This window comes from Lagenorhynchus albirostris, chromosome 20, assembly GCF_949774975.1.
Source record: "Lagenorhynchus albirostris chromosome 20, mLagAlb1.1, whole genome shotgun sequence".
Lineage (NCBI taxonomy): Eukaryota > Metazoa > Chordata > Mammalia > Artiodactyla > Delphinidae > Lagenorhynchus > Lagenorhynchus albirostris.
Window position 1 is genome coordinate 22,300,378 of NC_083114.1, and position 257,887 is coordinate 22,558,264.

At 45.6% G+C, this 257,887-nt stretch overlaps 2 protein-coding genes and 4 pseudogenes across 2 annotated transcripts; 4 read left to right on the forward strand and 2 right to left on the reverse strand.

The window, feature by feature from the left end:
• Positions 1 to 32,137: 32,137 nt before the first annotated feature.
• Positions 32,138 to 32,256, forward strand: LOC132512370 (5S ribosomal RNA; annotated as a pseudogene).
• A 4,990-nt stretch (positions 32,257 to 37,246) lies between these two features.
• Positions 37,247 to 37,366, forward strand: LOC132512371 (5S ribosomal RNA; annotated as a pseudogene).
• A 10,646-nt stretch (positions 37,367 to 48,012) lies between these two features.
• Positions 48,013 to 48,133, forward strand: LOC132512367 (5S ribosomal RNA; annotated as a pseudogene).
• Positions 48,134 to 48,173: 40 nt separating this feature from the next.
• LOC132511537 (AP-2 complex subunit beta-like) lies at positions 48,174 to 240,549 on the forward strand. Its single transcript, XM_060134757.1, is given in 14 exon segments — positions 48,174 to 48,276; positions 53,104 to 53,163; positions 57,316 to 57,421; positions 60,555 to 60,690; positions 66,023 to 66,213; positions 68,454 to 68,675; positions 69,202 to 69,322; positions 69,455 to 69,550; positions 76,673 to 76,751; positions 76,754 to 76,775; positions 78,801 to 78,966; positions 80,513 to 80,611; positions 88,387 to 88,646; positions 240,375 to 240,549. Coding segments are annotated over 13 exon segments (1,710 nt in total). The 5' UTR covers positions 48,174 to 48,276; positions 53,104 to 53,126.
• A 4,530-nt stretch (positions 240,550 to 245,079) lies between these two features.
• Positions 245,080 to 250,057, reverse strand: LOC132511590 (fibroblast growth factor 11-like; annotated as a pseudogene).
• A 3,538-nt stretch (positions 250,058 to 253,595) lies between these two features.
• On the reverse strand, positions 253,596 to 255,699 carry LOC132511591 (transmembrane protein 102-like). Its single transcript, XM_060134864.1, has 2 exons — positions 255,437 to 255,699; positions 253,596 to 255,335 (listed from the first exon to the last, which is right to left on the reverse strand). Exons 1-2 carry the CDS (start codon positions 255,644 to 255,646, stop codon positions 254,016 to 254,018), a joined length of 1,530 nt encoding a protein of 509 aa, XP_059990847.1. The 5' UTR covers positions 255,647 to 255,699; the 3' UTR covers positions 253,596 to 254,015.
• Between the last annotated feature and the right edge of the window lie 2,188 nt (positions 255,700 to 257,887).

Genomic DNA, 257,887 nt, shown 5'->3' on the forward strand with positions numbered 1-257,887 from the left:
AAACAGCTGCATGCCTCCCTTTCTGCATGGCTATTCAGGGCCTAACTTGGAGGCAAGTTCTCACGTTGAGTTTCCCTATAGCTCTAGAGCATGGCAGGCTGAGCCCCACCGCGGCCATTGAAGCACCCGGTTTAAACAGAGGAAGTTCATTTTTTTCCTAGAAGCATGCCTAGAAGGGCTACATGCCTGCCAAAATCAGTGAATGTCAGGTAGCTTCAAAGCAGCATGACTGCAGCCTTCAAACCAGGAAGCAAGGCTAGTTCCAGAAAGCCCCAGTTTCCAAGGGCACACCCAGCATACATCCCTGTGGTTTCTAATAAGTCAAAAGACACACAGTTTACCCTGTGTTTTCTTCACTGAATCAACTTCTCAAAGTAGGGTGTTCTGCATCCAACAAACTGCCTCAACCAAGGAACGCCGTAGCTATGCATCTGGGCCTGTGGCTATTCAAAAGCCTGCAGTGCCACAGGAAGAACAGGACTTATATTGCAGTAAGAACACAAACCGACTTTCTCTATGAGGCAGGGTGACTTCAGGCAGGAGGTTCTAGAAGGAATGTGAAGCCGAGGGTTTCTCTGAGTGCAGCTCAGACTAGGGCAATGCGTAAGAATTCAACGGTATGTTTCACATGACAGAACCGTGTTCGTGAACGTGTGGGAGTGCTGGGGAAATAAAGCTCTTCCTAAAGAGAGTGCAGTGTGTTGCTCAACACTCTGCACACACAGAGTGGCTCCAAAGTGCTACTGGCCTGGATGTTGCTTAGCAGACCTAGCAGGGCCTGGGAGTACTCAGTTTACCTGCTGGCAACAGGGTGCCCAAGCGATCCTCCTAGGTGTGCAGAAAACTGTTGTGCAGTTAAAAATATGCAGAGCAGAGGTGATGGCCTAATGGAAATTTCTGCACGACTCCATCTCTGTAGGGCAAATCAGGGCCTTACCTCCAGGCATGTGTTCATGTTGGGTGTCCAGTTAGTGACACAACATGGTAAGATGCTGAGTTTCTCCTCAAGCAGAGTGACTTCTGGTGCGAGGTCCTTCACTTATTCCAAGTAGAGTGTTTTCTCATGGCAACTCACACAGGGGCCATGACAAAGACTTCCTGGGCCTTTCGGACTCACAAGAAATGTGGTCCTGAGGCTGTTCGAGTGCTCTGGAAATGTAGCTCTCCTCAAGGAACGTTCATTTTGTTGTCCATCACTCAGCACAAACAGAGGGCTTCTGATGAAAAGACCAATGTATCTCGAGTTTGTGCAGCCAGGCTACAGGGGTCTGGAGGTGCTCAGTGACCTTGGAGGAAGAATGATGCACACCCGAGGGGCCTAGGAGTCCTCAAAAGGGTACTTCCTTTAAAATAAAGCAGAACAGCGATTAAGAAATCATGGAAAGTGCCACATGCCTCCCTTTCTTCACAGCTACTCAGGGCCTAACCTGGAGGCAAATTCTCTTGTTGAGTTTCCCTTTAGCGCTAGAGCTTGTCAGGCTGACCACCACCGTGGCCATGGATGCACCTGGTTTAGACAGAACAAACTCATTTTTTCTCCAGAAGCATTCTTACAGGGTTTACAGGCCTTACAAGAGCAGGGTATGTCAGGTCGATTCAAGGCATCATGAAAACAACCTTCAAAATGGGAAAGCATGGCTAGTTCTAGCAGGACCCCATTTCCATGGCCACACTCAGCATACATCCCTGTGGTTTCTAACAAGTCAAAAGAGACACAGGTTACCCAGTGTTTCCTTCCCTGAATCAACTTCTCGAAGTAGGGTGTTCTTCATCAAGCGAACTGCCTCAACCAAGGAACGCCGTAGCTACTCCTCGCTGCCTGTGGCTATTCAAAAGCCTGCAGTGCCACAGGAAAAACAGGACTTAAATTGCAGTCAGAACGCAAGCCAACTTTCTCTTGGAGGCACGGCGACTTCAGGTAGGCTGGCCTAGATGGAATGCGAAGCCGAAAGTTTCTCTCATCTCAGCTCACACTAGGGCAATGCGTAAGACTTCGACGGCATGTGGGATATTCCAGAACAGTGTTCGTGAATGTGTGGGAATCCTGGAGAAATTAAGCTGCTCCAAAAGAGGGTGCAGTTCATTTCCCTACACTCAGAATACACAGAGTGGCTACAAAGGTCTACGTGCCTGGGTGTTGCCTAACACACCCAGGGTGCCCTGTGGGTACTCAGTTTTCCTGCTGGGAACAGGGTGCCCATGCGAGCCTCCTAGGTGTCCAAAATCCTGTGTTGCTCTTAAAGATATGCAGAGCAGAGGCCATGGCCCCATGCAAACTGCTGCATGCCTCCGCTTCTGCATGGCAAATCAGGGCCATACCTCCAGGCTTGTGCACATGCTGAGTGCCCCATGAGTGACACAGCATGGTAGGAAGCTGACTTTCTCCTCGAGCAGAGTGACTTCAGGTACGAAGTCCTTGAAGTATTCAAAGAACATTGTTTTCTCATGGCAGCACACACATGGGCAATGATAAAGATTTCCAGGGCACTCTGGACTCACCAGAAATGTGGTCCTGATGATGTTTGAGGGCTCTGGAAATGTAGTTCTCCTTAAGGAACGTGCAGTGTGTTGCCCATCACTCCGCACACACAGTGGGCCTCCGAGGGACCGAACAATGGGCCTTGATGTTGCTCAGCCAGCTCACAGGTGTCTGGAGGTACTCCCTGACATTGGAAGGAAAATGATGCACATCAGAACGGCTAGGAGTCCTGTAAAAGGTACTTCCTTCAAAATAAAGCTGAATAGTGACTAAAACCACATGGAAACAGCTGCACGCCTCCCTTTCTGCACGGTATTCAGGGTCTAACTTGGAGGCAAGTTCTCATGTAGAATTTCCCTTTAGATTTAGAGCATGGCAGGCTGAGCCCCACCGTGGCCATGCAAGCACCCGGTTTAGCCAGAGGGAATTCATTTTTGTCCCAGAAGCATGCGTACAGGGGCTAAAAGCCTGTCAACAGATGTGAATGTCATCTAGCTTCAAGGTAGTACGAATGCATCCTTCAAAACTGGAAGCAAGGGTAGTTCCAGCAGGCCCCCATTTCCATGGGTACACGCAACACACATCCCTGTGGTTTCTATGCAGTCAAAAGAGACACAGTTTACCCAGTGTTTCCTTCCATGAATAAACTTCTCGAAGTAGGGTGTTCTGCATCAGGGGAAGTGCTTCAACCAAGGAACGCCGTAGCTATGCTTCTGGGCCTGTGGCTATTCAAAAGCCTGAAGTGCCACTGGAAGAATAGGACTTAAATTGCAGTAAGAATGCCAGCCAACTTTCTCTTGGAGGCATGCTGCTACTACTACTGCTGCTGCTGCTACTTCTACTGCTGCTGCTGCTACTACTACTACTACTACTAGCCCAGTGCATGACAAATACTACTACTATTACTATTACTGCTGCTGCTTGTACTAATTCTACTACTACTGCTACTAGTAGTAGTCCAGTGCATTGCAAATACTACTAATTCTACTAGTACTCCTGATGCTTCTACTATTGCTACTTCTACTATCAATACTACTAACCCTGTGTATGGCAAATCTACTACTACTACTGCTATGGCTGCTACTGCTACTACTACTATTGCCCCACTGCAGGGCAAATCTGCTGCTACTACTACTGCTGCTGATGCCACTTCTATTGATGGTGCTTCCACTACTATTAATGCTACTACTAGTAGTCCAGTGCATGGCAAGTACTACTCCTATTACTAATACTGCTGCTCCTGCTACTGGTACTGCTGCTACTACTGCTACTACTAGTAGTCCAGTGCTTGCCAAATACTATTACTTTTACTACCTCTGCTGCTGCTGCTAATAGTGCTACTACTACTGCTACTAATGGTAGTCCAGTGCACGGCAAATACTACTGCTATTACTCCTACTGCTGCTCCTCCTAGTAATGTTACTTCTACTGCTAAAACTAGTAGTCCAGTGCATGGCAAATACTACCACAATTACTACTACTGCTGCTGCTGCTATACTGCTTCTACTACTATCAAATCTACTAACCCAGTTCATGGCAAATATACTTCTTCTACCGATATTGCTGCTATTGCTACTACTATGACTGGCCCACTGTATTGCAAATCTGCTGCTACTACTAGTGATGCTGCTGTCACTTCTACTTCTTCTGATACCACTACTAATAGTACTACTAGCCCAGTGCATGGCAAATCCTACTATTTCTACTACTGATGTTAGTACCACTACTACTGCTACTACTGCTGCTGCTGCTACTTCTACTGCTGCTGCTGCTACTATTACTACTATTAGTGCAGTGTATGACAAATAGTACTACTATTACTACTACTGCTGCTGCTGCTGCTACTACTTCTGTTACTACTACAACTACTGCTGCTGCTGCTACTACTGCTACTAATGCTATCAATATTACTAGTCCAGTGCATGGCAAATTTACTAATACTACTGCTATTGCTTGTACTGCTACTACTAATGCTACAACTAGTAGTCCAGTGCATGGCAAATACTGCTGCTATAACTACTACTGCTTCTGCTGCTACTTCTACTGCTGTTACTACTGCTACTACTAGCAGTCCAGTGCACAGCAAATACTACTACTATTACTACTAGTGCTGCTGCTAATACTGCTAATACTACTGCTACTACTAGTAGTCCAGTGCGTGGGAAATACTTCTACTATTACTACTACTGCTACTGCTCTTGCTGCAACTGCTACTACTACTTACGGCCACTGCAGGGCAATTCTGCTGATAGTACTACTGCTGCTGCTGCCACTTCTACTGCTTCTGAAACTACTACTACTACTACTAGCCCAGTGCATTTCAACTAGTACTACTATTATCACTACTGCTGCTACTACTACTACTGCTGCTGCTACTTTAACTGCTGCTACTACTACTACTATTATTAGTCCATTGCATGGCAAATACTACACTATTACTATTACTGCTGCTGCTGCTACTACTGATACTACTATTGCTACTACTAGTAGTCCAGTGCATAGCAAATAATATTAGTACTATTGCTGCTGCTGCTGCTACTACTGTTACTACTACTGCTACTACTAGTAGTCCAGTGCATGACAAATACTAATATTACTACTACTGCTGCTGCTGCTCCTACTGCTATTATTACTATCAATACTACTAGCCCAGTGCATGGAAAATATACTACTACTACTGCTATTGCTGCTACTGCTACTACTACTACTGGCCCAATGCAGAGCATATCTGCTGCTACTACTACTGCTGCTGCTGCCACTTCTACTGCTGCTGCTACCACTACTACTACTACTACTAGCCCAGTGCATGGCAAATACTACTATTACTACTACTGCTGATGTTGCTGCTACTACTGATGCAACTACTTCTACTACTAGTAGTCCAGTGCATGGCAAATATTACTTCTATTACTACTACTGCTGCTGCTGCTGCTGCTGCTACTACTACTACAATCAATACTTCTAGCCCACTTCTTGGCAAATCTACTAATACTACTGCTATTGCTGCTTATGTTACTACTATTACTGGCCCACTGCAGGGCCAATCTTTTGCCACTACTACTGCTGCTGCTGCTGCTTCTACTGCTTCTACTTCTACTACTGCTACTACTAGCCCTGTGCATGGCAAATACTACTACTATTACTATTACTGCTGTTGCTTCTGCTACTACTACTGCTACTACTAGTAGTCCAGTGCATGGCAAATACTACTACTATTGCTACTACGACTAATGCTATTGCTGCTACTGCTACTACTACTACTGGCACACTGCAGGGCAAATCTGTTGCTGCTACTAATGCTGCTGCTACCAATTCTACTGCTGCTGCTACCACTACTACTACTAGACAAGTGAATTACAAATACTAATACAGTTATCACTACTGCTGCTACTACTACTACTGCTGCTACTACTAGTACTACTGCTGCTACTAGTACTACTACTAGCCCATTGCATCCCAAATACTACTACTATTAACACTACTGCTCCTACTACTACCAGCCCTGTGCATGGCAAATACTACTACTATTACCACTACTGCTGCTACTACTACTACTGCTGCTACTAATAGTACAGCCACTACTAGTACTACTACTAGCCCAGTGCATGGCAAGTACTACTACAATAACTAGTACTGGTGCTGCCACTGCTACTACTGCTACTACTACTGCTACTACATGTAGTCTAGTGAAAGGCAAATACTACTACTGATGCTACTACTGCTGCTGCTGTTCCCACTTGTACTGTCGCTGCTACCACTACTACAACTACTACTACTAGCCCAGTGCATGGCAAATACTACTACTATTACCACTACTGCTGCAACTTCTACTGCTGCTGCTACTACTACTACTAGTACTAGCCAAGTGCATGGCAAACACTACTACTGTTATTACTACTGCTCTTGCTGCTACTACAGCTACTACTAATACTACTACTAGTAGTCCAGTGCATGGCAAATACTACTAATATTACCACTACTGCTGCTACTACTACTACTAGTACTACTAGCACAGTGCATGGCAAATCCTACTACTATTACTACTATTGCTGCTGCTGCTGCTACTGCTACTACTACTACTACTGCTGCTGCTGCTGCTACTACTGCTATTATTACTACTAATACTACTAGCCCTGTGCATGGCAAATCTACTATTACTACTGCTATTGCTGATACTTCTACTACTAATAATTGCCCACTGCCAGGCAAATCTGCTGCTACTATAAGTGCTGCTGCTGCCACTTCTACAACTGCTGCTACCATTACTACTACTGCTACTACCAGCACATTGCATGGCAAATACTACTAGTATTACCTCTACTGGTGATACTACTACTATTGCTGCTGCTACTACTGCTGCTGCTACTACTACTATGAGCCCAGTGTATGGCAAATACTGCTTCTCTTACTACTACTGCTGCTGCTACTGCTACTACTGCTACTACTACTGCTATAATCAGTTGTCCAGTGTATTGCAAATACATCTACTATTACTACTACTGCTGCTGCTGCTACTACTGCAACTACTACTAACAATACTACTAGCCCAGTGCATGGAAACCTACTTCTATTTCTGCTACTGCTAATACTACTACTGGCCCACTGCAGGGCAAATCTTCTGCCACTACTACTGCTGCTGCTCCCACTTCTCCTGCTGCTGATACCACTACTACTACTACTACTAGTCCAGTCCATGGCAAATATTACTACTATTACCACTACTGCTGCTGCAACTACAACTGCTCCTACTACTGCTACTCCTAGTAGTCCAGTTCATGGCGAATACTACTACTATTACTACTACTGCTGCTGTTGCTACTAGTGCTGCTAACTGCTACTAGTAGTAATCCAGTGCATGGCAAATTCTACTATATTACTACTACTGCTGCTGCTGCTACTACTTCTACTACTACTATCAATTCTAACAACCCTGTGCATGGCAAATCTACTACTACTACTGCTATTGCTGCTACTTCTACTCCTACTACTCTCCCATTGCAGGGCAAATCTGCTGCTACTACTACTGCTGCTGCTCCACTTCTACTGCTACTGCTACCAGTAATACTACTACTACTACTACTCCCTCAATGCTTGGCAAATACTACTACTATTACTACTAGTGATGCTACTACTATTACTGCTGCTGCTACTTCTACTGCTGCTGCTGCTACTACTAATACTACTAGCCCACTGTATGGCAAATAATGCTACTGTTACTACTGCTGCTGCTGCTTGTACTAATGCTACTAATACTGCTACTAGTAGTAGTCCAGTGCATTGCTAATACTACTACTACTCTGATGCTACTACTACTGCTACTACTAGTATCCATACTACTAGCCCAGTGCATGGCACATCTACTACTATTAGTGCTATGGCTGCTACTGCTACTACTACTATTGGCCCACTGTTTGGCCAACCTGCTGCTACTACTGCTGCTGCCACCACTTCTATTGCTGCTGCTACCACTACTACTACTGCTACTATTAGTAGTCCGTTGTATGGAAAATACTACTTCTTTACTACTACTGCTGCTGTTGCTGCTACTGCTATTACTACTGCTACTACTAGTAGTCCAGTGCATTGCAAATATTACAAATATTACTACTACTGCTGATGCTGCTACTACTGCAACTAGTATTATCAATACTACTAGCCCAGTGCATGGCAAATCTACTACTACTACTTCTATTGCTGCTACTGCTGCTACTACTACTAACCCAGTGCATGGCTGATACTACTACTTGTTACCACTACTGCTGCTGTTGCTGCTACTAATGCTACTACTACTGCTACAAATAGTAGTCCAGTGCCTGGCAAATACTACTAATGTTACTACTACTGCTGCTGCTGCTACTACTGCTAATTCTAGTATCAATACTACTAGCCCAGTGCAAGGTAAATCTGTACTACTACTCCTATTGCTTCTACTGCTACTCCTACTACTGGCTCACTGCAGGAAATATCTGCTGCTACTATTACTGCTGCTCTTGTCATTTGTACTGCTGCTTCTACCACTACTATTAGCCCAGCGCATTGCAAATACTATTACTATTACCTCTAGTGCTGCTACTACTACTGCAGCTGCTGTTACTTCTAGTGATGCTGGTGCTAAAAAAGTACTTCTAGCCCAGTGCCTGATAAATACTACTACGATTACTACTACTCCTGCTGATGCTACTACTGCTACTACTACTGCTACTACTAGTAGTCCAGTGCATTGCAAATACTACTAATAGTACTAATACTCCTGATGCTGCTACTACTGCTACTACTACTATCAATACTACTAGCTCAGTGCATGGCAAATCTACTACTACTGCTGCTAATTTTGCTATTGCTACTACTAATAATACTGGCCAGCTTCAGGGCAAATCTGCTGCTACTAATTCTGTTGCTGTTGCCACTTCTATTGCTGTTGCTACCACTACTACTACTGCTACTACTAGTAGTCCAGTGCATGGAATACTACTACTATTAGCACTACTGCTGCTGCTGCTGCTACTATTGCTACTACTACTACTAGTAGTCCAGTGCATTGCAAATATTAATACTATTACTACTACTGCTGATGCTGCTACTACTACTATCAATACTACTAGCCCAGTGCACAGCAAGTCTACTACTACTATTGCTATTGCTGCTACTGCTACTACTACTACTAACCCAATGCATAGCATATACTACTACTATTACCTCTACTGCTGCTGCTGCTGCTACTACTGCTACTACTACTGCTAGTAATAGTAGTCCAGTGCATGGCACATTGTAGTAATGCTACTACTACTGCTGCTTCTGCTACTACTGCTACTACTAGTATCAATACTACTAACCCAGTGCATAGCATATCTACTAGTACTACACCTATTAGTGTCAATGGTAATACTACTACTTGTATAATGCAGGGAAAATCTGCTAATACTACTACTGATGTTGCTGTCAATTCTACTGCTGCTGCTACCAATACAGCGACGAATACTACTACTACCCCAGTGCATTTCAAACACTACAGACATTACCAATACTGCTGCTACTACTACTGCTACTGCTTCTAATTCTACTGCTGCTGCTGCTACTACTACTACTACTAGCCTAGGGCATGGCATATAATACGACTATTACTACTACTGCTGCTGCTGCTTCTACTTCTACTAGTATTGCTAAAACTTGTAGTCCAGTGCATTGCAAATACTACTATAATTACTACTACAACTGCTGCTGCTGCTATTACTGCTACTACTAGTATTACAGTGCATGGCAAATACTACAACTATTACTACTACTGCAGCTGCTGCTACAACTGCTACTACTACTATCAATACTACTAGCTCAGTGCATGGCAAATCTACTACTGCTATTTCAGCTACTGCTACTACTACTACTACTGGCCAATTATAGGGCAAATCTGCTGCTTCCAATTCTGTTGCTGCTGCCACTTCTATTGCTGTGGCTACCACTACTACTACTGCTACTACTAGTAGTCCAGTGTATGGCAAATACTACTACTATTACTACTACTGCTGCTGCTTCTACTACTATGAATACTACTAGCCAGTGCATGGCAAATCTACTACCACTACTGCTATTGCTGCTAATTCCACTACTACTACTGGCCCACGGCCAGGCAAAACTTTTACCATTTCTACTGCTGCTGTGACAATACTACTACTACAACGACTAGTCCATTTCATGGCAAATACTACTACTATTATCACTACTGCTGCTACTCCTACTACTGCTGCTAGTACTATTAGTGTTGTTACTTGTTCTAGTACTAACTCAGTGCATGGAAAATTCTACTATTATAACTACTCCTACATCTGCTGTTTCTACTACTGCTACTATTACGACTACTAGTAGTAGACCAGTGCATCGCAAATACTACGACTATTACTACTACGGCTGATACTGCTTCTACTATCAATACTACCAACTCAGTGCATGGCAAATCTACTACTAAAACTTCTATTGCTGCTACTGCTACTACTACTACTATCCCACTGCAGGACAAATCTGGTGCTACTACAGCTGCTGCTGTGGCCACCTCTAATGTTGTTGCTACCATTATTACTACTGCTACTACTAGTGGACAAATACATGGCAAATACTTCTACTATTGCCACAACTGCTGCTACTATGACTACTGCTGCTGTTACTTCTACTGCTGCTGCTATTACTGCTACTACTACTACTAGCTCAGTGCTTGGCAGATACTACTAGTGTTACCACTACTGCTGCTACTACTAGTACTGCTTTTACTACTACTGCTGCTGCTACTTCTATGGCTGCTGTTGCTACTACTACTCATACTAGCCCTGTTCGTGGCAAATACTACTACTATTACTATTACTATTGATGCTGCTACTACTGCTACTGCTAATTCTACTGCTGCTGCTACTAGTGCTACTACTACTACTATTAGCCCAGGGTATGGCAAATACTATACTATTATTACTACTGCTGCTGATGCTACTAATTCTACAAGTACTGTGACTACTTGTAGTCCAGTGCATGGCAAATACTACTTCTATTACTACTACTGCTGCTCCTGCTAATACTGCTACTACTAGTATTAATACTACTAGCCCAGTGCATGGAAAATCTTCTACGATTACTGCTAATTCTGATACTGCTACTACTATTACTGGCCCACTGCAGGTCAAATCTGCCACTAGTACTGCTGCTGCCTATTCTACTGCTGCTCCTACCACTACTACTACTACTACTGCTATCCCAGTTCATGGCAAATGCTACTGTTATTACCACTACTGCTGCGACTTCTACTAATGCTGCTACTACTGCTGCTACTAGTACCACTACTAGCCCAGTGCATGGCAAATATTTGTAGTGTAACTAGTAGTGCTGCTGCTGCTACTGCTGCTACTACTTGTAGTACAGGGCATGGCAAATCTGCTACTACTACTTCTATTGCTGTTACTGCTTCTACTACTACTGGCCCACTGCAGGGAAAATCTGGTGCTACTATTCCTGCTGCTGCGGCCACTTCTAGTGCTGCTACTACCACTACTATTACTACTAGCCCAGTGCATGGCAAATACTACTTCTATTACCACTACTGCTGCTACTTCTACTGCTGCTGCTGCTACTACTACTATTACCACTACTCTGCTGCTGCTGCTACTACTGCTACTAATAGTAGTCCCGTGCATGGAAAATACTACTAATATTAGTACTACTGCTGCTGCTGCTACTACTGCTACTACTAATATCAATAATTCTAACCCAGTGCATGGAAAATCTACTAGTTCTACACCTATTAGTGCTAATGCTAATACTACTACTTACACACTGCAGGGCAAATCTGCTGCTACTACTACCACTGTTGCTGCCAATTCTACTGCTGCTGCTACCAGTACAACTACTAGAACTACTACCCAGGTGCATTTCAAACACTACAAATATTACCAGTACATCTGCTACTACTACTACTGCTGCTAATACTACTAATGCTGTTACTACTACTGCTGCTGCTACTAGTACCACTACTAGCCCAGTCCATGCCAAATACTACTACTATTACCACTACTGCTGCTACTACTATTACTGCTGCTATTACTACTACTGCTGCTACTACTAATGCTACTGCTTCTAATTCTACTGCTGCTGCTAGTACTATTACTACTACTACTTGCCCGTGGCATGCCAAATAACACTACTGTTATTACTACTGCTGCTGCTAGTTCTACTACTGCTGCTACTACTAGTAGTCCAGTGCATTGCAAATATTAATATTATTACTACTACTTCTGATGCTGCTCCTACTGCTACTACTAATATCAATACTACTAGCTGAGTGCATGGCAAATCTACTACCACTATTTCTATTTCTGCTACTGCTACTACTACTACTAACCCAGTGCATGGCCGATACTACTACTTATTACTACTGCTGCTGCTGCTGCTACTACTCCTACTACTACTGCTACTAATAATAGTCCAGTGCATGGCAAATATTACTAATATTACTACTGCTGCTGCTGATACTACTGCTACTACTAGTATCAATACTACTAACCCAGTGCATGCATACCTACTAGTACTAATCTTATTAGTGCTAAGGCTAATAGTACTACTTTCATACTGCAGAGCAAATCTGCTGCTACTAGTACTGATGTTTCTGTCAATTCTACTGCAACTGCTACCAATGCAACTACTACTATTATTACCCCAGTGCATTTCAAACACTACAAATATTACCACTACTGCTGCTATTACTACTACTGCTTCTACTAATACTGCTGCTGTTACTAGTACTACTACTAGCCCAGTCCATTCCAAGTGCTACTACTATTATCACTACTGCTGCTACTACTGCTACTGCTGCTATTACTACTACTGGTGCTACTACTACTACTGCTGCTATTAGGACTACTACTAGCCCAGTGCATGGCAAGTACTACTGTTATTACCACTACTGCTTCTACCACTACTACTGCTGCTATTACTACTGCTGCTACTACTTTTGCTGCTCTTGCTGCTACTAGTATTACTATCACAGTGCATTGCAAATACTACAACTCTTCCTATTACTGCTGCTGCTGTTGCTACTACTACTGCTAAATCTAGTAGTCGAGTGCATGGCAATTACTACTACTATTACTACTGCTGCTTCTGCTGCTACTACTGCTACTACTATCAATACTACTAACCCAATGAATAGTAAATCTACCACTACTATTCCTATTGCTCCTACTGCTACTATTACTACTGGCCCCCTGCCTGGCAAATCTGCTGCTACTACTCCTGCTTCTGCTGCCAGTTCAACTTCTGCTGCTACCTCTACTACTTCTTCAACAACCAGCCCAGTGCATGGCAAATACTACTACAATTACTACTGCTGTTGATTCTGCTACTACTGATACTACTACTGCTTGTACTAGTAGCCCAGTGCCTGGTAAATACTTCTACTATTACTACTACTCCTGCTGCTGCTACTACTGCTACTACAACTGCTGCTACTAATAGTGCAGTGCTTAGCAATACTACTACTATTATTACAACTCCTGCTGCTGCTACTACTGCCACTAATACTATCAATACTACTGGTTCAGTGCGTGGCAAATCTACTACTACTACTACTGCTATTGCTGCTACTGCTACTACTACTACTACTGGCCCACTGCTGGGCAAATCTTCTGCCACTTCTACTGTGGCTGTTACCTCTACTACTACTACTACTAGTAGCCCATTGCATGGGAAATACTGTTTCTGTTATCACTACTGCTGCTACTCCTTCTGCTGCTACTACTACTGTTGCTGCTACTTGTACTATTACTAGCACAGTGCATGGAATATAGTACTACTATAACTACTCCTATGTCTGCTCTTTCTACTACTGCTACTACTACTGCTACTAATAGTCCAGTGCATGACAAATACTACTACTATTACTACTACAGCTGCTACTTCTGATACTACTACTGATACTACAAGCAGTCCAGGGCATGGAAAATACTATTACTACTACTGTTGCTGCTGCTACCACTCCAACTATTACTGTTTCTACTCATAGTCCAGTTCATGGCAAATACAAATACTATTACTACTACTGCTGCTGCTTCTACTACTGCTAATACTACTATCAATACTAGTAGACTAGTGCATGGACAATCTACTACTACTACTGCTATTGCTGCTACTTCCACTACTACTACTGGCCCACTGCCAGAGTAATCTTCTGCCACTTCTACTGTTGCTGTTACCACTACTACTACTAGCCCGTTGCATGGCAAATACTACTACTATTACCATTACTGCTGCTACTCCTACTACTGTAGCGAATACTACTACTGCTGCTACTTGTACTATTACTAGCCCAGTGCATGGAATATACAACTACTATAACTACTCCTACGTCTGCTGTTTCTACTACTGTTCTACTACTGCTACTACTAGTAGTCCCGTGCATGGCAAATACTACTACTATTACTACTACTGCTGCTGCTGCTACAATTATAAATACTACAAGCCCAGTGCATGGCAAATCTACTTATAGTACTTCTATTGATGCTATTTCTACTACTACTACTGGCCCACTACAGGGCAAATCTGGTGCTACTACTACAGCTGCTGTGGCCACTTCTACTGCTGTTACTACCAGTACTATTACTACTAGCACAGTGCATGGCAAATACTACTTCTATTACCACTATTGCTGCTACTTCTACTACTGCTTCTGCTACTACTTCTACTACTACTATCAATACTACTAGCCCAGTGAAAGGCTAATTTACTACTTCTACTGCTATTGCTGCTACTTCTACTACTACTATTGGCCCACTGAAAGGCAAATCTGCTGCTACTACTACTGCTGTTCCTGCCACTTCTACTGCTGCTGCTACCACTACTACTACTACAACTACTAGACCAGTGCATCGACAATACTACTCCTATTACTACTACTGTTAATGCTGCTGCTACTACTGCTACAACTAGTACTCCTCTATATTGCAAATACAACTACTATTACTACTACTGCTGCTGATTCTACTACTGCTAATTCTACTACATATGCTACTAGCCATTGCATGGTAAATCTACTACTACGACTGCTATTGCTGCTACTTCCACTCCTACTACTGGCCCACTGCCAGGCAAATCTTCTACCACTTCTACTGCTGCTGTGACCACTAGTACTACTACAAATACTAGCCCATTGCATGGCAAATACTACTACTATTAACACTACTGCTGCTACTCCTACTACTGCTGCCACTACTACTACTGCTGCTACTTGTTCTCTTAGTAGCCCAGTGCATGGAAAATACTACATATATATAACTACTCCTATCTCTGCTGTTTTTATTACTGCTACTACTACTGATACTACTAGTAGACCAGTGCATGGCAAATACTACTACTATTACTACTGCTGCTGCTGCTGCTACTACTTCTACTACTTCTGCTAATAATAGTATTCCAGTGCATGGCAAATACTAGTGCTGCTACTGCCAGTACTATCAATCCTACTACCCCAGTGCATGGCAAATCTACTACTAGTACTTCTATTGCTGCTACTGCTACCACTACTACTGTCCCACTGCAGGGCAACCCTGGTGCTACTACTACTGCTGCTGTGGCCACTTCTACTCCTGATGCTCCCACTATTACTACTGCTACTAGTAGTCCAGTGCATGGCAAATACTACTACTATTACCACAACTGCTGCTACTACTACTACTGCTGCTTCTACTTCAACTACTACTGCTACTACTAGCAGTCCAGTGCATTGCAAATAGTACTACTATTACTACTACTGCTGCTAGTACTACTACTACTATTATCTATAGTACTAGCCCAGTGCATGGCAAATCTACTACCACTACTTCTATTGCTGCTACTGCTACTACTACTACTAGACCAGTGCATGGCCGATACTACTACTATTACCACTATTGCTTCTACTACTAGTACAGCTGCTTCTACTGCTGCTCCTGCTACTTCTACTGCTGCTGCTGCTACTACTACTCATACTAGCCCTTTTTGTGGAAAATACTACTGCTATTACTACTACTGCTGATGCTGCTACTACTGTGACTACTAATATCAATACTACTAGATCAGTGCAAGGCAAATCTAGTACTACTATTGCTAATGCTGCTACTGCTACTACTACTAGTAGCCCAGTGAATGGCAAATACTACTACTATTACCACCATTGCTGCTGCTATTACTACTGTAGCAACTAGTAGTGCTGCTGCTACTTCTGCTGTTGCTGCTGCTACTACTACTATCTCCGTGCATGGCAAATACTTCTACTATAACTACTACTGCTGCTGCTGCTACTACTGCTACTGATAGTAGTGTAGCGCATGGCATGTACCACTACTGTTACTACTACTGCTGTTGCTGCCACTTTTATTGCTGCCACTATCACTACAACTACTGCTACTACTAGTACTCCAGTGTATGGCAAATACTTCTTCTGTTACTACTATTGCTGCCATTGCTGCTACTGTTACTACTACTGCTACTACTTGTAGTCCAGTGAATTGCAAATATTACAACTATTACTACTACTGCTGCTGCTGCTACTACTGATACTACTGCTACTGCTGCTACTTCTCCTGCTGCTGCTACTACTACTACCACTACTAGTCCAGTGCAAGGCAAATAATATGACTATTACTACTACTGCTGCTGCTGCTACTACTGATACTACTAGTAGTCCAGTGCATGACAAATACTATTACTACTAGTGCTGCAGCTGCTGCTACTACTGCTACTAATACTGCTACTACTAGTAGTCCAGTGCATGGCAAATACAACAAATATTACTTCTACTGCTGCTACTTCTACTACTGCTAATAGTACTATCAATACTACTAGCCAGTGCATGTTAAATATACTACTACTAATGGTATTGCTGCTACTTCCTCTACTACTACTGGCCCACTGCCCGGCAAATCTTCTGCTACTACTTCTGTTGCTGCTGCCACTTCTATTGCTGTTGCTACCACTACTACTACTGCTACTACTACTAGTCCAGTGTATTGCAAATATTAATACTATTACTACTACTGCTGATGCTGCTACTAGTGCTACTACTAATATCAATACTACTAGCACTGTGCATGGCAAATCTACTAATTCTATTGCTATTGCTGCTACTGCTACTACTACTACTAACCCAGTACATGGCAGATACTACTAGTATTACTAGTACTGCTGCTGCTGCGGCTACTACTGCTACTACTACTGCTACTAATAGTAATCCAATGCATGGCAAATACTACTAATATTACTCCTACTGCTGCTGCTACTACTAGTATCAATACTACTAACCAAGTGCATTGCAAATCTAATAGTACTATGCCTATTAATGCTAATGTTATACTACTATTGGCACATTGCAGGGCAAATCTCCTGCTACTACTACTGATGTTTCTTCTACTTCTACTGCTTCAGCCAGCAATACAACTAGTACTACTACTACCCAAGTGCATGGCAAACACTACTAATATTACTACTACTGCTGCTAGTACTACTATTGCTGCTACTACTACTGCTGTTGGTACTAGTACTACTACTAGCCCAGTGCATGCCAAATACAAATGCTATTACCACTACTGCTGCTACTACTACTACTGCTGCTACGTCTACTACTGCTGCTACGTCTACTACTGCTGCTACTATTACTACTAGTAGCCCAGTGCATGGCAAGTACTACTGCTATTACCGCTACTGCTGCTTCCACTACTAATGCTGCTACTACTACTGTTCCTGCTACAATTACTGCTTCTGCTGCTACTAGTACTACTACTAGCACAGTGCATTGCAAATATGACTACTATTACTAGTACTGCTGCTGCTGCTACTGCTACTACTACTGCTACGAATAGTAGTCCAGTGCATGGCAAATATTACTACTATTACTACTACTGCTACTGCTAGTATCAATACTACTAGCACAGTGTATGGCAAATCTACTAGTACTACATCTATTACTGCTAATGGTAATACTACAACTGGCCCACTGCAGGGCTAATTTACTGCTACTTCTATTCACGCTGCTGCCACTTCTCCTGCTGCTGCTACCACTACTACGAATAGTACTACTAGCCCAGTGCATGGCAAATAGTATTAATATGAATACTGTTGCTGCTTCTACTAATACTATAAATACTACTGGCCCAGTGCATGTCAAATCTACTACTACTACTGCTATTGCTGCTACTGTTACTACTACTACTCGCCCACTGCAGGGCAAATCTGGTGCTACTACTACTGCTGCTGGTGCCACTTCTACTGCTGCTGCTACCACTACAACTACAAGTTCTACTAGTAGCCCAGTGCTTGGCAAATACTACTACTATCACCAGTACTGATGCTACTACTACTACTGCTGATGCTACTTTTATTGCTGCTGATACAACTACTACTACTATTAGTTCAGTGTATGTCAAATACTAGTACTGTCACTACTACCACAGCTGCTCTTACTTTTGCTACTACTTCTGCTACTACAAGTACTGTGGTGCATGGCAAATACTATTAATACTACTGCTGCTGCTGCTGCTACTACTGCTACTACTACTAGTACTGTTGCTGCTATTTCTACTGCTGCTGCTGCTACATCTACTGCTGCTGCTACTACTACTAATAGTCAGTGCATGGCAAATAATACTACTATTAATACTACTGCTTCCGCTGCTACTACTGCTGCTACTACTGCTACTATTAGTAGTCCAGTGTATATCAAATACTACTAGTATCACTACTACTGCTGCTACTACTTCTACTGCGGCTGCTACTTCTCCTGCTGCTGGTATTACTACTGCTACTACTAGCCCAGTGCTTGGTAAATACTACTACTATTACTACCACTGCTGCTGCTGCAGCTACTAGTGCTACTACTACTGCTACTACTAGTAGCCCAGTGCATTGCAAACACTACTATAATTACTACTACTGCTACTACTACTGCTACTATAGTAGTGCATTGCATTGCAAATACTACTATAATTATTACTTCTGCTGCTACTACTGCTACTACTAGTAGTACAGTGCATGGGAAATACAACCACAATTCTGCTGCTGCTGCTGCTACTACTGCTACTACTACTGCTACTTCTAGTAGTAAAATGCATGGCAAATACAACAACTATTACTAAAACTGCTGCTGCTGCTACTACTGGTATCAATACTACTAGCCTAGTGCATGGTAAATCTACTACTACTCCTCTTATTGCTTCTACTGGTACTACTCTTACTGGCCCACTGCAGGACAAATATGCTGCTACTACTATTGCTGCTGCTGCCACTTCTACTCCTGCTGCTACCACTACTAATATCCCAGTGCAGGCAAATACTACTACTATTACCTCTACTATATGCTACTACTACTGCTGCTGCTGTTACTTCTACTGCTGCTGGTGCTACAACAGCTACTACTAGCCCAGTGCTGGATAAATACTACTACTACACTGGCTGCTGCTACTCCTGCATCCACTACTGCTACTACTAGTAGTGCAGTGCATGGCAAAAACTACTACTATTACTACAACTGCTGCTGCTGCTACTACTGCTACTACTACTATCGATACTGCTAGCTCACTGCATGGCAAATATACTATTACTACTGCTATTTCTGCTACCGCTACTACTGCTACTACTGGCCAACTGTAGGGCAAATCTCCTGCTTCTACTTCTGTTGCTGCTGCAACTTCTATTTCTGTTGCTACCACTACTACTATTGCTACTACTAGTAGTCCAGTGCATGGCACATACTACTACTATTAGTACTACTGCTGCGGCTTCTGCTACTATTGCTGCTACTCCTGCTACTGATAGTAGTGCAGTGCATTGCAAATATGAATACTATTACTACTACTGCTGATGCTGCTACTACTGCTACTACTAATATCAATACAACTAGCCCAGTGCATGGCAAATCTACTATTACTATTGCTGCTACTACTACTACTTACCCAGTGCATGGCAGATACTACTAGTATTACCACTACTGCTGCTACTACTCCTACTACTACTGCTACTAATAGTAGTCCTGTGCCTGGAAAATACTACTAATATTAGTACTACTGCTGCTGCTGCTACTACTGCTACTATTATTATCAATACTAATAGCCCTATGCATGGCAAATCTACTACTAGTTCTGTTATGGCTGCTACTTCTACTACTACTACTCACCCATGGCAGGGCAAATCTGCTGCTATTACTACTGCTGCTGCTGCCACTTCTACTACTCCTGCTACCACTACTACTACTACTATGACTACTAGTAGCTCAGTGCATGGCATATACTACTACTATTACTAATACTGCTGCTACTACTACTGTTGCTGCTGCTACTTCTACTGCTGCTGCTACTACTGCTACTACTACTAATGCAGTCCATGGCAAATGCTACTATATTACTACTACTGCTGCTGCTGCTGCTACTACTGCTACAACTACGACTAGTGGTCCTGTGCATGGCAAATACTACTACTGCTGCTGCTGCTACTACTGCTACTAATAGTATTAATAATATTAGCACAGTGTATGGCAAGTCTATTAGTACTACACCAATTATTGCTAATGCTAATACTACTACTGGCCCACTGCAGGTCAAACCTTCTGCTACTTCTACTGCTGCTGCTGCCTTTTCTACTGCTGCTGCTACCACTACTACTACTACTACGAGTACTACTAGCTCAGTGCATGGAAAATACTACTACTATTACTACTGCTGCTGTTACTACTACTGCTGCTGCTGCTACTTCTACGGCTGCTGCTACTAATACTACTACTACTCGCCCAGTGCATGGCAAATACTTCTACTCTTACTACTACTGCTGCTGCTTGTACTAATGCTACTACTACTGCTACTAATAGTAGTCCAGTGCATTGCAAATACTAGTAATACTACTACCACACCTGATGCTGCTACTACTGCTACTACCACTATCAATACTACTAGCCCTGTGTATGGCAAATCTACTACTATTACTGCTATGGCTGCTACTGCTCCTCCTACTACTACTACTGCTGCTGCTGCCACTTCTACTGCTGCTGCTATCACTACTACTATAACTTCTACCACTAGCCCAGTGAATGGCAAATACTACTACTCTTAACACTACTGCTGCAATACTGCTTCTGCTAAGTCTACTGCTATTACTACTACTACTATTATTTCAGTGCATGGAAAATGCTACTAATATTACTACTACTACTGCTGCTTCTACTTCTGCTACTACTACTGTTACTACAAGTAGTGCAGTGCATGGCAAATACTATTACTATTACTGCTGTTGCTACTACTACTGCTACTACTACTAGTACTGTTACTACTAATTCTACTCATGCTACACCTAGTGCTTGGCTAATACAAGTAGTCCAGTGCTTGGTTAATACTACTACTATTACTACTACTGCTCCAGCTGCTACTATTGCTAGTACTACTACTAGTAGTCCAGTGTATATCAAATACTACTAGTATCACTACTACTGCTGCTACTACTTCTACTGCTGCTGCTACTTCTACAGCTCTTGCTACTTCTGCTACTACTACTAGCCCAATGCATGGTAAATACTATTACTACCATTGCTGCTGCTGCTACTAGTGCTACTACTACTGCTACTACTAGTAGTCCACTGCATTGCAAATAGTACTATAATTACTACTACTGCTGCTGCTAGTGGTCCTGTGCATTGCAAATACTACTATAATTACTACTGCTGCTGCTACTACTGCTACTACTCTTGCTATTACTAGTAGTACAGTGCATGGCAAATACCTCCACTCTTACTACCACTACTGCTGCTGCTAATACTAGTATCAATACTACCAGCCCAGTGCATGGTAAATCTACTCCTCCTCCTGCTATTGCTTCTAATTTTACTACTACTACTGACACACTGCAGGAAAAATCTTCTGCTACCACTAATGCTGCTGCTGCCACTTCTACTCCTGCTGCTACAACTACTAGCCCAGTGCATGGCAAATACTACTACTATTACCTCTACTGATGCTACTACTACTGCTGCTGCTGCTACTTTTACTGCTGCTGGTGCTACTACAACTACAACTAGCCCAGTGCCTGGTAAATACTACTACAATTACTACTATACCTTATGGTGCTACTACTGTTACTACTACTGCTACTACTAGTAGTGCAGTTCATGGCAAATACTACTATTATTTCTACAACTGCTGATGCTTCTACTTCTGCTACTACTACTATCAATACTACTAGCTCAGTGCATGGCAAATCTACTACTACTACTGCTGTTTCTGCTACCGCTATTCCTACTGGCCAACTGTGGAGCAAATCTCCTGCTACTATTTCTGTTGCTGCTGTCACTACTTTTGCTGTTGCTACCACTACTACTGCTACTACTAGTAGTCCAGTGCATGGCACATACTACTACTATTAGTACTACTGCTGCGGCTTCTGCTACTATTGCTACTACTCCTGCTACTGATAGTAGTGCAGTGCAATGCAAATATGAATACTATTACTACTAGTACTGATGCTGCTACTACTGCTACTACTAATATCAATACAACTAGCCCAGTGCATGGCAAATCTACTATTACTATTGCTGTACTGCTACTACTACTACTTACCCAGTGCATGGCAGATACTACTAGTATTACTACTGCTGCTGTTACTAATACTGCTGCTGCTTCTACTTCTACGGCTGCTGCTGCTACTTCTACGGCTGCTGCTACTACTACTACTCGCCCACTGCAGGGCATATCTGCTGCTACTACTACTGCTGCTGCTGCCATTCTACTGCTGCTGCTACCACTACTACTACTACTACAAGTTTATTTCATGCAAATACTACTACTATTACCACTACTGCTGCTACTACTACTAATGCTGCTACTATTACTACTGCTGCTACTAGTACCACTACTAGCTCAGTGCATGGCAAATACTACTACAGTAAGTAGTACTGCTGCTGCTGGTACTACTGCTACTACTTGTAGTACAGTTCATGGCAAATACAACTAGTATTACTACTACTGATACTACTAGTACTACAGCTGCTGCTACTGCTGCTTCTGCTACTTCTACTGCTTCTGCTAATTGTACTACTACCAGTAGTCCAGTGCATGGCAAATACTACTACTATTACCACTACTGCTGCTGCTGCTACATCTGCTACTACTACTGATACTACTAGTATTCCAGTGCATGGCAAATACTACTACTATTACTAATACTGCTGCTGCTGCTACTACTACTGCTCCTACTACTGCTACTACTAGTAGTCCAGGTCATATCGAATACTAGTACTATTACTACTGCTGCTGCTACTACTGCAACTACTACTGGTAATACTAGTAATCCAGTGCATGGAAAATGCTACTTTATTACTACTACTTCTTCTGCTGCTGCTACTACTGCTACTACTACTATCAATGCTAATAGCCCTGTGCATGGCAAATCTACTACTCCTACTGCTGTTGTTGCTAGTTTTACTATTACTACTCGTCCATTACAGGGCAAATCTTCTGCTAGTACTAATGCTGTTGCTGCCACGTCTACTGCTGTTGATACAACTACTACTACTACTAGCTCAGTGCATGGTAAATACTACTACTATTACTACTGGTGCTGCTACTACTAGTAGTGCTGCTTCTACTTCTACTGCTCCTGCTAGTACTACTACTACTAGTAGCCCAGTGCATGGCAAATACTACTGGTATTACTACTACTGCTGATGATTTTACTAATGCTACACTACTGCTACTAGTCCAGTGCATTGTGTATGCTACTAATACTACTATTATTTCTGATGCTGCTACTACTGCTACTATTACTATCAATACTACTAGCCCTGTGCATGACAAATCTACTAGTACTAGTGCTATGTCTGCTACTACTACTACTATTACTACTGATCCACTGCTGGGCAAATCTGCTGCTACTTCTACTGCTGCTGCTGTCACTTCTATTGCTGCTGCTACCACTACTACTACTGCTAGTCCAGTGCATGGCAAATACTACTACTATTGCTACTACTGCTGCTGCTGCTACTACTGCTATTACTTCAGTGCATGGCAAATAGTATAACTAATACTGCTGCTGCTGCTATTACTGCTCCTACTACTGGTACTACTAGTAGTCCAGTGCCTGGCAAATACTATTACTACTACTGCTGCTGCTGCTGCTGCTACTGCTACTACTACTGCTACTACTCTTAGTCCTCTGCATGGCAAATACTACTATTATTACTACTACTGTTGCTGCTACTACTATCAATACTACTAGCCCAGTGCATGGCAAATCTTCTACTAAATCTTGTATTGCTGCTACTGCTACTACTACTACTGGCCCACTGCAGTGCAAATCAGGTGCTACTACTATTGCTGCTGTGGCCACTTCTACTGCTGCTACTACTACTACTACTGCTACTAGCCCAGTATATGGCAAACACTTCTTCTATTACCACTACTGCTGTTAGTTCTACTGCTGCTTCTGCTAGTTCTACTGCTGCTGCTAGTACTACAAATACTATTATTACTAGCCCAGTGCATGGAAAATACTACTACTATTACCACAACTGCTGATTCTCTACTACTGCTGCAGCAACTTCTACTACTGCTGTTATTACTACTATTACTGCTAGCCCAGGGCATGGCAAATAGTAGTGCTATTACTACTATTGCTGCTGCTGCTGCTACTACTTCTACTACTACTGTTACTACTAGTAGTCCAATGCATGGCAAATACAACTAATATTACTACTACTGCTGAGGCTGCTTCTATTCCTACTACTACTATCAATACTACTAGCCCAGTGCAGGCAAATCTATTACTTCTACTGCTATTGATGCTACTTCTACTACTACTACTGGTCCACTGCTGGGCAAATCTGCTGCTACTACTACTGCTGCTCCTGCCACTTCTACTGCTTCTGCTACCACTACTACTACTACTACAACTACTAGACCAGTGCATTGACAATACTACTACTATTACCAATACTGCTGCTGCTGCTGCTAGTACTGTTACTCCTACTGCTACTACTAGTAGTCCAGTGCATGGGAAATACAACTACTATTCCTCCTACTGCTGTTGCTGCTACGACTGCTAACACTACTGCTACTACTAGTAGTCCAGCTCATGGCAAATACTACCACAATTACTACTACTGCTGCAGCTGCTACCACTGCTTCTACTACTGCTACTACTACTAGTACCACTGCTGCTACTTCTACTACTGCTGCTGCTAATTCTACTGCTGCTGCTAGTACTACTACTACTACTAGTCCTGTGCATGGCAAATACTACTACTACTGCTGCTGCTGCATCTTCTACTGCTAATACTACTGTTACTTCTACTACTACGACTAGTAGTCCAGTGCATAGCAAATAGTACTACTATTACCACTGCTGATGATGTTGCTAATGCTGCTACTACTACTGCTACTACTAGTAGTCCAGTGCACGGCAAATATTACTACTATTACTACTACTGCTGCTGCTGCTGCTACTACTGTTACTTCTACTGCTACAACTAACAGTCCAGTGCATGGCAAATATTACTAATATTCCTACTACTGCTACTGCTGCTACTACTGCTACTACTACTGCTACTACTAGTAGTCCAGTGCATGGCAAACACTACCACACTTACTACTACTGCTGCTGCTACTACTACTGCTTCTACTACTATCAAAACTACTAGCCCATTGCATGGCAAATATACTTCTACTCCTGCTATTGCTGCTATTGGTACTACTACGACTGGCCCACTGCAGGGCAAATCTGCTGCTACTACTACTGATTCTGCTGCCACTTCTGGTGCTTCTGCTACCACTACTAATACTACTACTAACCCAGTGCATGGCAAATACTACTACTATTATCACTACTGCAGCTACTATTACTACTGCTGCTGCTACTTCTACTGCTGCTGCTACTGCTACTACTACTAGCCCAGTGTATGGCAAAAACTACTACTATTACTACTACACCTGCTGCTGTTACTACTGCTACTACTAGTAGTCCAGTGCAATGCAATACTACTACTATTAATACTACTTCAGATGGTGCTACTACTGCTTCTACTATTATCAATTCTACTAGCCCAGTTCCTGGCAAATCTACTATTACTACTACTCTTGCTGCTATTGCTACAACTACTACTAGCCTAGTGCATGGCCAATACTATTACCATTACTTCTTCTACTACTACTACTGCTGCTGCTGCTACTACTGCTACTACTATTGCTACTAGTAGTAGTCCTGTGCATGGCAAATAATATTACTATTGCTGCTGCTGCTGCTACTACTGCTACTACTACTGCTACTAATGGTAGTCCAGTTCATGGCAAATACTAATATTACTACTACTGATGCTGCTGCTACTAATGCTAATACTACTATCAGTACTACTAGCCCAGTGCATGGGAAATATACTACTACTACTGCTATTGCTGCTACTGCTACTACTACTACTGGCCCACTGCTGGGCATATCTGCTGCTACTACTACTGCTGCTGCTACCACTACTACTACTACTACTACTAGCCCAGTGCATGGCAAATACTAGTACTATTACCACTATTACTGCTACTACTACTGCTGCTGTTGTTACTTCTACTGTTGCTGCTACTACTACTACTACTACTAGCCCAGTGCATGGAAAATACTACTACTATCACTAATACTGCTGCTGTTGCTGCTACTACTGATACAACTACTTCTACTAGTAGTAGTCCAGTGCATGGTAAATACTACTTCTATTACTACTACTGCTGCTGCTGCTACTACTGCTAGTACTACAATCAATACTTCTAGCCCACTTCTTGACAAATTTACTAATACTACTGCTATTGCTGCTATTGGTACTACTACTACTGGCCCACTGCTGGGATAATATTTTGCCACTACTACTGCTGCTGTTGCTACTTCTACTGCCTCTGCTGCTACTACTAATACTACTACCAGCCCAGTGCATGGCAAATACTACTAGTAGTACCACTCTGCAGCTACTATTGCTACTGCTGCTGCTACTTCTACTGCTGCTGCTACTAGCCCAGCGAATGGCAAATATTACTACCATTACTACTACACCTGCTGCTGCTACTACTGCTACTACTAGTAGTCCAGTGTATTTCAAATTCTACTACTATTACTACTACTGCTGCTGCTGTTGCTACTACTGCTACTACTAATATCAATTCTACTAGCCCAGTGCCTGGTAAATCTACTACTACTACTGCTCTTGCTGCTACTGCTACTACTACTACAAGCCTAGTGCATGGCAAGTACTACTACTATTACCAATATTGCTTCTACCACTACTACTGCTGTTATTACTACTGCTGCTGCTTCTTCTACTGCTGCTGGTGCTACTACTACTACTACTATCCCAGTGTATGGAAAATACGACTACTATTACCACTACTGCTGCTGCTGCTACTTCTGCTACTACTGCTGCTACGACTAGTAGTCCAGTGCATGGCAAATATTACTATTATTACTACTACTGCTGCTGCTGCTACTACTGCCACTACTAGTATCAATACAACTAGCCCAGTGTATGGCAAATCTACTAGTAGTACACCTATTACTGTTAATGCTTATGCTACTACTGGGCCGCTGCAGGTCAAATCTTCTGCTACTTCTACTGACACTGCTGCCACTTCTACTGCTGCTGCTACCACTACTACTACAACTACTACTAGCCCAGTGCATGGCAAGTACTACTACTTTTACTAGTACTGCTGCTACTACTACTACTGATGCTAATATTAGTACTGCTGCTAGTAGTACTACTACTACCCCAGTGCATGTCAAATACTACTACTATAACAAGTCCTGCTGCTGAAGCTTCTACTACTGCTACTTCTTGTAGTCCAGTTCATGGCAATTACTACTACTATTACTACTAATGCTGCTACTGCTTCTGCTGCTACTGCCATTATTACTGCTGCTGATACCACTACTACAACTATAACTACTATCCCAGTGCATGGCAAACTGGTACAACTATTACCAATACTGTTGTTACTACTACTGCTTTTGCTGCTAATTCTATTGCTGCTGTTACTACTACTACTACTTCTAGCCCAGGGCATGACTAATACTACTACTGTTACTACTACTGCTTCTGCTGCTGCTACTACTACTACTGCTAGAACTAGTAGTCCTGTGCATGGCAAATATTACTACAATTACTACTACTGCTGCTGCTGCTGCTAGTAGTGCTACTACTACTGCTATTACTACTAGTAGTGCTGCTGCTACTTCTACTTCTGCTGCTGCTACTTCTAATGCTGATGCTACTAATATTAATACTACGAGTCCTGTGCATGGCAAATACTACTAGTATTACTACTACTCCTGCTACTGCTGCTATTACTGTTACTTCTACTACTACAACTAGTAGTCCTGTGCATAGCAAATACTACTACATTTACCATTGCTGCTGCTGCTGCTAATACTGCTACTGCTACTGCTACTACTAGTAGTCTAGTGCATGGCAAATACTACTACTATTACTACTGCTGCTGCTGCTGCTGCTACTACTGCTACTACTACTGCTACCACTAGTAGTTCAGTGCATGGCAAATACTACCACAATTACTACTACTGCTGCTGTTGCTACTACTGCTTCTACTACTATCAAAACTACTAGCCCAGTGCATGGCAAATATTCTTCTGCTACTGCTATTACTTCTATTTCTACTACTACGAGTGGCCCACTGCAGGGCAAATCTGCTGCTACTACTAGTGATGCTGCTGTCACTTCTACTGCTTCTGTTACCACTACTAATACTACTACTAGCCCAGTGCATGGTAAATTTTATTACTATTACCACTACTGCAGCTACTATTACTACTGCTGATGCTACTTCTGCTGCTGCTGCTACTACTACTACTAGCCCAGTGCATGGCAAATTCTACTACTATTACTACTACACCTGCTGCTGCTAGTACTGCTACTACTAGTAGTCAAGTGAATTGTAAACACTACAACTATTACTACTATTTCGGAAGCTGCTACTACTACTACAACTACTATCTATTGTACTAGCCCAGTGCCTGGCAAATCTACTAGTACTACTGCTCTTGCTGCTACTGCTACTACTAGCCTAGGGCATGGCAAATACTACTACTATTACCACTACTTCTGCTCCTACTACTGCTGCTGCTCCTCCTACTGCTGCTACTTCTTCTACTGCTGCTGCGGCTACTACTACTACTAGACCAGTGTATGGCAAATACTACTACTATTACTACTACTGCTGCTCCTGCTGCTACTATTGGTACTACAACTGCTACTAGTACAAATATTGCTGCTGCTACTTCTACTGCTGTTGCTGCTACTACTGCTACTACTACTATCAATACTAATAGCCTAGTGCATGGCAAATTTACTGATACTACTGATTTTGCTTTTACTGCTACTACTAGTAGTCCAGTGCATGGCAAATACTGCTACTATAACTACTACTGCTGCTGCTACTACTACTACTGATGCTACTACTGCTACTACTAGTAGTCCTGTGCATGGCAAATACTACTACTATTACTTCCATTGCTCCTGCTGCTGCTAATACTGCTACTACTACTGCTACTACTCATAGTCCAGTGCACTGCAAGTACTACTACTATTACTACTAGTGCTGCTGCTGCTAATACTGCTATTACTACTGCTACTTCTAGCAGTCCAGTGCATGGCAAATACTACTACTATTACTACTACTACTACTGTTATTGCTGCCACTGCTACTACTACTTATGGCCCACTGCAGGGCAAATCTGCTGCTACTACTTCTGCTGATGCTGCCACTTCTACTGCTGCTTCTACCACTACTACAGCTTCTACTACTATCCCAGTGCATGGCAAAAACGTCTAATATTACCACTACTGTTGCTACTACTACTACTGCTGCTACTACTACTGCTGCTGCTACTAGTACTACTACTGGCCCACTGCATGCCAAATAAAACTACTATTACCACTACTGCTACTACTAATACTGCTGCTAATACTACTACTGCTGCCACTACTACTACCCCTGCTACTAGTACTACTATTATCCCAGTGCATGGCAAGTACTACTGCTATTACCGCTACTGCTGCTACCACTACTACTGCTGCTGCTACTACTGCTACTACTACTATAGTTAAGGTGAGTGTCAGTGCCTTCTTTGGTAGAAATATCACGAACTTAGATAGGGACAGTATCATTGCTGAGTTAGGAATAGTGTCTGGGCCTTAGTTAGGCAGAGTGTCAGTGTGTGAGTTAGGATTAATGTCACGACTTTAGTTAGCTACAGTGTCCGTTCACAAGTCGGCAGTAGCATCCTGGTCTTATGTAGGGAGAGTGTCAGTGCCTGAGTTAGGAGTAGTGTCATGGCCGGAGTTGGGACTAGTGTAAGGGCCTTAGATAGGGACAGTGTCAGTACCTGAGGTAGGAATAATATTATGGCCTGAGTTGGAGTAGTGTCACCGCCTGAGTTAGTAGTAGCGTCAGGGCCTTATTTAGGTATAGTGTCAGTCCCTGAATTTGGAGTAGTGCCATGGCCTTAAATAGGGACAGTGTCAGTGCCTGAGTTAGGAGTAGTGTTAAAACCTGAGTTAGGAGTAGTGTGAGGGCCTTTCTTAGGGACAGTGTCTGTGCCTTATTAAGTAGTAGGGTCAGGGCCTTAGTTAGGGCAAGTGTCATTTCCTGAGTTAGGAGTAGTGTTATGGCCTGAGTGAGGAGTAGTGTGAGGGCATTAGGGACAGTGTCAGTTCCTCAGTTAAAAGTATGTCAAGTCCTCAGTTAGGTAGAATGTCAGTGCCTGAGTTATTAGTATCAGGGCCTTTATTAGGGAGAAACCAGTTCCTGAGTTAGGAGTAGTGTTCAGGCTTGAGTTAGAAGTAGGGTCATCACCTTATTTAAGGACATTGTCATAGCCTGAGTTAGGTGTGGTGTGAGGGCCTTAGGGACAAGTGTCAGTGCCTCAGTTAAGAGTACTGTCAAGGCCTTAGTGAGGCAGAGGGTGAGTGCCTGAGATAGTATTAGTGTCACGGATTTAGTTAGGGACAGTGTACATTCCCAGATTGTAAGTAGCGTCCAGGTCTTAGCTAAGGATAGCATCTGTGCCTTAGTGTCAGGGCATTAGTTAGGGACAGATTCAGTGCCTGGGTTAGGAGTAGTTATATAGCCTGATTAGGAGTAGTGTGAGGGTCTTAAGTACAGTCTCAGTGCCTGAGTTAAAAGTACTGTCAAGACCTTAGTTAGGAAGCGTGTGAATGCCTGAGATTGCAGTAATATCAGGTCCTTAGTTAAGGACAGTGTCAATGTCAGAGTTGCGAGAAGTTTCAGGCCCTTAGTTATAGACAGTGTCAATGCCTGAGTTAAGTGTAGTGTCACGGCTTTAGTTAAGGAGAGTGTCCGTGCCTGAGTTGGTAGTAGTATCACGGAGTTAGTTAGGGACAGTCTCAGTGCTGAGTTTGGAATAGTGTCCGGGTCACTGACAGTGTCAGTGCCTCAGTTAAGAGTATTTTCAAGGCCGTAGTGAGGCAGAGTGTGAGTGCTTGTGTTAGGATTAGTGTAACGGGTTTGGTTAGGGACAGTGTCCTTCCCAAATTGTGAGTAGCGTACTGGTCTTAGGGACAGTGTCTTTGCCTCAGTTGTTAGTAGTCTCAGGGTCTTAGTTAGGGACAGTGTCAGTGCTTGAGTTAGGAGTAGTGTTAAGGCCTGAGTTAGGAGTAGTGTAAAGGTCTTAGTTACGAACAGTGTCAGTCCCTCAAGAGTATTGTCAAGGTCTTAGGCAGAGTGTGAGTGCCTGGTTTAGGATTAGTTTCACGGGGTTCATTAGGGACAGTGTTCATTCCCGTGTTGTGAATAGCGTCCTGGTTTTAGTTAGGGACAGTCTCTTTCCCTTAGGTAATAGTAGTGTCAGGGCCTTAGTTAGGGACAGTGTCAGTGCCTCAGTTCTTAGTAGTGTTATGGCCTGAGTTAGGAGTAGTGTGAGTGCCTTAGGAACAGTGTCAGTGCCTCAGTTAAGAGGATGTCAATGCCTTAATTAGGTAGAGTGTCTGTGCCTGAGTTACGAGTATTATCAGGGCCCTTTTGCCCTGCCGGAGAGGGTGGGTCACTGGGCTGGTGGTAAGGCGCAAGTGCCAGCGAAACTGGGCCTCAAGAGGCAGCCCACGGCCCCCACCCTGTCTGTGGCCATACCACCCTGAACGCGCCCGATGTCATCTGATCTCGCAAGCAAAGCAGGGTCGAGCCTGGTGAGTACTTGGATGGGAGACCACCTGGGAGTACCAGGTGCTGTAGGCTTTTTGCCTCCCACTCCGCCTTCTCATTTACTCGCTCACGGCAGTGGCCACCGGCTCTGACCACACCAGGCCCCGCTGCAGGCCCCAACTCCTCAGGCCCCTCCCACCATGGCACGTGACGGAGGGGGCGCTCCCTGCCGGCCCAGCTGGCCAGGCGACCAGAAGGTGACCCTGCAAGGCAGCGGCACACCAGAAGCTCCGGGGGTGGCTGGCCGGGACTCAGACATGGCCGCGGGCCGGTGGCAGTCTGTGTGGCCCGTGAGCTTCTGGACCTGCACTTGGCCACCACCACTGGTGCCCAGCCACACCGCAGCCACCTGTCTGCCCGTGGGTCTCTCCACAGCACCCTCCAGAGAAAACCGCCCCTCTGCCTTTCTGCCATGGCTGGGGGGTGGGCACAGGGGCGGCGGCCGGGGCCGCTTACCCGGGCCTGCTGGACAACAGGGGCAGGGTCCTGTGCTTAGTGGGTGGCGTGGGGGCAAGGGTGGCCTTGCCGGGCCTGAGGGGCTGTGCCGACTCAGTGGTGGCTCCCAGTGGCTTCGGGCCAGCTGCTGTTGGGCAGGAGGGCCGGCCCAGGTGGCAGCTGGGCTGTGCCTAGTGCCGCATGGGCAGGCAGGGGTGATGTCCAAGGGACCACGGGCCCCGGGACCTGAAGCCTCCAGGGCCATGTCCCTGTGAGCAACGTGCAGGATCTTGGGTGGTGCGCCAAGTGCCGAAGGGTTTGCTGGGTCACGCCAACCCTGGGCTGGGAGGTGGTCGCCAAACCCTCCACCACCGCCAGATACCTGAGACCTCCATTCCCCCTGCCTGGGCAGGCGACAGGGCCTTGCTGTGGCAGGGTGGCCGCCAGGCTGGCAGTAAGGTGTAAGCGTGAGCGAAACTGGGGCAATGGTAGGGAGGTGAAGGAGGTGTGTTGAGGAAGGTGAGTGTGGGGAGGTGAGGGAGGTGAGGTGAGGGAGGAGAGATGAGGTGAGGGAGGTGAGGGACTTGAGGTGAGGGAGCTGATGAGAGGTAGACGAGGGATGTGAGGTGAGGGAAGTGAGGTGAGTGGAGGGAGGTGGGGAGGTGAGGTGAGAGAGGTGAGGAAGGTGATGTCAGGGAGGTGAGGGAGTTGAGTTGAGGGAGGTGAGGGAAGTGAGGTGATGGAGGTGAGGGAACTGAATGGAGGGAGGTGAGGGACATGATGTGAGGGAGGTGAGGGACGTGAGGTGAGGGATGTGAGTTGAGTTATGTGAAAGAGGTGAGGTGAGGGAGGTGAGGGTGGTGAGGTGACGGAATTGAGTGAGGTGAGGTGAGGGACGTGAGGTGAGGTGAAGGAGTAGTAGTGAGGTGAGGCAGGTGAGGTGTGGGAGGAGAGGGAAGTGAGGTGAGGGAGATGAGGCAAAGGAAATGAGTTGAGATGAGTGAGGAGAGGTGAGGTGAGGCAGGTGAGGTGAGAGAAGTGATGGAGTTGAGGTGAGGGAGGTGAGGGAGGTGAGGTGAGGGAGATGAGGTGAGGTAGCTGAGGTGAAGAGAGGGAGGTCAGATGAGGGAGTTGAGGGAGGTGAGGTGAGGTGGCAGACATGAGGTGAGTTGAGGGAAATGAGGTGAGGGAGGTGAGGGAGGTGAGGTGAGGTGAGGGAGGTGATGTGAAGGAAGTGAGGTGAGGGAGGTGAGGTGATGTGAGGGTGCTGAGGTGATGTGAGGGAGTTGACGGAAGTGAGGTGAGCATCGTGATGTGAGGGAGCTGAGGTGTGGGAGGTGAGGGAGGTTAGGTGAGGGAGATGAGGTGAGGGAGGTGAGGTAATGGAGGTAAGGGAGGTGAGATGACGTAGGTGAGGTGAGGGAGGTGAGGTACGTGTGGTGAGTGTGCGAGGTGATGTTGTTGTGAAGGAAGTGAGGGAGGTGAGTTTACAGAGGTGTGGTGACGGAGGTGAGTTGAGGTGTGGGAACTGAGGTAGGTGACCTGAGGTATGTGATGTGAGGTGAGGGAGGTGAGGTGAGGTGAGGTGAGAGAGGTTAGGAGATGGAGGTGAGGGAGGGGATGTGAGAGAGATGAGGTGAGGGAGGTGAGGTAAGGGAGGTGAGGGAGGTGAGGTGACGTAGGTGAGGTGAGGTGAAGGAGGTGAGGTGTGGTGCGGGAGGTGAGGGAGGTGAGGTGAGGGAGGTGAGGGAGCTGAGGTGAGCATGGTGAGGGAGGTGAGGTGACGGAGGTGAGGTCAGGTCAGGTAAGAGGTGTCTCTTACCTGGAGTAAAAGTTGTCTTGGGACTTTAAGGCTGTGACTGGAGGGGCTTCCCCAGCTCCCACTACCCACTCGTTCCACAGTCCCCGTGGAGCCTCCGTGGAAGCCCCAGACCATCCACACTGAGGCGGCATCCAGCAGCACTTAGAGGCCTTATCATCTTTTGTGTCTGGTATCCGGGAGTCAAGGTGCTTTAGGTGCCCAAGCAGGAAGCTTGGGCGATGGCGGAAGCAGGAAGAAACTCTTAAGCACAGGTTCTTGGGATCCATGGAGCAGCGCATGCACATGCGATGGCTGCCTACTTAGCTGGCTTGCTTGTCTGTGGGGAAAAGCGAGGTGGAACAGGGCCTGTGTTCCTGAGGGGCTGAGAATCAAGGCAGGGATAGAAGAAAGAGGACAGACCTGCCTCCCCTGAGCCCACGCAGGCGTCCACTCACATTTGGGGAAAATACGATTGAAAAGTGCCCGCAAGAATCTCTTCAGATGCCTCCAGAGATGAGGGAAGAAGGGGAGGGGGGAGGCAGGGAGCAGGGTGAGCCTTGAAATCCAACCCTTGTCCGGCCACACCCCCGCAGTCCTCCCACCTCAGCCCCTTCAAGACCCCAGGGCTCCCCCAACCCAGCTGCACAGATCCTACCCTGACCATAGTCACCACGTTGATCCCCACGTTGAGCAAGATGAAGCTGACCGGGATCAGAAGAATTGGGTCTCCTTGCTCCTGGCATTTCCTGGGGATGGGACCAGGATACGGCTTGGCTGAGTAGTAGGTTAGCTCACCCATGGCCGGGGGTCCCAGGACTGCCTGTGTCCCCTGCCCTCCACTTTTAACTGGGAGCCAGCCTGGGTCATAATGGGGCAGGTGGTGAGGTCACAGTGAGGGAGGGGGAAGAAAAAGAGGGCCCAGGGTGGCATTCCCTGGTAACCAGGGTCAGGTAAGCTGAGCCTGGACAGTCAAACAGGGCCTGGAGGCTGGCACACCTACCCTCGCGCGGTCAGGCATTCGCTCACCGCCCGCTGACTCGCTTGTTCAAATGACACATTCCATCTCTTGGCCCCTCCTGAGACTAGGAAGACCTTGGCCTCAGAGTCCTGCGGAAGGCCTGGCTGGAGTACAGAGCCTCAGCCTTCTTCATGCCCTTCACTGGGCCTGGAGCTGGACCTGCCCAGATGTGGAACCTCCCAGTTTGGAAGCAGCTTCTTGTATGAGGCTCTTTGGGGATAGGGACAGCTGAGACACAGAGAAGGTGTTCAGAGACCAGTGGTTTGGAGTCTGCAGCTGCAGATGTACTTAGTGCATGGTATAGGACCAGGAGGGGCCTGCTGGCAGGACTGTGACCACTAAACCAAGGGGACCCTCAGGCCAAGAAGGGGACACTGGTTTCTTATTGCAGGAAGCCAAGGGCAGGAACCCAGGCTGGCAGAAGAAGTGGTGCTTCCAAGTCACAGACCACCAATGTTTCCTGGACTCTGGCTCTTTATTCCTCTCTCCATGCCCTGCTGCCCCCCCGCCCCTGCCCCCATTTGCTGCTGGTAAGTTCATTTACCCAGGCTGGTTCACGTGCAGAGAGGGCCTCGAGGCCGAGGTGGAAGGTAGCAGCGAGTTGGCCCGCGCTTGGCTCTCCTGCACTTGCCGCTTCAGCTCCAGGCTGTCATACACCTGTTAGTTGGCATTGCACCCTGGGTTCCGGCTGAGTGGCATGAACGTGGGTGGGGGTGGAGGGCGCTCAGTAGCCTGGACATTGGTCAAGGGCTGGGAGGGGTGGAGGAGCAGCACTGAGCTGGGAGCCACGGCCCACTGATACGAGGCCTCGGCCAGCACTGTGAGGGAGGCGGAGGTGGCCAGAGGGCGCCGCATGGACAGCATCTCAGCCCATTCGGCTGCCCGGTGCCGTACCTTGTGGGGATCCTGGGAGTAGTTCAAGTGTCCCGTGGAGAGGTGTGGCCTGTGGTTGGGCTGGCTGTGAGCACAGCTGGGGAGGCTCTGTCTGTGGGCCATTGGGGTGTTGTACTGCCAGGTTTCGGGCCAGCAGCACCGAGGCACCAGAGCGGATGGAATCTCAGAGCCCTCCAGAACCAGACTCTGCCACGGGCCCGGTTGCCATCCGTGCGGCCTGCGAGCCCCTCAACCTGCACGTGGCCGCCGCCACTGGCGCCCAGCCCCGGGGCCACCACCTGTGTGCCAGTGTGTCCCTCCACAGCTCCCTCCCAAAAAAGCCCCCCCTCCACCGTGTTGCCGCGGCCAGTGGCGGGAGCAGGATCGAGGGCAGGGGCCACTTCCCCTGGCCTGCCGGTCACCAGGGGCAGGGTCCTGAGCTCAGCAAGTGGCGTTGGGACAAGGGTGGACTTGCTGGCGCTAAGGGGCCATGGTGACTCAATGGTGGCTCCCAGAGGCTTTGGGCCAGCTGCTGTTGGGCAGGAGGACTGGCCTGGGCTGTGGCTGCGCTGTTCCTAGTGCTGCGTGGGCAGGCAGGTTTGATGCCAAAGGGTCGGCGGCCTAGGGCCCTGAAGACTCCAGGGCCATGTCCCTGTGTGCGACGTGAGGGATCTCTGGCGGGGCGCCAAGCGTCGAATTGTTTGCTGTGTCATGCCCGCCTTGGGCTGGGAGGTGGTCGCCAAACCCTCCGCCACCGCCCAATACCGGAGACGTCCATTCCCCCTGCCTGGGCAGGCGATGGGGTCCTGCCGAGGCGGGCTGGCCTCCAGGCTGGCGATAATGTGCAAGCGCCAGCAAAAATGGGCCTCAAGAGGCAGCCCGCATCCCGCACCCCCATCTGTGGCCATACCACCCTGAATACACCCGATGTCGTCTGATCTCGCAAGATAAGCAAGGTCGGGCCTCGTTAGTACTTGGGATGGGAGACCGCCTGGGAATACAGGGTGCTGTAGGCTTTTTGCCTCCCGCTCAGCCTTCTTTACTCGCCTGTGCTGGTAGCCACCTGCTCCGCCCCTGCTGGGCACTGCTGCAGGCCCCACCTACTCAGGCCCCTCCCACCACAGCACGAACTGGAGGGGTGCTCCCAGCTGGCCCGGCTGGCCAGGCGGCCAGAATTCGGCCCTGGAATGCAGGGGCACACCTGACGCCCCAGGGGTGGCTGTCAGTGTCCCAGAGGTGGCCGCGGGCCTGGTGGCCATCCATGCGGCCCAAGAGCCTCTGGACCTGCACTTAGCCATCCCCACCAGTGCTCTGCCACGCCACAGCCATCTGTCTTCCCGTGTGTCACTCCACAGCTCCCTCTGGAATAAGCCGCCCCTCTGCAATTTCACCACAGCTGGGTGCCGTGCGCAGGGGTGGGGGCCCGGGCCACTTCCCCGGGCCTGCTGGCCATCAGGTGCGGGGCCCTGTAATCGGGGTGGCGTGGGTGCATGGGTGTCCTTGCTGGGGCTGAGGGGCTTAGCTGACACAGTGGTGGCTCCCAGTGGCTTCGGGCCAGCAGCTGCCTGGCTGGACGGCAGGCCCGGCCACAGCTGGGCTGCACCCAGCTCAGCGTGAGCGAGTATGGGGGATGCCCAAGGAACTGCAAGCCCCCGGGCCTAGAAAATTCCTGGGCCACGTCCCTGTGAGCATCGAGAGGATTCTGGGGCGTGCTGTCAAGTGCCAACACATATGGAGGGTGCCACCCACCCAGGACTACGAGTTTGCCGAAAACTCATCCACCCGCAGGTCCACTCGGAGGGAGGTGAAGTGATGTAACAGAGGTGATATGAGGGATTTGAGGGAACTGAGGTGACGGTGGTGAAGTGAGGGAGGTGAGGTAAGGGAGGTAAGGTAACTGAGGTGAGAGAGGAGAGGTGAGGGAGGTGAGGTGAGGGAGGTGAGTGTCGTGAGGTGATGGAGGTGAGATGACGGAGGTGAGGGAAGTGAGTGGATGGAGGTGAGGGAGGTGAGGAGAGGGAGGTGATGTGAGGTGAGGGTGGTTACGTTAGGGAGATGAGGGACGTGAGGTGACGGAGGTGAGGTGAGAGAGGTGAGGGAGTTGAATGGAGGTAGGTGAGGTAAGTGAGGTGAGGGAGGTTAGGTGAGGTGAGGGAGGTGATGTAAGGGAGGTGAGGGATGTGAGGTGAGGTACATGAGTTGAAGGAGATCAGGGAGGTGAGGTAAGTGAGGTGAGGGAGGTGAGGTGAGGGAGGTGATGTGTGGCAGGTGAGTAAAGTGCAGTGAGACAGGTGAGGTGCCAGAGGTGAGGTGAGGTGAGGGAAGTTTGGTGAGGGAGTTGAGGGAGGAGAGGTGAGGGAGGTGAGGTGAGTTTAGAGAGGTGAGGAGATGTGTGGGAAGTGACGGAGGTGAGGTGAGGGAGGTTAGGTGAAGGATATGATGGAGGGGAGGTGAGGGAGGGGAGGTGAGGGAGGTGATATGAGGAGAGGGAGGTGAGGTAAGGGATGTGAGGATAGGGAGATGAGGAGATGTGTGGGAGGTGACAGAGTTTAGGTGAGTGAGGTGAGGTGAGGTGAGCGAGGTGAGGTGAGGTGAGGGAGGTGAGAGAGGTGATGTTAAGGATGTGAGGTGACCTGAGGAATGTGAAGGAGTTGAGGTGAGGGAGGTGAGGTGAAGTTTGGCAGGTGAGGTGTGGGAGGTGAGAGAGTGAGGTGAGGTGAGGTGAGGTAGGTGAGGAGAAGTGTGGGAGGTGAGGGAGTTGAGGTGTGTGAGGAAAGGTGAGATGAGGGAGGTGAGGTGCTGTGAGGGACGTGAGGTGAGGTGACAGAGGTGAGGTGAGGTGAGGGAGCTGAGGTGAGATAAGGGAGGTGAAGGAGTTTGGTGAGGGTGGAGAAGTGAGGGAGGTTAGGATGGTGTGGAGACGGAAATGAGGTGAGGTGAGGGAGGTGAGGTGAGGTGTGGGAGGTGAGGTTAGTGATGTGAGGGAGGTGAGGTGAGGGAGGTAATGTGAGGGATGTGAGGGAGGTGTGGTGAGCAATGTGATGTGAGGGAGGTGAGGTAACGTGAGGGAGGTGAGGTGAGGTGAGGGAGGGAGGTGAGGTTAGGGAGGGAGGGAGGTGAGAACAAGGAGGTGAGGTAAAGGAGGTGAGGTGATGTGAGGGAGGTGAGGTGAGGGTGGTGAAGGTGGTGAAGAGTGGGAGATGAAGTGAGGAAGTTGAGTTGAGGTAATGTAGGTGAGTTGAGGTAGGTTGGGGGATGAGGTGAGAGAAGTGAGGTGAGGGAGGTGAGGTGAGTTGAGGTATGGGAGGAGAGGTGAGGTGAGATGAGGTAGGTGAGTTGTGAGGGAGGTGACGTCAGGTACGTGGTGTAGGTGAGTGGAGGGAGGTGAGGGAGGTGAGGGGATGGAGGTGAGTGAGTTGATGGAGGTGAGGAGAGGTGTGGAAGGTGAGCCGAAGGATGTGAGGGAGGTGAGGTGAGGGAAGTGAGGGAGGTAAGTTGAGGGATGTGAAGTGAGTTTAGGGAGGTGGTGAGAGGTGAGGGAGGTGGTGAGAGGTGTGGGAGGTGAGGAAGGTGAGGAGAAGTAGGTGAGGTGAGGTGAGGGAGGTGAGGTGATGTGAGGGAGTTGTGGTGAGGTGAGGGATGTGAGGGAAATGAGGTGAGGGAAGTGAAAGAGGTGAGGTAGGTGAGGTGAGGGAGGTGAGGTGATGTGATGTGAGGGAGGTGAGGTGAGGTGAGAGTGGAGAGGTGAGGTGAATGTGATGAGGTGAGGGAAGGAGGGAGGTGAGGGAGGTGAGGTGAGGGAAGTGATGTGAGGGAGGTGAAGTATGGGAGCAGAGGTAGGGGAGATGATGGAGGAGAGGTGAGGACAGGGAGGTGAGGTGAGCGAGGAGAGGGAGGTGATGTGAAGAAGGTGAGGTGAGTTGAGGGAAGAGAGATGACGTGAGGGAGGTGAGGTGAAAGAGGTTATGGAGGTGAGGTGAGGTGTGGTGGGGGAGGTGAGGAGGTGATGGAGTTGAGGACACGTTTTGGAGTAGAGGAAACGTGAGGGAGGTGAGGGAGGTGAGGTGATGGAAGATAGGTGAGGTTAGGTGAGGGAGGAGAGTTGAGGAAGGTGAGGGATGTAATTTGAGGTAAGTGAGGTGAGGTGATGTAAGTGAGGGCAGGAGTGGTTTGGGAGGTGAGAGAGTTGAGGTGAGGGAGGTGAGGTGATATGAGGGAGGTGAGTTGATGTGCGAGAGTTGAGGTGAGGTGAGGGAGGTAAGTGAGGCAAAGTCATGGAGGTGAGTAATGTGAGGTGAGAGAGGTAAGGGAGGTGCAGTGAGGGAGGTGAGGGAGGTGAGTGGAGGGAGCTGAGGGAGGTGATGTGAGGGACGTGAGTAGATATGTGGGAGGTGAGGAGACAATTGTAAGGGGAGAGAAGTGAAATGAGGGAATTGAGGTGAGGTGAGGGTGGTGAGGTGATATGAGGGAGTTGTTAGTTGAGGGAGATGAGGGAGGTGAGTTGAGTGAGATGAGGGCGGTGAAGTGAGGGAGGTGAGGTGAGGGAGGTGAGGGCCGTGAGATGTGGAACATGAAGTGAGGGAGGTGAGGGATTTGAAGTGAGGGAGGTGAGTTGAGTGAGGTGAGGAAGGTGAGGTGCGGGATGTGAGGGAGATTAGGTTACAGAGTTGAGGTGAGGTGTGGGAGGTGAGGTGTGGGACGTGAGAGAGGTGATGTGTGGGAGGTGAGGGAGTTGAGGTGAGGGAGATGAGGTGAGTGAGGTGAGGTAAGGGAGGTGAGGGAGGTGAGTTAAGGGATGTGAGCGAGGTGAGTTGAGTTAGGTTATGTGAGGTAGGTGAGGTGAAGTTAGGGAGGTAAGGAGAGTTGTGGGAGGTGACGGAGTTGATGTGAGTGATGTGAGGTGTGGTGTGAAAGGTGAGGTGAGGTGAGGGAGGTAAGGTGAGGTGAGGGAGGTTAGGTGAGTGTTGTGAGGTGAGGGAAGTGAGGTGACGGAAGTGAGGTTAGGTGAGGGAGGTGAGGTGAGCTGTGGGATGTGAGGTGAGGGAGGTGAGGGTGGTGAGGTGAGGGCGGTGAGTGAGTTGAGGTAAGGTAGGTGAGGTGAGTTGAAGGAGGAGAGATGCCGTGAGGGATGTGAGGTGAGAGATGTGAGGGAGGTGAGGTGAGGGAGGTGATGGTAGGGAGGTGAGGGAGGTGAGCATAGGTGAGGGAGGTGAGGTGAAGGAGGTGTGGGAGCTAAGGTGTGGGAGGTGAGGTGATATGAGGTAGTTGATGCGAGTTGACGGAGGTGAGGTAGGTGAGTTGAGGGAGGTGAGGGAGGTGAATTGAGAGATGTGAGGGAGGTGAGTTGAGGGAAGTGTGGGAGGTGACGGTAGGGAGGTGAGGGATGTAAGGTCAGGGAGGTGATGTGAGGGAGGTGAGGTGAGGGAGGTGAGGTGAAGTGTGTGAAGTCATGGAGGTGAGGGACGTAAAGTGAGGGACATGATGTGAGGGAGGTGAGGGAGCTGAGGTTAGTGAGGTGAGGGAGGTGAGGTGAGGGAGATGAGTGAGGGACCTGAGGGAGGTGTCAGAGGTGAGGTAAGTGATGTGATGGAGGTGAGGTGAGGGAGGTGAGGTAAGGGATGTGAAGTCATGGAGGTGAGGAACGTAAGGTAAGGGACATGATGCGAGGGAGGTCAGGGATGTGACATGAGGGAGGTGATGTGAGATGAGGTGAGGGAGGAGATGTAAGGTGAGCGACGTGAGGTCAGGGAAGTGAGGGATGTGAGGTGAGGGAGGTGAGTTGATGGAGCTGAGGTGAGGGAGGTGATGTGAGGAGAGGTAGGTGAGGTAAGGGATGTGAGGGACATGAGGTGTGGTAGGTGAGGTGAGGTTAGGGAGGTGAGGAGATGTGTGGGAGTTGACGGAGTTTAGGTGAGTGAGGTGAGGTGAGGTGAGGGAAGAGAGGTGAGGTGAGGGAGGTGTGAGAGGTGATGTTAGGGAGGTGAGGTGATGTGAGGAAGGTGAGGGAGTTGAGGTGAGTGAGTTGAGGTGATGTTTGGGAGGTGAGGTGTGGGAGGTGAGGGAGGTGAGGTGAGGGAGGTGACGGAGGTTAGGTGAGGGATGTTTTATGAGGGAGGTGAGGGATGAGAGGGAGGTGAAGTGAGGGAGGTGAGGTGAGGTGAGGGAGGTGAGGAGAGGTGTGGGAGGTGAGGGAGTTGAGGTGAGTGAGGTAAGGTGATATGAGGGATGTGAGGTGAGGTGATGGAGGTGAGGTGAGGTGAGGGAGTTGAGGTGAGTGAGGAGAGGGAGTTGAGATGAGGGTGGTGAGGGAGTTGAATGGAAGTGGTGAGGGAAGGGAGGTGAGGGAGGTAAGGTGAGGTGAGGGAGGTGATATAAGGGAGGTGAGAGATGTGAGGTGAGGGACATGAGGTGAGGGAGATGAGGGAGGTGAGGTGAGCGAGGTGATGTAGGTGAGGTGAGGGAGGTGAGGGAAGTTAGGTGAGGGAAGTCAGGTGAGGTGAGGTTGCAGAGGTGAGTTGAGCGAGCTGAGGTGACGTAGGTGAGGGATGTGAGGTGAGGAAGGTGATATATGGCACGTCAGGAAACTGAGGTGAGGGAGGTGAGGTGATGAAGGTGAGGTGAGGTGAGGGAGGTGACGTGAGGGAGGTGAGGTGAGGTTAGGGAGGTGAGGAGAGGTGTGGCAGGTGACGGAGGTGAAGTGAGTGAGGTGAGGTGAGTTGAGGGAGATGCGGTGATGTTAGGGAACTGAGGTGATATGAGGGTGGTGAAGGAGGTTAGGTGAGGGTGGAGAAGTGAGGGAGGTGAGGATGGTGAGGTGATGGAAGTGAGGTGAGGTGAGGGAGGTGAGGTGAGGTGTTGGAGGAGAGGTGGGTGATGTGAGGGAGGTGAGGTGAGGGAGGTAATGTGAGGGTCGTGAGGGAGGTGAGGTGAGGGTGGTGAGGTAACTTGAGGGAGGTGAGGTGAGGTGAGGGAGGTCATGTGAGTGAGTTGAGGGTGGGAGGGAAGAGAGGTGAGAGAGGGAGGGAGGTGAGAAGAGGGAGGTTAGGTAAGGGAGGTGAGGTGAATTGACGGAGGTGAGTTGAGGGAGGTGAAGGAGGTGAAGAGAGGGAGATGAGGTAAGGAAGGTGAGGTGAGGTGATGCAGGTGAGTTGAAGTAGGTTAGGGTGATGAGGTGAGGGAGGTGAGGTGAGTTGAGGTATGGGATGTGAGGTGAGGGAGGTGAGGTGAGCGAGGTGAGGTAGGTGATGTGAGAGAATTGAGGTGAGTTGAGGGGGGACAGGTGAGATGAGGGAGGTGACAGAGGTGAGGTGAGGGATGTGAGGTGAGGTTAGGTAGGTGAGGAGAGGTGTGGGAGATAACAGAGGAGAGGTGAGTGAGGTGAGGTGAGGTGAGGGAGGTGAAGGTGGTGAGGTGAGGGAGATGAGGTGAGGAAGGTGAGGTGAGGTGATGCAGGTGAGTTGAAGTAGGTTAGGGTGATGAGGTGAGGGAGGTGAGGTGAGTTGAGGTATGGGATGAGAGGTGATGTGAGGTGATGTAGGTGGGTTGTGAGGGAGGTGAGGTAAGGTACGTGAGGTAGGTGAGGTGAGGGAGGTGAGGGAGGTAAGGGGATGGAGGTGAGGTGAGTTGATGGATATGAGATGAGGTGTGGGAAGTGAGGTGAAGGTGGTGAGGGAGGTGAAGTGAGGGAGGCAAATTGAGGGAGGTGAAGTGAGTTTAGGGAGGAGATGAGAGGTTTGGGAGGTGAGGAAGGTGACGTGAGGGAGGTATGGTGAGGTGAGGGCGGTGGGGTGATGTGAGGGATTTGAGGTGAGGTTAGGGAAATGAGGGAAATGAGATGAGGGAGGTGAGGGCGGTGAGTGGAGGCAGGTGAAGGAGGTGATGTGAGGGAGGTGAGGTGAGGTGATGTGAGGGAGGTGAGGGAAATGAGGTGATGGAGATGAGAGAGGTGAGGGGTGTGAGGTGAAGGAGGCGAGGGAGGTGAGGTGAGGGACATGTGGTGAGGTGTGGGCAGTGAGGTGAGGGAGGTGAGGTGAGGTATGTGAGGGAGGTGAGGTGAGGTATGTGAGGGAGGTGAGGTGAGTTAGGTGACGGAGGTGATGCGAGAGAAGTGAGGTGAGCTGAGGGGGGACAGAGGAGGTGAGGGAGGTGATGGAGGTGAGGTGAGGGATGTGAGATGAGGTTAGGTAGGAGAGGAGAGGTGTGGGAGATAACGGAGGAGAGGTGAGTGATGTGATGTGAGGTGAGGGAGGTGAGATGAGGTGAGGGAGGTGAGGTGAGTTAGATTATGGTGGTGAGTTGAGTGAGGTGACGGAGTTGATGCTAGAGAAGTGAGGTGAGTTGTCGGGGACTGGTGAGGTTAGGGAGGTGACGGAGGTGATGTGAGGGATGTGAGATGAGGTTAGGTAGGTGAGGAGAGGTGTTGGAGAAAACAGAGTAGAGCTGAGTGAGGTGATGTGAAGTGAGGGAGGTGAGGTGAGGTGAGGGACGTGAGGGGGGTGAGGTGAGGGAGGTGAAGGAGGTGAGATGAGGGAGTTGAGGTGAGGTGAGGGTGGAGAGGTGAGGTAAGTGTGATGAGGTGAGGGAAGGAGGGAGGTGAGTTAGGTGAGGTGACGGAGGTGAGGTGAGGGAGGTGAGGTGAGGTGAGAGAGGTTAGGTGATGGAGGTGAGGGAGGTGAGGTGAGGGAGATGAGGTGAGGGAGATGAGGTAAGGGAGGTGAGGTGAGAGAGGTGAAGTGTGGGAGGTGAGGGAGGTGAGGTGACGTAGGTGAGGTGAGTTGAGTGAGGTGAGGTGTGGTGTGGGAGGTGAGGGAGGTGAGCGAGGTGAGGTGAGGGAGGTGTGGGATCTGAGGTGAGCATGGTGAGGGAGGTGAGGTGACGGAGGTGAGGTCAGGTCAGGTAAGAGGTGTCTCTTACCTGGAGTAAAAGTTGTCTTGGGACTTTAAGGCTGTGACTGGAGGGGCCTCCCCAGCTCCCACTACCCACTCGTTCCACAGTCCCCGTGGAGCCTCCCTGGAAGCCCCAGCCCGTCCACACTGAGGCGGCATCCAGCAGCACTTAGAAGCCTTACCATCTTTTGTGTCTGGTATCCGGGAGTCAAGGTGCTTTGGGTGCCCAAGCAGGAAGCTTGGGCGATGGCGGAAGCAGGAAGAAACTCTTGAGCACAGGTTCTTGGGATCCACGGAGCAGCGCATGCACATGCGATGGCTGCCTACTTAGCTGGCTTGCTTGTCTGTGGGGAAAAGCGAGGTGGAACAGGGCCTGTGTTCCTGAGGGGCTGAGAATCAAGGCAGGGATAGAAGAAAGGGGACAGGCCCACATCCCCTGAGCCCACGCTGGCGCCCACTCACCTTTGGGGAAAATACGATTGAAAAGTGCCCGCAAGAATCTCTTCAGATGCCTCCAGAGATGAGGGAAGAAGGGGAGGGGGGAGGCAGGGAGCAGGGTGAGCCCTGAAATCCAACCCTTGTCTGGCCACACCCCCGCAGTCCTCCCACCTCAGACCCTTCAAGACCCCAGGGCTCCCCCAACCCAGCTGCACAGATCCTGCCCTGACCATAGTCACCACGTTGATCCCCACGTTGAGCAAGATGAAGCTGACCAGGATCAGAAGAATTGAGTCTCCTTGCTCCTGGCATTTCCTGGGGATGGGGCCAGGATATGGCTCGGCTCAGTAGTAGGTTTGCTCACCCATGGCCGGGGGTCCCAGGACTGCCTGTGTCCCCTGCCCTCCACTTTTAACTGGGAGCCAGCCTGGGTCATAATGGGGCAGGTGGTGAGGTCACAGTGAGGGAGGGGGAAGAAAAAGAGGGCCCAGGGTGGCATTCCCTGGTAACCAGGGTCAGGTAAGCTGAGCCTGGACAGTCAAACAGGGCCCGGAGGCCGGCACACCTACCCTCGCGCAGTCAGGCATTCGCTCACCGCCCGCTGACTCACTTGTTCAAATGACACATTCCATCTCTTGGCCCCTCCTGAGACTAGGAAGACCTTGGCCTCAGAGTCCTGCGGAAGGCCTGGCTGGAGTACAGAGCCTCAGCCTTCTTCATGCCCTTCACTGGGCCTGGAGCTGGACCTGCCCAGATGTGGAATCTCCCAGTTTGGAAGCAGCTTCTTGTATGAGGCTCTTTAGGGACAGGAGAGCTGAGACACAGAGGAGGTGCCCAGAGACCAGTGGCTTGGAGTCTGCAGCTGCAGATGTACTTAGTGCATGGTATAGGACCAGGAGGGGCCTGCTGGCAGGATTGTGACCACTAAACCAAAGGGACCCTCAGGCCAAGAAGGGGACACTGGCTTCTTATTGCAGGAAGCCAAGCGCAGGGACCCAGGCTGGCAGAAGGAGTGGCGCTTCCAAGCCACAGACCACCAATGTTTCCTGGACTCTGGCGCTCTTTATTAATCTCTCCATGCCCTGCTGCCCCCTGCCCCCATTTGCTGCTGGTAAGTTCATTTACCCAGGCTGGCTCACGTGCAGAGAGGGCCTCGAGGCCGAGGTGGAAGGTAGCAGCGAGTTGGCCCGCGCTTGGCTCTCCTGCACTTGCCGCTTCAGCTCCAGGCTGTCATATACCTGGTATTTGGCATTGCCGCCGGGGTTCCAGCTGAGTGGCATGAAGGTGGGCGGGGGTGGAGGGCGCTCGGTAGCCTGGAGATCAGGCAAGGGCTGGGAGGGGTGGAGGAGCAGCGCTGAGCTGGGAGCCGGGGCCCGCTTGTACGAGGCCTCGGCCAGCACCGTGAGGGAGGCGGAGGTGGCCAGAGGGCACTGCACGGGCAGCATCTCAGCCCATTCGGCCGCCCGGTGCCGCACCTCGTGGGGATCCTGGGAGTAGTTCAAGTGTCCCGTGGAGAGGTGTGGCCTGCGGTTGGGCCCGCTGTGAGCACAGCTGGGGAGGCTCCGTCTGTGGGCCGTTCGGGTGTTGCGCTGCAAGGCTTCGGGCCAGCAGCACCGAGGCACGAGAGCGGATGAGGCTCAGAGCCCTCCAGAACCAGACTCCACCGTGGGCGCGGTTGCTGTCCGGGCGGCCCGTGAGCCCCTCGACCTGCACCTGGCCGCCACCACTGGCGCCCAGCCCCGGCGCCGCCACCTGTGTGCCGGTGTGTCCCTCCACAGCTCCCTCCCACAAAAGCCCCCCCCACACCACCCCGCCCCTCTGGCGTGTCACCGCGGCCGGGTGCGGGAGCGGGATCGAGGGCAGGGGCCGCTTCCCCGGGCCTGCCGGCCACCAGGGGCGGGGTCCTGAGCTCGGCAGGTGGCGGGGGGGCAAGGGTGGCCTAGCTGGCGCTAAGGGGCCGTGGCGACTCAATGGTGGATCCCAGTGGCTTCGGGCCAGCTGCTGTCGGGCAGGAGGGCCGGCCGGGCTGCGGCTGCACTGAGCCTAGCGCCGCGTGGGCGGGCAGGCGGGATGCCCAAGGGACCGCGGGCCCCGGGCCCTGAAGCCTCCGGGGCCACGTCCCCGTGAGCGACGTGCGGGATCTGGGGCGGGGCGCCAAGCGCCGAAGGGTTTGCTGGGTCACGCCCGCCCTGGGCTGGGACTTCGCCAACCCCTCCGCCACCGCCCGATACCTGAGACTTCCGTTCCCCCTGCCTGGGCGGGCTGGCCGCCAGGCTGGCGGTAAGGCGCAAGCGCCAGCGAAACTGGGCCTCAAGAGGCAGCCCGCGGCCCCCGCCCCCGTCTACGGCCATACCACCCTGAACGCGCCCGATCTCGTATGATTCTCGTGAAGCTAAGCAGGATCGGGCCTGGTTAGTACTTGGATGGGAGACCGCCTGGGAATACCGGGTGCTGTAGGCTTTTTGCCTCCCGCTCCGCCTTCTCCTTTACTCGTCCGCGGCGGTGGCCGCCGGCTCCGCCCCCGCCGGGCCCCGCTGCAGGCCCCACCTCCTCAGGCCCCTCCCACCACGGCGCGCGCCGGAGGGGAACACGGAACGAATCAGGTAGGACGCATTTTCCTTTCTTCCTTCTTTTCTCTCCTTCCAGGCGTAAGTTTTCCAGAGTTTATTTCAGTTAAGAATTGGATGTAAAACTTTTGAGCTTTTTTCTTACCGTATAATATTAACAAATTATGTTGTGGTCATTTTTAAATGGAAATTGCAGGTGTGTCTGTTGTAATGAGTTGTCTGCTGTCATTTCTTATGCAATAAATGATACCTGAAGATGCCATTGTCTTTGCATTATTGAAATATCTGATTAGCACCTCTCACCCTTGTAATGGAAGATTGCTTGAAATGACCTTTCTGCTTTATATTTTGGTCAACTGTTCACTTTTTCCCTACTAGCACCAACTGTGTAAAGTCCTACTTTATGCGAAGAGGGGATTTAGTGGCCTCATCAACTGTAATTTAGCAGCCATTTCCCAGAGAGCCATTTGAAATTAAGACCCTGTTAATTTTTTTCTGGCCTTAGTCTCTTTACGGGCACCGGAAGGAGGGAGGAATAGTTGAGAAGGGACTTTTACAACCTATATTTAGTAGAAACTAAGTTATGTTAAATCTAGATGTATAATCCTGTACAGGGAGACCTTTTCTTTTTTTTGCGGTACGCGGGCCTCTCACTGTGTGGCCTCTCCCGTCGCGGAGCATAGGCTCCTGACGCGCAGGCTCAGCAGCCATGGCTCACGGGCCCAGCCGCTCCGCGGCATGTGGGATCTTCCCAGACCGGGGCACGAACCCGGGTCCCCTGCATCGGCAGGCGGACTCTCAACCACTGCGCCACCAGGGAAGCCCTGGGGAGACCTTTTCTGAAATGCAGTGACATCATACTCTGGGCTAGGAAAGTTAGAGTGATTGTGCTTTTGACTGTGGCAGCATTATTATTATTATTTTTTAACAATGTCCTGGGGTCATACCTCAGGTCCTCAGAACAGCCGGTGACTTCTCTAGTTTGATCTGGTAAAAAGGTAGTGTGAATTCCAGCTCCATGATGGCTTGGCTTTACCCTGGGACTCTCCTGAGGAATAAATTCCCCCCCAGCTCCCAGAAGGAACTTGATTTTTGAGGCTCTTCAGCAAATACTTGACTTATTCTTTGAACTCTATCTTGGCTGCTTTTTCTTTGGCTTCTAAAGCAGACAACAGGTTTTGTTTGTTTGTTTGTTTTTGTTTTGCGGTACACGGACCTCTCACTGGTGTGGCCTCTCCCGTTGCGGAGCACAGGCTCCGGATGCGCAGGCTCCGGATGCGCAGGCTCAGCGGCCATGGCTCACGGGCCCAGCCGTTCCGCGGCATGTGGGATCCTTGCGGACCAGGGTACGAACCCGTGTCCCCTGCATCGGCAGGCAGACTCTCAACCAGTGCGCCACCAGGGAAGCCCCAGAAAACAGTTTTCACCATCCTATGTTTTAGAGAATCTGACCATATTCATCTCTAGTGTGTGATTAAGAGTGTCTCATTAAAAAAAACAAAAACAAAACCATAAAACTGTGTCTCATTTAAAAATATATACAGGGACTTCCGTGGTGGTGCAGTGGTTAAGAATCCGCCTGCCAATGCAGGGGACATGGGGTTTGATCCCTGGTCTGGGAAGATTCCACATGCCACGGAGCAACTAAGCCCGTGCGCCACAACTGCTGACCCCATGCTTTGCAGCTGTTGAAGCCCACGTGCTCTGGGGCCCATGTGCTGCAACTGCTGAGCCTGCATCCTGCAACTAATGAAGCCCACGCACAGCAATGCAGAGTAGCCCCCGCTCACCACAACTGGAGAAAGCCCACGTGCAGCAATGAAGACTCAATGCAGCCAAAAAATGCATATATATGCAATTTTTTGAGGTGAAATTCACATAACATAAAATTAACCATTTTACAGTGAGCAGTTTGGTGGCATTTGGCCCGACTCTTCTCATTTGTTTTTGTTTAGGCTAGTTTATTTTTATTTTGGGGGAGTTTCTTTTGGCTTAAGTCAGGAACTGACATGATAAAATGTTGCTCTGCCAATATGTGTAAAGGATATTTCATTACTGTTGTGTAGGACAGTGCAAGATAAGAGAGTGGTGTGTTTCTCCTTTCTCTTGAAAAGCAGGGGTTCTTAATTTACGGTCTAAGATCATGTACTTGATTCTCTCCTCTTCCTTGAAATTTTGTGGGCTGGTACATTATTCTCTAGTTAAGAACTTAGTGCTCACAATGTAATAGGACAGAAATCTATTCCTCGATGATGAAATTTGTTAGGGGAAGTAATGAAATGTGTGGGTCACTAATAAAGGTACGATTTAAGACTAGGTTAATTTAATGTTTAACAGATTGTGCTGAAATTTTCTGTTAAAAATTTAATATATGTGAATGTGTATGAGAGCTTTAGAAAACAGAACGATTTGGGGGCCCTTTTTCAAAGAAACAGTGAGAAATTCCAAGCAGCTTTTGTCTTTAAATGTTAAGCAAGTTTTAACTTTTGATGATCCCAAAGGATTAGAGTGGTGTAACAACATCCTGGATAGACCATAATGGCCTTGAGCTGTGGCCCTCCTGTCAGGCTCTAGTACTGTAATCATTTCTGTATACTGGTTTTCCTCTTTGTATATATAAGTTCTTAGATGATAACTTCACATTTATTCCAGGTCTTTTTAAAATTAATTAATTAATTAACTTATGGCTGTGTTGGGTCTTCGTTGTTGTGTGTGGGCTTTCTCTAGTTGCGGTGTGTGTGAGCTTCTCATTGCAGTGGCTTCTCTTGTTGCGGAGCACGGGCTCTAGGCTTGTGGGCTTCAGTGGTTGTAGCATGTGGGCTCAGTAGTTGTGGCTCACAGGCTCAGTAGTTGTGGCACACGGGCTTAATTGCTCCGTGACATGTGGAATCTTCCTGGACCAAACCCACATCCCCTGCATTGGCAGGCGGATCCTTAACCACTGCACCACCAGGGAAGTCCCTATTCCAGGTCTTTTATGTGAAGGACTCCTTTCTTCAGTTTGCCTACTTCACATTTAGTTTACACTGTGAATGGATTAAGTGATTAAATGGATTAAAAGATTATAATTCTTTGAATTTTAGCTAGAAAAGACATTATGAAAATACTACATAAGACAAGCCTCTGTTACAGGCTCACTTTAAGTTATAACAAATAGTGTCAAATCAGAAATTTCTGTATTCTGTAATGATTTGTGTGAGTTCTAGCTCACTTCTTTTAACAAGGTAAATTCAGTGAAATTCTTGTACAACCTAAAAGCACTATTGTATAAGGATCAGTACTATAAACATTAAGTAGCTCCTTGGAAAGATAACAAATGAGTCTAATTTCCCTTAAATAGTCCAAGTAGTACATTTTAGAGAACAAATTTGAGGCAACCTTTTTTCATTATTTTATGATTTTCTGGCTTTTTTCCTTAATTGCATTGATTTGTTGAGTGCTTAGGTCTTTTTTCTCAGATCCATAATTACCATTGTTTGTGGAGGTATTATTGCTCAAGTTTGCCAAATATATTATCACTCATGTTGTTTTGACCAGAAAATAATGAGTAGGTGCCAGGGCATCTGTCCAAAATTTGGTGATAAGTATTATTAATGATGGTGGTCAGTAATAAGATAATCATTTTTTTAAAAATTTATTTATTTGGTTGTGTCGGGTCTTAGTTGTGGCAGGCAGGCTCCTTAGTTGAGGCTCGTTGGCTCCTTAGTTGTGTCATGCGAACTCTTAGTTGTGGCACGCATATGGGGTCTAGTTCCCGGACCAGGGATCGAACATGGGCCACCTGCTTTGGGAGCACAGAGTCTTAACCACTGTGCCACCAGGGAAATCCCAGAAGCTACTCATTTTTGAGTGCAGCAGGAATATTATTAAAAGAAAGTTTTAATGTATTTAAAGAAGTCAAGTACATTGGACAAAATCTTAGGGTTTCTCAAATCAGAAAACATTGTCTCATTATTTGGGGAGAAATGTGATCAGTCCATGCTGTTTTCATTTTACCAATGGAGCCTTATGTCAACTGAATTAATTCTGGAAATTGGAACAGAAAAGTTAAAGTTGAAGCTGGGATCCATGTTCTTTTAAGTTTTAACACCAGTTCTGATTCTCTTTAGTACTCAGTGTGACTGAAAAAATATCTCAGTTTTTTGCATTGTTTTTAACTGTAAACTGATATTTTTTATTTTGGGCAATACTCGGGGGAATTGTAGGTTGTTGGAAATATGAAAAGCATAATTTAAAAAAAATCCATGCGTAACACCTCTCTAGATGTTTGCCTCTCTAGGTGTTTGTTATGAAAGAGTATTGTCCTACTAATCTAGGCTTTTCTTTTTTTTCTGAAAGAAATTCCTTTTATTGATAGTTGCATGTAATGGTGAATAGGTTGATAAATTTTTTTTCTCTTTCAGTTTTACTCTGTTTCAGAATATATGTCTTAGAGTGACTCCATCTTGAGGCAGGGAAGTAAATCAGATTTGCTTTAATGGAAAGTAATGGGGAGATCTTTTGAAACAAACTTTTCCTTATTTTAAATATTGGAGTGACTAACTGAAGATGTATTTGTAAAAAGATGTAGCTTTAGGTCTTGGAGAATCTGAAGAGATAATTGTGGATAAAATCATAAAACTATGATAGGTTCAGATTATCACTCTATTCCATTAGGCCTTTGGATTTTGTTCCAATTAGCTTTTGAGGCAAGGATTACATTCTTAATTATCCTTGCATCCCTTTGGATCACCAGTGATGGTGGTAAGGATGAAGATACTTTCTGAATGCAGAAATTCTTGTATATAAATGATCTTAAAATTAGTTGAATGCCTTGCTGGACATAAATAACTTGGTTAAAGGAATTCTCTTCTCTTGCTGTAGGTGCACATTAAAGATCCACAACCATGACTGACTCCAAGTACTTCACAACCAATAAAAAAGGTAAGTATGAGAACCTGATCACAGCCTTTTTTGAAGATTCTTCAAAAGTTGTGGTGTAAGATTGTTCCAAGTAGAATGCTCCTGACCTCTTCAGACATATTATGTCTTGGACCATCTCATTGGGGATATCCTACAGAAAAGTGTATTGAGTAAATTATTAAATTATGAGTTTTTAAAGATACAGCTGTGGTGCACATCATTTTGACTTGAAGGTTTTAGTGAAACGAAGAGATCCAAGATTGATCCATTGAAGACTGATAGATCTGAGGAGGGTAAAAGGAAGAAGCACATTTATTTTCTCTTTTTTAAAAAAATTGAGTGTAATTGGTTTACAATGTTGTATTTGTTTCTGGTGCACAGCAAAGTGATTCAGTTGTGTGTGTGTATGTATATATGTATGTGTGTATGTGTGTGTGTGTGTGTGTGTGTGTGTGTGTGTATGTATACATATATATATTCTTTTTCAGATTCTTTCCCATTATAGGTTATTACAAGATATTGAATATAGTTCCCTGTGCTATACAGTAGGACCTTGTCTTTTATTTAATATATATTAGTTTGTATCTGCTAATCCCAAGGTCCTGATTTATCCCTTCCTCCCTTCCTGTTTGGTAACCATAAGTTTATTTTCTGTGTCTGTGAGTGTTTCTGTTTTGTAAATAAGTCCATTTGTATCATTTTTTAGATTCCACATATAAGTGATACCATATATTTGTCTTTCTTTGTCTGACTTACTTTACTTAGTATGGTAATCTCTGGGTCCATCCATGTTCCTGAAAATGGCAGTATTTCATTCTTTTTATGGCTGAATAATACTCCATAATATATATAAACCATATCTTCTTTATCCATTCATCTGTAGATGGACACTTAAGTTGCTTCCATGTCCTGACTATTGTAAATAGTGCTGCTGTGAACGTTGGGGTGCATGTATCTTTTTGAATTAGGATTTTCTCTGGATATATACCCAAGAGTGGGTTTGTTGGATCATATGGTAACTCTAGTTTTTTAAGGAACCTCCATACTGTTTTCCACAGTGGTTGCACCAAATTCTTTTATTTTTTACTTGGAAATAAACATTTTATTACAAGGAGTACTACTAAAGCAATACAGCAATAAAAAGTAAAAATGAAAGTTCCCTCCCTCCCTATTCCTGTTCCTGATGGGAACTCGGTATGTATCCTCAGTCTTTTCCATGCATGTATTAATACATATGATTTTTAAAATTTTTAACAAAAAATGATTATGCAAAACAATGCATGGAGATTTGATATTTTCTTATCCTTCCACACATGACGATTTCATACCATCATTTCTGAATTATGGCTGTCAAAAGGCATAATCTCAGTGTAATCATGAGGGAACACCCGTGACAGCTGAGGGTGTTCTATAAAGTGACTGGCCTGTACTTTTTAAAAATGTCATTATCATGAAAGACAAAGGCTGACCAGCTGTTTCAGATTAAAGGAGACTAAAGAGACATGACAGTAAATGTAATGCATGATCCTGCATTGGATCATGGCCCAAGGAGGATGGGGGTAAAATTACTATAAAAGACTTTATCAAGATCTTTGAATAAGGTTTATAGATTAGATAATGACAGTATATCACTGTTAAACTTCCTGATTTTCATCATTATATTATAGTTATGTAACATAATTCCTTGTTCTTAGAAGTTATACAATGACATATTTAGAGCTAAAGAGACATGATGTCTACAGTTTACTTATTCAATGAATCAGAAAAAAAATGTATAAATATATAAAAAGTATGATAAAGCAAATCTGGCATAATGTTAGCAGATGGGGAATTTTGCAACTTTTCTTTAAGATTAAAATGATTTCAAAAGAAAAAGAAAATGGGAGGGCACACATAGTGGCCTGGAGCACCAGAAAATTTTCTAGAAAGCACAAGCATATTTCTGTTGTTTGGGTAAACTTCTATTATAATACAGAAAACACCATAGAGAGTTGCTTAATTACATTAGCTACTAGTCCATGGCTTTCAGCCTTGCCTGCACATTGGAATTGCCCAGTGAAGTAAAAGACAATAGTTGATGTCCAGCCCTATCCCTGCAGATATACTGATTTCTTTGGTGTGGGATATGGCCTAGACGTGGGGTTTTTTTAAAAGCTCCCCAGAATTTTCTGATGTGTAGCCGAGATTGAGAACTGTTGCTAGCTGCTAGCAATGCTTGGTAGATTTGATTCAGGGGAAAAGGAGGGGGGAAAGATAAGAATTTAATAAAGCTGTAGTATGTATGAGATACCTTGCCTCCATGCTCCTCCTTGGCTCCACCCAACTTCTTGCTGTTTTTACTGCTTATAGCGTACAAAAGCATTTAGCCCCTTGTCATTCATTTTCAGCTTTTTTTCTTATTCTCTTATCATTCTGAAATGTATTTATTTATTCTGTTAACATTTTGTGTACTTTGATGACCAAGATGTTTCTATAATAACACAAAAAGATGTAATTTAAAAACTCACCTAATTTTCAAACCTTCACTTATAATGGGTCCTGGTAACCTTTTTTTAATTCAGGGATTTATATAAAGGTTTGAGACTTACAGATGAATCATGGCTGGGTAAATACCACATTTTAAAAAATGGATAGACTGTGTTCCTTTTACTTCCTGTAACACCCACCAGAACTGCCACTGGTGCATATTCTTTAAATTTATGCTGTTGGAATTGGAATAATTTCAGTTATATCCTGTTTTGATTCTTCAGCTCCTGCTGCTATTCACAATTCAGATTTTCTGAAACCGTGCTGCTTGTCCTTTACTGTTTTCAGAAGTAAATGATGGGAACCCTAAGAGCTGGGTTTAGCAGCAGATGACTTGGAGAAGAGGAGAGTGACTCTTTAAAGGGCCCAGCTTTTCTGTCTGTGCTATTTTTGCAGCTGTCAAATAAAAGGGTGATTTTTGTAACAGTTTGTTTGCTTTGTTAACGATGGATTTTGATGTAACAGGCTTTTTTAGTGCTCAACTTCTATGCTTCTTGCCAGTTCATCCTTCCCATTTAGAGGCTTCAGCAGATCACCTAGTTTGATGCCCCCACTATTTCTATACTGGTGAACGAGGTTAAAATGAACATCAAGAACAGTCATAAAGGTGGAAGAAAATGAGGCAATATTGTGGATTGAAAGTTGAAGTGACAATAGTCAACTTATTTTTCGTGGTCTTATAGTATATTTTCTTCTTTATTTTAAAACCAGTTGAGGGCTGTTAACCTTTTTTCTTATTTCAGCTCCAGCTTTCTGAAGATAGGTGAGCCTGGGCCTTAAAATAGTGGTGACAGTCCTGGCATTTCACGGTGCAGGGCCTGAGCAGTCAGTCATTTAAGATTATACCTTTAGAAATGACTCTGGTTTGTACCATTCGTGAAGCTTCAGGATTATTATTTCTGTTCTTAGATTGATTGAACAGGATAGGGCCTTAAAGCCCATTATCATCTTAAAGTACTAATTAGAGCAGTGATTCTCAACCCTGATTATACATTAGAATCACTTGAGGAAACTTTAAAAAATGTGAACGTAGGAGTTCTACTCCTTGACATTCTGATTTATTTGGTCCAGAGTGGAGCCTGAGCATTGGCATTTCTAGATACTTCCCGGGTAATAGTGTGTAGCCAACATTGAGAAACACTGGATTAGAGAGTCGGGAGAAACAGTTCTAAGGCCAGCTCTGTCACTCGCTCACTTAGTGACCTTTGAGCCTCAGTTGTTTGTGGAGTTGAGAGTAGGTGAATGAGGAGTCTCTTCTGGTTTGAAAACATTGATTTGTGAACCTGTTTGCTGCCTGCATTTATTTTTTTCCCAGGACTTTGAAATTCTGATGGGAGATCATCCCTCAGATGCTGTTCTCTCCCCATCGTAGTAAGATATCATGAGATATCTTTCCTTTTTCCCACTTCTGTGCTTCCTGAGATCTGGCTTACACCTTCCTCTCTGGTGATAACCCCAAAATAGCATCCTTATCAATGCGTTGGTTAATATTCTAGGGATTTGAACTGTACCTATCCTATAATTTTTAAATAATCCTATTTCAGTTGCAGCCCTGCCACTGGTCAGCTGTTGTGTTATTTGCTATATGGTACAGTGTTCTGCTCTAGTTCTCTGATCCTGGGACCTCACCCGTTTGTTGTCTTTTAGGAGAAATCTTTGAATTAAAGGCTGAACTCAACAATGAAAAGAAAGAAAAGAGGAAGGAGGCTGTGAAGAAAGTGATTGCTGCTATGACTGTGGGGAAAGATGTTAGGTAAGGGTAATCTCTTCTGCTTTGCTCATTTTAGACTCTTACTCTATGGCTTTTAATACTTTTTTTTTTTTAAGCAGAGGTCTTCATAGAAGCCCACATGATTTAAATTTATTTATTTATGGCTGTGTTGGGTCTTCGTTTGTGTGCGAGGGCTTTCTCTAGTTGTGGCAAGCGGGGGTCACTCTTCACCGTGTTTGCTCCCTACCGTGGTGTGCGGGCCTCTCACTATCGCGGCCTCTCTTGTTGCGGAGCATGGGCTCCAGACGCGCAGGCTCAGTAGTTGTGACGCATGGGCCCAGTTGCTCCGCGACATGTGGGATCTTCCCAGACCAGGGCTCGAACCCGTGTCCCCTGCCTTGGCAGGCAGATTCTCAACCACTGCGCCACCAGGGAAGCCCTACTGCTTTTTATTTAAAGCTATTACAGTCAGAACGTATAAGAATGAGTTTGTCCCACTGGAAACATCAGGAAGTGTAGTTGCTTTTATATTAACTCTGTGATTAAGTTTTTTTTTTTTTGAGTGAAACGAGCTTGATTTCACTTGCATACAGATCTAGCATAAAACCTCCTGAGAGCTGGCACAGTTACAAATCTGTTGCTGAGGTAGTTTTAGAAGATGATAAAAATATACTGAGAAACAGAAGCCCATGTGTACTTTAATTGGCTCAAGCCAGTGCCCTCAACTTTACAACTCTGCCTTTAATTGCTGAATTCAAGAGGAAAATCAGTGGTAACAAAATCCAAAGTGTCTTTTTTGTTTTTCCTCCCTTTTTTCCTGTAATTTAGGAAGGCCATTTGGAAATAAATAAGGATTGTCTGCAGGCCCCTGAGGATTCCCGAGATCCTTTCCATGAAATCCATGAAGTCAAAGCTATTCTTGTAATAATACTTAGGTGTTATTTACCCTTTTCACTGTGTTGACATTTGCATGGCTGGTGCCTTAGTGTGAATTAAGGCAGTGGTGCCAAACTGTAAAAGTAGTCATTGTATTCTTCACCATCATGTGCTTGCAGGAAAAAAGGGCAGTTTCACTTAGGACTGTCCTGCATGAAGCACTAAAAATTTATTTCAGTAAACCTTGAACCTTGAGTTCAGGTCTTTTTAATATTCTGTGTGATGAAATAGGAATTAGGCATAAAGTACTTCTACTGCATAGCAAAGTGTGACGGTTGACTTGAAAAAAAGCCCTTGCACAATTGTTTGACTTGGGAACGCCATTTCTTTGTGAAAGAAAGATTGACAGACAGAACTATAGTTAATCAGACTTCAGTATTTGGGAGACACTTTATAAAAAATGAACAAAGTGAACCTGTCACTTCAAGGGAAAAAATTTGACAGTAGATAAATTTCGACTTTAAAGTAAAAATTAGAGTGTTGGAAAACTTGTATCTCCCATCGTGAGCTTGATAGCTTCCCAATACTTAGAGATTTTTCTGATGAGATGGGTGGTGAAATTAATGACTGTGATTATTTGCTGCTGTATAATTAAATATGCCACCATAGAGAAGATCTGCATAACTCATTGAACCAATATTTTCCAAATGACCAGTGCATACATCACAAAATTATGCATGGGTAAAATATCCATTCAAAATAAGTGATAAATGAATGGATTTTAATGCAACCAAGTACAGAAAGTTTATTGATATGGTTTCAGATTCCATATTGTACCTAACTTTTAAGAAACTACCATTTGTGGACTAAAAAGAAAAACAACCATTTGTCTTTCTTTAATGTATCAAAGGAGAACATCCAGTTATATGAAAAAGCTATTAAAATACTCCTCCATTTTCCAATTTATATACGTGTATGCAAATGGATTTTCTTCTTACACTTCAGCTAAACAACATTCTACAACAGGTTGAATGCAGGAGCATGTGTGAGAATCCAGCTGTTTTTGTTTAAAGTAGACATTAAAGAGATTGGCAAAAATTAAAACAATGTCATCTTAATTTAAAAAAAATAAGTAAAATAGGTAGATTTTTACTTTAAAATATTTATGTTAATATGAAATGCATTGATTTTCCTTTTATTAGTTGGGTCAAATGCTGCTGATAAGAAATGGATGAGTACAAGAATGCCAAGTAAATTGCAGCATCTAGTGGTGGATGTAAGGTGTAGTAACTCAAACATCTGAGAAGGTCCTAAGGCTGATGATGACCTTCCTAATGTCATTAAGAAAAGGGAAGTTTAAATTTAAGTGCATTCTGTGTCAGGCACAGGGACAGATGCTTTTACTTACAATGTTTTTTATAGTCCTCATGTCTTCTGAACTAGAGATTATTCTGAATCAGAAGTTATTCCATGTTAGAGATCAAGCAGTGTATACTTGGTGAGGCTAAAGAATAATCCCAAAGTCATACAGCTAGTGGTAATGTAGCCAGGATTCTAACCTAGGGTCTGAGTCCCAATACCTGTTACTGGTCACTTCCTTCATGGGTGTATATATACAATAGAATCTAAATGTGTACATGGCACACACATTTAGAACTGTTTCATTTTCTGAAAATGGTTAAAATTTTGAACAAAGGTCCTAATTATCTGAGAACTGTTTTAATAAGGAAACTAATCAAATAAGTTCCCACTGGTCAGGGATGGAAGAATATGTGCATTAAAAAGCATAACAACTGTAGTGCTTTGAACTGCAAATAATTGATATGAAAAATTATGGTTAATTTTTTTGTGTGACATAGTGATTTTTTAAAAAAGTTTGTAAAGATATACACTAAAATATTATATATGAAATGTTTGTGAAGGATTTGTTTAGAAATTGTTTAGAGCAACTAGATGGGGTAGGGACTGGGAGAAGGCGAGTGGGTTGAGGTTGTGTATGAAACAAGATCGGGTATGTATCAATATTTGTTTGCAGCTGGGTGATGGATACATGGGTTCATTAAACTGCTGTCTCTAATCTGAAAATTTTCATAGTAAAATATTTTTTAAAAATCTATTTTTAGACATCTTCTTGGGACCATTATTATAAATTCTTTAGTAATTCATTTCTGTGGTAAGTATTATCACTAGTGGACATTTGTCCTCACATCAAATCACTTTTTAAATTAAGGCTGTTTCTTTGTGTTCTGTCCAACAGCCTGGCACCAACACTGTTCGCTTTCCCTTCCTCTTTTCTCAGCTCTCTCTTTCCAGATGTAGTGAAGTGTATGCAGACTGACAACCTGGGACTAAAGAAGCTCGTGTATCTCTACTTGATGAACTATGCCAAGAGTCAGCCAGACATGGCCATCATGGCTGTCAACAGCTTTGTGAAGGTAACTTTTTCCCAGGGACTCAAGAACAGTCTCTTCTACCTCAGAAAACCTTTTCAGAAATGTCTCTTGATATGGTTAGTGTCTGCATTGCAAATAAGCAACCTCTGTTCCAAAAGAGGGCCTCTAGAGAAGTATTGGCCATTGAGTAGGAATATTCATGATTTAAGCATTCTGTATGCCAGAGTTTGTCTTCCAGTTCAGACTATATGGTGAGCCTTCTGTCAGCTGGGCTTGGTGCATCCTTGCCAGGTGGGAGAAGAAAGCCAGGTGAAACCTCACTGTTTTATCTTCCAAGGCTGACAAATGTTGGGCATATCATTGTAGTGTCAGTAACCTGGGGTTTTACCTATTTTATCTTTGTAGAAATTATGCTTATGGTTCAGATGTAGTGGAAACTACAGGAGCTGCCTTTTAATTTTGTTTTATTGAATAGGTCTTACAGTAGTTGATTAACTTTTTTGTTATTGTGGAAATTTTCAAACATATTCAGGTTGAGGGAATAGTATAATAAATTCCTAAATATCTACCTTGTAGTTTCAGTAGTTACCAACCTATGGCCAGTTTTGTTTAATTTAACTCTCCATACATGCTTTCCTGACCCCCACCTCCTCTCCTACTGGATGATTTTAAAGCAAATCCCAAACATCTTAAGAATGAAAAACTCATTTAATCAGCTGATCATTAAAGAAAGTCCTTAATATTATTGGATATCCAGTCAGAATTCTCCTATCATTAGATTTGATGAACACAGTAATAAGGTTGTTCTTATTAGGGTTTTTGTTTCGTTTTGTTTTGTTTACTTCTTTTTCCTCTGCCTGGAATTTAGTCTACATTAAAAGCAAAAATCAGACAGCATTTCTAAAATTAGCTTCTATTAAATTGTTTTGGAAAATAAACATGCTTTCTTCCTCCTCATGGAATTTTTGTTCTTTTTCTGTGTTTAGCTACCATGTACAGGATCATTATAACATTTCATTCTTTCTGTCTGGTGATTCATAGATGGATGATATCATTGGAAAGAATTTAGTTTACATTTTTTGGAAGTTAGCATGTGCATAGGTTTATAATGTTTAAAGAAAAATTTTAATATAGGGCAATTTAAGGGGTGTTCCTTCTTGGTAAGTGTTCTATTTGTACTGTATTTGGAGGCACTTGCTAGGAAAGGAGAATGTATGTTAATCAGGATTTCAGAGGGCCCTCTCTGCTGCTTCGTGCAAGGAACTTATGTTGGGCACAAACCAGCTTCTAGATTCTCCTTTGCTTTCTTGGCTGTAGGCCCCAGATATCCAGCCCTCTTTTCTCCCTGCTTAATATTTGTGGAGTGGGACATATCTTTCCAATTCCTGATTTTTTGTTGTTGCTGTTGTTGTTTTTGCAGTACGCGGGCCTCTCATCTCTGTGGCCTCTCCCATTGTGGAGCACAGGCTCCGGATGTGCAGGCTCAGCGGCCATGGCTCACGGGCCCAGCCGCTCCACAGCATGTGGGATCTTCCCGGACCGGGGCATGAACCTGTGTCCCCTGCATTGGCAGGCAGACTCTCAGCCACTGTGCCACCAGGGAAGCCCCAGGTCTTGAGTTTGTATTCAAGCATTTTCCCTTTCCAGCTTTGTTGGCTAAGCAATTCACTGAATTTCTCTAATCCTATTTATAAATTCATTTTTAAAGCCTATTTCCTTATCTGTAATAGGTGGATTTTGATAGCAACTACCTTAGAGTTGCTGGGAAGGTAAATGGCATAGTAAGTGTTCAGTAAGTTTTAGCTATTATTGTCTTTTATCTCTTTGTCCAATTCTATTAGGTATAGTATAAAGTAAGTCAAAACACAAATTGCTTACATTAAAAAAAAAATTCAGCAGGCTCCAAGGGTCCACAATGAACTGTCAAATTGAAGGGAAGTCTGTAGTTAAGGCAGAGAAAAATTTGTCTAGTATTGAGTGTGATTTTACACACACACATGCACGTGCACGCATACTTCTGTATGTATGTATATGTTTGTGTTTAATATCTGTTAAGTATACATATTATATTAGGTCTACAGGGGGTATGGGTGGTATGGGGAGGAGGAATGTTTCATTGCAGTCTTCCAAAGAACAGAATTTACCATAATTGGGAGGCAAGATGAATTAAAAAAAAATTTCTTTTGATGCTATGGGATATGTTCCTTTGTAGCCTAGATGCCAGCTCTTTGTAAATCAACCAATGTGCTGAGAAAACTCACTTAAACCCTATTTATAAATCCATTTTTAAAGCAAAACTTCCTTTAGAAACCCCTTTCTTTCTTGGGAACTCCAGTTTTTCTGAGATTATAATTAAAAGGCCATTGTTCTTTTCATGGCAGTGTTTCCTAAAAGAACTGCCAGTTTTCTAGGGGGAAAATGTTATGCATGTTAGTCTTAGTTCACATTCAAAGTGATGGTACAAGAGAAAGAGACATAACCTTTGTTTTAATGCACTAGTAAACCAGGGCAGTTACTGCAAGAGTCAGATTTTTTCTTTTGATAATGAATTATTGTTTGGGGAAGGCTCTCTGGGAAGAGGAAGTAAATCATGTTTCAATACATTATTTTTAAAGTTTATTTTTACAAACAGATAATATATGTACTACATTCTATACAAAATTCCAAAGAAACACAGAGACAGGTGAGTTGTCCTGTATACCCCAGCTACCCAGCTGCTGTCTTGAAGTCAGTCTTTGCCTGCTTGAGATTCGATGCTCATTTTAAATTTCCATTAGAGTGAGAGAAGCATGGCTTACTGACCAGGAGAACTCTAAGCAGCTCTTTATTGGCCCACCTCAGTATATTTCTGAAAACTTAGCAGTATGAATGTGAAGATTAGGAGATGAAAGTGGAAAGGTAGAATAGAAGGAATTTTAGAGGAATATCAGTAGAGTTTTGTTATTGGGGGTGTATCTCCTCTGGTCAGTCATTGGCTCAGTGACCATTTGGCAGTGATCTTTTTTCCCCATGCAAACTTTTCTAAACATAATCATATAATCTGATCTCTCTGGATCTTTTAATTAGATTTACTTTTCCCTGTTTCTTTTCTTGTTTTAATGTGATAATAAGTGAAAATTGCCTGTTTTACCACCAGAACATATACTTCAGTAGCTGCATTATATACGTGGTTTAATTTCCAGTTACCTGTGATGTTAGCAGAGGAGTTCTAATTGTTCATTCTGTTCAACATTTCCTGTTAACAGACCTCATGTTTAGTTTTTTTTAACATTAAAAAAGCTTGACTGGCAGAAATGGTAAGTTGCGACAGGACATTTGTTTTGGACGAACTGGTAACAAAGACTGGGCATGTGTTGGCAGCAAGAGAGGAAAACAGGCATTTGTTCTTCCAGTGTGACATTTTGATCCTTTATCCTGTAATCCAGTGTATTAAGTGTATTATACAGGGGAAACACAGTACCTTTTCCCTGCATGTAAAGCACTGAGATGATGGAGATTATTGTTTCAATTTTCATGCTTTTTAATTTTTACTAAAGACCATGCTTGGCAAACAAAAATTAAGTCAGGAAAGAACCTCATGCATGCTATCATGTGATAGGTGAACTAGATAATCCTTCTCGATTTGTGTTAATAACAATAAAATATTATATCCATAATCATACTTACCAAGTGAACCTTTGATTTTTTTTCATCTTGGAATTTTTTCTCCTGATCACTAAGTTATAACTGAAGGTGATTCCATTTGTGGCATCATTATCTTAGTTAATGGATACTGTCATCAATGTATTATTTGATTTAAAAAACCATATTCTCTAGAATTTATCTTCTAGGTAAAATCATATACTGGGATAATCTGCAGAGTACCCAAGTGACATGGATATTAAAATCAATAGCTAAACTGTAACCATTATGTTTCTTCTCTTGCTAGCAAAAGGATAATCATACAACTCTTAGTTTCTCAAGCTTTTAACAGGGACTTCAGTCAGAACTAAAAGTGAGTTGACATTTTTGAGAATCTTTTCAATATACATAATTAATGAAGCTGCTACCTATTGCATCTCACTTATGCTTACAGAATATTTATATATGGCCTTACTGTGCTAATATTTAGCAACAGCTGAGAGCCTCACTGCAAAATGTGTTTTTAAATTCAGTTGTACAGAGCTATAGTTTTTTGTCTGTTTTGTTTATTTTTGGGTGTTTTTATAATCTTAAAATTACTTTAAACATTCATTGGTTGTAGGTTTCTTAGTTAAATTAGACATAATCTGTAATTTTGATAAAGTGTCCACTTTTTTTTCTTGCAGCTAGTATGGATTTCTGGGTCTGTTAAGTCAGGATACAAGTGTACTTTCTTATATTTGGTAGCAATTTTTCATTTATCATACTGCCTGAGTTAAGGATACATTTGAGGTACCATATTTCATTGATTCTAAGATGCATTATTATTTCCTGTATTATGTAGAAAGAAAAATACCTCCTATTAAACTGACATGCCGTTGATTATTAAATATATCCCAACTTCAGAGATGTTAATATGAAAAACTGTGCAACTTAGTCTTGATGAACTATGGTAATATTGCCACCTTAACTTTGTATAAGGCTTTGTAGAAAGCACTTATACATAAGTCATCTGATTTTATCCTCAAACTAAAGTTAATCTGTGAGGTGCATTAAATTATCCCACTTTCAGATGAGGAAATTGAATTTCATGGAGATTATGTGCTTTCCTAACATCATGTTACAGTGAACTATGGTTTCAAGGTCACATTTTCTTACTCTGAGACTTAAGGTGTGATTGACACCTGAAGTATCACCTCCCCACCCCCCAGTACATGCACGGCCATACACCTATAAAATTGTTTGGCCTAGATTTTTCTTTCCATTGCCTAATGTACATGTTTCATATTTAAACTTCACTGTTTTGTGTTTTTTGTCTTGTTTTGGCTGCGAGGCATGTGGGATCTTAGTTCTCCAACCAGGGATCGAACCCATGCCCCCCTGCAGTGGAAGCACGAGTCTTAACCACTGGACTGTGAGGGAAGTCCATAACCTTCACTTCTTTTACAGCTGTTCATGTGTCTTAATTCTACTGATAGTGTTGACTACTATTAAAATTATTATTGTTTTAATAGTAAATCATGAGGAACTCTCTGCTAATATGTGAATTGTTTTAATTCTGTGTTGCCTGACCATGAGGAAGCTATATATGCCATCATTAGTGGTTTTTTATACATTTTGAAAGCAGTATATCTCTTTCTAGCTGACTGCATAAAATGTTCAGGAACAGTTATAGGTTGAGATCTATGAAGTGATCCAGAGAAATAGTTGTACTGTTCTTGACAAATCAAGGTCATATCTGCTTCTTTCCCAGGTGGTGGCTAATGCTGTAGCAGCATTATCTGAAATCAGTGAATCTCACCCAAACAGCAACTTACTCGATCTGAATCCACAGAACATTAATAAGCTACTGACAGCCCTGAATGAGTGTACCGAGCGGGGCCAGATTTTCATCCTGGACTGCCTGTCTAATTACAACCCTAAAGATGACCGGGAGGCTCAGAGGTCAGTCTGTTTTTCTGGATAGTATCTAGGAGTCTTGACCGGTTCAGTCTGTATTAGAATAAGGGTCTGTTACGTTGAGAAAATCAGTGGCTTATGGGATATATATTGCTATCCTGTGGTATTTTCTCAATGTATTTAGGAACATTTTAGGTGGTAGAGTAAACCATGCAAAAAATAGCTCTTCCTAAGAGGAGATGTGTATTTTTCATTTCTTCTTTGAACAGTATAGTTACAACCCTCTGAAAAACTCTCCCTCATCATGGTCTCACATCTCTCATACAGCAATTCCTAGCCATTTGGCAAAGGTTTTTTGAGCGTCTCTCACTGTAGTAACAAAATTTTCGTTCTTTTAGATGCATAGTAAGTGGCTTCATACTAATTATTGAGCTGCCTTATACCTATAATTAGTACTAGAGAAACTGTGTTGGAGCCAGCAAAATGTATGATGTCTTCCGTTAGATATAGGAATCACATCAGTCTGAATTTGGAGAAGATTTTGGAAGGCACACCTGGATTGTTCTGCTCAGCTCTCTACCACTTTAGTGTTGCAGATTTTCTTTGACTATCAGATACTGACTACTAAATTTCATATACACATACATACATTTTAGTTTACAGAATTGGAGGTATCATCAGTTTTTATTGAGCATTTTGTGTATATAGGCACTGTACTAGGCAAAATAATTCTGAAGAATTGTTGGCTCTTCATTTTATTTTATTTATTATTATTATTATTTTTTTTGCGGTACGTGGGCCTCTCATCGCTGTGGCCTCTCCCGTTGCGGAGCACAGGCTCCGGACGCGCAGGCTCAGCGGCCATGGCTCACGGACCCAGCCGCTCCGCGGCATGTGGGATCTTCCCAGACTGGAGCACGAACCCGTGTCCCCTGCATCGGTAGGCGGACTCTCAACCACTGCGCCACCAGGGAAGTCCTGGCTCTTCTTTTTAATTATGGTAGATAGGAACCTTCCTTGCCCGGCTAAAGCTTGAGCTACTATAATGTAAGTGCTCTTCACTTGTCTGGGAAATTGTTCCCTCTGGATTTAACCAAAGCTCACCCTGATAGTTTCTTTCCATCACTGAAAGTACAAATATCTTCTGGAAAGAACTTTACATACAATTTTATTTTCTCTAGGTCATTGACATCTCACACTTACTCATTCACTCAGCAAATATTTATTGAGCCCATGCTGTATGCCAGACATTGTTCTAGGCTCTGAGGATATAGCAGTGGACAGACAAAAATCATAGCTCTTATGGAACACTTATTCTGAGGGATAGGGCAGAAGTATATATAATATGTATACGTAATACAGCATATAATAGGTCAGATGATGATAAGTGTTAACAAGAAAGATAAAGTAAGGAGGAGATCTAACAAATGCTGGGTGGTCAGGAAAGGTCTCCCTGAGAAGGTAGCATTTGTATAAACACCTAAAGGAGGTCAGGGAGTCAGCCAAGTAGATACAGGAGGAAGGGAGAAATACACAGCTTACTTACCTTGTGTCCTTAACTGAGTCAGCTAGCCACTCACGTTGCCTAAGAGCTATCAAAATTAGGTTAATTTCTGAAGAACCCTCAATGGATAACTAAATATTCTATATTTTATGAGACATTTAAGTGTAGGTGGCAGGGACTAGGAGAAGGGGATGAGGTTGAGAGAGTATTGCAGTGGTGTTGTGTTGTTAAAAACAAACAAACAAACACCCTTCCCGAGATTCCCTTATTATGCTGAATGCAAGAGGTTGGGTGGTTTTCCCTGTCACCCCATCTCATTCTGCATCTTACAGTGAAACTTCAGCCACAGTTGGTTGATATCTCTCACTATGAAATAACTCTCAGAATGCTTAATTTGACTTCTTATAGGCTGAGGAGAGGGCTGTGAGGCAGGGAGCCCTTACATAATATGGGGAGACAGAGTGGACTATAAAATAGGAAGTTAAATGGTGTGAGCTTCAGGTGTTTGGGGTATTGGCTAGTTCCCTTCCAGTTTGAACATCCCTTATTGCTGGTTTCCTAAAGTCTTCTGAGATCCCTGCTCTGTTTGTAGTTTGCTGGGATTGAGGCGTCCACAGTGTTGGATCCCAAATTTACCTATGTATGGAGTTTTGACTTTTCTAACTGATTTTCTAATTTCTTTATACCTGGGCCATGGGAACCTCTGACAACATTACCTTATAGATTGGATTCAGCAAAGAAATTGTCATTTAAGGTACTAATTTTCATTTTCTGTCCTCAGTATCTGTGAGCGGGTAACTCCTCGGCTATCTCACGCCAACTCAGCAGTGGTGCTTTCAGCAGTAAAAGTCCTAATGAAATTTCTAGAGTTGTTACCCAAGGACTCTGACTACTACAATATGCTGCTGAAGAAGTTGGCCCCTCCACTTGTCACATTGCTGTCTGGGGAGCCAGAGGTGCAGTATGTCGCCCTGAGGAACATCAACCTAATCGTCCAGAAAAGGTTGGGAAAAAATGAATTGGTGATTAAAGTGTTTGTAATTTTGAATTAAACTTAATAACATCATTATTAAAGAGGACTGTGTTAAAACTCTGTTTAATGTATGGAAATGAAAATACTGTATGGTAGAGCAACTTGCCCAGGGTCAGGAGGCTAACAGTTGATTTTAGAGTGTTCTTACAATGAATGTCTGGTGTTGCTCTACAATTTAGTTTCTTTTCTGAAGGAACTCTTAGTTGTATGATAGCTAGTGTCTGCTTAATATGGTTCAGGCTGTAATTTAGATCAGGTTGTTGTTCTTCCAGTGGTTCTTCTTGGCAATATATACTTTACTCCTTAAAAAGGATAAAAATAGTCTGCCAGATGGATCTGGTTAGAGGGGTGTAGAGGAAGTTTGTGAGTTGTTTTCTCCTGGAGTGGAGTGTGTGAATGGAGAGCAGAGAAGCACAGGTTAGGTATTAATGCAGACTCAGAAGGATATATCAGTATACGCCTCACCTTCCTTATCTTGTGTTTCTGTGTACCACAGGCCTGAAATCTTGAAGCAGGAGATCAAAGTTTTCTTTGTGAAGTACAATGATCCCATCTATGTGAAACTAGAGAAATTGGACATCATGATTCGTTTGGCATCCCAAGCCAACGTTGCTCAGGTCAGACTTAAAGTAGATTCAAGATAAGATCTAATAACTTAGATCTTAAGATCTGGCCTTCAGAAAAACCTAGGCCATGAAATTGCTGTTGGAGAATCCTTAATGATTGTTCACTTCATGGATTTTTAACAGGTTCTGGCAGAACTGAAGGAATATGCCATAGAGGTGGATGTCAACTTCGTGCGCAAAGCTGGGCGGGCCATTGGACGGTGTGCCATCAAGGTGGAGGCAAGTGTCCCATGGTAGTTGTGATCACGTTGTGGGACTCTGGGTATTCTCTTCACCTCTTTCCTTACATTTTTAAGTTTATCAAAATAATAAAGCACATTGTTAAAATATTAAAGAATTTTTAATGAAAAACAGCTGTCCCTGGTCCCTCTCTTTCCCGAGGGAATCATGTTTAACTCTGTTCCTAGTTTTAGTTATTTTGATTACTTCCATATCTCTAATATCCTTATGCTACTAATTATTGATTTACCAATTGTAGACATTGTCTATTAACTTTCCGCTATGAGAGAAGCAACTTGGTTCATATACTTCATCACTCCTACTTCTACCCTTCTGTAGAGATCCCCTGTATAGTTATATCATGAGGTTTTTGTTCCTATATTATCTTTGTAAATTGAGATAATATACCTTTATTTCTTGTTCTATCAACTAGAGTCTTGCAAAGCTTGCTGTGCGTATTATGCCTGTAAATATGTAGAGCCTACACAATCAAATGATTGCGTTTTCTTTCTTATGAAGGCTTTTGCTTTTTCTGTAGTTTATAATGGTCTTTGTCTTTTTTTAAAATTTCATTGTGCCTTCATTGCACTCCTATCTTCTTCCAGCTTTTCAAGCATAATATCAAATTAATAAAACTTTTCTTTTGTTCTAGACCCTTCTCTCTTCCAGTCCTCTGTCCTTCCAGTCCTTACTCCAGTCTGGGTGGTTGCTTTCTTGTCTTCTGCACAGCCATCTTTCCATACAGCCTCCCTTCATTGCTGTTTCTTGTTATGGGTACTTTTTCATAGCATTCCTCTTTTTGTGGTTGCAATAGTTTCTTAAATCTCTTGTGATGTGAATTACAGTTTTTGGTTTTGCTTCTGCACTTTGAATTTAATTATCTGGAGTATTTTATGGTGATGGTTGCATGTTTATATATGACTTTTTAATTGAAGTGTATACCATACTTACAGTAAATTGCTGCCTATTTATACTAAAAATGAGATGACAGAAAAGTTGTCAGGACTTCTGTGCACATAGGCAGGGCTGTTGACTAGCAGGTTTCTGCTTTAGGGCAGGGAGTTGATATTTACTTCGAAGTCCTCTTGAAGAGCTTCTCTGTGGTCTTAGAGGGCAGATTGGTCCTAGTTTGGTTGCAGCCTTCCAGTAGGTATTAAGGGCTACAACTTACAATGCACTGCTTCATCAGTCACCAAGCCTCTGTTGTTTTTCCTCATTCAGAAGTTTGTTGCAATTAATGGTGGCTTCTGTGCACAACGATATTGTGGATTCAGAGCTCCATATTTGTTCTTACTACTTGACTATGCAATTCTGCTTTTTTTTCTTTTGACATTTTATTTAATTATTTATTTATTTATTGGCTGCGTTGGGTCTTCATTGCTGCGCGTGGGCTTTCTCTAGTCGCGGTGAGTGGGGGCTACTCTTCGTTGAGGTGCATGGGGGCTTCTCATTTCGGTGGCTTCTCTTGTGGCAGAGCACGGGCTCTAGGTGCACGGGCCTCAGTAGTTGCAACAAGTGGCCTCAGTAGTTGTGGCTTGTGGGCTCTAGAGCACAGGCTCAGTAGTTGTGGTGCACAGGCTTATTTGCTTCGCCGTATGTGGGATCTTCATGGACCAGGGCTCCAACCCGTGTCCCCTGCATTGGCAGGCGGATTCTTAACCACTGCACCACCAGGGAAGTCCCTACAGTTCTACTTTGAGTCAGATTGGGCCATATGATTTCACAACAATAGTTACTAAAATAATTTGTACAGTATGACCAGTGCTTCACAGGAACAGAAGGAAACAGATGCTGTGTGAGAGAAGTGTCTCTGAAAGCCAAATTCCTAATTGGCCTTCCTTGTTTTTATTTACTGAATGCTGTTTCATATAGTTACCACTGATAAATCATTTAGTAGACTAGTTGTTATAGCAAGAAGTTAATTAATCCTGGTTTCTACTTCTGGTTCTGCCAGCTCAGTTGCTTCACATACTTCTGTTGCTCCATATATACTTCTGTTGCTCCATTTGAGAAATGGGAAAATCTGTTTATTGGATCTTGATGTGTTACATCTTTTTTTTACTACCACACTTCTTAACTTACCACCACTACTTAACCTTTTTCTTTTCTCATTGTGGAATAGCCACCTGCTTATGGTATTAATGCAGACAATTTTCAGAGCTATTTTGGTAGCAGAAGAGTCATTTTGTGCTTTTCACTGCCAGAATGTCATTGTCTTACTAACCTCTCTGACAGTGCTCTTGCAGAGTCTCATTCCAAAGTTAAAGAGATTTTTCTATCCCTGGAATTACTAGAAAGTGTTCTCAAAGCATCTAGATTCCTAGCGGCTGTTAGTACCACCTATTGTGACTAAATGGAAAAGTTATCCATCATCTTCTGGAAGAGATGAACTTCTGGTGGCTCTCACTTCTTCCTTTGATTCAGGGTGCCCTGGTGGGAATACGAGTGTGTGAGGAATGAACCTCCTTTGGAAGCTTAAGATCAGCCTTCAAGAATCCTGCCTTTTAGATAGTGTTCTCTTATCTCCAGTTACCTGGATTTGCCTAAGAACTTTTCTTAGAACTGGTTAAATCATGAAAGTTATTAGTTGGAAAGAGTTGCCTAGTCCAGACACAGTTATTGGGGCAGGAGAGGCAGTGATTGCCTGTTTTTAACTAACCTATCCATGGGACAAGGGCAGGAACCAGCGAGGGAATTGTAATAGCCTTTCTCTGTAGCTTCCAGACTGAGCTGCTTCTTTTCTCTCAGGGCATCTGACCCTTTTTTAATGTGTAGTTGGTTTCAAAGATATGACAGATGAGAAAAAAAGAATTTTAGTTTAGTGCTTAGCTAAGATAACAGGGCCTATTGTAAAATTTGGGTGTTAAGAGTTGGAGTTGTTTTTTCATCATGACTGTAAGTACAAGTGTTTCCTTGTTGCTTTAAGTATCCTGAGGTGAAAAAAATGTATAATTTTATCATATTAAGTTGGTTAGGTTAAAGATTAAGCATAAGCCATTGAGTCAATAAATAACATTGAAAAAGCAATTTCATAGTACTGTTTTTTCAGTAACTTTTGCCTATTCTTTTTTGTTTGGTTGTTTTTTTTTAATAGATTTTACTCTTCACCCCACCTCCAGCTTTATTGAGGTATGATTGACAGATTTAAAGCTGTATATATTACAGTGTATACCTGTTTCTTTAAGGAGGAAATAAACCCCTGCCCTCCTTTTCTTACAAATAAAATGATTTGGTTGGGAGATTTATTTATATGTTTGGTTTTGTTTGAGAGAGATTAAGCCACTAAGTTAAGGTATTCCTCACTTCCCACTCTTCTGTTCTTTGGTGTTTACCATTTCTCATTTTTGTAGCTCAAGATAAGGTACTGACTTATGTCTTATGCAAACAAAAAGCATATGTATTTACTACATAAAATCATTAAAAATAGACAAGTTAAAAGTAGAACACTCTGCTTTTTCTACCCTTCCAGAGATGATGTGGACATGATTTTAAGTCTTTGTTTACATAGTCCTCCATAAACAGGTGTGTTTTTTACAAAAACGAGATCATTCTACAAATGCTATTTACTTATGTTTTGTAGTCTGCTTTTTTTGCTTATTATACATGGACATTTTCCCATGTTACTGATAATATTTTACATCATTTTTAGTGGTTTGTAGACATACTGTGTGATTGCTTCATAATTATTTAGCCTTTCCCTTCCTGTATGGACCTTAAAGTTGTTTCTGCTCTTTTTCCAAATAATGGTTATAAGGAGGATCCTTGTAGCTAAATCTTTGATCTCTAGTTGAGGTGACATTTTTTTCATTACGCTTAGCCATTTGGAATTGCTTTTTCATGGCATGTGTATCTTTTTTCAATGTGTTATCTTTTCCACATTGATTTTTTAAAGTTTTTTATAATTAATTAAAGGTATTAATTCATTTAATACCCCTTCATTTCATTAATAGTTATTTTCCCAATTATTTTCCTTTTGATTTCATTTGACTTCTTGATGCATAGGAGTTCACATTTCCTTATGTAGTGAGTTCTATCCATTTTCTCTCAATGGTATCTTTTTTAAAAAATAATAAATTTATTTATTTATTTTGGGCTGCATTGGATCTTCGTTGCTGTGTGTGGGCTTTCTTTAGTTGTGGAGAGTGGGGGCTACTCTTTTTCGCGGTGCGCGGGCTTCTCCTTGCGGTGGCTTCTCTTGTTGCAGAGCGTAGTCTCTAGGTGCTCGGGCTTCAGTAGTTGTGGCATGCAGGCTCAGTAGTTTTGGCTCACGGGCTCTAGAGCACAGGCTCAGTAGTTGTGGTCACGGGCTTAGTTGCTCTGTGGCGTGTGGTATCTTCCTGGACCAGGGCTCGAACCCGTGTCCCCTGCATTGGCAGCCGGATTCTTAACCACTGAGCCACCAGGGAAGTCCCTCTCCCAATGATATCTTTAGTGGACCACCTAGAAAATTGTGCTTCACTTCAAAGTTATATAAAATTCACTTTTATTTTCTACTTTAATGGCAATGGTTTGGTTAAACATAAGAGTGTGGGGATCAAACACCAGAACAATTCATCCTTTCCTTACTGTTATGAAATGTTGCCTTTATCATATACTAAATTTTATATGTCTGTATGCCTTTTTATGTTTCTGGACTTACTTTGTATATACAATGATTGGATATTTACTTTTGTTCCTCTGCCATACTGCTTTAATGGTGTTTTTAAAATTTAATCAAAAGCAATATAGGTGAGATGACAATTTGCTTGAAAATTACTATCCTAGACTTAATTGTTTTTGAATATTGATGCATCATGGGAGATGGCCTTTTGTTTATCTTTATTATAATAATGAAACTAAGGGTTCAGTAAATGTTAGCTTTCTATCAAGCCTTATGCTGAGTACTTTATTTGTACTATCTAATTTGATAATTTAACCCTTACATGCTTTATAATTTATCATAACTTTTATATTTAAAATTTCCCAACTGTTTTGCTGTTGTAATAACAGCACAGGAAATAACTAGCTGAAAATGAATAAAATAGAATTCAAAAATGGGAAAACTACAATAATAAAAGAGAACAGAATCATCATATATATGACCTCATATAAATAACCTCAAGATGCAATTTTGTTTTCGTTATATTGCTTGGAATGGTTTAAATTATAATACCTTTAAAAGATTTTATTACAGAAATTTTTAGGTATACACTAAGGTAAAATTGATTAATGAGCTCTCATATACCCACCATCCATCTTGAACAAATAGCAACACATTGCTGTTCCCATTTGATCTTCTCCCTCTCCCTCCCCCTTCAAGGGAGTGGGTTACCGTTATATTTTAATGCAGATCTCAGATATGATCTTATTAGAGTAGTCCAATGTGTATATCTAATAGATAAGGTCCTCTAAAAAAAATTGTCATGATATCGTTTACCATACTCAACAAACAGTGACTCTTAATCTCATTAAGTACCTAGTCCATGTTCAGTTTTCCCTAATTGTGTCTAAATGTCTTCTTACAGTTGCCTTGTTCAAATCAAAATCTAGACGAGAGCTAGCTATGCATTGCATTTGGTTAATATGTCTCTTACGTCTTTACTTATTTATTTGGGTACCATTTGTTGAAAGGACTAGATCATTAGGTTTGTAGAATTTTCCAGAGTCTAGATTTGGCTGATAGTATTTTAGTGATGTTGTTTATCTCATTCCTTCATCCCCTTTAGAAAATTAAATCTAGAGGCTTGGTAATATTCATATTCAGTGTTTTAGGCAAGAATACCTCTTAGATGCTGCTGTGAATTTCCTATTGCACCTTATCAGGAGGCATATAATGGAATGACCCATCATAATACATTGTAATATATGATAAATCAGTCCTTGGTTTTTAGGATCTCTCTTCTGGAACCCTTCTTTTAAAAACTATGACTTATTGTTTCAATACATTAGTTTTGTCACTTGTATTCTTCCATATTCCCTTCATTAATGAAAGACTAATAGATTAAATTCTATTTTATAGATGAGCATAGGCTGTGGAAAGTTGCAGTTTACCTAAGGCCATAGACTTGCAGTTATATAGCCCAGAAGATGGCAAATTTTTCTTAAGAGTTTTTTGAGTCACAGATAACTTTGAAAATATAATGAAAATTGTAAACCTTCTCCCAGGAAAATATGCTTGTGTGCACAAATGAAATTTGGCAGTTTCATTTCAAGAGGTTTAAAGATGCCTTCTGTCTGTGCTCATTTATGAACTGCAGATAAAGACCTCTTCGCTTGGCTTATTCTTTCATTCTTATTCTTTCCTTCTACCTTGACTTATGCTTTCTTCTCACTTCTGTCATCCTGGCTATCCAAGATGATTTTTTTCACTTGAACTGTTTCTTGTAGAGAGTAAAATTTGGAGTATATCTAGAACTTCTGTATATCTCCATCAGATAACCCAGCCTCTAGTATAGTGTGGTCAAATTAAATACCTCATCTTTTAGTCTAGTTTAGTTGATACACCTGAATGTTCCAAAAGAAATATTTTTTATGTTGAGATTGTGTTATTGTTGTAGTTTCTTAGGACAGGGCCAAAAGTAAGCTCATCACACGAGATGAATTGTGCCAAAGCACAGCAGTAGAGGGCTGCTGCTCGCTCAGGCAAAACAGCGCCGTCTGCCCTGCTGTGGTAGCTTTTATTAAAACATTATCTAGGTTTACACTTTAAGACTTGTTTTCTTAACATTTCAGAAGTGCCAAAGCAGCAACCTATGTTTTTATTAATTATACAAGCAATAATTGGCTTTCGTGAGAACCTACCGTGCTTCGTCCTTGAACGCAAGAACAGCATAAAGTTCCCACCATTATTTTGATTATACTGAAGTAGCACAAGGACATTTCCTTGCGTTCCCACCACTCTGATTATACTGAGGACATCTCATGGATCAGTGCCCAAAGCGCTCAATGCTTCTTTTGCAGGCCCCCGGTTTGCTGGGGTGGGGGCTCAAAGCAATCAGGACTGTTTGCAGTTCTGGCTTATTCGCCAGCCCCCAGTTTGCTGGGGGGGGGGCTCATGGGTCACGTCTCCTTTCCATGTCCTCAGTTATCCCACTACAGTTATTGGATGGATCATCTGACTTCTCATTATGTTCCTCTTTGCAGCAATCTGCAGAGCGCTGTGTAAGCACATTGCTTGATCTCGTCCAAACCAAAGTAAATTATGTGGTCCAAGAGGCGATTGTTATATCTTCCGCAAATATCCCAAGTACGTCCAGAAACTTCTGACCCTCTTCCTCAGATCATTTAGGAAATGTTTAAGTAAGGCACTTTGAGGTTGGCTAGGTAAGAATTAATCTTTGTAAAGTAACTGGTCATAATTGAATATTAAAAATCAGAAATATATAAGTTGGTTAGCACAAGGATTAAAATCTGATTTTTCACTCTGCTTTATCACTCTTAGAAGAATTGAAGTGCTGTCTGAATATGTATTGTCAATTGGCATATATTAAAGTTAGCCAGATTCTTTGGTGATGAAGTTACTATTAAATAAGGATACCCATATATTCCACGTTGTCTGGGAATAATCCATTTTATGCCTCTTACCAGGCATAATTAATAATTGTGCCCCTTTTCACTGTCAGAAATGTCTCAGTTTGAATAATAAATTATATGGTCACCTTATTGTAAAAGCCAGGGAGGTGACAGCTTCACTATTCACTTAGTATGTTACCTAGTACTTGTAGAAAATTATAGAACATGCAACAGTGAACTGTCAGAGTTTCAGGCCTTTTCTGAAGTATTGTAGCTGCTTCCATTAAGATATACAAAATCTACATTTTCACTCCACAAAAATTTTCACATTGAGGCCTCTTAGTTATGAAACAAAAATACTTTTTCAGATTTGCTTTTGAAGGCAAACAATTAAGGAATCTGAAAGAGTTAAATAAGAGCAGATCTTATAAGCATCCTAAATCTCATTTTACCTTATAATCATAGAGATGAACTGTGCTAAGGCTTCTGATTATCGTTAAAGATAATGTGAAACGAAGTGACTTACAGTTAGTTAGCTTAGTGGTGGACTCAGAATTAGAAGAAATATTTTAATAAGGTAGTGGTTTTTTAAGCATTATATATATATATATATATATATATATATATATAAATTCTAGAAATGGTATTTTTGGAAAAAGGATCATATACTTTTACCACTCTCCCAGGAAAGAGGAGGGTTGGGTTTCTAAACTTCTTGATTAATTGGGGAGGTGTATACCTTAATATGCTTGGTAAAGAAATGTGTCCATTTCTGGTTTGTATTACTGAGGGATTATGATAGTTTAATTTTAAGAAAGCATTATCGAGAACCTGGTTTAATCAGTGGAAATAGGGCAATTAAGTGTATTATTCAGTTGTCCATATCTCATTTATTATACAATTTCATTCTGATGTTTAAAACTACATTAGCCGGGCTTCCCTGGTGGGGCAGTGGTTGAGAGTCCGCCTGCCGCTGCAGGGGACACGGGTTTGTGCCCTGGTCTGGGAAGATCCCACATGCCGCGGAGCGGCTGGGCCCGTGAGCCATGGCCGCTGAGCCTGCGCATCCGGAACCTGTGCTCCGCAACGGGAGAGGCCCGCATACCGCAAAAAAAAAACAAAAACAAAAAAAACCACATTAGCCAAGGAGATGGATTTAACATGGTAAAGAATGAGAGCTATAGACCTGTAAAAATAAATACTTGAATTGCTTATTTCTTCAGAAAAACAGATCATTAGTGTGGGTGCCTTGGGAGGAAAGAACATAAAGATCTCTATAGAAAGCAGAGATAGGTGGATAAGAGACAAAATTACTGTTTCTGGATGCTATTACTGTCTGACTCCATTTTCCTAATAGTAAAGTGGAATTTCTGTTCCTCTACGATGAAGGTAAAATGAAGTAATAGGAAATTTCTCTGATCTAGTTATGAGAAAGACTGTGAGAAATGTAAGGTAGTGGTATTATCTTAAACCATAGGTTAGTTTTTCCTTGTGAAAAGAATATCTGATAAGCTTTTTTTTTTTTCTGATAAGCTTTTATAAAGATTTATGGTCTAGTTATTAAAACATAATTGAAGGAAAATTGAAGACATTTATAATTTTCTGGCTTTAAAGCTTGTACATTCTCTTGGCTAAAAGTCTTTGTAGTTTGGTGGTGGTTTAGGGTACCTTGTCCATGGTTTTTTGCTTTTTAGGCTTCATTGTTAAATACACTTCTCAGTTTTGCCTTCAGTAACCATAGTCCATTTTGTTATATCAGATATGAAAGTATCATTGCCACTTTGTGTGAGAACTTAGACTCACTGGATGAGCCAGATGCTCCAGCAGCTATGATTTGGATTGTGGGAGAATATGCTGAAAGAATTGACAATGCAGATGAGTTATTAGAGAGGTTCCTGGAAGGTTTTCATGATGAAAGCACCCAGGTAAGTTCCCATCTATATCTTAATGTATTAGATGTTTTGGGGACGACTTCAGGAAAGGTAAAAGTTAGGCAGTTTCATGTGTGCGAATTTATATACACATATAGTATGTTCATTTTTCTCCCAAAAAGGGGTGACCTTTTTCAGTTGTGCTAACTTCTGTTGGAACAAGCCTGCCTAATTTAGACAGTGGTTCTCAAACTTTAATGAGCCTAGAAGCACCTAAGCACTGGTGTTTAACCTGTGTTAAAGGACAGGTTGCTGGGCCCCACCCCTAGAGTTTCTGAGTCAGTAGGTCTGAGATGGGCCTAAGCATGTTCATTTCTTACAAGGTTGAGGGTGGTGATGCTATTGCTGCTGCTGGTCCAGAACCACACTTTGACAACTACTGACTTAGAGCAGTAGTTATTACTTTTTAATTTTCTGTCACCTAAAGATGATTACCCATTGCTGTTAGTAATGGTTGTGGCTCAGTTGCAGCTGGGGTTTCTGTCTAGGGTGAAGGCTGGCATGTGCAGTTTGAAAAGATTCTTTGTGGATGGTTAGACTCCTTCCCATCTTCTGTCTGTCTTCTACCAAAACTGAGAGACCTTCGAGTCAAAGGCCCAGAGAAGCAGATAAATTATTAAAGCTTTTTCCCCGGCATTTGTACTCACTGCAAATTGAAGTTCATGTGTGTAATCTATCGTAGTAATTTTAATAGGCCCTACAAGGAACATATACCAGCCGTAGTTTCATGGTTCGGCAGGCGACTCTTTTTTTTTTTTAATTATTATTTTTAAAATTTTATTCTTTTTTTTTTTAAATAGATTTGTTTCATTTATTTATTTATTTATTTTTGGCTGCATTGGGTCTTCCATTGCTGTGCGCAGGCTTTCTCTAGTTGCCGCGAGCGGGGGCCACTCTTCATTGCAGTGCGAGGGCTTCTCATTGTGGTGGCTTCTCTTGTTGCGGAGCACAGACTCTAGGTGCGCAGGCTTCTGTTGTTGTGGTGCAGGGCTTAGTTGCTCTGTGGCACGTGGGATCTTCCTGGACCAGGGCTCAAACCCGTGTCCCCTGCATTGGCAGGCGGATTCTTAACCACTGCGCCACCAGGGAAGCCCTAGCATGCCACTCTTAATTAGTTGTGATCTGGCATAATTCTACTGTCTTGGCTCTTGCCTCAGTATGATAAATGATTCCCTAATTCCCTGGAAGTTGTAGCTTTTGGTGGAAGTAAATAATAAAGGATTTGGTCAGGAACCAGTTTTATTGCCATCAGTATGTTAGCATGTACTTTAAGAAATACAGGTGATTATCTGGGCCAGAAACATACCGGCAGTTTTTGATGCCAAAAAATGCAGTTTGGAGATAGGAGGCTAGTGAGTTTTCAGTTGATGAAAACCTTTGACTGCTATTGTGGATATTGGCTGAGTTTTAACCTTTGTTTCTTAATCAAAATCAGAAAGACCTCATAGTAAGTCATATTTTGGAAAATATCACTTTGGAATTCATGGTGTGGAATAATGCAAATGCCTTTCACTTTACCTATTAAATTACATTTGCTTAGGTACAGCTCACTCTGCTTACTGCCATAGTGAAGCTGTTTCTCAAGAAACCATCAGAAATGCAGGAGCTGGTACAGCAGGTCTTGAGTTTGGCAACACAGGTAAGAAGTCTGAAAAAAGCATGGAGTTGATTTGTCTTGTTTTAAATTCTAGGAAATTGTGAAACTTTTTCCAAGAAGGTTCATTTGCAGAGATTTTAAACGGAAGGAGTGCAGTCTTTAGATTCTGTTAAAAAAATAAAAACAGTGCCTCTTTTACATATTCTGCTGAATTAGAACTGGTTGTATGGCTTCTAAATGAATCGACTGACTCCAGTTTTAACAATAATTCATGAAAATTGAACTTAGACTCTTTAGTGTTAATGAAGGACATGACTTTGTGAAAATGACATTGAGTCTCACAGTATCTCCTTCTGGGGACTTAATTTCAGCTTTCAAATGAAAGTACCCTGTAGAGATGGTAAATGCTTTGACAAATATCTCGTGTGCTGTTCTACCTTCTAGATAAGTTGCCTTTCTCTTTAAGTAATTTTAAAGTGCTAATGCTGCTTCCTTATTTATTTAGTATTTTTGGTCCTTTTAGGGAGGGTTCTGATTTCAGGAATGTGGCAACCAGCTGGATACACAGAAATCAAAGTAATTACTTTTTCTGACGTAACTAGTATAATGATCAGTCCATCATGATCCAGTAATGTTCTTAATTGAATTTGAGAACAGGCTGGCTTTAGCAGGTTGTCAAGAGTTATGATGTTTACACATGGAATCTGATTCAGATATTCAATTTACCATTTTCCTCTTTCATCTCTTTATAGTTGTATATTAACAGCATTTGATCTTTAACCTAGTTCTGAGCTGTCATCTTACCTTTTTTTTTTTTTTTTTGCTCTGGGGAGCTTTATTTCATATCAATAATGAACACAATTGGAGGACTAAATATGGTAAATCCTGAAATTAATTAATACGGTTGGGATGTGCACTTAGTACACTTCTTGAAACCCAGTTCCAAACTGAGACCATAAATGTGAACCTTGAATAGTTGTCAATACATCATCTGTTAAGTGGTCAAAGCGCATCATTTGGTACATGATAAATGCAAAGTTCTTCTTTCCTCTGACAGTATTTAATTTTAGAAATGTCAGGAATCCATTTTAAGGAAAAGAAGTTCAACGGGCAGATAAGGCATTTGAATACTTAATGGAATACTATAAAGCAGACAACATTATTAAATAAGTTGTTTATAGAATATGCTATACAACTCTGAAAAAAATACAGCCAAGAAAACTGCTAGAGTCAAAGGCTACTTTCTGACACTTGATTCAAGTACAGATGTTTTATAATCAATGAATTCAAATGTGAAAAAGACCTGAACTAGAAATTAAGATAATTGTCGTTTCTGATTACTGATGCACGTAAACATTACTGAGAATTATCGCTTGATTATCTTTTAAGGAGCAGTTGACCAACAGTAGTTGAGTTAAAGGATGTCAGAAAATTCACTTCACAGAAAATAGAGGTGTCCCACTCCACCCCTTGTACCTCTCAGTTTTCTCCATTTCTCCAACAAATTATGAATGAACCTTTTAGTGTGCTATTTCCCCAAGTCTCTAAACCTTCACTTGACCCCATTATGGTTAGTGTGAAGAAGCATCCATATGAGTATGTGGAGTCAAGGGCAGGCCATGGCTCACCATCTGTCCATGAAAAGTGGACTGGGAGGTTGTCCATCACTGATGAGGCATGTCTTGGCACTAAGAGCAGAAATTGGTCATCTTATGAATCAAAGTAGTTTAGGTTAGACGTTAATTTTCACGTTAATGTTTAATAGGTCATCTACAGGGGGCCATTTTGAATAGAAATTGCCCCTTCTTAATCATGTAGTGCTTATTACAGACTCTGTAGGGTGATTGCCATTAAATTAGCCATGTATTTGACTTCATCTTAGGGCCTTGAAGTTCATTTCTGTCTTTTGCTACAGGCCCTGGAGCCTCTCTCCTTTGTACGAAAGAAAGAGCTCTGTATAAATTAACCAGATTCAAAGAAGTCTTGTGTTTATTCTAGATGGTAATATAGTAAACTTGACTTTAATGAGGCCTATGTACTAACACTTCAGAAAACTCCCTAAACACAGATAAATACATATTTATACAGTCTCTTAGCTTTCTCAGAAGTCTCATTTTCTTCAAGAACCATGGGATTTCTGTTTATTAAAGTATTTCAAGTTTTAACTCTCCCCTGATGGCCACATTTCAAAGCATCAGCAATATCTGGCTCTCCATGAAAGTTACCACAAGAAGTAGAAAATAAGGAAAGAGAAAATGTAGAGATGGGAGTGCTGGGTGGTGACCTAGAATCACTCGGCGGGTAAGAGACTGTCTCGGCTTACATTGTGTGACAGATTCATGCCTCAGCCAAATTGAAGATTCTGTGTTTATGTATGTGTGGAATAGTCAAAATCATCTTAACTGCTGAGAGGCCACTTGACATTCATCCACCTTGGAAAATAGATATACCTTTCCTATTATTAATTTTACATCTTTTAAAATTTATTTGTTAGAGCTCTTTGAAGTGTTTTTTCTAAAACTTCCTTTTGCCTGAAGCAAGGCAATTTCCATAACCATCAAGGCAATGGTTATTTAATATTATCTATATTGAGCATTCTAGATTTCCTAGTCTAGACCCTTTATTACCCATTTGTATCTCTGTTAAGATGGAGTTAGAACAATTTTCTAAAAAGAATTTTGGCTTTGCTCCTTGTCTACTCACTTTTTTAATTTAATTATTTATTTACTTTTGGCTGCACACGGGCTTTTTCTACTTGCAGCGAGTAGGGGCTACTCTTCGTTGTGGTGCGCAGGCTTCTCATTGCAGTGGCTTCTCTTGTTGTGGAGCACAGGCTCCAGTAGTTGTGGCACATGGGCTTCAGTAGTTGTGGCACACGGGCTCTGTGCTCCGTGGCATGTGGGGTTTTCCCAGACCAGGGCTCGAACCTGTGTCCCCTGCATTGGCAGGCAGATTCTTAACCACTGTGCCACCAGGGAAATCCTGTCTACTCACTTCTGAATAGATAAGGCTAGCCTCATAATCAAGTGAGTGTCTTTGGTCGATTCTATTGTATTCACAAGTTCTGAACCCTGCCTTCACCTCCATTGTCTCTTAAGGCTTCTGTACCTGTATTTAACAGGCAGCATAGGAGAGCTGTGTTTTAGGTTCTTGTCAGAGTTCAAACTCACTCTTATTACAGTATTTGCCTGAGATAAAGTGTTTAGGGAGGATTCCCTATGTTCTTATAGATGTTGAAATTTACCACTGAATCAAGCCAGATTAGTAGAGAGCTGGGGATCTAGACTGCATTGTATTTGACCCTTATTAGAATAGTTTTTACTGAATTACACTAATATCATCATCCTGTAGTAAGGGTTGTCATGAGAAACTATCCTCTTTAGATGTGTTATCAAAGTATTTATTCCATTATATATTTTTTTCCTGTATGAAACCCCATAAAAAAATTCCTAACCAGTTTTGGATTCTCTTATGCATTAGTATGTAATTAACTGCCCCTCTGAATGGCTTATCTGACTAGACTTGTTTTTCATATCAGATGTTTGAAAGCTTAGAATCAAATTTAAGGATCTCCCGTAGAAAATGTGTGGGTCATCGTGGCTTGCATTTTTCTGCCTTTGCTTCTAATTTATGTTCTTTAGCCTTAGATGTATTTTTATAAGCTTTGCTAAATCCTTTTCTAGAACATGGCAGGGTATAAATAAACCATCAGACGTTCCTAATTCTAGATTTTCTGTACAAGGACTAGTAGAGAATCTTAGTAACAACAGTCACCTGTATAGTGCTTACTATGTGCCAGGCTTTCAGTGAGGGTTAATACTGTTACTCTTCCCATTTTATAGGTGAGGAAACTGAGACATAGAGAGGCCGGCCCAGTTAGTATGGGGTGGAACTAGGACTCAAACCCAAGTAGCCTGGCTCCAGAGTCTTTGCCCTTTTCTACTCTGTTAATGCTGCTTCTCAAGTCTGAAAGTTAAGAATGACTTTTGAGAATACGCATTTCCTGTCTTCCCTGCCTGAAGCATTGTTGTGCATAAGCCAGTATAAATAAGTGAATTTAGAGGTTTTAAGATTATTGTGGATGATTATTTCATATTTGGCTATAAATAATAAATAAATAAAACAGTTTCTCTAGACTTGCCTTTTCTGTCCAGTTAATGAAATCTGAGGCATTAGCATAATAGAATAAGCACATTTATATAAGTCTTTTCCACTGGAATTTTCCTCTGGAATTTTTTTCTCAAGTTCATGAAATAAGAACCTAATTTAATATTTATGTTACCAGCCATAAATTTTTAAGTTGAGGGTAGCATGATCTGCTGAGTTACGTTAATTTGAATTGGGTGGTGGGGTTCTGTTTCTGCTACATCCACTGGTTCAGGACGTGACTGGGCAAATTTCTCTGTCATACTATTGTTCTGTCTTTATAGTAGACTTAATCCTATTGTTTATCTATGCTGAGAATTCAGTGAAGTATATGTGAAATCTTTGTGCTTCTAATTTTAAATAAAATAGTGGTATGATTAGAAATATTATGGGACTTCCCTGGTGGTGCAGTGGTTGAGAGTCCGCCTGCCAATGCAGGGCACATGGGTTCGAGCCCTGGTCCGGGAGGATCCCACATGCCGCGGAGCAACTAAGCCCGTGCACCACAACTGCTGAGCCTGTGCTATGGAGCCCGCGGGCCACAACTACTGAGCCCACGTGCCACAACTACTGAAGCCCATGCGCCTAGAGCCCAAGCTCTGCAACGGGAGAAGCCACTGCAATGAGAAGCCCATGCACCGCAACGAAGAGTAGCCCCTGCTCGCGGCAACTAGAGAAAGCCCACGCACAGCAGTGAAGACCAAACAACGAAGACTCAATGCACCAAAAAATAAATAAATTTATAAAAACAACAACAATAAAGAAAAAAGAATAAAAGGGGAGCAGAGAACAGATACGACAAATAGAAAAGAAATGACAACAGGTCTTTTCGCTTTGATAGTTTTAGAGGAATTAGGAAAGAATACTCATAGAAGTGTCCAAACTTTAGTAATTACTTTTTTTAGTACATGGAAAAGAAGTCTTCACCTTAGTTTTTCCATCTGTGAACTAGAGACCATCATCATCAAAATCACCTGTGCTGCTTGTTAAAAATAAAAGTTCCTGGGCCCCACTTCTGACCTAATGAATCAGAAAGTCTGGAATCTGCACTTTCAGTGGCTTTCCTGGTGTGTTAAAATGTTGATGCACATTATAGTTTAAGAATTACTGTTTCAGAGCTTGCATGGTAAGAATTGTTTTGGAAGCTCTCAAATTTTGGGAAATACACTATTTTCTTGAGATCCTTACGGGGGCCTATAAGACTAGCAGTACAGTAGATCCGAAACCAAATTTTCTGAGTCACCAAACACATAATGGCACCTTAAAATCATAAAAAGTTTCTATTTTCTTGTCATTAGCTTTGACTGGGCCTGATTTAGCGTGGTCTCCATGTGAAATATTGAGGCAGTGAAGCCCAGCTGATAGTAGTCCTAACAGATCACCCCTCAGGATAACTGAGTTTGGACAGTGGAGATCCTTGCCCACTCTTCACTTCTAGTCCTGGAAAATATGCACTCATTTTCTCATTTCTCATAGGACTAAATTTTTCTGTTAAGATTTACAGTATGTATACCCTTTGATCCAGTGATTCTGTCTCCAGAAGTTTGTCCTGTTGCAGTGTTTTGAATTTGTGGGGGGACTCAAGCTATTTTCACAGAAGTATATATTTTGTGAATCCCCACAGGAATTGTTTTTTTTTTTTGGCCATTTGGTTAAATATGTACCAGGTATATGAGAGAAATAGTTTGAAGTAAAAACAAAATTATTTTGATAAGTATATTATTAAGCTGTATTATGTAGTTTATTTTAATATGTTTAACAACTTTACTACTATATAAAGGCAAATTAAGTTTTCCCAGTTAAGTGATGTGTAGTGTTCATTGTGTAATAAAAAGCATAGTCTACAAATTTTAGATGACATGCTTTGGGGACTGAATATACAGATTAAAATTTAACTTTTAATTTAAATATCAATAAAAGCTGGGCAGGGGATTGCTTTCCTGATGCAATACTTGGAGAAAGTTGTATTCTGCTCTTTTAAAAAATCAACTTGTTTATGTTTCATAATAGTCACGCTTTGTTTCCAAATGAAAATCTAAGTGAGGAGGTTTCAGGCTGCTATTTATAAACACTTCCTCAGGAGCAAATTAGCCCCCCTCCCAACAAGCAACAAAACAAACTCATTTAAATTGGATAGTATCACTGTTTCCTTTTTTTAACCCTGGCATTTCAAATACTACAAACATTTTGATATGAATAATACATGTATATATGTGCATTTCTATTAGAATAATGCAACCTATGTATGTGATAAAGATTACCTTGAGGTAAAATTTACCCTTTTTATACTGTATTAACTTGTATCTCAGTGTTCTTTATGCTTTTTTGTTTTTAACCAGCACTCCATTTTGAGTGCAAATTAAATAATACATGATTAAGAAAATGTATATAAAACCATCAGGGTCACTTCCGGTGTTGAGCTGAATGATACGTGCCTTAAATGGCTAAATTATAAACCAGTTCATCTGCTTATGTAGAAACTCATGGGAAAAACCCTGGCCTAGTTTAAAGAAAATATTTTTGTATGTGTTTTAAATACAGAAATTGAAATGGGACTGATTGTTGCCTTTAATAACATGATACCACTGAAACAATTCATGCGTAAATGAATGCCACTATATAGACATTCTGAGAGGTGGATACCAGGATATTTATTGCAACTTTATAATGATTGCAAAAATAAATAGTAGGAAGGAGGGAGAAAGAGGCAACAGCCTAAATGTTCATCAATAGGACACTAGTAAATAATGATGCAGTGCTGCATATACAGTGGAAAATGACAGCTGTATGTGCCAATATGGAAAGCAGCTTGAGAAGCAGTATACATACTATGAAACTGGTTTTGTATAAAATAAATATATATGTGTGGGAGCTCTCTGGTAAGATATATAGTGCACTGTTAATATGGCTATTTTGGGGATGGGGAGTTAAGGTGGGATAGGGTTGGATGATAGGGGGAGACTTATTTTTATATTATACATTTCTAAATCGTGATGTGTCATTGATAATACATTTTTCTTAGCCCTGACCATGTATAAAATTATTTTTAAACAGCCACAAAAAAAAAGAGACCACTAAATTCAAGTGTCACCCCTTTTAGAAGCACTTAGTTATGTTCTCTCTTGAACAGTTTTTTTTATTATTTAGGTAATAGTACCTCTCATACTATATTGTAATAATTAATACTCTTTGAGCTCACTGAGGTCAGGCACTGTGTTGTTGTCTCTTTATTTCCAGGGCCTAGCCAGTGTCTCCATAGGAGATAGTTAATAAATATTTGAATGAAGAAAGAAGGTATGGGTGAAATATATGTAAGCTGTGTTTCATGAATAATCCTGCTAATATTAAAGCAGTTAAAAACATTATTTTTATGTCCTGAGGCCATCGTAAGCAGTTGATTTTTACTGGCTTAAAATTTATTTTCCTTTTCCCAACTTCATTTTGAATTTGAGTCTTAGAACTAACCTACTTCAATTTATATTTAAATTCTTGGAAACATTAGAGATTACAGAATTATGGCTCTATTAACAATATATTGAGTCTAAATATCTTCTTAACGGCCAACTCTGCGTAAATCACTTCAGCATTGCCTTGATAATAAATCCAGCAGTTTGGCTTTCTGTATGGAGAAAGGTTACATTTAAACCTTCTTGCCATTGCCTTTTCATTAGGATTCTGATAATCCTGACCTTCAAGACCGGGGCTCTATTAATTGGCGCCTTCTCTCAACTGATCCTGTCACAGCCAAAGAAGTAGTCTTGTCTGAGAAGCCACTGATCTCTGAGGAGACAGATCTTATTGAGCCAACTCTGTTGGATGAGCTCATCTGCCACATTGGTTATTTGGCCTCAGTGTATCATCAGCCGCCCAATGCTTTTGTGGAAGGAAGTCATGGAATCCATCGCAAACACTTGCCAGTACATCATGGGAGGTAAGCAGGTAAACTAGGTTTGAGTGAGAAGTGATTCTCTGTTTAGACGAAGTTGGTCTTCCTCAAGCTTTTATAGCCTAGAAAAATTTGCTATGCATTTGGCAAACCTACTCTACTGCCCTGGAGGCTTCATCTGAATACTAGTGACCACACACAAACAATGGGTTAAAAGGCCCCTCTGTGTTCTAACCTCAGGGTAGGTAAGGTTGTGCCTTTAGAAAATTGTGGTGAAGATTTTCTAAATGGATAAAGTTTGAAAGTTGCTTAAGTTTCCAGAAAGATGAGGCTAGAAATTTTCCCAGAGTTGAAAACTTGGTAAAAAGCCTGTACAGGTGTACCACAGAGATAATGCACTTCAGTTCCAGACCACTGTGATGAAGTGTCATGAATTTTTTTGTTGTTGTGTTTTCAGTGCATATAAAAGTTATGTCTATACTATACTGTAGTCTATTAAATGTGCAATAGTATTATGTCTAAAAAAATAGTCTACATACCTTAATTTAAAAATACTGTATTGCTGGGGCTTCCCTGGTGGTGCAGTGGTTGAGAGTCCGCCTGCCGATGCAGGAGACGCGGGTTCGTGCCCCGGTCTGGGACGATCCCATATGCCGCGGAGCTGCTAGGCCCGTGAGCCATGGCCGCTGAGCCTGCGTGTCCGGAGCCTGTACTCTGCAATGGGAGAGGCCACAGCAGTGAGAGGGCCCGCGTACTGCAAAAATAAATAAATAAATAAAAATAAAAATACTGTATTGCTAAAAAATGCTTATCATCATCTGACAATTCAGGGTTGCCATAATCTTTGAATTTGTAAAGACTGCAATATCTGCAAAGTGCAATAAAATGAGGTCCGCCCATGTATACATTTAGCTATTTTTATCCTTTACTGTAACTTTGGTTCAAGCTTATGGATGAAGTTAGCAGATACTGCTTCTCTTATGCTGTAAAGCTAGCTGTTAGTGAAATAATGTTTGCAGGATTGTTTTATAAGAGCAGCCTAGATTCTGTGTAGACATAGTTGTTCAGTTGCCTGTACCTTTTTTTACCAAAATAAATTGCTCCATATCAGTAAGGAAATGCTATTATGAACAGACTGTCAGGTAACATGGAACTCTTGCTTTATAGATAACCTTAAAACTTTAATTTGGGAGCGGCAGTACTCTAATAAACTCTTATAATGGGTATCTTGGAATCTTTTCAGAATCTCCCTTCATTAATTATAATAAACCTCAAATCTAAGTAGAATTTGATCTCTGAGTGGTTAGAGTATCTGCACTTGCACCGTTTCTGAGTGTCTCGTATTGTCTAATATATATTGCTGTTTCAGTGGTTCATGAATAGCCAGAGTATAGGATTTATTGCTTTACAAATTAGTGTAGTCAACGTTTACAATACTGTAGCTCTGTTTTGACAGACTATGGGCACAGATAAACAAAAAGAAAAGGGCAGTACCCAAGAAAATGATTATTAATCTTTCATTAGCCCTTGAGTTGAATCTTTGGTTTTAGGGCAGTGCTGTGATTTTCACCCAAAGGCAACTTGTGGTTTCATGAGGATCAGGCCTCGTTACAGGGTGTTTGACCTCATAGGCAAGCATATTTAACATTCGCTAGATATGACCATTTAACTTCTAAGTACATCTCCCAGCCTGTGCTTCAAGTTTTGATAAATAGATACGGACTTTCTGTTGTTTGCCATTTAAATTACCTTTCTCCTGATAACTTTGACCCTCAAATGGGATGGGGAAAGTGAAACAAATCAACAAACAAAAACAACTCTTCCTATAACACAAAGAGAGAACCAATATGTAAAAAGAAGCACAGTCTCTTACATAAGGTCTTTATCAGATTACTAGCCTTCAATTTGTTACCGTCACAATTCCTTATGTGGTTCCTTTTTGGATGACCTTTTTGTCCATTTGTGCTTGTTTTGGGTTTTTGGGGGTTTTTTTGCGCTACGCGGGCCTCTCACTGCTGTGGCCTCTCCCGTTGCGGAGCACAGGCTCCGGACGCGCAGGCTCAGCGGCCATGGCTCACGGGCCTAGCAGCTCCGTGGCATGTGGGATCCTCCCAGACCGGGACACGAACCTGTGTCCCCTGCATCGGCAGGCAGACTCTCAACCACTGCACCACCAGGGAAGCCCTGGTTAGAGCTTTTTGTAGAAACTTTTGTCTTGTCCAAGGTCATAGAAATCCTCTTGGTTTTCCCCTTCACATTTATGTCTGATTTATCTCTAATTTTTGTTTATGTTGTGAGGTGTAGGAGTCAAGGCTCATTTTTGTCTCACGCAGCTATTCAGTTGACCCGGCACCATCTATTAAGATCATTTCCCCCTGCCTAGTCCATTTAACATCTCTTGGAACTCACCACTTCGTTTTTATTTTTACAGTGTTGTGGCAGTAACGGTTTAGGTCACTCTTAGCTCATCTTCATGTCCATTCTCCCAACTTCAGTCCATTATACACACAGCTGCTTGGGTAATGTTCCTCTAAATGTTCATTTTAGTTCTTTGTTCAACAAATAAAAGTGATTGTGCATTGCCTATCATATAAAAATTAACTCTCCAGACCTTTTTTCAGAGTTGTATTTCCCTCATCTTCACTTCCCCCAAATCTTACCAATTACAGTGTCTGCTCCTGCCATTATAATTTTTTCACCACCCCTCAAGTCAAATTGTTCATTTCTGTGCCTTTGCACAAGCTATCCTTTCTTTTTCTGAAGGTCTCTCCCTGGTAGTTCCTCATAACTATGCTGTTTTTGAAAATGTAGCCATAAAACCATTCTCAGAATCTTTTGGGATCAGCCCCACCTGGTTCTGTTTTGCTTCTCATCTATATCCTGTCAGTGTGCAGACACACAATACTCATTTCTGCTTTTACACAGTGAGTATGCTTTTCACTTGTTCTGTGAATGCTGGTTTTTTATTTGTTTGTTTGAGTATAAGTTATTTGAGGACAGGAAATATATTTCCTTTTTTATTTTTTTAAAAAAAGATGTATTTCCCCAGAGTTCTCATTACAGTGCTCTCTTATAGAGTAGGTGCTCAATTAAAATTGATTGACTGATGAAGTTATATAGTATAAGAGTTTTTTCCCCCTCCTGTTTTTGTATATCTGACCTTCACCCATTGCCTTGTTACTATGTCCCAGGTGAAACTGACTTTTCTCTTTTCCCCTCTTTCTGTGTGTGACTTGCAACACTGTTGCGGGTGACAGCCCTGTTGGCACCACCACTGCCACCAACCTGGAACAGCCTCAGGTTATCCCCTCTCAAGGTGACCTTCTGGGGGATCTTTTAAACCTTGACCTTGGTCCCCCAGTCAATGTGCCACAGGTATCCTCCATGCAGATGGGAGCAGTGGATCTCTTGGGAGGAGGACTAGATAGTCTGGTAAGCATCTTTCTTCTTTCTTTTGGTTATTTAAATTCTTTTTATTTTTAAATTTCTGGGGTTATTTTTAATTCTTGATATGCTGAAGAACTTTAAATTATTCCGCTTTTTAGAACTAGACCTTTCCTTGATGAGCAGAGCAATGTCCTTTGATAAAGGACGGGATTATTTTTTCTAGAGATTTAATTGATACTGTTCATCATTGGTATGGGATATGTCTGCAAGTGTACATGATTATTTTGTTGTCCTGCCTCTGAATGGAACTTTTGATGTTTAACCAACCTAGTCACCTTTCCAGAGCTTATTGTTGCTCCTGCTGCTTAACTCTGGATAGCCCCTGTAATTCCCCTTCTGACCTGAACATCATTCAGATGACCTCATAGTGATCATCCTATTTTGAGGCTTTCAAACTTTTGCCTTTTTTGTATTTTGTTGGCTTATGCCTTGTCTAATTCCAAAAGGTTCATTGGAGCCATTTGTGTTATTTTTAAAAATGTATCTTACTTATAGTTGAGAAGTACTTCATTTTTTTTTTTTTTCATTGCAGTATGCAGGCCTCTCACTGTTGTGGCCTCTCCCGTTGCGGAGCACAGGCTCCGGATGCGCAGGCTCAGTGGCCATGGCTCACGGGCCCAGCCGCTCTGCGGCATGTGGGACCTTCCCGGACCGGGGCACGAACCCGTGTCCCCTGCATCGGCAGGCGGACTCTAAACCACTGCGCCACCAGGGAAGCCCGAGTAGTACTTCTTGATTGGTTCTTTTTTCCCCTTTTCCATCCACACACCCCCACTCCACCCTGTCATACTTCCAATTTAATTAGCTTCCAGGATTCTAATACTAAAAGGCTCCAATGTCCAGAGTATCTGTGAATATGTGCCACCAGTGGAAGCCAATTAGTTACTGTTGCTGTAAAAGATAAATGAGAAATATTAAGGATGACCTTCCATCTGTGTAGAGAAGGCCAGAAAAATAGCAGGTCTCATCACATGGCTCCCTGCAAATTAGATACTTAACTGTGGTGGAATTAGAGGGGCTTTTTTAGCTGAACACTTGAAAATAAGTTGTTCATCAACCTGATGACTATAAATATGCCCAACAAACTGATTTATTTCCCAGCATCAGAAATTGGAAGGCAATGCCATAGATACAAAAATATATGTTCTCAGAGATTACATAAACAAAACGACCTTACTTTCTGCTTCATACACTGGCATTTTCTCTTCTACTTTACGAGCAGTATTATGTCTGGGATTTATGCCAGCTGGTACAGGTACATTTACTTTTGGCTGACAGAGAGCCTAAGGAGATAGGGTTACCGTCATATCTTTGTGGGTGATGCGTTTTACTAATGGAAGTCACTGCTTCCAGAGTCTATACACTGAGCAAGCTCTGGACTCTAGCTAATGGTGACAAAAATGAGCACTGCTTTTGTCTTCCTTGGGAATAAAAGCATTTGCTTTTCATTTTCATATCTCTAATGAATAGAGTTGACTGAATAGCTTCCTCGTGTGATATCCTGTGTTGCTATATAACCTCCTTAATAGACTCAGGAGACTGACAAATGAATATTGAAATATTCATGGAGACTCTCAGAAATCCCTTATAAACACTGAAATAGCTCATCCTATTCTGTTGACACATGAGCTACAAGTTAAATGTTACATCCTCCCCACGGTTATGCCTTACCAACCCTGCTTATTTCCCTAGTGGTTTACGACATAGTGGACTTGCTGAACCTAAGAAGACAAAGAAATTAAGTTTGAAGGATGGAGGGGAGAAAGAGGCTCTATATTTTGATGTTGACTGGCCCAGGATTCTGTCTTCTTGTTTCTTAACCCACTTTAGCATGGAAGGGAAAGAAACATGTTATTTCCATTTGGCTTTGTATCAGCTCTTGCTGGCCCTTAAAACTAGTGAGTTTTCTCCTTATATTTTACACAGCTTAATCCAGTCATGTGTCAGAATTCTGGCAAGTTTACATCAGATAGAAAAACAATTAGAACTTTCTCAGATTGTAGTAGCCCAAGTCACACATGGGCCTTTTTTTGCAAAGGATATTCTCTTTGGGGTGGAGAATAAATTGTTTTTATAATTGGATGTCTAAATATTATACAGCCTTTGCTAGGTAGGCCCAGTAATGTTTCTGTGTAACTCTAAATTTTAGCTTATTCTGACTTTGGGATTTAAAATGGTATAATTGGTGTTATAGCCCCAGAAAGTGTTTACATGCAGGTTTCTTCAGCTTATTCTGTGATATAAGTATGTCCCAGAAATCAAAATGAGGAGTAAAAGCCCTTCTTTTTGCTTTGGATCTGTATGTAGTTAAATATATATCACTCAAAGAACCAAGATTCCTTTTAAGAGAACATCACAAGGAAGAGGCCTAAATCTGGCTGTGTGAAAGACTAGTTTCTGTGGCAGCAGTAGTCTATGCCAGTTTTAAAATACTTTTATTGTTCTTACGTAAATTATCTAATTTAAAGAGGAAAATCGTTCTCAAAGTTTTTACTTAGTCTATACAGATAGTGCTGTTTCTTGAATGAATTGTTGCCTTACAGTAGTGCTTCTCAAGCTAATGTGTACATAAATCAACTGGAGATCTTGAACAAGACAGATTCTTATTGCTCTGGGGTGAGACCTAGGAGTCTGCATTTCTAACAAACACCCAGGTCTGTGGACCACATTTTGCATAGTAAAGACATAGAGTATCTGTGATCACTGTGAACCACTTCACTTTAGTGTTTGAATAGCTGTTGGTAAACCCAGATGCCTTGTTCTCTTGGCTTCAGTAGTAAACACACTCCTGGAAAGGGGGCTCCTACTCTGCCTCAGATTGAGAGAGGGCAAGAAACTCTTGAAATTATTTTGTTAAAGGTCTGTCTTTCACTCTCTAGGAAGAAGAATGTTGCTGGGTGTGGTAGAATTTGACCCAGGTCCCCATTTAAAATATGGCCTGGATTAGAGTTATGTGATTGTCTGGCAAGCAGCACTCAGGTTACGTGGGTATTCACCTCAGAACAGCTCTCAGCAGCGTTTTTGCTGCTTTTATCACTGGTTTCTAACAGAACCTTACCCATAGAGGTCAGTGGTGTGCTGCTAATGAAGCGTGGCAGCTACTAACATTTTATTTCAAACTTTGTGGTTCTCACTCTAGCTGCATAATTGGTATTTAAAAATATATATTGTCAGCGTTTGGACCCAACCCTAGAGCAATTAAACGGAATGTCTGGGAGACAGGACCTTAGACATTGGTATTTTTTTAAAAAAATCGAAGTTATTTTAATTTTGCAGGCAAGACTGAGAATATTGAGCCAAATGAAGCTCCAGATGAAGTTAGGTAGAGATGTTACAAAATTGATCTTTAAACCAAGGCAGTGATTTCCACAGAAGAATTATATTTTGGTGAGCCTCTGGCACCTCCTACAAAACAGACCTCTCTGACTTTACCTTTGTTCTGCCTCCTACCCCTCCACACCCTCACCCCCTGACTCCAGGACATTTTCCTGTTGTGATTTGCTGTTAGGTGATCCAGCCTACCAGAAATTGACCAAGAGTTGAATTTGACCGATTTAGATTTAGTTGCTCATTCCCAGGGTTCTTCTCACCCTTGTTCATGTTCCATAATTGGAGACTGAAAATTGTCTTGTATTTTGGATTATCTACCCATTTTCTGTTCCTCTGTTTTAAAACTTGATATTCACTAGAGGATAATATTACTCTTCCATTTTCACATCCTGGTGACCCTCCCATTAGATCTTGTTTGCCCTCTTTCATCATTGCACTTGTGAAGTTTTGAGATTTAGTGAGTTGTGACTTTTCTAGAACTGTCATTCAGGAAATACTTATCAATTTATTTATTCATTATTATTATTTGTCACAAGCTACCTGAAGGCTCCAGCCTTCTTCCATCAATAATCGTGACTCATATATAACAGCTGTGATTCTTAAACCAAAGAGTGAAGTAGGTATATTGCTATGATGTAAAAAACACACACACACACGTGCACACCATTCCCAGGTGACTCTTAGATGGTGTTTTTCGTTGTTGTTTGGTTTTTTGTTTGTTTTTGGAGACAGGTACCTTTGAAAATCATTGATGTAGGCAGAGCTTCAGATTTGTAAAAATGATGCTTCTTCATCACAACTCTCAAATCAAAATGGATTTCCTACATACTCTTCACTTTCCTCCTTAGTTTTTGCTTGCCCTTTAGTGTATTCTCTTTTGCCTAAATGTAGATAGTTTCCTCCTTCTGTTAGTGTAAACTTAACTGTCACCTTGATGTGGAATGCATTCAGGTAATGAAACTCTGATCTGTGTATAGAGCAAGATAGTATACTATTTAAACGTTATTGGGGTTTTTGTTTCTTTGTTTTAGAAGCAGTATAGGTGTCTTTTTATGCCCCTGCTACCAAATCTAAGAAACTCCTCATCTTGGGTAGTGTGACATTTCTGACGGTGGTGCAGATCCTTCTGGTTTGGTGTAGTGTGAGAGGTGACCCGGCACCCAAGTATGTAAATCTTGTATACATGTTATAAAGATACAGCATCTGCTAATGAGTTTGACATCTCTGAGGATCGCTAGAGTAATAATTGAATCTCAGTTATTTGTTGCCATTACTTTCAGACTGTCAGCAGACTGTCAGGCCTTGGCTAAATTACGGCCTTCTGTTTATCCAAGGTGCTGTGCATTATTCTATTTAGAAAAATGGTGCTATTGTGCATCAAGAATAGAAAGGAAGCATTATCCAGAGTGCCCTTTCTGTGTGCTGACGAAGGGTTTCCTGCCAGAGATATGTGCTTCAGTGTGCCCAGCTAGGATGGAGTAGAAGAGAGGAGAAACTGCCTTTTCCTGACTCCAGTGTATGTTTTTCAGAACCTCCTACCCTGTTTCTTACAGGTTTTTACCTTCCAGATATTTCAGCTCATGAACTATTGTAGTAATGATTTTGAGGGTTTTTTAGCCCATGGGAAATCCGTTGTACATACTAGTTTTGCATCTTCATATCTCTTCCTCTGGAAAAGAGTTGCTGTGATTTAAGAGCTTAAGTTTTAGAGTTGGTAGTCTTGTGAAGACAGTTTTGTAAATTGTAGCCTAATTTTGCCTGATAAATTCTTCAGTGGCTCTTGTAACCACTGTCTTTTTTATCAATGCATAGATTTAGTGAAGGCTGGCCTCAGGCAGTGTTGGGCATAATTACCAAATACTGAGTGCCTATTTCTGTGCCAGTCTCTGTGCTAGAACTTTTATAATTCCTAATCCTAAAAATAAGTCTGCAAGGTAATTGGTACTGGGTCCCATTTTACAAAAAAACTGAAGATTGCATAGCAAGTAAGACTCAGAGTCAGGATTTTGAACCCAGACTTCTTCAAAACTTTAAAGTTTATATGCACTTTTCCACTGTCCTGTGATTCCTCCAGTTTTTTTGTTATTGTCATTTTCCAGAATAGAATTCAGTCTCACTTAACTTTGGTCCTTCTCAGACTAGGGTACACAGTCTCTGGAGTACACAGCAGAGTACAGGGTGCATTTGAAGCTGCAGGATAAACCTGGTTCATCATCTTGCAGTGTCAGTCTTACTTGATGGTAAGGAATGTAAACACACTGTATTACAGCTTAGAATGTAAAATTGCATGAATGTTTAAGATAAAACACAAGGCTTGTTTGCCCTAGGCCTCTCCATGCTATACCTCCCAGATGCCCTGTGTGTGAGTTTGGGCTAGCTTATCATTAGGAGGCACTTGAAAGTTTGAGAAAGACTTTAGAAGTTTATTCATTAATGAGGCGAGGGATTGGATAAGTTTATACATCTCTTTCGCAGCAAAAGGAATAAGATTGCTTTCAGGTAGAGCCACAAAATCCTGTGTTCCCATCTATTTGGTGGTGAATTGTGATATAAAGCAAGTACTTTCAAGGCAAATAAATGATGCACAGGGCATTCTTGTGCTGAAAACTGGCAATCAAAACCACTCAGACAATACATTTCCTTTCTAGAAAGATCTTTGGCCTTGGGGTGGGAACGGAGGGGGTGGGGTCACTTTTTCCTCTAATTGGTTGTATTCATATGTGTTGGCAGTGTTGATGCAGATATGGTGCTCTTAAGTCAGTTGGGGAAACAGTTTTGTCAGCCTTCTGTCCATTTTGTGATAATTTTCACCAATAAAATGATTCATTTCCAAATTGTCTCCCCAAGAAATAATACTGCCATAGTGGTGCTTATATGGAAATGCATTCACTCAGTAAATATTTGAGTGCTTATTCCTTGTCAGGCTCTATTCTATGTACTGGGAATATAGTTGTGGCGAGTCCTTACAAACATACATTCTAGTGAGGGGAGACGAATGACAAACAAGTACATAGGTAGTAATTACTGCAAAGGAAAATGAGACAGAATGCAGAGCTTCTCCTGTGAATTTTTACTGCCTTGAACATTGAGTTATATCTGACCTAAGAGAACAACAGTGGCCATTCTAAGGACTTTCTGTCACATTCTATTCCCTGTCCCATCTCAGGAAGTAATCTATTATATCTCCCTATTTTTCCATTGATGTAAGACGTTTTTTCCTTCAAGTTAAGGGGTCTTCTGATGATTTTGTATGATCTCAACTCATTTATGCTATTCCACATCAAGTCTATTCTCACCATGAGTTTGTCTAATAGCTTTTGCGTGGTTACAGATTCTTTTCACCAATTTGATTAGTTATATTTTATGGTGCTTTTCTAAATAGCTTTTTGAAGATTAAATTAAAATTTGTAGCCCAAGAGCTGGAAAACCATACTTTTACCTAGAAGACAAGATAGTGTGTGCCTTCTAAAATCTAAAAGCTAATAGGAAAAACACAGACTGATGTTTCTGACACCAGTAGGATTTTGGTATAAGTTTTGTTTGTGATCAGAATCATTGTGTACTATTTTTACATCATTCTGTTTTGACTCCTAACCAGCAGAGCTATATGACCTGAAGCATTCCTTAGACTTCTTTCAATTAAATCAGTTCTGGAAAGTGTCAAATAAAGGAGGTGATAATTCTAGACAGGAGCAAAGAAATGTGTGAGCTTAAGATCTACATCTCTAATTAAGAAAATGTCTTCAGATACTCAGCTCCAGTTTCAGAAGCAGACAGGTATATTTTAGACTGGTCAGATGGACCTCGAAGGGGCTAACCCAGAGCAGTGATTGTGAACATTTGTGGGGGGTTTGGGGTTTTGCATTTAATTTTATTTTTACTTGTTTATTTATTTTTGGCTGCATTGGGTCTTTGTTGCTGCGCAGGGACTTTCTCTAGTTGTGGTGAGTGGGAGCTACTCTTCGTTGTGCTACGCGGGCTTCTCACTGCGGTGGCTTCTCTTGTTGTGGAGCACGGGCTCCAGGCATGCGGGCTTCAGTAGTTGTGGCACTTGGGCTCAGTAGTTGTAGCTCACGGGCTGTAGAGCGCAGGCTCAGTAGTTGTGGCACCTGCACTTAGTTGCTCCGTGGCATGTGGGATCTTCCCGGACCAGGGATTGAACCCATGTCCCCTGCATTGGCAGGCGGATTCTTAACCACTGGGCCACCAGGGAAATCCCATGTGGGGTTTTTGTTGTTGTTGTTCTTGTTTTGTTTTCGGTCTGCTTGGTGGCCATGTCAAGACTTTTCCTTTTCTTGGAGTCAGGCAGACTTGGTCCCTTACAGAACCTCAGTCTTGGGTTCTTTCTCTGTACTTCTGCTTTTGTAGCATGTTGCCATTAGATGAAGGTATTTCCTTTTGGTATGCAGACTCAGCTCTCAAACTTTTGACTCAGCCTTGTTCTGCAGCAGAGCTCATGCAACTGTACTGAAATCCCTTTAGCTCATAAAATAAGTCACCATGAAATCACTATTTTCCATCCAATTACTGAATGAACAGTGCAGCGACACATCTCCCTGGTTCAACATGAACTGAACCTATTTCAGCACTACTTCAGGCATGATAAAGCACCTACTCTGTGGCAGTAGCGAAATGTTATTCTTAGTGCCATTTAATGTGATTTAGATTGGGGGCTGGGGAAGCTTTACCACTAGCAGAAATTTTAGACTTGGGTATCAGCTATGGACCTGTAGGAAAATTCTGCTCAGTTTTCAGCATTTGAAGTGTTCTTTTCCTGAAATTGGCACCTCTCCTTCATCTTCCTATATCCTGATTTAGTTGGTCTATAGTTGACATTATTTCCTTCATGGAGAAAATAGCGGCCTCATTAAGGCAGTCCTGGGATTAACGGGAAATGGACAGCTCCAAAAGACACTTAAAACGTACACAGTATTTTGACACCTAAGATTGAGATTAAAGCCATGCCTTATGCCTCTGGCACTTTTCACTCACCTCTCCCAGCTTAGTGGATAATAGATATCACTGAAATTTTACAAGTCCAGTTTGACTGATTTTGTACCCTACCTGATTAGTAAGTATTACCAAACAGATGAATCTTGTCTGACTCCAGATGATATCAGCAACTGAGCTGAAATGGTTAGTGGCTAGTTCAGGCCAACATGACAACGACATTGCTGTGCTTTGTTCAGCTTTCTCTCCTCCCCCACCCTCGATTAATATCTGCATCACCCTGCTTGTTGCTGTAGATAGGAGAGGCCCTCACTGGGGAATTGGCTCCCATCCTTGCTGACATCTCCCTGTTAGTTACTCTTGCCCAACACTGTGCTGTCACCTGTGTCATATTTTCAGAGAGGAAGATGATAACCTCCCTTAGAAACTTTTCAGTCAAAAGGAAAGATGCTGAATAAAGTCTGAGTAAGCTATAGTTTTGCTAGTTAGAAAACATATTGAAATTGTCCTTTCCTTTTGCTCTCTGGACATAGCACAGTTATGTGAACCTTTATATTTCTGGCTACATGTCTCTAACACCCTTTGGATTCTGTCTCTGTAAGATCAAGAGTTCTTGATTGTGGGTTGCAGCTGAGTTGTATTTGATAAGCTGAATGTAAACAAAGGAGTATCAGAATTACTTTTCAGTTTCTCTTACATGTTTTTGAATAAAATTGACAAGCAGCATGGTGGGGAGGAGGGGGGGAGTACATTTAGATCCTGTCCAGCTAAGATAATATTCATATAATACTCAAGTATAATAAGAATGAAATCTAAGAAAATAAGGGCTACAAATGGGCTTTATTTCCTTTGGAAATAACACCACTAGTGAGTACCTTTTCTAAATGCCTTTTATTTAATGTAGCATATTTGATAATACTGCCATTTCTCTTCCAGTGTGTTTTTTCTTTCTTGCCATCGAGTGCCAACAAGGTCCATAAAGAATTCCATCTCTTTCAAGCTTCAGTTGTGAGATAGGCCAGAAGGGAGGAGAGTTGCTGGGGAGAGGATGTGTAAGCCCATCAGAAAGTCATAAAACTAAATCAAAATCAGCATCAGGACAAGTGAGACATTCTGCATCATTCCCTTCCTTAGAAAGAGTTTTTCTTGGACTTCCCTGGTGGCACAGTGGTTAAGAATCCTCCTGCCAATGCAGGGGACACAGGTTCAAGTCCTGGCCTGGGAAGATCCCACATACCGCAGAGCAACTAAACCCGTGCGCCACAACTACTGAGCCTGTGCTCTAGAGCCAGTGAGCCACAACTACTGAAGCCCGTGTGCCTAGAGCCCGTGTGCCTAGAGCCCGTGCTCCACAACAAGAGAAGCCACCACAATGAGAGGCCCGCGCACCACAACGAAGACCCAACGCAGCCAAAAATTAATTAATTAATGTATAAAAAATAAATAAATGGGGTTTTCTTTCTTCTTAAGTTCTAGCTTCCTTTTCAGTTCAGGAGTTAGTGTCAAAGTAATTCCTGAACATATATTCTTGTCTGATTCCAGATCATAGTTAATTCTCTAAGGCAATGGTTTTCAACCTTGTCTGTACATTAGAATCACTAGGGCAGCTTTTTAAAATTCTGATGTCCAGGCTACAACTCAGAACAATTAAATCACTATGGCTGGGATTGAGACTCAGGCATCAGTACTTCTAAAAATCCCCCTCCTCCCCACAGTTATACACACGCAGGTGGTTTATTCTATTGTGTATCTAAGGTTGAAAACCATAGTTAATAGAACACAATTGAAGTAGTTATTAGTAATCTTAGAAAGATTGAATCTTACTCTAAGAAACCTCCAGGTTTTTGTGATGGAGGAATTGAAAACTAAAGACTTAACCATAATCAGTTTGCCTTTGCAAACTTATTTTCTTTGACTTTTTTTTAAACACATATCTACCCTGTGCTCCAGTCTAATTAGACTACTCCTTCTTCTTCCTTTTATTTTTTTTTAAAAAGTATTTATTTATTTATTTATTTGGCTACACAGGATCTTCACTGCCGCATGCGGGATCTTCATTGTGGCATGTGGGATCTTCGTTGCGGCATGAGGGAAGCTTTTAGTTGTGGTGTGCGAGATCTTTAGTTGCGGCATGCAAACTCTTAGTTGCGGCATGCGGGATCTAGTCCCTGACCAGGGATCAAACCTGGATCCCCTGCATTGGCAGCATGGAGTCTTAGCCACTGGACCACCAGGGAAGTCCCTACTCATCCTTCTTGATCATGCTTTTATTCCTACTTCTTAACCTTTGTTCAGGCTATTTGAGAAATAACCTCCCCCATTTTTGCATTCTATAATTTCACACTACCATGTCTTTGAAGCTTCTTTTCATTATCCTTCAGCCTAAAGGAGGCTCTTCTATTCAGAACTTTCTTTTTTTGCTTTAGTATATTCTGTATGGTTTTTGCATTCGTGTTTTGTTTTTTTGCCAGTTTGCAAAGCCTGGATCTTGTTCATCTATTGTTTTCCCCTCATTGCCCGGCATCTTTATAGTCCCCATAGTACCTTATGTCCAGCAAATGTGAGTGTGTGTTTGAATAAAAGGAATCTCATGCTTTTCAGATGTCATGCTATGGATGTGTGTTATTCTAGAAACAGGGAGAAGGTAGGTGTGTAATATCTTTTCTATTTGCTGTCATTCTTTTCCAGTTACTCGAATTCTTGGTTGTGATGACCTTTTTATCTGTATGCCTGTGATTTCTCGCCCCATCCAACCAGTAAATAGTCTTCAGGACCCAGACTTTGCAAATGTTGGTTCTTTGAGGTTTGGAGTGTTCTGTAGCTTAGTGCAGAACATGCTTATTCATGCCAGTTATGAAACGCCTGGAGGTTTTGTTCTGTCGTGGTGGAAATAAACCCCATTATTTTTCAGTATATATATTATTTTTGAGATTTTGGCAACCCGGTTTTATATATCTTTCCATTGAGAAGGTAATAAATCCCCTCTCTCAAATCCTGAAGACAAATACAGTTGTTTTTTTTTTTTTTTTTAACACAACCACAGCCTAGAGCTCTCCAAGTTTCTACCACTAAATGACAGACAATAAAGGAAACAGTGTTTTGTAAAGCAGACAAGGCATTTGGTGATTCAGAGGGGAATGTTAGATGCACAGTGAGAACTAGGGAAGTAGCAGTACAGAATCGTAGCACAAAAACGTATTGTTTGCTTTCTGAACAGCACCATTAGTTGTGGGTATGTGTGTTTTATGTTTTTTCATGCTAGCTATTTTCAGCTTCAGTTCTTCTTTAATGCTTTTGTCCTGGAATTCAGGGTGAATTATATCAGAGCCCTGACGGGAAAAAGAGGCAGAAGTAAGACCATGTGGAATTATTTTCCTGTCACCTAGCTAATTGCATTAGTCTAATTCTCCAATAGTTAGCATCCTTTTAAATGATCTACTCCAGATAAATCACAGCATTTCTCCGTAGCTGTATTGACTGTGGGAGAGATTTGAAGAATTGCATGCCTTCACATTTCCTGCCCAGATAGGATATCTTCCTAACCCAGCCGTTTGCTTTCTTAGGAGAGTTCTAAACTCTAAAAATCGCTCTTGTTCAAGCTATAATTTTTGAAGCTTGAAATTGCAGCTCATTACTGGTTTGGTTCCCACTTTCTCAGTGTGGCGGCAAGTTTTGTAGTTGAAAACATATTTTAGTTTTTCTTTTTCTCCCCCCCCCTTAAATTTCCTTTTAAAGAAAAAATAAAACATATTCAGAACATTACGACTTAGAGATATAGCTTCTTGGAATATGTAAACTCTTTAAATCCTGTTTGGGTTTGTGCCTATGTACCCCAGTAGAAAGATTGGATCTGAAACATCCCTGAGATGTCCCATCTCCATCTTTTTTCCACGTTTTCTCAAAACTCCCACACACCATCACTTCCCCTACTCAGTTCCCCTAGGTTATATTTCTTTGCAATCTAGAATTTCTTTAGGCTTTGGGAGTCAAGTTGAATAGCATGTATTCCCCGCAACTTGGTAGAGCAATTTACAGATTCTGTATGGGCATCTAGTACTTAGCTAAATGAACTCTACCTTTCTCTCCTCTCTCTCCTTTCTCTCTTTCAGCTTGGCAGTGACCTTGGTGGGGGCATTGGAGGAAGTCTGGCAGTCAGTGCCATCGGTTTTTTTCACCATGGTATGCACTGCCCCCTGTTTGATGCCTTTCCTATGCACACGTTCTCAGACCAGCCACTGCTGCTATCTAGCCCTGTACACCAGAACCTCTGTAGCAGTGTATGAAGAGTAGAAAGTAGCGTAGGGTTACTTGGATTCTTTGGGACCATACACCACATGTGGTGTAGGGGTCTCTTTAGGGATTGGAGCTCTGGTGTCTACAGAGTTCTTTGTCTTCCTGACATTAAAGGGCTAAAGGAAATGGAACCTCCCATCTTGACGAGAGAATACTCTTTTCTGTCGTCTAGAAAGAGCTTGAGCGTCAGCTGGACTCAGATCCTACTGATGACTCTCTTGATAGAACTTCTAAAGAGTGTGTGTATCTTTTCAATGATGAAAAAATAACCATGATGATTTGAAGGACAAAGAATATACGAATTAAACGCCTAAGAATATTGTAATTATGTTGTGTTCTTATTGATTTATCAATACTATTAAAATATATAGCAACATTTTAAGGACTATTAATGAGTTCTTCCTGATCTCCCTGCTCCCCTTCCCTTTTATTCCCTGCAGGTGGGACAGTCCTTCATCCCATCATCAGTGCCTGCAACCTTTGCTCCTTCATCTACTCCTGCTGTGGTCAGCAGTGGTCTGAATGACCTATTTGAACTCTCCACGGGGATAGGCATGGCACCTGGTGGATATGTGGCTCCTAAGGCTGTAAGTAAAACAACACTTTCTTAGTGGACAGGACCTGAATTATTTAGCATCTGACATTTGTGTTACTCTCACTGATAATAAATCCAAGGTTGGGGCTCTTTTTCTAGAGAATTTACGAGGAGGATGAAAGGCGGCCTTAAACCTAGCAATAAGAAGCACCATAGCATCCTTATTAACCATTTGTATAATTAGACTTAAAATTGGAAATACTAAGCATTTAGTATTTGTTCTCTAGTTTAGAAATATTGCCTAGCTTGTCAACACTGAAGTCAGTCTAGTGTAGATGTGATATACAGAGCAACAGCAGGAGGAAAGAGATGTAATAGAGAAGTAACATTTTACTTTGCATTCTTTCCACTCTCCTTTTTCCATTGGTACTGCATATGGATTCTAGAGTGCCATTGCTCAGATTTGGTTTTCATGCATTTTACTACACCTTTTTAGAGTTTTGATTTAGGTTAGTGTCATTGGTGTCCCTCTAGTCTCAGCCTCACTTGATGTCATGCTCAGACTGAAATTCAAAAGGGGAAGGGGAAACTCCCTGTAAATGAAGCATATTTCGGCCCTTGGGAATAGTGCCTTCCAGGCTAAGCTAGGTTTCTTTTAATTTTGCCTTTCTGAGGGGCAGCACACCTGGTTGCTTTCTGAATTCTCTGCCTGCTCAACCAGCTCAGTGTGGGGGATCCCTGCTGCAGATAGTAAACCAGTTGTCCTTCACAGGAGTCCTGTCTTTGTGTACACACCCATTACATAGACTAACCAGAAATATGATTCAAAACTGAGCTATAGTGTTTTGGCACAACTTAGTAGCTTTGTTGTAAGGTTACTGCATTGGATATTATCCCCACAGACTTTTAATTGATTAAGAGATTATGTAACATACTTGTTTACTAACATTACAGTAATACCTAGAAATGACAAATTTAAATAATGTAGAAAGATCAGGTGGAAAATTAAGTTTCCCTCTGTCCCCACTTCCCCATAAGTAGCCACTATTAACTTTTTCTGTGTCCTCTCAGAAGAAAAAAAGATCATGCATATACCTGTATGTTTGTATCCTTTAAATACTGTCAGTGGGATATACTGTTTTGCACCTTGTTTTTTCTCTACCACAGTCTTTTGAATGGCTGTATCCGCTTTATTGATGTGTGCCACAACGTATTTAATCTTTCTCTTGGGATGGACATTTAGGTTATTCATCTAGTCCTATCCCCGCCCCCTTTTTTGTTATTATGATGTTACAATGAACATTCTTGTTTACGTGTATCATGGTATATTTTTGTAAGCATATCTATAGGATAAACTTGGAATGTGCTTGATCATTTAAGCATTTAAAAATAGACATTACAGGGGCTTCCCTGGTGGAGCAGTGGTTGAGAGTCCGCCTGCCAATGCAGGGGACACGGGTTCGTGCCCCAGTCCGGGGGGATGCCACATGCCGTGGAGCCGCTAGGCCCGTAAGCCATGGTGTCTGAGCCTGCGCGTCCGGAGCCTGTGCTCTGCAGCGGGAGAGGCCACAGCAGTGAGAGGCCCACATACTGCAAAAAAAAAAAAAAAAAAAAAAAAAAGACATTACAGGGACTTCCCCGGTGGTCCAGTGGTAAAGAATTCACCTTCCAATGCAGGGGTTGTAGGTTCGATCCTTGGTTGGGGAACTAAGATCCCATATGCCACCGGGCAACTAATCCCATGCACCACAGCTACTGAGCCTGCATGCAACAACTACTGAGCCCGCGCATCTCAACTAGAGAGCCCATGTGCCACAAACTACAGGGCCCATGCGCTCTGGAGCCTGTGCTCCACAACGAGAGAGAGATCAACACACCACAACTAGACAGAAGCCCACGTGCCACAGCGAAGAGCCCGCGCAGCAACAAAAAGATCCTGCTTGCCGCAACAAAGATCCTGTGTGCTGCAACTAAGACCCAACGCAGACAAAAATAAAACAATAAATTATTTTTTTAAAAAAAGACATTACCGGGGGACCTTGAAGATGGCGGAAGAGTAAGACGCGGAGATCACCTTCCTCCCCACAGATACACCAGAAATACATCTACACGTGGAACAACTCCTACAGAACACCTACTGAACGCTGGCAGAAGACCTCAGACCTCCCAAAAGGCAAGAAACTCCCCACGTACCTGGGTAGTGCAAAAGAAAAAAAAGAAAAAAGAGACAAAAGAATAGGGACGGCACCTGCACCAGTGGGAGGGAGCTGTGAAGGAGGAAAAGTTTCCACACACTAGGAAGCCCCTTCGCGGGCGGAGACTGCGGGGGGCGGAGGGGGGAGCTTCGGAGCTGCGGAGGAGTGCACAGCAACGGGTGCGGAGGGAAAAGCGGGGAGATTCCCGCACAGAGGAACGGTGCCGACCGGCACTCACCAGCCTGAGAGGCTTGTCTGCTCACCCGCCGGGGCGGGCGGGGCTGCGAGCTGAGGCTCTGAGGCTCGGGTTTCGGTTTCCGACGGAGCGCAGGGAGAGGACTGGGGTTGGCGGCTTGAACATAGCCTGAAGGGGTTAGTGCAACACGGCTAGCCAGGAGGGAGTCCGGGGCAAAGTCTGCACCTGCCAAAGAGGCAAGAGACTTTTTCTTCCCTCTTTGTTTCCTGGTGCGTGAGGAGAGGGATTTAAGAACGCTGCTTGAGGGAACTCCGGAGAGCCGCGGCTAAAAGCGCGAATCCCAGAGACGGGCACGAGCCGCGGCTAAAAGCGCGGACCCCAGAGACGGGCGGGAGACGCTAAGGCTGCTGCTGCCGCCACCGAGGGGCCTGTGTGCGAGCACAGGTCACTCTCCACACCCCTCTTCCGCGGAGCCTGTGCAGCCCGCCACTGCCAGGTTCCCGCGATCCATGGACAACTTCCCCGGGAGAACGCACAGCGCGCCTCAGGCTGGTGCAAAGTCACGTGGGCCTTTGCTGCCGCAGGCCCGCCCCGCACTCCGTGCCCCTCCCTCCCCGCCGGCCTGAGTGCGCCAGAGCCCCCGAATCAGCGGTTCTTTTAACCCTGTCCTGTCTGAGCAAAAAACAGACGCCCTCCAGCGACCTACACGCAGTGGCAGGGCCAAATCCAAAGCTGAGCCCCTGGGAGCTGTGAGAACAAAGAAGAGAAAGGGAAATCTCTCCCAGCAGCCTCAGAAGCAGCGGATTAAAGCTCCACAATCAACTTGATATACCCTGCATCTGTGGAATACCTGAATAGACAACCAATCATCCCAAATTAAGGAAGTGGACTTTAGGAGCAAGATCTATGATTTTTTTTCCCTTTTCCTCTTTTTGTGAATGTGTATGTGTATGCTTCTGTGTGAGATCTTGTCTGTATAGTCTTGCTTCCACCATTTGTCTTAGGGTTCTATCCGTCCATGGTTTTTTTTAAAATTTTTTTCTTAATAATCAATTTTAATTTTAATAACGTTATTATACTTTACCTTCGTTCTTTCCTTCCTTCCTTCCCTCCTTTAGACAACGAATCATCCCAAATTTAGGAGGTGGTCTCTGACAGCAAGATTTATGATTTTTCCCCATTTACCTCTTTTAGTGAGGGTGTATGTGTATGCCTCTGTGTAAGATTTTGTCTGTATAGCTTTGCTTCCAACATTTGTCCTAAGGTGCTATCTGTCTCTTTTTTTTTCTAAATAAGAATTTTTTAATTCAATAACTTTATTATACTTTACTTTATTTTTACTGTATCTTCTTTCTTTCTGTCTTTTTTCCTTCTTTCCCTCCTTCCTTCCTTCCTCCCTCCCTCCCTCCCTCCTTTCTTTCCTTCTTGCCTTCTTTCCTTCTTTGCTTCTTTCTTTCTTCCTTCCTTCCTTCCTTCGCTCCTTTCCTTCTTTCTTTCCTCATACTTCTACTAATTCCCTCTACTTTTTCTCCCTTTTATTCTGAGCCGTGTGGATGAAAAGCTCTTGGTGCTCCAGCCAGGAGTCAGGGCTCTGCCTCTGAGATAGGAGAGCCAACTTCAGGACACTGGTCAACAAGAGACCTCCCAGCTCCACATAATATCAAACGGTGAAAATCTCCCAGAGACCTCCATCTTAACACCAGCACCCAGCTTCACTCAATGACCAGCAAGCCACAGTGCTAGACAACCTATGCCAAACAACTAGCAAAACAGGAACACAACCCCACCCATTAGCAGAGAGGCTGCCTAAAATCATAATAAGGCCACAGACACCCCAAAACACACCACCAGACGTGAACCTGCCCACTAGAAAGACAAGATCCAGCCTCATCCACCAGAACACAGGCACTAGTCCCTTCCACCAGGAAGCCTACACAACCAACTGAACCAACCTTAGCCACTGGAGACAGACATCAAAAACAGCAGGAACTACGAACCTGCAGCCTGCAAAAAGGAGACCCCAAACACAGTAAGATAAGCAAAATGAGAAGACAGAAAAACACACAGCAGATAAAGGAGCAAGATAAAAACGCACCAGACCTAACAAATGAAGAGGAAATAGGCAGTCTACCTGAAAAAGAATTCAGAATAATGATAGTAAGGATGATCCGAAATCTTGGAGATAGAATGGACAAAATGCAAGAATCAGTTAACAAGGACCTAGAAGAACTAAAGAGGAAACAAGCAACGATGAACAACACAATAAATGAAATTAAAAGTACTCTAGATGGGATCAATAGCAGAATAACTGAGGCAGAAGAACGGATAAGTGACCTGGAAGATAAAATAGTGGAAATAACTACTGCAGAGCAGAATAAAGAAAAAAGAATGAAAAGAACTGAGGACAGTCTCAGAGACCTCTGGGACAACATTAAACACACCAACATTCGAATTATAGGGGTTCCAGAAGAAGAAGAGAAAAAGAAAGGGACTGAGAAAATATTTGAAGAGATTATAGTTGAAAACTTCCCTAATATGGGAAAGGAAATAGTTAGTCAAGTCCAGGAAGCACAGAGAGTCCCATACAGGATAAATACAAGGAGAAATACGCCAAGACACATATTAATCAAACTGTCAAAAATTAAATACAAAGAAAGCATATTAAAAGCAGCAAGGGAAAAACAACAAATAACACATAAGGGAATCCCCATAAGGTTAACAGCTGATCTCTCAGCAGAAACCCTACAAGCCAGAAGGCAGTGGCAGGACATACTGAAAGTGATGAAGGAGAAAAACCTGCAGCCAAGACTACTCTACCCAGCAAGGATCTCATTCAGATTTGATGGAGAAATTAAAACCTTTACAGACAAGCAAAAGCTGAGAGATTTCAGCACCACCAAACCAGCTTTACAACAAATGCTAAAGGACCTTCTCTAGGCAAGAAACACAAGAGAAGGAAAAGACCTATAATAAAGAACCCAAAACAATTTAGAAAATGGGAATAGGAACATACATATCGATAATTACCTTAAATGTAAATGGACTAAATGCTCCCACCAAAAGACACAGATTAGCTGAATGGATACAAAAACAAGACCCTTATATATGCTGTCTACAAGAGACCCACTTCAGACCTAGAGACACATACAGACTGAAAGTAAGGGGATGGAAAAAGATATTCCATGCAAATGGAAACCAAAAGAAAGCTGGAGTAGCAAGTCTCATATCAGACAAAATAGACTTTAAAATAAGGACTATTAAAAGAGACAAAGAAGGACACTACATAATGATCAACGGATCGATCCAAGAAGAAGATATAACAATTGTAAATATTTATGCACCCAACATAGGAGCACCTCAATACATAAGGCAAATACTAACAGCCATAAAAGGGGAAATCGACAGTAACACATTCATAGTAGGGGACTTAAACACTCCACTTTCACCCATGGACAGATCATCCAAAATGAAAATAAATAAGGAAACACAAGCTTTAAATGATACGTTAAACAAGATGGACTTAATTGATATTTATAGGACACTCCATCCAAAAACAACAGAATACACATTTTTCTCAAGTGCTCATGGAACATTCTCCAGGACAGATCATATCTTGGGTCACAAATCAAGCCTTGGTAAATTTAAGAAAATTGAAATTGTATCATGTATCTTTTCTGTCCACAACGCCATGAGACTAGATATCAATTACAGGAAAAGATCTGTAAAAAATACAAACACATGGAGGCTAAACAATACACTACTTAATAATGAAGTGGTCACTGAAGAAATCAAAGGGGAAATAAAAAATACCTAGAAACAAATGACAATGGAGACACAACGACCCAAAACTTGTGGGATGCAGCAAAAGCAGTTCTAAGGGGGAAGTTTATAGCAATACAATCCCACCTTAAGAAGCAGGAAACATCTCGAATAAACAACCTAACCTTGCACCTCAAGCAATTAGAGAAAGAAGAACAAAAAACCCCCAAAGCTAGCAGAAGGAAAGAAATCATAAAAATCAGATCAGAAATAAATGAAAAAGAAATGAAGGAAACAATAGCAAAGATCAATAAACTAAAAGCTGGTTCTTTGAGAAGATAAACAAAATAGATAAACCACTAGCCAGACTCATCAAGAAAAAAAGGGAGAAGACTCAATTCAATAGAATTAGAAATGAAAAAGGAGAAGTAACAACTGACACTGCAGAAATAAAAGAGATCATGAGACATTACTACAAGCAACTCTATGCCAATAAAATGGACAATCTGGAAGAAATGGACAAATTCTTGGAAATGCACAACCTGCCAAGACTGAATCAGGAAGAAATAGAAAATATGAACAGACCAATCACAAGCACTGAAATTGAAACTGTGATTAAAAATCTTCCAACAAAGAAAAGCCCAGGACCAGATGGCTTCACAGGCAAATTCTATCAAACATTTAGAGAAGAGCTAACACCTATCGTTCTCAAACTCTTCCAAAATATAGCAGAGGGAGGAACACTCCCAAACTCCTTCTACGAGGCCACCATCACCTTGATACCAAAACCAGACAAGGATGTCACAAAGAAAGAAAACTACAGGCCAATATCACTGATGAACATAGATGCAAAAATCCTCAACAAAATACTAGCAAACAGAATCCAACAGCACATTAAAAGGATCATACACCATGATCAAGTGGGGTTTATTCCAGGAATGCAAGGATTCTTCAATATACGCAAATCTATCAATGTGATAAACCATATTAACAAATTGAAGGAGAAAAACCATAGGATCATCTCAATAGATGCAGAGAAAGCTTTTGACAAAATTCAACACCCATTTATGATAAAAACCCTGCAGAAAGTAGGCATAGAGGGAACTTTCCTCAACATAATAAAGGCCATATATGACAAGCCCACAGCAAACATCATCCTCAATGGTGAAAAACTGAAAGCATTTCCACTAAGATCAGGAACAAGACAAGGTTGCCCACTCTCACCACTCTTATTCAACATAGTTTTGGAAGTTTTAGCCACAGCAATCAGAGAAGAAAAGGAAATAAAAGGAATCCAAATCGGAAAAGAAGAAGTAAAGCTGTCACTGTTTGCAGATGACATGATCCTATACATAGAGAATCCTAAAGATGCTACCAGAAAACTACTAGAGCTAATCAATGAATTTGGTAAAGTGGCAGGATACAAAATTAATGCACAGAAATCTCTGGCATTCCTATATACTAATGATGAAAAATCTGAAAGTGAAATCAAGAAAACACTCCCATTTACCATTGCAACAAAAAGAATAAAATATCTAGGAATAAACCTACCTAAGGAGACAAAAGACCTGTATGCAGAAAATTATAAGACACTGATGAAAGAAATTAAAGATGATACAAATAGATGGAGAGATATAGCATGTTCTTGGATTGGAAGAATCAACATTGTGAAAATGACTCTACTACCCAAAGCAATCTATAGATTCAATGCAATCCCTATCAAACTACCACTGGCATTTTTCACAAAACTAGAACAAAAAATTTTGCAATTTGTATGGAAACACAAAAGACCCCGAATAGCCAAAGCAATCTTGAGAACGAAAAAAGGAACTGGAGGAATCAGGCTCCCTGACTTCAGACTATACTACAAAGCTACAGTTATCAAGACGGTATGGTACTGGCACAAAAACAGAAAGATAGATCAATGGAACAGGATAGAAAGCCCAGAGATAAACCCACGCACATATGGTCACCTTATCTTTGACAAAGGAGGCAGAAATGTACAGTGGAGAAAGGACAGCCTATTCAATAAGTGGTGCTGGGAAAACTGGACAGATACATGTAAAAGTATGAGATTAGATCACTCCCTAACACCATACACAAAAATAAGCTCAAAATGGATTAAAGACCTAAATGTAAGGCCAGAAACTATCAAACTCTTAGAGGAAAACATAGGCAGAACACTCTATGACATAAATCACAGCAAGGTCCTTTTTGACCCACCTCCTAGAGAAATGGAAATAAAAACAAAAGTAAACAAATGGGACCTAATGAAACTTAAAAGCTTTTGCACAGCAAAGGAAACCCTAAACAAGACCAAAAGACAACCCTCAGAATGGGAGAAAATATTTGCAAATGAAGCAACTGACAAATGATTAATCTCCAAAATATACAAGTAGCTCATGCCTCTCAATATCAATAAAACAAACAACCCAATCCAAAAATGGGCAGAAGGCCTAAATAGACATTTCTCCAAGAAGATACACAGATTGCCAACAAACACATGAAAGAATGCTCAACATCATTAATCATTAGAGAAATGCAAATCAAAACTACAATGAGATATCATCTCACACCAGTCAGAATGGCCATCATCAAAAAATCTAGAAACAATAAATGCTGGAGAGGGTGTGGAGAAAAGGGAACACTCTTGCACTGCTGTTGGGAATGTGAATTGGTTCAGCCACTGTGGAGAACAGTATGGAGGTTCCTTAAAAAACTACAAATAGAACTACCATATGACCCAGCAATCCCACTACTGGGCATATACCCTGAGAAAACCGAAATTCAAAAAGAGTCATGTACCAAAATGTTCATTGCAGCTCTATTTACAATAGCCCAGAGATGGAAACAACCTAAGTGCCCATCATCGGATGAATGGATAAAGAAGATGTGGCACATATATAGAATGGAATATTACTCAGCCATAAAAAGAAACGAAATTGAGCTATTTGTAATGAGGTGGATAGACCTAGAGTCTGTCATACAGAGTGAAGTAAGTCAGAAAGAAAAAGACAAATACCGTATGCTAACACATATATATGGAATTTAAGAAAAAAAATGTCATGAAGAACCTAGGGGTAAGGCAGGAATAAAGACGCAGACCTCCTAGAGAACGGACTTGAGGTTATGGGGAGGGGGAAGGGTGAGCTGTGACAGGGCGAGAGAGAGTCATGGACATATACACACTAACAAACGTAGTAAGGTAGATAGCTAGTGGGAAGCAGCCCCATGGCACAGGGATATTGGCTTGGTGCTTTGTGACAGCCTGGAGGGGTGGGATAGGGAGGGTGGGAGGGAGGGAGACGCAAGAGGGAAGACATATGGGAACATATGTTTATGTATGACTGATTCACTTTGTTATAAAGCAGAAACTAACACACCATTGTAAAGCAATTATACCTCAATAAAGATGTTTTAAAAAAAAAAAAAGACATTACCAACTTACCCTCCAAAAAGGCGACATCAAATTATGTTCTCCAAAGCAGAATGTAATAGTGCCAGATTCCTTATATTCTCCTTCACTGAGTATTACTGACTTTTTGAATTTTTGACCCTCTGATAGATGAAAAATAGTATCTTGTACTATTAAATAGTGTCATTTTCTTCTTTTCTTTTTTGCTTTTTTCCTGTAATGTGGTTGAGTATATTCTCATGTTTACTAGCCACCGACTGACTAATGGGTACTCTGTCTTTAGTCAGGACAGTTCATGAATTCCTGTTGGTTTTATATATGTGTGTGTGTGTGTGTGTGTGTGTGTGTGTGTGTGTGTGTGTGTGTGTGTGTGTGTGTGTGTGTGTGTGTGTGTAAACTGGTACACTCCAGGAGTATCACAGATTCTGGGGCCAGAGGTGGGTCACGAATGAATTATATAGAGAAAATAGGCATTCAGATTACTTAAATGACATCTGAATACTTACTATTTCCCAGAGACTATAACGAGAGTTAAAACTATACATAAGACATGGTCCTTGCCCTTAACACATTACTGATAAGGAATTTGGTAATGATTTTTAAAAGTCTTCAAATATTGTAAACATGCGATTTTCATCATGATAACTGACGGCCTTTGGGAAGTTTCGGGGTGGCCTTCAGCAACCAGCATCGTTGTCAGCACTGCCTAAGAGAAATGCATGTGTGTAAACATGTAGGCATCCCGTTTCAAGATGAGGGAAGGGAGGCCCAGAGAAGCAGACCAAGTGGCCCAAGTTTCTGTGGTGAGCTGCATCAGAGCAGCCTGGGCTGCGGCCTCCTGGCTCCTTGCAGAGTGCTCCGCTGATTCCATGCATTTCTTGAAGCAACCACTTGAGAAAGGGCAGAGGTGGGCACGGTGGCCAGGGCTGAGGGAGGGAAGGGCCCAGGTTCACGTCTCTGGCCATCGCAGCTTCCCTCCCCCAGCCCACTCCTCAGTCCCCTGCCCACTGCCAGCCCCATGCAGTCCACCAGTAGCCTCCCTAGAGGGCTTCCTGGAGGAATCTCTGGCTGCCACAAATGACTCTGGGAGAGCTGTGGTCAGCTGCTGCTTCTCCGAACGGGGCCCTCGGTTGAGATGCTGGACTGCTCAGGGTAAAGGCGGTGATGATCCTGTCCTCTCTGTGGGCAACTGGAGTCCCGACCATGGCACCGCACTGTGAGGCTGACTGACACACTGGAGGTGGAAGGGAAGAGTCTGACCCTGAGACATCAGGGTCAAGTTGGAGGAACTGGACTTGGGGAAGGAAAGGCTGGGGAGTTTCCACACCTTCTTCACATGTTAGAAACAACCTGGACTTGCAAAGGGGGTCCTGGGGGTAGAAACAGGACCTCAAGGTGGAGGGTCCCAGGAGTAAAACCCTCATTTGTGCAGAAGCAGGGGGAGCGGCTGTGAGTCTGGTCTCAGTTCTGTGTGACCTTGTTCAAGGCACCTGTTGTCTCAGAACCTCAGTGCCCCAGTTAGAAAATTATGGGGTGCGCTAGATCATATTCAAGCCTCCTTCCAGTGCAGAGTCAAGGTGAGTCTCACCCGTGGTCTGTTGGCCAACTCCACAGCCAGCAAGCTGAGGTCAGAGGTCATGCCTTATTCTGCTTGGTGCTTCCGCTCGCCCTCTATCTTGCTTCATAAAGATGTGGTAGTTGTTGGGGGATAAAGAGGAGGGAGATTCATTCATTCAAAACACAGCTGAAAAGTCCCCTCCTCCGTGAAGCCCTTCAGATTTCTCTCGAGGTGCAGAGTCTTGTTTGGCTACACAAGGAACTCAAGCTTGGATCTGACCTCTGTATCCCTCAGACTCATTACCTGTGGATGGGGGCAATCAAGGCCTTGTTAACCATCGCAACAGGTGAGCCCAGCCTCTCTCCTCTTGTCACTCCAGGGTGTCCACTAGACGGAGCTTCACTCTTCCTCAAACGTCCCTGATCCCCTTGCCTCTAATTCTCTTTCTCTCTTTCGTGTCCTACCTTGTATCTACTCATACAAGACTTGGTTTAAATGTCTGTGCAAAGCGTTCTAACCCCTCCCTGTGCTTGCCCTCCCCCAAGCCCCTCCAGAGGACTTAGTTGCTTCCTTCCTGATGTCCCAAGGGAGGGATTATGTCTGTATTTTACAGAGCACTTGCTGTACTGCAGGGTAGGGAGTCTGTCTACTCGCCTGATATGCACATGGGATGCTCAAGGCTCCTTTCAGCCTCCACGCCTCAGCTTTAACAAACCTTCGCAGTGAGCCTTCCCCGCTGGTCCCTCATGAAGCGTCTCCATTGTTATTCGCTTCGTGGGAAATCAGGATCTGAATTGAAATAAAAATGTATTGTTGACATCTTTGTTTTCTGTCTTCACTTCTAGAACACAATCGCAGTGACTTTGTCTTGGTCAAAGTTGTATCTCCAGCACCTAGAATAGAGTCTGGAACACAACATGCACTCAGTGAAGATTTATCGAGTGAAGGAGTGAGTGGATGAATGACTCTAAGGCCCTGGAGAATATCGATTGCTTTGCTAGGCCAACCTCCACCCTCTCTTCTTCCTCCAGTTGGCCACACTGTGAATATCCTTTGGGGAACTTTCTCCTCTCTCTGGCTGTGTTGCTAAGTAGGTCCGGCCTCTTCCCCAGTCACAGAGCGAGACCCACAGTCTAGGCCTGGCCCATCTGAACATTCCTTCTCCCTGACCAGGAATGGGCGCTGGGCCAATCTGTTCCAGGAAGACCCAATCCCGGGACTTTTGCTGCCAACGTGGTAGGATGTAAACTTGTTGCTGCTGGTGGGAAAGTTTGTCTGGGAATGATGTCCACGCAGAAGGAAGCGGATCCAAGAGATGGAGAGAGACAGGTTCCTGGCAACATCGTTGGAGCACTTGGATGTGCCTGAAGCCACCCCTAGACTTTCTAGTTACATGAGCCAATAAGTTCTCTTTTCTGCTGAAGCTGACTTGAATTGTAAAGTATTATTACAACTGGAATCGTCCTCATTAATACCGATTGGAAAAGTATCTTAAATCATCTTTTTATTCTCATCTAGCATCAAATAGAGGCTGGCATGCAGTAGGCACTCAATAAGTGTTTGGAGTGAATAAATGATGGTGAACACTTTAAGGGGATGAATAGCATCCAATTGAACATTTTTTCCTTTTTCCATCTAGACAAATGTTGAGTATCCATTACGTATGTGGTGAATGTTGGTTGATCCCAGTTGGATGGGGCTCATCTCCTTTCCTCTTCCCCTCCCCTATTAACTTCCTGTTAGTAGAGACCTGCCGGGAGCCATATAGGAAGTGCCTTTGAGTCTCCGCACGGACGAGACCCATAGTGCCAAGCAAAGCTGGTACTGTCAGGTACAAATATGGAGAAGCAAAGCTCTCCTCTGCGTGGTTCCCTTGTTCTCCTCTACTTTTGCTTAAGGTGATTTTTATAGGATTGCTATTAGTATTGGGATATATTATTCATAGTTTTGGCGGAGGGTTTAGGAAAAGACCCTGATTTAGGGTAAAACTAAAAAAGATTGTGATTACCCCGGCTCCCTTAAAGACTACACCTGAAATCCCCATTCCCAGGCTAGGGCATTGGGTTCAGGGAAATATATAGGAGCATTTGTGTGGTAAAAGCTTACTTTAGAAGACAAAATGAGTTATGGCCCTCCTGGGGAACTAAAGATATGTTAAAAAACACTTGGGTATGGTGGTGGGAAAGTTTTATGCTATAATGGGGTATAGCAAATTAGATAGAGTAGGCTATTTGGCAATCTTTAATAAGTTTAATTGTTTTTTGTATAAAAATAGATATAAAGCACAGATTATATTTTGTAAGTACTTTGCAAAGGAATTTGGTGGCAGATCAAAGGTACAATGCCCTCCCCTGAGAGTTGTTAAAAGAATAATGTGCTTGAGTTTGTGCTTTGAATAACTGGCTGATTGAACAGAACATACAGGTACAAGAACATCTAATTTTGAAACCGCAGACTGCGTTCCTGACCTTTTTATGTGACCAAGAGATGTGTGACCAAGATGTACCTAACCACAGGGGACGAAAAAGACTATAAGCGATAAGAAGATTACTTAACCTGTTTAACCTGCTGATGTAATCTGCTAATGTAAATTACTTTTGTTTTATGGCTTATGTAAGGGATTTTTTTGGTATGGGAATAAGGTTATTAAGATTGAAAATGAGATTACTTTATAGTATAAGTACTTCGGAATCATGAAAATAAATTTGTCAGATCCTTGCATCCTTTGAGGTGTCTTGTGCTCTGTCCACGCCGACTCCGTCTCCCCTTTGGGTAAAACCTGTCCAGCTGGGGCTGGTCCCCGGCAAGTGGCGCCCGAACAGGGACCTGAAGGGGTAAGTATTATTTTATTTTATTTTATTTTTTTTTCTTTCTCAGACGGATAGGAGTCTCACCGTAGGGTGCTGCAGACCCCCAGTCAAGAATACTGGTTAGGAAGGTGAGTAAGGCGGTGTCAAGATGGGACACGCTGAGTCCAAAGAGAGGCTCTTATTTATTGATATAGTTAAACATATGATAAATGGAAGAGGAATTAAAGTAACTAATAAGCAACTAACTCAATTTTTTCAGTTTGTACAGGAACAATGCCCATGGTTTCCAGAACAGGGAACTGTTAATATAGATACCTGGCAAAAGGTGGGGCAAACTTTGCAAGTATATTACAGTCATTTTGGACCTGAGAAGGTTCCGGTAGATACTTTTACTTTATGGAACCTTATTAGAGAGAGCATTGCTCCCTTGCCTGAAGGTCAAAAGAACCCATATAAATCTCCTGCAGAAGTAATAGATGAATGTACTTCGTTACCTTCCCCAAAAACATCTAAAGAAATTGAGGTTTTGGCTGCAGCCTTAAAAGACTGTAACCTTAATGACAATGACTCAGAGGAGGAAAATGAGTCACCTAATAATGCTAAGTCTAATTTGTTAAAAAACCCTCCTTTTGACGATGAATTGCCTCCTACAGATCAGGATGATATAGATGCTGCTGCATATGACTATGAAAGAAGGAAATATGAACCCCATGGTGCTTTTTCATTACAAGAAACTAAGAAAAAGAGGCCTAATTTACAGGATATGTGCCCTTTGGGTCATCTGCCGACCGCCCCACCAGCACCTTTAAGTTCTTTACCTTCCCCTTTAAAAAGGTCAGGACATTCAACTTTACATAGGGGCCCACCACCTCCACCACCTTTTAATAAAGGTCAAGGCGAATATAAAAGATATAGGAGAATAAATGGTGATGATGATGATTATGCTTTTGCAGCCTGCTTTCCAGTCATTTTTGAGGATGGTTTTGATGATGATGATGATGTATATTGGGATCCCTTGCCTCTAAAACTTTTAAAAGAACTTAAAAAGGCCTGTGTAGATTACGGACCGTTGGCGCCATATACTATGACTCTTATAGATGCCTTGACAAATAGATGGATGACTCCATATGACTGGATTCAGGTTACAAAGGCCTGTTTATCTGGAGGACAATATTTACTATGGAAAACAAAATATGAAGAACTGGTGGCTAAGCAACATGTTTTAAATAAAAAAAGGGATAAATTTAATATTACTAAAGATATGTTATTAGGCCAGGGAGAATATGATACAGCCCAACAACAAATACATATGGGAAAGGAGGCCTTATGGCAGGTAACTATGTGTGCAGTGAATGCCTGGAAGTCTTTGCCTTTGACTCCAGGAAAAGCCTCCACTTTAACAGATTTAAGACAAAAGCCTGAGGAGCCATATGAAGATTTTGTTTCTCGCTTACTAACAGAGATAAAAAGGGTGATAACTGATGAAGATGCAGCTAACATGTTAGCTAAACAATTAGCCTTCGAAAATGCCAATCCTGTTTGTCAGAACTTGATTCGACCAATTAGAAAAACTGGCAGCATTTCAGATTTTATTAAGCAATGTTCTGACGTGGGTCCCTCTTATATGCAAGGGATTGCTTTGGCAGCCGCCCTAAAGGGAGAAACACTTATGGTTCAAAAAACAAAAAACCCTAAGGGACCAAAAGAAAACAATTGTTTTGCTTGTGGAGGCTCAGGTCATTTTAGTAGAGAATGTCCTAATAAAAATATACATCCAGCAGGTCCTGTTAGAATGATATCTCCTAATAATGTTGGGGTCCCAAAGACTCCTTGCCAAAGATGTGGAAAAGGAAATCATTGGACTAAATTGTGTAGGAGTAAATATCACAAGGACGGACACATTCTTCCCCCTAATAGGGTTTCTGCGGTGCCTCAGGCTGGAGCTCAGATGCCAATGTTTCCTGCACCTGTTTTTCCAGATACACCTGCTGGAACTAATTCGGGAAACTTACTTCGGGCCCAACCCCGGGCCCAACAAACAATAGGGGCAATTCACCAGACGCTCAATCCTTTTCTTCCCTCAGGGGAATCGATGAATTGTTTAGGGCCACCCCAGGCAGCGCAGGATTGGACCTCTGTGCCACCTCCGCAACAATACTAACTCCTGACTCTCCAGTCATAAAAATACCAACTGGGATTAAAGGCCCATTGCCCCCAGGAGTAATGGGTTTAATTATTGGTAGGAGTTCAACTTCTTTATCTGGCTTAACAGTTTTGCCTGGAGTAATTGATTCTGATTATACAGGAGAAATTCAAATAATGGTGGCTCCCTCTAACAGGACACAACAAATATATGTGGGACAAAGAATAGCACAATTGTTATTGCTACCATATTATAAGACAGGAAAGAATATGATTCAAGAAGCTAGGAATGAAAAAGGATTTGGCTCCAGTGATATGGCATTTTGGATTCAAGAGATTACCAGAAATAGACCGTTGAAAACCTTAAAAATTAATGGAAAAAATATTCAAGGTTTATTAGACACAGGTGCAGATGCTTCCTGCATAGCAGGAAAAGATTGGCCTAACAGCTGGCCCACCCAGCATGCTGACAATATGTTAACAGGTCTGGGAACTGCTCCAGCAGTAGCTAAGAGTGCCCAGATTTTAACTTGAAAAAATACTACTAATAAACAAGCAGGCTCCTTTTGTCCTTATGTAATACCTGGCCTGCCAATTTCCCTTTGGGGAAGAGATATACTTATGCAGATGGGTATGCTCCTGTATAGTCCAGATGACTGGGTCTCTTCACAAATGTTAAAAATGGGATATGACCCTGATAAAGGTTTAGGAAAAAAACAGGAAGGAAGATTATATCCTGTGGTTGCTGAGCCCAAAAATAATAAACATGGAGTGGGCTATCCAAATTTATAAAGGGGGCCATTGTTCTAAAAGCAGCTGACCCTATTTTGTGGCTTTCAGAGGAACCTGTGTGGGTGGAACAATGGCCCCTGACTTCTGAGAAATTAGCAGCTGCAGAAGAATTAGTAAAACAGCAATTATTGGCAGGACATATTGAACCCTCTAATAGTCCTTGGAATACTCCTATATTTGTTATAAAGAAAAAATCAGGAAAATGGAGACTATTACAAGATCTTAGAGCAATAAATAAAACCATGGAAACAATGGGAGCTTTACAGCCTGGACTTCCCTCTCCAGTAGCTATACCTAAAAATTATGCTATTATAGTCATCGACTTGCAGGATTGCTTTTTCACGATCCCCTTACATAAGGAGGACAGAAAGAGGTTTGCATTTAGTGTGCCCTCTTCTAATTTTACCAGACCATATCAACGGTATCAATGGAAAGTTTTACCACAAGGCATGAAAAATAGCCCTACCTTATGTCAGAAATATGTAGATCAAGCCATATGTTATATTAGACAGAAACATAAAGAGATATATTTAATACATTATATGGATGATATATTATTGGCCCATAAGGATAAGGCCTATTTACATCAGGCATTGCAGGATATGATGGAAGCTTTACAGGAGTATGGATTAAAAGTTGCTCCAGAGAAAATTCAAACTGAGCCTCCTTATAATTATTTGGGCAGATTAATACAGGAATTTTCCATTCAGCATATACCTTTTCAGCTAAGAACTGATCACTTGGTTACTTTAAATGATTTTCAAAAGTTTTTAGGAGATATAAATTGGATAAGGCCTTTGTTAAAAATTACTACTGTGGAATTAAAACCTTTGTTTTTGATACTACAAGGAGATTCTAACCCCCTATCCCCTAGAGAGTTAACAGCAGAAGGAAAACTAGCCATAGAAAAAATAGAAAAAGCTTTAAAAAACGTTTTTATTAAAAGACTAGATTATACCAAACCTTGGGATTTAATTATTTTAAGGACTCCAGTTATTCCTACAGGATTATTATGGCAAAATGGACCATTAGAATGGATACATTTGGCTGCTAGTCCAAAAAAGATTGTTGCCTCGTACCCTTTTATGGTTAGTTTATTAATTATTAAAGGTAGAAAGAGAAGTAGAGAGTTATTTGGAAGAGATATGGATAACATAATTATACCTTATAATAAAGATCAATTAGAGGCCTTGCTGTTGTTGGAAGATTCATTAGGAATAGCCCTGACCTCATTTGGAGGTCAGATTTTATTTCATTTGCCTAAAAGTGTATTGCTACAGTTTTTTAAGGAACATATGGTGGTTTTTCCTACATATTACAAGATGAAACCTCTGGAAGAGGCCATATTAGTATTTACTGATGGATCCTCCTCAGGGAGGGCAGCCTATATTATTAATAATGATAGGAAAGTATTAGATACAAAAAATTGCTCAGCACAGCAATCAGAAATTATGACAGTTATAGAAGTGATGAATTTAACTAGGGATAAAAAGATTAATTTATATACTGATTCCTTATATATAGTTAAATTATTTCCAGCAATAGAAACAGCAGCCTTTCCTGAGAATAAGAGTACAATAATTAAGTTACTTAAAAGACTACAGAATAGTATATGGGAAAGAACACAGCCTTATTATATAGGCCACATTAGAGCTCATTCTGGATTGCCAGGGCCTTTAGCAGAAGGCAATGCCTCTGCTGATGCCCTGACTAAAATTTTTATAGTAGATGAAAATAAAGTACAAGAAGCAATAAAATCTCATCAGCTGCATCATCAAAATGCTAATGCCTTAAGATATCAATTTAACCTAACCAGAGAAGCGGCAAGGGAAATAGTAAAAAATTGCTTCGTATGCCCTACACAAACTAATGTACCTCAGCAAGGGGTAAATCCTCGAGGTTTGCGAGCTAATGACTTATGGCAAATGGATGTGACTCATGTACCTAGTTTTGGAAAGCTATCCTATGTACATGTTTGTGTGGATACCTTTTCACATGTAATTGTAGCCTCAGCTAGGACCGGAGAGGCCTTTAAGGATGTGTGCCAGCACTTGATGTTTTGTTTTAGTTATTTGGGAATTCCCCGAAAGTTAAAAACTGATAATGGCCCTGCTTATGTCTCTAAATCTTTTCAGCAATTATGCCAACAGTTTGGCATAGCCCATAGTACAGGAATTCCTTATAATCCACAAGGACAAGCTATAATTGAAAGAACCAATCAGGTATTAAAAAACATGATTTATAAATTGCAATATGGAGATTTAAAATATTTTTCTCCTCATCATTTACTTAACCATTCTATGTTTGTATTAAATTATTTAAATATGAATGATAAAGAAAAAACTCCTATGATGAGACATTGGGAGATAAACGAAAAAAATATAAAACCAAAGGTATTATGAAAGGATGTTTTAACAGGAAAATGGAATGGGCCAGATACATTATTAACTAGTGGCAGAGGATACGCTTATATTTTTCCCCAGAATTTTGATTCACCAATTTGGATTCCTGATCGATTAATCAGACACCCTGAAGTGGGGAACTTATTGAAGCGTCTTTCAGAAAAGAAATTTCACTACCGAGATGGCGGAACCACATCCACAGAAAGTGAAACCAGATAGTCTTGTGGCTGCGATGTTAGTTCCCCAGATGAAACAACTGTCACTTATTATCATCCTGCGATAAAGAGGTACAAGCTTCTCCAGAACTTTCGGAAAAAAAGCCTTCATTGCCTTCTCGTTCACAAAAGAGAAGGTACGCTGTCTCTACCACTGAAGCGGCTCCGATAACCTGGGGGGCAATTAAAAGGCTTTGCCTGAATGCTGAAAATGCTGTGAATGCTCAAGGATTGCCTTTGACAACTGCTAATTTTTTTGTGGCTATGCTTAGCTTGCTTTCAGTTCAGGTAAGTGCCAACGGTACGTATTGGGCTTACTTTCCAGATCCTCCTATTCTACATGCATGTACTTGGACAGATTCCATTATTCCAGTAACCTCCTCATTTCCTAAATTGACCGATGGCATTCGAGGAGTACAAGGCTATAAACAATTTGTAATCAATTTTAACTACTCATTTACAGGTCAGACCGACTTTCCTCCAATATGTTTTTTTCTTGGTTCAGGGTTAATAGAAAATAGTCATACAAAGAATGGGTGTTTGTCAGTAGTTGATGCAGGATTCTTGACAGACTCCCCTAAAAAACCAGTAAAAAAAAATAAAACCACAAGATATCTATGGTCATTGTTAGGGAAAGTTGTAGGACAAAATCAAGTTTACGTTAATAAATCTTCAGCTAAAAATGTTCATCCTCCTAGATATGATGATTGTGATGAGGCTGCAGGGGAAGCTACAGATAAATGGGTTTGGATAGATATTAAAACTGGATATCCTTCATGGATATATTGTATGTACAATAAAGAGAATAAAATAACTATTCCTGGAACCAAATATTATATTTCAGATTGGAGTATTAATTTTCCTGAGGGAGATTATAGAACATATTTAGGTAAAGGCTTGATATACCCATGGAATGATTCCTATATTCCCCGTCCATTGAAGGTAAACAGATGGAATAGTCATGGATGGGTGGCTCCTATTTATACCTTTGTTCATGAAAATAAAACTTATTATCAATCTCAGTTATGGAGGTTGCCCTTATCCACTCATAAAATAATGTTAGTTAGAGCTACTACCCATGTGGAACAGTACTATGTTCAAACCTGTGTGTCTTCTCCGTATTCCTTATTGCTTTCTAATGATAGTGAAAAATTGCAAATTGTACAAAATAATATGAGGTTTTATATTACCTGCCAGCAATGTATACTGACCACTTGCATTGTTCCTGAAATGAATGTGTCAACCATAATAGTGTTAAAAAGACCAGCTTATATTATGCTGCCAGTAGCGCTTAATGAATCTTGGTATACAGATATAGGGGCAGAAATTGTAAGACAGGTTGGAGAGCTCATGCGACCAAAAAGATTTGTGGCTACTTTGATTTTGGGAATTTCTGCCTTGATAGGAATACTGAGTTCTTTTTCTGTTGCAACATATGCTTTAGTAAAAGAAGTACAAACAGCACAATATGCTAATGATTTATCAAAAAATATATCCTTGGCTTTAACAACTCAAGAAGCAATAGATAGAAAGTTAGAAGCTAAAGTTGATGCCCTTGAAAAAGCAGTTTTACATATTGGACAAGAACTTACTACTTTAAAAATTCGCCTATCTTTAACATGCCATAAAAAATATTCTTGGATATGTGTTACTCCCTTAAAAGTAAATCATTCTGAATACTCCTGGGAAAAAATTCAAATGCACATTTTAAATGTATGAAATTCTAGTGATTTAAGAATTGATTTGGAACATTTACATAAACAAATTCATGATATTGCAGCCTCTCAATATGATATAAATCCCTCTAAGGCTGCTGCAGAATTTTTACAAAACTTACAAAGCTATTTTAAGGATAATTCCTTTATACATATTTTAATAAATTATGGGGCTGCCGGAGTGGTTATAATTTTGCTCCTTATTTCTTTTCCAGTCATCATCCGATTAATTCAAGCTGCCCTCCAGAGTGTATATAAAACCAAAGTGAAATTGCATACTGCCTTTTTAAAAATTAAAAAAGGGGGAAATGCCGGGAGCCATATAGGAAGTGCCTTTGAGTCTCCGCACGGACGAGACCCATAGTGCCAAGCAAAGCTGGTACTGTCAGGTACAAATATGGAGAAGCAAAGCTCTCCTCTGCGTGGTTCCCTTGTTCTCCTCTACTTTTGCTTAAGGTGATTTTTATAGGATTGCTATTAGTATTGGGATATATTATTCATAGTTTTGGCGGAGGGTTTAGGAAAAGACCCTGATTTAGGGTAAAACTAAAAAAGATTGTGATTACCCCGGCTCCCTTAAAGACTACACCTGAAATCCCCATTCCCAGGCTAGGGCATTGGGTTCAGGGAAATATATAGGAGCATTTGTGTGGTAAAAGCTTACTTTAGAAGACAAAATGAGTTATGGCCCTCCTGGGGAACTAAAGATATGTTAAAAAACACTTGGGTATGGTGGTGGGAAAGTTTTATGCTATAATGGGGTATAGCAAATTAGATAGAGTAGGCTATTTGGCAATCTTTAATAAGTTTAATTGTTTTTTGTATAAAAATAGATATAAAGCACAGATTATATTTTGTAAGTACTTTGCAAAGGAATTTGGTGGCAGATCAAAGGTACAATGCCCTCCCCTGAGAGTTGTTAAAAGAATAATGTGCTTGAGTTTGTGCTTTGAATAACTGGCTGATTGAACAGAACATACAGGTACAAGAACATCTAATTTTGAAACCGCAGACTGCGTTCCTGACCTTTTTATGTGACCAAGAGATGTGTGACCAAGATGTACCTAACCACAGGGGACGAAAAAGACTATAAGCGATAAGAAGATTACTTAACCTGTTTAACCTGCTGATGTAATCTGCTAATGTAAATTACTTTTGTTTTATGGCTTATGTAAGGGATTTTTTTGGTATGGGAATAAGGTTATTAAGATTGAAAATGAGATTACTTTATAGTATAAATACTTCGGAATCATGAAAATAAATTTGTCAGATCCTTGCATCCTTTGAGGTGTCTTGTGCTCTGTCCACGCCGACTCCGTCTCCCCTTTGGGTAAAACCTGTCCAGCTGGGGCTGGTCCCCGGCAGAGACCCCTGCCTCTAACCCCCACTCTCCTTATGGCTCCTGAGTCCTCATTCTCTCATTCTTCTTTTGGTTAATAATTGCAGTGGTTTGCAATTTGTCATCCACAATAGGTCCATGTCCTAAGTACCAAAATAACCTGGGAAAAAAAGTGAATGCTAATAACTAAAATCATAGGTATAGTGTACGCCTGGGCTGACCGAGTTGTTCACTCACCATGTTGCTTTTGCAAGCTGTGCAGTCTCACGTGACTCTCCAGAGAGGGGAAGGAAGCAGAGGGTGTAGAAAAGCTCCCCTGGTGCTGCCTCACTCCTCATTACCTTGGGAAGCAAGACACGATATTTGGAAGAAGCTACAAAAATGAGGGTGCCTTTGTCTCCCTTGGGTCCTCCTAGCATTGGAAGTTGAACAGTCATTTAAAAGAGAATTTGATATCATTAAAAATTTCAGCCATATACAAGAGACAATAATAATACAATAGCCCATCATATACTCATCAATCAGCTTCAATAAACCAATAAACTCATGGCCAAGCTTATTTCATCTCTACACCGACCCACTCCCTCTGCCCCATCCCCGATTACTTTGAAGTGTATCATTTGCTTAATAAATTTATTTATTTATTTATATTTTATTTTTGCCTGCGTTGGGTCTTCATTGCTGTGTGCGGGCTTTCTCTAGTTGCGGTGAGTGGGGGCTACTCTTTGTTGCAGTGTGTGGGCTTCTCGTTGTGGTGGCTTCTCTTGCTGCGGAGCATGGGCTCTAGGCATGCAGGCTTCAGTAGTTGTGGTGCGTGGGCTCAGTAGTTGTGGCTCACAGGCTCCAGCACAGGTTCAGTAGTTGTGGCGCATGGGCTTAGTTGCTCCGCGGCATGTGGGATCTTCCCGGACCAGGGCTCGAACCCGTGTCCCCTGCATTGGCAGGCGGATTCTTAACCACTTTGCCACCAGGGAAGTCCTGAAGCATATCATTTTATATGGAGATATTGTAATATGCCATATTAAAGATATATTTATACACATATAAATATATTTAATATTTATTTCTAGATGATAAATGCTCTTTTAAAACCATACCTATACGACCACTCTCAGACTGGTTACAGCATGAGCGCCAATGAACCACAGCTCTCAGTGTTTATGCCTTTGTGAATTCTCCCCCTACACTGACTCTGGGCTTGACAATGGGACTTTCTTTGGCCAATGGGACAATGACAAACATGGTGCAAGGCAGAAGCCCAGAAAGCACTTGCTCATGGGGGCCTTCCCTTTCTTGCTGTTGCTGCCAATGCTTCTGCCACCATATGAAAAGGCCCACAGCCCAGCCCCCTGAAAATGAGAGGCCACCTGGAGTGAGAGAAAGGGAGAGGCAGAGCTGGTTCCGTTGAGTCCATACATAGGAGTGATCCGACCACATTGGGTGGGACAGATCTGAGCCGTCCCAGCTGATACCTGCCCAAACTGGTGACTCACAAAATCATGAACACACAAAACAGTTGTTGACTTAAGCCACTAAATTTCGGGGTGGTTTGTTACTCAGCAATAGCTAATTGGTGCATACCCCCAAAGCAAATGTTAATTCCTTAATTTCATTAAAAACCTAATCAGTATTGAAATTTCCTTGATTTCTCATAAACTTTTTTTTTTTTTTTGCACTTTGCTTATTTTTGTCAGGTTCCAGTAAAGTCTGTGTATTTTGGTCAATGGATAAGTCTCTTAAATATCCTTTAATCTATAGTTTCTGCATCCAATCTTTTTTTTCCCCCTCCTGAAATTTATGTTTCAAAGAAACTGTGTCCTTTGTCCTGTAGATTTTTCCACAATCTGATTTTGCTGAATACTATGGTGCCATTTGGTGTGTTCCTCTGTCCTTAAATTACCTGTCAACTGGCAGTTAGGTAGGTCTGGAGGCTTGATCAGGTTAAGGCTTGATTTATTTTGGTCTTTGTGTTCTTCTAACAAGAGGTGTCAATATCTAGTTGCCTTTTGGTCACGTGGCTTCCCATGACCCTTGCCTACATCGACTAATCCATCAGTTTTTACAAAATGATACTGCAGTTATTCACTCTTCATTTGCCAGCCACAACAATTCTATTAAGATACATTTCTCCTCATTAAGTATTTTGTTACAAGTGGCACCATTTGTATAGAAAAGGCAGGATAAATGTTTGCTTCTTTCCCTTTATTTGCCAGTTTTCAAAAGAATGAGTTTGTTCCTTAGCATCCTCCGGAGCTGACAGTTTATTTTATTTCTTGAGTATCATTATAAACTCACGAATTTAAACATTTTTATGTGTTTTAATATAGTGAACTGTCCTTATTGATGCTTAAATTACACCAGCTTTGACCAGTAGGAGCCTATTCAAGTTGGCTCCTGAGTCATTTTGACACAAATCCCATAATCTTTGATAATGTTTGATAGCTTCCTTGTTTCTGGTATAAAGATATCTGGCTTATCTTGTACTTTTTCCTGTCCTGCTCTGAGAATTAGCCTTTCCTCCAAGGATACTGGATTTCTTTTGACATAGTTATACATGATTCACAGAGACCAAGGCTTTGATGAGTTTTCTTTTCTTTCTTTCTTTTTTTTTTTTTGGTGAGAACAGAAAGTCCAGCAATGTTCTAGGAGGTCAAATTGCTTGGCACAGATAGATGGCTTTCCCTGAGATACATTTGGAAAATTCTACCAGGTAAGAACAAGTCAGTCATACATTTGCAAAAAGCAACAGTCAAGACAGATGAAACTTCTTGGTGATCTACGGTTTTCTATGACAAAGAAAAAAAATCTTACCTTTGTAAACAATGGAGCAGAAGAAAGAGTGATTTCAGAGCTGGTTGATTCCATGGATTGGAGATCCAAAGATGGAGAAGCTCTCAGCATGACCTGCGGTTTGAGTCCTGAAGGGGGCTTTTGGACCTACATCAGAGAATGTACACACCCAACCTGGGGAGGCTGAGCTGCGCCCCGGGGAGCAGGGGTGTCTGAGAGACCAACAACCCCACCCTGCCGTCAGACACCACTTCTATCACTAATCCTGGATAATTGGCTTTTCTAGGGCTCGCTTTTCTCATCTGAGGACTGGAGATAAACTATCTACTTCTGGACACATTTTGAGGACGAAATGAGATCATCAGATAGAGACAGGACCAACCTGTGCTGCTAGGCCTGAGCTCTTCTCATTTGCTTTCCCATCCTCAAGAGCTCTATGCCTCCAGCCTTTCTCCATTTAGTTCTTTCCCCAAACAAATGTAGTGTCAAAAAGCCCTGTCACTTCTCTCAGGGGACAGATTGAGAGAGAGACACAGGGACAATGGGGAACCTTTGCCCGAAGGCTCTGGGTCCCGCAGGTTCACACAGCTCCACATGGGGTCCAGCAGGGTCTTGTGTTCGTTCTGTCCAGGGACAAGGGCTGTGTTGGGGTCTCCCTGACTCTATACTCTTGACAGTGATGGTGAACTTGATGATACTAGCAATAATAATTATAGGTAACACTGACTGAGCACTTCCCTTGTGCCGGGCTTGGCTCGAGTACCATATATGTGTTTCTATTTGTTCAAACTACCATCATCTCTCCTCTAGGTTACTCAATAACTTCCCAACTGACCTTCATGCCTGCTGCTCTACCGTCTATTTTTTTTTACAAGCTGTCCAGAGAGATCCTTTTAAAACACGAGTCAGATCATGTCACTCCTCAAAGGCTGTCAATGTCTTTTCATCTCACTCTGAATAAAAGATAAAGCACGCACAGTGGTCATCAAGCCCCTCATCACCTGGTCCCTCACTGCTTCTCTGATCTCATTACCCTTTTCCCTTCGCTCTAGCCACCCTGGCTTTTGACAAGCACACTGCTGCCTCAGAGCCTCTGCCCATGCTCTTCCCTCTGCATGGGATGTTCCCCTCCCCATGCCACTCTCTCACTTCCTCCAGGTCTCTGCTCAAATGCCACCTCCTCAGCAGGTCTTCCCTTCCCTGATCATTCTGCATAGGAGAGACCGCTCTTCCTGTCAATTTCTAGCCTCTTTTCTTCATAGCATTTCCACCACCTACCATATTACATAGTCACCCTTTGTGACTATCTGTCTCTGCTCCCTACAATGCCAAGCCCATGAAAATAAGAATTTTTAATCTCTATCCTAAGCACATAAGACAGTGACATGTACATAATAGATGAGGAATAAATATCCGTTGAGTGAATATTAACTCAATAAGCTTCTAGGGTAGGTACGATTATTTTTCCATCTTTACAGATGAAGAAGCTAAGGGAAAACATAACCCACTTTAACTGGCAACCAGCTATTTGCTTAAGGTCCTACAAGTGAGTGGAAAGATGGAACTGGCTGATCAGGTTGGTGCATGGACACCAACACCGTGCATCTCCCTCACCTCTTTCTTTTCCTCTTTCTCCTCCACCACAGGAGCTTATAGGGGATTCCTTTTTCCTCTCCTTCCACCTGGGCTTCTGCCGTGGCCCATTGTCTGCCTGTCTGCCCTGGATTTCAGGCCGGGCAAAGTAGAAGGAAACCCAGAGGTCCCCTTGCCCTCCAGGCCTGCTCAGCCAGCTCCACTTCTGCTGCCTCTGTGGCTGCCCCAAGCATGCTTGGGCTGCCACAACAGAAGGACTCTCCATCCCCAAAGATGCACCTGCTTCTGCCTGACTGCCAAGGACTGCTTACAGGGGACATGAAAGAAGTTGAAGGGGAGAGTAGGAAACTTTGATCATTTCTTTGCTCCCCTGAAAAATTTCCCATCTCTATCCCAGATGCACAGGGATGGAGGGAAGAGGGGGGCTGAAGCTTAATGGTTTGACGGGGCCAATTAAAAAAAAATTTTTTTAATTGAAGTATAGTTGATTTACCATATTGTGTTAATTTCTGCTGTACAGCAAAGTGATTCAGTCATACATAAATACACATTCTTTTTTAAAAATATTCTTTTCCATTATGGTTTATCAAAGGATATTGAATATAGTTCTCTGGGCTTTAGAGTAGGATCTTGTCGTTTATCCATTTTATATATAAAAGCTTACATCTGCTAATCCCCACCTTCCACTCCATCCCTCTCCCACCTCCCTACCCCTTGGCAACCACCAGTCTGTTCTCTATGTGATGATTCTGTTTCTGTTTCACAGATAGGTTCATTTGTGTCATATTTTAGATTCCACATATAAATGATATCATATGGTATTTGTCTTTCTCTTTCTGGCTTACTTCACTTACTATGATAACCTCTAGTTGCATCCATGTTGCTGCAAAGGGCATTATTTTGTTCTTTTTTATGGCTGGGTAGTATTCCATTGTATATATGTACCACATCTTTATCTATTCATCTGTCTGACGGGGCCAATTTGATGTCACCATTTTAACAGAGCTATGTCAAAGTGGTCATGTTAGCAATTTCCTTTAGCTTTTTGTTTTCATTTTAAAAAGTTATTTTTAAGTTTACACACAGAAGAGTTTTCTCTTTGTAGCATACAGTTCTATGGGTTTTGACAAGTTCAGAGTGTCATGTATTCATCACCACGATCTTGACACAGAATAGTTCTGTCACAGCCCAAATTCTCTTGTTTGCTCTCCTCTCCTCCCCACCACCCTTGGCAATCATTGGTGTGTTATCCATCCTTGTAGTTTCCCTTTTCTAGAAAGTCATATAAATGGAAGCATACAGTATATAGCCTTTTGAGTCAGGTTTCTTTCACTTAGCAAAATGCAAGTGCATCTATGATATTGTCACGTGTCAATTGTTTATTCTTTTTTATTGTTGAGTTCCATTATATGGATATACCACATTTTGTTTATCCATTCACCCACTGAAGGATATTCAAATTGTTCCCAGTTTTGGCAATTACTAAGAAAGGTGCTCTAAAACATTAAGTGCAGGTTTTTGTGTGAACGTAAGTTTTCATTTTTTCTTGGGTAAATACCTAGGACTAGGATTACCGGGTCATGTGGTAAGCCTGTTTAACTTTATAAGCAACTGCCGAATTGCTTTCCACAGTGGCTATACGTTTTGTTTTCCTATCAGCAGTATATGAAAGTTCCAATCCTCGCCAGCATTTCATACCGTCAGTTTAAAAAGATTGTGTAGCCACGCTAGCAGGTATATTGTGGTGTAGGACCCAAATGTGTCTCTTTGGCATGGGGATTATTTCAGGCTGATTGTTTTTAAGAAACAGAAAACTCAGGAAGTCTTTCCTTTTACCTCCCCCTTAATTGCGTAAATGGCCTCGTCTAGGAAGTGAGCTACCGCCAGAGATATCTACAAAGAATATGAGCCATAGGTGTGGTAGCCTGGGGGAAACTTAGCAAGGCATGTTTGATCAAAGTCCTCTCCGTGTCCCATCGTCTCTATAGTGCGGCAAACATTTGTTTACCAACGTTTACTTTTTTTCATCTTCCTATGAATTGCCCTCCTTCCTTTTGAAGTCCCAGACCCCTACACCCTTTTCCTTAGTCTAGGGTGACATATATACCTCATCTGACCTGACTGTCTTTGGAATCTCTCATGTGTGGATTCCCTGTATGTACATAATTAAATTTGACTTTCTCCTATTAATCTGTCTTATGGCATTTTAATTCTTAGACCAACCAGAAGAACCAAGAAGGGTGGAGGGGAATTTTTTTTTCCTCCTGGACATTGCCGTCTCTATATTTTCTTTACTGAAGAGCTCAAATCTCTTATCAAAATTGTTGCCTCTCTTCTTTGTATTAAATTGCCATGCATCCCCAGAACTTTGCTCCCTCGTCTCAGGGACTGAAAGGAGAGGGTTGCTTTCAGGTTACTCCATCCAAGAACCTCTGCCAAGTATTGAGAAGCTTGGTGGCGGGGGGTCATTTTCTAGAACTAAGAACCACAATGGCTCTGTTCTATTTTAAGTAGCTGAGAAAATTCTCCAAATCTATCTAGTCTAATCCTATTTCTCTACTTTTTAGAAATAAGAAAACCGAGGCCCAGAGAGGAAAAGCTTTTGCCCAGATCCCACAACTAGAAGGTTCCTGAACTGGATCAAGATCTTAGCTTGACTAATTTCATTTCTAAATGTCCCAAGCTCTTTCCACTGTGGACCTTAGGTGCTGTGCGAGATGCTGAAGATATAGATGTGGTTCCAGTCCCTGGGAACTTTTTGGGAGAAACAGAAGCAATGCAGAACAATGCTAAGAAGAGAAGACATATATGGACATGCATTTCTGAGTTGCTGAAAATTCTGATGGAAAAGGAGAGGAAAGATAGATGTAGTTGGGCAAAGCTTCCTGGAGGAAAAAAACTCTGGGGTCCAGTTTGGGGTGAAAGCATAAAGCCCATGTGTCTGTCACTGTGCCTGTGTGTATGAGTTCAGACTCGTGTGGGATTGTGTGTACTGGGTGTGCTTACAGTATATACGGGACGATGTCCATTTTCCTCTTTTGGTCATATACACGAGTAACTGTCAAGCTCAAAGTGAGCATCTGTTTGGTATATTTGGGGGTGAGTTTTCAGGTCTTGCTTAACTGAATATTCTTCATTGCCCTCATCTCCGAGGCCTCAGGTGCGGAGCCCCTCGTGACCTCTCCCACAGTCCAAACTCCAGCTGCCAGCAGTTAAATCCAGTGAGCAGTGAGTTCTTGGATTTGCTTCTAGTTGAAATCAGTATTTTCTGAGAAGAATGCATCTCAGTTTCAGCGGCCAGTTCTCCGGGCAAGAATTGCTCTAAAACAAACCTCCAAACCCTCAGACTTAATGCGTCCTAGTTCCGTTGTTTAGTAAATCTCTCTGTACAGAGAAAAATCCATTAGCTGATGAGGTAGGGAGGGGGGGTGGAGGTATGGGGAGAGAGGGTGGAGGCCCCCAGATGAAGCCTCAGCAGCTGAGATGGGACCAAGAACCCGGGGCACCCAATGAGACCTCAGCCACGTCCCTGGACATGGCCCAGGACATCCCCAGCCTCCTGCAAGCCTGGAGGCTCAGCCGGGGTGTCACTGATAGAATGAATGGGAGATGGAAAGAGACCCCTTTCCCCAGAGCCTGTCTGGGGAAGTGTTTTCTAATTGCCAGCTATCCCGTCCTAAATCTACAAAGAGGCGATTGATTTTCTTTTCAGCAGGATTGGGGGAAAGCAATCATTTACCCCAGAACATGGTCTTTAATGAGTCCGTGAAACATGTGCGGTCACCCTGATTACATCTTCCCCTGATGGCCTGGGATGGCTTGGCAGCACTCAGAAGACTTCCTGAATGAGGGGGTTTTCCCAACCAAGTTCCCTCCCTGCTCCTTTTGCTCTGCTGGGTCAGGGTGTGTCTTAGAGCTTTTCTCCCTGGAAGGCAGGAGGCCTGGGTTTAGGCTCAGCCTTAGACATGGTGTGGAGAGGCAGGGAGAGTCAGTGGAGCCCACTCTGGAGCTGTGGGCTCCAGAGCAACAGTGACCCGAGTCAGCGTCCAGCTTTGCCACTTTCTACTTGTGTGTCTTTAGGCGGCAGCTTTAACCTCTCTGAGCTACAATTTCCTCAAGAATCCTCTAGGGAAGAATCATTGTCAGGGTACAAATCTATGGATTTCAAGTGTCAGGCAGGTAGTTGGTGGGCAAAGCAAGGAAGCAATAATTACCACTTTAGCACCTCAGTTTTTCCTCTCTGTATAATGGGTTGAATGGTGCCCCACAATGAGTCAAGGACAGAGAAGAGGAAGGATGAACCTACCATGGCTTGGAAAACAACAAGAAATGGTTGTATGGGGGTCCTTCTGTGGTCAAACGCTGGAGATCAGAAATTCACTCAAGAACCAGAATTTCAGGAAACGGTGTGGTAGGCATGTCCCTTTGCCTCAGAAGGGGTCCAGTCTTGGACTACTTGTTCCAAATTAGGACATTACATGTTCAGTTTATCTCCTAATTTTCTAGATAGGGCAACCAAAACTCAGAGAGGGATGGCAACCTGCCTGGGGTCACCAGCCAGCCAGCTGGGAGCAGTGGAGTCTCAAATCCAGGGCTGCAGACTTCAGGGCCCAGGCTTTTTGCCATTGGTAGGTTCCTGCCTTCACCTGCCTCTTGTAGGCGACCCAGGCCACCTAAGAGGTGGGAGGCAGTGGCCTGAGTGAAAGGGAAGATGGAAGCTGAGGTGGTATTGATGAAGGAGGAGGGACCAGGAAGGAAGAGGTGTTTTTACCTTGAATTATTTTTCTTAAATGCCACAATGGCTTTGCAGCACTTGGGATCTAAGTAGACAGATCAATGAAAATAATTATAGCAAACATCCTGCCTTCCCACTTCCCTCCTTATTCCATCTCCGCAGCTCCCTTGGACTAACAGAGGGGCTGGATCACTCAGCTTTGTGCTCCAGCCCCAGAAGAGCAAGGGCAGTAGCCTCCTCTGACCTCTGCCTTCTTTTCACTTTGTTTGCAGGCGGCTTGGCCTGACTCGCGGCTCAGATCTCAGAGAGAGGAGCAGATCCAGCAAGAGCAGCAGCTTCAGTAATGGCAGCAGCAGCAGGAAAAATGAGCCAGAGGCAAGAGAGAGAGACAAGCAACTCCTACAGAGACTTAGAACCTGGTAAGAGGGCTTCGTTCTTAGAACCCATTTATGGCTGAGAAATAAACCTTCTGGCAAGCCTTTTATTTCTAATCAGATGACAAGATTAGTCAAAGCCATATGAATGAAGCTGTAGGAGTCATCTATCTGTTCACCCATCCATCCACCCAATCCAGTCATCCATCCATCCATCCACTCACCCACCCACCCACCTACCCACTCAACCACCCATCAGTCTGTTCGTCCATCCATCCATCCATCCATCCATCCATCCATCCATCCATCCATGTATTCATCCATCTATTCATCCCTTTTCAATCATTTAATGACCATTTATTACTGAGGATCTACAGGAAATGGCATTGTAGTGGAAAGGGTCTGATAGCCCTGATTCAAATTCTTGTTCTGCCATTTCAGAGTTAGCTGTGTGTGCTGGATATCTTCCATTTGCCCTCCAGATTCACTGCATAGACCTACATGGACTGCTTCAGGAGCTCCCTTGCCTCCTGGCTTCTGTGTGTGCTCATCTCATGGAGAGCTCCAGCAGGAGAAGAGAGGGAGGGAGGAGAGCAAGGTTGGAGTATTTAACTTTCCATTTTCCTCCCTATGTGGTCCCTTAACTAAAGGTCATGGGTCTTGCTAGGTGGCCCTCTCCACACAACCCTTTCCATCCTTGGGTTGTGGGAATCTCCCTTTCAGGTAAAGGCACTAGTAGTTACCTGCCCCAAGGTACTTCTATATCCCTTATGGTTTCCCTATGCCCTGCCCATGTCTTTTCAAATAACCCTTTCATTAAACTTTCCTCAAGTTATTTCAGTTTCAGTTTGCCATCAGGTTCCTGCTGAGACCCGGACTAAATATACTGTGTGATCCTGAGTAAGTTACTTTACCTCTTTGAGTCTCAATTCCTCCCTGGGTAAAATGAGAGTATAAATTCTGCTCTGCAGGGTTGTTGTGAGGCTCAGAGAGGATAAGGGACTTACCCAAGTTTGCACAGCTGGTTAAGGGGTGGAGGTGGGAGGTGAAACCAAAAATATTTAATCCAAACCCCAACCTCCTAGGATCTGGGGCCCTAGGGTGGTGGCTGTGAGCATTTTGGGATAAGTGACAATGGAGGCTCACGTTAATGGACTCGATGCCCCTCTCCAGCCTCACAGGACCCTACTGGCCAGTCTGGCATTGGTACCTTGCATTCATTGCTCAGGTGCTGGCTTGAGATCCTGCAGAAGGGAAGCAGTTAACATCCTTCTTCCAGCCACTGCAGGGAAAGTCTCAGAGAGGCTAAACCATCAATTCCATTCAAGAGCAGCATTCAAAAAAAAAAAAAAAAGGATACCCTGGTGTTGGCTGATGAGATAAAAAAAAAGTACTGTCAAATTTCCTTCTTGACTGAACAGATAGTACTAAAGGGAAGGGGAGCTGGTATTTGTCAAGAGATCTCCATGTGCCACGCACTTAAATGAAGTCTTTCATCTAATCTCCCAGAAATGTATGAGGTGGGAATTCTTATCACTGTATTCCAGGTAAGGAAACTGAGGCATAGAAAGGTTAAACAGCTCACACAGCGTCCAGCCAGTAAGGGGTGGGGTAGGTGAGGGACAGCTCAAACCCAATCAGTCTGCCTGTCAGCCTTCTCTCTTCCTATAATACGAGGACCAACAGAGGGAGACAATAATCTGTTTTATTTGCTCAGCAATTTATATTTCTCCCTGCATCTTCTGGGACTTTGGTCCATCAATTATCCTTGCCCTCGCTCCTGCATCTTCAGCCTTACTCTCTTCCTTGGCTTCTTCTCCTGTACATAAGAATGTGCGTAAGTCTCCTGCGTCCTTTTTTTTTTCTATAAATTTATTTATTTTTATTTTTGGCTGTGTTGGGTCTTCATTGCTGCACATGGGCTTCCTCTACCCATCACCACTCTTTCTTGCCCTACTTCACCTCCTCATCTACCACCACCAGCCTTCCATCCCCATCAAGCCCTGTCCAATGAAGACCACCAGTGACCTCCTGGTTGCCGATTTCAATAGGAACTATCTAGTTTCAGCTTCATTCATTCATTCATTCAATAAATATTGTTGAGTCCCTACTATGCTATGTGTCAGGCATGATTCTAGGTACTGGAGATAAAGCAATGAACAAAACAGAAAAAAAATAAAACCCTGCCATCATGGAGCTTACATTCCAGTGGTTTGGGGTGACAGATGATTTTAAAAAGTACAGCAGCTCTTCCATTTCTCTCTCTCTCTCTCTCTCTCTCTCTCTCTCTCTCTCTCTGTCTCAATTGTGTGTCTCCCTGACCAAGTCTTCTTGGTCTTACGTGACAGCATTCCCTCCCCTCTCTTTCTCACTTGAGGAAGCTGATCAGCCCATCAGTTCTGTCCTTGGCCCTGATATCCTTCACCCACTCCAGAAAGAACTCATCTACTCCCTGGCTCAACTGCCTGAACTCACAGGATTCCTGAATCCCTATTCCCAGTCCAAGCACTGCTTTTGTGCTGCAGATGTATTTATCCAGCTGCCTTCTTGACTCTTCCACATGGACGCCTTACCTCAAGCCCCTTTTGATCACAACTTATCCTTAACTGAATACTCTCTTCCTCCACCCCCAGTCTGCTCCTTTCCCTGTATTCCCAGGCTCTGTGTGGTCCTGGGTGTTCCCAGGCATGCATGCTGCACTCCTGGTCTTTATCTTATGCATCGCCCTACTTCCCCTCTTTCTGAGACCTATCATCTCCTGGGCTAGTTCCTCCCACACCACCCTGCCCCCACCCCCACCCTGATGCCATTTACGTGGATCCCCACGGCCACCTTATCTGTAGTCTCCGCCGTCTACACTCAAGCACGGGGCTTGGCATGTAAGGGGCTTCCACTTAGTGTGTGCTGTGGGAATGTGTGCACATCTAAATAAGAGAATGCAAATGCCTTCCCTGTCTACAAGCTCATGGAGTCCTCACAGCAACTCCGAAAATGGTTAACACCTTCCTTTCACAGCTCAGGAATCTGAGGCTTAGAAGCATGAAAGAAAGTCCTGCAGCTAATAAGGGGAAAAGCCAGAGCTGCAGCTTTCCTGTTTCTCTGGATTTGAGAAATCCAACACTTAGGGCTTCAGGCTGGGCTAGGACAGTTCCAGGAGTGACTTGCCAAGAAACAAGAAGTTCTCTGAGTGGATGAAGTAATGTTTCCAGAGCTAATAAAGCCAAGGTTCTTACCGCCTTCTCCAAGGGAGAGAAATTAAGAGTGCAGCTATAGTCCTCAGCGGCTCCTGGTGACCAGAGAGCTCAAGGTCAGCCCTGCTGAGGGTGTAATTTGCCCCCAGAAACATCCACTGAGTGCTGATGGTGTGCACGGCACTGCTCTAGGCCTGGCCAAGTTGCCGAGTTAATACCACTGGCTGATTGTAACACCGTGGGAAATAAACTCTTCAAAAACGGAAGCAAAATATGCTGTTGCAAGTAGGGGGAGAAAAAAAGGATCGTTGTAAATGCGTATTAAGTATATCTGACTGTGTATGATATATTTTCAATGCCAGGCAACTTGTTAGCTTCCTAATATGTGTATTCTGCGATGTTTGCAAATATGTTACAGAGCTTGGCAAACAGCTCCACAGGCGCGGTGGAGAGTCTGCTCTTATTTCAAGCCAATGTCATCTGTAGCTTTTAAACTCTCTCCTGCCCCAGTTAACCCAGACCTGGGTTGGTGGCCCCCAGAGCAACTCACCTCACCATAATCTTTTCCATCCCTTTGGGACAGAAAAAGTTCAGTGGATCTACCAACTCAGCTCAGCTTCCTATAGAGGGTTGCAGCCCCACCCTCCGGCTGTCCTAAAACCCTGGAGTGCCAGGGCTAAAGGGGCCTTTCTAGAGCTTTGAGTCCCAGTGCCCATTTTACAGCAGGGAAAATGGAGGCCCAGATAGGAAAGGTCCTTGCCTGAAGTCACTGGTGCAAGGTGACAGCAGAAGTAGGACTAGATCCAGGCCACCAGCAGCATTCCTGGCCATTTTGCTTGCTGGTTAGAGTTTAGGGAAGAGGCTGCATCTGTCTCCAGAACCATTGCATTTTTTTGGCAGAGGCCAGAGCAGCAATCAGGGAATGAAGGAGGAGACAGCATCCATCTCTCATGCCTCTGGGCAGAATTAAATGCCCTGTCCTTGTTCCCATTCTCCTCCTTGTACCCTGCCTTCCAGAGCAAAGGGTTTAGGTCCCAGCCTCCAGCAACAGGGCCCGCCGGGGAATAAGAATTGGAGACCTGGTAGAGGCAGATACTGCCCTAAGCTCCCCCTCTCTGGCTGACTTGCTGTCCTTCTGGCCTAAGGAACAGAGCCTGGAGAACTCACCCAGAGCAAAGGAAATCCCCATGAGACTTGGTTTTCGTTACCTGCCTGCGGATCTTGCCTGGTTAACCCCGCAGGTCATTTTAATTTTCCAGAAGCTTTTCGACTTCCCTTGGATCCTTAATCAGATAAGGGGATCTGTGTATGTGTTTGAGTGCGTCTGTATACGTGTGCGTGTGTGTGTGTGTGTGTGTGTGTGTGTGTGTGTATGTGCACATGCGCACGTGTGCCTGGGCTCACTCCGCTCTCCTCCTTTCTTTTTCCCTTCCTCTCTCCCTCCCACAAGCGCTCCCTCTCTCCATAATCACTTCCCATCTCTTCCAGAATGCTTAGTGGAGTCTGGAGATGAGACGAAGGCCGATTTCATCTCCAAGCCCTCACACCTCTCCCCTGTCCATCGTCCCTTTCCCTGTTATTCTGAGAGAAGATTTGGCAAATTGCTTTCTTGAAGGAGGGAGAGGGACATCTCTCCCCTGCCCGTTTGCTCCCCCTGCAAGGGTGTTTTTGCCATCCCCTGCTCTGTTGTCATTGGGTCCCCACGTAACTGCCCGAGCCCCAGTGGTGCTGGCAGTCACGAGCCAGTTCAGGCTGGGGGAACAGAATGTATGAAGTCACATAATTGGATGAGGAGGAAAGCCGATGGCTGGCGGGTGCCTTGGTGATGCCCAGGGAAAGAGAGCCCAATAGGGCGCCTCTAATAGCTTATCTCCTAATACTTGTTGTTAGGAAGCTGTTGTCTTCCCCTCCGAGCCTGTCTGCCCAGTGAAGCGCGACATGGCTGGTGTCAGCCGCCTCCTCCTGCAGAGAGAACACACAGCTCCCTTCTGCGTTGGCGGGCTCAGCACCCATCCTGTTACTGGGCATTCTTCTCTGGCCTGAGGGGGCCTTGCCCGCTAGGGTGGGGGGTTAGCTCAGCACAGCAGGAGGAAGGGGAGAGAAGGGCATCCAGCACTCTCTCTGCAGAGCCTTTCATGTGCCTCATTTGTCTTTGTCCCACTCTACTGGGCATGTTGCTTGGCACACAGCAAGCACTTAATAAGTGTTTGTGGTTCTGAACTGAATTATCTACTGATGGCACTGGGCTGGACCAGATCACTTGAGGTCCTTTCCAGCCCTAAGGTCTATGGGTCTGATAAATGCTGCCACGTACCTACAGTGTGTGTCTCAGGCACCGGTGCTGTCTCGGGAGCTTACCTCACAGGGCTGCCATGCGAAGGAAGTGAAATCACAAGCGCGAGTACCAGGGGCCTTACTGTATGCATCAACACCTTCCCTGTGTCTTCCCGATGCTGAGGATGCTTACCCTCTAAGGCCCCTTGGAGAATCATCTTGCCTGATTCCACTGTCTACCAATTAAGTCCCCGAGGCCCCAGGGGTGACTTGCCCAGGCCCTCACATCCATCTGAAACAGAGTTAGGAGGCAAACTCAGCGTGGATGACTCCCAGCATGGCACTCTCTCCAGAATAGCAGGTTGCCAGAGAGTTGAGACCTGGACCCAAGAAAAGTGCATGTGGGACAAAGGTGGGCCAGGCATAGACTGGTACTTGAATCCAACAGGAAGTACTCTAAGGATTCAGATAAAGAAGGCACACTCCCAGCATTGGTAGTCTTCAGTCTTTCATGGTTTGTCTGTTCTTTCATTTGTTCCTTTGTTCATTCATTCATTCGATGAATATTTAATGAGCACCTTCTCTATGCCGAGCACAGGAAGTTGACTAGACTGAGTCCTTGGAGGAAAGGAGCTTATAGTCTAGCTCTATTCCAGGTTGGCCACTCCTGGTTCCCCACCTTGGCTCTGCCTTGCCCTATGAGGATCCCATTAGCCCTCTGGATAATGTTGCTTCCTTTCCCAGCAGCAGGGAGACCCACTCCTGAGCCCTGTGGGCAGTACTTATTCTCTGTCCTGTCCCTGACTCATAGACAGAGCCCAGGCCCTTTCCCCAGCTGCAAAGAAAGTGTGTGCACGACCCATCCTCACCACCCAGTGCTGCCAGGAGTGTGCCCCCGGCTGGGTGGCCTGGCTGTCCCCCGATTGTCTGGAGTTGCTATACTTTCTGTGGCCTCAGCCATATCCAAAGCAGGATGAACCGTGTCCCCAGGGAGGAGGGAATGGGAGGGAACTCAGCTGAGCTGCTGGTCAGGCTTTGAACTTTGACCCTGGTTCTTGCCGACTTTGTGATCAAGGGCCTGCCTGGTATCTCCATTTGAGAAGCCACTTCCTCTGGGATAAAGGTTCTTCTAGGAAGGGAGTCCTGTTCCCATAGCTGTCTCCCTACTTCTTGATGCCATATTGCCCTGTTCTCACCGGCGCAGAACTCCTCGTCTGGCCTGCGCCCGCTGGTCTGCTTGGGCCTCCTCCCATTGAGGCTGTGATGCTGCTTGCTTTCTGATTGCAGCCGTCTACGGGCTGGCCAGCACGTCTCTGACCCAGAGCCAGGGGGGCAAAGCCAAATCCCCAGGACTCTTCATGCACGTCTGCACTTCCAAGTCCCAGGGTGAACCGGCAGCAAGAAGTGGACTGATGCTTAGGAGCTCAAGAAATCCTTTCCTTCCTATGTGCTGACGCCGAGTGGGTGTTCACCCTGGTGAGTGGTCACATGCTGGCTGATAGCTTGATCCCTCCCTGGGAGCGGGAGGGGGAAACTGGCAGAGTGTCTCAGGGTCTGGAGTCGGGCTAGAGTCTCTGAGCTGCTTGTTTTGGGGCCACAGGCAAAGGTGTTTGGCGGGGGAGGGTAGCCAGCATTCCTGGTCCTATTAGCATCACCTCTTCCCTGCCTCCCTCCCCATCTGCCCCTTGCTCACTCTGCTGGTGGGTGAAGTGGAAAATAACCCGGCTCTTAGGGGAGTGTGTGTCTCTGCTCCTTTCCCTGGCTGCTAATGGAACTGGCAGTTGTCCCCAGCCATGTGTGGCTGTCCTGACTCTCTGAGACTGAGGGTGGAGACCAGCCAGGGGAAAGGACTTTTTGCTCGGTTATGTTTCCCACAGAGCACAGAGCTGACATCATGCAGGCAGAGCAGAGAAACAGAGCAATTGATTTGGAGGCGGAGACTTGAGCATAATAATCACAGCTTCCATTTACTGAGCGCCTCCTGTGAGTCAGGCAAAATGCAAGTTGTTCTAGTTGCATTGTCTCATTTAATCCTCGACCCCAGGAGATAGGGTAGGGATTGTTATGCTCTTCTTCTGCAGCAGCGACTGAGGCTCAGAGAGGTGAAGTAACTTGCTTATAGTCACACAGCTAGAGAGTGGCAGAGCTGGGATCTGAACGAGGACTGTCTGACTCTGAAGTTCTTTCCTGGTGCTGTGGGAGGGTTCCCAGAGGGTAGCAACGTGCTGTAACCCCTGTAGCATGGTGCCGCATACCTGATTCCACCTTGGATGGGTAAGGCAAACAGGCAGGAAGCCTTCCCACCTAGAGAGGGGTTTCCCAAGGGAGCCTGAAACTACAGAGCCTGAGAGACCATTGGAATCCAGGTTGAGGGGCTACCTGAGCCATACCCAGGAAATCAGGAGTGTGTGTCATACCTTTCGAACTTTCAAAGTCACTTTTTCCTTTTCCTATGGTCACACTATACAAACTGTGTGACTGTATCTAACCTTGGATGGGTTGACCACCTGTGTTGGGCTCAAGAAATCCAACTCTGGGAAGACCAAGTGATAAGCCCTTTGTTGAATAGGTGAGGTGAGATGAGGCTGGACATGGCCTTGGAGGTGGCCAATGGAAGTTCTGAAGCCAGCTGGAGCTCTTGAGAGGAATGGGGCAGTGCAGTCCTGTGGGAAGCTGGAGACCAGCTCAGTGCAGCTGGGCGCTTGGCATGGGCCAGAAGGGCTGCTTGAAAGCTCTTTGCATATAATAGGTGCTCAATAAATACTTGGATCAAGAATAAATGGGCTCCATCCAGAGGATTTATCATTCCCCTTGCATAAAAGGAAACAAATGAACGTTTATTGACCATCTACTATATGTCAGGCACACTGCTAGCCATTCTCACGTATGTTATCTCAGGTAGTCTGGGCTTTTGTCAAAGCAGGACATTTAAGCCTCCACATGGGGGAAGCAACACACGATGCCCCCAGAAAAGCCCCCTCTGCCTGCAGAAGCACGAGTCCCATCATTTTCCCAGTTCTGCGGGGGAGCCCTCTGGGGTCCATTCTCTATCTCCATCTTTAGCACCCCTCGTTCCAATCTTCCACTTCTGTGCTTGTGCTGCGGTGTTGCTTTTGATGTCACATCCATCCCCTGAGGGGTTAGAGTGACTGGCATTGAGAAGCAGGAGGGGACCTTGGAGACGCAGCGTGGTGAGGATTCCAGGGCTCTGGGTCCACCCACCTCAAGTCCTGGCTGCTGTCTTGTCCTGCTGACTTGCTGTGTGATCTTAGGCAAGCCACACCCCACTCCCCACCCCCCCACCCCCCAGCTGGTTTCAGATTCTGGAATGTGATGGGGATTCGGGGAAGGACTCAGTGCCTTCTTAGGTCTTTCCTTGCATCTTGGTCCTGTTCTGTGTTTTTTTCCCTCTCCTCACTGCCAGGCATAGTTAATCACGTGGGATTTGTGAGTCCTGGCTCCACCACTTTCTGGCTCTTTGACGTCAGGCAAGTTACTAACTTCTGTAAGCCTCAATTTCCTCATCCGTAGAATAATACCCTCCTTATGGGTTGTCGCGAGGATTAAATGCATATAATCACGGAAAGTGCCCGATCCAGGGCCTGGGGCTCAGCTGGTGTTTCTTCATCCTCCTTCCCTCTTCCTCTCCTTCCTTCTCACCCTCATCTTCATGGGGGAGCAGGATGGAGCCAGCCTTGGCAGAGGGTGGAAGCATCAGTCACCAGTCCCTGTTCTGTTCTCCTGGAAGAAACAATCAGGACTCTGGTTCTGCTCTGTCTCACTGTCTTTCCAACCATCAGTGTATTTCAACCACTTTAAATTCCACCGTCATTTGGTTTGATCTCTGCCAACCCCATCTCCTGGGGCAGGGGCAGAAGGACTGTCTGTCTCTGAGTCCCTAGGAAGAGGAAGGAGGATGGCCAAGGAGAAACCAGTATAGATGAGCCTAGAATACCAGTCAAGTCCAGACTGGGAAAAGGTCCTGGGGCAGGGGTTGGTAAAGGAGAAGAGGCAGTGGGCAGGGCTGGCCCGCCTTGCTGCACCTCTGAGGCCCGGGACCTGGGCGGCTGGGAGGATTGCCTCTGCTTCCCTGTTCTGAGAGATGGACAGGCAGGACCGGAAGACCTCTAAGGTCCCAGCAGTAGCACTCTTGGGTCCTACAGCCTGATGACCTGTGGCCTGACTCCTTCAATGTCATTTCTTCCTATTTCACCCCAGGTCTTACCACCCCCAAAGTCCCCAAGCCTTGTAATTCAATATTTCCTGCAAACTCTGTTACTGACTGACATTCATCAAGCATAGCCCAAAAAAGTGGTCAAATGTTTGGGTGGGGACAGTAGGGCACAGGGCCTGGAGATCACGAGTAGCCATACTGCATGGTGGAAAAAGCTCCCAACAGAGACTAGGTTCTGGTCCCAGCTCTGACATGAATTACCTGGATGACTCAGGAGGAGTCACTCTCTGGGCCTCAGTTTCCTCATCTAAGAAATGGGTGAGTAGGGCTTGATGACTCCCGATGGACTCTCAGCTCTATTCATCTGCCTCTGAGCTCCTCAGGGGCCTCAGGCTATGTCCATGGTAGGGATGCCTGGGTTCCCCACTGCCCGCGGACCCCTTCCTCCTCCTGGACCCCAAGACCCTTCTCTGCAGAGTTGAAGCTTTACCCTTTGCCCTCCCTCCCTGCTTCCTCCCTTCCCATCCTCTGGTGTCTGTGAGCACCTGCTGTGGAATGCACTGAGTTAGGCCCTGGGAGTGTGGGTTGTGTATGGAGATGGACACAGTTCTCTCTGCAGAGGCACTTATTCTGGAAAAGGCTTTGTGTGCACGCAGACACAGCATACGTGGGAGGTGGGAGGTAAACTGCAGATGGGAGGCCACGGAGAAAGTGAGAGGTATTGAGGGAGGCCTGGGGAGGCCACTGGGAATCTTCACGGAAGGGGCAACATAACTGGATCTTGAAGGATTGCACAAGAAAACTCCCTACTGACAGGAGAGCATAAGGGCCTCCTGGGCACGATGATTAGCATCAGCAAAGCAGGGAGGCTTAAGGATGGGAGGCATGTTTAGAGAAAGGGGTTCTAGGTGGTGGGAGGGTAGGTTGTGTCCAGCAGGGGGGAGTGTGGAAAGCTGAGCAATCAATGAGCCAGAAAGAAGGATCTGGGCCAGATTAGGGAGGACTTTGGACTGTATCCATTTTTTATAAACGATCTATCTATTAAAAAAGATGATAATAATAGCTAACACACAGCATTCATTCTAACTCAGAGGCTGTTCTAAGCATTCAGTACTTGTTCTGTTTTATCCTCCCTCAATCCCTATGACATATATACTATCAGCATCCCCATTTTCCAGATGAGAAAACTGAGGCAAGGGGAAGTTACTTGCCTGAGGTTCCACAGCCGAAAGTGACAAGGATTCAAATCCAGTTAGTTGAGCTTCACAGCCTGTCCTCCGAGGTACCAAGGGGGCGTGAAATACAGCCCCCAAACGGTGCTGGCTGCCCCAGGCCCGAGGTTTTCCTCACGAGGCTGGGCCTCCTCCCTGGCTGGACCACCCATCACCCCTCACCTACCCTCTCACGCAGATAGGTGAGGGATGGCAGCCAGGAGCCTGGGTTCGGGGAGCATCTGTGCTCAGTTCTGAACATCTGCCTCCGTTTTTATCTGATAACTCCCATCTTCTCCCTGCTGGCAGGAAATAGCACCTGCTTTCCACGGTCTTAATTAAGCCGCATCGTTGTTTTTATTTACTTAGCACCAGTGCACGAAGTATCTCCAGTGCAAAATGAGGAGTGGCAGGTGAAGAGGTGGGGCCCGTGCTTGCAAAGTCTTGCTGTTTGAGCCAGGGAGAGCCTTGACTACTGACAGGTACACCCCACAGCCCTGAAACCTTCAAGGACGCCCCACTACCTACCTGCACCAGCCAAGAAGGTCCACATTCCCCAATGTGTCAATCAAACCTCTCCTTGATTTCGGCCACCTCCACTATTTAGTAGTTCTGAGACCTTGGCTAAGACGCTTAACTTTATAGAGCCTCAGTTTCCTCATCTGTAAAATGTGGTTAATGATACCCGCCTTTGAGAATTAATGTGATATAAATAATATTCCCTAAGCCTCTAACCTGGGGGTGGCACACAGTAGGTGCTTAAGTACTTTCTCCGTGTTTTATATCATCCTCCCCAAGCCCCTGTGAGGTGTGTACTATTATTATTCCCATTTTCCAGAAGAGGAACCTGAGGCATGGAGTGGTGAAGTTACTTGTCTAAGGACAGGTAGCAAAGGTCAAGCGGCCAAGGCTTCACATGCACCAGTCTCTCCTTCTACCTGGGCCATCCTTCCATGCACAACCTGTCCTTCATCCAAATGACATTGTTTGCTGCTGCCATTTCCCAGCAGCCCTGCCTTTGCTCATGCGGTCCCCTGCTCCTGGCTCCACACTTTCAGGTCTGTTTCTACTGCTGCTCCCTTCAGAAAGCCTTTCCTGATTTGCTAACAGAACGGAATTTCTCTCCCTGCTCTGAACTTGTGACTTTCTTGGTTTTAAATGCAAGGATTTGGACTCAAATCCTAGTTCTGCTACTTAACTGCAGGGAGTGACCATAGGTAAGTCACCTGGTCCAAATCCTGCCCTCACCTTTGACTTGGCTGTGTGGCCTTGGGTGGTTTAAGTGAGTCTCTGTTTCTCTCTGTTATTATGAGTGGAAATACCACGTGCTCAGCACCATGACAAACAGCACCCGGATTCCGGAGCCAAAGTGCTTGGGCTCAAATCCCAGCTCAGCCACTCAGTATCCATGTGAATTTGGCAAAGTTAGTTAACTTTTCGGTGCCTCAGTTTTTCCATCTGTGACATGGAGAGGCTGTAATGATACCAACCCCACAGTGCTGTTGTGAGGATTAAATGAGATAATACACAGGGGACACTTAGTGCCTGGCACTTAGTAAGAGCACAGTAAGCATTGGTTGCTACAATATCTGAGGATTGCTTGGGGATTAATGGAGACTGTGCAAGTATTTTAGTAAATTTCCAAGTTCTGGATCAACACGAGGTATTGATTGTTCTCCTTCTGCCTTGGACCTGGGCCATTTGTGCCTGGCCTCATCCCCCTCTAGGGGAGGGATCAAGTCCCTCCAGAGGCTCTGCCTTAAGCCCTGAGCTCCATACACAAGATTCAGGTGACCTGCTTGGGCAGGCAGCCCTGCCTCAGCTTCCCCAAGGACCCCAACTGCGGTCACACTGGGAGCTGAGGCGATCAGCTGGCCTCTTGGTCTGGCCCCAGCCTGCTGCTCGGGGCTCCTGGTCAGCACTTCCCGCAGAGCCCCAGTCAGCATCTCTGGGGATGCCCGCAGTGCGCCATCCTCACCCAGGGTCCACAGCAGGGGGGAGGCCTGCCTGGAGGGAGGCAGGAGGAAGACCTCCCAAGACCCTTGCTGCTCTGACTTTCCAGGAATCCAGCCCTTGGGGGTCCCAGAGATACCCTGTGTCCCTCCCCGTTCAGCCTGGGGGCTCTGCTGGGGACACCTGGGGGTGGGGCACAGGCCCTTTGCTGAAGTAGTGGGAGGAGTGGCAGGTGAGGGACAGAGGGTTTTCCCCTCTTCTGCAGTTTGAATTTACCTTTCCAACAGGTCAGTGAGCTGCGGAGTTAATTCAGAGAATCGCCGAGGTGGCAGCAGCAGCTGTGCCCTGGGCACAGCCGATCAGTCAGCCATGAGGGCGCTAACCAGGACTGGCAGCGCCATCCACTCATCGCCAGGCAAAGCAGAGGGTGGCGCCGCTGAGTGAAGCTGCCACCACTGCCCTCGCCCTGTGCCTGGCTCAGCCGCCAGCTCCCGGGGGCGGTAGCGGCTGTGGCCCAGCCTATCGGGCACTCCAGGGAGCAGCGCAGGAGGCCATCTTGCTCGCACAGCATCTGGTGCTGCTGGGGACACTGGCTCACCTGGCTTCAAATTCCAGCTGCCATTTGCTAGCTGGGAGACCCTGGGCAAGTTCCTTAACCTCTCTGAGCCTCAACTTCTTTGTCAGTATCACAGGCACAGTAAGAGTGCCTGCTTTACAAGGCTCTTGGAAGGATTTTAAAAGATCAGCCTGGAAAGTGTGAGGGTCACAGAGAGTACTCCCCATGCTTATAATTATGATTAAGAGTTTATTTAGTTTTAATTTTTTCATAGATGAGATTTCCCCTGCCCAAAGTTGTCCAGCTTGGGTGTTTCGGATTCTGTGGGACTTAATTTTTCCATCTGGGTGGATAATACAGAGATGCAATACAGGATTATTCTCACTTTGTTTTCATAAATGTTTTTGATCACCTACTGTGGTGCTGTAACCGGGTTGAGACAACGTGAACAGCACACAGCCCCTCCCTCAAGGAGCTCATCCGCCACGTCCGGTTGGTGGGCGGTGTGGAACCATGAGGATTAACCAAGAAGCCAAGGGAGTGGGGCGTGGACGGGCAAAGGGAAGAGTCTGGCTCCAATGGCCCAGGGCAGTTTCTGAGGGGTGATGTGCAGTCACGGGATGGGGTGAGGAGACACCCAAAGCCGGTGGGGAGTGATACTGGAGTTTAGAGGGCGTGAAGTCTGCAGTTTCCTGGTACCAGATCATGGAGGGCCTTGACTGCCGAACCTAGGACCCAGGCTGTTATTCCCCCAGCAGCAGGTAAAGGGCATCTGATGCACCAGCCTCATGGTAGTTAGATGCTGGCTCAATGCCTAGTGCATTAGGAGGAGAAAATGTGCCTGGTTTTGCAAAACTTGATAGCCTAGAGCTGACACAGACCTGATGGAAGAGGTGGCTTTCTCTTACTCAGACAGGATTCTCCCTGCCACAAAAGGTTGTGCTACAATTTCCTTTAAATAACAAGTCTCCTTGGTGTCTTTTTCTCTTCTTTGTTTCTTTCTTTCTTTCTTTGTTTCTTTATTTCCTTTCTTCTTTCTTTCTTCTTTCTTTCTTTCTTTCTTTCTTTCTTTCTTTCTTTCTTTCTTTCTTTCTTCTTTCTTTCTACCTTCCTTCCTTCCTTTCTTTTATCCATTCCTTCCTTCTTTCTTTCTTTCTTCCTTTCATTCTTTCATCTTTCTTTCTTCTTGTAAAGGAAATATACTTGGTATGTGAGATGTGGCAGACCTCTGCATTGAGCTACGGCCATAGTTTCCTTCTTTCTTTAAAAAATACTTTTTAAAAATTGTGGTCAAATACACATAACATAAAATTTACTGTCTTTGCCATTTTTAAGTGTATATTTAGTGTTAAGTACATTCACATTGTTGTGCAATTAATCGCCAGGACTTTTTCATCTTGTAAAACTGAAACTCTGCATCCATTAAAAAATAACTCTCCATTCCCTCCTCCTCCCAGCCCCTGGCAGCCAGCATGCGACTTTCTGTCTCCATGAGTTTGACTCCTCCGGGTCCTCACATAAGTGGAATTATGCAATGTTTGTCTTTTTGTGACTGGCTTATTTCACTTAGCAAAACGTTTTCAAGGTTTGTACATGTTGTAGCATTTGTCAGAATTATGTGATTATACCACATTTTGTTTGTCCATTCATCCATCGATGGATACTTGGATTCCTTCTCTCTTGACTCTTGTGAATAATGCTGCTACGAACATGGGTGTACAAATACCTGTTTGAGTTTCTGCTTTGCCAGTCTTTCAGATATATACCTGGAAGTGTCTGGATCAGATGGTAATTCCATATTTAAGTTTTTAAGGAACTTCCATACTATTTCTGGTCATGGGAGGAACTTCAGAAACCACACAGACCTGCTTATGGACAGGGGAAATGGGGGCCCAGCCATGGACCCTTCCTTCTGCATCTCGTGAGTTGGTGACCCAGTCAAGACTAGAACCCGCGGTTCGGGGTTCTCGGTGTGTGCTTCTTGTACCTTTAAAGATGGCTGTGGGAACACCCTGCTGAGGCATGCCGATCTGTAGGTGGGGACACCAGAGCCCAGAGAGGCAGGGGCCCCTGCAGTCACACAGCCGGCTGGGCAGACGGGCAGACAGCCTCCCTACCGAGTGCCTTCCACTCTACAGGGCTCTGGGGGCTCTTCCCATTCTGAGCTTTAGTTCAGAAGGCAGAGCCTCCCCTTTTGGTCTCCAGAGCCCACGCAGCCTGACAAGGATGCTGTTGGATGCTGAGGAAAGAGCACAACACGGAGACCCCAGACCTAGCTGTGTGGGCCCACGAGTCATTCTCTCCTTGAGGGCCTCAGTTTACCCTCCTGTACAGTTGGGAAGGGGGCAGATAGATGGTTTTTTGGGCCCTGGCAGCTTTGCTCTCCCCCATCCAAGGAAGCCTGGCTCTGCGGCATGCTGACAAGTGCTCCCTGGTGCAGACAACCAGCATTCCTTCGTTTGTACTATGGCTCCCCAAGTGCCACGATTCTCTTTGTTTTAAAGGTGGGAAAAGGAGGGCCCTTAGGAACAGGCGCACTGCAGGGAGGGTGGATGAGAACCTAGGCATCCAGGCTCCTTCTTCACCATGACTGCAAAGGGATAGGGGGCCCAACCCCTGCTGATCCTGTGCTATTTGCTTCCAGCAGCCTCCCCCAGAGTCAACATTGCTGGGGACCAAAGGGAACAGCCACCCCAACGGGCTTCACCCGCCAGCTCTGGGGAAGCCCTGTGCCCTTAGCTCATTGAGGATGCATGATGTTTAATCTCTGAGTGAGACCAAGAGGCGGCTGGGTCTGCAATAAAGGTTCCCTCCTGCCCCGGCTGGCCAGCACCATGGAAACATTAGGTGGTGGCCAATATCACTTATTTATTACTGAGCACTTAGGCAGCTCTTCTGGGTTTCTGCCCAGAGCACCCTCCTCCCTCTTCCCGTCTACCAGTCCTGTCTCCGTACTCAGGCCACCTCCTCTCTGCTTCTGTTCTGTCCTGAACGGCCCAGGCTGCCTGGGGGTCAAACACAGAAGGCGGGTCCATCACAGCCACAGAGCGCCACGTGGGGCTGGGATTGCCATTATTACCCCAACATCCCAGGTAAGGAAACGGCCTCTTAGAGAGTGTAAGAGACTCACTTAACGGCAGACAGTTGGTAAGTGGCAAAGCCAGGACTGGACCCCAGTCAAGTTCATCGGATGACCTGCTGAGTTCTTATGCAGCCTCCCAGCCGGCTTGGAGCTGCCCTGGGAGCGAGCGGGAGGAATCTGGTTTGGCCAAGGTCAGTGACTAAGCAGGCTTTAGAAGCCACCCTCGCTCATGGATGATGGAGGATGCAAGGCCGCTCTGGGATTCCAGATGCAGATGATGGCTCTATGGCCTCGGACCAAGCACCCACTTCTCGGAGCTGCCCCATCCTCACACTGGGAATCGTAACTGAGAATCCTCACACAGGGGGCCATCCTGCCTTGCAAGGCTGTGAGCCTTGTGTCATGCTGGCGTGGGTCTGGGGAGCCCTTTAGCCAGTGGCTACTGTTTTACCCTGATGGTTAGTTAGAGCATGGAACTCTCTGGGGAAGAGAGAAACTCGAGAGCTGGAACTTTCTGAAGGAAGATCTGCCTCCCACTTTACAGATTCTAGAAAACCTCAACCCCTAACACCTCCATCCCCAGGAAGCCCAGCCAGAGAGGACAGCCAGCCAGCCCCTCTCTTCCACTCTGTCTCATTATCATTGAGGTCAGAGCCAGAGGAGCTGGAGGGACCTTCTTGTCTAGCCCCTGAGGTTCAGAGAAGGAAAGGTGCTGGCCCACGGTCACACAGTAGTCAGTGGAGGAGTGTGGTCTCTGCTGTCCAGTTCCATGCCCCTGGCCCCGTGCTGCTGGCAGTTGGGGTGTGGGGCCTGGCTCAGTGGGGGACCTGCAGACACCTCAACTTCTCCCTGAGCGAACACTTGCATCAGGGGTCACAGGCAGAGTTTCCTCTCCCAGGATACCCTGTGAAATGGTGTGGGAAGACAGGGAGGGGTGGAAGAGGCTTCTGCAGGCCCAGAGAGCTGGCCTTGTTGCCCCCAGGGACGGAAGAGGCCCTGCCATTCGATCATGTGCCCAGGATTGGGCTCAGGGCCAGGCCATGACGCGGGGGGTGGTATTCAGATTGTGGGGCATGGTTTCCACTTTCCGGATGAAAAAGCTGAGGCTTGGTGCTGTTAAATGGTTTTCCCTGGCCGCACTGCTTTGATTCTGCTTTGGGCCCAGTGCTCCCGGCCTTCAGAATCCACACCCTTCTCCATGGACCTTGTTACTTTCCATATGCAAGTTCAGGCCGGCCCAGAATGCGGGTTCTGGCTCGCTCTGGCCCCTGCACTCTCCTGGGTGGAGGCTGTGCTGTGCCCCATCCCAGGTGCCCCTTGACCTCACAGCTCTGGCCAGGTCTGGCCACACTCAGGCTGCCCCTGGTGAGTGCTGACGTCAGATCGAGTCCACTGTCATGCTATCGCACCCCCAAGGCTGTATCAGCAGCTGCCTGGCTGAATAATTCAGCAGAACCTGTTTACTCTTCCTGGCTGTTAGTGGCTCTCAAAACCCTCACCACAGCCCGCTCCCAGGTCCAGCTGCCTTGGCCAGGGCAGGGCTGTGTGCATTGGCCATGAATTATTCAGGCCTCGTTTGACTGGAGCCAGGGCAGATATTGGGGCTGGAGGAGACTCTGGGCCATGAGGTTCTGTCCCATTTAGGGGCACATGGATGGAGAATGCAGGGGACCGAGGTGTCTCCATCCCTACCTCCATTTGAGCAGAAACCCAAATCCTGTTGGATCCAGAGTCATCTGCCAGTTGTGGTTCCCAGGGGTCACAGTGAGAGCTCCCCAAGCTTGAAGCTCAGAGACCCATACCCAGCTCACCATCAGTGCTTCGGGCTGCAGGTTGATCACCAGGCTACGGGCATCAGCAAGGGGATGACACATCCTATGAGAGGGGCCAAGAATGTGGCTTGGGAATCAGACAGGCCTGGGTATAAATCCCAGTCCTTCTTCTTTGCAGCTGAGTAACCTTGGGCAAGTTACTTCAATCTCTCTGAGCTCAGTTTCTTTTATCTGTAAAATGGGGATATCAATGGTTCCAACCTCACAGGATTGCTGTGCAGAGTGAAAGAGGTCATACCCCTAACACACCGGAATGTATTCTGTGTTCTACCTACACACCAGTCTGTATTGTCACTGCTTGGTTATTTGTTTGCCTATCATCCTGAGAGCCTTTTGTAAGAAGGTACTGGGTTGTGTTTTTCTCAGCAAGAGAAAATAGTCCTTTTCTCCAAGAACTAGTCCTGAGGTGGCTCCTTGTAGATGTGTGGTAAATGCTTGTTGAATGAATGAATAAATGAATGAGTGAGAAATTGCTCTCCAGAGATGCAATGGGCTGATTTATGAAGCAGTGAGTAAGCTCCTTATTGCTGGGAGTGTCTCACTGGATCACAATTCACCAGGCATTCCATGGCGAGGATTGATGCTCTGGCTAAAAAGATGCTCTTTAAAGTTCCTCCCCTCTCATTAAGTGTCTGTGTTTCCAGGATTCAATGAATACATATGGGCTGTAGGATTTGGTGGTGGTAGTGGATGATGATGATTATGATGGTGATGAAGGGGATAAATCCTCTGATGGGAGGTGAGGTGAGGTAGACAGAAGAAACAGCAGATCCACTGGTCTAGCCTATCACCCTATGTGCTCCAAATAGGCAAGGAATTATGACTTCTCTGTATTCCTGGTACCTGCCATTCAGTAAGCATACAATAGAAGTTCACTGAATGAATGAGCGTCCTTAGTTCATAGACAATCAATCAGGCGGACTCAGGAATCACCCCTTCTCAATCCAGGGTACCAACTCCTCAATCTGCCCTGATCCAGCTTCTGTGGCCCTTCTACCTTGGCCCTTGCCTCAGTTTCCCCAGCCATAAAAATGGGTCACGTGACTCACTTCCCTTCCTCCTGGTAACCTCATCCAAACCGGCTAGTCCTGGCTGCACTAGACCTGCCAGGCTGGACTCCTGCCGTCAGGGTTCTGGCAACCACAGACATGAAGGAGGGACCACATGCACACCGTGAAGCACTAATAAACTATTTTGATATTTTTGTTGCTTTCAGAAAGACAGCTTCCAAGATTCAAGGCCAGGTGGTGCTGGTCTTTTTTTGGAAGTGCTAATTAATAATTTAACTTCATATAATGATAATTTTATCTTGTTGCAGTTTGTGGATTTATGATTATCTCATCCATCCGGTGTCTGGTGCTCAGCACAGAGCATCTCTCCTGCTATCTATGGGAATGTGCTGCTGGGAGAATTTCCCCAAGGAGAGAGGGGCCCGGGAGAGGCACTTAAGTGGAAGGTCTCCCAAACCCGTTTCCGGGGCTAAGACACTGTAGTCTGTGGGGTGCAGTGGCTTTCTGGAATCTCTCAAGGAGTGTTTTGCCTTGGAATAGAGGATAGAGCCCGTGGACCTTCATTTTGGTTTCCGTGGAAATGGGTATCAGAGGAGGCCCAGCCTCAGCCTGTCACGCCAGGAAGGGTCCTGAGAAAATATCAGAACTTCCCCCTCAGGGAAACTGAGGCTAGAGACAGGGAGGGACTAGCTTCATATTATGTATCAGCCACAGCTCATTCTAGAACCTTGGGTCTTCCCGTCCCTGGCTAAGCCCTCCGATATATCCGTCCTCTGGACCAGCTGACCCAGCTGTCATGCCCCATCCCCTGGCACTTGGTGGGGAGTGGTCCAGGTGCATTTTAAATGGAGATGAAGGATGAACACTCAGGCCCCCTATTCCCATGAGGGTTGGGGACCAGAGCACCCTAACCGCATTTCCTGCTGGTGGGGGAGAGTTGGGAAAAAGCTAAAAAAGAAAGGGGATTGGCAGGTGTGGCTGGGAATCCCTCCTGAATGAATGCAAAACCCTCTCTTGGTGTCATGTCCTCCATGTCTGGCAGGTGATACTGGCATCCTGTTGTCCAGAAGTGGTTGTGACTTAGATTCAACTGACCTGGAAGAGAGAGCAGAGCTAGGACAGTGGGCTAGGAATATTCTGGACTTAAAACTCTGGGACACTGGAGAGGGAGCCATGAGGCTGGGGCAGGAGGCAGGGGCCAGGCTCTGGAAGACCACTACTGACATCATCTTCAGTCGAAGCCAGGAGTGATTTAACTGCTTAGGTGAGACCTTTTGCCTCTGGGGCTTCAGCTAATTTTCCTGCCATACTAGGAAAAGCACTCAGGGAGGATCTTAGAGGCATCATCTGTGTGTCTGTGTCCAGCTGAGATGGGGCTCCACTGGGTCTCCTCTGACTGTGAGACAAGGCTATGGGTCAGGGTGGGGTTGCTGGCCTCCCCTCTCTGTCCATCAGGGTTCTCAGGTGGGTCTCCACCCAAAGCTGGGCTGGTGGCCAGGCCCCAGGTTGGTCTCAGCCCATGCTGATGAGATGTTAATACTGAAGACCAGCTTGGCTGCGGCATCAAAGCGTTTAGGGACCCTCCTGACAGCTCGAGAAGCCCCCCCAGTCACTCTGGGCAGCTCGAGCTCTAAGCCAGGATGTTCTCCCAGCAATTGTACCTGTCACTTCTCATTACAGCTGATGCCCATTGTACCTGCCAGGGTGCCGTGTGGCATAACTGGCCATGTTCCCTCCCCAAGCCCCTGGGGAGGCTGCTGCCGGGTCTGAAGGAGTCCCTGGGGACTCCGGAGGCTTTGGTGGTGCCAGGATCAGGTCCTGTCCATTCCGAATCCCCATGGCTACAGCTGGAGTGGAAGATCTCATAAGGACTCCTCACACTGAGAATGATGTGGTGACCTTTCTTTGTTTTGACTTCCCCGTCCAGGGCCTCCAACAGTTTGTGTTCAGAAAAATCTCAACTGTGACATAAACTCTCTCCCTTGGATGCTTAGAATTTAAGAAACTTAGAAGGTCAGAACTGAACAGCAAATGCAGGGTTTCTTTATCTTTTTTAACGTTAGTTTTTTTTTTTTTTTTTTTTTTTTTTTTAACATCTTTATTGGAGTATAATTGCTTTACAATGGTATGTTAGCTTCAGCTTCACAACAAAATGAATCAGTTATATACATACATATATTCCCATATCTCTTCCCGCTTGCGTCTCCCTCCCTCCCACCCTCCCTATCCCACCCCTCCAGGCGGTCACAAAGCACCGAGCTGATCTCCCTGTGCTATGCGGCTGCTTCCCACTAGCTATTTACCTTACGTTTGGTAGTGTATATATGTCCATGCCTCTTTATCGCTTTGTCACCGTAACGTTAGTTTTTGATTTGCCTTAAAAATTGTTCAAATAAGATATATGCAAATTGAAAAAAATAAAAATACCAAAAGGCTTATGATACAGAAGCACACTCTTTCCCCACCCTTCCTACCTCCACTCTTGCTCTTTGGGGACAACACTTTTTTTTTTTAATTTTTAAATTTTATTTAATTTATTTTTTTACACAGCAGGTTCTTATTAGTCATCCATTTTATACCCATCAGAGTATACATGTCAATCCCAATCTCCCAGTTCATCCCACTCCCCCCACCCCACCCGTTTTCCCCCCTTGGTGTCCATACATTTGTTCTCTACACCTGTGTCTCAATTTCTGCCCTACAAACTGGTTCATCTGTACCATTTTTCTAGGTTCCACATATATGTGTTAATATACGATATTTATTTTTCTCTTTCTGACTTACTTTGCTCTGTATGACAGTCTCTATATCCATCCACGTCTCAACAAATGACCCAATTTCGTTCCTTTTTATGGCTGAGTAATATTCCATTGTATACATGTACCACTTCTTCTTTATCCATTCATCTGTCAATGGGCATTTAGATTGCTTCCATGACCTGGCTATTGTAAATAGTGCTGCAATGGACATTGGGGTGCATGTGTCTTTTTCAATTGTGGTTTTCTCTGGGTATACGCCCAGTAGTGGGATTGCTGGATCATATGGTAATTCTATTTTTAGTTTTCTAAGGGACCTCCATACTGTTCTCCATAGTGGCTGTATCAGTTTACATTCCCACCAACAGTGCAAGAGGGTTCCCTTTTCTCCACACCCTCTCCAGCATTTGTTGTTTGTAGATTTTCTGATGAAGCCCATTCTAACTGGTGTGAGGTGATACCTCATTGTAGTTTTGATTTGCATTTCTCTAATAACTAGTGATGTTGAGCAGCTTTTCATGTGCTTCTTGGCCATCTGTATGTCTTCTTTGGAGAAATGTCTATTTAGGTCTTCTGCCTATTTTTGGATTGGGTTGTTTGTTTTTTTAATATTGAGCTGCATGAGCTGTTTATATATTTTGGAGATTAATCTTTTGTCGGTTGATTCGTTGGCAAATATTTTCTCCCATTCTGAGGGTTGACTTTTCGTCTTGTTTATGGTTTCCTTTGCTGTGCAAAAGCTTTTAGGTTTCATTAGGTCCCATTTGTTTATTTTTGTTTTTATTTCCACTACTCTAGGAGGTGGATCAAAAAAGATCTTGCTGTGATTTATGTCAAAGAGTGTTCTGCCTATGTTTTCCTCTAAGACTTTTATAGTGTCCAATCTTACATTTAGGTTTCTAATCCATTTTGAGTTTATTTTTGTGTATGGTGTTAGGGAGTGTTCTAATTTCATTCTTTTACATGTAGCTGTCCAGTTTTCCCAGCACCGCTTATTGAATAGGCTGTCTTTTCTCCATGGTATATCCTTGCTTCCTTTGTCATAGATTAGTTGACCATAGGTGCGTGGGTTTACTTCTGGGCTTTCTATCTTGTTCCATTGATCTATGTTTCTGTTTTTGTGCCAGTACCATATTGTCTTGATTACTGTAGCTTTGTAGTATAGTCTGAAGTCAGGGAGCCTGATTCCTCCAGATCCGTTTTTTTTTTTTGCTCAAGACTGCTTTGGCTATTCGGGGTCTTTTGTGTCTCCATACAAATTTTAAGATTTTTTGTTCTAGTTCTGTAAAAAATGCCATTGGTCACAGACCTACTAGAGAATGGACTTGAGGATATGGGTAGGGGGAAGGGTAAGCTGTGACAAAGCGATAAAGAGGCATGGACATATATACACTACCAAACGTAAGGTAGATAGCTAGTGGGAAGCAGCCGCATAGCACAGGGAGATCAGCTCGGTGCTTTGTGACCGCCTGGAGGGTGGGATAGGGAGGGTGGGAGGGAGGGAGACGCAAGAAGGAAGAGATATGGGAAAATATGTATATATATAACTGATTCATTTTGTTGTAAAGCAGAAACTAACACACCATTGTAAAGCAATTATACTCCAATAAAGATGTAAAAAAAATGCCATTGGTAATTTGATAAGGATTGCATTGAATCTGTAGACTGCTTTGGGTAGTATAGTCATTTTCACAATATTGATTCTTCCAATCCAAGAACATGGTATATCTCTCCACCTGTTGGTATCATCTTTAATTTCTTTCATCAGCGTCTTATAGTTTTCTGCATACAGGTCTTTTGTTTCCCTAGGTACGTTTATTCCTGCCTATTTATTTTATTTATTTATTTTATTCTTTTTGTTGCAATGGTAAATGGGAGTGTTTCCTTAATTTCTCTTTCAGATATTTCATCACTAGTGTATAGGAATACAAGAGATTTCTGTGCATTAATTTTGTATCCTGCAACTTTACCAAATTCATTGATTAGCTCTAGTAGTTTTCTGGCGGCATATTTAGGATTCTCTATGTATAGTATCATGTCACCTGCAAACAGTGACAGTTTTACTTCTTCTTTTCCAATTTGGATTCCTTTTATTTCTTTTTCTTCTCTGATTGTTGTGGCTAGAACTTCCAAAACTATGTTGAGTAATAGTGGTGAGAGTGGACATCCTTGTCTTCTTCCTGATCTTAGAGGAAATGCTTTCAGTTTTTCACCATTGAGAATGATGTTTGCTGTGGGTTTGTCGTATATGGCCTTTATTATGTTGAGGTAGGTTCCCTCTATGCCCACTTTCTGGAGAGTTTATCATAAATGGGTGTTGAATTTTGTCAAAAGCTTTTTCTGCATCTATTGAGATGATCATGTGGTTTTTATTCTTCAATTTGTTAATATAGTGTATCACATTGATTGATTTGCATATATTGAAGAATCCTTGCATCCCTGGGATAAATCCCACTTGATCATGGTGTATGATCCTTTTAATGTGTTGTTGGATTCTGTTTGCTAGTATTTTGTTGAGGATTTTTGCATCTATATTCATCAGTGATATTGGTCTGTAATTTTCTTTTTTTGTAGTATCTTTGTCTGGTTTTGGTATCAGGGTGACGATGGCCTCATAGAATGAGTTTGGGAGTGTTCCTTCCTCTGCAATTTTTTGGAAGAGTTTGAGAAGGATGGGTGTTAGCTCTTCTCTAAATGTTTGATAGAATTCACCTGTGAAGCCATCTGGTCCTGGACTTGTGTTTGTTGGAAGATTTTTAATCACAGTTTCAATTTCATTACTTGTGATTGGTCTGTTCATATTTTCTATTTCTTCCTGGCTCAGTCTTGGAAGGTTATACCTTTCTAAGATTTGGGGACAGCACATTTTTAACTCTTTCAGCTGCTGTGTTTGCTGTTTGGCTTCATATTTCTAAATAATATGTGTATGATGCCATTTCTTGCTTTATGTCCAGTTTTAGACATCGTCTATTGACTTCCTATTATGATAGACAAGGGTTTTGCTCTGCTATTTACCTTAGTTCTGTGCCCTCCACCTTATATAGTTATATTGTACTTTTTAGTCAAATCTAGAACATTATTATGGTGATAGAAATGTGGCTTATTTCAGAGTCAAGATATGGATAATGATTTTATTTTCTTTCTCATATATTTTTTTTTTTCTGGTGTGGTCAAGACAGTGCTCTTCAGCTACCCATCTGTTCCTCTGTATTTCTCAATGTCCCTTCCAGTTAGGGAGGAGTCATGTGACTGGTGTTATCCCTTTGGGCTAAGGCAGATAAGAGCTTGTGTGTCTCTTCCATCTCTCTCTTCCCTAGCGAGGAAACTGCAGGTCATGTGTTCCATGTCCGCAAATACAAAGGGAAGGACTGCCTGGCCAGTGAGGGAATATGATGTGACTGAGAAATAAACTCTTATTGTCTATCATGCCATCTATATGGAAAAATATACTCAGAGGTAATAAAAATCACGTAACATTTTAAATTGCATCATTTTCTGTTCTTTTTTTAAAATTGAAGTATAGTTGATTTACAATGTTGTATTAGTTTCTGGTGTACAGCAAAGTGATTCTCTCTCTCTCTCCCCCCCTTTTTTTTTTCGGCTGTGCCACATGAGTCTTAGTTGCAGGATCTTAGTTCCTCAACCAGGGATTGAAACCGGGCCCACAGCAGTGAAAGCGCCAAGTCCTAACCACTGGACTGCCAGGGAATACCCCAGATTCTTTTCCATTATATTAATAGTTTATTACAAGATATTGAATATAGTTCCCTGTCCTATACAGTAGGATCTTGTTGTTTATCTATTTTATATACAGTAGTTTGTACCTGCTAATCCCAAACTCCTAATTTATACCTCCCACCCCCTTTTCCCCTTTGGTAACCATAAGTTCATTTTCTATGTCTGTGTGCCTGTTTCTGTTTTGTAAATACATTCATTTGTATCATTTTTTAGATTCCACATGTAAGTGATATCATATGACATTTGTTTTTCTCTTTGTGAATTACTTCACTTAGTTTGATAATCTCTAGGTCCATCCATGTTGCTACAAATGGCATTATTTCATTCTTTTTTATGGCTGAGTAATATTCCATTGTATATATATATTATATATATATATACCACATCTTCTTTATCCATTCATCTGTTTATGAGCACTTATGTGGTTTCCATGTCTTGGCTATTGTAACTAGTGCTGCTATGAACACTGGGGAATTGCATCGTTTTCTTAAACTTTTCCAAATGGTGTGTCACATCTACTGTAACATTATTATTAGTATTTTGTTCACAAGTGTTATCTTACATCAGCTCATCTAGCAATCCCTCGTGTTTCCCTGGATTCTTACTCTCTAGGGCTGGTGCAAAGATTTATTCTGGGAATAAACCAGTCTCCTGTGTTGAAACTCCTATTTCCTAGATTCTATTTTCTTGGTTTACTTCCTGCTTTTGCTGGAGCATATCCTCTGATAGCTTACTAAGTAAAAGGGAATTTGAAGTGCATTTCCTGAATCCTTACACATAAAAAAATGTATAGTCCCAGCTTATATCTTAATTGGGTATCCAGGGATAGAATTCTATTTTGAAAACAATTTTTCCCGGGAGTGTAAAAGGCACTGCTTCACTAGTTACCTGGTATCCAGTGCTGCTCCTGAGAAGTCTTATAGCCATCCTTATTCCTGTTCCTTTGTAGGAAACCAGTTTTTTCTTGCTGGAAGCTTTTAGGTTTATCCCTTCACGTGTTCTGAAAATTTACAATAATATATCTTGGCAGTGAATCTATCTATTGTTCTGGGCACTTGGTAGCCCCTTTGATCTGGAGGTTCATGTCTTTTAGTGCTGGGAAATTTACATGGACTATTGCTTTGATAATTCTCTTCCATCTATTTTCTCTTTTAATTGGGTACCAGCTACTGGGTTGATACTTGCATCGACCATGGCTACAATAATGCTATGTAACAAACCAAACCTTGGTGCCTTAAAACATAATTATTCTCATGGATCTGTACCTAAGAGTCACTGATTTAGGCTGAACTAGGTGGAGTGGCTTATGTTGACTGGACTTACCCATAGAGCTGGGAGTAGGCTAAGGGATGGTTGATCTGGGACAGGATTGGGTGGAGGAGTTTAGCTTGGCTCCAGATAACTCTCACCCTCATTGTGGGATCAGTGGGCTAGCACAAGTGTGTTCTTCTCATGCAGATGGCAGAGAAGCAAGAGCCCAATCACATAAGAGGTTTTAAGCCTTTGGTCACATTCTCCCAACTAACATCCAGGGGCCCAAAGCAAACACATGGCAGAACCCAAACTCAAGAGACCTCTTTAGGGGGAGAGGTGCAAAATCACATGGCAGAAGGTTTGATATTGAAATGGGTAAAGAATTAGGGCAACCAATGCAATCTACTTTAAATGTTTTTTTTTTCTTATTTTTCCACATTTGCTATATCAGTCTATATCTTAGAAGGTTTTGTTAACGCTGTTTTACAATATGTGTTGTGGATTTTCTTTCACATTTAAAATTTTCTAGATCTCTTTCTTGTTCTCTAATTGTTTCTTTTCATAATAGTCAGTTCCTACTTTATGAATGCAATATATTTTCTATCTCTATTAGAATATTTATTAGAGTTTTTCTGTAAGGTTTTTAAAAAAATTCTTTACGTTAGTTCTTTTCCCCCAGGGTTGTCCATCCACCTTTGCTGTGCTTGGTCTCCGCCATCTTGGTGATCTAGCACATAGCATGGGTCTGGGTGTAGACTTGGAGGCAGACTGCCTAGGGCTACAGCTCAGTTCTATGATTTACTAATCAGATGACTGCACTTGGGCTTTCTTCTTTAGAGTTGTTCTCTGTAAAATGGGAACAGAGCTAGTTACCTACCACATAGAATTGCTGGGAGTTCTAAAAAAGTCATCAGCATCCCTAGCACAGGTGTGAAGTCTTAGTTATCAGTTTCTCACATTGACATCTCTTCTCAACTAAATTTGTGGCACAGAAGAGCTGAGTAAAAGCTTTGTGTTTAGTGAGGAAGCTTGTGGACTGTGGACTTCATCATAGAGTGGGGAGTGGAGAGTCTGATCGTACAGTTGGAGAGCATACTGGCATTGTAGGCTGTATTTTTTTTCCCTACTCTGCACATTTTTTCCCCAATAAAGGTGGCAGGGAGGAGTTTTATGACTTTGTGGGGCAAGGAGCCTGGGGCTCCCAGTGATTTCTGTTTAGACTTCCACTTCCTCCCTGAGTGGAAGCCCAGCCCAGACATCACTCACCTCCATGTGGCTGGTGCCTGAGCTCCTTGTGGGTTGCTATCATGTTAAGGGGTTCTAGGAGAGAAAGGTGATAATGCCATCTTTCACTAGTAGTCAAAGCTTCACCCGCAAGTTGCTTGAGCTATAAAATCTCTCGTTCAAATGAAACTTTCCATGGCAGCCAATGTGTAAAGCAGAGGAAAGCAGAACTGCCCTGGTTGGAGTGGGGTGGAGCCTAGAGTCCCCCACTTCCCACACCAGCTTCCCTCTGAGGTGCTGGCTCTCCAGCACTCAGTTTGAGAACCTTGAGATGCAACCACCCCGCCATCATTTCACAGATGACCAAGCCCAGGCTAAGAGGGAAAGTGTCTGGAACTTGGCCTCTGATCCCCGGTTCAACCCTCTCCCTTCCACACTTTCTTGCTTCTGAATAGAAGGCATAGTTGTTGACATCCATTTCACTCTTTTTTTAAATAAAAAAATTTATTTATTGGCTGCGTTGGGTCTTCATTGCTGTGCGCGTGGGCTTTCTCTAGTTGCGGTGAGCCGGGGCTACTCTTCGTTGCGGTGCAAGGCTTCTCATTGTGGTGACTTCTTTTGTTGCAGAGCATGGGCTCCAGGTGCACGGGCTCCAGTAGTTGTGGGCTCTAGAGAGCAGGCTCAGTAGTTGTGGTGCACGGGCTTAGTTGCTCCGCTGCATGTGGGATCTTCCTGAACCAGGGCTCGAACCTGTGTCCCCTGCATTTGCAGGCGGATTCTTAACCACTGCTCCACCAGGGAAGTCCCATGTCACTCTTTTTAAAAAGTTAAGGATAAATTCTCAACTTCCTCCACCCAGACTCTTCTGGGTCTAGCTTCTCTGACTCTGTCTTGACATTCTATTTTCATCCCTGCCACCTCTGGGGATAATGACAAGGGGCACATAATTTCTACATGCGGGGGAAAGTAGCTCTACCTTGGATGTGTCCTAAAATATCCTCTTCCCATAATTTGGCCCCCACCAGCCTCTGTGATCTGCATTCCCACTCCTCCTTTTCAGAAGCCCCTGTCCCAGTCAACAGAGGCTCTGCTCCCCTAACCTGCACCCCCCTACATTTTAACAAGCCGCTCAGGTCAGGAATTCTAACAACCAGCCATGATGGAGAACACTGGCAGCCTTCCATTTCCATCTCTCCACGGCAAAATTCTATTTTCTTTCAAGGTTTGGCACAAATGCCACCTTTTCAGAGAAGTCTTGCTTTGAGTAACTTACTTCATCTCTTGAGCTTCATTTACTTAGCTGTAGAATGGGTGGCATGAAGCCTGCCTTCCTGGGTTTTGGGGAAGATTAAATATGCCGACATGAGACTTGGCATAATGCTGGCCTCACACAAAAGATGTGGCTCAGTAAATGTTAGCAATTATTGTGTGTGCATCTGTTGTGAAAATGTCCCATTCTGTCTTTTGACATATGTCTAATTTCTCCACTAGATGGGTGGGTCTCTGCTCCGAAGGCACATTAGAATCAGCTGGGGGACTTTTTAAAAAGAGGGTTGCCAGGCTTCCCTGGTGACACAGTGGTTGGGAGTCCACCTGCCGATGCAGGGGACATGGGTTCGTGCCCCGGTCCGGGAGGATCCTGCGTGCCGCGGAGCGGCTGGGCCCGTGAGCCATGGCCGCTGAGCCTGCATGTCCGGAGCCTGTGCTCCACAATGGGAGAGGCCACAACAGTGAGAGGCCCATGTGCCTGGAAAAAAAAAAAATAAACACGGTTGCCTGGGCCCCATTTCAGATCAATTGACTATGAATCTTTAGGGATGAGGCCCAGAAGGCAGTGTTTTAAAAGGCTCCCAGGCCATGGATTCTATCAGGTAACCAGTGTTGAGAATACTGAGTTGGCCATGAGCTGCCTGAGAGCAAAGACCGAGTACTGCCCACTTTTTTTATCTGTGATATTGTGATTTATAATAAGAAATATATCAATGTATATCTGGTGTTTGTCCCGTTTCTGGCACAGAGCTCCTAAAACCCTTGGAATTTCCTAGGTGTTGAGGGCACAAAGTCGTCTTTTGTTATGCTAGTGAGGTGACTTTTGGAAAGCTCCTAGGTCACCTGAGGATGGGAACTGGTCACTGGAGGAGGCAATCACTTGATTAGAGGGTTGTAACTTTCAGTCCCATCCCAGACCTCTGGGGAGGGAAAAGGGGCTGGAGATTGAGTTCAGTCGCCAGTGGTCGATGATTTAATCAATCGTGTTTATGTAGTGAAGCTTCAGCTGAAAAGGATGGGGTTCAGAGAGCTTCTGGGTTGTGAGAACTTGAATATTCATGAAGAATGGCTTGATCAGGGAGCATGGAAACTCTTCGCCCTTTCCCCATACCCTGCCCTATGCATCTCTTCCATCTGGCTATTCCTGAGTTATATATCCATTTGTAATAAACCAGTAATCTAGTAAGTAAAATGTTTCTCTGAGTTCTGTGAGTCACTCTAGCAAATTAATCGAACCCCAGGAGGGGGGTCTTTGGAAGCTCTAATCTATAGCTGGTCTGTCAGAGGCACAGGTGACAACTAGCAGGGAGCTGGGGTGGGGAGAGGGTCTCGTAGGACTGAGCCCTTAACCTGAGGGATCTGATTCTATCTCCAGGTAGATAGTGTTAGAAGTGAGCTGGACTGTAGGCCTCACCAGCTGGTGTGGGAGAGTTGCTTGGCATTGGATGCAGAATCATGACATCATATACGGCACCTTGCATCCAGGATTCCATAGCTGGATGGATGAATGATAGAGTGTAAGAAGCAAAGTCAAAGTTGGAATGAGAGGGTCTTTGTGGACATGGATCTTGCACTGAGGTTAATCGGGATCAGACCTGGTTGGCTGAAGGGGGCCCAGCCGAGGGCTCTGGAAGCTTGTGTGTGCCTGAGGGTGTGGCTCTGCACCCAGGTCTGGGCTCACATTTAGGGTGGTCTATGACTCACAAAGTGCTTTCTTTAGACCTCGTTCCTTATCCCATGAATAGGCGCTTTCTTCCTCTTCCTTTTCCTCGTGATTCCATTGGACAGATGAGGAAACTGTGGCCCAGAGATGGCATGACTTACCCAGGGTCTCCCAGTCAGACAGCTGCAGAGCCAGGACATGGTCCTCTGTCTCCTGACACTTGGTCTTGTGCATGGTCAGGGTTTTCGGAGTGAGGCTCTGAGGCACCAGCACTGGCTTCTGGGAGTGAGTCGTGTCTGTGGGAGGGAGCAGGTAGACAAGTGGGGACCTCCCTGAGAAGTGGGCCCCAGTCCTCTTGGGGACTTGTGGGAGGGGCCATAGGGAAACATCAGCAGTGGTGGAATTTGGGCGCGTGTGTGTACCATTGTATGCCACTATATGTGTGACTGTGCTGTGTGCTTCCTGCCCCCTGTGTGTCTGCTGTGTGCACTGCACCATGTGTGCTGTGACATCAGAGGCCTCTCGAAATCCCCGAAGACTGCTCCCCCAGCCATCGAGAGACCTACCGCCCCGCAAAGTTCAGGGACTCAAGTGACTGCCCCTTCCCAGGAAAGGGCACAGAGGGGAATGTCTTTTCCCTGGGGAGGGGTGGTGGCCTGGACTCCAGTGCCCACGTGGTGATCCTTCTCTGTCCAGCACTGGAAACTTCCTGCTCCCTGGCCCCACTCTCCCCAACTCCTCACTAGTGGCATCTTTCCAGAAAAGCATCCATGTGCAGACGAGGCTGCCTGTAGCTGTCCCGGCCCCGCCCCCCTCTCCCCTTCCCTGCCCTGTGCCCGCTGAGCCTTCCCTTCTGCCAGGGCTCAGCTTCGGCTGGAAATTTCCCTGAGGACCCTTACTCCCGACTGTGTGTTAATTGCTTAGTCTCCAGCCCCCCCATTCACCTCAGAACAGGGGACAGCATCACCTTGCCACATAATTTCCCCCTGTCCAGTGGGAGTGGGGAGGAGCAGCCAGGAGCAGGGAGCAGAGGCTGCGGGGGCCCCAGGCCAGGAATGTGGCCACCACATTTCTAGGTATTAAGGGTTAAATACCCAAATCTGGACCTCACCGCCCCCTTCCTTCTTCCTTTCCTGTATAAATGCACAGAGGACTCATCTCAGGGGTTGATGGTCCTTGAAAAGAGATGACTCCCAGTTTGTCCAAGACCTGCAGGGAATGTGCCAAGGCTGTTTCAGATCAGGGGTGAGGTCTTTTCCAGAAGACAGCACGCAGTGGAGGGTGATGGCCCAGAGAGGCATAGACTCACCTGCCTGGAGGCAGGGCAATGGCTTTGGTGGGCCAAGATCTTCCTTGCATTGCCTCTCAATAATGATGTCAAAGCTGTCCATCACCTCCCTCGAATGAGAGGATCCTCTTTCCTCAAACTCTCCCCCACCCACTCACTCTCCCCCACCCTTGTATCTTCAGGCCTTTTATCCAAGGATAAAAAGGGCTTTTTCCAGCATCCTTGGCCATTCTCTTATTGTGCCGGGGTGTGAAATGAGGCCCAAGGCAAGAATTATTTCTTTCAAGGGCACAGGGTCTTAACGTTCGTGCTGACCCTGGGACCATGATGCTGTGTGACCCTGGGCACGTAGCTGCTCTTCTCTGAGTTTTGGTTTCTTTACCAATAAAAGAATCCAATACTTCGTAGGCACTCCATGCTCTATCATCATGCATGACAGTGGGGTTCTGGGGTTTTCCCGTGCAGGGACTCAGGCCCCACAGACTATCCAACCACACAGTGAAGGAAGGTTCCAAGGGAGGCTCAGGGGTAATCAGAGGCCTTGGTGGTGACAGGGGCCATGGTGGGAGGAGGAGACAGCTTCTCGAACTTGACCTCCATCTCCAACGACAAACCAGATGGCGCCGGTGAGAACATTGGAGTGACTGAGACAGAACTTCTAAGGAGTGGAGAGACTGCCCAGGCCAGGGCATGGCCAACCAGACTGTGAGCCCCTGAGGGCATGTCTGGTTCATCTTTGTCCGTCCATATCTGTCTCCTCAGAGCGGATGCTTGGTGAATGTTTGTTAAACAAATGAATAACTGAACAAAGAAGAGAAGGTAAAGTTGGTTAGCCAACCAAGGGAAGAGGAGATCTTGGGTTGCTGGGCCAAGTGAAAGGAAAGAGAGGAATTAGGGGAAAATGATAAGTTAGGATAAGACTAAGTTATGCTATGATCACAAACAAGCCCCAGATCTCAGTGGCTTGAAAATCAAAGGTTTATTTCTTATTCACATCACATGTCTATATGGACTGGCAGCTCTCATATAGACTTTTCTTATTATAGTCACTCAAGCACCTAGGATGATGGAGCAACCGCTGTCTTGGATATCACCAGTCACTTAGAAAGAGGAGAACGGTGGAGGTCTCACACCAGCAATTAAATAGCCTGAAAGTGACACTTTCACTCATACCTCATTGGCCTGAACTAGTCACATGGTTACTTTTGCTCATACCCCATTGGCCAGAACTGGTCACATGATACTTCCAATAGTAGAGGACCAGGAAATACAATCCTACCATGTGCCTGGAAGACAGAGAGATGGAAATACTTGGTGGATAGTCCTAATGAGAGCCATTAAAGAAATGGCTATGGAGAGCCAGAAGGGGAGGGGTGCAGCTGACATTCCAGATCTTTACTGACCCACATCCCAGAGCTCCAAGCCTGTGGATAGTTCTCCTTTGAGATCATAAAGTCATAAACTGGCCCCAGAAGAGAAAGGGAGAAGGCAGTTTGCATGTAAATTGAATTGGGTACCAGCTCTGTGCCAGGCTGCGCTGAACTCTGGGAATGTAAGATGAACACAGCTCCTGCCCTGATGGAGCCAACAATTATATAAGAAACAGTGAAGCATGAAATAGCATGAGGATTTGATATCCTAGATCCAAGGTGGAAACTGACCAGAGCAGGAAAGAGACAGCAGTATGGTCTAGAGCTGCACTTAGTGGTTGCTTCATTTACTCCTGTTGCTTCAAGGTTGGGGCTGCCCATATAAAGTCATAGTCCTGTGCAGTTACGTGGTTTCTGGTTCCTGCCTCTACCTTCATCCATGCCCTCCAAGATTAGGAGCCTTTGTAATTGGAGCCATTCCTGGAAGAGAACCAAAGCCTCACCCTAAAGTCTTAAAAGTGCATTAATGTTGTCTCAGTAGGTTATGTGCACTTGTTAATGGAAATGTTTCATTTTGATTACATTTTTATAGACATTTTCCTGGGGACATTGTGCTATCCTTGTTCTGAGCTCCCCAATCCAATCAATAAAGAGACTAAAATGAGAGAGAGAGAGAGAGAGAGAGAGAGGGAGAGAAAGGCTGGGAAGATTGGATACCTTCATTTTTGTCAAGATGGGTTTACTTTTCAATTATCTGGAGGAAAATCCCTCTCTCAACAAATTTTGGCTTTGTACAATTTGGCTTGAATTAGGAAAATCAGAGGGCTTAGAGTAAAACTTGAGTGAGTATCAAAGGTAATTGAGTGTCAGGAAGGAAGAGAAGGGGAGAACTCACAGACATATGTTCACTTGTGAGCAGCAACTTCACTAAAGGATCATAGCTGCCAGCAGTCGAATCCTTTTATGCCCCCTTGTTGCCTTCAGAATCAAGTCCGAAGTCCTTAGCTTGGATCAAAAGACACCTCATGGTATGTTTTCACCCTGTCTTTCCCTCTAGCTTCCCTTTCCCTTTGACACCCCTTGCACCCCAAACTCTAGTTCTAGGCTGCATTTCTTACACTTACCCCAACATGGCTTATGTCTCAGTGCCTTTGCTTCTGCTGTTCCCTTGGCCTGGGACACCCTTCCATCACCTACTGGAAAATCGCTCCTCCTCCTCGTAACCCTGGCTCAAGTGACTCTACTCTGTCAGCATCTCCCTAGGTCCCTTCACCACCTATTCCCTGTGTGGTTTCATTTATGGCAGTGCTGTCTCTTGTACAAATTTCCATTACAGTCTTTATCACACTGACTGACAGTCGTTTCCAGGCATGTCTCTCCAACTAGGCTGTAGAATCCTTGAGGGAAGTGATATTGTCTCATTCCTTTTTCTATCCGTTGTATCAAGCATAAGACTTAGCACGTAGCAGGGGCTTGGTAGACATCTATACAATACATTGAATAAATGAATGAGTAAATGGATGAACGAATTGGAGAGCATCTGAAGGGGCATTTGATGTAAGCTCCCACTCAAAACCAGAATTCCTTCTATAGCAGGGATCAACACACTACAGCCCGTGAACTGAATCTGGCCAGATGCCTGTTTGTGTGAATAAGGTTCTAATGGAACACAGCCATGTCCATTTGTTTACTTATTGCTCATGGTTACTTTTGCAACACAGCAACAGAGTTGAGCAGTTGGGACCATATGGTTCTCAAAGCCTGCAGCATTTCCTGTCAGACTCTTTACAGAAAAGTTTGCCCACCTCTATTCTTTAGCATTGACTCTTAATCATTTTTGGACTAGAGACATGTTTGAGAATTTGATAAAAAGCTTTGAACTTGAAAACATGCTTATACACAGGACATTTTGCATTCAATTTCGTGAGAATCAATGACCCCTTGAATCCCATTCATCAATCTCCTAGAGATACAGCAACACCAGATTAAAAATTCAGTTGCCAAAGTCTAGTGAGACTGCAACTGAAAAAGTGATGGGGAATGTGGTCTTAGAAATCAAAACTTAAAAAAAAAGAGAGACTGCATTGCCCTGAAACATCTCAGACATATAGTTGGCCATCTTGCATACTGTATCTTCAGCCCCAGGAAACTTACTACCGGGCAGCATATGATGCTATCGCAGAAAGGTACGGTTTGTAAGGAAGTCCATCTTTACACTCAACTGGGCTCTTGGAATGGGAGCCCACTGGTCCTCTGGGATGTGGAGGCCGTGGTCCAGGGTGCATAAGCTCATTTCCTCAGCTGATGAGGAGAGACAAGGAGAAACCAGAAGGTGGGGGAGAGGCTGCCCATTCTGATCTTCCGAAGGAGAGGCACAGTGGGGGAAGGGCGAGGGAAGGGGGACCTAGAAGAGGAGTCAGGACAATTACAATCCATCAAATCTACCAACCTTGCTTTCTTAAAAACAAAGGGCGGGTGAGGTGGGGGGATGGGAAATGAGTGCGTCTGGCACCTAATGAAGTCCTGAGCAATAGGAAGCGTTAGGCCTCTGCGAAGCAAATTGTGGGCCAAACGAGCTCATTTTTTAGCAGAATTATTAAATTAGCAGATGAAGGAAACACATAAGACACTATGGATCTTGCTCTTAGCGGAGCCCTCAATAGAGGGTTGTGAAGATGCTTGCTACACTCCTTCCATCCGGGGTTGGGGGGAAGCTGGCGTCCCTTGGATCCCCACTGGGAGGGCCGGGTGGGGGTGATGTGTAATGAACATCTGGGCCGGGTGCTGTCTTGGGGGCTTTAAGTCCACAAACCCATTCAATCTCCACGACAATAGAGGAAAGGTGACTGTTGTCATTTCAGAAGGGAAGATGGGCTCAGAGGGGTGAAGTGCCTCGCCTCAGCTCACAGAGTCAGTGGCAGAGCTCATGGCTGAATCTCCGTCTGCCTGAGTCCAAACCCAGTGCCCTTGCCCCAGGGGTAAGGAAAATCTCCCTGCCAGGAGCTCTCGGGTGTGACTTTGAAATGGAGCAAAGGGACATGAAAAACCAGTCGGGTAAGAGACAAGAGCTGGAGTCAGGCAGGGAGGGCTGAGTCCGGGATAGGAGGGGAAGCCAGGGGAAGCCGGCTTCCAGCAGCAGGGCTGATTCTAACCGCTGCTTTTAGGAAGATGTGATGAATGGACATGTGTTCAAAGAAACGAAAGAGCATAGAATCCGGGCCATGTGGGGAATAGTTAAGTCAACAACCAGGTCTCTGTCGCTTGCTCAAAATATTCACAGTCCTGTCCTGGAGGATGCGGGTGACTCCTGTGGTCTCAGCGGGTTGGTTGGGTCAGTGTTATACCACACAAAGGCAAGGAGAGCTTTCTAAGGATGGAGGTGTCCAGCCCTGTAGGGAGTGAGCTTCCCATCACTGGAGACATTCCAGGAGCCGACATAACTTGGGAGGAGAGTCTGACTCTGGGTAAGACAAAAGATTGGCTAAAGCCCCTCCCAGCACAACAATTCTCTATCTTCAAACTCAAGCTCGAGGAAGAATATCCCAACAGCAAAGCTCTCCAGAGATTCCTGCAGAAATCTGACAGTGGAGAGGGAGAATCTGTATTTGTTTCTGAGATCTGCTAGTGACTCACTGTGGGCGTAAAGACAGAGGAGAGGCACTTAGTGACCCCTGGAGACACCCTCTAGTCTGAGGATTGCTTCTAGGCAGCAGGGTGATGGACAGGCCTTTCCAAATCCTCCCAGCACGGGGAGCGGGCCTTCACTTGCAGAGAACCTTTTCTAGCAGTGAGAACCAACCCATCAAAAATAAGAGAGAAGCGCCAAGCCAAGGGAGGAGGTGACTGAGCAGGGACGATGGCCCAAGCCACCTGCTTACAAACCTTCCCTAAAGTCCTAGTGTGTGCCAGAGTCCCAGACAGACAGAAATGAGCCGTGGGAAGCCGGAGTGCTGTGGGCAAGCTGAGGCATGCTCACCAACCTCTCTCCTAAAAGCTGGGTGGATGGAGCCAGGGGAAAAGGGGACCAGGCAAGGGGGTGGGTTTGCTCAGAACCACAAGAGACCACATCTATCTGGGGCATCTCTGGTTATGAATCAGTGGTCTTTGTAACTCTGGAAAGGATTTGGCTGGAGGGAGATAGAGGAAAGGTGGTGCAGGAACGGGGAGAGATGGGGGATGGGGGATGGGGAGATGGGGGAAAAGCCAGGAAGCCAGAAGTGGTCAGATTTGGTAGGGTTTTGAATGCCAGTCTGAGCTCTTTTTTAAAATAATTAAATAATTAATTAATTTTTGGCTGCGTTGGGTCCTCGCTGCTGCACGTGGGCTTTCTCTAGTTGCGGCGATCGGGGACTACTCTTTGTTGCGGTGCGCAGGCTTCTCATTGCAGTGGCTTCTCTTGTTGTGGAGCACGGGCTCTAGGCTTGCAGGTTTCAGTGTTGTAGCTCGCCGGCTCTAGAGTGCAGGCTCAGTAGTTGTGGCGCACGAGCTTAGTTGCTCCCCGGCATGTGGGATCTTCCCAGACCAGGGCTCGAACCCAGGTTCCCTGCACTAGCAGGTGGATTCTTAACCGCTGTGCCACCAGGGAAGCCCCAGTCTGAGTTCTTGATGCTGGAGGCAGCGAGGTACCGTTGAAACTTTCCACATGGGAGAGGATCAAGACGAGGATTGTGTGGCTGCCATGTGGAGGCTGGATGGAGGGAATGAGACTGGAGGCCCGGAGGCCAGGGAGGGGGTCATTCCAGAATCCAGGGATATCGGCAGTCCAGGTGCGTTGCTAAGAAGAGCTGGTTAAGTGCAAAAAGTTCTGTGCATGTGTGAGCACACCTCCAAGTGAATGTATATTTCTTTGCGCACATTTGGGTGGGAACATGTTTATGTGTGTCTGTTTGCCAGTGTGCCTCAGGGTGTGTATTTGTCTTGCTGTGGAGGGGTATGCATGCCTGCCCCAGGAATCCTGAGGCTTTGATTCTGCACGCACGTGTGTGTGTGTGTGTGTGTGTGTGTGTGTGTGTATTCGCTCATGCGCACATCATGCCCAGGAAGAGAGGCGGCACCAGTAAATCCTGCTTTCAGGCTTTGGGAACAAGTCAAGCAGACAAATATTGCCATGGCCCTGAGACCAGGCTCCATCCACCTGAATTCCCTCTCTGGAACTCCTGCCACTACCCCTTATAACTACATGGACACTCCACAGAAGACACCATGGGATGGGCTGCATCCATCTCATGAGGGCCTCCCCGCCAGCACTCGGCCGGTTACCACCTCCCACTCCTGCCCGTGGGCACCTAGATGACAGTAACTGCCTTGACCTGGATGGGTGATGCCAATCCTTCCTGTTTCTTTGGCAGAGGGGTAGGGGGGTACTACGGGTGAAGTTCCTGGTTGAAGGACAGACGCGGTCCCCTCCCCACCCCGCAAGGCTCACCCTACATTGCACCCAGGATTTCCTGAATGTTCTCACCTGAGTCAAAGCCACATTGATCCTGCCATTCCTGGGACCTGAGCCAAGAGGCACTTACTCTTCAGGCAGCCTTTAAAGGGGGTAAGAGGCCTCACCCAGGCTGCAAGGCCCCAATCCTGGCCCAGCTCTTGACCCACTAGGTGACCTGGGGCTGGAATCTCTTTTAGCCTCGGTTTTTCCCTGTGTAGAATGGGGCCAGGCTGTCTTGCCTGAATTCCATTCGTGGTGTTGGGATTGTTATCCATGGTGCTGACATGCAGAGGCCTGTGGCAAACCCTTTATCCAGACACATGATGCTAAGTCTCGCTACTGGTTCCCTGCAAGGAAAAAAACCCCCGCTTTGCAGTGTGGGCCAGTTTCTCTGGCGTAAATACTGCCACCATGACTGATTTCAATCCACTAATATGGAGCCACTGGACATGGAGACAAGAAGCAATGTGCACAATTGGCTCTTGTGAGCTGGTAGGAATTGGCTTCAACACACCCCTGCCTTTACCCTAAACAACCAATGAAAGCCCAGTCAGAGGGAGAAGCAAAATCAAGTTCAGGCAGGTTAATCAAGTTTGGCAAAATGTCCAGCTATCGCCTGCCAATGCAGGGGAAACCGGTTCGTGCCCTGGTCCAGGAAGATCCCACATGCCGCGGAGCGGCTGGGCCTGTGAGCCGTGGCCGCTGAGTCTGCGCGTCCAGAGCCTGTGCTCTGCAACGGGAGAGGCCACAATGGTGAGAGGCCCGCATACCACCAAAAAAAAAAAAAAAAAAAAAAAAAGGTCCAGCTAGAGTGCCTAGCACTGGGTTTGAGTAACAGGTGAGGTCGTAAAGTGAAAAAAAAAAAAAAGGAGTCAGGAAGTTAGGCACCAGGAGGATGAGAAACAGGCTGAAAAGCGTGATGGGCAAGGAGGTGCCAGGGCAAGTGGTTCGAGATGGAAACGGCATTGTGCTAAGGGATGCATGGCCGGCCCAAAGCGGCCAGAATAGAACATTGCCTCCTGCCGTTCTCAAGCCTGGGAGAGCGAGGAGGGTGCACGTGATGATGCGGGAGCTGAGAAAATAGGCAGGTGTTTCCTGAGCTCCAGGGATGACGTCTGAGCAGGCTGAGCTGGGAAAGGGCAAATCCAATTCTGTAATTGTTGGCGCATCAATTCTGGTGACGGTTCCAGAAGGGTGATGACAAGAGCCCGTGGAGGAGGGATGCCCAGCTGACATCATCCACTATTTCCGGACCAATTCACAGCTTCCTCCAGTGAGAACTTCCTTCGTCACGTAAATCACCCTGGTCTTCTCATGACCGCCTCATTTTCCCAAGAAAACAGAGGGAACCCACGCACGTGGACGTCCTCTGGAGAGGGCGCTGGGTGTGGAGAGAAGAGTGTGATCCTGAAGTCGCGCAGACACGGGTTCAAATCTCGCCTCTGCCCCTTGTTGGCTGACGGGCTTTGGGTGAGTCATTTCTCTTCTCTGACACTCCATTCCCTCGAATGGGCTAATAATATCTGGGAGCACTAGAAGCGTGATTAAGTGAGACGGGACTTGTGAGGCGCTGGCACAGGACCTGCTCGTTGCAACACCAAATCTCGCTCACTCCCTTTTTGTTTGTTTTTTGGTTTTCCTCTCTTAGAGAATACGTTTCCAGTGATCAATTGGTGGAAGCTTCCAGAAGGAGATGTAGCCTCCCTTTCTAGCCCCTTCCTGGGCTGTGCGGTGCGTGGTTCACAGGGCGGAGGTGGAGGGCTGCCTCTGGGAGGGTAGAGAAGGTGGAGCAGTGGGGGCTGAATTTGTTCTCCCGGGTTTGGGGATTTGGGCGTGAGGGAAACAAGTTCTCTCCCCACAGAGTTCAGACTTCTCCTTAGGAACTTTGGGCCAGGCAGGGCCCAGAGGCAGGGAGAGCAGCCTGGGACCTCAGTGGTGCAATGCCTGTTTCCCAAGCAGACGTACTTGCCCTTCTGTTACCTGTTCCTATGTCTGCTCTATGCCTGGCTCTCCGTCTTTCTGTCCATCGGGCTCTGGAGACAGACTGTTAGACTAGTCCCTGCCTGTGGCACGCATTTCTGCAGAAGCCCACCTGACTTCCTGTCCATCTGTCAGTCCGCTTGCGATCCGCCTTCCCATCGCTCTGATTGCAGCTGACTCTCTTGCACCTGGGCTTCATTTTACGTCTGAGTGACAGAGAGGTGATAAATGAGAGTGAGAGTGACAGACGGGGGCGCACATGGGGGGATGGAACACATGCGTACACAGATTGACAGTTGGTGGTCCTCTTTGAGACAGGGTCACTTCAGGTCTCCCCAACCCCAGAGGGGCGTCCGGAGCACCATCCATCTCACCTCCAAGCACTGTCTGTCTGCCTTCCTGACTGCAGACGGAGGAGGAGGGACAGTCCCCATGGCAACCGACGGAGAGGCGCTTTTCAGCTTGAGAAGAACCTTTATAACAATGGAGCAGTCCGGTAAAGAAAATGGGCTGTTAGTAAGGTAGTGACCTCCCTGTCACTGAAGTTGTTCCATTACAGGCTGGCCACTCATCTGTCAGGGCTGCTATGGTGGGTATTCTTGAGTAAGAAGTGGGGTGAGTCAGGCTGGAGTGATCGAGATGGACTGACCTTTAATATAACTACTTCCATCACTAATTCAAGTCAAGCACGTTACATAGCGCCTGGAAGATAGTAGGTGCTCAAAACCAGAACTGTTATTTGGAGGGAGATTGGACTAAGTGACCTCAAGGCCCAATCCCACAGCCTTTGAGATGGAGAAAGATGAAAGGCCAATTAGTGGCAACAGGTTATAAATATACAGGAGCTGTGAACTTGGGATAATAAAGGACTTCCCAGAATAGAAATGTCTCCATCTCCCTCACCCTGATCTGCATGGCTCCTGCAGGCCTCCCTCCCCTTTTCTGACTCAATTTCAATTTCAATTTCAATAACTTCCCTGGCACGACAAGCAGCGCTTGTTTGCCAGAATGAATTGGAACATTGAGATTCTGAGTCTCCAACCAGCTTGTCCAGCCAGTGTCGTCTCCTCCCAGGCCTTCCAGGCCCTTCCTTTGCACATGTCTCATCCTCTGTGCCCTTTCAGGAGACTTATTTTAACCTTCCCCAGTTGTTATTTGAAAAAAGATACAGTCTCTCGTTTGATCAAGATGTCCCAAGAGCAATGGCACACGGGGCATCAGCTCTCCACGCAAAGTGCCAGGATGAGAGGGGAAAGAAGGCTTAGCCCCTCTCCTTTGAGATGCCAGCTGCATGGGGAGGCAGAGGAGAGCCGACAATTCCAGTGAGGTGGAGTGGGGAGGGGGCTCTGGGAGCACAGAGGAGGGGCCTCTGAGACAAGGTGAGGGTAGAGAGAGGTGGAGGGGTGGGGGCAGCTTCCTGGAAGAGGCAGAGGGGGAGGGACTTCTGAAGGGTACTTGGAGGGCAGACCACTGAGTTCCTTCCCTCACGGGTCAGCCGTGGCTGGAATGTCACCATGATAACAACCCCTTTTACATGAGCCATAAAAACTATTGGCCCTGCACAGCGCTGGCAGTGGTGACATCCTCTGGAAAGGGAGGGTGTGACATGGAGGAGTGGGAAGTGGGTAAAAGGGACCCAGGTGGATAATGCCTGAGGGATAAAGTCCTGGAGGGTGGGCATGGGGGTGCGTGGGCGGCCCATCAGTGAGCACTGATTTGGACTTGATGCCCTCTATCATAGGGAGAGAGGGCTGGGAGGGAGTGGAACAAGGGTGCTGGGAGGCCACTGGGTGCAGACACACCACCTGAGATGCTTGGGCTCAGAGACAGAAATAGAGGGATCCTGGCTGAGGAGGGAGCAGCCCTGGAGTGTGGAGATGAATAGGTGATGGGGTGGGCGACGCTGGCTTTGCCAACTTGACATCCCTGCCCAGTGCTAACCCAGGGTCACCTGTTGCTGCCACCATGGGGAGCCATGGGTCAGGGAGTCAGACAGACAGGGCTGGACCAACTATGCCTCCACGAGCAGGACCTTAACCCTCATCCTCCTCTCCTCTCCCCCACCAGAACACCGTGAATACTAATGGAAACAGATGGCTCCCTTCCACGCCACCACCAAGAGGAGGGACGGCTAGGGTAAAATTCCCCTGCAACAGAGAGGAGCCACCGCGCTGACTCTAGCTATCTTTCCATAGCCTTTGGCCAGTCAGAGAAGAGCCCTGGGGATGGACAGCCCTGGGCAAGATTGACAAAGGCTCAGAGGCTCCAGGGGGTCTGCTTGGGACTCGGGTGGGTTTTCCATGGGGTTATGCTGAACCAGTAGAAGCAAATTCTTCTCCAGCAGTGCCCCAAACCTGTAGGTTCCTGGGGACCACTCAGCTGTTGGGGGAGGAGGGGAGCCGTGGTGGGATGAGGCCCCTGAAAGTGTGGTTCCAATTCTGTTACTGGGGAACTTTGGGCAAATTCCTTCTATTTTCATAGCCTCATTCAACTCTTCAGTAAGATGAGAGGAATGGACCAGATTGAGGGTTTACAAAGAGGGTTCCTTAGAAGTCTATTCCCGTAAGATGTTGAGGGGAAAAGAAGTTTGGAAGAATGTGCTTTCCATCCTCCAATATACATTATAAACTCTGTAAAGCTCTGTAAGCACAGAAACCTGTTCAACTTTGACCAGGCGTTTCCCAGGCATTTCCCAAACAGGCCCTGCTTTCTCAAACGGCCCATTTTCATCCCAAGGAAGGAATGAGCCCTGTGACATAGTTTGGAAAACAGTGGACTAAATGCACTTCTGCAAAATTCCCTCCAGTCCTGAAGGTCTTGTTTGTTTCTCTAAGGAAAGTGGGAGGGGTGGGGAGGAGAGAGAAAATGACATTGAAAGCTCTTCCCATGTGTCATCTCATGTGACCACCCTCCACCCCACCAGCTACATCATGGTGTGGGTGTGAGTTCCCGCACTGGCAGATGAGGGCAGCGAGGCCTGCACTGATTTCAGGGAGAAGGGGAAGCTTCCTCCCAGCCTGCTGCGTGCAGGAAGGTGAGAAAATCCTGCTTGGAGGTGTGGCTTGGAGGGCAAGGCTCCCCTTCCAGCAGTCTCAGACTCTCTCTAGCCTCCACCCGCCCCATTCAGGGTTGCCCCCTGCCCTACCCTTTTCTTGGGGGAGGTCTTTGGACAGCATTATGGGCTGAGTACAAGGAAAGCCAAGGGCTGGGGTAAGCCGCCTACATATAACTGACAAAGCTAACTCCCAAGATTTCAGTCCACATAGGGCGGGCCCTGAGCAGAAGCATAAAGCCGCCAGTGTGGGTCTGTGTGATGTAGTGAAAAGAAACTGAACTTTGGAGCTAAACAGTCCAGGGTTCAAATCCTGCCACGAGGACCCTTAACTAACCCTACTTAACTGATGTCTAGATGAACTACCGCTATTCCCTCTGGAAAACCTGCTGACGACAGCCGGTGGCACTTGGGATGCCTGGCTGTCAGACAACTCCTTTCTTGTTTGCCTGTGTTGTGTGTGTTTCCAAACCTGTTTATGTCAGTTGCGCTTGTCACTGTAAACAGATAATTGAATCAAGTGTAAACCAAGCCAATGAAATACAAGTGGAGAAAGGAGTTATGCTTTTATGGTAATTAATTTAATGCTTTGGGAAGGATGCTAAAAAGTTGCTGTTGAGTTATGTGTGGCCGAGACTCTACAAGATTTGAAGAATCAACCCCATACAAGGAGGTCTGTGTACTTTGATTAGTCTTGCAGGGAATCAAAACCAGAAATCTCTTAGGTGATATTTATGTGGTCTCCATTATGTGTGATCCCAGGAAGCCAATTCACCTTTCTGAACTTTGTTTTTCTTGGCTTTAAAAGAAATAAAAGGAATCCAAATCAGAAAAGAAGAAGTAAAACCATCACTGTTTGCAGATGACATGATACTATACACAGAGAATCCTAAAGATGATACCAGAAAACTACTAGAGCTAATCAATGAATTTGGTAAAGTAGCAGGATACAAAATTAATGCACAGAAATCTCTTGCATTCCTATACACTAATGATGAAAAATCTGGAAGAGAAATTAAGGAAACACTCCCATTTACCATTGCAACAAAAAGAAAACTATAAAACACTGATGAAAGAAATTAAAGATGGTACAAACAGATGGAGAGATATACTATGTTCTTGGATTAGAAGAATCAACATTGTGAAATTGACTCTACTACCCAAAGCAATCTACAGATTCAGTGCAATCCCTATCAAACTACCAATGGCATTTTTCACAGAACTAGAACAAAAAAATTTCACAATTTGTATGGAAACACAAAAGACCCTGAAGAGCCAAAGCAATCTTGAGAAAGAAAAATGGAGCTGGAGGAATCAGGCTCCCTGACTTCAGACTATACTACAAAGCTACAGTAATCAAGACAATATGGTACTGGCACAAAAACAGAAAGATAGATCAATGGAACAGGATAGAAAGCCCAGAGATAAACCCACGCACATATGGTCACCTTATCTTTGACAAAGGAGGCAAGAATATACAATGGAGAAAAGACAGCCTCTTCAATAAGTGGCGCCTGGAAAACTGGACAGCTATATGTAAAAGAATGAAATTAGAACATTTCCTAACACCATACACAAAAATAAACTCAAAATAGATTAAAGACCTAAATGTAAGGCCAGACACTATAAAACTCTTAGAGGAAAACATAGGCAGAACACACTTTGACATAAATCTCAGCAAGATCTTTTTTGACCCACCTCCTAGAGAAATGGAAACAAAAATAAAACAAAACCCAAATGGGACCTAATGAAACTTAAAAGCTTTTGCACAGCAAAGGAAACCATAAACAAGATGAAAAGACAACTCTCAGAATGGGAGAAAATATTTGCAAATGAAGCAACTGACAAACGATTAGTCTCCAAAATATACAAGTAGCTCATGCCTCTCAATATCAATAAAACAAACAACCCAATCCAAAAATGGGCAGAAGGCCTAAATAGACATTTCTCCAAGAAGATACACAGATTGCCAACAAACTCATGAAAGAATGCTCAACATCACTAATCATTCGAGAAATGCAAATCAAAACTACAATGAGGTATCACCTCACACTGGTCAGAAGGGCCATCATCAAAAAATCTAGAAACAATAAATGCTGGAGAGGGTGTGGAGAAAAGGAACCCTTTTGCACTGTTGGTGGGAATGTAAATTGATACAGCCATTATGGAGAACAGTATGGAGGTTCCTTAAAAAACTAAAAATAGAAATACCATATGACCCAGCAATCTCACTAATGGGCATATACCCTGAGAAAACCATAATTCAAAAAGAGTCATATACCCCAATGTTCATTGCAGCACTATTTACAGTAGCCAGGACATGGAAATAACCTAAGTGTCCATTGATAGATGAATGGATAAAGAAAATGTGGCACATATATACAGTGGAATATTACTCAGCCATAAAAAGAAACGAAACTGAGTTATTTGTAGTGAGGTGGATGGACCCAGAGTCTGTCATACAGAGTGAAGTAAGTCAGAAACAGAAAAACAAATACCGTATGCTAACACATGTATATGGAATCTAAAAAAAAAAAATGTTTCTGATGAACCTAGGGGCAGGACAGGAATAAAGACACAGGTGTAGAGAATGGACCTGAGAACATGGGGAAGGGGAAGGTTAAGCTGGGACAAAGTGAGAGAGTGGCATGGACATATATACACTACCAAATGTAAAATAGATAGCTAGTGGGAAGCAGCTGTATAGCACAGGGAGATCAGCTTGGTGCTTTGTGACCAAATAGAGGGGTGGGATAGGGAGGGTGGGAGGGAGATGCAAAAGGGAGGGGATATGGAGATATTTGTATACGTATAGCTGATTCACTTTGTTATACAGCAGAAACTAACACACCATTGTAAAGCAATTATACTCCAGTAAAGATGTTAAAAAAAGTAAAATAAGTTAAATAGGGAATTCTCTTGTGGTCCAGTGGTTAGGAATCGGTGCTCCCACTGCAAGGGGCTGGGTTCGATCCCTTGTCAGGGAACTGAGATCCCACAAGCCACACGGTGCAGTCCCCTCCCCAACAAAATATATAAATTCAGTTAAATAATTCCCACCTCGACCAGTTCTTACACGGAACAAATTAAGCCATGCGCAGTCCCTTTCCTGTTTTTTGTTTACTTCTCGATGATTCCCCCCTCCTCTTTCTGCCATGACTGTCTTCCCCCATCAGGTGTTTCCACGGCTTCTTCCACAAGTTTGCAGTTCAGCTAATCTGATAATGATTAGGGTTCAAGGCGTGGACCCTCCCTAAGAGCCACATCGTGAATGGAGAAAAGCCTTCCCAAGGAACGCATGGACTAGCGTGTGATTCTGGGCAGTGTGACAGAGCAGCAGGGTGGCAGTCTGCGTGGGAGCATCTCTGAGGCGTTCCTCTAGTCACAACTCCTGTGGTCCAGGTGAGGATGCTCTTATTCTTTCTGATGTGTGACCTGGCCATCTTTATTCACTCTCCGTGACACACCAGCTTCCCTAACCCATCTACCTGGGGGTCAGCGTGGCCTCAGACTCTAGAGCAGTCTTCTCACAAGCTGAGGGCACCCAAAGGAGATTGAGGCTGGATAGAGGAGTTGGAGTCCTGCTCAGCTCAGACCTCATGCACCTCCTGCCCAGCACCTCGGAGTTAGGGAGAGGTGTGGCTTTCCCATACCTACACCCCAGATGGGCACCTGTGGGTCTTCCCAGGGATGGAAATTCTGCCCATGGCAGGTCCGGCTGCTTGTTGCCTGCTCAGAACTCTCCTAACACCTGTCACTTGACACCTCCTTCTCCCAAATCCTGGTCCACGGAACCTAATAGAGCCTCCAAAGAGCTCAGAGTGTGCTTTCAGCCTTGTTGTGAGGACCTGACCCTGACCTGCCTCCACTGTTGCCCCTGCTGCTTTCCTAGCACTCTGTCTGCTGGCCTCGAGCATCCACCAATTGGTTCATCTCCCAACTCAGCTAGGTTGGCCCCAGCTGGAGCCCCCAGGCCGAAGGGGCTGCTATAGCAGCTCTTCTGCCGCCAGGGAGTCAGCCCCATATGTGCCCCTAGATGCCTGGAGTCCAGCAAAGGGACCCGCTGAAGCTGTCTGTGGGCAGCCACAGGGTTGGCGTTGGTGCGTGGAGGGAGCAAAGGAGGAGACAAGTAGACAGTAAACTGTCTTCTCTTTTGCATTGGCTTCTGCATCATGGGCAGAGTCAGGCAGACCTGGGGTCATCACTGACCAGTGTGAAATCTTGAGGTGCCCTCCTAGCCCTCCTGAGCCTTTGTTTCTCCTCTGTAAAGTGGGGATGCTGATGGTTGCCTCATCTGTTTCTTGAGAATAATGACAGTAAGATAATGTCTGTAAAGACCTTTTGCCCGCCATATGTGACCTGTTCTCATCATAGAAGCAAGGGAAACACTGGGAAAAGCAAGAGCTCTGCTGTGGGCTGCTGGTCTAAGAATGGGGTCGGTAAAGACCCTGGACCACAGGGGTGAACATCACATTGTCCCTCCTGATTGCGCAGGGGACTCCCTGCCTGTCCTGGATAAGCAAGTGTAGGATCAGCCTCCTTGGCTTCTGGCTTGTTGATCTTGACAGATATTTCAGAGTTGGAGCAGGGAATCCATTTTCCATTTGGCAAAACTGTTGCCTGGAGGGCAAACCACTTGAAGGCCACAGAGCAGATGAGGGTCAGGGTGGGACAGGCTCCCAGAGTCCTGACTCCCAGGCAGAGGGCTAGGGGCCATGCATGCTGCTGCCTGTCTGCCGGCCCTTCTGCGTCCTTACGTTGGGCACAGGACGTGTGGTAGTGAGGCTGCCTGGGCTCCATGGGGGCAGCCTGGCTGTGGTGCTGATAGGTTGTCCTGCCCTTTTCTCCTGCCTGACTCCAGGAGCAGCTCCTTGGGGTTTTTCTCAGGGAAATAACCCCAACACATTACAGAAAGGAAGAGAGGGAGTCAAAGCAAACCGAGGCAAGACACAGAGCCACCTAGAGATAGAGTGATGCATTCACTCATTCATTCATCCAGGTCTGACATTCAGCCTGGAGGCACCAGTAACCCTTTAAAATCCTGCAATTCTTCCACCTTGGCTGCTAAGTAGTTACTTCCCAGAGCTTTGTGAGCGTCACAGCTGCCAAGAACCCCCCTTCGGGGTCTCCAGTATCCTCCCAGCATCCAGAAACTAAAAGGTTCATGCCTGGCCCACAGGGACCTTAGGACCCCTGCCCCAGTGCTGATTCTTAAATATTTTGACTATCCCCCCAACCCCCCGGTCACAGATGACAGAAAACACTTTGATTGAAACTGTTGGGTGAAACAGGAAGTATTCATCTGTGAAATGCCATTATTCATTCATTTATTCATTCATTCAGCAAATGTTTATTGAGCACCTAGCACCTGCCCAGGGAAAGGGCTAGGAATCGGGATGCTGAGCTCTGTGATGTAAGGTCCCTGATCACAGCCTTGCTGTGGACCAGGAAGAGAGGGGAGGGGAATATACAGCTCTAAACAGTGACCGAGGGAGAGGAGACACGACGGGGAGAGAATGAGATGGGTTGACACCTTGGCTTGGAGCAAGAGTGAAGGAGGCTGCCGAGCCCATGGGGAGGGGCCTTGGAGTCCAGCTTGGAGCTGTCAAGGTTCTTCAGTTCCATCCAATTATCCACTAACGACACACAATGAATAGATTAGGAAGCGGACTGAGGACAAGGACGCTTAATTATAAAGCCGAGGAGTGAGGAAACACTGAGCATCCCGTGACGGTTCTCGGGTAGGTGGGCGGGCAAGGGTGGGGGAGGGGAGGAGGTCCAGCCCCTGCTGGCAGCTCCACGACCCCGCTGGGGCTTTCCAGGAGCTGGCCCAGTCACTGAGCCTGGGTCAGAAGTGGAGTTCAGCATCTGGGAAGGGCAGAAAGGTGCAAGGCAGAGGGGATTAAGGTGGAAGGTGGAGAGGTATTTGGGGATGGGCAGTGATATGGAGCTGACTCATTCCAGGTTGGAGGGCTCTCTCCATACATCACTTCCTCTCGCCTGTGTCATGACTGGTGCCCCCAGAGTGGGGAGTCATGTCTGTGGATTCTGTCTGCTGGACATGGGGCTCTAGTCCTTCCTGAGGTTGCCCTTGCTCCAGCCTGGGAAGGACACTGGCCCTGTGGCCCCCTCTAACTCCACCTGCCCCCCAATGTCTGGGCCCCTACCTTACTCTGGTCTCCTGGGGGAGGGGGGATTCCACACAGCCTCTGTCAGAGCAACCATGGCCAGCATCTCCACTCAGACACGAAGGTTCATGTTCTGCAAGTGTGTTCTCAGTGTTCTCTCAGCTGATCCTCCCAGCAGTCCTGGGAGCAGGTGGAGAGGCGTTCCCTTCCCATGAGGCCCAAGGAGGAAAATGGGGTTCAGACAGGTGACTCGATTTGCCCAGAGCCTCAGAGGTGATGTGTCAGGGCTGGGGCTTGGACCCAGGTCTGCCTGCTTCTCCCCAGACTTCTCTTCATGCTTTATACCAGTTTGTCCTTCAGACCCGAGGCTGCAGATGAGAGGAGCTAACCAGTGGCTCCAGGCCAATGGTAGCAGCTGGGCCTGATGTCATATCTCCCCACCCCCGGGTCCTCCCCCTCTAGCCTCTTTACCCTCAACCTGGGAGGAACCTTTTGGCCCCCACCAACTGCCTTTCCCACTGGTGTTCTTAGGTGCCTGTGACGCACAGGGGGTGATGTTCTCCAGCCCCCAGGGGACTCTCTCTCCTCTGATACCCAAACATTCCCTGCCTCTGTCACACACCGGGCATCCTATGAAGGCGCAGGGACCTGGGATACTCCATATGCTTGAGTTGTTGCCCACATAGGTTTTCAGTTCCTTGAATTCATTGTCTGTCCCGCATCCCCACCTTCTGCACTGCTCACGGTAACCTCGTGCTAATTGATTGGACCACCAGGGGACATGGGCGGACATGGGACAGAACATCCCTTAGTGAGGCATGAGAGGGGTGGGATGGGAGAGTAAGAGTTTCTCACATTCTGGGTTGAGTTAGATTCCTGCCAGGGCTGTGCTTTCTGAAAGAGATGAGGATTTATAAATTTCTAACTCTTGCCTTGAGGAACGGACGGAAGGCTGCAGCATGTCTACTTTGGCCAGGTGCTTTGTAGATGTTACCTCATTTATTCTCACAACCATCCCATAAGTGGGTATTTCAAGTTTGCAAACAAGAAAACTGAGGCTCAGGAAGGTAAGGTGACTGCCCTAAGTTCACCTAGTTCGTACGAGAGCTGGAATTTGAACAGAGGCATCTTGGACTCTGAAGTCAATGTTTTTCCCACCATTTAATAGAGTATATGGAAAACAACCTGGAAATTCAGGGGTTGGGGCTAGGTGGCCTTTAAACAAACACACCATCAAGCCCATCTGTGGGGCTGCCCGGGAGGGGCGGGACCTCCCAGACCCAAGAGCGTCCTGGCAAATGATGTGATCGTTTTATAGGTCTGTCCAAAATTTCACATGTTCTTAATTAATGCTCACAACCAGCTCTGAAGGGGCCAGAAATCTTAGCTCCCTTTCGCAGACGTTGAAACTGAGGCTCAGAGAATCTGAGAACTTACTCGACACAGTGAGAGAAGTAAATGGCAGCACTGGGAGTCAAGAAGTCATTTAATTTCAAATTCAATGTTCTTGCAGCTGCCCTCATGGCATGGACCGCCTCTGGTGGCAGGCAAGAGACCACAGACCCACAGGTGGAGCCCCAGACTCACAGACCCAGGCCAGGGGTCAAGACCAGGACAATTAGTGTGGAAAGACAAGAGATGTCTTTTTACCATCGGACGAGGCACACAGGGTCAAGGGGCTAGAGTTTTCACAGACCCCCAGAGATGGATGCGTCAGTGTCAGCATCATTTAGCTCAACCTCCTAGCCACGCGGGTGACAGCAAATTATAAGCAGGGGCTTGACTCAAACCCAACCTCCCCCAGCGACCAAGAGCGACCCTAGGAAGTGGGACACTCCAGAGGTGGACCTGTCCCAAGGGGGCAGCTTCTTTTCCTCTTTCAGTTAATCTGCTCTAGGTACCCAAGGTAGAGAGTGGCCAGAGCAGCAGCTTAGGCCTTCCAGACCTCAAGTCTCCCTTGGTTGTCCAGGTTCTGGGTGTCTTGCTAGCCTGGGTAGAGCCATCACCACCATGCCCTAAACTCTGCTCCTTCATCTATGCCAGCTGCAAATTGGAGGTGTCTTCCCTCAGTGGATGGCAGTGCCTTTGAGCTCAGGATGTTGGGTGAGGGTCTTCTCTTTGTTTTTTGTGCTTCACTGAGCCTGCGATGCCCAGAGCAGGAGCATGTGGTGGAAGAGACAGGTACTTCCTTTTCTTTCTAAGACCTTGACAGGGGGTCTGATGCCCTGAGGGCTTGGTTGGGATGGGAATGGTGTCTGAGGCTCTTGCATTCCGTTTGTTCGCCCCTTCAAGATCCTGGGCTGGTGCGAGCATTATGGGGTGTGGAGATGGTGGTGGTGGGGATGTGAGATGCCTTGAAAAATGGGACATTCCCTTCTGTGTCTGCAGTGGTTCAGCCTGGGGTGTGACTGAGGACCATACTCTTTGCAGTAGCTACAGGGAGGTTCTAAATCCTCAATCTGACCATACCACTTCGTTGTTCAAAATCCTTCAAAGCCTCCTTGTCTCCCACTGAATGGAGCCCAGATGTATGGCTTCAAGTCCTCCGTGATCTGGCTCCGGCCCTGTCCTGCCACCTCCTCTCTCCCTGCTCCCTCTATAGCCTTTCAGTCGGGCGTGATAAAGTCTTTCAGCCCATCCAATTCAGGCTCTTCTCTCTGCCACATCTTCTTCCCTCCCACCTCTTCCCTTCTCTCCTTGGCCTGACCACTTCCCAAAAATCTTTCAGTACTCCACATGTCATCTCTTCTGGGAAGCCCTCCAAGACTTCTGAAGGCCAGGGAGGTGCCCGTCCCCCTCTATGAGTGTGACCCTCCCATCCTCTGAGTGTCTGTTGCCCCATGTCCTCCCACTAGACTCTGAACCCCAAGAGGGCAGGGATGCACTCTGCTCAGAGTGGTAGCCCTAGCTCCTAGCCTCTTGCTACTCAAAGTGTGGTCCACAGACTGGCAGCATCAGCATCACCCTAGACCTTGTTAGAAATACATAATCTCAGGCCCCATCCCAGACCTACTGGATCAATATCTGCATTTAAACAAGATCCAGGTAATTTGTGGGCAGATTAAACTTAGAAAAGCTCTGATCTAGCCAGGGTTTGGCTCAGAATAGATGTCCATTCAGTACTTTCTGAGTAAATGAAGAAACGCATGGGGTCTGCAGTGAGTGACATGACAGCCTCAGGCTTCAACCTGCAACTACCCAGTGGACCCTGGAATGGGTGGGAGTGAGGAGGGGGTGGGGAGAGGGGGTCAGCTCCAGGACATAGGCACCACATGCCTAGCTCGCATGCTTTTAAAGATATTGTTCTGTTGAAACGTTATGATGGTTGGATAATTATCCCTCATGCATAGATGTGCAAACTCAGGTGTAAAGTGACTTGTTGCTATGGACCAAATGTTTGTGTCCCTACAAATTCATATGCTGAAACCCTAACCCCCAAGTCGATGGTAATGGGAGGCGGGGCCTTTAGGAAGAAATTAGGTTGTGAGGGTGGAGTCCACATGAATGGATTCAGTGCCCCTATAAAAAGAGATACCAGAACAAGTTTCCTTGCTCTCTGCCACATGAAGATACCAGGAGAAGACAGCCATCTGCAAAGCAGGAAAAGAGCCCTCACCAGACACTGCATCTGCTGGCACCTTGATCTTGGACTTCCCAGCCTCCAGAACTGTGAGAAATAAATGTCTGCTATTTAAGCCACCCTCTCTGTGGTCTTTTGTTGTGGCAGCCCAGGCTGACTAGGACACTTGTCCAAGGTCACAGAGCAGTAAGTTCCCAGCCTCCAGAACTGTGAGAAATAAATGTCTGCTATTTAAGCCACCCTCTCTGTGGTCTTTTGTTGTGGCAGCCCAGGCTGACTAGGACACTTGTCCAAGGTCACAGAGCAGTAAGTGGCAAAGCTGGGGTGCGAACTTCAGCCTGACTACTTCTGGCTGGAGGCTCAAGCAGAGAGAGGGAGGGGGTAGGGAAGGGGTGTGCTATGCAAGGCTTTGCTGGGCCAGGCCCGGGAATGACCTCACTTCATGATGGTATTGAAACCGGTCCCATTAGAAGAGGAGGTGGGGGAGGGACTTTGGCGGGAAGGCCTGAGGCAGGTTTGATTTGTGGCTGAAATCCCAGCTTCCACTCTGGGGATCTCTGACTCCCCAAGCCCAGCTGGGTTTTGCTCTGTGTACCTCCTGTGGTGCCCTCTCTGCTTCTGTGTGGGAAATCTATCTCTCCCCAGGGCTTTCCTGCAGCTGCATCCTGCGGGCCACATTTCCCGGGCTCAGCAGCGTCTGGATGCCTTCCCGTCCCTGCAGACATCAGCCTGGGACAGGGCCCGAGTCTGCCAATCCCTCCTTCTTCCCTGCTTCCCTTGCCTTGCCTAAGAAGGCCTAGAATCCGCTCAGCTACAGAATGTGGAACCTGGAGGACAGGATCTCATCCAACCCCTGCATGTTTCAGAGGAGGCACTGAGGTGCAGAGATGGATCTCGTTTCCCAGGACCACAGGTTACAAGGCGGGTCATGGAAAAGGCTGGGCACAGGAGTCCAGCCTGCTATTTCTGCTTTCCATCACGCTGGGCAGCCTGCTCAGAACCTCTGTAGGGAAGTGCACCCACAGGTCACGTTTGCCAGTTTTATTATTAGCTCTTATTTATTCAATATCCACCATCTGCCTGACATCAAGCACTTAACACGCGTAATCACATTTAATCCTCATAATACCCTTACGATTTATTTATTAGTCCTACCATTATCATTATTATTCTCAGTTTTCAGATGGGAAAACTGAGGTTCAGAGAAGTGAAGTAACTTGCCCCAGGTGCACAGCTAGGAAATAGAGCAACAGGGATTTGAACTCAGTATTGCCCGGCTCTGAGCTCTGCTCCGCTACACGTCCTCTTGAGTGGATTCAGCTCAGACACTCGGACCCACATCTGTGCTGCAGCAAGAGAGGAGCTCTGTGTCTCTCTGAGTGGCTGGAGACCTAAGGACCATGGCCACACTGTCTTACAGACACACTGTCAGTACGTACACTTTGGTTTACAAAGTACTCTTACATTCTTCACATTATCTCAGTAGCTGCAATAAACCCATAAATCTGGCAGAGTAGATATTTTGCCCATTTAACAGGTTAGGAAACTGGGTTTAATACCCCATGGTACACAATTTTTGGAACCCGGTGGTAGTTCTGATGTCATGGTAACACACACTCCCCACCTGGGCTCATGATAAATGCAGGGACCCTCAGGGGCATTCAGCATACACTCACCAGGGTGTTCAGACCCATCAGTGCTTGACCCTGACCGTCCACAGCGCTTTCACATCTGGATGAAGGTAGGCTCAGGGAGACACATTCCAACATGCCTCCAGGATTCCTCTATAGAAAAGGGAGTGGTTGTGGGGTTTCCTTCCCGCGTCCTGTCTGGGTTTGCTAATTCATGCTGTTTGCTAGTCCCACGGCCAGCAGATGTTGGTGGAGGGAGACATCAGAGACCATGGGGGCTGGTCCAGCCTTTGTTACTGTTTAAATATGTGGCTTTAGGCTAGTCCCATAATTCTTCTAAACCTTAGCTTTCTCACCTATAAAGAGGGGAATAATGCCACCCTAAAGATCCCTCAGAGATTTTGTAAGGGTAAAATAATACAATAGAGATGAAAGTGCTTCAAGAAGAACAAAGCATTGTATGTTTATGGAATGGTGATTGCAGGCATAAAAACAGCAGCTTGGGGATTGCGGTGTGGGAAGGCAACATTTACTGAGCAGCTACTATGAACACTTTATAGATATTATCTCATACAACCCTCAACACAGCTCTTCAGAGAGGTATTATAGGATTTTCAGCCTCTGATCCTGGCTGAATAGCTCTTAACAGATCAACCTTCCCAGAGATAACAGCTATCAACTCTGAGCAACATATTTAAAATACAGTTATCAGAAGGAGAGTGACACACAGCAGGCAGATTCCAGAGCTGGGGGAATGGGAGATGTTATTGACACTTGGAAGAAGGGAAGGGCACTGGGTGAATTTCTTAGCTTTTACAAGTTTAGCCTGAGGGCAAGCCCCAGTCCTCCCATGTTGGATGGCTAAAACCTGGATAGAAACCTGCACTTATACTGTTTTGAAGAATAAGGGAATGGATTTCAAGGTACCTTCAAGGAAAATGAAGGAGGAAACTCAGGAAAGAGTGAACTAGGGAGGGGAACCCCAGATTCTGAGTATAAACTCTGCCCAAGTATCTGGTTGACCCCTGAACCAATGCCTGTGTAGGATAGATGCCAAGTTGGCCAGCAAAGCCTAAAGGAACTGAAAGGAAATGTCAGCTGCAATCCACTAAAAGAGTGACAGCTTTGCAATGAGAGTTCAGTCAAGTGACCTACTAAATTAAATAAACAAACAAAACCCCCCAATACTCTTCATAGCAACAAAGAGAATCCAAAGTCCCTACAACTTTATCATACAGAATAATCGAGATACAATCCCAAAGTACTGACACAGGAAGAAACAGGAAAATGTGATACATAGGAGACGATCAATGGAGACTGGCCCTAAAGGGACTCAGAGTTTGCAATTAGCAGACAGTGATTTTAAAGTAGCTCTTACAATTGTGCTGAAGGATGTAAATAAAGTATGCTCACAATGAATGTAAAGATAGAGCTAATTTCAAGCAAACAAAACAAAACACTACGAAAGAGAGCCAAACACAAATTTTATTTTTTATTTTATTATTATTATTATTATTTTTGCGGTACACGGGACTCTCACTGCTGTGGTCTCTCCTGTAGCGGAGCACAGGCTCCGGACGCGCAGGCTCAGCGGCCATGGCTCACGGGCCCAGCTGCTCCGCGGCATGTGGGATCTTCCCGGACCGGGGCACGAACCCGTGTCCCCTGCATCGGCAGGCAGACTCTTATTTTTTATTAATTTGTATTGGAGTATAGTTGCTTTACAATGTTGTGTTAGTTTCTACTGTACCACAAAGTGAATCAGCTATACGTATACATATATCCCCTCTTTTTTGGCTTTCCTTCCCATTTAGGTCACCACAGAGCACTGAGTGGAGTTCCCTGTGCTATACAGTAGGCTCTCATTAGTTATTTATTTTATATATAGTATCAATAGTGTATAGATGTCAATCCCAATCTCCCGTTCATCCCAACCCGCTTTCCCCCTTGGTATCCATACACCAAATGCAAATTTTAGACCTGAAATATATATGTAAAACAAAAAAGTATTATAATTGACATTTATAAATTTAAAAAATTCAAGTTCAGAGAGATTAAGTAATCTTCCTGATGTCATACTAACAAGTGATAGAATTAGAGTTTGAATCCCAAGTCTATTTGGCTTTAAGGACTTTATTTTCTCAACTCACTAGGAAGGACTTAGAGATCAGTAGGAGTCTGCGGGAAAATGGAAGTGGATTGTGAACTTTTCTGAAACTCTGGTGAGACTAGGGAGCCTTGCTGTAAGGCTTTGCTGTGGTCCCTGGGAGCAACCAATGGGATTATCTATCCATGGTGCTGCAATGTGCCCACCCAAAACTCCATGTCTACCTACCAAGCCATTTCTGATTATTTGCACCAAGGAATGGAAAGAGAAGTGAAGATAAACCATAGCAGCTCATGCTTTAGAATCTATCCATTTTGTCTTTCAAGTCTAATGCAATACACTGCCCCATCCATTGCTCTCCTTGGGTTTTGCCCATGTTCTCATGAGTTTTTTTCCATGTTTTGCAAAAATCGTTTCCTCAGAGGTTGTGGGTAGAGAGCAGGGGCGGGGGTCTTCATGTATTTGCACCACTTGTATAGCTAAGTTCTACTTAAATCCAACTCTTATTTGGTGAGTTTAGTGATGTATCTAATGCTGTACATGGTGTTGCGGAAGGCAGAGAAAGATGAGATCCACACCTGCTCTTCAGGAGCACCCACTTGAAAATGCACACAAAGAAGGCGAAGGTCAGCTGCGTGGGCTCAGTTTCTACTGTATGTCCTCAAAACACCTACCTTGGGGCTTCAGAGGAGGGTGGATGTCACTGTGAGTTGGGAGCAATCACAAAAGACTTTCTATAACAGGTAGGATATCACCTAGTCTATAAAGGCTAGGCTCAGGAGAGCAAGGAAAATGATAATTCTAGGACACAGTAGGTGCTTGATAGATATTTTTTAAATGAGGGAATGTGTTCACAATCCTTTTCTTCCTGGCTATTTTTAAGCATCTGCTTTCAAAAATGATTGTTTAAAATATTAAAAGCAGTCTATTTTAACACTATCTGTAATAGCTCCAAACTGGAAACTACCCAAATGCCCATCAACAGTGGAATGAATAAATAAATTAAGATGTGTTTGTACAATGGAATACCACATAACAATGAGAAGGGGCACTCGAGAATGACATGACACATGGATGAACCAGATGAATCTCAGAAGCACAATGTTGTCCAAAAGAAGGCATGCACCAAAGAGGACCTATTATAGGATTCCGTTCATATAAAGGACAAAAAGAGGCAAAGCTCATCTATGGCGCTGAAGTCAGCGTGGGGAATTGGTGGCAGTGAGCGCCAACTGGTGGAAGGAGAAGAAGGGGAGATTCTCGGGGACTGGGGAGGTTCTGGTTTTTGATCTGGATACTGATTACATGGACAGTTCAGCTTTTGAACATTTTGTTGGGCTGCCTGCTTATGATAAGTGCATTTTTCTGTAAGTATGTTGTATTTCAACAAAAAGTTAACAAAAACAGGGTATGTTCCCCAACTTGACTTCCCAGATCCTGTGCTCTTTTGCCCTTTCTCATTGATATCAGGTGGCATGACCCCCTGATGGTGATTTTCAAAGAATGGCACGTGTTGCTCTAGGAATCACCTTTCCTAAGACCAGGAGAGAAAAGGCAGAGCTCCCATTTCAATGATTGGGAAACTGAGGCCTGTAGGTGGGAAGTAACTTGTCCTTTTGTCATACAGCGAGTCAAGGAAAGAAAGAACTTCTGTCTTTAGGGAACCTCTTTTCTGTGGCCTGGATAATAGATTCCTGCCTAGCCTGATCCACCTGAAGAAACAAAGGATGTCACAGGAAGTCAGAATGATGGTTGGGAATGCCTGGAGGAGTTCAGAGGGCTTTGGAGCCCCTGGCCACACTGCCAGGTCCATGTAAAACAGCATCTGGAGGGTCCTGGGCCTGCCACCTGCTTTTGTGAGATTTGAGTGAGTCAGTTCCTCTCCCTGGACCTGTGACCTCAACTGTAAGATCAGAGATCGCACTTGATGACAGTTCTAGTTTTTCAAGGTCTAGCGCTGAGCTAGGGTCATCCAAGTTTGATTAGGCATAGTCTCTACTGTTCTCCACCCTCAGGGTCTGTGCTGGGTCAGGATTAAAAAAGGAAGTCCTTAGGACATTTAAAAAGCATTCATTCTTTCATTCCTTCAGTGTCCATTCCTTTATTGAGCATCTGCTCTACGCTAAGTACTGTGCTGGGGACACAAAGATGAATGACAATGTCACTGTCCTAGAGGAACTGACTTTCTGGGGAAAAAGATATAGTAAATGGTTGTAAAAAGTGTGACGAGTATTACACATACAGGTAAGTATTGAATGCTACGGACACACAGAAGAAGACTCAATTCCTGCTTTGGGGGTGAGGTTAGGCCAGGAAAGTCTTTTTAAGAAGAGTTGATATTTGAACTGGACCTGGAAAAAGGAGCAGGTCAGACTGGGGAAGCTGGGGTGGAGATCATACCCTAGACAGAGACAACAACATATCCAGAGGCAAAGGAGTGGGGACGAAAAGGCATTTCTGTGTGGCTAGAACTGGGGACGGGGAGAGGTAAGGCTATAGGTTTAGATGCCAAGACAACCAGCTTGGGGGTGGGAAGTGAGCATACACGTCCAGAATGAGTATGAGACTGTGTGAGGTGGCAGGGACCTGTGAGGGGCCCCCTCCTCACATTTTCTTCCTCGTCTTTGTCCCACATTTGGATGAGATTCAGATTTCTGCTGCACAAACCCAGCCCCCCAAGGCTCTCCAGTCAATAAGCTCTTTAAGGAGCCAAAGAGAGGCAAGATCAATGCAGTTGTCGTTGATCTCACCTCCGCAGCCTATTAGTACCAGGGACTTGGTCGGCCCGGGAGCCCCTCACTGATGCACTGCGGAACTCAGATTAAACCGGGAGCCCCCAGCAGCCCTGGGAAGCGCTTCTGCCCTCACCAAATGCTGGGGGTGGGGTGGGGGGAGTAGAGGAGAAGGAACTCTGCCACCCAGATGAACACCGTAGATTCCCCAGGGAGACAGCTAGGATCGTGTCATTCCCTTGCTTAAAATCTTCCGATATCCCCCATCACCTGTTGGCTCTGTGCAGACTCCCTCATAGGACAAGTGTGCCCCCTGTGATCTGGACCCTGGCTGCCCCGTCCAGCCTTATCTCGTGCACTTTCTCCTCACCCTCTGAACTCAGTCCAGAAAGACTGCCTCCCGTTCTTCCAACTCGCCATCAGTTGAATAGGGTCACTTAGGAGGCTCTTCTGTAACATGTCACATGACATTTAATTCTCAATATGGTTCTATGAGGCAGGAGGATGAGTAATAAATGTCTCATTTTGCCCAGGGGGACCCTGAAACCCCCAAACCGTAAGTAAGTGGCCAGGAATGGGTGCCAAAGCCAGAAACAGACAAACCAAGATCCCAGCCTATCGTCAATCTGAAATTGTTTTCCACAGAGCCTCCTCTGCGGCCATTAGCCCTGCAGCCATTGGCCCTGGTTCCTCTCCCTGTCTGCTTCTCTTCCCTTGGACAGCCTTCCCATAGCGGAGGGTGGTGGCCTCCCGAGAGCCTTCCCACTGCAGAGGCGGTCCCAGTTCTCCCAACCTCATGGGGCAAGGCAGGGAGGCTGGCGTGGTGGCCCCAGGGAGCTCCAGACTGGAAATCAGAACTGGGGTCTAGGCCTGTCTCTGCCACCCACAAGTTTCATGGACCTGGACCTGTCTTCCTAGAGCCGTATGGGCAACGTGGGGACTTTTCTGTCCCTGGACAGAAAATGGGGACAACAGCTTTCAAGGCAAGGTCAAGGAGATCACATATAACAAAGGGCTGTGCACAAGTATCATCAGACTTGGGGAAGAGGCTTGGCCCAGATGTTCACCCCACCTCTTCCTGAGCTTTGCCCTCTGAACTTGCCTTCCCATCTTCTCTGTCTCTACAGTATCATTAGCTCTTCTCACATTGCCCACAGGAGGCTGGCCAGAGCATAGGAATCTCACTGGCATGCCCCGTGGTAGTTTATTTAGACACACGAGCTTATTTAGCGAGAGATGGAGATGGATCTGTGTCTGTTTCCCTGAGGGCTTTGAAGCAAGGGACCAGGGCCTCTGTCTGACTGAGATGATGGAAACCCTGCCCTCCTGCTGCTGTGGGAAGTAGAGGAACTCCCCAAGAGCACCCATCCCACAGCTGGACATCGTGAGGCAGGAGAGCATAGTGAGCCACCACCAAAATCTGATAGGTGTCCTTCCAAGGTCACCTTGGAGGCAGGTGAGGCAGCCCAGGATCCTCAGGGACCCTTCCTACAGAAACGTCCTGGATGGGGGCGGAGGGGCCGGGAGGGGAAATGAGTGGGAGGCGGAGAAAGAAGTGAGAGAGGGGTCAATTCTCCTTGCCCTCGTCCCGCGGGGGCATGGCAGTGGTAACGGAGCCCAGGCCACCTGAGGCCAAAGTCAGGACCAAGATTCTCAGGGCAGAATCACTAAAAGGGGACAGAGCCCAGGTGAGCAGGCCCTCGGGCTCCACAGCCCCTCATCCCTTCAACCATATTTAGTACCCTAGAGTCATGAGCCCTTGGGTCCCGGGAGAGCAGATACCATTTGGCCTACGGTATTGTAGGATACTTCTTTTTTGATTCAAAATTACATTTTTTTCCCTTATGATGTCCAGGACTCCAAAGAAGTCAGGCTGCAACCTACTTGAAGAAGAGGAAATTTTCTGGATAATCTGGACCTCAAAAGTCTGCTTGGGCGGCCAGGAGGGCTCAAGGATCCAGGTGCCCAGGAAGCCAGGTGGTGCATCTGATCTTAGAATTTGTTTTCCTTTGATATTTTCCCCAACTTTTTGAAGCTCAGATACAAAGAATTTGAATAACTATTGAATATAATCTTTGTTACACTCTCCTCTGGTCCATGTTTGGCCCTATTTTTCGTTCATTCATTCATTCACATTAAAAATAAAATAAGTACCTTTAAAGCCACCACCCAGCATAAAAACTAAGACTTTAACAATGCTGGCTACCTAACTGTGTGGCTTCCTCCTGTCCACCCCATCTCCCTGCTTTCCTCACCCAAGGTAAGCATCACTGTGAGTCCTATATCTGTCATTGGTCTGCTTTCTTTTTTAATATACTTATTTTATTGTATCTAAATGTTTTCCAGAATCTTTGCTGATCCCTCCTCCTCCCTCTCTTTAGGGAACTTGTAGCTGTAGAATACAGGAAATGAGATGTGAGTTGCTCCCTTATTTTTAGCTGCAATAAAACTCTTCCTGAAACCATCTTGGCATCCAGTGTTCTCTGAAGCAGAGGGGACAGAGGAGCAGGGAAATGCTCCTTCCGGAGAGGCCACTCTTTAAGGAAGTGGCATGAAAGATGTGCTTTGCTGGGCAGAGTTCAGAAGGGTGGGCTTTCTGAATAATCCCCCTCCTTCTAAGCCTTCACTTAATCCATCTTTGTCCACAGCCTGGAGCCTTGTATAACTGACATCCCACCCACCCCCCGCTACTTCTGCCCAGCCCTGGCAGAGCTGCTCCCTAGAAGCCCTGGGTCTAGGTGGGCCAAGTTTATTCTCAGGGATTCCGGCCAACAAGTGCCCTCTGGAGGACGCAGAGCAGGCGCTGACCCAGGATGCTCCGGAGATGTGATTATTGGAAGGGGAGGGGGGCCCTGGTGTCGACACCCTGGACTGGCCGCAGCACCGCCCCCATCCCAGGCCGCCGCAGTGCCAGCGTGAGCCCCGGGCCCTCCACGAGGCTCTTCGTGGACTCCTCCCTTGCTGCTCCTCAGGCCAGGAACCAATTTTACCCATGAGTGAGTCTGCATAATCCTCTTCCGGTCCCTGTCCACTGCTTGGGGGGACTTTGGTGAGGGCGGAGGGGGAAGCTGCCTGGGCTGGGAGGGCCTGAGCCACGTCTGTGCCACAGAGGGAAGCAGTAGAGGGACAGGCCTGACCTCAGCTGCCAGGACAGCTACCTCTGCTACTGGAGATGTCCAAGCCCTCCCCCTGGCTGGTCCAACCACGACCCTCATTTCCTCCAAGAGGAAAGGGAGGCTCGAATGAGCCCAAAGGAGGACATTTGGAGCCCACTATCAAGACCCCAGTCCCCATTAGATTTTTGGCCTAGGTGGATTTGGGGTGGAGTCCTGGTGGGGAGCATCTGCCCTGAACCCCTTTCTCCTCTTTAAGGCTGAGGGGTGGGGGAGGAGAAGAACACTGCCCAAGCTGAGCTAGAGATGCATCAGGGGGCCTGGGATAGCTGAAGACTCCCCAGACCAGGAGGATCTCTAGAGAGAGCCCCTACCCTAGACTTATGGATGGGGAAACTAAGGCCCACAGAGGGAACTCACTCAGTTAGGATTTCCCAAAACCAGTCTGGCAGGATAACTCCGGCCCATCACTCCTGTCACCCACTCTGAAGCCCTTGTACGTGTTCCCTCTTCGGGAGACGTGCCCCTCCCAGGAGTCTGTTATCCTGAGCACCGCATATCCCACTGGTTAAGCACAAGGCTGGCCTCAGTGGTTTGGAGTTCAGAGCGTGCCTCTGTGACCTCAAGCACATGACACAGCCTCTCCAAGCCTGTTTCTTTACCTGGAAAAAACCAGGGTGCTAATAATCAAGTTTATCCTCAAGACTTGTTGTCAAGTTTGAAGGAGATGCTGCTAGCGCCCAGCACAGTGCCTAGAGCATAGTAAGCAGTCAAGAAACCCTAGTAGTTGTGATTGTCATTGAGCCAGCGGGCTCCTATTCATCCTTCAGAGCCCTGCACAAGCATCCCCTTCCCTGTGAAGACCTCCTTGCTAGCCCCACACACAGACCTGATAACTGACCCCTCACAGCTGTAGCTTCATCCTGGGCAAACATCATGTTCTCTTATGGCTGGTTTACACATGGACCAACTGTGCAGGCATGTGAGTTCCCAAGGGGATGAGGTGTGTCTCACTCTCCCGTGGTGTCTTACGGGCTGCGATGGGGCCAGGGCTGAGCAAATAGCGTCTCAGTGATGGGCACGGGTTGGAGCTGTCTTGACTTGCTGGTACCCAACCTCGCAAGCCGGCTCTTCTTCTGTCCTTATTTATGTCCCATCTTTGAAGCCATTCAGGTCTGCATTTGGTGGCCTTCGCTGCCCTCTCCTGACTGCAGAGGGCAGGACAGTGCCTCAGGTGAGGGTGAGCGTTGGACTGGGGCAGAGAGGCAGGAGCTGAGTGAGAGTTTTACTTCTCACTACACAGCCTTACATATCCCTCTGCATCTTGGGCTTCGACCCCTCTGAGCCCACAGGGAAACCAGCAGAAGACTGTGTGCCGGGTGGGCAGACCTCTAGAAGGGCTATCATCCCATGGGAAGCCAGCCCTGCACGGTGGACAGAGGCCCCACCCCAAAGCTGGTACCAGCCCGGTTCACCCTGGAGCTCACTTCTCCAGCAGAAGCCTCTGAGGGCGAGCCCTGGGCCACCCGGCTTTACACACACAGGTAGCAGGCTCACTCATTTGCTCACAGCTATCTCCTGCCTTCCGGGAGTGTGACAGATTGAAAGAAGACGGTTCCAGCTGAGAGAGTCCTATAATTATCAACTGCAGATTATTTTAATTAAAATGCTTTGCATCCTCAGCTCTTAATTTCTAAAATGATTATAAATGTTATTAATAAAGAAAAATCCTTGAAGTGTGATCCATAAATCTCAGCCTGGGCAGAGATGACAGGGCGAGCCGGTACAGCAGAGGAGGCCCTGCCCAGGGTTGAAACCGCAGAGGGTAGAGAAGAAGGAAGGGAGAAGGGAGGTGAGGCGGGCTGGAAGAAAGGGAATGGAGGAAGGACAAACCCCCTATGCATTCTTCCCGCTTCACCTCTGGATCCTTAAGCATTTGGGACTAAGAAAGCAGACCAGCTCTGGGTTTGGAACTTGAGTCTGCTGTTTGCTGTATGACTTTGGGCAAGTCAGGTGACCTCTCTAAGCTTCAAGTTTCTCCTCTAATGATGTTTTCATCTTTCAAGTTTCTCATATAAAGAATGGAAATGACTGCCGTCTGGTAGGGTTATTCTGAGCCATGTTGACAAAGTGTGTAAAGCGCTTGTCACATTGTAGCAATTTTTGGTTAGCTCCGGCCCCATCCTCAGCAGGGTTCCTAGGAGTCTTCTGTTGCTTCATAGCTCCATTCTCTGGCAGTCCTAGGCTCATGATTGGTGGACCCCTCACACTCCAGGAGGGGACCTCAGGGGTGTGATTACTGCCAGCCCGAGTCTGGCACCAAGGGAAGGCCCTTCAGCTTTCACTGGTCTCGCATCACGGAAGGGCAGGGCAGAAGGAGGAGAAGAGACCAGCCTTTTCACCTGACATGCAAGGAAATGGATTGGAGGCCCAGAGAGGGAAATGTCTAGCCCAAGGTCGCTCAGCAAATTTCTAGAAGGTCGTTTTACCCATTTTAGCAGATGGCTAAAGCGTGACTTTTTAATTTATTTTAAGCCTGTCTTTCTAATGGCTGAGAACAGATCCCCTGAACCAGGAGATGATGCTGATGATAACATTGACGAGGTAGACGGGGGAAGGGGTTGGCAGTGGGAGATGGAGAGGGCGAGGACCGGCCTGGGGTCACGACAGCTAGCTGCCACGTGCGCCCTTGGGCCCATCACTTCTCTCCCTGGACCTTAGTTCTCTCCTTGGTAAAACTGGGATGATAATCACTGCCCCACTGACCTCCCAGGCTGGTGGTGAGGATCAGATGAGATGATGAACCTGAAAGTGCTTTGTAAGCTGGAAAGCGTGAAGCAAATGTAGGAGATTATTAACATTAATATTAATGAACTTACTCACAGTTGGCTACTGGCCACAGACAAGATGGAACGCTGCGAGTCTGGCAGAAGACGCATTTTTCCAAGCCTCTGTTGGGTTTGCAGAGGGGACAGGGATGGAGATTGTTCTCCGTGGCCATTTCCCAGATTCTTATAGATGGAATTACTTAAGGGAAAACCCCTCAAGATTTTCAGCCAAGGGAGCTGGTAGTGAGCCCACGGCACTGGGGGACGGTGCGGGAGGGACTCCCTTTCCCTGGTTTGCACAGCTATAGAGGTTGCTGGCTTTGTCGTTCAAGGCTGATCTCTTCTTAGGGCTCGGGAGGCCCAGCGCTGAGGACCGGGCCCCTTCTGTGGACCCCACTGAAGGCAAGAGGGCTCCCTTCCCTATTTGGTTCCCCTCTTTCATCCTCAGAAGACTAACCCATCCCTCCTTGGGAAAACCACCAGGTCAAAGAGATGAGGATGGAGTCAGGCTCCTGCATCCTCTTTCTAGCACATTCATCCTCCTCCCTCTCCCCCCACACTCACACGGGAGTCTTACTTCTAAGCATGAAACTGTGCACAGTGTTGATCTGTGTCCTGGGAGAATCCTCCTTTCATTCATTCATTCACTCATGTGTTCTGTAAAGGTTTGTTCAAAGTCTGAGATGTGCCAGGCACCGGGATGCACAGGTGAATGAGGCCCTGTCCCTGTCATTAGGGCTCAAAGGCTGCTGTAGGTGACAGATGACAGAAGTGCAAACAGGCCCTTGTGCCACCCTCTGTGGTTTGGAGCTATGGAAACATACCAGAGCCCAGGGTAAGGGGAGATTTTCAGAAAACATTTCCTGGAGGAAGTGGTTCTGAGCAGAGCCTTGAGAGAGGATACATGATGTTCAGAACCCCCATTACTTAATGCAAATGGAACATTCCAGTGTCTCAACTCACAGAATAAGGAGGCACAGATCCACAGGCTTCAGGAACTCTGCTTCCAGCTAAACACACAACTGGCCACAGTTTCTGAGGATGTAGAGCCTTCCACAGCTTCTGCCCTCAGGGGCTGGGGAGTCAGAGTCCTAAGATGGAGTCTGAACCCCAGCTCTGCCTCTAACAGACTGTGCCCTCTGGTCTCTGCACTTGAAAGATGGGACCAGGTTGTGAGGACTCTGAGATCGTGGTGTGAATAACGCTCTGTCAAGGAAGAGCCACGCTGTGACTCCCTATTATTTTATTATTCAGCTGGAAGTGTTCTGATATGTCCAGTGGGATGGAGGCTTGGAGAGCACAGCTGAACTTGCACTTCAGTATTTGCTGATTACTTTGTACCAACTGTAGGGTTTAAGAATGTGAAGATTTGCAAGATGTCTACGTGCTGTGTGTGTCGTGTGTGCGTGTGCGTGTGTTTGTGTGACAGAGACAGACACAGAGGGAAGTGGGGAGGGTATTTGCGTGCTGGCTTGGCACAGAGAGCCCTGTGCATTGAGGGTCACACATACACACTTGTGGGCTGTGGTCCACAAATGCCCACCCACTTCTGCCCCTGAGCACAACCACACTCTTGACAACTCACACCTTGCATCCCACGAGCGCCCTGGAGCAGCCCCGGCGCACACTCACTCGCTGTGTCCCTGGGCATCTCTCTCATCGACATCTCAGTTAGTTAGAACTCACATCCTGGCCCCCATACCAGTTTAACTGTGGATTTAGATTATCCACAGGTGCAAATACCCCTATAATAAAGAGATGTTGCTGAGCCCTGGGACGAGGAGTCCAAATTCTGCAGAGTGAGGGAGAGAATATTCTGGCTGGTAGGATTCTGGAAGAAGAAAGCATTTTAGGACGATGGACCTTCCAGGTGGAAGGGACAGCATGAGTGAAAACAAAGAGGCCGGCTAGGGTAGGCTGAGTCTTGGGGATGGCAGCGGTGTGGAGAGAGGGGAGGACGGAGCAAGGCATGAGAGCCGTAGTCGGGCCCACCGGGTGCCATGCTGGTCATTCCATTAGTCAGGGGCGTCTGGAATGTGGCTGGCTTTGACTGCCAAGTGGAGCAGTTGGTGATGGGCAGTGAGGCTGGGTGTTGCGCAGAGGACGCGAACAGCCACACCTGGGCTTCTGGGAAATGAATGTGCAGCTGTGTGCTCAGTGGGCCCGGGGAGGCTGGAGGCAGGGAGGCGTGTAAAGAGGCGGCTGGGGCAGCTCAGGAGAAGGACAGTGGGGAGGTTATCCATAGTGGTCAAAATGGAGAGAGAGAGAGAATAATGGCGCAGGAGCCCAGATGTGAGGCTTGTCTGCTTCTAGGGAGCCAGAGAGGAAGGGCAGCTTGGTGGGGGCAGGGGGATAGCAGCCTTGGTGATTGGACACCTGAGCCCACCCCATCCCTCCCCTTTGTCTGCAGCGATGAGAAGCACCACTCAAGGAGCACCTACTGTGTGCTGTGCACGGGGCCTGCCAGGCAGCTGTATCATCCCATTTCACAGACGAAATAATGGAGGCTAAGGATGTGTGTGACTGGCTGGAATCGCAGGATGAGGACTCAGGTCTGACAGCACAACCAATGCTGGTCTCACCCGCTCTCTCCCTCCCTCTAGCCTGAACTGGCACTGACAGCCCTCCCCTCCCCGCCAGTTACATGCCCGCCAGCCTCCTGTCTGGCACAGCCTGGGCCAGCCTGAGGCATTCCTGTGAGCCCAGGAGGATGATAAGAGCTCCCTTCTGGCTCCTCACCTTCAAAGAGCCCAGCGCTCTATTTGCAGCTGCTTACTCAGCAGGCCTTTTGATTTGCAAGAGAGGCTGGCGGCAGGGCTGTCCCTGGCCACCAGCAGAATTAGAGATCTGGCTTCAGGTGAAAAAAGTTCCTTCCTCCTCTCTCCCTCTCCCTTTTTTCCTTTCCTGACTCCTCTTCTGACTTTTTTTTTTTTAAAGCTTACTTTTAACAAGGGATTTGAAACTGCAGATGCCTCAAAGCTCCGGGACAATGGGAGATAGAGGGTTGATGCTGATTGGCTGGAGAGGGGAGTGGCTTGGAAGCAGGTCTGGATCACAGTAATGTCCCTTAGCACTGACTGAGCACCTAAGTGCAGACATCAAGCTGGGTGCTTGATGGCCATCCTCTCCTCCCCACGCCTCTGTGAGGCAGATTTAATTCATTTTCCATGTGGAGAAACAAAGTTTTGTTCCAGGTCACATTGCTGGTAACGGGTGAAGTCTGGCTGTACCCACTCCCTGGGCTGGGATGCTGAAGGGACTGGGACCCCTCCCAGACCCTGTCTCACCATGAGATAGAAAGCATAGGGGTTCAGATCTTTCCTTGCCTTCCCTGCCCCCAGACAGATTCCTGGACATTCAGAGATGTGCTCCACAAGCCTGAGTTCATCTTTCTGGTCGACCAGGAGGACTTACTGAAGGATGATCCTTCCTTCCTTGGCTGTCCCCATCCTGGGTAATTTGGGACTTTAAAATCTCAAGGACACTAGCTCAGCTCTGTGCAGCCCCGGTTTGGGACTAGGAGAAGAAAACCCCAGCCTGGGAACCCCCAGAGTCCTCACTCTGCCCACTCTGTGACAATGGGCAGACTTTCCAAGGAGGTGGCCGCCATCTTCCTGTCCCTCCTGTGGGAGGAGAAGCACGAGGCGGGAGGGGACAGCATAGGAAGGCAGTGGGAACCTGGCTTGGAGTCCAACAGATCCGGGTGACATTTTGCAGCAGCCTCTCGTCACACTTAGGAGAAAATCCGGAACATTCTACAGAGCTGGTGAGCTCCTGCCTGGTCTGGGCCTGCCTCTCTCTCTGCTGCAGCCAGCTATATCCTCTCTTCGCACAGGTCCCAGCCACTCCAGCCCCAGACACCCATCCCTTCCCTCCTCAGGGCCTTTGCATATACTGTCCCCTCTTCCTGGGACACTCTTCCCTCACTTCTAGATGGTTCCTCTTCATACCTGGGGCTTCAGGGAAGCCTGCCTTTCCCAGACCATCTAATCTGCCACTGTCCCCCTGTCATCTACTCAGCAACACTTGTGGCTGATTCTGACCCTGCCGTGAGGACAAAGGATCAGCTCCAGTTTGTACATCTTTGCATCCCAAGGGCCCACCTGGAGCCTGGTCCAGCCTAGGTCCACCAGAAGTACCTACTTACAAATCATTGAATTTAACCTCTCTTGCAACCTCCACTTCTTTATTTGCAAAATGGGTGTAGTGACATCTACCTCATAAGGTTGCTGCAAGGGCAAAACGAAGTAAAGCGCTCAGCATGAAGTACCAGGAAATACCAGCCTCTGTTCATATTCATTCCTGAGTCGAACTGGTTAGGCATGGCTGGCACACTTGAGCATCTTGGAAACTTGCAGTGAGGAAACCCAGATTCGGAGAGGCCGCTCAAGACTGTCTCCTAGGCAGGCTGGCCACCTGGCTGCCTGGGGCTCCCTCCTGCTCCGTCCTGGCCTCCTGCTGACCGTGGATAATCCTATGGCCTCCTCTTGCCTCAGCGTTTCTAATGTGGCTGATGGGATGCATGATGCAAGACCTCGGGGCGGTGGGGGAGGGGGGGAATGAGTGGTCTGGCGGAGTGCTTCCTATGAGGAACCAAGAGCCGTGCCTCCAACCCCTTCCCTGCCTCCATAACTGGCTATTCAAGGCCCTTGGTCTGCCTTCCAGCTCACCCATCCCACGGCCTTCAGCTGACTTCCCTCCCTAAGGAAGGACTTTTGCGTGAGCTAAGCATCTCCAGCGACTGCCTTCTTGCCACCTGCTCCTGTGGCTCTCTCCCCACCTGAAGCCATAAATACATATGCAAAGGCCAGTATATTAATTTGTGTTTGAGCACGGAGCCGGGGACGCTGCCGAGAAAGGGGATTAGGCAGTGGCAGTGGGTGGGAGGCAACAGATGGCCTGATGGCTTTTACCTGTTGCTAATTTGTTAGGCACCAATTCCTGGTTTGTGCTTAATTGTGCCCAGACCCCGAGACGGCAGCGTGCCAGGCACTGGATGGCCCACGAGTGCTCCCGTGGGGTGATGGGTCAGGTGCCTGCCTCGGAATTAAATGTTGAAGTCTGGAAATGAACGGCTCTGCCTTGTTCTCTCTTGAGTGGACTCTGGTCCCTCTTGCTGGCTGGGCACGAGGACCCTCAGAGCATATGCAGCAATGAGGAGGATGCTGAGTCGGGGCAGCCAGCCTTACCCTTCTGTTAAGTGGCTGTGTGACCTTGGGTGGGTCACTTAGCATCTCTGGGCCCCATCTGCCTGTCAGGGAAATAAGCATAATCACACCTGCCCTATCTACTTTGCAGGGTTGCTGTGAGTGTGAGCTGAGATAATGGATCTGGGAGCACTTTGACACGTGGAAGCCTCTCTAATAGTGAGGCATTATTTGCTAGCAGAGTGGATAAGAGCTTGGATTTTGGAGTCAGTGAGGCCGGAACTGAATTCTGACTGTCACTTATAACTGTGAGGCCTTGAGTAAGAAACCTAAGGTTTTGGAGCCTCAGTTTCCTCACCTATGCAGCGGGTGATACCAGTCCCTACCTCAGGGGTGCTGGGAGGAGTAAAGGAATTAATGCCCGGGCTGGTCCCAGCTTTCCCAGAATGCGGTCCCGACGAGCCATTATTAGTTTGCTATGGCTTTCCCTTCAAGCTTCGGCTAAGCATCACCTGTTCTGTGAAGCCCACTCTGATCTGTATCCCCTACCACTGTGGATTGTCTTCTCCTGGTGGAATTTGTTCGGGGTTTACTTCTTCCCCATTAACTACAATCTGGTGGGATGGTAATCTGAAGCCTGTGAGCCTGTCAACAAAAGGACAACACGTGAATAAGCACAGCCATTCAAAAGCATCTTCTGGAGTACAAAAGAGGCGCCAAACCTCAGAAAACAGGGAGCTCATGCACCCACGGGGCAGGGCCCACAGCAGAGGGACACTGCTCTCCCCCTTCCACACCTGGCCCTCCAAGTGGTCCTGGGACCCATCCACGTCTGAGCCCAACTCCCCAGCCTTCCTGCTGATTCTCTGAGCCTCAGATATATTTCCAAGAAAGTTCCATTCGCTTCACTGAGCTTATCTTTCAAGAACCTGGCTGCTACACCTCTAGGCCTTACACATATTTCAATGACAGCATGGAGGAACTTTCTTTTGAATGTTTTCTATATTTGTCTCCATTACTTCTTTGTTTTGTGACCTTGGGCAAATCCTTTCACCTCTCTGAGCCTCAGTTTCTTCTTCTGTATAATGAGGGGTGGGATGGAGAGTAGGGCTCCCAGGATTATTGTGAGGATTAAGTGTCCTGCTAGTGTCAAGCATATCACTGGCACTCAGAGATGACCGATCGATTAACCTCTATCAGTTGAGGGTAAGTGACATTGCTTTAATTTGAAATCATGGAGGAAACCAAGGCCTGCGAGGTTGTCAGGAAAGCATCCTTCTGAGAAACTTGCTTAAGGGCTTATTGACCGAGAAATCATCTTCTCTCTCCTTTGCCTTTGAGTCTCTCTCAGGGAAATGCGCAATTATTAGAAGAGGGAATGGAAGGTGGCAGAAGTTCTCTTGGGCCAAGCGGGGGACAGGGGGTGGTGGGGGAGGTTGGGGGAGGGGGGAGGAGCCAGGGCCATGGCCGGTGAGGCAGGAGCTGTGGCAGGGTGGGCTGGGTTCCCTGCTGCTCCTGTTTGGAGTGGGAAGAGAGGGAGAAGAGGGGAGGGAGAGGAGGAGGTGGGGGGAAGGCGGGAGGCAGGAGGTGGTGATAAAGACTCTGACTTCCCTTTCCATCCCTCCTCATTTCCACCGCACCTCCCCCTCTCCTCTTATATTATTTAATTCTACATGTAAATAACGCCCTCCCTCAGTCATGCCCCCGCTGGCCCTACCTCTGTGGGTAACTCAAGGAGCACACATCAAATGGTCCAAGAGTTTCTCTTCTTGAACTGACGCCTTGGAGAGGGCTCTCCTGCTTATATCTCTCCTGTAGTTTTTCCTCTCTTAGGCGGGAGCAACACGGGGTGCCCAGAACAAGGGCACACGTAGTTTGAATGAGGATTTTCTCAGGTACCAGCTGGAGACTTGGGGCAGCTTACAAATCCCTCTCGCTAGGCAGTGTGCCTGATGCTCAGAGCTGCTACCATCTGCCTCACAGAAATTCCTGTATGCAAGGTACCTAGCGCAGCGCCCAGCCCAGGTGCAGGGCCTGCTGCCTGCCCTCCAGCCTGACACACGTTCAGGCAGTTGGTGCAGGGACCCCACTGCATCGCGGGAACATCTCAGTGTCCGAGGCAGGTGCGTGAAACCAATTCAGTGCTACAGAGCCTGGTCACGTAAGCCAGCCGGACCCAGGGACGAGTTATTTGTGATATTATTGAATCTGTCCCATGTTCACCTAGATTCTGCCCTTGACCTTTAACACACCTCTCTTCTCCAAGTCAGTTCTGCCTAGACACCCTCCCCTAGAGCTAAGAAAACAAGGATGGAAAGAGAGGAGCCCCCGTTTTGGGCCAGCATAGTACTAGTGCCTCTGTATACCTTACTCCTCTAATCCTCACCAGAGCCCTTGGAGGCTGGTCGTCTTGTGTGTTTCGTGGGTGTAAACACTGAGGTTTAGTAAAGTTAATGACCTGCCCAGTTACGTGGCTGGTGGAACTAGGGTTGGAACCCACAGGCACCTGACCGCCTTGGCGTCACGCTGGTTCCTCCCTCTATCTCTCAGCTCCTGAGCTTTTACTGCCCCAGCAGCAGCTATAGACTCTCTCATCCCTTCTGACTCAGGAACCACATAATTCTATGACATCTAAACTTTTGTAGACTCTAAAGCAACTTCCCTCCTCATACCATTTACTCCCACTATGTTCCATCCCCCGGGAAGGTATACCAACCACACATATTAATAGTAACACATATAATGATGGGAAATATTTAGAATAGACCAATAGGAAATGTGGCGGGGTTGGAGGGTTAAAGGTCTGGCTCTATGTATGCTTGACCAGGAGATGCTGCAGAGCCCAGCAGGGAGGAGCCTTACCCTTAATCCCAGATTTAACTGATGTTTACTGAGAAGTGGCCACTCTTGGAAATCCAGCTACCAGTTCCTTGGAAAGTGGTGCTGGATTTCATCAGAAACCTGTGGGGAAAATTGGTGATGGGAAAATAAAATTGAGAAGCTTGGGAAGGCTGGGAATGATGATGAACTCAGCTGCTTAAAAAAGACAAAGAGGGGCTTCCCTGGTGACACAGTGGTTGAGAGTCTGCCTGCCGATGCAGGGGACGTGGGTTCGTGCCCCGGTCTGGGAGGATCCCACATGCCGCGGAGCGGCTGGGCCTGTGAGCCATGGCCTCTGGGCCTGCGTGTCTGGAGCCTGTGCTCCCCAATGGGAGAGGCCACAACAGTGAGAGGCCCAGGTACCAAAAAAAAAAAAAAAAAAAGACAAAGGGAAGCAGTTCTCAAAGGAAGGAGGTCCCCAGGGCAAGGCAGGAACCCTCTCCCTCACCCCTCATACATCGTCGCCGGGCCCCTCCAGTTTGTGTGCAGATGTGTAAAAGGCAACATCTGGGTGAGGTTTGAAAGCTTACGAGACTCTGCATATTTTATGAGAATTAATATGTGTTTAATTTAGGTGTTCCAGTGCTCCACGCCAAAGTTTTCATGCACTTGTGGGGAAGTGAGAAAAACATAAGTGAGTTTTCCACAAAGCTAAATTTATTCATTTTCAATAGGATTGTCTTTTTTTCTTTTTCTGGGATTCTCTCTTTCCTCCTTTCTTGGTGTTAAAACATTTATGAAACTGTGATAATAGTAGACTAAACTTGATTTCTTGAGCATCTATGCTTGGCAGGCTGTAAAGCTGGCAACCTTATGTTGAATCCTCCAATTTTCTCTTTAAAAATTTTGCTGAACTACAAAATCTAGAAGTCTGAGGACCACTGGGTTGTACTATGTCAGTCATCATTTGTATCAACTCTCTTCCTATCTTGGAGCAATTTTTTTCTGCTTAGTACAAATAGTCTTTGAAATTCAGATACCTCAACACTATACTTAAATTTAATAACTTGTTTTTTGACCTACAGTGTTACAGGTATTATACTCCACATATACCGTAATTTGGGGATAGGAGATATTTATTTTATAAGATCGTGTCTTTTGCTTTTCTGTATCTGTTACTCTGCTGACTGACAAGCCTTGTGATCTGGGGTGGGCCTCAGATCTTTCCGGCTTTGGTTTTTCCATCTGTCCTGGGAACAGGTGGACCAGATCATCTTTAATGACCTGTCCAGTTTCTACCTCCTTTGTTCTTGCACTTTCTACTTCTGAGCCCCTCGTGGCCACTCAGCCCTGATTCTGGAGTTTTGGCTTCCGAGCAGCCAGTGGGTGGGACCACTCCCCCTTTCCAGGACTTGGGCCTTGAATAAAACGGGGACAATTCTATCCACTTGGAGAAGGCAGCCCTTTGGGACATGTATTATCAGGTGCTCTGCTGGGCACCCCAAGAGTCACAGGCTTGGAATCTACTGTTGTGAATTCCTAAGACCCTCCTCCTCTGGGACCTGCGTCTGATGGACCAGTGCCAGGCTCCTGTCTGCCCAGCCATGTTTCTGGAGAGCAGGTAAACAGGCTTTGCAACAGGAAAATCAGAAAAGACACAGCCTGAAAAGTCATCAGAGAGACAGACAGAGTTCTCTCTGTCTTGTTATTTACAGAGGGTTTAATTCGAGTGGGCAGAGGTGACAGCAGACAGGGCCGAGGCAGGACCGAGTGGGAGAGGGCTTTCTAACAAGACAACCCCCTGTATGCACAGTGACTCACAGCCCACGAGGAGGGGGGAGTTGGTGGATCGTCTCCATCCATACAACTGAGGTCCAGAGGGGAACTCGTTCAGCAAATGTATGGTTAAGCATTTGGGTGGAGAACCCAGGCACTCTGACTCTTGTTTGGTGTTGTTTCCGGAACATCTATTCTGATGACTTGTCTTTGATAGAGTAGGATACTGGGGTCTAGAGAGGCAAAGATACCCACAGGTTATCTAGCTGCTGAGTGACACATTAGGGACCAGATCTGACTGTCTTGCCAGGGTCTCCTGCCTGTAACCGGGAAAGGGTTAGTGATGTCGCCCATCTGTCTCTTATTTCAGAAATTGCTTGTCTCTGTGCATCCCTCTCTCTACATACATCATCCACTGACATCACACAAAAGTCTCCTCCATTATAAAAATACAAAGAGAATTTAGACAATAAAGCAAAGTAGGAAGCAAAATGGTCCTACCACTCAAGCATTAACTTTTGGGTACATTTACATCCTTTGTTTTTCCTGTATGTGATATGTGATTCTTTTTTCTTTTTTTCCTTTTCACATAATTGAGTTCATATTGACTAGACCATTTCATGCCCTGATTTCACTCACTATTATAAGTATTTTCCATGTTATTACATACACTTCATAAATGTCATTTTGAAGGCAGGAAGCTTGCTAGACCAACCCCTGATTGTTGCACATTTAGACTGTTTCCAGTTTTTCACTGTTACACACAATGCTTCAAAGAGCAGCTCCGTGTAGGATGGCTTTGAATATTTAGGATGATTTTCTTGGACTGGAATTTTAGGGAGAATACTGCACACAGGTGCTCCCATGGCTGGCTCTCCCATGGGCGGCCCAGTCTTGGGGGTCCAAGACAGAAGGCTAACAGGTCCCCTCTCCTCTTTCTACAGCCTTTTCTGAAGGCTATGTTGATTTCTTTTTCTCATTATTCACTCAGGACCTATAAGTTCTTTCCCAAGACTCCTCTGTTAAAACCTGTCACATTCACCAGGATACTCTCTCACTTGCTCTCTCTCTCTCTCTCTCTCTCTCTCTCTCTCTCTCTGTTGAAAGTGAAGAAAACTATTGATTGAAAATAGAATATATTGTTTCAATAAACTGAAAAGTTTCTGACTTCAGGTATAGCTGGATCCAGGCACTGAAGCAATATGATCAGAACCTGGTTTTTCACTGACTCTAAGCCCAGTTCTGTTGGTGACTCCATCTTGAAGTCCACTGTCAAGAAGACTGTAGAAGATTAGTTTCAGCCTGCCTGTTTCCAGGCCTGTAGGAGAGAGACAGAGAAAGAATTTCTCCCTGGTAGCTCCTATATAAACCCCAGAATTCACTCTGATCGGACTAACTTAGCTGCTCACTAACTCCTGAACTAATCACTGTCATATGGCCTGACCTTAAGCTTAGGCAACTTGGATAACATGTGTGCCTGGGGCTGGGGTTGGCTCTGCTTGTTCCAGAGCCCGTAGATTAGGAGAGGTGTTCCCTGTGAAGTGTGCTTGCGGCATTTATTATCCCAAGAAAGGGGAGTGGAACCAGGAGGGAGAACACAAAACAATAGTTGCTGCTCTATTTGGGGAAAGACTCAGAAACATAGCATTTTGGACCTGAAAGCTCCTGTGAACACATGCCTCTGCTCTCCCAGAGAAAGAGGATCCCCTGTAACAAACTTTCTGAGAGACAGCCCTTCTGATTCTGCTTGTATGCCTCTAATGACAGGGAGCTCAGCACTGTCCAGACCAACTCACTCCACCCCTGGTACAGCTGTAACCGTAAGAAGATGAATCCTCCTCTACACTAAGTGTTCAATCAAGCCTGTCTATCTATCTAACTGCACCCCCATGGCCCTGGCCCCATTGGACCCATCTGGGGGACCATCAGATATGTGACCTTTGGAATCAGAGCCATCCTGGGGTTTTTTCTTCTTGACTAAACAGCCCCTGGACTTTGTTGTGTGCTACTTGGTTTCCTGTCCCTGCTATTGGTTGGCTTTCTCCATATGCTCTTGTTAGTCAGTATAAAGTCAAGAACTGAACACGAGGCTGGGGTCCGATGCAAGCACACGGATTCTGGCTCTTTGAGAAGTCTTTAGCAAGTGACTCAGTCTTCCTCTTTAAAAAGCTGCCCAGCTGTGGAGAGAGTTTGTTCCAGTCCAGGTATCCGAGTCACCAGTCCAGGTATCTGAGTCATTCCTTCCCTTGTGGCTCATGTGAATTGCTCTTTTAACCAGTTTCAGGGTCCTGAAAGCAAAAGTAACAAGCCCAACAATGTGTTACTTAAAAGGAGACTTATTACATTTAACGGAAGGGATGTTTTTCTAGGAAGAGACTGCTAGGTGTGAGACACAGGCAGATGTACCCGCCATGTGGCTGGCTGCCTGGGCCTCCCCACAGGTCCCCTTTCCTGCCACTGCTGCCCTGATGTCAGAGCTGTCTCCTGCCCATAGGTGGCATCCAGCGCCTCATGGGTGCAGCAGATCATAGCCCATGTAGCACAGGGATGGATCATGGTGCCTTGGTGGCCCTGCAGCATTTTGTAGACTCTGTTTTCCTTCCTGAGGCCCTAGGGGGCTGCCACTCAAGGCAGCCACCAATGCCCCCTTGTTGGCCAGCCTTAAGTGTATGCTGCCACCATCCCTCCAATGGCCAAAAGCAAGCAAGGGGTCCAGGAGATCATCCATCGGCTGGATTCAGTCAGAGTCAGAGCTGGGTGGCTAGGTTGCCATCTAAGTGGGTTAGGGTAATGCTTGCTGCTGTAACAAATAAACCCCCAACTGTACAGTGGCTCAGATGTGACAGAGACTATTCCCTCCCTCTGCCACGGGCCTGGTGTGCAATCAGGTCAGCAGGAGGCCATCCTTCGTGCTGTCTCTGGACCCCAGGCAACAAGAAGCTCGGCCACCTTCACCTAAGGGCTTTGGTAAACAATCCAAGGGTCGGCTCCATTTCAGCCGGCTAGAGAAGGAGAGGAGCACCAGCAAAGCGGAGACTCAGTGACAGTTGTATGGAGGGTGGCCCTGGAAGGGACATAGATTTCTGCTCATCTCCCATCAGCCGGGTCAGACCTTTGCCACGTGACTGCAAAAGATACTGAGAAAAACCGTCTAGCTATGGGCCAAGAAGTGGATGCAGATTTTGGTGATCAGAGAGCAGTCTTTGCCACACAATCCCACCCCAAATGACAAGCTTGGACCATTCCATAGGGAAGCGGGGGGACTTGGTACGTGTCAGGGGAGGAAGGTCGTGAGCTGCAGGGCAGCCAGGCTGTCAGCCAGTCCCTGTCATTGGTCGTCTCTCTCACAAGACTCTCCTCCAGCCATCCCTCAAGCCCAGGTCCCAGTGCCCTTGGCTGGTTACCATGACCCATTCCCAGGGCAGAGGCAGGGAGGCCTTGTGTGTGCATAAACCCTTGAGGGGATTCTCTGATCTCTCCACTCCACTCCCCTCTTTTGCTTCTCAAACATACACTAGGCGTGATTTAAAGACATCCTGATCGAATCATCTGGACACATTTTGCAACTTCGACTAAACCACCGGGGATGTCTTGAAGGCTTGTCGGGCAAGAGGAACCATGATTGGTGATGTGGAGACACACGGGAACTCGGGGAAGGATTTCTGATAATGCAGTGTGATCGATATACAGCATTTCCTGACTTGTGTGAACAACCTTCAGCTGCCACTTTTCCATCTTGTCAGCTCACTTCATACTAATGTTCCCTTGCAAAGGATCAGCTCACACTCAAGTATCTTTTACAGACTCTCAGCCGGCTCAGTGGCTGTAATTATTGTCTTGATGCTCAAGTTCAGGTTCTACTTGCTGTTGCATGACAACTTTTTTTTTTTTTTTTTTTTTTGCGGTACGTGGGCCTCTCACCGTTGTGGCCTCTCCCGTTGAGGAGCACAGGCTCCGGACGCGCAGGCTTAACGGCCATGGCTCACGGGCCCAGCCGCTCCGCGGCATGTGGGATCCTCCCGGACCGGGGCACAAACCCGTGTCCCCTGCATCGGCAGGCGGACTCTCAACCACTGTGCCACCAGGGAAGCCCTGCATGACAACTTTTACAAGAGAGATCCTCTTACCTGCTCACCCCCAGGGCAGTCCGACACAACCCCCCAGAATATTATTGCTCTCCAATCGCTGGGTGTTCCTGACCCAGCTTTCTTCGCTGAATTTATCTCTGGAACGGCCCCTCCTTTGGGGAACCCCAACCTTATAAGAATAACAGTCAGGAGTGGTCGCCTTCTACACTTGTGACTGTGTTGATATCACTTGCATACTCCCTGATTACAGGCCAGACATCTCCATTGGCCGTTGGGTCATCTCGGCAGAGAAGGGATTTTTTTTCAAAGTCACGCGTTGATGCTGAGGTGTTGGTGATCATACCATGTCATTAAGCCCCTTCTTTTATTATTCTCAGATAAGAAACTCTTGATTTACCTCCTGGCTTCCTTTGCAAAGCTCTCAGCTTTCCTTCTCACACACATACTAGTTTCTAAATGCCAAGCTGTATATCGTCAAACAAAACTGTATGTGGAATTGTCATAACGTCCACAGCTTTCAAAACATCAACGCTCAAATGCCGACTTGTGGCTGCTTGCTCTCCTGATAGCTCTTTATGACATTTTACACACCCCACATCTTTTAATATTTATCTGACCTGAGGAGCTTGCATTCTTGATTGACTTTCCTCACTTTACTCAATTTATTAACAGCAGTTTCCATATCCAGCACATTCAGGAAACTGGAAACAGGATAATTTCACCTGAGGTTCCATGTGTCCTTTTAATATGCTTGGATCCTATCCAAGCATCCTTTTAAGAAAGAACACTCCACCGTGAATAAGATGTGGACTCTAAAAAATAAGAATCCTTTCCTGTTTAAACTGGCCTTTAGAATAATCCTATTCACACAGCATATGACACAACCAGATCATCTTTACCCAGGGCAAATGGCCCTGGATGATTTCAGGGAGGGGTGTGTGTGGTGGGGGTGAATGGGGGAAGGGGCTCGTTTGGGAGGGGAAGGTAGTGATGAGAAATGGCAGGGTTGGCTTGGCCGTGGGAAGACAGTCCTGGGCCCCAGGAGAGAAGCATCCCAGATTCATCAGATCTATTGGGATAGAGCACGCACACACACACACACACACACACACACACACACACACACACACTGGATTTCTATGGCCACTGCCTGCGCAATTCTGTTCCTTCCCTGGAACACTGCCTTCCTCCACTTCTGCCCAACCTGTGAATTATCCTAATTCTGCATATGATGATCTGTGATGCCGTCCACATGGCTTGCCTTCTGTGCATGAAACCGTATCTATACCTCTTGTACCATTTGCCACACTTGATTTTAGTATGTATGTGTGTGCGTGTGCGTGTGTGTGTGTGTGTGTGTGTGTGTCTTCACTTTTGACCACAGGCTCCTGGGGGTAGGAAGCATTTCTTCCTCATCTTAATATCCTTAGTGTCTGGCATGGGGTCAATACTCATTGAATTGTGAATGAACCACTAAAATTAGCATCCAACTTACCATAAAATCTTTGTGAACGTTAAACTTGAAGGGAACGATATCCCATCCAAAGTCTGTTCTTTGTCAAAATCCAGGAAGACATTTGATGTGCTCGCTAATGACCACCATGCATATTTCATAGAAATGTTTCCAGAACTTATCAAGCCCCCACTTCCGTCATTCACAATGGCAGCGTGTTATTCCACTGTGTTAACCCATTTCTCTTTGCTTGGTTAGCCCCCTCTTCTTTGGCCTTTAGGTGGTTGACAGTGTTTAGTTATCACAAGCAGCGCCGCTATAGACGTGTTTTTCTTTCTTTGGGACTAATACCATGGGGTCTGTTACCAGAGAGAGGATCGCTGGGTCAGAGGATAAAGAGTCCTCACATCTGCTGCCTGATTGCTTATGTAAATTGGTCCAGCCTTTCTCGATGGCAATGCTGAAGGATGTGTTTTCACTGGCTGCCCATCTTGGGTTTTATCATATTTATTTTTTGTGACTTTAATAGGCATGTAATGGGACCTGAAATGTGCTTGGTTCTAAATTTTATTTCCTAGTTGGCGGGATGGTGCCTGTTTCCACATGGTGATTTACTGTCTCCATTTCCTGGCGTAATTCTGTTCATCTCCTTTGACCACTTATCAGGGGGAGTCATGTAGCGGCCCATCCGTTATCTGTTTGGGGCAGTCAGCAAGCTTGGGAAGGGGAATATGTCAGATGGAATGGATGCTGCTAGTTTCCTTTTGATATTGATTTTTATTATATGGCAGTGTAAAAATTTTCACTCTTAGATATTTGAACCCACCCATCAGAGCCCTGATGGTATCTGTTTCTTCAGTAGCTGGGAATTTATCTCCTCATTGGCGTCAGGGAGGGTAATGCTTGTCCCTTGTTCCCGGGTTTGTCACAGATTAATGGTGCCATACGGTTGAACTTGACAGGTGTGCTGTATGAATTTAAATGAATCCTCCCTGGCCCGTTAGCCAACTGTCCCAGTGATGTTTACTAAAGAACAATTTCTTTCCTCGGTGTTCTCCTTTGTTGGCCTAACGTTAGTTTTACCAGGGTTCAAATTCATCTCAGGAATCTCTCTTCTGGTGACCTTTGCTGCTTTTAACTCAGCATAGGCTGGTTCCACTGATTGACAGTGGATATTGTAATTGCTCCAGATGGATGGTCTATCACTGCCATTGAAAGTCAAATCCTTTGATCCTTCACCTGGAAGAATAAACATTCCACACTCAGAGCTGTCAAATTCTATTAGAGGACTTAGGGAGATTTACACTGGTATTGCATTAACTCTATATTTCAACTTTGGGACATAGCATATGTACTTAGGGATTACAATTAGACCCGAGCTGGGAAGCTCCCCAAAGACCTCAGGGCTTTAGACAAAAGGAAGATTCACCTTTCCTTCCAATGGGCCTGGCCTGGGGACAGTCCCATAGGATCAGGCAGTCCCGAGGCTGATGGTTTTAAGTAACGTCACTTTTCTGTAAACTCCCTCCTCTCCCACCCCAGGAGGATGCTCTGGATATTAGAAAGAGAAGACCAAGAGGGAATCTTGACTAGATCACATGAGTCCCACGATAAGGGTGTAGTGGGTGAATGGTGGGTTGGGACGGGAATGACAATAGAGGACTCGCAGCTCCTCCAATCAGGCTGGAGTCCACAGAATGTGTCTCCTAACACTTTATCTATCTATCTATCTATCTATCTATCTATCTAGGCCGTACCGCTCAGCATGCAGAATCTTAGTTCCCTGACCAGGGATCGAACCCACGCCTCCTGCAGTGGAAGGGCAGAATCTTAACCACTGGACCACCAGGGAAGTCCCTCCTACCACTTTAGTGTCAGTATTTTCCTCTGTCCCTTTGTCTTTTGGTTACACTCTCCTGGTAAATCTGCCACATTGACTCAGTCGACCTGTCCACCTCTGTCACACCTGGGCTGCTGGGCACTCCCAAGGAAGACCCTGTGGAAAATTCACGTCTCCAAGCCCAGGGATGCCGGTGGTCCTCCTCTGCCTCTGTGGTCTTCACTCTCTTTTCCATCCTGTCTTTCCTTTCTTCTTCCTGTTTCTCTGGGAGCAGCATCCTTGCTCACATTTGGATTTGTTCCTCCTGGAGCCCTCCCCTTTTTGCCTTATCGGAGAGTTCACTCCCCTGATTACATTCTCTGTCCTGTATCCGCAAACTTGTCTTCTCTATTAGCTCCTTCCCATTCATACTTATATAGACCTGACTGTCTTCATTATTGAAAAACTCTTTCTTTCCTTAAGATGTTTTGGGACTTGAATGTTCTTCGTGTATTCAACTTAAAATAGTGACGATGAATAAACCCTCGAGGAAGGTACTCTTCAGCTAAGCCCAAGACTCCCTCTATCCATTGCCTCCCTCCATCCCCCCTTCAACAGCATATTCAAGAGCTGGTCTACACTTGCTGTCACATCCCTTCCATTACAACAACCTTCTCAACACAGTAGCTTAAGGATTTGGCTCCCATCACTCCACAGAGACTGTTTTCCCCAATGCAACTATCGGCTTCCTTATTTATTTTTTGCGGTACGCGGGCCTCTCACTGCTGTGGCCTCTCCCGTTGCGGAGCACAGGCTCCGGACGCGCAGGCTCAGCGGCCATGGCTCACGGGCCCAGCCACTCCGCGGCATGTGGGATCCTCCCGGACCGGGGCACGAACCCGCGTCCCCTGCGTCGGCAGGCGGACTCTCAACCACTGCGCCACCAGGGAAGCCCTCGGCTTCCTTATTTTTAACTTCTACGGTCACTTCTGCGTTCTCGTCTTCTCGACTTCCAAGCAGCATATGGCTATTCTCTCCTTCTTGGACCACATTTTTCTCTGACTCGGGAATAGCTTTCCTTCTCGACTTCCCTCACACCTCTCTGGCCGTCCCCTCAGTCTCATCTTTTGGTTCCTCTTCGTCTGCCCAGTCCCCCTCTTCCTTCCGGGGCTATTTATGCCCTTGATTCTCCCCATTGGCCACGCTGTGCCTTGGCAACCACATCCATTCTTTTGGCTTCATGGCCCTCTGTTCACGTGTAGATGACTTTGCAGTTACATCTCCAGGCTCAGGACAACTCTCTCCTGAGCTTTACGTCCTTCATATGAGCTCTGGAACCTGAATGTCTTTGTATGAAACCACCCCTGCCTCTTAGGGCCTGTGTGACCTTGGGCAAGTTACTTGACATCTCTGTGCCTCGTTTTTCTTCCTCCTGAGATTGTCACGAGGGCCAAATTGAGTTGTTGTCATTAGTATTATGAACAGCCAACTGCTTGTTGAACATCATCTTCTTCTGGTGACCCAAAGACATAGCGAATGTGACCTGCCCAAATCTAACCTCACCATCTTCTCCACCTGTCCTTTAAAACCTTCATCTCCTCAGGTGTTCTTTTCTTTTTGGTGGATGATACCACTGAAGTCCCCCAACATCCTGGACTGCCCTGCTTTCTTCACTCCTGTGGCCAGTCAGTCCCCGAGTCCATGCATCTACCTTCTAAACATCCCTCTTACCCCTCCTACCCACGAGCCGTGACCCCACCCTCGCTCTGGCTGCCACCATCTCTCACTTAGGTTTGCCTAAGTGAGCATGAGCTCTTCAGTGGGTCCCCCTTGCTCTTCAAGTCCAACCCCCTTAGTATGGCTCACAGGTTCCTATCTGGTCCGGCGCTTCTCATTTCTCTTTCCCCTCCCTCCCCTCCCCCTAACATCCAGCCACTATCAACACGACTCCTTTTACTGCGCTCACTATGTCCTCTTGCATTTTCACCTGCTGTCCCCTCTGGCTGGAAGTTTTTTTTCCTGTTCCCTTTCTGTTCATTGCTAACTCCTCATCTCTAAAGCCTCATATTAAAAGCCATCTTCTCCAGGCAGCTTCTTGGACCTCCCCATGTGGCAAGAGATGCCTAGTCCTGTATGCTCCCACAGCACCCTGTGCTTCACCCATCCTCGGACTCACCACCACTCCCCACCCCACACGCACACCAGCCTGCTTAGAAGTTTATATTCCCCACCAGAGGAATCATGACGCTCTTGTTCACTATTTTATGTCTGGTGCTTGGCACAGAGTAGGTGCTCCATAAATATTTGCTGAATAAACATCTCATTCCGCATCCTTGTGACGATATGCATATGCTCTAGCCATCCTCTTCCATACGTTGCTCCATTCAACACTGGGTACTGGATATCAGGTATCTTTCTCTCTTGCTTACTCTCCTTGAAATGTTTCCCAGCCCTTGCCATTAAGAAGCTCAGAGTGCAGTAGTGGAGATGTACAAGGCAGAAGGTAATGACCAGGAGGATGACCCAAGGTGATCTGTGTGTACAGGAATCAGTGGTGTGGGATAGAGGCAGCGGGGCAGAATAATTCCTGGAGGAATTGACTCTGAGCTGAGTTTTAAAAAATAAGGAAGAGTTGGACTGGGGAATGAAGGAGGGGAGCAATGCTCATATTCTTCTATGGGCTAAATAGCAGCTAAGCAGACACAACGCTTATGTCTACTTCCATCAACAATTTTTACAGCTCATATCAGCTTCGTTTCATTGAAAGACTGTGATGTACTCCTGGGGTACTGAGAACAGCACCCCCTTCTCGAAACCCCTGCTATGTCTTCACTCATCTAACGAAATCTGGCTGACCCTGCAGGGCAAACTCTGCATAACTGATGCTACCAATGTCCAGGGCATGCCTATCTTCACTCATGATTTCCCCAGATGAAGGAAAGGGCTCGGAGGAGATGAATCATTTGTCCAAGGTTGCATAGAGCTAATTAGAAGCACAGCCGGGTGTCAACTCCAAGGACCTGCTCTTTTCACCTGCTGCCTGCTACATTTGTAAACACATGTGTACCAAAGAGTGATATTAAGGATGGTTTTTCAATGGGGGTGGGGTATAGAGTAGCAATACTCAAATCTTGAACTTGACCAGTTAATCTTCCTGGATAGATTCTTCATGGAATGTATCACTTACTGGGAAGCAAAGACACTTATTCAATATGAAAAGACAGAAACATTTTGCCTTCTGTATCCTAAGACGGCAGTTCAGTGAAATTCAAAATAAATCTCACAATCAGAAGGGGTTATCCATTCACACAGAAGTTGGCACTCCTAAATAATACCACGGAAAGAGGAGTAATTCAGAACAGATTATTTAAAGAACAAAGATATAAACACCGCATATCATAAATTTATGGGATGCTGCCATGCTGGTACTTAGAGGAGAAAGTATTGTGTAAGATGGTCTCTAATAGCGAGAAAGAAGAAAAACTGGGAATTAAGTCTCTACCTACATAACCCAGAAAGGGTAAAAATTATCAAATGAAAGGAAAGTGGAAAGAGTAATAAACCCAAAAATAGAAATGAATAAAACAGAGACATAAAACTGAATTTGAAGCGCAAGCTAAGCCAGTGCCTCCAATGCATCAGAATTACCTGGGATGCTTGTCTGAACCATAGATGCCCTGACTTGAGCCTGGACTTACTGAGTCAGACTTACTAGGGACAGGGCCTTGGAATCTGTATTTTTTAACATCTTTATTGGGGTATAATTGCTTTACAATGGTGTGTTAGTTTCTGCTTTATAACAAAGTGAATCAGTTATACATATACATACGTTCCCATATCTCTTTCCTCTTGCGTCTCCCTCCCTCCCACCCTCCCTATCCCACCCCTCCAGGCGGTCACAAAGCACCGAGCCGATATCCCTGTGCCATGCGGCTGCTTCCCACTAGCTATCTACCTTACGTTTCTTAGTGTGTATATGTCCATGACTCTCTCTCGCCCTGTCACAGCTCACCCTTCCCCCTCCCCATATCCTCAAGTCCGTTCTCCAGTAGATCTGTGTCTTTATTCCTGCCTTACACCTAGGTTCTTCATGACATTTTTTTTTCTTAAATTCCATATATATGTGTTAGCATACGGTAATTGTCTATTTCTTTCTGACTTACTTCACTCTGTATGACAGACTCTAGGTCTATCCACCTCATTACAAATAGCTCAATTTTTTTATGGCTGAGTAATATTCCATTGTATATATGTGCCACATCTTCTTTATCCATTCATCCTATTATGGGCACTTAGGTTGTTTCCATCTCCAGGCTATTGTAAATAGAGCTGCAATGAACATTATGGTACATGACTCTTTTTGAATTTTGGTTTTCTCAGGGTATATGCCCAGTAGTGGGATTGCTGGGTCATATGGTAGTTCTATTTGTAGTTTTTTAAGGAACCTCCATACTGTTTTCCATAGTGGCTGAACCAATTCACATTCCCACCAGCAGTGCAAGAGTGTCCCCTTTTCTCCACACCCTCTCCAGCATTTATTTTTTCTAGATTTTTTGATGATGGCCATTCTGAGTGGTGTGAGATGATATCTCATTGTAGTTTTGATTTGCATTTCTCTAATGATTAATGATGTTGAACATTCTTTCATGTGTTTATAGGCAGTCTGTATATCTTCTTTGGAGAAATGTCTATTTAGGTCTTCTGCCCATTTTTGGATTGGGTTGTTTGTTTTTCTGTTATTGAGCTGCATGAGCTGCTTGTGAATTTTGGAGATTAATCCTTTGTCAGTTACTTCATTTGCAAATATTTTCTCCCATTCTGAGGGTTGTCTTTTGGTCTTGTTTAGGGTTTCCTTTGCTGTGCAAAAACTTTGAAGTTTCATTAGGTCTCATTTGTTTATTTTTGTTTTTATTTCCATTACTCTAGGAGGTGGGTCAGAAAGAATCGTGCTGTGATTTACGTCATAGAGTGTTCTGCCTATGTTTTCCTCTAAGAGTTTGATAGTTTCTGGCCTTACATTTAGATCTTTAATCCATTTTGAGCTCATTTTTGTGTATGGTGTTAGGGAGTGATCTAATCTCATACTTTTACATGTAGCTGTCCAGTTTTCCCAGCACCACTTATTGAAGACGCTGTCCTTTCTCCACTGTACATTCCTGCCACCTTTATCAAAGATAAGGTGTCCACATGTGTGTGGGTTTATCTCTGGGCTTTCTATCCTGTTCCATTGATCTATCTTTCTGTTTTTGTGCCAGTACCATACTGTCTTGATTACTGTAGCTTTGTAGTATAGTCTGAAGTCAGGGAGCCTGATTCCTCCAGCTCCTTTTTTCATCCTCAAGATTGCTTTGGCTATTCGGGGTCTTTTGTGTTTCCATACAAATTGCAAAATTTTTTGTTCTAGTTCTGTGAACAATGCCAGTTGTAGTTTGATAGAGATTGCATTGAATCTATAGATTGCTTTGGGTAGTAGAGTCATTTTCACAATGTTGATTCTTTCAATCCAAGAACATCGTATATCTCTCCATCTATTTGTATCATCTTTAATTTCATTCATCAGTCTCTTATAATTTTCTGCATACAGGTCTTTTGTCTCCTTAGGTAGGTTTATTCCTAGATATTTTATTCTTTTTGTTGCAATGGTAAATGGGAGTGGTTTCTTGATTTCACTTTCAGATTTTTCATCATTAGTATATAGGCATGCCAGAGATTTCTGTGCATTAATTTTGTATCCTTCTACTTTACCAAATTCATTGATTAGCTCTAGTAGTTTTCTGGTAGCATCTTTAGGATTCTCTATGTATAGGATCATGTCATCTGCAAACAGTGACAGCTTTACTTCTTCTTTTCCGATTTGGATTCCTTTTATTTCCTTTTCTTCTCTGATTGCTATGGCTAAAACTTCCAAAACTATGTTGAATAAGAGTGGTGAGAGTGGGCAACCTTGTCTTGTTCCTGATCTTAGTGGAAGTGCTTTCAGTTTTTCACCATTGAAGATGATGTTGGCTGTGGGCTTGTCATATATGGCCTTTATTATGTTGAGGAAAGTTCCCTCTATGCCTACTTTCTGGAGGGTTTTTATCATAAATGGGTGTTGAATTTTGTCAAAAGCTTTTTCTGCATCTATTGAGACGATCATATGAGGAATCTGTATTTTTGACAAATGCCCTTCATGACTGCTATGCACCCAGAACTGCTATGTCTAATCAACATTAGAGAATGTTGATTCTTTCAAATGAGACTTAAGGAGTCCTGGGCCAACATGGCTTTTAGTAACCTCAATCTTCTCCTTCCTCCACATGGTGGGAGCACCTAGGTCACAGTGGAATACCAGCCTCTGGACACAGTTGATTAGTCTAAGAATGGGTCCTCGACCCTGGCTGGGCCAAGATGTCCTTTCCCTGGGACTTTTAGATTTGGAGCCAAGAGAGTTGTGCAGCCTTCCTCATGGTCGGGATTGTTATGTATGAAGCGATAGTCTCGCTGATACCCTGTTTCCCACCTTGTGAAATGGAAAGAGGAGGAGGCTGGTCTGTAGAGAGAGAAGGTTCAAGGTGACACATAGGAAAAAGTAGAGAGGCCAGAGAGAAGGTGAAATCCCAGCAGTATTCAAGTCCTTCTTCTTTTTGTCCCTAAGACAATTTCGAAGAGACTTCGAAGAGTTTCGAAGAGATGCTCCTGTGCACTTATTTTTCCTTCATGTGTCAGCTGGATGTATGATGTGTCCCATACATCAACAGAGGCATAGCTAATTCACAAGTTTATGTACTTCCTTCCTCTCCAGACACAGGCCCCTAGTATCACCTCCCACACCTATCCTTCTAGGAGAGTAGTAAGAACACAGTTATGGGAGTCATGCCATCTAAGTCTTGGTGACAATGAGGCTTTACAAGTCCGGGTATCATAGAGGTCTATCATAAGTCAGAATCTACTTTCTTTTCTATGACATACTTTCCTGACTCTCAAGGTCAAATCTCACTGTGCAGCCAAATAGCCATGCAGGTGGGCTTAAGATGCAGCAGCATGACTGAGGTGGCCCATCCTTTGGAAAATTATGGAATAAGTCCTAGACCATAGAATCTATACTCATCATATTTTTAAAGTTTGATAAGACACACAGTAGTAGGTGCTGTTGAAATAATCTTCACCAAATAGTCAAGAAATATATGCTGAATATCTCATTTAAACTGAAGATGGTGTTAGGTCTGGGTATTCTGAACGGCACATAGCCACTGTCCCATGGGGTCTGAGTGATGGAGGACACGTACACATGAAGACACAGAAGGAGCAAGATGACAATGAACAAGGCATTAAGGAGGACAGGTGGGGATTCAACTCTAACTGGAGATGTCAGAAGAGGTTGACCTGGAAGAGGAGCCATTTGCCCCGCGTCTTCATAAGTGAGTTCACAGGCGGATCAGTGGGTGGGAAGAGCCTGAGTTCAAGGCAGAAGCATGGACAGCCATCTGGGTCTTTGGAGGCTGGAGGTGCTGTGGAGGAGCATTGGAGGCAAGGTTGATGGATCAGGTGGGAGCCACACTTGGAGGGCCTCATGTGTTCTGCTCTGGGGCTCATACTGGATCTTGGTGGGGAGAGAAAGCTGGGAAGGTTTTTAAGATGGGGTGTGGTCTTGGTAGATGTGCCGTCATTCATGTGGTTTATCAGTTATTTCTGGTTCTCCTCTGTGGGCCCTTGGTGGCACTGCATTTCCCAGCCTCCTTGTGATTGGATGGGACCCCACGAATGGCTCTGGCCATCAAGACGTGAGTGGACATGACATATGTTATTTCTGGGTGAAGCATCTATTTGCTGGTGTAAGACCCCATCAAGTTCTCTTTCCCTCTACCATGTTAACTGTCAGTGTTCCAGATGGCTGTGGCTCCACCTGCCTGGGGGTAGAGCAGAACACTTGGAAGCCCCCTGCTGGACATGTACCATGAACAAGCAATAGACCACTGTTCATTATAAGCCAGTGAGCTTTGGGGTTGCTGGGTACCACACGTATCTCAGCCTGTCCTGATTAATAGACCCGACTTTTCATCCATCCCCCATGTTGCGGGGAGGGTAAGGTAGGATGCTGGCAGAGAAGGTCTGTGGGCTGGGCCTGCTGTCCATGCCAGTGAAGGACATTGAGGCCTGGGGACCCTCAGATGGGCAGCCCAGGGACAAGCCATTGTCCATGTAAGCAGTACTCTTGACTGCCCCTCTCACTCCAACCCCCCAGTTAATCCCTGGAGAAATGGGGAATTCTGAATACGATAATCAAAAGTGAAAGGTGAAAGCCCAGAGAAATGACGGTCATGAAAACACCTTGACTTGAAAACTAACACGTGAACTTTGAAAATACAAATCTCCTCCCAGCTAAATAAATGGCACACACAAATTTTGAAAAGTGTGATTGAAGAAAAATGATGAGAGAAAACAAAATATAGTGGAAAGATGGCAGAATATAGCAGAAAGGATATGGACTTCAGAGCTGCAGACCTGGGATCAGACTCTGCTTTGGATGTTTACAATATAACCTCCCGACATTCATCCATTCATTAGCCATTCAATAAATATGAAATGCCTACTGGGTGCCAATGACCATGCTACGTCCTGGGGCCCCGTCCCTTTAAGCCCTTCCAACACCGACTCTACCTACGTGGAACTTATGGTCCAGTGGGTCACCCAGTCAAGAACCTGATTTCCTTACCTGTTTAGCCAAAACCGCCCACCTGCCAGGTGTTGCGAGCAGCTCCGTTATTGAATAAGCCCCCTTGCTGTGTGCACAGCAGACCAGAGATGCTAAACGGATGATGACTAAGATTATGAAAATGCCAGAGACCAGTAATAGACCACAGGATATTGTAGGAAAAAAAAAAAAAACTCTGTTCAGTAATCATTGGCGAGTCATGCATTATTTAGAGTCTGCAAAGAGGCAATTTGTAACGTGCAAAGTTTCAATAGAAACCAAAAGGGAATTATTGCTCCGTATTCTTAAGTCCAAACACTTTCTCCTGAGCCTGTGCATGGGAGTCTAAACGTTCTATTATAGATTAGGTGGCCCTTTAACATGAGCAGACAGACAAGGGTTAGGAACCAGGGGGTTGAGGTCGTCAGGCAGCTCACTGGGAACTGGTTCTCTGGTCTCTTGGCCTGGCACACCTAGGCTACCCTGCTATGCCCAGAGCATGCTGCCACCTCCCTCACCCACCCTTGGGTTTGGTAAGACACATTTTGGGGATGCCTGGAGTCGATGTACACAGAATTCAGAAGAAATATTTCAGGGAGCTAGATCTGTCATGTGTATATTTATGTGTTTTTTAAAATAAATTTATTTATTTTTGGCTGCATCGGGTCTTCGTTGCTGCACGCGGGCTTTCTCTAGTTGCGGCGAGCGGGGGTTACTCCTTGTTGCAATACGTGGGCTTCTCATCACGGCGGCTTCTCTTGTTGCGGAGCACGGGCTCTAGGCACGTGGGCTTCAGTAGTTGTGGCACACGGGCTCTAGAGCTTGGGTTCTGTAGTTGTGACGCATGGGCTTAGCTGCTCCGCAGCATGTGGGAGCTTCCCGGACCAGGGATTGAACCTGTGTCCCCTGCATTGGCAGGTGGATTCTTAACCACTGTGCCACCAGGGAAATCCCTATGTGTTCTTTTTAGGATAGGAAAGAGTGTGGAAAAAACATGGGTTTCCCAGTCATGAGCATTTGGAATCAAATCTGGCTTTGTGACCTTGGCAAGTTAATTAATCTCTCTGAGCCTCAGTTTCCCTAATTTTTAAATGGGCTGTTAATGAGGGCTACTGTGAGGATACACACACACACACACACACACACACACACACACATATACACACTCTCTGTCTCTCTCCACTATATACATATTCACACATACAGTATATATAAAAATGTATATACATGAGTACGTCTAGGGATATGAATATGCATATATACATATGCATACTCATGTATACAAAATATATATTCACATATGTTTACATATATTTATACCCTCTATACACACACAGATGTATGTATACATATATACATAAATAAACATATGCATATGAATATGTATATACACACACATACATTTATACAAAATACATATATTTATGTATACACACACACACACACACACACACACACACACACACACGGCTTAGCCCAGTGCCTGATACCTGGTCAAAACTTGGAATGTATTAGTACCTTTTATGCAAATGTGATATCATTTAAGGTTCCGTGTGATCTGAAGAATAATAACTGTGTGTGGGGTCTCTGGAACCCCTCTTCCCCCTCAAAATCCTTTCACAGATGCTAAGTTCAGGTGCCAAATTGTCTTCCCAAATACCTTTTAACCTGGTACCAAGCTAGAAGAGTGACATCAGACAGCTGACAAAATACGCTCTTCGAAGCCAGAGAAAAGTTTCCCTGTTTGTCAGTCACCCTTATAGACCATGCGGGTAGACTTTCTATTTAAGAAGCAAAAGTAACAAACCAAACTGGTTGTTATCTAAACAAGAAGAGAGATGACTGGGGGCGGGGGAAGGGATAAATTAGGAGACTGGGATTAACATATACACACCACTATATATAAAATATATAATCAATAAAGACCTACTGTACAGCACAGGGAACTCTACTCAATATTTTTTATAATCTATATGGGAAAAGAATTTGAAAAAGAATGGATGCATGTACGTATAACCGAATCACTTTGCTGTACACCTGAAACTAACACAACATTGTAAATCAACTATACTCCAGCATAAAATAAAAATTAAAAAACAAGAGAGGTGATTTATTACCTTTTACCCAAAGGACAGACTGTTAAAGGGAATATATAGGTGAGAATAACGGAAATAACAAGCAGTCTTTATTGAGTACTAGGTAAGTGTCAGGAGCTGTTTAAACTCATTGTGCTCTTACCACAACATGATGACTTAGGGGCACTTCTCATCCCTGTTCTTCAAAAGACGGAGTAGAAGTCAGAGAGGTTAAGTGACTGGGTCAAGTTCACACAACCAGGAAGTGACTTGAACCTGAACATACAAGACCTCAGGTCTAGCTTAAAATCCCAGTGATATAATTTGTAAATTGGATGTCCTTCAGTAAGCCACTTGGCCACTCTGAGCCTCAGCTTCTCACGGTTAAGTGGTAGCCACAAGTCTTATTTCAAAGGATAGAGGTTAGCATTAAGCAAGATGATTTTTGTAGCAGCTTATCCAGTACCTGCCACAAGATATGTGCTCAGTAACGGTACCAGCCCCTTTTCCTCCCCTTCCCACAATGCTGGGATCTCAGTCCCCTGCCCAGCCTTGGCCTCTGGACCCAGAAAGACAACTCTATTTCCTATTGAAATATTTGTGTTTCTCAATTGTTTTGTTATTTTGGCTTCTGGGAATGTAGGCAACGCCTTTGGGCAATGCTTGTAGTGAGAGGCCAGACCCCTCTGTTCCAATTTCAATGAGTTCAATGTATAGGGGGAGGTGAGCCTTAGGGTTGGGAGCCCCAGGCATGAGAAAACAACCCCCCCCACACCAGCTCTCTGATGAGGTCTTAATGCTTTGCTGGCAGGAAGAGGCAGCTTTAGGAGGACACAATCCTTACAATGTAATTTCACAGCCCTGGAGGTTCAGACAGGGCAGGAGAGGAAGTAACTGCCAATAGTTGGTGGCTCCATCTTCTTGCCTCAGCCTCTCCTAAGCACAGGACTCCAGCAAAGCTCTGATTTTACTCCTGAGGATACCTAGATCAGAGGGTTGAGTCTCCATAGGTTTTTCCCAAAGCTATGACTGGGAAGAAGTAAGACCAGAATTCCTAATATTTCCCCCTCTCTTTTATATTTCCACTGCTGTGCTGGGCTGCCTTCTGCCCAGGCCAAAGACACTATGACCTTCTACCCTACCCTCCAGTTCAAACTAGCACCCCACCTCCAGAAGTTTCTCCTGGTTCTTAGTTTTTCCTTTCTAATTCCTTTGGGCTCCTTTGGAGATGATCTTGGGTAGGGGGTGAGCAGCTGGGTTTGTTCCGAATCTTGATTGGAACTGGAACCTCTATTGTTTCATCCCTTTCAGCTTTGACATCTCATATAACCATTCCACGAGACCTTAACATTCCAAATGTGTGTGTGCGCACACACACACACATGCACACACCCCAGGCCACTCCCCAGGCAGGGTCAGGGAGAGGTGTGTTAGGAGGAGCTGGTAGACCCAGTTTTTGCCCTTACTCTGTCGTGCACTCCTCCTTCTGGGATCACCAGACCTGCCTATGATTTTTGATCTTCCCGGGCTTTGATGTCCAGGTTTCTCTTTGATGCTATGAGATGCCCCAGTATCTTTCTGATACATTTCCTATTTTCTTAAGATACTCATTCATGCATTTAACACATATTTATAGAGCTTCGACTATTCACCAAGCACTGTGCTAAGTGAAAAGTTGAACTGGCTTCTGTTTCTGTCACTTACAACCAAAAGTGTCTTAGCTAAGACACCCAGGTATTATTAAGTTTATTTTACAGGTATAAATGTGGGGAACAAGAGGGCATGAATGAGCCTAAACTAAGAGCCTTAGCCAAGAAGGGTAGATATAGAAAATATACTCTTGTCTGGGCTCTTTCCACTGCACTTCACTGCCTCGGGGAGATACTTGTCAAACTTTCTCTGCATTCTGCTAAGATCGGAAGGTGAATGTGCATGGTGTGTTATCCCAAGAGGGAGGCACTAACAACCTCCTGGGTAAGGCTGAAGAATTTGATGACATTCTTAACTTTTAAGGCAGTACAACATGATAATTATAAAAATGAATTTGCCGACCAATAAATCTGGGTTCAAATTCTCACCTTGCTGGGCAGATGACCTTGATTAACTTACTGGGTCTCAGTATCCTTCTCTGTAAAATGCGGATAATTATAACTACCACCGTGTTTGTCATGAAGCTTCGCTGAGATAATAATGCATGTAAACACTGAATGCTGCAGGCCTGGCATAGGTTAGGCACTTGGTGAGTACCATTTGTTAAGATGATGATGATGATGATGTTGATGATGGTGATGACCTACCAAATTATTCATCTTGGCAGAAGCACTGTGGCCCTCAGGTGGTTAATATTAAGCAATTCTATTCAACAGGTTAGCCTGGTTAGTTTCCTAGCAGCTATATTTTAAGGCTGGTATTGGTGTGTGCTGTGGGGTCAGTGAGTCATTGGCCCTGGGTGTCTTTACGTTATCCAGGTAAGGTTGCCTTTGCTATTTTGTTCATGCTGAAGACCTTTGGGGAGCTCCAGCCAGGTATGTCATCGGGCCCTGGAGAGCATCTAGAGTGGCTTTGCATTGGAATTTGTACAAGGTGTTCTGCCACCCAGCTGAGTCAGAATTAGTGGTGTTCTAGATAAGGCAGAGACTCCACTCAGACTCTTAGAGTCTCATCAAAGCCTCTTTGCAAAAAGGTCACTGGTCTACTTTCATCCAACAGCAGAAGCTCCCAGCCCACTGGGTTCATTTTGGAAGCTGTGGTGGGCTTGTCTGCCATGCAGTTGCTATTAAAATCTCAGTAATGGGGGAAAGTCATCTTCCCATGTTCCTTGGTGCTCGCTTGGCACTGAGGATGGTAGTACGAGGAGAGAGTCCCCACCCGAGGAATGAAGCAAAGCCCAAGCCCTGGAGGTAAATCCCTAGCAGGTCCCAGGGCAGGCAAATCATTAAATGTCTGTAAGGGGGCTGTGAATTAGAACTGTCCCTCAGGCTGGACCACAATGCCACAAACTCTTCAAGGACAGCTACAAAGGGAATTTTTAAAGTCTCAAGGTTATTGTATAATTTTAGAAGTTTAAGGTCATGTATAATAAAAATCATATATTATTTAAATGCCACTCTTTTTTTTCCCTATAAAGTATCTGGAGGAGGCAGAGAGAGAGAGAAGAGAGAGAGAAAGGGGCAAAGATAGAGACCAAAGCAGAGAGAGAGAGCTTTCAAATATCATTTAATGCCTAAATGTCATAGGCTTAAAAAATTCAACAAAATTCTCATGCATTCTTTCCCACAGGGGGCTACCCTTTAAACAAGGACCTTTAAAAAAAACCCAAGCAAACAAACAGCCCTGATACTGATGACGTGTGTTCTTTTTCAGCATGGACATTCTGCTGTTGACAGGATGAATTTCATCAGCCCAAATGGTCAGTATTTGGGGTGGTAGATCTTAGGATCTAACAGATTTTTATGGACCACATCTGTCTGGGGTGATTGAGTTCCTGGTTCTTTCAAGATGGGATGATTTAAATAATTGTTCTTTACTGCGGTTGTAAAAATTCCATTCTGCCTTTCTAGCTGCGGTGATTTATTTGAAGACCCCAGGGGAAGGCAAGGTTGGAGCGCAGAGTAAGCTATAGGTAAATATACCAATTATATTGCAGGTATTACTTCCCCAAAGATTTCAAAAAATGCCTCAAAAAGCAGTGTTTCACAGTGGAAAGGGCATGGTTCTTGAAGTCTGAAGGCCTGGGCTCATGCCTTGGCAATATTAATAAGCTCCCAGAGGGAGCTATAGTGCGGCTACACAGAGAAGTCTTTCCAGGTAATTGCAGATGTTTTGCAAGGCTACTGGAGACAGCAACTCTCTTGAGAAAATAATTAATAAGAACTCTGTTTAAAGTCAGCACTTTGAACAATTGCACACTGAGAGACTGATAAATCTCTATAATTAATATTAAACATGTTGATACGTGGAAGTGACCTTCCCAGCTCGGACCGGTGTGGAATGAGACCAGTTCGGTCAAGTTAAGCAGGTCCTGGGTGATACAGAATAGGGATCCAGGTAGGCTCTACACATAGAAATTCTTTTCCTAGCTAAGGGGTCCACTAACTGTTAGCGGGGAGGATTGGAAGTTGTGTCTGAATTTCGCTCTGTGTAGTATGATTACGAATCTTCTATTCTCAGTCCTTTGCCAGTCCTCAAATACAGCAGCCCTTTCAGGTATTAAGAGAAAAGTAGGCTCTGTAAATAGTTGTCTATACTCACTGTCTTCAATTCTTTTCTTCCATCCTCTCTTGAATCCGTTGTAATAAGGCTTGTCAAGGTCCCCAGGGACCAATGATGAAGCTAGTTGTCAGTTATTCTCCTTGAACTCTCAAAAGCATTTGACTCGGTTGATCACCCCTTCCTTCCTGAAATACTTCCTTTTTTTGGCTTCCAGGAGACCATAGTCTCCTGGTTTCCTATTGTTCCTCCTTCACCACCACCCCTCCCTTCCTTCTTAGTGTTCTTTCCCGGCTTCTGTTAACCTTCCTGACATTCTAACCATAGAGAATGCCGGGGATCAGTCAATGAACCTTGCCTCCTCTTTGCCTACATCCAATCCTTGGTGATTGGATCCAATACGATGGTTTTAACAACCATCTCTAGGCTGATGCATAAGAAATCACCGTTTTATGGGTCCAAGGGGTTGAATATCAGTACCTTCATATAGTTAAACCTAATGACTCCCAAACATCATTGCCCATGAGCTCCAGGTACCTCCATCTACTTGTATATGGGGCTTGATATTTTCTCTGGGATGTCTAAGATGCAGTGCAAGCATAATATTCTTGCTTATTTCAGTTAATGACAAGTTCATTTTTCCAGTTGTTCAGCTAAAAATCCTTGAATCCTCTATTCCTCTGACAACCAACATCCAATCCATCTGCAAATCCTTTTGACTCTAACTTCAAAATATATCCAACCCTGACAACAGTTACCGTCCCCTCTACATGTTGGCTCATGGTATTATAATCTCTCATCTGGCTTATGGAATGCTTTCTAACTGGATCCTTGCTCTGTCCTTGCCCCATAAAGCAGCAAGGGAACTCCTGTTAAAACACAATTTAGATCATGCCAGTTCTTTGCTTAAAACCTCTGACTTACTCCGAGTTAAAGTCAAAGGTCTTGCAATGGCTTCCCAGTCTCTGTAGAGATCTGGTTGCTGTTTCTTCCCTAGGCTTAACACTGAACTTCTTCTCGCCCACTCCAGGCACACTGACTCCTTGTTGTTCTTCTGCCTCAGGACCTTTGCACTGACTAGTTTTTCCACCTGGAATTCTTCTCCCCTGGTTAGCCTTATGGTTCAGGTTCAGTTTCTTATTGTTCTGCTTTGGACCCACTATTTCCACTACCTGCCACTATGTGCCAGTCCGTGTGCCAAGTGCTATGGATACAGCGATGGCAAAACTATAGCAGTTCTTACCCTTGTGGAGCTTCTATTTAGTGTCTGTGGGGGGACATATACTAACTGAATAATTGCGCAAAACTGCAGAAGCGGAGCTCAGATGAGTGCTGTAAGAGAGAGATACTCGTGCAATGAGAGCTTAATGGAAGGATCTGGGGAGGCTTCTCAGAGGAGGTGATACTTGAGCTGGGAATGATGGAGGGCCATGGTTCTCTCGGTGCGCTGATTAGTGCACACATGGACCTGTGACTCTTGCTAGGTCAATGACTGTCACCAGGCCTCCATGCCCTGGGGGTTTTCTATCAGGATGTGGGAGAAAGTGATCCCTTTTTTCCAGGTAGCTGAGTTATTGGCTGTGAGCCCAGAGCTGCTGGTGGTTACATCTCCATAGTTGGAAGGATCTTACCTGATGGAAGAAAGAATCAAGACCGCATTAGAAAAAACTTAGATGAGCTGGATGGAGAGTTCTGACAGTAGGGGAGGCTCCTGATCCGGTGTCCCCAAATCCAATTCTTTCCCTGGGTTATATGAGCCATTAAACTAGTTGGGCAGTTTTAGCAAGTTCAGTTTAGCGATTTGTCCCTTGGGATATGTGCATCCTGATCAATCTTCTTCCCTCCATAAGAGGAGCAGAAGGGTGCATCTCTGGGAGAAAGAGCTCAGCTTGACAAGACCCAGAGCCTCCTTCTCAGGTTCTCCCCTCCTCCCCAGCATCTGCAGTCTCTTCCTCACAAGAGCCGCATCAAAAGGGAGGAGGGTCATGGATCCTGGTGGATTTGAGGGCAGCCGTGACAATGATCATGGACAGAGCTGAACCAGGTGGGGCCTCAGCTGCTTTATCAAGTGTTCTCACCTTTTCTAAAAGTTAAGGTCTAGAGAAAAAAACTCTCTGAGCCCAAGATTAAATATTTATCATGAAATGCTTCCTTTCTCTTTCTTATCTCTTACAGTAGACGCTTCACGGTGTAAAATGTAAGAAGCCCTTAGGGTAAAAAGTAAGCCTCTCTTTGTCTTCTCCAGTCATGAGTTCCTCTCCTTAGAGACAGCTTCTGGAGTATCCTTCCAGAGGAATTTTACACACAGACAAGGGAGTATGTAACTCTGAGTGCATATGGTTTCACACAAATGGTTTCCTGCTATGCATGCTGTTCTGTCTCTGGCTCTTAGTACTTACTGTATTTTTGGTTATTGTTTCATATAAGCGCGCATAAAGTGGTCTCAGCCTTCTTATAAGTTCCAGAACATTCTATTGTGTAGAGGTATACGTGCTTAACCAGCTCCCAATTAAAGGATTGTTTCCAGTCTTTTGCCATTATCAAAGCTTTCCCGAGTGCTCAAAAGATGATACACACATCTTTGGGTCTATGGACAGGGTTCTCGGTAGGGTAAATTGGGTGATGTTTTCCCTTTAATTTTCATTTTGTCCTCCTCTGGATCTGAAATGCACTCTCTCTCTTAGTCCAGAGAGGGGTTATAATTAGAAGAAGATCGTAGAATAAGTGATGAGCTAAGTCAGAATTAGAACTCGGATGCCAGGCCTCCTAATCCATCCAGCATTGCCTCTGTCCACCTCCACGTGGCCCCCTGGCTCACCAGAGAAGCAGGCAACAGCAGCTGAGCTGGGAAAGGTGCGGGAGTGGGGCTGGGGGAGGGAGGGTGATTATAGCCCAAGCTGTTGATAAGGCAAAGCAACAAGGGAGGGCTCCATCCAGGGTGTTTAGGACCTGGGGAAGGAGAGGCTGAAGGTGCATGGCCCAGAAAATGAACTTAGGAGTGAAAACAAAAGGCAACTATCCATTTTCCCCTTTTTCCATTGTCACAGAACTTTTAGCTGGGCTTATGGCCACCCAGAATAAAAATTATTTTCCAGCCTCCCACTGGAGGCTGTAAAGTGATGTGTCATGTGACAGCCTCCAGGAACCCTTGTTAAAAGACAAGGTCTGCCCCCTCTTCTTCCTCATCCTGCCCTGCTGCCTGGAGTGCAGGTGCCCTCACTCGAGGCTGTAGGACCAAGGCCATAACTTAGGGATGGAAAGAGGGTGCTGGAGTGAGCCTGGGTCCCTGGCAACCTTGTGGATCAGAGCTCTCTTATAGCCTGGACCTCAGGCCTCCAGACTTTCGCCTGAGAGATTAAAAACTAGGGTGCAAAAGCTCGGAATGTTTTGGGTTTCTTTGTGCAGCTGAATTGAATCTTACCTGAAACTGAAGGCCATGGTTGAGTATGTTGAGTTCTTACGGTTCTGACAATGGATTTGTCCTGGGCTACCTGAGCTCCGTTTGCTAGATCACCTGTCAGCCTTGGTCAGGGGTGTAAATGGAACCATGATAGTGCTGGGGATGGGCCTGAGGAGTCAGGATACCTAGGTCCTCAGCTGGCTCTGCTGATGTCAGTACGTTTCATGACTTCATGCAAAGAATTCCCTTTCCCCGGGTCTCAGTTTCCTAATCTGGAAAATGAGACGTTTGAATCAGAAAACCTCTAAGGTCCTTTCCAACTGTGATGCTCATAGCTCTGGCTCAGATGGTTGACCTGGATCTCTCTCCCTTCCCAGCTCTGTCCTCTGAACTCCTCATGGCATTTCACTGGTCTCGCCCTTGGACCATGGTCAGGTTTTGCCTTGCATCTCTCTTCTCCTTGAAGTTCTCTGAGGTCAGGCCCTTGGGCTTCTTCCTGTCATACCCTTGTCTAGCTTCTAGAATAGTGCCTTGGGTATAAAGTGTATTCAGTACACCTTTGTCAAATAGACGATCTCACACAGACACAACTGGAATATGATCCCGGATCTTTCATGCCCTACTCCCCCGGCCCGCCCCCCAGCCCCAGCCCATGCTGGTTCCACTTTGACCCCGTAGAAGTTGGGAGGGAACAGCAGTCCACACCCACCTTCCCCTGCTGGAGCTTTGCCTCCCTCAGAGCTGCACCCACACAGGGTTTCCCTGCCCCAACTTGTTGCTAATTTTGGTCTCTGTGGCTTGGTCCTCCTCTGCCACACCTTCCTGTAACGTCCTCAGGCCCCCATCTCCCAGCCAGGGAGCGAAGGAAGGGAGATACCACTGAATGCCCTGGCGGGGGTGGGGAGGGGTTCTTTGCTAAGGTCTTCTACTTCTTTCCTTTCCAGTAGTTTATTCCTCCTCATTCTCATCCCTCCCAGTCAGGAGCTTTGTGAACATAATTCTCCTATCGCAGACACCAAAAAGAGAAGGAACAGAGTGGGTGAGCAACTTCCCCTGGGTTACACAGCAGGAAGGTCTCTGTGGACAATAAGTTTCTTGGTGGCCACCTTCAGCAGAAGATGACAGAAAAGGGTAAGGACCCCAGTCCTGTAATGTTCCCATCCATCTTTGCTCCGTGAATATCATAATCTCTCTCTGTGGCTGGGAAATGCCCACCTTGGTTTGGCAGTAGGGTTTGGATCTTTTTGGGCATCTGAACCTTCCTCCATGCCCCTTCCCCTCTCTTTCTTACTGTCCACAGCTCATCAGTCTCCACCACAGGGCAATTCCAGTCCCTGCCTCCTGGTCTCTGTTCTCCTCTGAACCGTGCTAGGGGCTGTCACCTACCCGGCGTGACACCATTACCCTGCACAGTTGGTAGCCTCACTATTCTCATTCTAGAGGTGAGGACACTGAAGTTCAGAGACATCCAGTGACTTGTCCAAGGTGACACCCCGGGTAACGTGTAGGACTGGGCTCTGAAATCATGTCCTTAGCCCCCAAGCCCAGGGCTCTCTCCTTTGCAGCCTACATGGGGTGGGGGCAGCTGTGCTTTCTTCCACTCTCCTGGGGAGTGGCTTTATTGAGAAGAGCACAAGCTCCACAGTCGACATAAATGGAGCACTGACTCTGTACCAGGCTTGGCTTGAACTCCTTCAATCCTCACCACACCTTACGCAGTGGGTACCACTACTCTCTTTGGTTTATAGCCAGGGAAACTGAGGCCCAGAGAGATGAGTGACTGATCCGAGTTAACATATCTAGTGGTTGACAGAAGTGTCAACTTGAACCCAGGACCGACAGCTTCAGTGCTTAAGAATGGTGCTGCCTTTCTGAAAGGAAAAGCACAGGTTTGAGAGAGCCATATAGGTCTGGGTTTGAAGCCCCGCTTTGCCACGTCTAGCTGGTGCCGTCTCTCTCATCTGGGCCCCTAGATATGCAACGGGGGTGCTGCCCTGCAGTGTTGGGTTGTGTGGACACAAGAGAGGCATCTAGAGATAAAGCTCATTATAAAGTTCTGGCCCTGGGCGCAGGGTAGGGGCTCAGTCAACCCGAGTTCCTTTCTTCTCTTTCTAGGCTTCAGCTAAGGTTCTCCGGTCTCAGCCCACGAAGGAAGGATTTTAGATTACAGGAAAGAGGGTGTTCTACTGAAGTTGGAGCCGGCTTCTTCCTGGTCCCAGGCAGCTTGCCCTTTTCATCTTCCTGGACCTCGCTCCGAGGGGCTGTGGGAGAGACTGTGCCCTTTGTCTCCCTCTCTGTTTTACAGCCTGAAGTTTAATCTTCTCCCCTCCCTGCCCACCCTGGTGTCCCCTTTCCACCTCCCTAGTACACTGCCCGTGGGTTTCTACCATGGAAAGGCCCTACTGCCTGAACTCTTATCTGCTTCCTGTGGTTAATATTGGGGCAGGTTCTTTGAATGGGAACATCTGTCTGAGTCACTGTGCCCTCCGCAGCTCCCACTGACTCAGCATTGGGCTTCCCTTCCTGTCCCCATCCCCCCCCCCCACAGGTGAGCTTCTCCCTGCTCCACTCTGACCACCGGCTCCTCCTTTACCAGCCGCTCAGAGCCTCTGAGAGAGGGCAGGGCTCAATTTCAAGGCTCCACTCCTTTTGAGCACCTGCTCTGAACCAGGCCCTGTGCTAAGCATTTTCTGTGCATTACCTTATTTGACTCTCAAAACATCACTGTGCGGTCACGGTTAGTTACTAACTGTTTCCTCTTGGAGGCTCAGGGAGGTTAAGGAGGTTAATTTACCCCAAATCACAGAGCTAGGCAGAGCCATGACTCAAACCCATGTCTGGTGGACTCCAGATCCCAGGTTCTTAAACACACTGTCCTGTGCGATATTTGGTCCTGAAGCAGAGGGAAAGACAGACAAGAGTCCTTCTTGCTGGGAGAATTTGAATACCCCATCACACACTCAACTTTGGGGGAAAATTTGGCTCCTGGGCACCCACTTAGAAGTCAAAAGTTGCCCTGGGATTTCCCAGAGACCAAAGAAGGCCACCATGTGTGGGAGGGAGGAAGTGTGAATTTCCAGGGACCGGAGGTGTTCTCAGTGCTTGGAGTCCAGTGGTGTTGGGCAGTCCAGTGGTGTTTTCCTGTAATCTAAGATCCTTCCTTCGTGGAGGAGTGGTTCTCATCTCCTCGGAGGTCTGAGTTACTTGGACTGGGCTGTTCATTCCCTAGCAGACCTTCACAGAGGGCCCTGTGTGTACTCACACTCTACCACCAAGGCTCTCTGGGTAGTAAAAGAGGCAGAAGTGGCAACAAGTATTGGCATGGCTGGTGACAAGGGCTATGGTGGAAGTAGGCAAAGAAGGAAGGCTTTGAGGAAGGCTCTGAAGAAGGGCAAGGACCCACTCTTCCCAAGGTCTCGTGTAGAGTGATGGAAGGTCAGAGAGTGCTGGGTTCAAATCCAGGCTCTGACGCTTCTGACCTAGGGGATCTCCAGCAGATTTTCTCTGAGCTTCAGTTTTGCCATCATGAAATGGGGATAATCCTGTCTACTTCACTGGAGTGTAGTGCCTGGTAAATAAGGGGAGGTTGTTTTTTTTTTTTTTTTTTTTGATTGATTGATTTTGGGCTGCGTTGGGTCTTCATTGCTGCATGCGAGCGGGGGCTACACTTCGTTGTGTTGCATGGGCTTATTGTGGTGGCTTCTCTCGTTGCAGAGCATGGGCTCCAGGCGCATGGGCTTCAGTAGTTGCAGCACGTGGGCTCAGCAGTTTTGACTCGCAGGCTCTAGAGCGTAGGCTCAGTAGTTGTGGTGCACGGGCTTAGTTACTCCACAGCATGTGGGATCTTCCCGGACCAGGGCTCGAACCCGTGTCCCCTACATTGGCAGATGGATTCTTAACCACTGTGCCACCAGGGGACTCCAATAAGGTGGGTTTTAAAGCCCTGAGAGGTATCAGATACTACTCTCTGTTTCCATTCCCACCTTGTCCTGTCATCAAAAAATACTTGCAGGAACAATCTTCCCAGCAGCCATGGTTGCTGTCAAAGTCAATGGCTTGATCCTCAAGTTAGACAGTAACTCTGAGCTCTACTCTTTTGGCCTGGTCACAATCTCTTTTAGATAAGAGATTGAGGTGAATTGGGGGTCACTCCCATACCTCTTCTTAAAAACAAAGCAAAAGAAAACAAAACAAGCAAACAAAAAAAAACCCAAAACTAAAAATGGTGTTACAATGTCAATTGATGGGGAATTGGAAACTTTAACTCACAAAGATGCTACTTACCTCTCAAAACTGGGAGGCTTTACAGGCTGGGTTAAGAACACAGATTCGAGACCCAGACTATCTAGGTTTGCTTCTTGGCTCCATGATGTTCAAACTGAATGAACTTGGACACTTTTCTTATAATGCCCAGTATCCTTGCATCGGGCCTTACCTTCCTCAGCTGAGAATGGGGATCCTAAGAGTACTACTAGGGTCTTCCTCCTGGAGAACATGTGAGGCCAATATAAGATAGCATGTGTCAGGAGCTAAGCACAGATCCTGGATTATAGGAAGCTCTCAGAAAACATTAGCCAGTCTGTTACTGCTTGGAAACTGCGGTTTAGCCTTAGAGAGTCGCAGTGCTGGCTGGGACTCTGGGGTTATCTAGATGCATGGTTTTCACCTGGGGGGCTCCAGGGTGTGTGGACGTGCCCCAGGAGCCCCTCGTCAGATTCCAGAGAGGAGTAGGCAGGCCCACCTATCCTCTGCCTCTGCCCCTGCCCCCATCTGTTTCATAGCTTGGGGTTCCCCGTAAAAGTTGTTTGGATAAAAGTGTGTGTGTGTGTTGACAGGGTTGGGGGTGGGTGGTTCTATTGGTTTTTTTTAGAAGTTTGAAATCTACAGATTTGTGTCAGTGATTTCCAGCTCCCTCTACCCCATGAGGACCTTTGACTATCTTTTCATCATAAACCCCATGGTTTGAAGAGTTTGGTCTACCTCCAAACTACATGTATTTAGCAATGACGTGTAAGATTTTTAGCTCTGGTTAAGGTATTTTGGGAAGACCTTTGGCAACACTTACAATTAGGAATCGTCATTGTCTATTTCAGAGTCTGAGAAGAGACTGGGGCCCTAGGCCTGGGACTTGGGTCCCCTCCACTCCTTTTCCTACAGGGGACCACGTCTTCTGAGCACCTTCTATGAGCATCATCTTATTTAACTTTCACAAGCATCCTTTGCTCCGATCTTCATTTTAGACTGAGAGAACAGAGCATGGAGGCATGGGCGGGGGTTTTTGTTGGTGGTATGTATCACTGCCCAGTATCACTCATTTGATAAATGGTTTTCAAAGTCCCAGCCCACTGAAGCTTTATTTATTTTCTGCATGAAAACTAGAGGCTTGTAGGATCTGTCCACTTTTTTCCAAATCGTCGCAACTCTTCTAAACATTTCACTGTTATTTGGAATTCATTAATTGGTTCCCTATGTCAGCAGAGCTATGCGGGAAGGTACAGATGAGAGAACTGTGTTAAGCCACAAGTGGTCTGTGTTTGATTTCATTACTTGCGTCTCCTCCACGATTCCACGCTACAATTTATTCACACATACACATGAGCATACTCCAAGGAATACATTCTCAGAAACAAGGTCCGCAGCAGAACCCCAGACATATACACTCCACAACACGTCTGTTCTTTGAGGCATAAACATGGAAGCGGATGCACACACAGAGACGGTCAGATACTCGGACTCTTATATGTATCCAGATACAAAGAACCATAGCTACACAGCATGCACACACATACACGTACACCCTAATTGAAATGAGTTTTCTCTGAAGCCCGTTTGACCAGATGTCTTTGGAAGGAAGAAGGGATATAGGATTTACAAAAAGGAAAATTGCAACAATAACAGGGTAAACTTACATGCTCACTAAACTGGCAAAAAAAAAAAAAAGTCGGAGGGGAGTTGAATAATGACATCCAATGCTGAGGACTAGTTTTTATAAAACAAGTGTTTTTATACATTGCCACTAACAAAGAAATGGTCGCTTTTTTGGGAAACATCTTTCTTATCGCTCCAGTAGTCAGATATGTTTATACTCTCTTTTGCTGTAATTCCACTTCTAGGAAGTTAATCTAAAGAAAAACATCAACAAGAAGAAAATTTGACTTATAGAAAAGTAGCCACAACACAGTTACTTAGGAAATAGTGGTAGCCAGATAAATATCTACAATTAAATCCCGTCATCTCAGTTTGAGGCAATCTTTTCCAGCCACATCACAATGACAATTATGAAGAATAGGGAACATCACAGAAAATATTTATGATAAAGTCAGTGAAAAAGAAGAGCACAAAACTGGGAGTTCACTGTGGATGGGATGAGATGAAGATTTGTCTACAAAGAGCTAAACAATGGAAAGTGAGAAACGAACAGTTCTTTGAGAGAGATATGACTATTATTGATTTGGTTTTTTGTTTGTTTACTTTAATGTTGTTATAATAAAGATTTCTGTTCCCAAAGCTATCTGTAATATAAAAAACCCAATGTAAGCCAGCCTGACAACTGCAGTAAAGATTTAACCCACTCACGGATAATGGACCCTTAGCAACTCCTATGTTCGAGGGGCTGTATACACAGACATGTGCATCTCTAAGAATGCCATGTGTACATTGGACTTGGTCAGCCTCCCAGCCTCAACCTACAAGAGTCTTAAATGACAAGCTAAGAATTGTCCATGGTGCTTCACAGGCCTAAGGCTCACCTCTGTTATTCTTCCAAGCCCTAAACTTGAATATTTTCAGGTGATCTATTTAATACAAATATCTGACCTTGCAGCTCTTGATCCTTGGAGATAAGACTCCAGTTGGTGAAAAAAGTTATTCAGTAAGGCCAGAGACCAAGTAAGGTCTAGGCTTTCCATGAACTAGCTCTGTGACCTTTGACCAAACTTGTTAGCATTCACTGAAAATTGACCGCTTTGGGTGCTGTGGTGGATGCCCTACACCAGAGGTCCTCAACCTTCAGGAGCGCCAGAATCACCTGGAGGGGGTTTCTTGTTGATACAGAGGTTACTGGGCCTCACACCCTGTGATAAGACTCAGTAGGACTGGAGTGGGGCCCAGGAATTTGCATTTTATCAAGCTGCCAAGTGACGTTGAAGCTGCTGACCCAGTATGGAGGGCCACTTGCTCTACATAGATTTTGCTCAAAATAACCTTGCAAATGAAGGGTCTTAAATAGCACTCCCATGAACTAAGAGGATAGAGAACTTGAGTGACTTAATCTTCTTAGTAATAAGATTACCTGCTCTTTCAAGAACTGAAATATGGAATTGATGAGACAATCCAGATACTAGTCATTTGCTCTGATGTGAATACCAACACACACGCACGCACACACACATACACACACACACATCTTCCCCTCTATTATGGAGACCCACTGCCAGCCTGCCTTCTTTTTCAATATGAACTATCTCCAGGGGTCAGTTTCCTGTTTGTTTTTTGTTTTGTTTTTCAGTCAATGAGAATGAACTGACTTAGTTGGTCAACTTAGAAACTTAGATGGTCAACTTAGAAACATGCATGGTTTCTGCTGTCACCAGGGATCCTCAGCAAAGTGACAGCATGCACTGCTAGTGACTCCGCAGATGACCCAGGCTTTGTGGTCTCAGGTTTATCAGTGTATCCACTGTGCTGCCTGGGTGAGCTGGGTGCTGGGGGCATGCAGAGGAGCTGCTGCTTTGCAGCTGTGTGCCAGCAGTCCATCTCTGTGCAGCTCAGCTGTAGTATGAGGAAAATAGCACTGACCTTCATCAGGCAGTGGTGAGGGTTCAATGAGCTGGCCGTGTAAAGAGCACAGACTGGTACCCAACAGAGATTTTCCTGGGACTTGATGAAATGGCTCCAAACTTGACATAAAAGAGTAAGAGGGTGAAAACAGCCAGAACACTCCTGGATGAAACACAAAAAAACAACAAAAAAAAGAGAGGGGAGCCTTTCTTAACCAGATACCATGGCTCATTACGGTCAATGCAGTGATAAAGTAGGTGACCAATAAAAAGAAAGTCCATAAACAGAACCACGTATGTATGATGTTATGGTATGTGATATGGCTTGTATGTCACATCAATTCAAAAATTAGGCCTGGAAAAATGGCAGTCCATATGGAAGAAAAGATTAAATTGGATCCTTACGTTACACCATATGCAAAAATCAACTGCAGATGGTTAAATGTTAAAAATACGCCCCTGGGGCTTCCCTGGTGGCACAGTGGTTGAGAGTCAGCCTGCTAATGCAGGGGACACGGGTTCGATCCCTGGTCTGGGAGGATCCCACGTGCCGCGGAGCAACTAGGCCCGTGAGCCACAACTACTGAGCCTGCGCGTCTGGAGCCTGTGCTCCACAACAAGAGAGGCTGCGACAGTGAGAGGCCCGCGCACCGCGGTGAAGATGGCCCCCGCTTGCCTCAACTAGAGAAAGCCCTCACACAGAAACGAAGACCCAACACAGCCAAAATAAATAAATTAATTAATAAACTCCTACCCCCAACATCTTCTTAAAAAAAAATACGCCCCTGAAAATTTTAATAGAAAACTTTAATAGAAATATCTTTTGAACTTTGGGGAAGGGAAAGATTTCTTAAACAAGATACAAAAATGTTGACTCTAAAAGAAAAGAATGATACATTTTCTGTATTACAATTAAGAGTTTTCTTTCTTAAAAAGACAACTTGAAAATAAGCTACAGGTACTTCCCTGGTGGTTCAGTGGTTAAGACTCCACGCTCCCAGTGCAGCAGGCCTGGGTTCGATCCCTGGTCAGGGAACTAGATCCTGCATGCTGCAACTAAGACCGGCGCAGCCAAATAAAGAAAGAAAGAAAGAAAAAAGAAAGAAAATAAGCTACAAATCGTAGACTATATGGCAATCCACATCTTAACAAAGGATTATATAAGAATGTATCAAGAGCTCCTTGATATCTGTGAGAGACTCTATTCTTGTTTAAAATGATTCAGAATGTATTGCCCTACATCACTGGCTTTGTGCTTGGCCATGTAACTTCCTTGAGCCAACAGAATGTGAGCAGATAGGACATGTGTCATAGCTTAGCAGAAGCTTTAAAAGCATTGCAAGTTTATTTTTCCTGGATCCTCTGCCAGGAGAATGACATATCCTAAACAAGAGCTGTTCCTTTAGCCTGAGCCCAGGAGTGGGAAGACATGGGGCAAGGACCTGACCCACAGGTTGGAACAGAGATGCAACTGACCTGCAGACTTGAGAGCAAAAAGGAATGTTTCTTGTTATAAGCCACCGATTTGGGGAATGAGTTGGGGGGGTTGTTATGGTAGTAAAAGCTGACCAATATGGAAACTAGTACCTAGCAGTGGGGTGCTGTGCTACCCAAAGAATAAAATGTGTGGTTTTGGCTTTGGGGCTGAGTGGCAGGCAGGGAAGTAACTACTATAGGGGGCTGGAAAACCAGCAAGCTATGTAATGTAATAGTTAAACATTTGGAAAAACTGTCACATGTGATCATTCGGAAGGGCTCCCTTCCCCTACACTGCTCCGCTGGGAACCCACAGAAGGAGAGCTTCCCAAACCTCCAAAGGCCAAAGCCTTCCTGGATTGATCTGTCATAGCATGTGTCCTCTTAAAACACTTATAGCCCCTTAGCTGTGTGTCACTAAATGTCCATGTCAAGGTCAATACCGTCCCATGTGGTCCACCTCTTCCCTGGGGGTCCATACTCACCCTCCAGGAACTTGGGCACAAAGTGGGTGGCTGCCTTGGTCTTCTTGACTCGATTTCCCTTCATGACTCGGCCCTCCTTGTACCAGGCCCGGCCAGAACGACGCTGGCGATAGAGAGCAGAGGCGTACAGGACATAGTAATTCTCAAAGACGCACTCCTTAAAGCGTCACTCAGCTGTGAAATGTGGCTGAGGAGACAAAGACCCAGAAAGGCACACACAGACAGAAACACAAAAAGACACATCACTGAACAGAAGGGAGCCCTGGGAAGAACAATGCAGGATATAATCCATATGTTTGAGACTGGCAGAGCCAACTTCTGAGTCCACACAGGAACTGGGAGAAAGGGAGGATGAGGAAGAGTCTGGTGGCCCCCCGAGGGCCGGGAACTAGACTTCTGGGGGCCTGGGATAAGAAGATAACTTCTCTCTGCTCTACTCCCAACCTCTCACCATCCAGGGCACCTGGAGGGAATTTCTGCTTGGAGGAGTTCCTGAATCCTTCCCCAGCATCCTGAATGACTCTGGGGAAGTGAGTAATAATGAGGTCTAGAGGAGGTTGGAGAAGACACAGGGGTCCTAAAAGGTTGAAAGAGTTGGACATTCTAAGAGCCTGGGGGTATTTAGGAGGCTATTGGAGGAGAAGGGATTGGAGGGAGGCTACAGGAGGTGCTTGGGAGCGGGCAGTGAGGACAGGGTGTCGGCAAGAGCTGGAGGGAGAGGAATCCCTGAGTTGCAAAATATCTGTAGCTGGGAAGGTTGTAGCTAGGGGAGTCCCCTGACTCCAGGCCACTCTGCCCCCTTGTCTCACCGAGCTGTAGAGCAGCCCCTCAGCGTTCATGGCCACGTAGTGACCCAGCTTGGCACTCTGGATGGTGACTACACAGAGCCCCACAGGGATCAGGTTGAAGTGGGCTGGGGGTGGAGAGAAGGGGTATCGGTACCCCAAGCCTCCAATCCCCATCTGAGCCCCCCCTCAATTATGGTCCTAGTTCTACTTCTTCCTTTGCAGGGTCAAAGAGCCAGACTGAAAACAACAGAATCTGAAGCCACAATAGGACGGTCATCTCCTATGCCTGAGCTCCCCCTTCCCACCCAGTAGCTGGATTCCCCTCTCACTGAAAGAGCTGGTGTCCTCTGGGGTGCCCTGGATGCTCCCATCGGGATTCGCCTGGAGGTAAAAACCCTGGCGGCAGAACAGTTTGGTGACGATGCCTTTGAGCTGAGGCTCTGGAGAGAGAGACATTCATCTTGGAACATGACATCTCTGTTCCCAGAAACATTGCTACACTTGGCGGGATCAGAGGAGAGAAAGAAAGGAGGATGGAGGGAAGGAAGAGGGTCCCAGGGCCCCAGCTCCCTGACCCTCTAAGCAAGCTCTCTCCCACCTCTCTTTGACTCCAGAGGAAGCTGGGGTGTGGGTCCCTTCTGCTTCCTCTAACCAGCTTTCAGTTTAATTGATTGAAATTTATTTAAAGGCTTAATTCCTACTCTACAGCTCAACCAGAATGGGGGGAGGGGAGAAGAAGGAAGAGGAAAGGGAGAGATATATGGAAACGCAGAGGACAGAGGGAGACAGGCAGAGCTGCTGAAAGGGCAGTGTGTTTGCGAATGTGGGGGGCATTAAGGTGACCCCAGGGTAGGGTCGCACCCTCAGGAGTGGGGGTGGGACTGGACCTGACGCTGACTCAGCACCTGCTGCTGCAGCTGCCGCTCGCTTCGCGCGGGCCTCGCCTTGGCCCACCGCCAGCCTGTCTGACACTGACCCATCTGTCTGTCTGTCTGTCTGTCTGCTGGCTCGCGGGGGCCCAGCCCTCCCTGAGGCTCAGCCTCTCCCCTTCAGCCAGGTAACCCGCCTGGGATGGGGGATATTCGTAACTAAACCAAGGAAATGGGGGAGGGGGCCAGGGAGCTGGTGAGGCAGGCTGACTCACGTGGGGCTGGGTCCCACACAAAGGGTGGGCTGCTGACCTACCACTGCGGAGGGCCGGCGGCGGGGGGAGGAGGACGCCAGCGGCGGGGTGGGAGGGTCTCCCCCTAGGGGAGCTGAGAGCGGACGGGAGCGAGGCCAGAGGGACTTCCCGCCTGTCGCACCGGGACGGGGACCACAGGCTAACCTTCACAACTCTCTTTGCCTGGCGCTTGCGGCCGAGTTCCCGGTACCCCCTCGTAGGTGGTACGACCGTCAGTCTCCGTGCGGGTATCCAGCCGTGTAGTGTGTCTGAGTTCCTCGCGGCAGAGGGTCTCCTGAGCCCGTGGGGCCCGATTTCTGAGCCGCGTAGGCGGTCATTGGGGAGTGCCCAGCTCCCTTCTTGAAGTGCACGTCACGGGAGGAGGGCGCACAGAGGGGCGGACTCGCGAGGTAGCTGCAAGGACACCCGGGGGAGAGCTGGGGAGATTGGTACCGAGCCAGGCAAGCTCGGCGAGGAGGAACGGAGCCAAGGCTCGGAGGAGCGGGAGAACAGGGGCGGGGTTGGGGCTTCCGGAGCCGCAGAAACCCTCGGGGTAACCCAGGCTTCCGGAACCCCCAGGCCCCTCCGCTCGGCATTGAAAGAATCTCTCATTGAGAGAGAGGGCACGGAGTCAGAAGATGGTGGGGGTGGGGACTCCTGTGTTGGGAGGGGGGGCGAGCGGGAGCTTCCAGGCTTCGGGGCACCAGGCTTAGCCCCTCAAGCCTTCCCCTTGCCCTCAAAAGCGAGGAGACTCGGGGTTATGGACGCGAGACAACGGAAACTGAGGCATCGTCTGGCCGAGGGTTTGTGGTCCAGGCCCACCCCCTTTCACTTTCGGGCAGTCCCCGTCAGTCGGGCCCCACTCTTCCAAGTCCCTGGCCTCAACCTCCCAGGCAGAGAGACCCCCGGCCCGGAGACCCCACCCCAGCCACTCACCCGGGCAGCGGTCCGGTCGCGCGCGCCGACCCCCCCGCACAGTCGCACCTTGGACAGCAGGATGAGGAGCTGCTTCTGGCAAAGGGACTTGGTGCCGCGGGGACACACGCGCCGCTGCGCCGACACGGGCCGGCTGCCCCCGGGCTCGTGGACCTCCCGCTTCTGCCGGATCAGGCTGCTGGCCAGTGCCGCCATGGCGCCCCGGGAGGAGACACCCCAAAACCGGCAGGCTCCCGGAGCGCGCTGGGCCCCCCCAGAGAAGCCCGCTAGCTCACCAGGACATGCTCTTGACTCTGCGGTCCGACTCGCCGCCTCACCCACGGGACCTGAGGATAAGCCCTAGACGACCCCCACCCCAGGCACCAGCTCCCACCCTTGGGCCTCTTGCTAGCTTCGCCAGACCCAGCAGCCTATGTACCTCTCAGTTGACCCCACCCTCGACCTTTGCCCCCCACAGAAAACTCCCCCTTCTCTGATCTCCAGTGTCCCTGTCCCCCACTAACACTATCCCAAAGCCAAGACCCTCAAATTTTCCAGGATGTGGTTCCAATATCCCCAGGCACCTTTCCACCCTATTTCCGGGCCGTGCACTCCTGCCAAAGCCACTCTTGTAATTTTAAGGGTGTGGGTCCTTAGCTTTGGGGATATTAGCTCACCCCACCCCTGCTGGGGTGCTGCCAGTGTCTAGGAAGAACCCAACCTTGGTGTCTTTTCTTTTGCCACCCTCTAATTGAAGAATCCCCCACTTTTTTCACTGAAATCCCCAAAAAAGTATGCCTTGAAATATCCAGACTGTCGCCAATCAGCAAGAAGAGGTTCCAGACCCTGTCTCTGGACGATACCGCTTTTTACCAAGTCACCCCCATTTCTAGTGGCACAGCATTCCAGCTGCTGAGCCCCTTTCCTCACCTTGTTACCATCCACTCCTTTTGAAGTCACCTCCAAATCCGCCCTTCCTAGTGGTTACACCAGGTGGTTGTCTGGAGGGCCCTGTGTCACCTCAGAATAAGGAGCATAGGTTTTTGGCTTTTTTCTTTTTTTCTGGCAGCCCCTAATTTCCTCGGGGACAGCTGGTGCTGTTTAGATCCCACGCCCTCCAATCCAACCAGCCCCCCGAGAGAGGAGTGCACCCACGTTGTCACGGGTCCCCAAATGTGAACAGACCCGCTATAAGTCAGAGCGCATCAGAGCTTTCTGCGACAGGGCTTCCTTGTCCTCCCTGGGACTGCCTATAGCGCCCCCTCTTCCTTCCCCGACGCCCCTCAACCTGTTCTCTCTTGTCGATCCGGGGACGGCTGGCGCTGGCTCCGTTTCCAGGCTCCTCCCTCCCTGTACCCCACAAGCGGAGCTTCCCCCCACGCCCGGCTAGACGTCCCGGACCCCAGGAAGGAGTGAGAGTGTCTCCGCAGAGAGCCCTGGTCTGGCGAAGTGAGCACTGGGCCTGGCGGCTGGACCAAGCGGAGCGGCGGCAGCGGCGGCAGCGGTAGCGGCTGTGGGAAGCTGAGGCGGCGGCAGCGACAGCGGCTTCCCCTCCCCCGAGAGCCGGTCCGGGGGCGGGGCAGGAGGCGGAGACGCCGGGAAAGAGGGGGAGGTGAAGCTGGGCGGGCGGAACCCCGGGGTTCCTTGGAGGCAGGGAGTGGCGACGGTCTTAGAGACAGGCGGAGCCGAGGCAAGGCCGCATGTCTCGCATGTCTCCGGGTTCAGAGGAGGAGGGACAAGGAGGCGACTTCACTGAATGGAACTCTGGATGGGGGGAGAGGTTGGGCTTAGATAGATGGAATGGCGGATGCCCCGAGAATGGAGAAAGGGACCCTACTGCCCGGGATGGAGGACAGAACTGGATGAGGAAGGTGGGGGGAATAACTGAAGAGAGAGCGGTGGTGGTGAGGTCTAGCCTGGGGTGAAATCCGGCCTCCTTAATGTCTCTGCTTTTGTGTGAGACAAATTGGTCAGTCCCTGGTCTCCATACCTTTCTCCTTTACACGTTCTTTCAGCAAATATATTACCCCCATCCCTATTGACTCCTAAGAGAAAAGACCATAAGAACAGGCGGGAGATGGATGCCAGAGGCTGCACCGGAGTGGGAGGGGTGCTGGCCACAGATTTGGAAAGTGGAGAGGCCAGAATGGAACGACCTGTGCCAGGGATGGGGCGGGAGGAGGGTGGGAGGAAGCGGAGGAACCGGCGAGGAGGCCTTCTAGAACGGGCTCTTCAGGCCCAAAGGGCTCAGCCTGTCTCCCAGGTGAGGGGAGAGCAGTCCCCTCCACAACCCGCTGGCCAACAGACGCACATTCCAGGTTAGTAGGAACAGCGCCTTTAATGGGCCCCGCCTCCCACGCCGGCTAAGCCGCCCCCCTTGCGTGCAGCCTTGGCCTCTTCCACAGCGGCGCGCAGGGCGCGGGCAGGGTCCCTGCGAAGCAGGGCCAACGCCCCGAGCAGCGAAGCGGCGCCGTACCCCGCACGGAGCTTCTGGCCACTCAGAAAATAGTGGGGTAGCGTCCTGGCCTCGAGCACCCGGCCCAGCTCATCCAGCAGCCCGAGGCAGCAGGCTCCCGCGTTCTCGGCTCGCGCCGGAGAGGGCGCGGGCAGCCGCTCACACGCCCAGTAGAGCAACGTCCGCAGGAGGTAGGGCGCCGCGACCCTAGTCCTGGCCACCAGAGGGCGCAGCAGCGCCTGAGCCGCCGCGTGCGCTTGCAGCAGGGGAACGGATATGCGCGTCTTGAGCGCCAGCTCTTGGCGGGCGAAGCAGAGCTGCCAGCCGGAGGCGTCCGGCCGCTCTGTGCCGCCGCCGCCGGGCACCAGGTAGAAGGAAGACGACTCCGAGGCCAGCGGGCCGGCCCACGAGTGGCTCCGAGGCCCCTGGGGCCAGCCGGCCACAGACACCACGGGGATCAAGTCGAAAAGCAGGAGGCGGCGCGGGGGCCCGGTCGTAGCCAGGAGGATGGTGGTGACCCCCGCGTAGCGGGCTGCGTGGACCAAGCGCGGGGCACCCGGAACCGGAAACGGGGACTCAGCGACCGCAGCCAGCGAAGCAAAGAACCAGGCAGCCACCTGGGCGGGGCACAATGTGGGCCATGCCTCCGGAGCCGCCAACGGCTGTGGCACTGGGCTAACGTCGGTTGCTTTGGTGACGTCACCATTCGTTTTTTTCAGTGGTGAGGGAAAGCCAACGTCGGTTACGTCTTGTTGAGGCAACTCTGGCACTGAAACATTACTAGGTGAGTTTTCCAAAGACTCGTGTGCCTCAGGCTCAGTGACGTGTAGCTGGTCCACGGAGATTTGCGGATCCTTGGGAGTTTCTTTGCTTTGGGCTGGGTGGATCGAATCACGTCCTCCTGGGAGTGGGGGTCCTAGGCAATCCTGCCATGCCTCCCGGACCGAGGTTCCGCGTACCTGCTCTGGGAGGAAGAGCCATGTGTAACACGATCCCACGTCCGGTTGCAGCTCCTGCCCAGTGCCATCTAGCGAAAGCACGGGCACCAGGAGTGTGAAGCCGGCGTCGTAGTGAGGTCCCCGAGCGTAGGGACCTAGAGGCGCAGGCCCCAGATCCAGGGAGCCCTCGCGAATCCCGCAACGAAGCAGCAGGAGCTCTGCCTGAGGAGGAAAGCGAGGGTCCCGGCGGTGAACGAGACCTAAGGAAAGAGAAGGGATCGTAAAGTCGTGATCCAGAGCCGGGGCGGGGTGAGGCGGAGCTGAGAGCTGCAAGTTCCCGAAGGCTAGGAGGGTTACTTAGCAAGCAAAGAGAAAACAAAGTCCTTGGCCTGGAGGAGATCTGGTCCTGGCTTGGGACCTTCACTCCAGCTCGCCTGCACACCCAGCTCCTGGATCAGCTGGGTTAGTTCTTGCAGCTGCGCCCCAGAGCAGAAGTCGATGTCCGTGAGCGGCCGGGCTGGGGCTGGGGGCGGTGGGCCCCACCAGGGAGCACTCCCCCAGACCGCGGAAGCCATATGGCTCTGTCGTTTGGGGGCTAGGAAATACACAAACGGGAGGAAGCCCAGACGGGCCTTACCTTTTGCTGCGGAAAACTGGCCCCCGTTCTTGGCTCTTCCAGAGGCCAAGAGGGTTCCCAAGACACGGTCCGCCAATGGGTCTGCAGACGAAGGGCCCTAAATTTAGTCTTGAAAGAGAACAAATAAATACCTCCTCCGTCCTTGCCCGTTTCTCATATGCTGGTCCCCGCCCCCATGGAACGGTTCACCTGACTCAGCAGGTAGAAAGTAGCTGTTTGGCCCCTCCTAAGGACTGCAATAGCCTCCTTCGCTGCCCCTTGTCTACGTCCCCTTACCTCTTTTTCAGAAGAGGCTAGTGGTTTGCAGCTTCCCTGTTAGGGTTAGCTACAAAGGCTGGGAAGAGAATGGATAGGAAGATTCAACAGGTAACTTCTTCCTGCTGCCTGTAAGGCCACGCCCTTAAATTATAACCACGCCCCTTTCTGGAGACTGTCGGGGTGGTTCCAGACCAGCCCGGCCTCCAGTCAGAGTTCAGTCACTCCTTTCGCTGGGCAGAGATCTCTTGGCTATCCTGGGAGTTGTAGTTTGTCTTCAAAGCTACCAGGGCGTTGGGGCCACGCCCCCACATCCTTTCCTGTTCCGTTGAAGTAGTGCCTGATGGAAGTTGTAGTTTCTATGGAGGTAAGCTATTCTGTGTCTTTATGATAAACTATTCTGTGTCTTTATGATAAACTATTCTGTGTCTTTACAAGGCCAGGTGAAGCGCACAAACGCTCCTTGGGGTTAGAACAGAGGCCTAATAGGATGGATCTGAATAGCAAACAATAATGAGGGACATACACTAGGGAATGCAGAGAAATAGGGGACTCTACATCTCACTTGGGAGTAGAGGAGCCCTGGTCATTTAAATCTAGAAGGGTTCTTGCATGCAATTATAACTTCAGTTTAGAGATGAGACTGCAAGCCTAGAAAGGTTGCACATGACTTGTCCAAGTTCAGAGCTCAGCCAGAGAGCTGTTGGAAATGGGCTCTCCAGCTGGGACGTATCTCCTTGGAATCAGTGGTGGTAACGTTAGACAAGAACACACCGATAGTGTGCATGTAGTGACACAGGGATGGACATCTGACTCAGGGAAGGGACATATTAGTGTTGCCCACCTCAGACACACAAGTGGTGTCAGGGAAAACACTTTGGAATCTCGCAGTTTATGTGTGTATACAGAAGAGTTATCAGGACTGAAAATCAAGTCCAGAGGAAACTCCAGCTGGGCTAGGGCAGGGCAATGAAAAATTATCAGGGGAAGGAAATGGCTTTCAGCAACCAGTGCTATCATATACACAGCTTAAGTCCAGGATGAACCTAGGACTCAGAATAATAGGACAGAAAGATAGGACACCAGAGACACGCTCACAGATTAGACCAATGCATACTGGACCAGGATTTCTAACATTCCTTTTTCCTAGGGGTCTGTCTCCCCAGTGAACTAGGCCTAAGTCCATGGGCAAGAAAATTAAGTGGAGACACCTCGAAATATCTAGAGGCCTGTGAAGGAGGGGACCCTCAGAATCCAGGGCTCAATTTGGAGAGCCTAAAACACAAGGTTTCCTAGTCACTGACAAAGAGAGGTCTTCTCCCTCAGTAACCAAGAGCCCCAAACACAGCCCAGAACGGGGGAGGCAAGTTTCCGTACATCTGGTCATGAGCCAAGAGACCAGATGAGGAAAACTGAAGCCTGGGCTCTTCTCACAGTCTGGGGAAATCAGGCACTAGGTGTCCAGCCCCACATCTTACCTCCTCCCTAGAGGGTGGCTTCTGAACCACCCTAAAAAGAGCAAAGTTCTCTAGGCTCTGGGGGAGCTTTAAGATGCTGGGGGTGGGTGACAGGGAAAGGAAAATTGCTCTAAACTCTAAAGCACTGCTCTCCAATAGCATTTTCCATGATGATGCAAATGTTCTAAATCTGTGCCGTCCAATGCAGTAGCCACTAGCTCCATGTGCCTACTGAGCCCTTAGAAGGTCATGGCACTGAGGAACAGAATTTTTTTTTTTTTTTTTTTTTTTGGCCAAGCCATGAAGCTTGCGGGGTCTGAGTTCCCCGACCAGGGATTGAACCCCAGCCACAGCAGGGAAAGCGCCAAGTCCCAACACCTGGACCACCAGGGAACAGAATTGGATGCCAGGGAAATTCTGTTCCCTGAGGAAGAGAATTTTTAACATTTTAACTTAATTTTTAACAG

Bases quoted from the DNA above. Each gene is read 5' to 3' on its own strand.
- LOC132511591 (XM_060134864.1), bottom strand. From the start codon at position 255,646: ATGGCTTCCGCGGTCTGGGGGAGTGCTCCCTGGTGGGGCCCACCGCCC. The intron at 255,336-255,436 runs CTTGCTAAGTAA...CCTTCTCTTTCC, and splicing joins AGGACTTTGTTTTCTCTTTG to TTAGGTCTCGTTCACCGCCG.